The 243,793-nt window shown below is 43.2% G+C and overlaps 2 protein-coding genes and 1 long non-coding RNA gene across 4 annotated transcripts; 1 reads left to right on the forward strand and 2 right to left on the reverse strand.

Moving 5' to 3' along the window:
- Positions 1-60,920: 60,920 nt before the first annotated feature.
- On the forward strand, positions 60,921-89,046 carry ARG1 (arginase 1). The gene is made up of 8 exons (XM_040429145.1): positions 60,921-61,521; positions 63,295-63,367; positions 73,462-73,636; positions 74,894-75,053; positions 77,973-78,067; positions 84,260-84,364; positions 85,574-85,710; positions 88,672-89,046. Exons 1-8 carry the CDS (start codon positions 61,462-61,464, stop codon positions 88,836-88,838), a joined length of 972 nt encoding a protein of 323 aa, XP_040285079.1. The 5' UTR covers positions 60,921-61,461; the 3' UTR covers positions 88,839-89,046.
- Positions 89,047-100,224: 11,178 nt separating this feature from the next.
- Positions 100,225-100,775, reverse strand: LOC120998497. The gene is made up of 4 exons (XR_005778411.1): positions 100,689-100,775; positions 100,556-100,610; positions 100,386-100,445; positions 100,225-100,294 (listed from the first exon to the last, which is right to left on the reverse strand). It is a non-coding gene; the product is annotated as an uncharacterized LOC120998497 (long non-coding RNA).
- Positions 100,776-112,190: 11,415 nt separating this feature from the next.
- On the reverse strand, positions 112,191-242,893 carry MED23 (mediator complex subunit 23). 2 transcript variants are annotated; one of them, XM_040429132.1, is made up of 30 exons: positions 242,650-242,893; positions 233,516-233,547; positions 228,971-229,058; positions 221,353-221,477; positions 219,189-219,300; positions 215,416-215,514; positions 213,578-213,679; positions 210,763-210,832; positions 210,152-210,264; positions 207,491-207,586; positions 206,985-207,002; positions 193,653-193,853; positions 192,764-192,907; positions 192,421-192,566; positions 191,436-191,681; positions 181,805-181,947; positions 180,034-180,208; positions 179,430-179,593; positions 176,460-176,584; positions 161,733-161,938; positions 160,492-160,672; positions 160,156-160,326; positions 155,595-155,811; positions 154,449-154,685; positions 147,734-147,899; positions 145,939-146,011; positions 123,537-123,751; positions 122,897-123,017; positions 116,607-116,738; positions 112,191-113,384 (listed from the first exon to the last, which is right to left on the reverse strand). In XM_040429132.1, exons 1-30 carry the CDS (start codon positions 242,686-242,688, stop codon positions 113,211-113,213), a joined length of 4,131 nt encoding a protein of 1,376 aa, XP_040285066.1. In that variant the 5' UTR covers positions 242,689-242,893; the 3' UTR covers positions 112,191-113,210. The 2 variants fall into 2 exon arrangements, with proteins under 2 accessions (XP_040285066.1, XP_040285067.1); XM_040429133.1 differs by lacking the exon at positions 206,985-207,002 and having other exon boundaries at positions 113,211-113,384.
- Positions 242,894-243,793: the final 900 nt, after the last annotated feature.

Here is a 243,793-nt window from a genome sequence, read left to right on the forward strand (position 1 = left end):
TATAACCCCCAGCATGCTTATTGTCTGTGGGGGTTGTGGTGCCAATTATTACAACCCCCAGTATGCTTGTTGTCTGTGGTGCCAATTATTATAACCTTCAGTATGCTCGTTGTAGTAGGGGGTTGTGGTGCCACGTATTATAACTACCAGCATGCTCGTTCCACTAGGGGGTTGTGGTGCCAAGCATTATAACCACCAGCAAGCTCGTTGTCTGTGTGTGTTGTGGTGCCAAGTATTATAACCCCCAACATGCTCGTGTTACTAGGGGGGTGTGGTGCCAAGTATTATAACCCCCAGCATGCTAGTTGTCTGTGGAGGTTGTGGTGCCAAGCGTCATAACCCCCAGCATGCTTGTTGTACTAGTGGGTTGTGGTGCTAAGTATTATAACCCCCAGCATGCTGGTTGCCTGTGGGGGTTGTGCTCCCAGCATGCTCTTTGTACTTGGGAGTTGTGGTGCCAAGTATTATAACCCCCAGCATGCTCATTGTCTGTGGGGGTTGTGTGCCAAGTGTCATAACCCCCAGCATGCTCATTGTACTAGGGGGTTGTGGTGCCAAGTATCAAAGCCCCCAGCATGCTCGTTGTCTGTGGGGGTTGTCGTGCCAAGTATTATAACCCCCAGCATGCTCGTGTTACTTGGGGGTTGTGGTGCCAAGTATCATAACCCCCAGCATCGTCGTTGTACTAGGAGGTTGTGGTGCCAAGTCTCATAACCCCCAGCATGCTCGTTGTACTAGGGGGTTGTGATGCCAAGTATCATAACTCCAAGCATGGTCGTTGCACTAGGAGGTTGTGGTGCCTAGTATTATAACCCCCAGCATGCTCGTTGTCTGTGGGGGTTGTGGTGCCAAGTATTATAACCACCAGCATGCTCGTTGTACTAGGGGGTTGTGGTGCCAAGTATTATAACCCCCAGCATGCTCGTTGTACTAGGGGGTTGTGGTGCCAAGTATTATAACCCCCAGCATGCTCGAGTTAAATATAGGGGGGGGGGCGGCCGCACTGGCCACCAATGAGTTAAATATAGGGGAGGGAGGGAGGGGGGGGCGGCAGCACTGGCCACCAATGAGTTAAATACAGGGGAGGGGGGGAGGGTCTGCCCCCTGCTGCCTGGCAGCACCTGCCAGGCAGCAGGGGGCAGTCATGTACACAGTTCTTTTAGTATATTCTAACTTGAAGCGTCCCCATCACCATGGGAACGCCTCTGTGTTAGAATATACTGTCGGATCTGAGTTTCATGATCTAACTCAAATCCGATGGTATATTCTAACATAGAGGCGTTCCCATGGTGATGGGAACGCTTCAAGTTAAAATATACCATCGGATTGGAGAAAACTCCGATCTGATGGTATATTAATAGGGACTCCTGACTTTACATTAAAAGTCAATAGGGGACGGATCAGTTTGCAATTGCACCATATTGTGTCAACGTCAAACGGATCCGTCCCCATTGACTTGCATTGTAAGTCTGGACGGATCCGTTTGGCTCCGCACGGCCAGGCGGACACCCGAACGCTGCAAGCTGCGTTCGGGTGTCCGCCTGCTGAGCGGAACGGAGGCCAAACGGTGCCAAACTGAGGCATTCCGAGCGGATCCGCATCCACTCAGAATGCATTGGGGCAGTACGGAACCGTTCGGGGCCGCTTGTGAGAGCCTTCAAACGGAACTCACAAGTGGAACCCCGAACGCAAGTGTGAAAGTAGCCCAAGTCAAGTGTGTGAATACTGCTACACCTGGACACATCCAATAATATTTAAAACAATAAAGTTTATGAGATTATTTTGTATTTTATGTATGCACACGTCTCTGTATGCGACTATATTTATTTACATCATAATGACTACGCAGATGCATGTCTGGGCAAAGTATAAAAACACCATCTGCACTGCACTGTGGGTGTGTGTGTGCTCCACCAATAGATGTTCGCTCTCCCTGGGAAACACATGAAACAACAAGTACTCGCGTGCTGGCAGCTGACATGAGAGGATGAACTTGCAAATACGTCAAAAACATTTAGAAATATTTTTCATGCACTCTCCCCGGGAAATGCATCAAACAAGAAAGACCCTGCTGACACAAGATGATGACCTTGCAAATACGTATAGAAATATTCTTCATGCATCAATGGAAGACCACTTTACTAAAATGTAGCTTACTAACTACTAGAATAGAAAATTGAAAATATGACATACAGTATATAAAGCCTTGGTAGAGTCTTGTGGTGTTTTCTATAGATGACAACTATGTCCTGAAACCAGCAGGTTTTAAAGAACTATTTCACACGTGTCATAGCCTGCACTATTACTCATTGTTCAGCTCTTACATTCCACCCAGTGCAGGATGTATAATATAATTTCATCTGTTTTTGGGTATAGTGATCAGAAATTAGCAAAATTTTGAAAAATTTGACTCAGCTGCTTCGCCGAACTTCAACAAGAAATTCCATTAGTCACTGTTCACTTCACCGCGCACACCCAGCGTGATCACGTTATAACATCATCATGCTCACCACAGGTCCTTTGGCGGATTTTATTCAGTCAAGATGGGAGAGGACGGCCTCTCTGCAAGCAAGTGGATGAGGTGAGTATTATTTTTTTTATTTTTAGCCACCATTTTAGGAAAAATTGACGTTACCACAAAGGGCAAGGAAATTAACATTCGTGGCGAATTACATTTTTCCTGAAATTCAGATCAAAGCCCACTTCAGATACTTTGATTCACTCAACACTAATAGTGATACTTAAAGGGGTTTTTATACTCAGATCAGTATCTGATCTGTGGGGATCTGACACCCAGGACCCACACAAATCAGCTATTTGAGAGGGCACTGGCACTCACAGTAGCACCACGGCCTTCTCTCTGCTTTTCTTGTCACGTGGCCTAGGACAGTGATGGCTAACCTCTGGCACTCTAGCTGTGGTGAAACTACAGGGAGTGCAGAATTATTAGGCAAGTTGTATTTTTGAGGATTAATTTTATTATTGAACAACAACCATGTTCTCAATGAACCCAAAAAACTCATTAATATCAAAGCTGAATATTTTTGGAAGTAGTTTTTAGTTTGTTTTTAGTTTTAGCTATTTTAGGGGGATATCTGTGTGTGCAGGTGACTATTACTGTGCATAATTATTAGGCAACTTAACAAAAAACAAATATATACCCATTTCAATTATTTATTTTTACCAGTGAAACCAATATAACATCTCAACATTCACAAATATACATTTCTGACATTCAAAAACAAAACAAAAACAAATCAGTGACCAATATAGCCACCTTTCTTTGCAAGGACACTCAAAAGCCTGCCATCCATGGATTCTGTCAGTGTTTTGATCTGTTCACCATCAACATTGCGTGCAGCAGCAACCACAGCCTCCCAGACACTGTTCAGAGAGGTGTACTGTTTTCCCTCCTTGTAAATCTCACATTTGATGATGGACCACAGGTTCTCAATGGGGTTCAGATCAGGTGAACAAGGAGGCCATGTCATTAGATTTTCTTCTTTTATACCCTTTCTTGCCAGCCACACTGTGGAGTACTTGGACGCGTGTGATGGAGCATTGTCCTGCATGAAAATCATGTTTTTCTTGAAGGATGCAGACTTCTTTCTGTACCACTGCTTGAAGAAGGTGTCTTCCAGAAACTGGCAGTAGGACTGGGAGTTGAGCTTGACTCCATCCTCAACCCAAAAAGGCCCCACAAGCTCATCTTTGATGATACCAGCCCAAACCAGTACTCCACCTCCACCTTGCTGGCGTCTGAGTCGGACTGGAGCTCTCTGCCCTTTACCAATCCAGCCACGGGCCCATCCATCTGGCCCATCAAGACTCACTCTCATTTCATCAGTCCATAAAACCTTAGAAAAATCAGTCTTGAGATATTTCTTGGCCCAGTCTTGACGTTTCAGCTTGTGTGTCTTGTTCAGTGGTGGTCGTCTTTCAGCCTTTCTTACCTTGGCCATGTCTCTGAGTATTGCACACCTTGTGCTTTTGGGCACTCCAGTGATGTTGCAGCTCTGAAATATGGCCAAACTGGTGGCAAGTGGCATCTTGGCAGCTGCACGCTTGACTTTTCTCAGTTCATGGGCAGTTATTTTGCGCCTTGGTTTTTCCACACGCTTCTTGCGACCCTGTTGACTATTTTGAATGAAACACTTGATTGTTCGATGATCACGCTTCAGAAGCTTTGCAATTTTAAGAGTGCTGCATCCCTCTGCAAGATATCTCACTATTTTTGACTTTTCTGAGCCTGTCAAGTCCTTCTTTTGACCCATTTTGCCAAAGGAAAGGAAGTTGCCTAATAATTATGCACACCTGATATAGGGTGTTGATGTCATTAGACCACACCCCTTCTCATTACAGAGATGCACATCACCTAATATGCTTAATTGGTAGTAGGCTTTCGAGCCTATACAGCTTGGAGTAAGACAACATGCATAAAGAGGATGATGTGGTCAAAATACTTATTTGCCTAATAATTCTGCACGCAGTGTACGACTACCAGCATGCTCAATTTATTTATATGGAGTTATGAGAACAGCCAAGTAAGTGCACATCTTGGGAGTAGTAGTTTTACCACAGCTGGAGTGCCGGAGGTTAGCTATGAAAGGCCTAGGAGCAGCTTCAAGTGAATGCGGCTGAGTGTGATACCAAGCACAGCAGCTATACAATGGATGGCGCTGTGCTTGGTGAGCTGTGAGAAGGCCGTGACCTGCTGCATGTTCACTTGGTCACTGAAGGCACCTGTGTTGGTTCCATGCTCATATGTGCCCGCATTGCTGAGAAAAATGATGTTTTAATGTATGTAAGTGAGCCTCTAGGAGCAACAATACACCTGGGGTCTCCACCTTCCCTGGAACTGCCACAACCTCTGCAATTTGATTGACAGGACCAGGCAGTTTAAATATAATCACACCTGGCCTTGTCTTCTCCTGAAGTCAAAGTGGAGAAAGCGTGGCAGTTGCAGAGAGAGCTGAGCCTCAAGGTGTAATGACAATGCCCCTGTTGTTTCTAGAGGCTCATTTGCATATATAAAAACTTCATTTCTCTCAGTGATGTGGGCACATATGAACATGGGACTAACACAGATGCATTCAGCTGTCAAGCACACATGCAACAGGTCAGCCAGTTTCCTAGGTACAAACCTGCTGACAGATGCCCTTTAACAATGACATACAAGCATACATCCTAACCATCCCAGATCTGGCGGGACAGTCCCGGATTACAGTGACTGTCCCGCGGTTTCATAGCGGGGGAGGCATGTCCCGCTCTACCTGTCTCTGCTTCCATAGGAAGCAGAGACATTTGCCTATGATGATGAAGCAGAGAGCTGTCCACTCCCTGACTCCATCATTACTCCCCCTGTCGGCGCTCCACACTGCTGGTCTGTGCAGTGGGGCAGGTCCAGCAGTCAGCTGTGTATCCTCCTGCTGCTATGAAGATCATCAGAGGAACCAGGTGAGAATGTAGAGTTTTTTTTTTACTTACTGTGAAGGGTGTGTGTAACTGGGCATATTATTGTGAGGGGGCACATAACCGGGCATATTATTGTGAGGGGGCACATAATCAGGCATAATGAGGGGGCACATATCTGGGCATCTTACTGTAATGGGGAACATATCTGGGCATATTTCTGTGAGGGGTAACATAACTGGGAATATTAATGTGAGACTATGAGGGGGTACATATCAAGGCATATTACTGTGAGGAGGCACATAACTGGGCATACTACTGTGATGAAGCATATTTCTGTGAGGGGGTCACATAACTGAGCATATTACTGTGAGACTGAGGGGGCACATATCAGGGCATATTACTGTGAGGGGCAGATAACTGGGCATATTACTGTGATAGGGCATATATCTTTGCATAACTACTGTGATGGGGCACATATCAGGGCATAACTTCTGTGGGGGGGCACATATCAGGGAATCGGCACTGTGAGTGGGCACATATCTGGGCATAACTACTGTGAGGGGTAGATATGTGGGCATGACTACTGCAAGGGGCACATGTGGGCATAACTACTATGAGAGGGCACATGTGTGGGCATAACTACCGTGAGGGGGCACATATGTGGGCATGACTACTGCAAGGGGCACATGTGGGCATAACTACTATGAGAGGGCACATGTGTGGGCATAACTACCGTGAGGGGGCACATATGTGGGCATAAATACTGTGTGGTGGCATAAAGGGGAATAATTACTATAGGGGCATTTAGGGGACTGGCTGGGATTAGATGTGTATAGTTATGTTTTGGGTGGAGTTAGAGGCGTGGCCTAGTGTGGAAAAAACTTGCCACGCGCTGCACATAGTGTCCCTCTTCCTTCTTTTCAAAAGTTGGAAGGTATGATACAAGGCTGTTCACAATATGCCCACATCCTGTATCTCTGACCTAATCTCCACATGTATGTAATCTCTGGTCCTCTCTGCTCCTCACACATCCATCTTCAACACTGCTCCTGTGTATTCCCTATACTTTGGAACTCAGTATCCCAATTGATCAGACTTTTCTTTATCTTCAAAACCAACCTAAAAGCACCTCTTCAGAAAAGCCTAAAACCTACAAAAAAAAAGAAAAACTGCTGCCATTACAATATCAGATGACCAGAGTTTACCTGCACCTACTGTCTCCTTCCCCCTTCCCTTGTAGATGGTATTCCCTTGCAGGCAGGGACCTCTCCTCCTCTATACCAGTCTGTCACTCATTTAGTTCACATTTATTGCAAGTTTTTTTTGTCTAATGTTTGTACCTCACCCTGGAACTATTGGCCCTTTAAAGTAAAAGCAATAATCGTGTATGTGTGTTGACTGGGTAAATTTATGTCAATAGCATTCAAGTAACCTTGCAAATAGAGAATTGCCCAGAATAAAACATGAATATGTGAAGTTTACACTCAAGGAGGTAGGTGAGGTGATCAGGAATAATTATTGCTCCACAACAACCTTTTAGCTTTATATCTCATGACACCAGAATTCAATATTTCTGACGAGTCTGCAATGAAATGCCTTGATAAATGATTGAAATCAATCATATGACAGTTACCACACAGCAGTGTTTTTTGTCCTTAATGTCACATGTCTGAGATTGAATGTCCTGCAAACAATTGCAAAACAAACCAAAGTTGTGTAAAAAACAACTTCTGACCACCTGAAATAAGAAGCATGGCCAATGAATCACATTTTGATTGTTAGTGGTTTTAGTCTACATTGTGATGGAATCGATGAGATACAGAACCTGTCCAGCAAACCGCGCACCCATTGACAGACTTGACGCTAGTTACCCAATTCAAGAGCTGGCAAACTTGCCCTGCAACAACTGTATAACTACAGTGGTCCTGCCTACAGAATAGCTTGCCCAATAAGGGTGATCCCACTCAGGAACCTAACTAGTGAACCCTCAGCAGTCCCTGCAAGTGGTACGAATTCCTATCTTGCATTCACTGGGTAGCTGCTGCCAGGTGGACTAGACAGGTTGAGTAGTTGTACTAGCTAGTGTCAAAAACAGTGCTGTAAAATATCAAAGCCAAAACACTATACAATAGCAATAACAGAAACAAGCAGAGTCAGAATCAAGAGAGACAAAAGATACAGAGACACAACACGAGCATAACTAGAAAAGGCGGGGCCCTATAGCAAATTTTAACCTCCCTCCCTTCCATATCAACTTCACAAATCCCCAGCCCTCAGCTAGTCAAGGTTGCTCACGTTCACCATATAACCCCTACCCACTTGATGATATAAAAAGTAAAATAAAATGCTTATTGATGCTGACAGGAGGAAGTGTCAAGAGTCTACATTACAGTATGCCGACCAGGCCTGTATGCCCCCTTTACAGCAATGATCCCCCTTTAGTACCCTCACAGTAGTTATGCTCCCTCTGTGCCCTCTTCACAGTAGTGATGCTCCCTTAGCTACCCCACACAGATAAAAGCTCCATTAGTGCCCCCACACAGTATTTATTCCCTCTTAGCACCCCCACACAGTAGTTATGCTCCCTTTGTGCCCCCTTCACAATAACAATACCCCTCAGTGCTCCTACCTCAGTAGTAAAGCCCCAGTAGTGGTTATAAAATAAAACCTTACACTCATCTAGCCCCGTTCCCCTGATAAACAGTCTACATCCTGCTCTCCTCAGCAGCAGGTGTGATGCAGTGACGTCATTGAACCTGCTGAGCAGGAGAGCACACAGGTTGGGGATGATCCTCGGCCTGTGCTCTCTCTTCTCCAGGCACAATGCCGTCCCACCTGTTGCTGGGGAAAACACAGGCCAGGGAATGAGGCTCAAGGCATAATGGATGACAGCCACAGCAGGCACAGTGATGCTGCCATATCTGTCATCCATTATGGCCTGGGCCTCAGTAGCCAGTATGCACACAATAATCATTACTGTGTGTGTCTACTGGCAGGCGAAATACAGACCGCGAGCCTTGTAGAAGCCGCTACAGCAGCAGTTCCACACCTGAACGCAGAAGAATAGTCACTAAACAGTCAGAGGTCAAACACAGTACCAAGCAAGGATAATACAAAGAGTAATTGGGTGAACAAGCTGGGTCAAAACCAAAAGAATATTCAAAATATGCACAGAGAAATCTAACATAGACAGGACGAAGATTGAAAATACAATAAATGGTAGTCCCACAGCAGGATTTAAGTAGAGCACAGGTCTCACTGCTTGGCTCTCAAGCCAAGCTTCCTTCTGCCTCTCTGTTCCAGAACAAATAACCTAATCAAGCTATAACCTCTCATCTCTTTGCCTGACTTCTGGAGCAGAGACTGTTACAGGTCAGGCTACTTTCACAAGTCTGGACGGATCCGTTTGCCTCCGCACGGCCAGGCGGACACCTGAACGCTGCAAGCTGCGTTCAGGTGTCCGCCTGCTGAGCGGAGCGGAGGACAAACGGAGCCAGACTGATGCATTCTGAGCGGATCCGCATCTATTCAGAATGCATTAGGGTTGGACGGATCCGTTCGGGGCCGCTTGTGAGCCCCTTCAAACGGAACTCACAAGCGGAGCCCCGAACGCTAGTGTGAAAGTAGCCTCAATTGACTTAAATAAATCATCTTTAGTATCTTATTGTATTATATGTATGACTATTTGCAAAAACAATATCAGTAAAGGATCAAAGCCTATTGCTCGTGGTATATGAAACTGTGTGTGGCAGTAACATGTACCTCTCCTCAAGTAAAGGTGGTGATACATGATAATTCTTCCTCGGGACTCCACCATACACTCCCAGTGTCAACTTGGACTCCACCATAGACATTATATGATCAGAGCACCCTGCAAAAATCATTGGGTTCAATCAACTTACATCTGATGTGTATGGGCACCTTAACTAAACTGTTTTATGGTTTCGTAAAGAAAAACCATCATAAAATGTACAGTTCTACTATGTTCTTTTTCAGCATCTGTTATCAATGAATGGAACAAACTCATTGAATATTCACACAGATTATTTTTAGACACCTATTTTGGGACACTGGTTATAGAGCAACATAAAGTTTTAGGTTTTTGTTTTACATAATTATACAGTATATACAGACATCATACACATGCATACCAGGGCAGAATAATTCCACACTCAAACCCTGGTTCTGGTTCATACATGCACATAATCACTCACCAGATGAACTAGGAGCCATACATATGTAGCACGGTAAACACACAAACTCTTAACTAAAATTTCTTGACTCATCGCGTTATCTTGAAACAAAAGCCATTGAAAAGCAATTGAAGGCGTTTGCTTAAAGCATTTAGTTTAGATAACACGTCTCATAAAGCATGTGTGTTAACTCTACTACATCGGTATTAAGACCCTGAATGCTACTGCACCAGAGCAACCTTTCAAATGAATGGCTTTGTATTCAGTCTCATTTTAACAAAAGTAAAGCAAAAGGACCCTAAATGGCCCAGGATAAATTCATATTGCAAGGTTCAAAAGCCAAAGGCTATATTATTCCTGTTCAATGGCCAAATTAAAACTTAACCTTTATTATTTGTTTTAATATAAAGTTGTCCAATTATAATTAAAAATCTATAGTCTTCCAGTTGTATATAATACAGTTTTTATTGTTTGTAATTTTCTATTATTTTAAAAAACCTATATTATTTCTTAGTTTATGTCTGCAGGTTTTGTAGGAAAAATTCGATAGGGTTTTTTCCTCATACTCCCTAATAGAAATTCTCTTGTTGCCTCTATTTGAACGGGGAAGCTTGTTACTTTGTTGCCAATCTCCCTCTCAGAAGCAGAGTGTATACACAATATCATTCGATCATTGGTGCAAGAGAAGGAGCACAGAAATTCTCTTGTGGCTTCTATTTGAACGGGGATTGGCTTGTTACTTTGTTGCCAATCTCCCTCTTAACAGTGGAGTGTATATACAGTATCTTTAAATCATTAGTGCAGGAGAAAGAGCCCTACATATTTATATCTTTGCGGCCATATTGCCTACTTCTTTATCTAAATGTACCTAACTAAATGTGAGGCTCCTATTCCTTTATATCTCTCCCTGCCTTGATTATACGATCATAGTGCCTGCAGTGCACTCCGCTGACCATTTCAACTAGAAGGACTATGTTATTTAAAAAGCACAGCGCAGCCCCCCCCCCCCTCCCCCGACATGTCCTTAGGGGGTATGGAGCTACTATCAGCACAAGTGTAACGGCGGTCAGTGATTTAAAATGGGGGGGAGGCAGTTCGTCCCCTCGTCCTTGTCCAATGATCTTCCCCTGCTCGTGTAACTGATGGTACGGCTTAACCATAGCATGCAATTCCAGATGATCCTCGGCGGTGGTTGGAGGATCACGGGTCTGTGCACAGCTTTTGTGCGCCGGCATTAGAACTTCTCCTCAATCTCCTTCTAGTCCTGGAAGTGCGCATGACTGGGGACTTAGTCTCATTTTCAGTCTCACTTCCCCAGAAGCAAATGTGCATACTTTGAAAATAACCAATCTCCTAGACTCAAACTAAACCTATTTATAAAGTCAATCAAGAAACAATTATGTATTTGTATTTATTATTTTTGGACCCTTTTATATAATATGAATAGGAATAATACACTGCTCAAAAAAATAAAGGGAACACAAAAATAACACATCCTAGATCTGAATTAATTAAATATTCTTCTGAAATACTTTGTTCTTTACATAGTTGAATGTGCTGACAACAAAATCACACAAAAAAAAAAAATATGGAAATCAAATTTTTTAACCCATGGAGGTCTGGATTTGGAGTCACCCTCAAAATTAAAGTGGAAAAACACACTACAGGCTGATCCAACTTTGATGTAATGTCCTTAAAACAAGTCAAAATGAGGCTCAGTAGTGTGTGTGGCCTCCACGTGCCTGTATGACCTCCCTACAACGCCTGTGCATGCTCCTGATGAGGTGGTGGACGGTCTCCTGAGGGATCTCCTCCCAGACCTGGACTAAAGCATCTGCCAACTCCTGGACAGTCTGTGGTGCAACGTGACGTTGGTGGATAGAGCAAGACGTGATGTCCCAGATGTGCTCAATTGGATTCAGGTCTGGGGAACGGGTGGGCCAGTCCATAGCATCAATGACTTCGTCTTGCAGTAACTGCTGACACACTCCAGCCACATGAGGTCTAGCATTGTCTTGCATTAGGAGGAACCCAGGGCCAACCGCACCAGCATATGGTCTCACAAGGGGTCTGAGGATCTCATCTCGGTACCTAATGGCAGTCAGGCTACCTCTGGCGAGCACATGGAGGGCTGTGCGGCCCTCCAAAAAAATGCCACCCCACACCATTACTGACCCAATGCCAAACCGGTCATGCTGGAGGATGTTGCAGGCAGCAGAACGTTCTCCACGGCGTCTCCAGACTCTGTCACGTCTGTCACGTGCTCAGTGTAAACCTGCTTTCATCTGTTAAGAGCACAGGGCGCCAGTGGCGAATTTGCCAATCTTGTTGTTTTCTGGCAAATGCCAAACGTCCTGCACGGTGTTGGGCTGTAAGCACAACCCCCACCTGTGTACGTCGGGCCCTTATATCACCCTCATGGAGTCTGTTTCTGACCGTTTGAGCAGACACATGCACATTTGTGGCCTGCTGGAGGTCATTTTGCAGGGCTCTGGCAGTGCTCCTCCTGTTCCTCCTTGCACAAAGGCGGAGGTAGCGGTCCTTCTGCTGGGTTGTTGCCCTCCTACGGCCTCCTCCACGTCTCCTTATGTACTGGCCTGTCTCCTGGTAGCACCTCCATGCTCTGGACACTACGCTGACAGACACAGCAAACCTTCTTGCCACAGCTCGCATTGATATGCCATCCTGGATAAGCTGCACTACCTGAGCCACTTGTGTGGGATGTAGACTCCGTCTCATGCTACCACTAGAGTGAAAGCACCGCCAGCATTCAAAAGTGACCAAAACATCAGCCAGGAAGCATAGGAACTGATAAGTGGTCAGGTCACCACCTGCAGAACCACTCCTTTATTGGGGGTGTCTTGCTAATTGCCTATAATTTCCACCTGTTGTCTATCCCATTTGCACAACAGCATGTGAAATTAATTGTCACTCAGTGTTGCTTCCTAAGTGGACAGTTTGATTTCACAGAAGTGTGATTGACTTGGAGTTACATTGTGTTGTTTAAGTGTTCCCTTTATTTTTTTGAGCAGTGTATAATTATACCATTGTAAAATTATAAGGGACCGTTTAGATTTTGATGATGATCGTGTCTATATCTAGAAAAATAGAAATAACATCAGAAATACACAGACATCACAGACACTGAAATCTCAGGGACAGAGAGCTCAATACAAAATATATTGGGAACACAAATGAAAGGGTGGGCACAAAAGGAAAAATTAAAAAAAGGAGGTATCAAGCCCCAAAGAGACCAGCACAACACAGAAGGGAAATTTCACAAATATGTCCTCAACCTTCAGTCAAAAAACAAGCGACCATAAAGGTCCCGCTGTAGATCCAAATGTAACAGTGACAAATGTAAACTTAAATCCCTCTGCAAGTGGTTCCATGCAGGGCTCACAATCCTTTACCTTTGGACATTTACCCAACCAAGGAACGAATATTCAACAAAATACAACTTCTGTGGTGGGGATGACCACCCAAACTGTACCAACTATGTACTAATACCTAGGGAATAGAATACATCTATCGCCCCCCTTTTTTTAGGTCAACCGGGAATCCAACTACAAGACTGGGGAAAATGGGATTACAACAAATAGAGGCGAACTCCAATAGAGAACAAACAATTAAGAAACAGATTATCAATCTATCTTTGTATGTAATTACAAATCCACAGCAAACCCTTATGTCCAGAGGTCTCACCTTCTTGCCGAAAAGAGAGATGCATGGAAACTCTTGAAAGTCTAATAAGTGAAAATGAGGGGCAACATGTTACTCTTGACCCCCTTTTACATCTCTGAAACCCAAATATAAAATTACACCATGCTTCATGTAATTTTAAGGAAACTGACACTTTTGTGTACCTTGTAATATAAATATACTGTATAATTAAGTAAAACAAAAATCCAAAATATTAAATATAAAAATGAGGAAGGATCATATTAAATTCCATCTGACCCCCCTTGAATGTGAGGCTTTGAAAGAATTGAGAACGAAGGAAGAAATAGTGATAAAACCAAGTGATAAGAGTGGTAACATAGTCATTCAGAACAAAAATGATGGTCCTAGCACCCCTTACTTTATTGGCGAGCTTGGATGTTGAGTCGTTATATAGTAATATACAGCACTCATTGGGCCTCAAAGCAGTAAAATGTTTCCTGAGCACAAAAAGCATAAATATCCAACAGCACAATAATTTGGTTCTGTCACTGTTAGAATTTATTTTGGAGCACAATTTTTTTTATCTTTCAAGGGTGGTTCTACACTTAGATAAGTGGGACCACAATGGGGACGATCTGTGCACCAACCTATGCTAATCTTTTTTTGGGGTGGGAGAATCACATGGCTTTTATGGAGGGGATGTAGTCATATACCTGCAACATTCTGTATTGGGGCAGGTATATAAACGACATCCTCATCCTATGGGAAGGTGATCAAACCTCCTTTCACAATTTTGTTCAGGTCTTAAACGACAACAACATCGGAATGAAATATACTTTTAAATTACAAGAAAAGGAGATCTTTTTCCTGGATCTGAAAATAACCAAATCAGAAAGCTGCTACACAGGTTAAGAGTATTTCTCCAGCTTCAAAGATGGCGCTCTGTAACATAGATTGATACTGGGCATGCGCCGTTACCAGCCAAGGGCGTCTTGATGACGCAGCGATGTCGGCAAGCTTTGATGACGTTCTAAGTCCGGGATGAAGGTTACGCCGTGTCTATGTGTTGGAATGTTTACAATACCGTATAGCCACATGGAATGTGTCTCCAGGTGATGTCGAATATGTCCATATCTCTATGCTCCCACTCTGTTCTTTACACGCATGGGGTACCGGACGCACGCATCGATTGGTCATGTGTGCCCGATCGATGTATGTGTCCTTGGATCCACATGGAATATGTAATTTATAAATGCACTTGCAATGTGCACTTCCTTATCATGACATTGATTTGTTTTGTGAACACACCCGATGTGGGATGTGTCTTCATGATTTACTCACATGTTTGTAATTGTGTAGCCACCCCCAGAGATGGGTGTGTCTTTGTTAATTGATTCACTTATAAGTTTGTTTCTACTCACCCTGTATCTCTGCTTGAAAAAAGCTCATTTAGAGCCGAAACGTTGCACCGGATGGTTGAATAAAGGTATCATCATTTTTTTCATCTTACTGGAGTGCCGTCCTTTTTCTGGATTATATATATATATATATATATATATATATATATAGATAAGAATAAAAAATTGTCAATGTTACTTCATGATTATACATAATATATGAAAACAATGAAGGTACATAAATAAAATAAAATACTTTGTTTATATTATTTTTATTTTATTATTACTTTTTTTTACAAATTTCCTGGACAATAATCATTTTTGGAACAAAAATAATAAAAAAGAACCATTCATTATTATTTCTTTAAAATAAATAAATATACTGTGTAATAATAATTCATATCATATAAAAGGTTTAAAAAAAAATTATTAATTTGTTATTATCTTTATTTTTCCAGATATTAATTGAATGAACAATAGCTATTTTGGAACAGAAGTAGACATAATTTTATTATATTTTTGTTTTAAAATAAAGACTTACCATAAATATACTGTATAATAATCATATTATATAAATGGGTCCAAAAATAATAAACACAAATAAATAATTGTTTCTTGATTGACTTTATGAATAAGTTTAGTTTGAGTCTAGGAGATTGGTTATTTTCAGACTAAGTTCTAAGACATGTGCATTTGCTTTTGGGGAAACTATCTGAAATGAGACTAAATCCAGAGTCATGTGCACTTCCGGGACTAGAAGGAGCTCGAAGAGAAGTTCTAACGCTGGCGCTCGTATTGATAGTAGCTCCATACCCCCTGAGGACGCCGCACTGCAGCAAAACATGTAGGGGGGGGGGGGGCTGCGCTGTACTTTTTAAATAATGTAAAGAAGCTGGACTTAGAGGGCACACTAAATACACTTAGCAGAGTGCAAACCACGGTATTGATGCACAACCATGTGAAATAAACAAAAAGAAATACCGCATACAAGGTTGCACCTCTTATTATAAAAATATATAGTTTATTAGAAAACACAAAGAATAAAATCATTGTACACAATTACAGCACGGTGTGTGGACTAAATAGATGTCCAACACACATACCTACAACCACCTGTTTCTTCCCATAGGGGCACAATAAGGCGTAAATCACATTTCTAGACCAGCAGTTCACATAATAAAACATTTTATTTAATGTATTAACTAATTATGAATCATGAATTCATTGATTTGTTTTGTGCATCAATTATCATGAATGGTTTAATTATCTATATAATGATGGTTGGTGATAATACACTGCGTTTCGAATTAAAACTCATTAATTATTTATATACTTTTATTGTCTTATTTGCAAACTTTTATAATAATAATATATATATATATATATATATATATATATACATAGAATATGGAAAAATGAGGATGCAGCACTCTGTCAATGGCGGGTGCAAGGTCAGGCCAGTGTGAATCAGCACCGAGATCCAATGTAGTATACAGACAAAAAGGAAGGCCAGCAGCACACCAAGGTTTTCAACGAAAAGTGAAGTTTATTCCTCCAGAGTCAGCAGCGACGTTTCGACAGCTTGTTGCTGTCTTTCTCAAGCTATGTGCATATGTGTTGCAGACATACAATTTAAAGGTGCATCAATTACACAATTCAATTTACATCAATTAATCCATGTACAAGAAAATTCATATAATACGTGATTCCTTATATTTAGCAAAATAAATACATTATACCGCAGTGTTGCAAAATACAGTGCATACATTCAATATATAAAATGATTCATACTGTGTATAATATGGGGCAAAAAACCTAAATACCCTTCATTAGTGCAGGTGTGTTGTCCCTGATCACCAGGTTAAAAATCACGATCAGCTGGTGCGCCATGTCGCGCCGGCCCCACGGTCCCGGCGGCGTCCCCGTTCCCTCTATGCGCATGCGTCAGAAACACAAGTCTCGCGACGCTACGTGCGCAGAGAGACAAACCCAGAACCACAACCAAGATGGCCGAACTTGTCCTCCGGCCGATGTGCGCATGTCCATGTGTAAGTAACGGCCTCCCATAAATGGTCACATGGGACAAATCACATGATCGGGAAACCAGGTAAATAACCTTGCATGAGGAATTTATAAATGAGAATCCAGGTCAAGACTGCTGTGCATCCTCGATCCCACAAAAGCAAATGTGGGAATCCAGGGCCCAGCGTCCTATCAACCTAGTAACTGGCCAAAATAATACCCTCACATGCGCATACTGGGGGGGTCAGGCAACTGGTGGCAGCGACTGTCCGCTGCAACGAACCACTCATTGTCAATCTAAGGCAATGGCGACGTAACAAGGGTCCCCCTGTGAACCGTCGCCCACCTAACAGGTGGCCGCTACCCCCCAGGAAGTATAAGCGCACAGGGTATAGGTGCCAGAGCAAAATTAATAAAGTAAGAAAAAACATAACATAGTATAAAGGGAACCACATGGAAATGTCTGGGTAAAACGCCGAACTACCATGGATCATGCATCACAGCTGCACCGGCATGACAGTCAGGTCACCCCGCCTGTGGGTAAGGTCGTAAGAACAGTAGATAACCACCCGGGTCAGCGATGTCTCCCCCGCTGCACAGCGCACCAGTCTTGATGATGATCAGTGTATAAATCTAAAAACAAAGAGAGATTTTTTACAAAAAAAATCAAAACAAATGTATAACTTGGTTATTATTAACACATATACATTTATCCCACAGAGGAGGGTGAGGACCCATGCATGACACAAGAGGGACAACACTAGTCAACCCTGAAATCGACATTCAGCCCATTAGGCCTCAAGGTATTTAAGGTGAATATCCAGAATAGCTCTCGCTTTTTAAGGAGGGCTTGTCTATCCCCCCCACGCCTTCCCAATTCTATCTGTTCCAATACACGGAACCTTAGGTCATTCTGTGTGTGTCCTGCATCTTTGAAATGTTTAGACACCGGTAAATCCATCTTTTCCTTTCTGATGGAATATCGGTGTTGATTTAACCGTGTCTTCAAGTCCCACGTGGTCTCCCCAACGTACCACTTCCCACAAGGGCAGGTCAGTTGGTAGACCACGTAGGACGAGTCACATGTCAAGTATTGGTTGATTTTGACCAATTTATTAGTGGCCGGATTGAGGAACGTATTCCCTTTGATCATGAGGTTACAATTGATGCAGTGATAGCAGGGGTAGCAGCCAGTCCGTGTGGAGCCACACATAGTTCTCACACTGGTCCTGGCACTACCCACATCCGACCTTACCAACCTGTCTCCCAAATTGCGTCCTCTCCGGTAGGAAAATAATGGTGGAGTTTCAAACTCCTCGACTTGAGGAAAACTATTCCCTATCATCCTCCAGTGTTTCCGAATGACAGCCGCTATTTGTGGACTGTCAGCCGAAAACTGGGAGATGAATGGAATACGGGGTTTTTTGGCGACCAGTTTTTTAATATTGGTAGTACCCCCTTTGTCATGCACTCGCTGAATGCTATCCCTGATCAATCCAGAATAGCGAGAGCTATTCTGGATATTCACCTTAAATACCTTGAGGCCTAATGGGCTGAATGTCGATTTCAGGGTTGACTAGTGTTGTCCCTCTTGTGTCATGCATGGGTCCTCACCCTCCTCTGTGGGATAAATGTATATGTGTTAATAATAACCAAGTTATACATTTGTTTTGATTTTTTTTGTAAAAAATCTCTCTTTGTTTTTAGATTTATACACTGATCATCATCAAGACTGGTGCGCTGTGCAGCGGGGGAGACATCGCTGACCCGGGTGGTTATCTACTGTTCTTACGACCTTACCCACAGGCGGGGTGACCTGACTGTCATGCCGGTGCAGCTGTGATGCATGATCCATGGTAGTTCGGCGTTTTACCCAGACATTTCCATGTGGTTCCCTTTATACTATGTTATGTTTTTTCTTACTTTATTAATTTTGCTCTGGCACCTATACCCTGTGCGCTTATACTTCCTGGGGGGTAGCGGCCACCTGTTAGGTGGGCGACGGTTCACAGGGGGACCCTTGTTACGTCGCCATTGCCTTAGATTGACAATGAGTGGTTCGTTGCAGCGGACAGTCGCTGCCACCAGTTGCCTGACCCCCCCAGTATGCGCATGTGAGGGTATTATTTTGGCCAGTTACTAGGTTGATAGGACGCTGGGCCCTGGATTCCCACATTTGCTTTTGTGGGATCGAGGATGCACAGCAGTCTTGACCTGGATTCTCATTTATAAATTCCTCATGCAAGGTTATTTACCTGGTTTCCCGATCATGTGATTTGTCCCATGTGACCATTTATGGGAGGCCGTTACTTACACATGGACATGCGCACATCGGCCGGAGGACAAGTTCGGCCATCTTGGTTGTGGTTCTGGGTTTGTCTCTCTGCGCACGTAGCGTCGCGAGACTTGTGTTTCTGACGCATGCGCATAGAGGGAACGGGGACGCCGCCGGGACCGTGGGGCCGGCGCGACATGGCGCACCAGCTGATCGTGATTTTTAACCTGGTGATCAGGGACAACACACCTGCACTAATGAAGGGTATTTAGGTTTTTTGCCCCATATTATACACAGTATGAATCATTTTATATATTGAATGTATGCACTGTATTTTGCAACACTGCGGTATAATGTATTTATTTTGCTAAATATAAGGAATCACGTATTATATGAATTTTCTTGTACATGGATTAATTGATGTAAATTGAATTGTGTAATTGATGCACCTTTAAATTGTATGTCTGCAACACATATGCACATAGCTTGAGAAAGACAGCAACAAGCTGTCGAAACGTCGCTGCTGACTCTGGAGGAATAAACTTCACTTTTCGTTGAAAACCTTGGTGTGCTGCTGGCCTTCCTTTTTGTCTGTATACTACATTGGATCTCGGTGCTGATTCACACTGGCCTGACCTTGCACCCGCCATTGACAGAGTGCTGCATCCTCATTTTTCCATATTCTATTACCTGCACCAGAGGACGCTTGCACCTATACCATGGCTACACCATCTGATATCCGGGACCCAGATGTCTTCACCTACAGTAAGGAGGATGAATTGAGGATCCTGCATGACACGGTGAGAGATACCACTTTTTTATTCACCCCGACAGTATTGGACACTAAGAAACAATTTGAATACGATTCCAGACGCCTCATCAATTTGGAGCTTCACCTATACACTCTATGTGAGTACCATCAGAATCACCGAATACCACGTGGCATGAGGTCGCAATTGAGACCTGATTTGTTTCCTAACAATGCTGATTTTTGTACGAGATTTACCCAAATATGCAACAAGTTTGCCTTTGACATGATATTACTCAATGTCGAGTTTTTACAAAAAGAGATAGTAGTGGTACAGGGAGCCATCCAAAAAAATACCACGCTACTCAAAGAATTGTTGTCAGCTGAGGAATATGTGGCATATATTGCTTCATGTGCACCACACTTTAACAAATTGAAAGCTGACTTGCAGGAAAAGAAGCGCCATAAATGGCTACGGGATATGGAGGACTACACACGAGGTTTCATCTATGTATGGCAACGTGATCCGAAAAATACTAGAGGAGGAGATAGAAGACAGAATTCCTCCACTGAGAAAAGAAATATACGATCTAAGTCCAAGGACCGTGAGAACCAGGTACCAAGAGATGTCGAGCCACAAGCAACACTCCCAAAGCCTTTTTTAGGACTGGGCCCAGACACAGTAGAACCAGGAGGGGCGGGAAACGCCAGCACAAACGGGGAAGACAGAATGAAAAATCACAGACCCCAACGCCAGAAGGCTTCCAACAAAAAACGGACACAGTGGTAAACATTTCTTCGTTTTCTTTAAATGATGCACAGCTATCCGTTTTGGACAAGGGGCTTTCATTCTGTCCAGTGTCCAAAACGGATTGGTTTAATGTAGAGCTGGACTTATACCGATTTCTGCGTAATATCAAGTTAAAGATTTGGTTTTCCGCACAAAGTCAAACAACTAGATGTGAAGGGTCTAGATTGACTGAATTGTCTTTATGCAATACAGGGCTATATACCAAGAGCAATTTTAACCCCATAATCAATCACCCGGCGGTTGATGCTTTCTTTTTAGCAATACGGAGGGATATTGATATGATAAAAAATACTTCTCAAGATAATGGCTTAAGACATGCTAACATCACTTCTGAAGAGATCACCGCGGTGGGCTCTCTGGTCTCCAACCACAGCCTCACCATCAAGTCGGCTGACAAGGGTGGTGGGGTTGTGGTTATGGACACCAGTGAGTACACCCGGGAGATCTATGGTCAACTCAATGATGCTCTGGTGTATAAGCGGGTTATGCAGGATCCGAAATTTAATCTATTGAGAGAATTACGTGACATTTTGAACCAAGCCCTGGTGGCTGGCATTATTGATGACAAATTGTTTACATATTTATACTGTGACAAACCAAGCACGCCCATCTTATACACCTTGCCCAAAATCCACAAGAGCTTGGTGTCCCCCCCCGGACGTCCAATTGTCTCCGGGAGGGGGTCACTTTTCTGTAATGTGGCTATTTTTTTGGACAGGATGTTGCGTCAATATGCCATTTCTGCAAAATCTTTTATCAGAGACACAGGTGATTTTCTGCTCAAGATAAGTGCCCTTGACATACCTGTGGGCGCCATTCTGGTATCATTCGACGTGTGTAGTTTATACACGTCGATTGACCATGAGTTGGGCCTCCAGGCTGTGGAAACATGTCTTAAAACATCTGATTATACTGAAGTCTGTCAAATTTTCTTATTATCTTTATTGAGATTTGTTTTAACCAAAAATTATTTCCTGTTCCAGGACGACTTCTTTGTACAGATGCGTGGGACGGCGATGGGGTCCAACGTGGCGCCCACGTACGCTAACATCTATATGGCCCACCTTGAGGAGTCGTCGATATATGACAGCCACCACTTCAGACATGTTCTGGGGTGGTGGCGCTATATCGACGATATCTTCCTGGTGTGGACGGGCGACACGTTGGGCCTCCTCGCGTTCCACTCATTTCTCAATGAAGTTGATCCGACAGTGAAATTTACTGTGGTCCATTCAACTGAGAGGCTACAGTTCCTTGACACGGAGGTCCGGATCGTGGGACGGGGGTTGGAGACTGACCTGTTTGTAAAACCCACTGATAAAAACACGTTGCTGCGGTATGACAGTCATCATCCTCGTCCCATGGTCCGGTCATTACCCTTTAGTCAATTTCTCAGGGTCCAGAGGATCGTAAAGGATGAGCACACCAGAGATATAAGACTCACTGAAATGAGTCAGAAATTTGCCACTCGTGGGTACCCCAAAAAATTGATCAGGGATAGCATTCAGCGAGTGCATGACAAAGGGGGTACTACCAATATTAAAAAACTGGTCGCCAAAAAACCCCGTATTCCATTCATCTCCCAGTTTTCGGCTGACAGTCCACAAATAGCGGCTGTCATTCGGAAACACTGGAGGATGATAGGGAATAGTTTTCCTCAAGTCGAGGAGTTTGAAACTCCACCATTATTTTCCTACCGGAGAGGACGCAATTTGGGAGACAGGTTGGTAAGGTCGGATGTGGGTAGTGCCAGGACCAGTGTGAGAACTATGTGTGGCTCCACACGGACTGGCTGCTACCCCTGCTATCACTGCATCAATTGTAACCTCATGATCAAAGGGAATACGTTCCTCAATCCGGCCACTAATAAATTGGTCAAAATCAACCAATACTTGACATGTGACTCGTCCTACGTGGTCTACCAACTGACCTGCCCTTGTGGGAAGTGGTACGTTGGGGAGACCACGTGGGACTTGAAGACACGGTTAAATCAACACCGATATTCCATCAGAAAGGAAAAGATGGATTTACCGGTGTCTAAACATTTCAAAGATGCAGGACACACACAGAATGACCTAAGGTTCCGTGTATTGGAACAGATAGAATTGGGAAGGCGTGGGGGGGATAGACAAGCCCTCCTTAAAAAGCGAGAGCTATTCTGGATATTCACCTTAAATACCTTGAGGCCTAATGGGCTGAATGTCGATTTCAGGGTTGACTAGTGTTGTCCCTCTTGTGTCATGCATGGGTCCTCACCCTCCTCTGTGGGATAAATGTATATGTGTTAATAATAACCAAGTTATACATTTGTTTTGATTTTTTTTGTAAAAAATCTCTCTTTGTTTTTAGATTTATACACTGATCATCATCAAGACTGGTGCGCTGTGCAGCGGGGGAGACATCGCTGACCCGGGTGGTTATCTACTGTTCTTACGACCTTACCCACAGGCGGGGTGACCTGACTGTCATGCCGGTGCAGCTGTGATGCATGATCCATGGTAGTTCGGCGTTTTACCCAGACATTTCCATGTGGTTCCCTTTATACTATGTTATGCTTTTTCTTACTTTATTAATTTTGCTCTGGCACCTATACCCTGTGCGCTTATACTTCCTGGGGGGTAGCGGCCACCTGTTAGGTGGGCGACGGTTCACAGGGGGACCCTTGTTACGTCGCCATTGCCTTAGATTGACCGCCATTGCCTTAGATTGACAATGAGTGGTTCGTTGCAGCGGACAGTCGCTGCCACCAGTTGCCTGACCCCCCCAGTATGCGCATGTGAGGGTATTATTTTGGCCAGTTACTAGGTTGATAGGACGCTGGGCCCTGGATTCCCACATTTGCTTTTGTGGGATCGAGGATGCACAGCAGTCTTGACCTGGATTCTCATTTATAAATTCCTCATGCAAGGTTATTTACCTGGTTTCCCGATCATGTGATTTGTCCCATGTGACCATTTATGGGAGGCCGTTACTTACACATGGACATGCGCACATCGGCCGGAGGACAAGTTCGGCCATCTTGGTTGTGGTTCTGGGTTTGTCTCTCTGCGCACGTAGCGTCGCGAGACTTGTGTTTCTGACGCATGCGCATAGAGGGAACGGGGACGCCGCCGGGACCGTGGGGCCGGCGCGACATGGCGCACCAGCTGATCGTGATTTTTAACCTGGTGATCAGGGACAACACACCTGCACTAATGAAGGGTATTTAGGTTTTTTGCCCCATATTATACACAGTATGAATCATTTTATATATTGAATGTATGCACTGTATTTTGCAACACTGCGGTATAATGTATTTATTTTGCTAAATATAAGGAATCACGTATTATATGAATTTTCTTGTACATGGATTAATTGATGTAAATTGAATTGTGTAATTGATGCACCTTTAAATTGTATGTCTGCAACACATATGCACATAGCTTGAGAAAGACAGCAACAAGCTGTCGAAACGTCGCTGCTGACTCTGGAGGAATAAACTTCACTTTTCGTTGAAAACCTTGGTGTGCTGCTGGCCTTCCTTTTTGTCTGTATATATATACATATATATATATATATATATATATATATATGCATATACATTGGTGTAGACATTCCGATTATGTGATGTATTATTATCTTTCTATGACTTTAAGGTCTCTTAAGTTATATCAATATTCTTTAGCGTTTTATGGTTTTCTTTCCTTCTGCCATTATATATTGGCGTTTCTAGATACATATATATTTATTTTTTCATTTTATATAAAATACAATCCAATGTTGTATGTTGTTTCTGCCATTTGTGTTTGGAACGCATAATGACACACATTGTTTGTACCCGGCGCATGCGTACATCTATTTTTGTGATGCGTTTCCAGTCTTTGGAACACATCACTAATTTGCTTTTGGTCGCGTGCCTTATTGTGTGTGGACTGATTTATTGAGATGCCATTGGGATGCACTTTACCTATGAAATAGATGATAAACATATGGCATTCTTGGGTCTTGATATCACTTTAGAGAATGGCATTCTACAAACACAGACGTATAGAAAGCCTAATGCCATTAATAGTTTATTAAGGTGGGAAAGCCATCACCTACCTAGCCTAAGGTGTGGCATACCTAAAAGACAATATCTGCGTATAAGCAGAAACGGTTCTAATAGAGAGGACTTTTGTCACCAGGCCAGAGACCTACAGGCTAGATTTACCAGAAGAGGTTATCCACAGAAAGGGCTGTGTGGTGCTTATAAACATGCTACAAGTAGGGAAAGTGATAGAGATGTGGATATCATTCTTGATTAAGTAAGATGGCCTCCATATCCTCCAGATCTCAGCTGATGCCTTATTCACTTAAAGGGGTTATCCCATCATAATGATGACTGTTAAATCTGTTAATGATTTGACAGTGATCATTTTTGTAAATATATTTTATTAACCTATTCCCACCGTTTACGAGAAAATTCATCCCCACTTACCTCATTGTTGTAATTCGGTCTCCCCTGGTTACGGGCACCGCTCTTCTCCGGAATCCCGGTGGCCCCGCTTGCGCAGAAGACTCCTTCTTTTCTCCCGGCCGGGCCACTCGCTGTCCGAACGCGCACGCCGACTCTGTATTATACTAGCCAGGAATAAGTCACCATGGCGCATGCGTGGCGGCATGCTCATTCAGTCCAGCGCGCGGCCCGGCCGAGAGAAGACTTCAATCAAGATGAAGCCCGCCCCCAGCCAGAATCCAGGAAGTGAACGGCGCGCAGGCAGCAGGTAAGTATGAAAATGCAAAGTGGGATAACCCCTTTAAGTTCCAAGAGGACCCTTCTCCCTGATGTGTCATATATGACGTATGCTGTACTGCGGTTAGTGTGAAGCCATTACAGTATGGTGCTTGCACTTAGATGTTTACATTATTTGCATACCAAAGTAAGTAAAACAATGCACAATGCTCAGATGCCAAGTGTTATCTCTTTTTTTATTTTTGTATTCTAGGCAATGGAACAATGCCACGAGCCTCAGGGGGATGCCCCCTCTGATGTACTTATAAGGCTACTTTCACACTAGCGGCAAGGAACTCCGGCAGGCTGTTTCGGCGGGTGAACAGCCTGTCGGATCCATGCTGCCGCTAGTGCACGCATGCCCCTGGACTACCGCTCCGGCCCCATTGACTATAACATGCCGAGAGGCACCCAGAATAAAACTACGCCCTGATTGAGGGCATCTTCAACAGGACTGAATTGTTAGATTCGCAAATAAATACATATAAGAGCAATGTAACAGACAGAAAAAATGTCATTCGCGTCATAGGGTTATGAAGATCAGAGCAGAAATGCGTGGAGTATTTTATCAAAGTACGGGGATCTCCTTAAAATGGATCCAGACATGACAGATATTATTTCCGCGCACACGGCCATTACTTATATAAGAGGGAGATCACTGAGCGATCGGTTTGTCCACAGCCACTACCAACGCCCGAAAAGACGGGGTACTTGGTTTGATAGAAGACGCTGAGGGATGTACAGATGTGGGGGATGTATAGTATGCCAGTTTGTACACACCACAAAAAGCTTCTCTAGTGTCACTATCCAAAAGGTATATGAGATTTGCGACTTTGTCAAATGCAAGAGCGTGGGGGTTGTTTACCTATGTACATGCTCATGCCCCCTTTAATATGTGGGTAAAACTGTTAGAGAACTGCGGAGACGAATGGGGAATCACTTAGGTGATATCAAGCACAAAAGAGACACTCCAATCTCTAGACACTTACATGAAAAACATGCTGGAAATCCCAGACCCCTCAAGTTCTGTGCGATTGAAATAGTTGGCCCATCACCAAGGGGTGGTGACCAAGAGAAAAGGATCCTTCAGAAGGAGACCGAGTGGATCTTTAGATTAAAATCTGTTAACCCGCAGGCCTTAAAGAGGACCTTTCACTTGTATAAACTATGTGAACTGAGTATGCTGCCATATAGAGCGGCGCCTGGGGATCTCACTGCACTTACTATTATCCCCGGGCGCGGCTCCGTTCTCCTGTTATAGGCTCCGGTACCTTTGCTCTATAAGTTATAGTAGGCGGAGTCTGCCCTTGTTCTGTGGGCGTCTCCTTCTCCTAGGCTGCAGCGCTGGCCAATCGCAGCGCACAGCTCACAGCCTGGGAGGTTTTTTTCTCCAAGGCTGTGAGCTGTGCGCTGCGATTGGCCAGCGCTGCAGCCTAGGAGAAGGAGACGCCCACAGGACAAGGGAAGACCCGCCTACTATAACTTAAGGAGCAGAGCTACCGGAGCCTATAACAGGAGAACGGAGCGGCGCCCGGGGATAATAGTAAGTGCAGTGAGATCCCCGGGCGCCGCTCTATATGGCAACATACTCAGTTCACATAGTTTATACAAGTGAAAGGTCCTCTTTAAATGAAACATTGTAATTTACAAGTTTTATTTGAAACATTGTTCTTCTGCTTCTTCGTCTTTGTACTTCCCATTGAAACTTTTAATGTTTTCACTAGATAGCCACAGTAATAAAATAATAAATGTGTTCGTGATTAGAAAGCAGTGTATCTGTCCGAGAATGGTCTAACACGACACTATTTAAATAATTGAGGTGGGGGTTTATCCTTTTGAAGACCTCTGACTTTAATAGCAGTGATCTCCATCTCCCCCACCCCTTTATGTTGCTCCACATCCGAACCAGTGCTTTCAGTTAGCTAGGTGTATGTGATATACTCCTGCCCCCTTAACCTGACTAGGCTGGCATGTAATACATTATTGATTTTCTTCTCTCTATGGTGTATATCTTTATACCATATCACTGCCACCTCTTGTATATAATCTTTGTGTTTATTTGACTTGTCTTCACAATTACTCATCAGTCTGGCCCTAGGGTCGATGGCACTACGTAAAATATTGTGCTGTCCACCCTAGGGTCACATGGATGGACATTGTGTAAGTTTTGAGGATGTGTGCCACGGTGGGACACATGATTGGTGGGCATTTTGTGGCCTGTCACACCCTGATCAATTGCATGCTAACCAGAATACTTACCTCTTCTCCAATCCTGTTACACATCTTAGGTTTACTGGCCATGTGCCCTTACAGCGGGCGCATGCACATTGATTAGGTGCGCAGGAGTAGATATCGGCACCATTGCATCTAACTCTACTAGGACACAGACGGAGGGCATTCTGTCGATGCATGTGCAGTACCGTTAGCAAACGCACCAGGCCAGGAGTATGTGCCCTTACCTCATATGTGGGCGCATGCGCAATTGACATGCATGCACACCAATCTCGGCATGACTTCTGGCTACAGGTCATAACATCCACTGGCTTTATCCATCTATGTGCCATTGTGCGCTTTATAGAAAATATGGTCCCCTATTCATATATTCAAAGGGGAAACACTTCAGAACTTTTTGCAATACATAAGCAGTGTATAAGCAGTGTATGGGGATTTTTGTTTTATATAGGCAGCACATTACATAGGATTCCTTTTTAATAGGAATTAACTTCTACTTGAGGGTGAGCCACCGATAAGTGGGGCCACCCCTGTTGGTGCGGTTACTCCGCTTTTAGGCAGGGATATGATAGACGTTTAGGGAGAGTATCTCAACTGCCTACAAGCGGACTTTTCTTTCTTCTTGAATGACACTATCTACATTTGGTTCAAACAAAAAAGAGACTGCGCTGCAGAAAGAATTATTTATTATTGTTTTTTCTTCTTTTCCTCTCTCCTCGGATTAAAAGGGAAGAAAGCTAGGTTTTCACCAGGTTCACAGGATGTAACAAAATCCTCCTCAGATCTACAAGTGCCTGCAGAGTGCAAATAGAAACTCCATATGGTGAAGTACTGCCACTGTGTTTTACAACCGCAAGGAAGAAATATACTCACAAGATTCCATTCACAGTGTGCGTATTTATCACCACTTGTGTCCCCACATCTCCATAGGCTTCAGCAAACACCTTCTCTGGTATTCCTTAATCTTCTCATAGATCCCTGTTTCCTCATAGACCAAAGAAACGCGGAGGATAGTGAAGCACTTAGGGGTGCGATTTAAAAAAATCATTTATTATACTCACAAAATTAAAAATATAACAAGCATTCAGATCAGCCTGCACAGACGCCCGACCCGGGTTTTGTTACAACGCTTCTTCAGGAGCTCTGATTGCAAAGCCGAAAACAGCTGTTCTTTATCAGCAAGCTAACCCCACCCCCATACAAAACTTCTACTCCCCATATAAAACTAATAAAATATGAGCATATTATATAAAACCTCCTAAAACCATAATCTTCCAAATCAGTCCTGCGCATAGGTCAATGGTACCTTTCATTTTTCATTATCTTCTGTTCATTCAATTCACAAGGTTATAAAATAGCAAAAATCGCACAGGCATCTCAGTCACTATTCAGCCCTGAGGCAAACATCATCATTTCTCATCCTAGACTATACAAGAATTAACATCACATTCTACATTCAGGCCTCTCGGTTGGATAGTATTCAGACAGTACATCCAATTTACTTCTCTTTTGTTGATTTTAGTTATATAATCTCCACCTCGAACCGACTTGTCTACCAATTCAATTGCCATAAATTTTAACCCTTTGGGTTCTTTTTGGTGACATAGTTTGTAATGCAATGACACACTATGTGTTACTAAGCCTTTTTTAATATTATAAATATGCTCCTGCACACGGGTCTTCAAGCTGCGGGTGGTCCTTCCTATATATTGGAGGCCACATGGGCACTCCAGCATATAGATCACCCCCACACTATTACACGTAAGTTGCCCTTTTATTTTTACGGTTTCCTTTTTACATTTGATTTGTATAGTCTCCATCATTTTTTGCTGGTCTTTTTGGTTGCGGTTCCTGCAAGGCGCGCAAAAACCGTACCATGTGAATTTACCATTTCTCTGCAAACTTTTCTGTTGTTTTTTTGTTGCAAAGTTCCCACTATGCACTAGGCTGTTAGACAAATTTGGTGCCTTTTTAAAAACAATGGAAGGTTTATTTGGTATTTCTTTTCCTATAATAGGATCATGTTTGAGAATTTTCCAATTTTTCTGGATCATATTCTTTATTAGGCCCAATTTTGTATTATATTGTGTAAAGAAGGTATATCTAAAATCTTTCTTTGGTCCATTTTTTTTCTTTTATTTTATCCTTATTACCCATTTCCATTTTGCACTCTTCCAAAAACCTTTCATCATAACCTTTTTCTAAAAACCTCTCCTTGATGACTTCACTTTGTTCCCTATATTTTTCCACATCTATACAATTTTTATATATTCGCTGGAACTGACTTTTTGGGACGTTTTTTAACCATACCTCATGGTGGCAACTGTCCAACCCTATATACGTGTTCACATCGATGGATTTGAAGAAGGTCTTGGTTTTCATCTGACCCTCTTCTACATAAATTGTAAGATCTAAAAAGTCCACCGAGGTGGCATTCACACAACTCGTGAATTTTAAATTTTAATCGTTCTCATTAATGTCTTTAAGGAAATCTTCCAAACCCTCATTACTGCCCTCCCATATGAGCAGGCAGTCATCGATATAATGACGCCATACGTCAGGGTTCCTCTTTCAGTTTTTTTCTCCAAGATGGGGTTGATTATCTCTCTTTCTCACATAGTCATGAACAGATTTGCGAGGCTGGGGGCGAATTTCGCCCCCATTGCCACGCCAGACTGCTGCAAATAGAAACTATCTTTGTAGAGGGATAGGCAGAAAGCAACACAGTTCAAAATGAACTGTGTTTGATGTTCTGTTAAATCCGGATCCCCATTTAGGGCTTCTTCCACCCCTCTCATGCCTAAATCATTTGGAATGCAGGTATACAAAGAGGCAACATCCACAGTCGCCAGCCATGTTTGTTGGTTAAGACATCCCATGTTCTTTATTAATTCCACCACACTTGTCGAATGCTTAAGATAGGAGGGGGCTATTTTAACGTGTTTTTGAAGAAAAAAATCAATATACTCGGAAACTCCATTTGTTAAGGAGTTAATTCCTGACACAATGGGTCTCCCTGGGGGGTTTGTCATGCTCTTGTGAATTTTTGGCAGGAAGTACATAACTGGAGTTACTGGGTTTTTAATTGATAAATATTCATATTCACTTTTATTGAGAACACTTCTTTCCATTCCTCCCTTCAGTATAATTTCCAGATCCTTCTTAAAATCATTCATTGGATTCTTTTTTAAGATCTTATAGGTGTTCCTATCTGACAATAATCTCTCCATTTCCTCTATGTACTGTTCTGCATTCATAATGACAATCCCTCCCCCCTTGTCCGCAGGTTTGATGACTATACTCTTATTCATTTCCAAACTTTTCAGAGCCTCTCTTTCTTCCTTTCTTAGATTATGTTTATTTACTCCACCATCCATCTTTTCCAATTCGTCTAACAAACTCCGCCTAAAAGCATCTATGCACTCATTATTTTTGTTTTTTGGGCAGAATTTTTATTTGTTGCGCAAATTGGTGTGTTTGGTCCCATCTATCACTTCCTGATTTATCACTGGGGCTCTTTGACTATTTAAATGGTACTTCGCCAAATTTAGTTTCCGAATATATTTGTGAATATCCAAAAAGAGCTCAAATTTATTAACTCTGTTGCTCGGAGCAAATTTTAAACCTTTGCCCAAAACTACCTCCTCTTGTTTGGACAATGTGTATGAGCTCAAGTTGAATATACCACCTATCTTCCCTTCATTTTCTTCACGGCCGGTTTTTCTGCTTTTTCCTCTCCTTCCTCTATGTAATTTCTTTTTTGTGGTGTCTTTTTTTCCCTTCCCTCCATTTCCTGGCTCTGAATATTCTCTCTTTGTACCCCCAGCATTGCTTGATGTGGAAAAAATTTTTCCCGTTCACTATTCCCTATTTTATTATTTTGGATTGTTTCCTTCTCCTCTACCTCTTTTTGATGTGAATGACCCTCACTTTGTTTTGGGTCTTTTCTTGTTTCTATAGGTTTAGATATATCACATAATTGCAAATGGTGACGGTCATTTTTCTGGTTATGATAATTATTTAATTTTAACTGATCCCTTCTTGGAAAATAACTCGTGCGCATTTGGTAATTTCTGTATTGATTGTCCCTTCTATAGGGACCTCCATTATAACCATATAGACCAAAATCATTATTCTCATAAAATCTCCCATCAACATAAAAATCCCCTCTTCCATATCCTCTCCATCTTTTATTATTTCGATAGCCATGACTTTGTTCCAAAAAATCTTGTTTTTCGATATAATTTAAATTATTCCCTTTATGGGAGCCATAGTTCTGACCATTATATCGTGGGGTATGTAGCTCTCTTTTATTATTTTCCCCTTCCACCTGTTTTTTGTTAGTATTCCCCTGTGTCAGCACCCCTATGGTTTTCCCATAGCCTCCCTTTTTATCCGAGTTCTCAATTTTCCACTTATAAACCCTATCATTTCGGTAGTCTTCACAGACTTTGAAGAATTTTTTTTGTTTTTTATTCTTTAATTCTATCTCTACTTTGTTCATCCGTGTTTTACATTCATTTGAGAGGGTTTCATATCTTTTTGATTTTTTATGCGGTATCATGGTTGTCTGTAGCTCTTCAATTCTATCATTAATAGTTTTCAATTTTGCTTTTCTCTTACATATAATAAAATGTATAACTTTAAAGCTACAGTCATTCATTAATACCTCCCAATCTTTCTGATCATCTTTATTTTCTGAGTTGAGTGGTAATTGCCACCTTAGACCTTCGGGTATCATTTGTTTTATTAAATATTTTTTTCCAGGGAAGCTATGTCCCACATGGTTCTCATTTCCTTAATTAGGTCTCGTTCCAACTCACAAAATAAACTTTCCAGACCAATAGTCTCAATGCCTTCTTCCTTACACGGAAACACAGATTCTATATTACATATTAAATTTGCGCTATACTCAAATATATCCATATCGTAAGTAACCTCGAGAAAACACCCACAAAACAGTCCAAAATACAAAGGAGAAATGTCTCTGGTTATCTTACGGTAATTCCTCTGCGCTGCAAGCCGCAAATAGTGACGTGGGTTTTTGTCACTTAGCCAAGGTTCAAACAAAAAAGAGAGTGCGCTGCAGAAAGAATATTTTTTTTTCTTCTTTTCCTCTCTCCTCGGATTAAAAGGGAAGAAAGCTAGGTTTTCACCAGGTTCACAGGATGTAACAAAATCCTCCTCAGATCTACAAGTGCCTGCAGAGTGCAAATAGAAACTCCATATGGTGAAGTACTGCCACTGTGTTTTACAACCACAAGGAAGAAATATATTCACAAGATTCCATTCACAGTGTGCGTATTTATCACCACTTGTGTCTAAGGTGGCAATTACCACTCAACTCAGAAAATAAAGATGATCAGAAAGATTGGGAGGTACTAATGAATGACTGTAGCTTTAAAGTTATAAATTTTATTATATGTAAGAGAAAAGCAAAATTGAAAACTATTAATGATAGAATTGAAGAGCTACAGACAACCATGATACCGCATAAAAAATCAAAAAGATATGAAACCCTCTCAAATAAATGTAAAACACGGATGAACAAAGTAGAGATAGAATTAAAGAATAAAAAACAAAAAAAAATTCTTCAAAGTCTGTGAAGACTACCGAAATGATAGGGTTTATAAGTGGAAAATTGAGAACTCGGATAAAAAGGGAGGCTATGGGAAAACCATAGGGGTGCCGACACAGGGGAATACTAAGAAAAAACAGGTGGAAGGGGAAAATAATGAAAGAGAGCTACATACCCCACTATATAATGGTCAGAACTATGGATCCAATAAAGGGAATAATTTAAATTATATCGGAAAACAAGATTTTTTGGAACAAAGTCACGGCTATCGAAATAATAAAAGATGGAGAGGATATGGAAGAGGGGATTTTTATGATGATGGGAGATTTTATGAGAATAATGATTTTGGTCTATATGGTTATAATGGAGGTCCCTATAGAAGGGACAATCAATACAGAAATTACCAAATGCGCACAAGTTATTTTCCAAGAAGGGATCAGTTAAAATTAAATAATTATCATAACCAGAAAAATGACCGTCACCAATCGCAATTATGTGATATATCTAAACCTATAGAAACAAGAAAAGACCCAAAACAAAGTGAGGGTCATTCACATCAAAAAGAGGTAGAGGAGAAGGAAACAATCCAAAATAACAAAATAGGGAATAGTTCACGGGAAATGGAGGGAAGGGAAAAAAAGACACCACAAAAAAGAAATTACATAGAGGAAGGAGAGGAAAAGGCAGAAAAACCAGCCGTGAAGAAAATGAAGGGAAGATAGGTGGTATATTCAACTTGAGCTCATACACATTGTCCAAATAAGAGGAGGTAGTTTTGGGCAAAGGTTTAAAATTTGCTCCGAGCAACAGAGTTAATAAATTTGAGCTCTTTTTGGATATTCACAAATATATTCGGAAACTAAATTTGGCGAAGTACCATTTAAATAGTCAAAGAGCCCCAGTGATAAATCAGGAAGTGATAGATGGGACCAAACACACCAATTTGCGCAACAAATAAAAATTCTGCCCAAAAAACAAAAATAATGAGTGCATAGATGCTTTTAGGCGGAGTTTGTTAGACGAATTGGAAAAGATGGATGGTGGAGTAAATAAACATAATCTAAGAAAGGAAGAAAGAGAGGCTCTGAAAAGTTTGGAAATGAATAAGAGTATAGTCATCAAACCTGCGGACAAGGGGGGAGGGTTGTCATTATGAATGCAGAACAATACATGGAGGAAATGGAGAGATTATTGTCAGATAGGAACACCTATAAGATCTTAAAAAAGAATCCAATGAATGATTTTAAGAAGGATCTGGAAATTATACTGAAGGGAGGAATGGAAAGAAGTGTTCTCAATAAAAGTGAATATGAATATTTATCAATTAAAAACCCAGTAACTCCAGTTATGTACTTCCTGCCAAAAATTCACAAGAGCTTGACAAACCCCCCAGGGAGACCCATTGTGTCAGGAATTAACTCCTTAACAAATGGAGTTTCCGAGTATATTGATTTTTTTCTTCAAAAACACGTTAAAATAGCCCCCTCCTATCTTAAGGATTTGACAAGTGTGGTGGAATTAATAAAGAACATGGGATGTCTTAACCAACAAACATGGCTGGCGACTGTGGATGTTGCCTCTTTGTATACCTGCATTCCAAATGATTTAGGCATGAGAGGGGTGGAAGAAGCCCTAAATGGGGATCCGGATTTAACAGAACATCAAACACAGTTCATTTTGAACTGTGTTGCTTTCTGCCTATCCCATAACTATTTCCTCTACAAAGATAGTTTGTATTTGCAGCAGTCTGGCGTGGCAATGGGGGTGAAATTCGCCCCCAGCCTCGCAAATCTGTTCATGACTATGTGGGAAAGAGAGATAATCAACCCCATCTTGGAGAAAAAAACTGAAAGAGGAACCCTGACCGTATGGCGTCGTTATATCGATGACTGCCTGCTCATATCGGAGGGTAGTAAAGAGGGTTTGGAATATTTCCTTAAAGACATTAATAAGAACGATTACAATTTAAAATTCACGAGTTGTGTGAATGCCACCTCAGTGGACTTTTTAGATCTTACAATTTATGTAGAAGAGGGTCAGATGAAAACCAAGACCTTCTTCAAATCCATCGATGTGAACACGTATATAGGGTTGGACAGTTGCCACCATGAGGTATGGTTAAAAAACGTCCCAAAAAGTCAGTTCCAGCGAATATATAAAAATTGTATAGATGTGGAAAAATATAGGGAACAAAGTGAAGTCATCAAGGAGAGGTTTTTAGAAAAAGGTTATGATGAAAGGTTTTTGGAAGAGTGCAAAATGGAAATGGGTAATAAGGATAAAATAAAAGAAAAAAAATGGACCAAAGAAAGATTTTAGATATACCTTCTTTACACAATATAATACAAAATTGGGCCTAATAAAGAATATGATCCAGAAAAATTGGAAAATTCTCAAACATGATCCTATTATAGGAAAAGAAATACCAAATAAACCTTCCATTGTTTTTAAAAAGGCACCAAATTTGTCTAACAGCCTTGTGCATAGTGGGAACTTTGCAACAAAAAAACAACAGAAAAGGTTGCAGAGAAATGGTAAATTCACATGGTGCGGTTTTTGCGCGCCTTGCAGGAACCGCAACCAAAAAGACCGGCAAAAAATGATGGAGACTATACAAATCAAATGTAAAAAGGAAACCGTAAAAATAAAAGGGCAACTTACGTGTAATAGTGTGGGGGTGATCTATATGCTGGAGTGCCCTTGTGGCCTCCAATATATAGGAAGGACCACCCGCAGCTTGAAGACCCGTGTGCAGGAGCATATTTATAATATTAAAAAAGGCTTAGTAACACATAGTGTGTCATTGCATTACAAACTATGTCACCAAAAAGATTTATGGGAATTGAAGTCGGTTCGAGGTGGATATTATATAACTAAAATCAACAAAAGAGAAGTAAATTGGATGTACTGTCTGAATACTATCCAACCGAGAGGCCTGAATGTAGAATGTGATGTTAATTCTTGTATAGTCTAGGATGAGAAATGATGATGTTTGCCTCAGGTCTGAATAGTGACTGAGATGCCTGTGCGATTTTTGGGATTTTATAACCTTGTAAACTGAATGAACAGAAGATAATGAAAAATGAAAGGTACCATTGACCTATGCGCAGGACTGATTTGGAAGATTATGGTTTTAGGAGGTTTTATATAATATGCTCATATTTTATTAGTTTTATATGGGGAGTAGAAGTTTTGTATGGGGGTGGGGTTAGCTTGCTGATAAAGAACAGCTGTTTTCGGCTTTGCAATCAGAGCTCCTGAAGAAGCGTTGTAGCGAAACCCGGGTCGGGCGTCTGTGCAGGCTGATCTGAATGCTTGTTATATTTTTAATTTTGTGAGTATAATAAATGATTTATTTACTATCCTCCGCGTTTCTTTGGTCTATGAGGAAACAGGGATCTATGAGAATATTAAGGAATACCAGAGAAGGTGTTTGCTGAAGCCTATGGAGATGTGAGGACACAAGTGGTGATAAATACGCACACTGTGAATGGAATCTTGTGAGTATATTTCTTCCTTGCGGTTGTAAAACACAGTGGCAGTACTTCACCATATGGAGTTTCTATTTGCACTCTGCACTTGTAGATCTGAGGAGGATTTTGTTACATCCTGTGAACCTGGTGAAAACCTAGCTTTCTTCCCTTTTAATCCGAGGAGAGAGGAAAAGAAGAAAAGAAAAAAAAAATTCTTTCAGCAGCGCAGTCTCTTTTTTGTTTGAACCTTAGCTAAGTGACAAAAACCCATGTCACTATTTGCGGCTTGCAGCGCAGAGGAATTACCGTAAGATAACAAGAGACATTTCTCCTTTGTATTTTGGACTATCTACATTTGAAAAGAATCAGCACTGCAGCATCTGATATCCAGTTATCTCCAAGGAGTGATGTGAATACCAAAAAACCAAGAGTGACCACAAGTGTAGCAACGACTGGTACACCCTATAATATCTATGTAGTGATGGTGGTGGCTGCTCTCCTATATAGCCTATGGTATGGTGCTACAAGTCCAGGGAGAGGACACCCTACCTCTCTAGATAAAGTGGAAGTAGAACAAATGTATATGGACGAGACTGGCTGGGTCACTGTTATGGACCTCCTTATAGTGTTTAGACAAGGAATGTTTTTCGTAGCCTTTCTTGATATTGGCTGCGTGTTCAGCCAGTCTCGTCTTTAGTAATCGTTTAGTTCCGCCGATGTATTGTCTATGCAACTCTACCGGTGTTGTCTACCTGATCCAGTGCCCCTGTAATAGACAATACATCGGCAGAACTAAACGATTACTAAAGACGAGACTGGCTGAACACGCAGCCAATATCAAGAAAGGCTACGAAAAACATTCCTTGTCTAAACACTATAAGGAGGTCCATAACAGTGACCCAGCCAGTCTCGTCTTTACGGCGCTGGAAAAGGTTGACCAACACTGGAGAGGAGGCAACTTTATTAAACACATGTCCAGGAGGGAGTCCCGACGAATTTATGAGTTTGGGAGCCTGTTACCATTAGGATTAAATTCGGAGTTGGAACTCTTTGGCTTTTTGTGAGGGGGTGTCCTTGGTTCGATGTAGGGTCGTAGGTCGGGCCGTGTATCGGCACTGCGACCCTCCCTCGACCTGAGGTCTCCCATCTACTCTGTCATTGGGGTCATTGGTACTGATAGCCCTGCTATCACTATGTTTGTCATCACTGTACTGTAAGTCCAGCATACCTAGTACTGTCTAGATATTAATAGTACCCCATGTCCATACTGTATTGGACATTCACAATCCTCTATTATTCATATTTACTTTCATATTATTCACATCTATTTTTATCTCAACATATTATTAAAGGTTTTATTATTGCCCTATGATCTTAATATTTAAAAGGTTGTATCCACAAATGGGGTATTTGATGAATGGATTTTCCTCTTCCTCTTCTAATATTTGTAAGAAGGGGAAACACATTTTGAGATGATCGAAAGTCTACTTCAGAATAATCGACATAAAAAATTAGAAAGTTGAAAAATCTGAAGTTTTCGATAAAATCAGATTGTAAAGTCCCAGACATCGAATCTTTACATAAACGGAAGTATCGAATCCTGAGGTTCGGTCCAGATTTTGATGACAACTTTGTGGAGTATACAGACAGGTGTGGCGCAACCACTGTGGAAGGGAGAGTTACAATTCCCGAAACGCGTCTCAGTTCAACGCCATACACCTGTCGATATTTCTTTAATTGCATGGCCATGCAGACAGGACTTCTATACTCGAAAAACTGAACATCCGAAAAATTGAAGTTCCAAACTATCGGACCGAATACAAGAAAGACGTCACTACCGGACCATACAGGAAGTGACGCAAGTGCTACTCCGCGAGTATCGAACGCGGCCAACAGAACAATGTGAGACGCCGGTCTTATACATCACCCGGTGTGCCTTATCCACTCTGTTTGAGCAAACCGCAGGATCTAAGTGGAATACTCACACAAAGGGGAGGTAAGCGGCAAAATAGCCGGAAAGTTTATTCTCTTCTGTCCGAAATATTATCAAACATCATGGGACTGTCACCCGATATATGAAGCACTGGTCGATTGTCCGAATCTTTCTAGTGTTACACAGGTATTTCTCACATCTATTACCTATTATTGGGGACATATTGGATTCCTATGGAGATATAGGCCACATCAGAAGGCCCTACATAGAACCTTAGATACAATCTACGACAAAGGATTTTTGGACATTGATTATATTCATCTACCCCATTGTGGTTACACTGATGTATTTTTACTGTGTTGTTTTATATGTTTTATATTGCTAGCTATTTTATATCTACTATTTTATTTACATTAAATGTGTGCTAATTGATAGAGTGCTCGTCCATATACATTTGTTCTACACCCTATAATATATCTCCGCCACTGTGACAATAACCTATTTGCATTATCTGATATTTGAGACATTAACTTGTGTGTTTATGTTTGTCTTTAGATGTAGGAATATTTTATTCTATATTCCTTAAAAGTTATATTTTAAGGGTAGTTTGTTCTTTTCAATGATACTTAATGATACTTCTTATAATACCTACCCTATAATACCTTTAGCTATATTTTTTCCAGTGAATTGTTTTAGTATATAATACAAATAGTTTTGCATGAATGGGATGACTCGACGGTTTTTGGTAAACATAGGCATGTTTTCTATTTTCTCATTTTCTTTTTTTTTTTTTTACTTATCTGTATATATTTTTAGCATGTTTATGTCCCACAAGACAAGCAGCAACATTCAGCTTGTAATGTTTGGAGAACGTAGGTGGGTTTGATTACTTATTTACATATTTTCCACATATGCACAATAACTCTTAGCCCAGAACATAGCCATCACATTGGTGGAATAAACTCTTATAGGAATAAGAGGGAATTTGTCATTCAGCTGGTAATATGTAGAAATGGAAAGTCTGATACGACTTTCTATAGTTATCTGTCTGGCACATGAGCCCTTATGCGTCCCCAAGCAATTGGCCCTTTTCCTGCAGGGTTCAGTTTTCTGAAAACAGGCTACAAACCGGATTCCCAAAAAGTTGGGACACTAAACAAATTGTGAATAAAAACTGAATGCAATGATGTGGAGATGGCAAATGTCAATATTTTATTTGTAATAGAACGTAGATGACAGATCAAACGTTTAATCCGAGTAAATGTATCATTTTAAAGGAAAAATACTTTGATTCCAATTTTCACAGTGTCAACAAATCCCAAAAAAGTTAGCAATAAGAGGCTGGAAAAAGTAAATTTGAGCATAACGAAGAGCTGGAAGACCAATTAACACTAATTAGGTCAATTGGCAACATGATTGGGTATAAAAAGAGCTTCTCAGAGTGGCAGTGTCTCTCAGAAGCCAAGATGGGTAGAGGATCACCAATTCCCACATTGTTGCGCAGAAAGATAGTGGAGCAATATCAGAAAGGTGTTACCCAGCGAAAAATTGCAAAGACTTTGCATCTATCATCATCAACTGTGCATAACATCATCCGAAGATTCAGAGAATCTGGAACAATCTCTGTGCGTAAGGGTCAAGGCCGTAAAACCATACTGGATGCCCATGATCTCCGGGCCCTTAAACGACACTGCACCACAAACAGGAATGCTACTGTAAAGGAAATCACAGAATGGGCTCAGGAATACTTCCAGAAACCATTGTCAGTGAACACAATCCACCGTGCCATCCGCCGTTGCCAGCTGAAACTCTACAGTGCAAAGAAGAAGCCATTTCTAAGCAAGATCCACAAGCTCAGGCGTTTTCACTGGGCCAGGGATCATTTAAAATGGAGTGTGGCAAAATGGAAGACTGTTCTGTGGTCAGACGAGTCACGATTCGAAGTTCTTTTTGGAAATCTGGGATGCCATGTCATCCGGACCAAAGAGGACAAGGACAACCCAAGTTGTTATCAATGCTCAGTTCAGAAGCCTGCATCTCTGATGGTATGGGGTTGCATGAGTGCGTGTGGCATGGGCAGCTTGCATGTCTGGAAAGGCACCATCAATGCAGAAAAATATATTCAGGTTCTAGAACAACATATGCTCCCATCCAGAGGTCATCTCTTTCAGGGAAGACCCTGCATTTTTCAACAAGATAATGCCAGACCACATTCTGCATCAATCACAACATCATGGCTGCGTAGGAGAAGGATCCAGGTACTGAAATGGCCAGTCTGCAGTCCAGATCTTTCACCTATAGAGAACATTTGGCGCATCATAAAGAGGAATGTGCAACAAAGAAGGCCCAAGACGATTGAACAGTTAGAGGCCTGTATTAGACAAGAATGGGAGAGCATTCCTATTTCTAAACTTGAGAAACTGGTCTCCTCGGTCCCCAGACGTCTGTTGAGTGTTGTAAGAAGAAGGGGAGATGCCACACAGTGGTGAAAATGCCCTTGTCCCAACTTTTTGGGGATTTGTTGACACCATGAAATTCAGATTCAACATATTTTCCCCTAAAATGGTAATTTTTTTCAGTTTAAACTTTTGTTCCATGATTTATGTTCTATTCTGAATAAAATATTAGAAGTTGGCACCTCCACATCATTGCATTCAGTTTTTATTCACGATTTGTATAGTGTCCCAACTTTTTTGGAATCCGGTTTGTACATTGATCCAAGAGTCAAATTCCTTTTCCTTCCTTTAGAGAGGAAAGAATAGAACAGAAAGAAGGTAAGGCAATTCCTTGCTGGCAATGATAGCCTGAAACTACTAAGAGTGTAGCTTTAATGAGAACCCATCTGAACATGGTATCTGAGCTGTAGGCAGCATGTTACAGAGTAGGAGGAGCTGAGCAGACTGATAAATAGTTTTATATAAATAGATTCAGCAAAACTTATATTTTGTAAAGTTTAATTTTTGCTCATTCTAGGCTTTGAAGTCAAGGAGGTGGTCCTCTTGGTGATTGACAGCCTTCCCTCTATGACTGTGTATACACAAATAGCTGTCAATCACTAATAGGATCTCCTTCTTGACTTCAAATCCCAGAATGAGCAGGAATTTAAATAAATTATAAGTTTTACTGAATCTTTTCCCATAAAACTAATGGTCAGCTCTGCGGCTCACATGTAAGAGGAGACAGGCCCAAATTTAAGTCCCAAGAAGGAACATAGGAGTGACAATGAGGGTGAATACTCCTAAAAGCCTTAATAAATTGCTTGATCCACAGATGATAAGAGAGTTGTTGTTTTTTTTAACAAGAAATGTACCTTAGGCAGCCAACTGGACTTCCAAGGTACTAGTTTTAAAATGCAAAAAAAATTACATTTTGCTATTGTCTAGTCTCTGAAAGGGATAGAAAAGTATTCTAGATTCTTAAATATAATTTTTTAATGTAAAGTAGGGAGGATATCACTGGATTGGGGAGGCTTCAACTCAACTCAGAAACATGCATTCAGGATTCAAGCTGTGAGATGTAGTTGGAATACTTCAGGATGGAGGACTAGACCTTAGGACATTTTATTCTTTAACTGGAAGAATAATGAAAAAATGGCTGGCTCACAGTAATTTGCATATACTTTTACTAAATCTTATACATAGTACAAAACAGCCAGGTCCAATCTTAAGGAGGCAAAGCACTGCTACAAAACAAAAATACAACATCATTTTACAAGCTCCGATTCCCGACGCATGTGGCAGGGTATCAAGTCCATTACGAATTATAAGAGCAACACCTGTTCAATCAACACCGGAAATGCTTTCTCTCCTGATGACCTAAATCATTTTTTTGCACGATTTGACAAAGACAATGAGCTGCCTATCATCAAATTAGCCCAGCAAGAGGCTCCATCATGTTCCCTGATGCTGAGAGCACATGAGGTAGAATGGGCCTTAAACCACATTAATCCCCACAAAGCAGCTGGCCCTGATGAGGTTCCTGGAAAAGTCCTAAAAAACTGTGCTAAACAGCTGAAAACAGTGTTTACCAGTATGTTTAACAGTTCACTAGAGCAGGCCATTGTCCCCACTTGCCTGAAGTCCTCCACAATTGTCCCAATTCCAAAACAGGCAGGGGTGAAGACCTTAAGTGATTATCGCCCAGTGGCTCTCACTCCTATTGTTATGAAGTGCTTTGAACAACTTGTCCTCAGGCACATGAAGAGCAAGATCTGCACCTCCATGGACCAATACCAGTTTGCTTACAGAGCACATAGGTCGGCTGAGGATGTCGTCTCACTTACCCTTCACACTGCGCTGTCACACCTGGAGCAGAGAGACAGCTATGTGCGGATGCTGTTCATTGATTACAGCTCGGCCTTTAACACCATCCCTCCCAACAAGTTGGCAACGAAACTGAACAACTTGGGTCTCAGCTCACACCTGTGCAACTGGATACTGGATTTTCTTACAAAAAGACCACAAATCGTACGCATGGGCAAGCACTCCTCTTCATCCTTAACACTAAACACTGGGGTACCGCAAGGCTGTGTGTTGAGCCCTCTCCTTTACTCCCTCTTCACAAATGACTGTAAACCTATTCACAATACCAATACCATTATAAAATTTGCAGATGACACGACCGTGATAGGCCTAATCTCCAACAATGATGAAACAGCCTATAGGACAGAGGTTGAGAACCTAGAGAGATGAAGTAAGAAGAAGAACCTCATACTAAATACAAAGAAAACAAAGGAGCTAATTCTGGAATTAAAGTTCATATAATCTATTTCATGAACATGGTCCCTTCAAATGCGGAGCTCTCGCATGTATAAAAGACAAATAATGCATTTTCTTTGTTTTGGGCGTGTGGTTAGTAGTGTCAGTTTGTATTTAGGTTTGTTAGCTGGATTGTTTAATACTCTTAATGAATGGTAAACTTTTAACACATCCTTGTGGTCTGCTACAATATGTCCATATCCTTAAATGAGTTATTGCGACAGTTTGCGGTTAGTTCATATTTCATGCACACATATTGTGAAGTGGGATGTTTACTCAGTCCTCAATTGATTTCACCAGCATTTGGTATATTATGTTACTCACGATCGTGATGAACCTGCGCTGCTTTTCCTCCAACTAGTCTCCTTCGTGATGTCTCAGTTATGACGCTCCTTGTTGCGCGTCTCCTGGTGCATGTGTGCTAGACCTGCTAGAACGTAAACAGGTAACTGAAGTCCTGCTTTGCCGTGACACTGAAAGATCTTTATCCACACCGCCCATTCAGGAACCGCCACCAGACGCGTTTCGGAACCAGTAGTTCCTTCCTCAGTGGCGTAAAAAGTGATGAATGAATACCTTGAATAAATGTATTCATTTATCACTTTTTGCACCACTGATACACTTATACATTTTATATTATGTATAACATTTAGTAAAAGTACATGCAAATTACTGTGAGCCAGTCATTTTTTCATAATTATTTGGGTTTGTATTAGAACTGAAGGGTGGTCAGTGGGCCGGGCTCCAGAGTAACTGGTGAGCATTTTCTAGACTGTTAGTTTTGTAAAACCATTTTAACTGGAAGAAGATGCTGGAATCTTCCTTTGGACATATGGCAAAAGTAGAGGCACCAGAACAAGGGGTGACAAGAATGAAAGTTGGTCTGTCTTCCTAATTCTTTTTCAGCACCTTTTGTAAAAGGGAGACAAGGAAAATGCATACAGAATCTCATTCTTCCAAGGTGAGAGAAGGTATCAATCCTCAAAGATTGACAAATGTTGGAGAAAGAAAAAACGTATTTTTCTAATAGTTCTGGTTGGAGGCTAGCTTCTCCAGAAGCCTGAATCTAAGATTTGAAGAAAACACATCAGTATTCAGAATCTACTTTCCTTTTAGCAATGCATTTTGGCATTAAATTCTCTTTCCCTTTTGAATGGACTGCGAACAGGAAGCCCCAGCTCATTGGATCTGAAACTATTGCTGTAGAATTAGTCTGACACCAGGGAACTAATCTCTGATGATTTCTCACTAAATACCAGATTAGGTATATTGACCTTACTGTTTAACCCCTTCAGGGTGCAGCCATTTTTACCTTAAAGGCTTAAGATTATGTTAAAAACGTACTTTTAAAATATGCAAATTACCTTGCTACCAGCAAGTAGGGCGGCTACTTGCTGGTAGCAGAGAGAGAACCCGTCCGCTGGCCCTGTCAATCAACATGCGGAGGGGGCGTCTTTAGGATAGGAGGATGCGGCTGCTACCAGCAAGTAGCCGCCCTACTTGCTGGTAGAAAGGTAATTTGCATATTTTAAAAGTACGTTTTTAACATAATCTGCTGAACCAAAATGATTAATTACAGTATTTATGCATAAATCGCAGTTTAGGGATTATAAGTAACCAGAAAAAAAAAAAACTGTTTAATGGGGTGACAGAAGCCCTTTAAGTTTGCGCAATGTTCTCCCTATATAAAACAATCCACAGGGGCACTTCAACAAATATACTATTCCCATATGCTCACAACCTATTTCTCCTTTTATTTTATATTCTTCTCCACATCCTGCTGTTATCTTCTGGATGTTTTTCACTTTCTTATCGTCCCTGCTACGGTTTCTGCATGCAATGCAGAAATCGCATCATGTGAACTGGTCCCTCTCTTCCTTATCCATTTTTACTGGGATATAGCTCCGGACTAAAGAGTTCTTCAAATTTGGGGCCTTCCGATAAATCACTTCTGGTTTGTTTGGTATGACTCCCCCCAAAACGGGATCATTTTTTAAAACTAACCAGTTTTCACACAGGGTATTTTTCATAGGCCCTGTAATGGCACTAAATTGTGTGAAAAGGGTGAATCTGTAGTCTTTTCTTTTTTCTCCTTTTCCTTCCTCTTTTTTTGGGGGCTGGATCCCTCCTTTCTTCTTTACTACACCCTCACTCACTTTCTCTAGCTCCTCTTTGTTATACCCCTTCTCCTCAAAACGTTCTTGTAAGATTTTACTCTGTTCTTTATAATCCCCCACATCCGTACAGTCCCTTTGGATCCGGGTAAATTGTCCTTTAGGAATATTTTTAATCCAAGGACGGTGGTGGCAACTAGTGGTGTCTATATAGCTGTTCACATCTGTAGGTTTGAAAACAACTTTTAGTTTTAATTCTTACATCTTTCAGAAATATAGTCAAATCCAGAAAATTCACACTTTCTGCACTGACCTCACTTGTGAAGGATAGGTTCCAGTTATTCGTGTTTAACCCTTTCATGAATTTTTCTAATCCTTGCTGTTCCCCTTCCCATATTATAAGACAATTGTCAATAAATCTCTTCCACATTTTCAGTGTCCCCCCTTCCTGCGGTTTCTTTAAAAATGGCAGAATTTTTTCTCTCCCCCAAGATGACATGTACAGGTTTGCGAAACTTGGGGCACACTTCGCCCCCATCGCCGTACCAGACTGCTGGAGGTAAAAATTTGCTTTGGAAGCAGAAATAATTATTCTTAAGGCAAAACTCGAGGCACTGACGAATAAATGCGCCTTGCGTCTCTGGCATATCAGTGTCCTCATCTAAAATTTTCTTAATTACTTCCATCCCCAAAGCGATCGGGATGTTTGTATGTAGGGACGTGACATCTGCAGTAGCTAACCATATGTCTCTAGGTGGAGCCCCATAGTCCCTTACAGCCTCCAATACGCTGCCACTATCTCTCAGATAGGAGGGGGTTTTAATCACGTATTTCTGTAGAAAAAAGTCTACATACTCCAATCCCCGGCACAATTGGTCTGCCCGTGGGGTTGGATAGACTTTTGTGCACCTTCGGCAGGTAGTATATCACAGGAATTTTCGGATGCCTCACATTTAGATACTCATGCTCCTTTTCATTTATAATACCCTTCTTATGACCCTCTTCTAACAATGAATTCAGTTTTTGTCTAAATTCAGGGGTGGGATCTTTTTTCAATCTCATGTATGTTTTTTTTATCAGATAGAAGTCTGGACATTTCTTTTTCATAATTCTTCCTGTCCAGCACCACTATCCCCCTCCCTTATCAGCTGGTTTTATTATTATTTCATAATTACGCTCCAGATCTTTTAAGGCCTTATTTTCTGCAATGGTTCAATTATGTTCCCTTGGTTTGTTATCCATCTCTTCCAGCCCTTTTAATAATCCCCTCTTATTCACAGGAAATAATTTACTTCTCTCCGGCAAATCTGAATGGATAATTGGGTCAGTTTCTACTATCTCTACCACTACCACTTTCGGGACATCCCCACAGGTTTTTTTGTTTATTGATAGCATATTTAGCCATATTTAGTTGTCTCACAAATTTATGTATGTCTAAAAAAATCCCAAACTTGTTGGGTCTTTTTGTAGGGGCAAACTTCAAACCCTTGTTCAATAACCTCTTTTCTGGATCTGTCAGCTGATGGGAGCTCAGGTTATATATCCCTCTCATATCTCCCTGATTTTCTTTGCCTTCGAGCTGTTTTCTCCTTCCTCCTCTCCTTCCTTGATTAGATTTCTTTTTTGTGGATTGTTCTTCCCTGGACTTAGTCCTATTTTGTCCACTTCTCTCTGGATCCCTTTTACTGTTTTGTGGGGAAAATTCTGTGGATCTTTAACTACTGTTTTCACGTTTATACCCTCCTGTACTGTGACCCTGTGAGACAGATAGATCGACGAGAGGTGGAATGGATACTCAGAATGAAGACGTTACAACCTTGTGGTTTAAACATTGATTTTGACTTGAAGCCCTGCCTGGTGGAATAGTAAGGGATCCCTGTCTATTGGTCGAATAGAAAGGAGGTGTGTAGTGGGTGTAGTCGATAGTGGTTAGCTATTGGTGGAAAGACAACATGTGATTAGGGAAACGGTCATGAATGAAGTTATAAGAATATAGAAGGGATATTGGTTATGATCTGTTCTGATGTTTTTTATTTATTTATTGATGTATGTTTTATAACTATTGGTCCTAAGGAAGAATATGTATTATGTGCTAAAGTTTTAAAAGAATGTATTGTATAAGGTCGGTGTCGCCTGCAAAGGAAGGGGAGGGGATGAAAATCAACCCTATATAAAGCAGTGTTTAGAGAAAGATTGCACGATCGCCCCTGAGGAAGCCTTGTCGGCGAAACCTAGGTCGGGCATTGGATTTGATGGACCTGATTGTATAATGTTATAAGGCTTTTTTATCACGATTTTATTGTGAGTATAATAAAAAAAAATCCATTTACTCAACTGTGCAGCCCTTCACTATGTACCCGAAACTTTGATTCCGTAGGAAGGTTGCTTTGAGAAAAGGCTATTACCCACGGGATTCAGGTGTGATGGTTTTGTCAAAGAAGATTGCCGCTTCTCCTGAGCTTGTGAATTGGGACGTATACCTGGCAACGCGACCACCTTTTTTTTACAAAGACTGGTTTATTGTGATTTTACCTGCATCACACGGAGGTCAGCGAAGCCGATCTAACATCAGGAAACGCAGTGGTGAACTTTTTAGTTTGTTTTTGTTTTGTTTTTCCATTTTAAAATCTTGACACATTCTATGAAGCATATCCAATAAAGAACTCACTGAAGATCCTGCCGTGGCCTCCATTTGTATACAATTCAGTTATGATGTCACTTTATGGAGGCTTACATAACAGAAACCACCCATAACAGATCATTTTAGAAACTACACCCCTCAAGTTATTCAAATATGATTTTACAAATGTTGTTTCTCCTTTACGTGTTCCACAAGAATTCATGGAAAATAGAGGAGAGATTTCAAAATGTCACTTCTTTTCCTATAAGGCAGCAAGAATTAACATCCAAACAAAACTCAATATTTATTACCCTGATTCTGCAGTTTACAGCAACACACCATATTTGGTTGTAAACTGCTGTATGGGCACATGGCAGGATGTAAAAGGGAAGCAGCAACATATGGATTTTGGAGGGCAGATTTCATTGGGATAATTTAAGCTGCCATGTCGCATTTGAAAACCCTTTGATGCACCCCTACAGTAGAAACTCTCTAAAAGTGACCCAATTTATTTTGGGATACATATGATTTTTTATCGATATTACACTTTTTGTGAAACAAAGTAACCAAAAAATGGATGTTCTGTCACCATTTTTATTTTTTGTTTTTTATGCCGTTCACCTGACAGGACAGATCATGTGTTATTTTTAAAGAGCAGGCCATTACAGACTCGACAATACCAAATATGTCTATTTTAATTTTTTTGTTTCAGTTTCACATAATAAAGCATTTTTTTTTTTAACCACCTCAGCCCCCAGTGCTTAAACACCCTGAAAGACCAGGCCACTTTTTACACTTCTGACCTACACTACTTTCACCGTTTATTGCTCGGTCATGCAACTTACCACCCAAATGAATTTTACCTCCTTTTCTTCTCACTAATAGAGCTTTCATTTGGTGGTATTTCATTGCTGCTGACATTTTTACTTTTTTTGTTATTAATCGAAATTTAACGATTTTTTTTGCAAAAAAATGACATTTTTCACTTTCAGTTGTAAAATTTTGCAAAAAAAACTACATCCATATATAAATTTTGCTCTAAATTTATTGTTCTACATGTCTTTGATAAAAAAAAAATGTTTGGGTAAAAAAAAAATGGTTTGGGTAAAAGTTATAGCGTTTACAAACTATGGTACAAAAATGTGAATTTCCGCTTTTTGAAGCAGCTCTGACTTTCTGAGCACCTGTCATGTTTCCTGAGGTTCTACAATGCCCAGACAGTACAAACACCCCACAAATGACCCCATTTCGGAAAGTACACACCCTAAGGTATTCGCTGATGGGCATAGTGAGTTCATAGAACTTTTTATTTTTTGTCACAAGTTAGCGGAAAATGATGATTTTTTTTTTTTTCTTACAAAGTCTCATATTCCACTAACTTGTGACAAAAAATAAAAACTTCTATGAACTCACTATGCCCATCACGAAATACCTTGGGGTCTCTTCTTTCCAAAATGGGGTCACTTGTGGGGTGGTTATACTGCCCTGGCATTCTAGGGGCCCAAATGTGTGGTAAGGAGTTTGAAATCAAATTCTGTAAAAAATGACCTGTGAAATCCGAAAGGTGCTCTTTGGAATATGGGCCCCTTTGCCCACCTAGGCTGCAAAAAAGTGTCACACATCTGGTATCTCCGTACTCAGGAGAGGGTGGGGAATGTGTTTTGGGGTGTCATTTTATATATACCCATGCTGGGTGAGAGAAATATCTTGGTCAAATGCCAACTTTGCATAAAAAAATGGGAAAAGTTGTCTTTTGCCAAGATATTTCTCTCACCCAGCATGGGTATATGTAAAATGACACCCCAAAACACATTCCCCAACTTCTCCTGAGTACGGAGATACCAGATGTGTGACACTTTTTTGCAGCCTAGGTGGGCAAAGGGGCCCATATTCCAAAGAGCACCTTTCGGATTTCACAGGTCATTTTTTACAGAATTTGATTTCAAACTCCTTACCACACATTTGGGCCCCTAGAATGCCAGGGCAGTATAACTACCCCACAAGTGACCCCATTTTGGAAAGAAGACACCCCAAGGTATTCCGTGAGGGGCATGGCAAGTTCCTAGAATTTTTTATTTTTTGTCACAAGTTAGTGGAAAATGATGATTTATTATTTTTTTTTTTCATACAAAGTCTCATATTCCACTAACTTGTGACAAAAAATAAAAACTTCCATGAACTCACTATGCCCATCAGCGAATACCTTGGGGTCTCTTCTTTCCAAAATGGGGTCACCTGTGGGGTAGTTATACTGCCCTGGCATTCTAGGGGCCCAAATGTGTGGTAAAGAGTTTGAAATCAAATTCTGTAAAAAATGACCTGTGAAATCCGAAAGGTGCTCTTTGGAATATGGGCCCCTTTGCCCACCTAGGCTGCAAAAAAGTGTCATAACTACCCCACAAGTGACCCCATTTTGGAAAGAAGAGACCCCAAGGTATTCGCTGATGGGCATAGTGAGTTCATGGAAGTTTTTATTTTTTGTCACAAGTTAGTGGAATATGAGACTTTGTATGAAAAAATAAATAAATAAATAAATCAGCATTTTCCACTAACTTGTGACAAAAAATAAAAAATTCTAGGAACTCGCCATGCCCCTCACGGAATACCTTGGGGTGTCTTCTTTCCAAAATGGGGTCACTTGTGGGGTAGTTATACTGCCCTGGCATTTTCCAGGGGCCCTAATGTGTGGTAAGTAGGTAAATGACCTGTGAAATCCTAAAGGTGCTCTTTGGAATATGGGCCCCTTTGCCCACCTAGGCTGCAAAAAAGTGTCACACATGTGGTATCGCCGTATTCAGGAGAAGTTGGGGAATGTGTTTTGGGGTGTCATTTTACATATACCCTTGCTGGGTGAGAGAAATATCTTGACAAAAGACAACTTTTCCCATTTTTTTTATACAAAGTTGGCATTTGACCAAGATATTTCTCTCACCCAGCATGGGTATATGTAAAATGACACCCCAAAACACATTCCCCAACTTCTCCTGAGTACGGCGATACCAGATGTGTGACACTTTTTTGCAGCCTAGATGCGCAAAGGTGCCCAAATTCCTTTTAGGAGGGCATTTTTAGACATTTGGATAACTGACTTCTTCTCACGCTTTGGGGCCCCTAGAATGCCAGGGCAGTATAAATACCCCACATGTGACCCCATTTTGGAAAGAAGACACCCCAAGGTATTCAATGAGGGGCATGGCGAGTTCATAGAAATTTTTTTTTTTTGGCACAAGTTAGCGGAAATTGATATTTTTAATTTTTTTCTCACAAAGTCTCCCGTTCCGCTAACTTGGGACAAAAATTTCAATCTTTCATGGACTCAATATGCCCCTCACGGAATACCTGGGGGTGTCTTCTTTCCGAAATGGGGTCACATGTGGGGTATTTATACTGCCCTGGCATTCTAGGGGCCCTAAAGCGTGAGAAGAAGTCTGGAATATAAATGTCTAAAAAATTTTACGCATTTGGATTCCGTGAGGGGTATGGTGAGTTCATGTGAGATTTTATTTTTTGACACAAGTTAGTGGAATATGAGACTTTGTAAGAAAAAAAAAAAAAATTCCGCTAACTTGGGCCAAAAAAATGTCTGAATGAAGCCTTACAGAGGGGTGATCAATGACAGGGGGGTGATCAATGACAGGGGGAGTGATCAATGACAGGGGTGTGATCAATGACAGGGGGGTGATCAGGGAGTCTATATGGGGTGATAACCACAGTCATTGATCACGCCCGTGTAAGGCTTCATTCAGACGTCCGGATGCGTTTTGCGGATCCGATCCATCTATCAGTGCATCCGTAAAAATCATGCGGACATCTGAATGGAGCTTTACAGGGGGGTAATCAATGACAGGGGGGTGATCAGGGAGTCTATATGGGGTGATCACCACAGTCATTGATCATGCCCCTGTAAGGCTTCATTCAGACGTCCGGATGCGTTTTGCGGATCCGATCCATCTATCAGTGGATCCGTAAAAATCATGCGGACGTCTGAATGGAGCTTTACAGGGGGGTAATCAATGACAGGGGGGTAATCAATGACAGGGGGGTGATCAGGGAGTCTATATGGGGTGATCACCACAGTCATTGATCACGCCCCTGTAAGGCTTCATTCAGACGTCCGGATGCGTTTTGCGGATCCGATCCATCTATCAGTGCATCCGTAAAAATCATGCGGACATCTGAATGGAGCTTTACAGGGGGTTGATCAATGACAGGGGTGTAATCAATGACAGGGGGGTGATCAGGGAGTATATATAGGGTGATAACCACAGTCATTGATCATGCCCCTGTAAGGCTTCATTCAGACGTCCGTATGCGTTTTGCGGATCCGATCCATCTATCAGTGCATCCGTAAAAATCATGCGGACATCTGAATGGAGCTTTACAGGGGGGTGATCAATGACAGGGGTGTAATCAATGACAGGGGGGTGATCAGGGAGTCTATATGGGGTGATCACCACAGTCATTGATCATGCCCCTGTAAGGCTTCATTCAGACGTCCGGATGCGTTTTGCGGATCCGATCCATCTATCAGTGCATCCGTAAAAATCATGCGGACATCTGAATGGAGCTTTACAGGGGGGTGATCAGGGAGTCTATATGGGGTGATCACCACAGTCATTGATCATGCCCCTGTAAGGCTTCATTCAGACGTCCGGATGCGTTTTGCGGATCCGATCCATCTATCAGTGCATCCGTAAAAATCATGCGGACATCTGAATGGAGCTTTACAGGGGGGTAATCAATGACAGGGGGGTAATCAATGACAGGGGGGTGATCAGGGAGTCTATATGGGGTGATCACCACAGTCATTGATCACGCCCCTGTAAGGCTTCATTCAGACGTACGGATGCGTTTTGCGGATCCGATCCATCTATCAGTGGATCCGTAAAAATCATGCGGACGTCTGAATGGAGCTTTACAGGGGGGTGATCAATGACAGGGGGGTAATCAATGACAGGGGGGTGATCAGGGAGTCTATATGGGGTGATCAGGGGCTAATAAGGGGTTAATAAGTGACGGGGGGGGGTGTAGTGTAGTGTAGTGGTGCTACTTTACTGAGCTACCTGTGTCCTCTGGTGGTCGATCCAAACAAAGGGGACCACCAGAGGACCAGGTAGCAGGTATATTAGACGTTGTTATCAAAACAGCGTCTAATATACCTGTTAGGGGTTAAAAAAAACACATCTCCAGCCTGCCAGCGAACGATCGCCGCTGGCAGGCTGGAGATCAACTCTCTTACCTTCCGTTCCTGTGAGCGCGCGCGCCTGTGTGCGCGCGTTCACAGGAAATCTCGCGTCTCGCGAGAGGACGCGCCGGCGCGTCCAGGAGGAATGAATCAACCACCTCCAGGACGCGTCTGTGCGTACAGCGGTCCGGAGGTGGTTAAATGACTTTGTGTCTCCCTTTTTTGAAAGTCATATTTTTTTCTCCTGCCAATCGTCCTTTGTAGGGGTTAATTTTTTATGGGAAGAGTTGACGTGTTTATTGGTACCATTTTTGGGTACATAAGATTTTTTGATCTTTCAATATTACACCAAAAAATTGCTGTTTTGGCACAGTTTTAATTTTTTTTACGATGTTCACCTGAGGGGGTACATCATGTTATATTTTTATAGAGCTGGTCGATACACATGCTGTATCGCATGCTGTAATGTACTAGATTGAAACTGTCAGTTTCACAATGACATGGTGCTTCCTTACATGGCGGACCCTGATGCCTTTGGAGGCCTGGGGTTTCCATGGCAGCCATCAGCACCCTGTCACTGTAGAATGGGGGGCCAATGGGGGGCCTCTGTGATCCTCTTATATGCCGTGGTCAGCATTGATAGTCGCATATAAGGGGCTAATCCACCAGCATCACTGTAAGTTAGTCACAATTGAAATTCAAAAAGATCACCATAAAGATTTTTAATTTGTGTGGTCTGACCTGTTCATCCTCGGGAAATAAAAGCTTTTAACACTGTCTATAGATTAACCAAAACTGCCTACCAGGAAATCCTTTAAGTAAGTAATTATTAGGAAACTCATTCTGAGAGCAGAGCTTGAAATAAAAAATGTAAGGTTTTGAATTAAAAAAAAACTGAAATTCTGAGTTTGGAAAGTGCTAAATGGTAAAACACTGGGTAACACTGACATGGAAAAGAACTTAGGAGTTTTAGTGAACAGCAAGCTAAGCAGTAAAAACCAGTGTCAGTGTCATGCCCTGCTCAGGCAATGTGCGGAGGTCTGCCAGATTAGCAGCACGTGTCTAGCCTTTTGTTTTGTTTTAGAGTCAAGCTAGATCCGCCTCCCTTCAGGTGCACTGGGTTGGGTCGTTGGTTTCAGTATAAATCACACCCACTCCCAGTGTTCCCTGCGGGTTATAGCTTCTGTCTGGCTCTGTGTTTGCAAGGAAGGAAGGATTGGCTGTTCCTGCTCAAAAGATAAGTTGGTTTTTGTTCTCTTGTGGTTTGCTGTCTAGGCTGTTAGAGAGACGCCTGCCCCTCCAGGTTCGGAGGGAGCAGGCTGCCTCTATTCCCCTTTCATCATCTTAGGGATTTTTAGGGTATTCTCAGCCCAGGCACGAGGACACGTTATTTCCACCTTAAGGGTCTGAACGTGGGCTTAGCAGTATAGGGAGAGCTGGTAGGGATTTATCAGGAGGTGACCTTGATCCCCAGCTTCTCGCCTAGAAACTTGTTTGTTTATTTATCTGTGTTTCTATATCCTGTCCGCCGTGACAGTCAGGCAGCTGCTGCCAAAGGCAATAAGATAATGGGTTGCATCAAAAGGGGCATAGATGCCTGTGATGAGAACATAGTCCTACCACCTAACAAATCACTAGTCAGACCACACATGAAGTACTGTGTACAGTTCTGGGCTTCTGTGGACAAAGCAGACATAGCATAGCTGGAGAGGGTCCAGAGGAAGGCAACTAAAGTAATAACTGGAATGGGTGGACTGCAGTACCCTGAAAGATTATCAATATTAGGGTGATTCCCTTTAGAAAAAAGACGACCTTAGGGGAGATCTAATAACAATGTATGAATATATCAGGGGTCAGTACAGAGATCTCTATCTTCTATTTATCCCCAGGACTGTGACGAGGGGACATCCTCTGCGTATGGAGGAAAGAAGGTTTATACACAAACATAGAAGAGGATTCTTTACGGTAAGAGCAGTGAGACTATGGAACTCTCTGCCTGAGGAGGTGGTGATGGTGAATTCACTAAAAGAGTTCAAGAGGGACCTGGGGCCGCACATTGGCATCATGTTGGCATCATTTTGTATTATTTTTTTTTAAATGTTAGATGGAGTACAATATTAGATACAATTTTTAAAGAAAATTTCCAAAACCCACTTTGTAAAGGACCAATTCAGTTATAATGTAAACAACAGTTGTAGAGCAGCATTCGCGGACTTTATGACCACACTGGAATGCAACAGCCAAGCCACGACCTCAGATCCTCAGCAGTCTAACGTATAGTATATAAAAGGAGGCCTGGATGTATTTTTGGAGTGTAATAATATTACAGGTTATAGTTACCAGAGATGGGTCGTTAATCGAGGGAGTTATTCTGATTGCCTGATTGGAGTTAGGGAGACCCGCACTTCCGGGTCTGCAATTCCGATCCTGAAAAAAAATAGAACATGTCCTATTCTTGTCCGCAATTGCAGACAATAATAGGCATTTTTTATTAAGTGCCTGCGATGTGCGGTCAGCAAAATGCAGAACGCACATTGCCGGTGTCCGTATTTTTCGGATCTGCAAAACACACACGCATGTGTGAATGGACCCTAACAGGATAAGGTTAACTGGATGGACAGATGTCTTTTCTCAGCCTTATAAACTATGTTACCATGTTTCTGGATTGGGACATGGTAATGAGCATCCTGGAGATGCAGGAATGCCTTTAAATAGTCTTTCTTAAGGAGTGTGATAGTGATAGAAATAGTCTCAGTGAACTTCTTGTACTGAACAAAGACATTCAACTCCTTGAGGTTGATGATTTCCCTAAAGCTTCCATCGGGAATGTTCACTAGGAACAATGGTGAATAGAAACCGTAACTTGCATGGAATGTGGTACTGGAACAAGAACCTTTTTCAAAGGAGGAGTGCCTATTTATTTTTTTACAAAGCCAACTGTTTTCCAGCTGGGCCACAGCCTTTGTGATCATGGATGACAATACTAGAGGATCCCTTTCTTATTGTCTGCTATACATGTGGAGGCAGGTACAGTATCGCTAACTAATCTTGGAAATATTGGCTTAGTCTGCACCCCACTAGAAGTATGTCATGATTGGGTGAACCTGACGTTGTCATGAGAATTGGTGTTAAGGAGGAAACCTTTACTTTCAGTTTCTTTGAAGCGTGCCAGAAGTTGTAAGAATCATTTGGCTGGTTCTCTTTGAATTACAAAAGGATATCCTCTGTTGAAAAAATCTGGATTCCAAGAGAAAACATTTTCTTATTCTTATTAGAGGCTTTTTTCAGTATATGAGAAGGATTATCTGAGTATTACAATTCCTCTGCCAACATAATTCCACCTTTATCGTTAGGCTCTTGCTATAATTCAGATGAGATGACTTCGGTAGGATGAGCATAAATGGTACATGGTTTAGGAGAGGGGGTGTGATTCTATCAAGAGCAACTCCAATTTGGTGAAATTTTATTGCATTTCAGAGTATAAAGTCCAGTGGTCAGATAACTTTAGACAAGGATAGTGACACAATAGTATTTTGGGCCTCCTGGACCTTTTTCACTGTTGCTGGATAAGAAAATAAAAGAATAATATGCTAACTATATAAAAAAAATGAAGAAAAAGCAAGTCTGGAAGATGCCTCTCGCCAAATGCCGAATAGAGGGTGTGCCTCTTTGTAGACCACAATCATTAGTTCCCTAGAAAGAAGTTCCACCCTCCTATGACATGGAATACAACTCTAGTGCTCAGGAAGATTTATTTTGCTCTGGAAGAAGTTCCAGTCTGAGGCTGACCTTTCCATTGGCACAAGTTCATTGATGGCCATGACCCTCCCCATGGTGGGCCTCTGCTGTTTAGAGGACCTGTTCTCTACATCAGTCCTTCCCATTGTCCAAGTGTCATGCAGACAAACAGAGGAGCAATCCTATAAACTAGTGGACAGAGACTCTTATTCTCTACACTGCGCACCACATCAGGAGGATGACTTACAAGTGTCCGAAAGGGATAAACAGTGGGCTCAATGTCAGTGTCAGGCAAATGACACAGCTGGACCAGAACAAAGTAAATTACTCACAACTACATCCATTAGTAAAGAAAAAAAATTCACCACAATTCACAACATGAACCTTTATAATGAGACAGAGCAAAAAACATTTGTGGGTGTGCTTCTTTAGGCTACTTTCACATCTTCGTAGTGAATTCTGGCAGGCGGGCACCAGATCTAGTGCTGGCAGATACAAACAGAATGCCCGCCGGCCCCATTAACTAAAGCAGAAAAGCAGAGAGTTGGCCGTAATAGACTGGTGTTTATACAGCAGCCAGGAGAAGGGAGAGAGCAGAAGATGGAACCAATGATGAGACTGGAAGCATGCCTGCGACTACTTCAGGCACAGTGTGCAGTGGTTTGTGTCCAGCCAACTCTCTGCTTGTCTGCTGGAACAGCGTATGGACCTCCGCCGGACCCCATTATACTTAATGGGGTCGGCCGGCATTCCGTTTGTATCCTCGAGAACCAGATCTGGTGCCCGCCTTTCAGAATTCACTACGGAGATGTGAAAGTAACCTAAAGAAGCACACCCACAAATGTTTTTTTTATAAAGGTTCATGTTCTGAATTGTGGTGATTTTTTTTTTTCTTTACTCATGGATGCAGTTGTGAGTAATTTACTTTGTTCTGGTCCAGCTGTGTCATGTGACTGACACTGACTCTATATTATGTGTGGACAGGAAGTCAGTTTCTCTATTTATTCCTATGAGACTCGCATTGAGCCCAATGATTTTCCCTCTAGGACACTTGGAAGTCATCCTCCTGATGTGGTGCGCAGTGTAGAGAACAAGAGTCTCTGTGCAATAGTTTATAGGATCTCAGCAGCAGAGGCCAGCCTTCTCCCCTCTTGAGAGTTAGTTCAAGGAAATTTTTTGGGGCTAAAAAGCAGCCAAGCCGCAAGATTTGAGGAAAATAAAAGAGCATACCATATAGCTTCTGACTTACATGCCATTTTGAGTTCATGACTGGACAGTTGTTTTTCACTATAGTCATTCCAACAGCTCTGAATATCTAGTGAAGTGCCACTTTTTTGGTACTGTAATTTCTGAGTAGAATTAAAAATGGTAATAAGTTTTTTAGAAAAAGTGTGACAAAAGTTAATTTATAACATTATAACAGGGTTTACATTCCTTTCTTTTAATATTTAAGAGCTTGAACTTGCACTTGCATGATGTGTGACATGTGCCGTAGGAATAGCAACTTAATATCCTGTTTATGTGTTTCCTGGAATGTAATCTAGGCATACTGATAGGGACCATAGAATGTGAGCCCCATTGGGGATGCTAATGTCTGTAAAGCTCTGCGGAATATAGTAGCGCTATATAAGTGCATAAAATAAATAAATAAAATAAAATGCTGAACTAAAAAAGGCAAAGAATAATATTAACAATAGTTGACAGATATGTAGTGGCCTTGCCTACAGCTGCAGTCAAGTTTATCTAGGGTCAAATAAAAAAAATTAAATTGCTAAAGGAAAATGATGCCCTTTTTATAATGTTTTTATTTATATTTTAATAAGTAATAAAAAAAAAGTTGTTCTCCATTGTTATACCAGGCACAATGCCTTGTATGGCTAGTTCCGCTGACTGTAATAAAACCTATCACTTACTGATCCATTCTGGAGAAAAGTACTTTTAATCCATATTTAAATGAGCATTTAAGTGCACAGAGGGCAGGCCCAAACCACTCTGTGCACTTTATTGCTCCTCCTGCTTCCTCTGCCAGCCCCACCTTCTCCTTCTTCATTGACAGGGCCAGGTTCCTGCATAGTCATCTCATCTAGCCAGGCAGTAGCAAAGCAACAAGAGAAGTGCTTGCCACAAATGGGAGTAGAGCTTGGGTGGAACAAGAGCAATGGTGAGGCCCTCACTGCACCAAAGGACTAATTTGCATATTAGTAAAAAAAAAAATATAACAACTATGAATTACCGTAATCAGGGGAATCACATCTTCCTGTCTACTCAAATTGTTGGACAGGGAGGTTGTTGGTGACAGACTCCCCTCAGTACTCCCAATAGGCCCTAATCATATGCTTGTCAGTTTTATACTGACAGGCACAATACCCTGCATTACATAATTGGATTCCATCTTCAAGTCCGTTTGTTGGACTAATAAATAGTGTGAAAACAGTTTAACAAAGTGTTCTTGACAAAATCATTTTCCCCTTACAAAATGTTTTCTTATGGAGAAAAACATGCTCCTGCTGCATCGGTAGCAGTACTTTTTTTAAAGGTATTTTTATTGTACAAAAACAGTAAAATTTGGAATAGTTACATACATTTGGGATGGCTGTTTGTTCTCCATCCTGCCCATTTGAAAACAGAATAATAAGTAATTTGGTCATTAAAATATATATATTTTTTATATATATACACCTCAAATGCCACTCCACGCTGACAGGCAAGTGTGCACAGGGTCTGGCTTCCAATATATGCCTGAAAATGGCATATAATCCTGGCTGGATTAATAAATTAACATTTTAGCATTTTTAATCTATGGAATGCTACTGTATGCACCTCAAATGACGACTACAAGTCATCCCATGTAAAACAATCTCTCATACAGCTCAGTCGACAGAAAATTTTTAATGTTATGGTTTATGAAAACTGGCGACACAAAAAACTTTTAAGTGTATTTGTTATACAATAATAATGTATGATTAAGTAAGAGAGTTATGGTTATATTCGAATAACAATTAATATGACCACTTTTAAATCATTCTGTTTCTTTTCTCAATACTATCTATCGACAGTAGATTTGTCATGTGGGAGTTTAGGGGACCTGAGTGATGCCCCCTGTAAAAAATGCAATGGCTGCCCTTCTAATTGTCGTCATACTTGACTAAACTTAGCTGTAACTTAAAGGAAATCTGTCACCCTGATTTTAGACTATTATCTACAATAATACATGAGTAGTACTGCATATATGGAGTGCAGATGACTACTTTTTACTTTCCTACTGCCCCTCATTCCTCTGCTGTCAGCACTCAAAGCTGAATTGAAATACATTGCTAGGTCTGCTGGCCTTGCGCTCATGAGTCCTCTTCATTATGTTGAAACAGTCTGGGCTGTGTATTTCAGTGCATCTTTGAGTGTTGGGACCCGGGGGCAGTAGAAAAAAAAAAAAAAAATTACCTGTACTCCTTATCTGCAGTACTACCCATGTATTACTGTAGATAATGGTCCAAAATTGGGGTGACAGATTCCCTTTAAAGGAAGTCTGTCATGCTGCACGTACAGTCCTATATGTGGGCAGAATGACCCATGCAGATTGATATATACAATTTTTAGTGAAAAATTGTTCGGTATAACCTGTATGCATGAGGTTAATGTATTAATGAAGTTGAGGGTTTGATACAAGTTATGTTCTAAATCTTCAGAATGGTGTACATTTTTTTAAAAACACATTCATTTGATCAATTTCACACTACTGCCATTCTGACACTTCTCCAGGCTCCTGCTGGTCTCTTTAATGCTGGTGTCTCTCAACATGCAGGAAAAACCTGCTTTGTTAATCAATGGCTGAGGTTGGTCATGGCTACGCCTAGTAATTGGCTGAGTGGGCATTTGCTACATGTAGACAGGGCCCACTTAGTGACTGACAGCTAAGAGACATATGGAGGGTGAGCGTCACTCAGTAAAAAGGACCACCCACTGGACTCCTAAGTTGAGTGCATCTCAACTTTCTCCTGATGGCAGATGTTGGAGTTCAACATGCCCAATGGATCGTTCTAAATGCTGCCTTCAGGACCTTACTGAAGGAACTATAATGCATGTTTATGGGAAAGTAGAGGGAGATAGCTGCCTGCTGAATATTTAGCTATCTTTGTGTATGGCCAGCTTAGAAAACAATTAAAACTCATTATTAGGACCAAATTTATTCACCAGTAGTGATTTTTATTAATTTTAGAGGGAAATACTCTTTGTGTAGAAAGCTGAATTTGCATATAAAAGAACTTAAAATGTAAAATTAGATGCTGCATTTAAACTTCACTTGATATAAATCACATAAAAATAAGCAGACGCAGATTAGTTTTGTGGAGGAAGTGGTCCACTAACTGTCTGCTTTTTAATGACTACATCACTGGGCAAATACAGGATTTCAGCAGCTGATGCTTTTTGAAAGAAACATGTTGCATAATTTTTGCTCCTGGGTGGAGATGTCACACCTCTAGACCTCCTAGTAATGCACAGTGGAAGTGTACAAAAGGAGAATGTTAGCAGTCAGACATACACAAAAGAGAAAGCAGCACAATGAGTGGAAGAGCTAAAAGATCAGTAGGGCTTGTCGGAGCACCTTTCTCCAAGGGCCAGGTAAGTGCATTCCTACAAGGCATACCAAATTGTGCATGTCACCACCTTAAGCTAGCACGTCAATGATAGTTCACATGAGCTCGAACAGTAAATGGGATAAAATCTAATACTTTATTGATATGCTTTAAAAATCTCTGGATAAAGTCCCAAATAATGATCAAACCTGAGCTTCTCAGGAGAGTGAGGAGGAATTTCTGACTCTGCCATGACTGACACAGTATGAAATATGTTCATGTCTTCACAGACACTGCTAAGTAGTCTACCCGACCCCGATGATTCTGACTGGAAAAAAAGAGTAGGGTCAATTCAGTGTAGTCAATGGACAAATAGTGAGAGAGCAGAACAGGATCAGTGTTAGGAACATCATATTGTTAGCAGCAATCACTTCTGATTCTCATGAGAAGATCAAGTCTGATCCTTATTGGGAAATTTATCCAGAGATTTTTAATGTATAATTACATTTTATCCTGTTTTAATAGGATTTAAGCTCAAGTGAATCAGTGGATTTCTTCTTGTGCAACTGAAGAGCAAACAGATATCACTGCATTCTGAGTGAAATTTCCACCATTAGCTAACTCAGAAATAGGCGGCATATAATATGTTACTAAACAGATTTTGCCTCTGATGGTGACATCTATGGCTGATTAGTTTTATTTTGTTTTGTTACACAGCATCATTATAAAAAAAATCTGATCATTATATTCATTTTTCTGCTGAACAGTTTTTTATGTTACCATCAAGATTTCCTAAGTTATTTGGTTTTCAGTCTAGGATATATTTTGAGTATTTTGTGTAAGTCTTAAGACGTGCTCACTAGTTGAGATACAGGGAGCGACTACACATGTGCTACACTTGAGCTGTGGGTCCTACACTAATTGCTAGGAGAAGACTTTGGGTTCATTTACCAGCATAAACATTTGGAAATGTTCCCATCATAAAAAGATTTCTCTGCCATAGATGTCCCTCCCAGGATAACCATTGACACATACTTTGTAGTAATAATGATCAAATCAGAACATTTGTAAAACCGAACACAAATGCTGAGGATATTTGTAGGAAATTGGCTTGTTTTTGTCTTCCTCTAGATCAATTTGCAGGATAACAGGCTGAACTGGGTGGACAGATTACTTTTTTTAGCCTTACAAACTAGGTTACTCTGCAATATAACTAGTCTAGTCTGGAGATGTCATTTGGAATGGTGTGAACACTGATAGTGAAACTCTTCAAAGAGGCACAGTCAATCTCATTGAATTAATGGCAAAGTAATTAAAAAAATAAAAATAAATCATGAGATCTAGTTATTAAACTAACTGAACTTTGGTAATAAGAATAGACCTACAGCAATTATCATGACTAGAATGCGTAATGTAATAAGAAGTATAATTCACACCACGTCTGGGCTGCCCGTTAGACACATGCAGTGAAAATCAAATAATATGCCATACAAAGCCCAATAGCCAACGGAGTTTCCATTTGGCAAGTAAATATATCTGGATCCCACAGTCCCAAATGCACTGAAAAGCGAAGTTGACTATGTCTTAATAGTATGTATGTACTCAGTAATATGCAAAAAAATAATAATTAGTAAATGCTAGCTGCGATTAGGACTGCAAGTTACAAGAATACAACTGTTCCATGTGGCTCTCTATTGCCGATGATGACCCTATAGACCTTCAGCTTCCTCATTAAAGTGTTAACGTTATACAGAACATAACCCTTAAAATAAAGTATGCAACTTGATATCATTTCAATCTCACTATGTTTTTTCTTTAGCCAAGAGGCGGTGTGGAAGAAGGTCCAATACATATCAGAAGAGCTGGGCTACTGGAAAAACTGAAAGAGCTTGGTGAGATATTAAGATTATTCTGTCTTGATTAGCTGGATTCAGCTAGACAAATGACAATTACAGGTGGGCGAGGCAACACATAAGCGACTATGGTGAGGCCAAAGACTGAAGTAGCATGCGGTTTTACTGTAAAATAGAGCAGTTTACAATGTGAACTTATAGAGCCGTGGTTTTTACAGATAAAATATGTTAAAAATCTGCAAAAAGCAGATTGCAAAAACTGTACTGTCACTAAGATGCCCTGGTCCCAACATGGCAGATGATGGTTACCAGAATTATCCCATAAGCAGCCCCCACTGCATAATGACATGCACAACATTGGAAACTACTGCATTTGCACAGTATTATTCAATGGAGGTGGCTGATGGATGGGTCTGTCACGTGCCCCTCCAGCGGCGCCCATGTAGAGACCAGAGCGCTGTGCTACGTGTGAGACTGTACTCGTCGAGGAGGCATCATTTTAGAAATGAGGACATTGGCACTGCTCTGGTAATAACATTTAAATGGCTGTTCCCTGCATATCTTCAAAAATAAGTAGAAAGTTGCCAACCATGTTAGTTGTGGTGGCGGTGCTTTTCCAGACAGACATTCGTAAATAAAAAGACTTTTTTTTAAGTAACGGTATGGCAATAGCGATAACATGCTTATGTAGGGACCCATCTGAAAGAGACTTGTTGCCATGGACAAATATTCTATACTTTCATCTCATGATCCATGCAGGATACATTGCTTATCAAAAAACTTGCAGGTGCTAAGATACACGCGGACTAGGGGTTATCCCATGATGAATGTAAAAAATGAAAATCACACATCATACAGTACATAATCTTTTTCTAACACTACTATATCCAACCTTGTAGCTCACATAGATCCAGAAATCACCGCAATCATTGGTTTTGCTTGATTTTCTTCCAGCTGGTAGTTTAGGTGGTATGTCCTTTCTGGTGCAGCTCCCTCTATGTCACAGCTCAGGGTGTGTGTCCTTTCTTAGGGGGTATGCCCCTTCTGCTACAGCTCTCTCTCTGTAACTAGTGATGGACGAACATCTGCCGGGACGGTTCGCGAACGAGATCAAATGTTCCCGAACCGCAAGTTCGCGGCGGGTCCCATTCATTTTAATGGCAGGCGAACCTGAAAAACCTTCAGCTCATATTTGCAGCCAAGAAATAATTACTAGAAGTGCACAAATAGTCCCACAACATGGACAGTGACATACCAGATGTATTATTCGAATTTGCGATCTCCATTCATTATTTTTTTCAATGCAAAATATCGTCAATATAATTTTCGCGTACGCGCATATGCACTATACAGTACCCAAATGCACTATAAAGAAAGTATATTGGTATATAACACCCCGCTTCAATCAGTATTTTTGGGGGGCGACTGGTATATCACACCAGTAGAAGTTATTTGTTCCAATAACGCTTGTCCCTCTATATACCTGCAGTATCGCAGCAGAACCGCACACAACTGCCGCACAATACAAATGCACTATAATATACTTTCTAACATAGAAAGTATATTATAACATTGTACAAGGAAGGCAATCCATTAGAATATACATAAAGATAAAACGTAACCTTTAATAATGTTACTATAAGGGTCCATTCACACGTCCGTAAGTGTTTTTCGGATCCGCAAAACACGGACACGGACCGCACATCGCCGACACTATAATACAAAATGCCTAATCTTGTCTGCAATTCCGATCAAGAATAGGACATGTTTTATTTCTTTTCGGAAACGGAAGCACGGATCCGCAAATGCGGATGCGGACAGCACATTCCGGCCCCATTGAAAATGAATGGATCGATCGGCACCCGTTCCGCATAATTGCGGAACGGATGCGGACCCATGAATGGAAAAGATATCCCTCAAAATTAAAATAAATGTAATTATTAAAGTTAAGCAAAAAGCATAGATGTGGTAGGCAATAACAAGTGCTCGGCGGCACTAAATCAGAAACCATATGTCCTACCACAATCCGGGGGGTTCCAGTGCACATCGATGAATCCCGGAGGGAAAGCAAAAACCATCTATCCCTGGGCTAGATGATGATGTGGTAGTGAAGGACAGGGTGGGCAAAGAACTGTCCCTGATATTGCCCTACAGGGGGGTGCTATTCTGGCCCTGATAGCCTAACCACAGACCACCCGCCCTGATAAGAGCGACCCCGTCCGGAACCTTACCCTATATAAAAATGGCCCTAGTAATCCCCTAGGCCCCTGACTTCCAGGTGATCACTATATAGATCTATGTGTTTTTGACTCATTATAAAAGTATATTATAAGTATATCGCACCCCTCTGTGTTTCACACCTATCGATAGCACACCTGTACTAGTGCTTAAAATGACTTTTGTGGCCCTATTAGCTAGCGTTTGGTGTCCCTAACAGTCTGTCCCTGCTCCACACAGCAACCTCTCCCTACACTGGCAAAACACTGAATGTAAAATGGCGGTCAGATCAGGTCTATTTATAAGGTAGGGGGTATGTCCATGTGCTGAAACGTCTCAATTTGCTGTCCTGTACCACCTGATGGATGTGTCATGGGTCAAAGTTCTTCACAATGTAAAAGAATATGGCGGGCACGAATATCTCCATATGTTTGCATGTTCGGCGAATCGCGAACACGCAAAGTTCGCCGCAAAATGACTGCCGGGCGAACAGCAAGGCCATCTCTATCTGTAACACCTTCTAACAGTAGATATGGCTGCTGGCAGTTGAAGGATGGAACTGAGCATGTGCATCAGCTTCAGCAATGTTACTTAAGTGGACAAAGAAATAGGGGGATTCAGATTCAGGTGACGGTTTGAATAATGTATATTTTCCATAAAAAACCCACATTAAAGGGGTATTCCAGTTATATAAAGTTATCAACTATCCACATGGGATAGGGGATAACTTAAATCAGTGAGGGTCATACCTCTGGGGGTCCCAGAGGTATGACCCCCACCGATCATGAGAGCGGTGGTCCCGAACCCCATGGAGCCCCCCGGAAAAAAAATGGAGCGGCTGGATGGGCATGCTTGCTGGTACTTTACTGATTTCTATAGGAGTTCAGGAGATTTCTATAGCAGTATAGGAGTGCTGTATTATATATCTCCAGAACTCCCACAGAAATGAATGGAGCGGCACACTCATGCCCAACTGGCCGCTCCTTTCATTTCAGGGTGCTCCATATTGGATGAAATTATTTTGTGATAAAAATAAATAAAAAAAATTCCCGATTTGAAATTTTATTTTACACAAATGATGACTCAGAACATCTTGTGCAGTCATTCATTTGCACAAATGAGATTCTGACAACACAATGTCCAGTAAATCAAAATTATGAAACTTCCTGCATGTTAATGCTTACCTCATGCTGTGATACGTGCAGATTTACACTGTAGTGATTCACGGCAGTGCTATTTTTTCTATCTAGACAGGCATGACACCCATCTTCTTTAGATTCCATTATTGTGCAAATTCCACTGTAAAAAAAAATTGGCACTAAATCATATCACAGCAATATAGGAAAAACCCTCTAATAAAACGTAACCATTAACGAAAAAAATCCATAAAACAACCAAATATACTAATATATATATATATATTCATCAGCAAAAGGCATTCTCTGATGAAAAAAAGTCAAAAAGGTATTTTATTCTCCCAAAGTGATTGTGACGTTTCAGCTGAACATTACAGCCTATACAAGGACATTACTATATATATATATATATATATATATATATATATATATATATATATATATATCTCCAGACGCGTGAATTGCATATAAAGCCATCAAATAAATATTATTTAATTTTAAAAAAACTCAAATACGTAAAGTGTATCAAGAAGTGATATAACCACACACATAATACATATTAAAAATTCATTATAAATATGACAATGATAAAAAGGTGCTGCAATCCATGATTTCCATAATAAAACCTTCATAAATTGTGAATTGCAGATGTTCCCCTCCTACTTTCTGTTCTGCTAGATCTATATTCTGGAACACATAAGCTGAAGCTGCCTAAATAAAGCAAACTAGCCTGAACCAGAAAAATGTTGATGGGCGAGTATTCTTATAATACGTCAATTGCTATCATATACAGTACATTCTGTAACATATTTACTGTACATCAAGCTTACTCTTATGTGTCATCGTGGAATGACCTATTGTTTAACCACCTCCGGACCGCCTAACGCAGGATCGCGTTCCGGAGGTGGCAGCGCTGCGCACAGTCACGCATATACGCGTCATCTCGCGAGACGCGAGATTTCCTGTGAACGCGCGCACACAGGCGCGCGCGCTCACAGGAACGGAAGGTAAGAGAGTTGATCTCCAGCCTGCCAGCGGCGATCGTTCGCTGGCAGGCTGGAGATGTGTTTTTTTTAACCCCTAACAGGTATATTAGACGCTGTTTTGATAACAGCGTCTAATATACCTGCTACCTGGTCCTCTGGTGGTCCCCTTTGTTTGGATCGACCACCAGAGGACACAGGTAGCTCAGTAAAGTAGCACCAAGCACCACTACACTACACTACACCCCCCCCCCATCACTTATTAACCCCTTATTAGCCCCTGATCACCCCTAATCACCCCTGATCACCCCATATAGACTCCCTGATCACCCCCCTGTCATTGATTACCCCCCTGTCATTGATCAACCCCCTGTAAAGCTCCATTCAGACGTCCGCATGATTTTTACGGATCCACTGATAGATGGATCGGATCCGCAAAACGCATCCGGACGTCTGAATGAAGCCTTACAGGGGCATGATCAATGACTGTGGTGATCACCCCATATAGACTCCCTGATCACCCCCCTGTCATTGATTACCCCCCTGTAAAGCTCCATTCAGATGTCCGCATGATTTTTACGGATGCACTGATACATGGATCGGATCCGCAAAACGCATCCGGTCGTCTGAATGAAGCCTTACAGGGGCATGATCAATGACTGTGGTGATCACCCCCCTGTCATTGATTACCCCCCTGTAAAGCTCCATTCAGATGTCCGCATGATTTTTACGGATGCACTGATAGATGGATCGGATCCGCAAAACGCATCCGGACGTCTGAATGAAGCCTTACAGGGGCATGATCAATGACTGTGGTGATCACCCCATATAGACTCCCTGATCACCCCCCTGTCATTGATTACCCCCCTGTCATTGATTACCCCCCTGTAAAGCTCCATTCAGATGTCCGCATGATTTTTACGGATGCACTGATAGATGGATCGGATCCGCAAAACGCATCCGGACGTCTGAATGAAGCCTTACAGGGGCATGATCAATGACTGTGGTGATCACCCCATATAGACTCCCTGATCACCCCCCTGTAAAGCTCCATTCAGATGTCCGCATGATTTTTACGGATGCACTGATACATGGATCGGATCCGCAAAACGCATCCGGTCGTCTGAATGAAGCCTTACAGGGGCATGATCAATGACTGTGGTGATCACCCCCCTGTCATTGATTACCCCCCTGTAAAGCTCCATTCAGATGTCCGCATGATTTTTACGGATGCACTGATAGATGGATCGGATCCGCAAAACGCATCCGGACGTCTGAATGAAGCCTTACAGGGGCATGATCAATGACTGTGGTGATCACCCCATATAGACTCCCTGATCACCCCCCTGTCATTGATCACCCCCCTGTCATTGATTACCCCCCTGTAAAGCTCCATTCAGATGTCCGCATGATTTTTACGGATGCACTGATAGATGGATCCGATCCGCAAAACGCATCCGGACGTCTGAATGAAGCCTTACAGGGGCATGATCAATGACTGTGGTGATCACCCCATATAGACTCCCTGATCACCCCCCTGTCATTGATCACCCCCCTGTCATTGATTACCCCCCTGTAAAGCTCCATTCAGATGTCCGCATGATTTTTACGGATGCACTGATAGATGGATCGGATCCGCAAAACGCATCCGGACGTCTGAATGAAGCCTTACACGGGCGTGATCAATGACTGTGGTTATCACCCCATATAGACTCCCTGATCACCCCCCTGTCATTGATCACCCCCCTGTCATTGATCACCCCCCTGTCATTGATCACCCCCCTGTCATTTATCACCCCCCTGTCATTTATCACCCCCCTGTCATTTAGCACCCCTCTGTAAGGCTCCATTCAGATATTTTTTTGGCCCAAGTTAGCAGAATTTTTTTTTTTTTTTCTTACAAAGTCTCATATTCCACTAACTTGTGTCAAAAAATAAAATCTCACATGAACTCACCATACCCCTCACGGAATCCAAATGCGTAAAATTTTTTAGACATTTATATTCCAGACTTCTTCTCACGCTTTAGGGCCCCTAGAATGCCAGGGCAGTATAAATACCCCACATGTGACCCCATTTCGGAAAGAAGACACCCCCAGGTATTCCGTGAGGGGCATATTGAGTCCATGAAAGATTGAAATTTTTGTCCCAAGTTAGCGGAACGGGAGACTTTGTGAGAAAAAAATTAAAAATATCAATTTCCGCTAACTTGTGCCAAAAAAAAAAAATTTCTATGAACTCGCCATGCCCCTCATTGAATACCTTGGGGTGTCTTCTTTCCAAAATGGGGTCACATGTGGGGTATTTATACTGCCCTGGCATTCTAGGGGCCCCAAAGCGTGAGAAGAAGTCTGGTATCCAAATGTCTAAAAATGCCCTCCTAAAAGGAATTTGGGCACCTTTGCGCATCTAGGCTGCAAAAAAGTGTCACACATCTGGTATCGCCGTACTCAGGAGAAGTTGGGGAATGTGTTTTGGGGTGTCATTTTACATATACCCATGCTGGGTGAGAGAAATATCTTGGTCAAATGCCAACTTTGTATAAAAAAATGGGAAAAGTTGTCTTTTGCCAAGATATTTCTCTCACCCAGCATGGGTATATGTAAAATGACACCCCAAAACACATTCCCCAACTTCTCCTGAATACGGCGATACCACATGTGTGACACTTTTTTGCAGCCTAGGTGGGCAAAGGGGCCCATATTCCAAAGAGCACCTTTAGGATTTCACAGGTCATTTACCTACTTACCACACATTAGGGCCCCTGGAAAATGCCAGGGCAGTATAACTACCCCACAAGTGACCCCATTTTGGAAAGAAGACACCCCAAGGTATTCTGTGAGGGGCATGGCGAGTTCCTAGAATTTTTTATTTTTTGTCACAAGTTAGTGGAAAATGCTTATTTTTTTTTTTTATTTTTTTTTCATACAAAGTCTCATATTCCACTAACTTGTGACAAAAAATAAAAACTTCCATGAACTCACTTTGCCCATCAGCGAATACCTTGGGGTCTCTTCTTTCCAAAATGGGGTCACTTGTGGGGTAGTTATACTGCCCTGGCATTCTAGGGGCCCAAATGTGTGGTAAGGAGTTTGAAATCAAATTCTGTAAAAAATGACCTGTGAAATCCGAAAGGTGCTCTTTTGAATATGGGCCCCTTTGCCCACCTCGGCTGCAAAAAAGTGTCACACATCTGGTATCTCCGTAATCGGGAGAAGTTGGGGAATGTGTTTTGGGGTGTCATTTTACATATACCCATGCTGGGTGAGAGAAATATCTTGGCAAAAGACAACTTTTCCCATTTTTTTATACAAAGTTGGCATTTGACCAAGATATTTATCTCACCCAGCATGGGTATATGTAAAAAGACACCCCAAAACACATTCCTCAACTTCTCCTGAATACAGAGATACCAGATGTGTGACACTTTTTTGCAGCCTAGGTGGGCAAAGGGGCCCACATTCCAAAGAGCACCTTTCGGATTTCACAGGTCATTTACCTACTTACCACACATTTGGGCCCCTAGAATGCCAGGGCAGTATAACTACCACACAAGTGACCCCATTTTGGAAAGAAGAGACCCCAAGGTATTCGCTGATGGGCATAGTGAGTTCATGGAAGTTTTTATTTTTTGTCACAAGTTTGTGGAATATGAGACTTTGTATGAAAAAAAAAAAAAAAAAAAAAAATCATCATTTTCCACTAACTTGTGACAAAAAATAAAAAATTCTAGGAACTCGCCATGCCCCTCACGGAATACCTTGGGGTGTCTTCTTTCCAAAATGGGGTCACTTGTGGGGTAGTTATACTGCCCTGGTATTCTAGGGGCCCAAATGTGTGGTAAGGAGTTTGAAATCAAATTCAGGAAAAAATGAGGAGTGAAATCCGAAAGGTGCTCTTTGGAATATGGGCCCCTTTGCCCACCTAGGCTGCAAAAAAGTGTCACACATCTGGTATCCCCGTACTCAGGAGAAGTTGAGGAATGTGTTTTGGGGTGTCTTTTTACATATACCCATGCTGGGTGAGATAAATATCTTGGTCAAATGACAACTTTGTATAAAAAAATGGGAAAAGTTGTCTTTTGCCAAGATATTTCTCTCACCCAGCATGGGTATATATAAAATGACACCCCAAAACACATTCCCCACCTTCTCCTGAGTACGGAGATACCAGATGTGTGACACTTTTTTGCAGCCTAGGTGGGCAAAGGGGCCCATATTCCAAAGAGCACCTTTCGGATTTCACAGGTCATTTTTTACTGAATTTGATTTCAAACTCCTTACCACACATTTGGGCCCCTAGAATGCCAGGGCAGTATAACTACCCCACAAGTGACCCCATTTTGGAAAGAAGAGACCCCAAGGTATTCGCTGATGGGCATAGTGAGTTCATGGAAGTTTTTATTTTTTGTCACAAGTTAGTGGAATATGAGACTTTGTAAGGAAAAAAAAAAAAAAAAAAAAAATCATCATTTTCCGCTAACTTGTGACAAAAAATAAAAAGTTCTATGAACTCACTATGCCCATCAGCGAATACCTTAGGGTGTGTACTTTCAGAAATGGGGTCATTTGTGGGGTGTTTGTACTGTCTGGGCATTGTAGAACCTCAGGAAACATGACAGGTGCTCAGAAAGTCAGAGCTGCTTCAAAAAGCGGAAATTCACATTTTTGTACCATAGTTTGTAAACGCTATAACTTTTACCCAAACCATTTTTTTTTTACCCAAACATTTTTTTTTTATCAAAGACATGTAGAACTATAAATTTAGAGCAAAATTTCTATATGGATGTCGTTTTTTTTTGCAAAATTTTACAACTGAAAGTGAAAAATGTCATTTTTTTGCAAAAAAATCGTTAAATTTCGATTAATAACAAAAAAAGTAAAAATGTCAGCAGCAATGAAATACCACCAAATGAAAGCTCTATTAGTGAGAAGAAAAGGAGGTAAAATTCATTTGGGTGGTAAGTTGCATGACCGAGCAATAAACGGTGAAAGTAGTGTAGGTCAGAAGTGTAAAAAGTGGCCTGGTCTTTCAGGGTGTTTAAGCACTGGGGGCTGAGGTGGTTAAACTACATTTTTATGTTTAACTATTTTAAAGAGTTTTGGGTGATATTTTTAGTCCCTGTTTTAATATTCATATTGAAAAAAAAAAACTGAAATGCTGCCGTTTTGAGTGTCCTCACATAATATCATAATAGACTGACACTTCCAGCTCTGTAGACATCTTCTCAGCAATCCCATTAACATCAGAGGCTGGATTACAATGGATGGTAACACCTATATAAAGATAACACAGAATCATACCATTCACAGTAGGAAATGGCCACAGCTTATCTACTCCACCTCCATTCTCAATCACCTCTGTACAGGTCACTGAGCATGTCTAGAACACTCTTCCATAGATATCAATGAACATCTCCTATGGTCTACGTGACTGAGCTCAGACAAGATATCTGCCTCTGTGATTGCATTTTCTGATTGAAAAAAGCTTTTGTTTATTAGTAAAAAAATATATACATGTGATTAATTCCTATATATAAGGCTATTGAAAGGAAATACATGATTGTCCTGATACAGGTATTTGTCAGCAAAACTGCGGAACACAACTGTCTCCTTGCCTTTTTACCATCACAAGCAGTCAATGTCCATACTGCTATGGGTTTCAGACCGTGTTCCTAGTATTTAGATGTAAATCTGTCCAGCAGATGCAGCTATGTTCCTTAGACAGATTTTAGAAAGCCCCTTAGCCATGCCCCAGACTATTCCCCAGTATAAAGAGTTCCTTTGTTTTGTCACAGAATATGACGTGAAGGACTTTGGTGATCTGCATTTTCCTGATTTACCCAGTGATGAACCATTTCAAAATGTAAAGAATCCACGGACAGTTGGTAAAGCTGCTGAAAAGGTTGCTAACACAGTTGCGGAAGTCAAGAAGAGTGGCAGAGTGTGCCTGACCCTCGGAGGCGATCACAGGTCTGGCTTTGTTTGATTTTCAATGAGTTTAAGTGGTTGAAACTATAGGAATTAAAAATAAACTGTATTATTCACATTGAGGGTAACTGTATGGCTTAGTCGGAAAATACACAACAATCTTCTGATGCCCTATAGCCTGCACAATACAGACCAAGAAGAAACATAACTGGAAAGTACAGCTATTAGGACACAAATGCACATTAAATCAGCATGTACTAATGCACCTCTATATTCCCCCTCCACCAAACTCTACATCTGACTACTGCAGTAGATACAAATTTCTACCTAGAAATAACAATATAGTAATAACAATGGTATCAAATATAATAAAGCAAGAGATTTTAAAGGGAACCGGTCACCTCTACTATGCTACCATCACTGAGAGTTTCTAAATGCTCATTGTGTTACCCTAAACATATAAATTACACTTTTAATTTCATTTGCAGACGAATTCAATAAGTATTATGCATTTTTGTACTTCCCGCCTTTTATGAAAATTAACATAAAAGAGTCATATCTTACTTGTGTGACCAGAGAAGTCATATTTTCAAGCTCTGACTCATCTCAGGTTAATTTGCATATGTATCAAATCGGTTTTTTTACACAATAAAAGCACACAGAGCTATGGGGACTGGGTATTGCAGATGTGCTAGCGGCCATTTAGCAACCCATGTCCTCAGCTCTATACCCAAAATCCAGGTTCCCTTTAAAGAGGACATGTCACCACCCCTGTCTGTTTTTAGTAACTACCCCATGTAATAACAATTCTGGAACATCTAATCTTATGACTCTATGTTGTGCCATTGCTTTATTATTTCTACTTGAATTTTATTAATAATGGTACACCAGTTAGGGTGTGTCCCTTCACAGTCTGAGACTGTCCAATTAGTGGTGCCAGTCTGTGCAAGAACACAATTCCAACTAGTAACACTCAGTTGTATCTTTGTTCATACAGTTCTAGTGGGAATAGTAGGGGAATGGAACTACATAAAGTTATTGCATGCTAAAACAGACATTTTAGAAGAGGTGACAGGTCCTCTTTAAAACAAAGTGCTAATTGTTAGTGTTTTCTGTTGGCTGTCCTTGATGTCCTGTAAAAAAAAGGAACATTTTCAGTTATTTGGCATATTGAAGAGCAACCTATCACATGATGTTCCAACTGGAGAACTTTAGCGACAAATTGACTAAATGTCCCAAGTGAATATACTGTGACCTTCTACTTGTTTACTCATCTCCCTTTTGTTTGTGCTGATGCAGTCTGGCAGTTGGAACAATCGCAGGTCATGCTAAGGTTCACCCTGATTTGTGTGTAATTTGGGTGGATGCCCACGCTGATATCAACACTCCATCGACATCACCCAGTGGCAACCTTCATGGACAGCCTGTCTCTTTCTTAATAAAAGAACTGCAAAACAAGGTAAGCAATGACTAATGTGTTATCACTATGTCCTGACTGTCTTAAGGTGGCCATACACGTCTAAAGTTGATCAAAACTGACCATTTCAACCAAATCGAAAGTTCATCTGTTCAAATTTAACAACAAACATTTGTTTTTGCCAACTGATGACAAATCAATATCGTTTGGGAAGTCGGCAATGTTTAATATTTTCGTCCAACATCTTCCGTTCAAAGAAAGATCGTTCGTGAATGAAAGAGGTTTATTTGAAAGAATGTTTCCACAAAGATCTTTCATCCATTACCCAGTTTCATTGAACGTATATGGACAGTTTGAACAACTTTAATGGCCAATATGACCATGTGTATGGTCATGTCTGTGAAATGAATGTTCACCAGATGATTGTTTAACCACTGTTCAGCCATCGACCAACTTCTATCTAATTTATATTGCCACTCAGTCTATGTTACTGTGTGAGACTGTATCTAGTTTTCTTTCTTTTCACACCTCTGTAGTTTTTCGTTCTAGATACGTGTCCACTTTCGTCACTTAGGATTGTTTTGTCCTATTTCAAGGGCACTTAAGGGGGCAAGACAGAATTAAGACAAATGTATGCCAGATGTATGCCATAGCATAAGAATGTAAACCATAATGGATATGACACTCATTTTCCATTGTTTTGCTTTAACCCCCTTTAAAGATGGCCCTTGCTTGTGCGTGCAACGGGCGCCATAGAAACATAGAAAGTGTCGGCAGATAAGAACCATTTGGCCCATCTAGTCTGCCCAATATACTGAATACTATGAATAGCCCCTGGCCCTATCTTATATGAAGGATAACCTTATGCCTATCCCATGCATGCTTAAAACTCCTTCACTGTATTTGCAGCTACCACTTCTGCAGGAAGGCTATTCCATGCATCCACTACTCTCTCAGTAAAGTAATACTTCCTGATATTACTTTTAAACCTTTGCCCCTCTAATTTAAAACTATGTCCTCTTGTAGCAGTTTTTCTTCTTTTAAATATTCTCTCCTCTTTTACCTTGTTGATTCCCTTTATGTATTTAAAGGGTTTCTATCATATCCCCTCTGTCTCGTCTTTCTTCCAAGCTATACATGTTAAGGTCCTTTAATCTTTCCTGGTAAGTTTTATCCTGCAATCCATGTACCAGCTTAGTAGCACTTCTCTGAACTCTCTCCAAAGTATCAATATCCTTCTGGAGATATGGTCTCCAGTACTGAGCACAATACTCCAAATGAGGTCTCACTAGTGCTCTGTAGAGCGGCATGAGCACCTCCCTCTTTCTACTGGTAATGCCTCTCCCTATACAGCCAAGCATTCTGCTAGCATTTCCTGCTGCTCTATGACATTGTCTGCCTACCTTTAAGTCTTCTGAAATAATGACCCATAAAATCCCTTTCCTCAGATACTGAGGTTAGGACTGTATCACTGATTTTATATTCTGCTCTTGGGTTTTTACGCCCCAGGTGCATTATCTTGCACTTATTAACATTAAATTTTAGTTGCCAGATTTTTGACTATTCCTCTAGTTTTCCTAAATCCTTTTCCATTTGGTGTATCCCTCCAGGAACATCAACCCTGTTACAAATCTTTGTGTCATCAGCAAAAAGACACACCTTTCCATTGAGGCCTGCTGCCAGGTTTCTGCTGTTTCAAACAGCAGATACCCATGGCAGATGTATGCGATCATCCCTATGGCTAATCACATACATTTAACCCGCCAGATGTCACCAAGACATCTGAGTAGTCCATAAGTGGGTGTCGCAAGCTCCTGTGCCCGTAACAGCGTTCCCCGGCTGAGATTGGGTAACCTGTTACAGTATAGTAATATCCTGAAGCCTCAGGCAGGCTTCAGTAGCTATTACTAGTTTATACCAATACAGACAAGCAGGTGGCAGCACTGTATTGGTATGTTGTAAGTTAGCCATCACAGAACACAATGGGCAATCTAATGATTGGCAGTTATAGTCACCCAGGATGACTTAAAATAAAAATAAAAGTTTTTAAAAATATAAAAGATAAAAAAAATATATAAAAGTTTAAATCACCCCCCTTTCCCCAAAATCAAAATACATAACCAATAAAACAATACACATCATGGGCATTGCCATGTGTGAAAACGCTCGTTCTATTAAAATATAACAATATTTATCCTATACGATGAATGGTATAATGGAAAAAAAAAAAAAAACGGCCAATTCACCATTTTATGTCACTTCAATTCCCCCCCAAAAAATTGAATAAAAAGTGATCAAAAAGTTGCACACACTTCAAAATGGTATCGCTGAAAAGTACAGATTGCCCCGCAAAAAATGAGCCCTCATATAGCTACGTACACCTAACTACAAAAAATAGGGGTTATAGCGGTTAGAATATGATGATGAAAAGAAGAAAAATATATTTTTTAAGTTTTTTTTTTTTTCAGTAATGCCAGAAAAACTATATAAGTGTGGACTCGTTGTAATCATACTGACCTGGAGAAGGCAGGTAACGGGTCAAGTTTACCACATAGGGAACCCCATAAAAAAAAAAACCATAAAACTGTGGCAGAATTGCATTTTTATTTTCCAATTCTACCCCATTTGAAAAAAAAATTCCAGCTCTCCACCATCATATGCAATATTACCGTAAATAGTGCCATTAGAAAGTACAACTTGTCCTGCAGCAGAAAAGTCCTTATAAGACTATGTGAATGGAAAAATAAAAAAAGTTATGGCTCTGGGAAGGTGGGGAGTGAAAAGCGAAAAGAAAAGGAAAATCGCAGGGTCCTCTAAGGGTTACGTTTAAAATACAGAGATTTAAAATTATGTTTGTGTATCTTTTCTGCTCAATGGTCAGCATCCCGTTATAGAAAGATCCAATATCTTGCATTTTTGTGCTAGTTTGATACAACAACTTACAAGACAATTGTCTCCTAGGTGCCAGACATCCCAGGATTCTCGTGGGTGAGGCCATGCCTATCTGCTAAAGACATAGTCTACATAGGTCTGAGAGATGTGGACCCCGGAGAACAGTAAGTTGATTTTGAAGTCAGAATACTTTCTTGAAAGTCTCTTTGTACATAGTAATTTCAAACACTTAGAAATACCTTACAAACGTATGCAAAATCCAGTAATTTCTGCCCTAGTGCAATTTTTGTAATAGGGGTATTGTTCTTTTAAAAGAGGAAACACAAGCCATTCTTTTAACCTCCATTCATTGGACGGATGCCAAAAGGCTGTAAATATTGGGACAGGTTATGTCGGGACAGTTTTTATTGCAGTATAGAATAATATACTATGCTGTTTCATACAAAGATATGCAGAAGCTTCCGTCAAGTCAAATAGCATATTTGGAGATCCTCCCAAGTTATATCTTTGAGGTAGCCTCAAATATTGATGTGAACAGAGTCCAAATCCTTTGATGCTATCAAAGCCACCCAAATGTAAGCATTATTAACATTATTGCACCAGGTATGAATTAAATTAATAATTCAATTATAAGCCATGTCCCCTTGTTGGTTAAGTCTTCTGTACAGTCCGCATAGAGATCTATAAGTTGGATGGAGGGTCATATGACCTGACACATCACTCAGACTCTTCCATTCTAACACAGCATCTGCTCTGAACTCCCAGCAGTACAAGTGCAGATGGTAAATGCAGTGTATTTGAATGGAGGAGACTGAGTGACATGGTCTGACCTGGTCACATGACCCTCCATCAGCAGCCATTTTATGGACAGGACCTCCATGTGGACAGCACAAAAGACTTGGCCAACAAGGGTATATACCCTATGAAATATAGTAAATGCGCAGAATATCAACAAAGGCTATATTAGTAAGTGCCATATAGTCATTTCATATACACATTGATCAAGAGAAGACAGAATGTGGCCAACCCTTTAACTCCTTAAGGACACAGCCTTATTTCACCTTAAGGACCAGGCCATTTTTTGAAAATCTGACCAGTGTCACTTTATGTGGTGATAACTTTAAAACGCTTTGACTTATCCAGGCCATTCTGCGATTGTTTTTTCGTCACATATTGTACTTCATGACACTGGTAAAATGAAGTAAAAAAAATATCATTTTTATTTATAAAAAAATACCAAACATTTGTCAAAAATGGCAAATTTCCAAGTTTCAATTTCTCTACTTCTATAATACATAGTAATACCTCCAAAAATAGTTATTACTTTACATTCCCCATATGTCTACTTCATGTTTGGATCATTTTGGGAATGATATTTTATTTTTTGGGGATGTTACAAGGCTTAGAAGTTTAGAAGCAAATCTTGAAATTTTTCTGACATTTTCAAAAACCCAATTTTTAGGGACTTGTTCAGGTCTGAAGTCACTTTGCAAGGCATACATAATAGAAACCACCCAAAAATGACCCCATTCTAGAAACTACACCCCTCAAGGTATTCAAAACTGATTTTACAAACTTTGTTAACCCTTTAGGTGTTCCACAAGAATTAATGGAAAATAGAGATCCAATTTAAAAATTTTACTTTTTTGGAGATTTTCCATTTTAATATTTTTTTTTTCAGTTACAAAGCAAGTGTTAACAGCCAAACCAAACTCAATATTTATGGCTCTGATTCTGTAGTTTACAGAAACACCCATATGTGGTCGTAAACCGCTGTACGGGCACACGGTAGGGCGCAGAAGGAAAGGAATGCCATATGGTTTTTGGAAGGCAGATTTTGCTGGACTGTTTTTTTTACACCATGTCCCATTTGAAGCCCCCCCTGATGCACCCCTAGAGTAGAAACTCCAAAAAAGTGACCCCATTTTAGACACTGCGGGATAGGGTGGAAGTTTTGTTGGTACTAGTTTAGGGTACATATGATTTTTGGTTGCTCTATATTAAACTTTTTGTGAGGCAAGATAACAAGAAATAGCTGTTTTGGCACCGTTTTTATTTTTTGTTATTTACAACATTCATCTAACAGGTTAGATCATGTGATATTTTTATAGACCAGGTTGTCACGGACGCGGCGATACCTAATATGTATACTTTTTTATTTATTTATGTAAGTTTTACACAATGATTTCATTTTTGAAGCAAAATAAAATCATGTTTTAGTGTTTCCATAGTCTGAGAGCCATAATTTTTTCAGTTTTTGGGCGATTACCTTGGGTAGGGTATGATTTTTGCGGGATGAGATGACGGTTTTATTGGCACTATTTTGGGGTACGTGTGACTTTTTGATCGCTTGCTATTACACTTTTTGTGATGTAAGGTGACAAAAAAATGGTTTATTTAGCACAGTTTTTATTTGAAATTTTTTACAGTGTTCATCTGAAGGGTTAGGTCATGTGATATTTTTATATATCCGGTCGATACGGACGCGGCGATACCTAATATGTATACTTTTTTTTTTATTTATGTAAGTTTTACACAATAATATCATTTTTGAAACACAAAATGATGTTTTAGTGTCTCCATAGTCTGAGAGCCATAGTTTTTTCAGTTTTTGGGCGATCATCTTAGGTAAGGTCTCATTTTTTGTGGGATCAGATGACGGTTTGATTGGCACTATTTTGGGGTGCATATGACTTTTTGATCCCTTTACTATTACACTTTTTGTGATGTAAGGTGACAAAAAATGGTTTATTTAGCACAGTTTTTATTTTTTACGGTGTTCATCTGAGGGGTTAGGTCATGTGATATTTTTATAGAGCCGTAATATGTTTACTTTATTTATTTATTTATGTAAGTTTTACACAATAACAGCTTTTTTAAAACAAAAAAAAGATGTTTTAGTGTCTCCATATTCTGAGCCATAGTTTTTTTTTTTTTGGGTGATTGTCTCAGATAGGGGCTCATTTTTTGCGGGATGAGGTTACGGTTAGATTGGTACTATTTTGGTGGGCAAACGCCTTTTTTATCGCTTGCTGTTGTACTTTTTGTGATGTAAGGTGACAAAAAAATGGTTTATTTAGCACAGTTTTTATTTTTTATGGTGTTCATCTGAGGGGTTAGGTCATGTGATATGTTTATAGAGCCGGTCGATATGGATGCGGCGATACCCATTATGTATACTTTTATTTTTCCCAAAATTTTTTACCAATTTTTTTTTTTTACTTTATTTGGGGAAAATGACGTTTTTGTTTATTTTTCCTTGAAACTTTTAATTTTTTGGGGGGAAAACTTTATTTTTTCAACTTTTTTTTGTCCCACTTTGGGACTTGAACTTTTGGGGGTATATTCCTTTACAATGCATTCCAATACTTCTGTATTGGAATACATTGTCTGTATGAGTAATACTGTGTGTATTACTCATACAGCTTCCGGCCTGTGAGATCCAGGGGGCTGGATCTCACAGGCACGTCACAGGAAGGCAGCGCGATGCCTTCCTTAGACATCGCGCTGCCTTCCATGCCATCGACCCCCCCCCCCCCTACAGCCACATGGGGACCCAATGGCACCGCCCGCCGCCGCAATAGGTAAAAGCCGCAAACCGCAGGTCTGAATTGACCTGCGGTTTGCGGCGATCGCCGACATGGGGGGTCACGGGACACCCCCGGGCATTTAGCAGAAATTCCGCGCGGCGGTGATCAGAAATACACAGGGCGTACAGGTACGCCCTGTGTCCTTAAGTACCAGGACATAAGGGCGTACCTGTACGCCCTGTGTCCTGAAGAGGTTAAGTGAGTTAAGTGAGCAATAAAGGATATTATGTCAAAATTTAATTTAGTCTAATTAAAATAGATTATATAAAGTGTAGATCATAGAGCTGTCCCATTTCTGAAATTTTTGGCATGTAGCCCACACTTCTGCAGCTGAAAGAGGCTAGTCTATGTGGACAACCTTTCTACTGATAAGTGGGTGTGGCAGGGTTGGGCCTATAGCCAATGGACAGTTATGGCATACTTTGTGGATATGTCATAAATATCTGAGTTGCAAAAACCTTTTAAGAATCTGTCACCATGTGCAGTACTGCAGATAAGGAGTCCAGATTGCCATTCAAAGCTGCACTGAAATACACAGTCCGGATTGCCATGCTGTGCTAACATAATGGAAGGGACTCCTTTGCGCATGCAGTCCTGACAATGTATTTCCGCAGAGCTTTAAACACTGACAGTGGCGGCAAAATGGGGCAGTAGGAAAATAAAAAAATGGTGATCTGGACGGATTAACTGCAGGAATACTCATTTATTACGGTAGGTAGTAGTCCAAGATCTTGGTGACAGATTCCTCTTAAAGGGGTTGTGCCACTAAAAACACATCCCCTACGCACAGGACAGGGGAGAAGTGTTTGATCATTGAGAGACTGACCTCTAGGACCAACCTATAGGGATCATGATAACAGTTAGTGCATGCGTGTCCACTGCTCCTTCTATAGGACTGCTGTGAGCACTGTATTGGCAGTCCTATAGAACTGAATGGAGTGGTGGACACATGCGCACCACCACTCCTTTCCAATGCCCTGTTCTCGTGATTGCTGGGGGTCACAGTAATCAAACACTTATCTCTGTCCTGTGTATGGGGGAATAAGTGTTATTAATGTTAGTGGCACAACTCCTTTAAAGGGGTATTCTGGTAAACTCCACTAAGGCTGCAAGCTGTCACCCAACCAGAACCTATACCTATACATATAACCAATTTAACTTGCAATCCATTTGTCTAGTTCCTATGTGATCCTGTAACACATTGAGAGTATCATGGCGCCTGATCTTCCCTCACAAATCTTCAAAGACTACAATCCCCACAATCCCTAGCTTTCCTGCTGTGAGTGTTGATGTTTATTGTTTGGCTGCCTGATATACAGTCTGGTCACGCCCCCTCTGCTCAGTAATCAGCAGCACAGTAACACGCCCTTTGTTTCACAAGACATTTAGCTAGTGATGGCTAACCTCGGGCACTCCAGCTGTGGTGAAACTACGACTCCCAGCATGCTCCATTCATTTCTGTGGAGTTCTGAGAACAGCCAAGCAATTGTGCATCTTGGGAGTTGTAGTTTTACCACAGCTGGAGTGCCGGAGGTTAGCCATCACGGGTAGAGAATTGATAGCAAGACACTGAGCATGCTCGACCTAACAAAGGCTCAGAACTACCGGTCGATGCCATGGTAATTTATGAGGAAACACAGTGGGTAGAAGAGGAAGAAAACTATTTTTATAACTACTGAACGGTAAATATGTGACATTTACATTATATTAGGTAATTATTGATGATGAATTAGTCTAAAACATATAGGGGTAGTTTAATACCCCTTTAATAGTAGAAGCGGGGCATATATATATATATATCTATATCTATATATATATATATATATATATATATATATATAGATAGAAGAAAAAAAGCAGCACACAAAAAGCAATATACGGGTGCAAAAATCCTCCTGAGGGACCTGAGACCAAGGCCCCAAGTGTAGATAAAAGAGCAAAAAGAAGGCAGCACTCCAAGTTGTGATGAAAAAGAGGACGGTTTATTCACCCAACCAGTAGCAACGTTTCAGCTCTCTCTATGGAGCCTTTGTCCAATGCTGCCTTCTTTTTGCTCTTATATATATATATATATATATATACACACACACACACACACACACAGTACAGTGGTCCCTCAAGTTACAATATTAATTGGTTCCAGGTCGACCATTGTATGTTGAAACCATTGTAATTGGTTCCAAAGCCTCAAAATGTCATCCAAGATAAGATAAAATTAATATTTAAAAAAAATAAGCAGATAAGACTGCTAAAACAAGTCCTAACATAGAACAGTCAGAAAAAGCTAACTAGCAACTAATACAACTATTTTAGCAGAGAGGTGGCCTTCTGAGTCGGAGGCATTGTATGTTGAGTCTAGTTTCAACTGACAAGGGGGGCCGGAAAAGACCATTGTATGGTGGAAATATTGTATCCTGAGGCCATTGTATCTTGAGGGACATCTATCTATAACCATGTCTATTTATCTAATATCTATCTATCCTGTATATATAAAATGTATACCATATGTTGCAACACAAACAAATTTTTCTGTGAAGGAGTTTTTTTGCGAGGTACCACATGTAAGAATCAACTTCAGATTTCGCATACATTTACTTTCAGTCAAACCCTAGTGCAGTGCGGAAAAATACCACAAGCTGTAGTTAAAAAGAATAGGGAAATCATTTAAAAAGCAGAAAAAAATGACCAACTTCGTGCATTGGATAAGCAATGACATTAAATAACACTAGTATACATATGCTGAATACTTATGTCACCTTTTTTCAGTTTGATTCTGAAGACACTGGGAATAAAGTCTTACTCAATGTCGGATGTGGACAGACTGACAATTAACAAAGTGATGGAAGAAACCATTGAATACTTAGTGGGAAAGTAAGTATGCAAACAGCGGATATGTGACAAATAATACATTCAGAAGATAGTAATGTCACTTCACTATAAGTCACGGCCTACGTAGATGAATTAACATAACTCCAACAAAGTGGTCTAACGTGAAAGAAATAATCATAGGGATGTTTTATATCGTAGACAGACATCCACTTTGGATGTTTTTTGGCTTTAAGACCGTGCATATTGCCACAGAGAAAAGTTAGGGCGCGGTACCAGCTTTAGCCCTGTAAAAGTGACTTTAGTGGTGAGATTGTGGCAAACGTGGTGTGATAAGAAAACATGTCACATCATGTCCAATGAATAAAGAACTATAATTATCAGAAAAGCGTATCATTATCTCTAAAAGTTGTAGTTGTAACTAAACGAGAGTGGTACTACAGGACTTGTAAAGTGTAATCTTCTGATGTCACAGATTAAAGAGGACCTGTCACCAGGGCAATCTGACAGCACCATGGTATAGAGCACGAGGAGCTGGGCTGATTGATATATATTTTTTGTGGAAAAAGTTTCAGTAAAATTTATAATTTACACATTTATCTCTTTGCATTTTTTTCAACTCTTGGTTGCTATGGGCAACTAAGCCAGTTTACTTTACACTAGTTTGATAAATCTCGCCCTAAGAGTATTATTTACATGTGGTGGATATGCTGTCATTTTTCCATCTGGATATGAGGGCAGCAAATCTGTACCATATAGTAGTAAAAAAAAAAAAATGTATTTATTACTGTATATTTCACCTTTTGCAATGCATAGGTGGAAATCTGCTGCGAAATCTGTAACACCCGGATTATGACATGCATTTGTGTTGACGTATCCTAAAGGTAGTGGGCATAGTACAGCTCAGCTACACATTGAGGAATATTGGCAGCTACTAAGCCACGCCTCACCACTTATTCTTTCTGAAATACTAAATCCATGGCAAACTATGCATGGAGGCGACTTCAAGCTGATTACAGAAAAAAAAAGGGGCCTGCAGATCCTTACGTCGATGGGTCATTGATACTACAGTAACTGTACAACTGATGCTTGGGGAGAGAAACGAAATCTCAATAATGAATTTCTAGAAGTGACTAAGTAACAACTTGAATGTGTATCATTAAAAAAAAAAATCAGTTTTCTTGCGCTAACTTTAGTCAAATTAGTTCACCTCCTCAAATAAAATATCTTCTGTTTTACTTTCCGTTTTTAAAGGAAGAAGAGACCAATCCATTTAAGTTTTGATATAGACGGTCTGGACCCCAGTGTGGCGCCAGCTACTGGAACACCTGTCCCTGGAGGACTGACTTACAGGGAGGGCATGTACATTACAGAACAAATTTACAACACAGGTAAAACAACTTCTGTACTTTCATTGGTTGCTAGGGTAAAAAATATATTTTTTCCTAACACGTTTTTCAATACATGAGGTTAAGCATGTAAGATCAATGCTTTTTATCCTGTAGTATGGACTACAGTGTCAGGGAGTTCTTTTTGCTTAAAAGGGTTGGTCATTTTGTTATATTTATAGATTACTTATAGGTTTTCTGTGCCTGCTTCTGTTATCTTGAGTACTCAGTTCTGCCATGTTATTAGATGGGGCTGCTGCTCCTGTATACAGTGCCTGTGCACAGTTTTGGCGGTGTTGGCCCCTCTAAATAAAGTCATTCAAAATGGTTCCAGTGTGAAACTCCTTCCTGCCGGCTGTGCACCCTCCCCTTATGTTTTCTACTGCGTAGACTCCACGTCCTGAGTGCTGCGTCTGAGCAGTAGCAAATTTCCATGCCTCTAGTGTTCCGTCCTTGCTGCTGCCTACAGACTGGAGTGGGCGCACTGCCACTTGAACGGAGAATGCCAGTAGACGTGCTCTAGTCTGTAGGCAGCAGAAAGGACAGAATACTAAAGGCATAATTTGCTACTGCTCAGACCGGGCACTCAGGATGTGGAGTCTACAGTAGTACAACACATAAGGGGAGCACGCACAGCCGGCAGGATGAGGTTTGACACTGGAACCATTTTGAATGATGTCATTTAGAGGGGTCAGCGCTGCCAATACAGGAGCAGCAGTCCCATCCAACAATGCGGTGCAGAAACACCATGGTGGAAATATACTTTAGATAACAGAAGTAGGCACAGAAAACCTGTAAGTAATCTAGATATATAACAAAAAAATAATACAACCCCTTTAAGCTCCTGACCCCTGATGACTCTAGTTGCACAGCAAAACATGTCAGGGGAGCTTTAGTGTTTGGTCTCTTTTAAAATCAATCTTCTCCTAGTGTTTGATGTGACTGGTGGTGTCATACTGATGGGGCAATGCCAATAATCCTATGGGCAGGACTGCAAGTGAAAAAATGAAGACAGTTATGGTATAGTGGTCTAATATAGGAAACAGGCTAGGGTATTGATCTGTGACAACGGTTCAAGTGAGTTCAGTGTGAGAAACTTGCAGCGTGTGGCAGTGCGAGTTCCCGTTCTGAAGTATGCTTCTCTGATGGCAGTGTAAGCGTAGCCTTTAGTTTGTTAACATTTACTGTGTAAGTGATCGCTTCTTTGGGTCTACAACTTTTTGCCGCCAGAAAATACTTGGGGGGAATTTATCATGAGGAGAATATTTGAAGTCAGTTTTCCTTGAGTCTGTGTTGACATCCCTTATGTCACATTTATCAAATGTCTCATGTTGTTTGATAAGTTTGTCTTATCCTTACATCTAGCACTTTTATCTAGAAAAGTGACTCCAGTTTTCCTACTCCTCCTGGAGTGAGATTGCAATTTTTTTGTGACTTTTTAAAAACTGTCTATGATAAATCTGGAGTGAAACTCATTAACATAGCTAACGACATCCACTTTTCAAAGTGGTATAAAACTGCAAAAACTTTTTGATGCCAGAATTCTAGAATGAAAGTATGTTAAATCTGCCCCTTGGTCTCCAACCTATGGTGCTTCAGCTATTGCAATCCTATTCTCCCAGCATTCCTTGACATTTACTGGCTCATACTGTGCTATCTCCATAACCCTTGTGGCAATTCTTTACCCTTATCTTTGAAATTCCTTTGGAAAGAGGAGTCAAACAGGTTCTTAACACCCAGTAGCAAATGAGGTCCAACCAGGGCTGTGTCCCTTCTATCCAATATGTACTCACCTTAGCATTGAGGATTTAAAAATAGTATTAGAGTAGTTCACACAGAGGATTTTGGAGCGTTTCTGCCTCAAAAAAGCTCCAAAAAACACATCAAAACTGCCTTACGCATTCATTTGACTGGAAATAGCACTTGCTTTCCACGTGGAAAAAAGAAGTGTGGAAAAAAGCAGCATGCCCTAGCTTGGGGCAGAATCCACTCTGATTCCTTATGTGTCCATGCGTTTTGTGCCCAGTTTTTGCCATGGATCCGCACCAAAAGCTACAAATTGAAAATGCAGTTTTGTATTGAAGTAAACGCCCATTGCAGATTGCAGGCTGAATTTTGTAGGCGGAATTTCAAAATCCATCATGTGAACATACCCTAAAAGTCACTTTTAACTACATGCATACTTAAAGGGGTTGTCCAGCCTTTTTTAAGTGATGACCTATCCTAATGATAGGCCATTACTAGCTGATTGGCAGGGTCCAACGCCCCACACCCCATTGATAAGTTGTTGCCTGAAATTGGCACCAGAGCTACAGAGCACAGTCAACATTGTAGTGGACAGCACTCGTCACAGAAGAGCTGTCCACGACAATGTGGATAGTACAGAGTAGTCCCGATGCAGACTTCCATCGATAGAGCTACACAGAAAAGCTGATCAGCGAGGATGTCCGACCCCTGAGGATAGGCCATCACTAATAAAGGCTGGACAACCTCTTTAATATGTCATATCACTGGGTTAACTTTACAGATTGTAGAAGCAGTAATCATAATCGGCCTCTAAAGCAGGGATGCCCAACCTGCAGCCCTCTAGTTGTTGCAAAACTACAACTGCCAGTATGCCTGGACAGCCTACATCTATTACAGCATGCTGGGAGTTGTAGTTTTGCAACAGCTGGAGGGCCGCAGGTTGAACATCCCTGCTCTAAAGAAACCAGAATTATGACTTCTAAACACACAATAGTATAACCATATAAGATAAAACCATTTCACTTTACAAATGAATAGGGTTGATAACATGTGAATATAGAATATCAGCATTGAGTACAGAGCCATGGAAGTAATTTGGAGGTTAGACAGAAGCCTTTGACCTCTATAAATAAAGATAATTGCTGAAGATGTTTCAAATAGAGTATAGTGAAATTAATTTAACTTTGAACTTAATGTGGAATTTTGTGTACAATTCAGGTTTATTGTCTTGCATGGATATGATGGAAGTCAACCCATCTCGTGGAGAAACGGAAAGGGATACTCAGCTGACTGTGAACACTGCTCTCAATATGATCTTATCTAGCCTTGGAAAGGCACGGGAAGGATTTCATGCATCATCACTGTATCTTCCAGATAGCAGCTAAACCTATAGCTGTCTAAAACTTCCATACCATATTCTAATCGCTCTCTGTTAGCAAATCAATACGGGGTATCTATAAAGAGACTGTTTCGTACCGATAGACTTTATTCGAAAGGTTGATGTAAAACAATCACGTGGCACATTTTAATATCACCTCAGCATTTATATTCATTTATCATAATTGACTGCATAAAATGGAAGAATACATATGGTAACTGTGCAAATGCATTACATTACTTATCTTGTATGTAGGCTGAGTTAAAGAGGACCTGTCACGACAAAGTGCAATGCACCATGTTATAGAGCAGGAGCAGCTGAGCTGATTGATATATATATATAATATATATATATATATATCAATTTGTAGGAAAAAGATTCAGTAAAACCTGTAATTGATATATTTATATCGTTGCTTTTTTCACCTCCTGTGAACAGCTATTGGTACAGGAGGAAGGTGTCATCAGTGATTGATGGCACTGTGGGTATAAGTGTACATAGATAGCTGTCAGTCACTGGCAACACCTCCTCCCTGTACCGATAGCTCTTCACAAAAAAAAAGCAGAGATGTAAATGTATAAAATATATTACAGGTTTTACTGAATCTTTTCCCATAAAGGTATATATCAATCTGCTCAGCTCCTCCAGCTCTAAAACATGGTGCTTTCAGATTGCATTGCATGTTGTGGTGACAGGTCCTCTTTAAAGGGCTTTTACATAGGGTAAGGATCCCCTGAGAATGTTAGTTCCTGATCATTGCCCAGTGTAAACATGTCCGGCGATCAAACGAAAAATTAATGAACTTGTTTGTGTTTGAAAACATTTTTTATGCGGATATAAGAATCATCATTGTTTGGCAGCAGCCCCCCTTGTGTAAACAAGGGCATGCCGTCAGAAAACATTTTAAGTGTATTACAAAGAAGGGTCATACAAGCGATTGCTCGAACATATTCCCAATTTAGTTGGAAGTAAACAGCACCGACTGACCTGCTATATATGTTCATCGGTGCTCATTACTGGCATGTAAACGAGTTGTTACAGTGCTTCTATGGGAGATAACACCATAATACAGAGACTGATGGAGCAAGAGAGGCATACGGAGGAATAGTAGAACACCATACCCTTGTTAGGGTGTCCTATCACAGCTCTACACAACAGGAAGATTGCAGAGACCTGCAATTTGGCTAAGGGCTCTTTCACACGAGCGGATGCCGTGCATGGTATCCGCTGCGTGAAAGACAGCCAAGCCCCGTTCCGGACAGCAGAGACACGGAGCATTAACATGATTGATAATGCTCCGTGCCTCTCTGCGACCTTTTTACTACAAAATCACGGTGACAACTTCATCTCACTGTGATTACGTAGTAAAAAGGTTGCAGAGAGGCACAGAGCACTATCAATCATGTTAATGCTCCATGTCTCTGCTGTCCGGAACGGGGCTTGGCTGCCTTTGACGCAGCGGATTCCACGCACAGCATCCGCTCGTGTGAAAGAGCCCTAAGTGCATGAGACCTCAGGAAGCATTCACAGATTTTTGTGGTTGCTTATTGGGTGAAAAATCTGCATGAAAATCCACAGTAATACCCATTCATATACAGCACAAATATCTGCTGAGATTGTAGGCATCTATGGCGAAATTTAAATGAAGGTTTGCAATGCAGTGGGGTAAAATGTGTGGCAAAATTTGCATGCATTAGGGATTTTGGTCCCAATAATCGGCCCCTGCAAGGGTGCCGCACATTAATCGGGTGAAACGATCCGAGGTGCAGACACCTCAATCATCATCCCCAGGCAGCAGATCGTGCAGCCATCTGCTACCCAGCAACAATGATTTTGTAAGGGGACGGGAAGTAAAAGCAGCGCTTCACCTCCACTTAACAAGCAGCTGATTGGCGGGAAGGAACGCTTCCTCGCTTCCTTCCTGACAATCGGCTGCTCATCGCTGCGCCTAAATGCAGCTTTAAGAGGACACTTAGGGCAAGAAGCAACCAACCAGAACAAACCGTGCACAGACACTGGAACAGCAAGGAATGTTGTTAGAAAGTCCTGAAGAATTGTGAATGCGGCTCTGGACTAGAACACATTCTGTAAATCACGATCAGTACAAGATAAGTGACGTAACACACAGCTCAGATACTCAAATATTTTAGTAGAAGAGTTATATATGTAATGTGTTCAAGGGTGAATGTACACTGGTGTTTTAACTCTCAGGTAACTCAAATCATAAGCATTTAAGCTGACCATTCACATTAGATAAATGTCGGCCAACCATCTAATGTGTATCAGGGTCTCCTGACTTGCGTCTGTCGACAGACATGGGGGAAAGAAGGATCGGGCAGTTGGATTTTAACAGCTCAATCCTTTCGTTCTCAAGGAGACAAGCTTCTGCTAGAGGAGTCTGGCAGCGGCTATTTCCTCTCTCCTTGTTCAGGGCACATGAAAGTTGGAAAAAAAGCTGCTTCGCTGACAGCTGTTTCACATGATCGAGTCCATTGTGGGAATCACGCTCTGTGTCACGCTCACGCACTGTATTATCATGATTTATAATGCTGTGTGCCTCTGTGTGACCTTACTAGTACAGGATCATACTGACATAAAGCTGTGAGTATGATCCTGTAGAAGTAAGGTCATGCAGAGGCACACAGCATTATAATTCCTGATAATGCCATGCGCTTCTACAAGTCCAGAACGGAGGATCACGTTCACACACAGACCACGATTCTCGCAATGGACTTGCTCGTGTGATCCAGCGCTAAGGGTAGGTTCACATCTGCGGCAGGTAACTCTGGCAGTGGAACAGACTAATAGAGGTACCGCCTCTGGCACTGCCGCACCCCTGTTGACTGTAATGGGATCTGACGGGTTTCTGGCATTTCTATAACGGCATTTGATGGTTTCCAGCATAAATGCAAACATTATACCAGGCAAATACCACTGCATGGAGTGGTATTTGCCCACCAGAGGGCCAGAATTTATGATGGAAACCTGACGGATCCCATTATAATTAATGGGGATCGGGCGGTGGCTGGCTATGCCAGATACAGTAACTGCCAGAAAAGACTATGTGAGTTAGGTGCTGGAGATGTTAACATAGCCTAATGTGTATGGCCAGCCTTCCTGTCTATGTCTGTTTAAATGTTGTTTATGTGTTTGTTAATATAGATAAAAATATATACTTTGAAAATTATTTCTAAAGTTATGAAATGTTATTTTCATCAGCAAAGCTGTTTTACAATGAATACACTGGATTAGTCCACGTAACAGCGTGCCTTCCAGTAGGTTTTAGCAGTTGTAGCAGATTTAATCAAAATGTGAAAATGAACCAATATTGTTTAAAAGGAATGTATCCCCTGTATTTTTCTACTAATTAAAATCAGATACTGATATTCTTTTTCTAATATGTTTTCATTTTGTGTAGATTTTATAATTCTATTCTATTTCTGTATGTTTCTTGAACTGTTTTTTTTTTACAGCATTCAGAGATATGCTCTGCAAGAGCCGCATGGACCATAGACACAATAGATTGGAGATATTTATCGACTTCTATTGGAGAGTGTTCTAGGCATGCTCTGTGACCTGTGCTGAGGTCATTGTGCAGGGAGGGGGAGTAGATAGGCTGTGAAAATCACCTACTGTGAACAGCATACACGTGTGTTATCTATATAGAGGTAGATTAAGACAACAGCACTCTTTTTAGATGCAGATTAGTAGTTTTATTCGTAAGGCACCTATCACAACAAAGTGACGTTCCGGTCAAAACATGACCTTTTTCAAACACTGTGAAGACAATGTAGAAAATACTGGGAATATTTAAATGACAACAAGTATGACATTAAGTATGAATACAGTGCAACGAAACCATATGTTTGTATCAGGTCAATAACAAATTAACAAGCTTCGCTGTCTCAGCTCTGGATTCAGATCAAAAATTCATATTGGATTTATATCAATTGTACGGTAACGTCTGGATTAAGGCAACCAGAAATATACAGGATATTGAAAAACATCATGTTGCCTCCAGTGTGCAATGTAATGAACAGGTGCAATTATCCTGGTATATATTTATATATATATATATACACGCACAGTCACATATCTAATAATCCCAGTTAAGGATATAGATGTAAATTAGCAGAACCTATGCCTCCAAAAGGAATATACTGAGAGGTGAACCAAATAACAAAACACTAAGGCTCAGTTCACACCTGAGCGTTTTACAGCGCGTTCCTACTCGCTGTAAAACGCTCAACAAGGAGAAACCAATGCTTCCCTATGGGAATGGTTCTCACCTGGGCGTTTTACAGCGCGTACGATCGCGCTGTAAAACGCCCGACGCTCACACAAGTACAGGAGCGTTTTTTTGGGCGCTTGTCGCGCGTTCCCGTACATAGACTTTCGGGAACGCGCGACACTGTGTGTACACTTGTCTCTGTATGCGCGCTTGTAAACGCCCGTACAATGGCGCATACAGAGCGCTCCTTTCAGAACGCTCAGGTGTGAACTGAGCCTAAGTGTTAAGCACAAAGTGCCAATGGTGGGATGAAACTCATAACGATGTGAAGGAACCGGGTGCCCTCATGTGGGATTAGAATCACCTAGTTGCCGGAAAGACAGATGAAATAAAGAAAATCGATGGGAATGGCAGGCTAAAGAATGGTGTGTCCACACCTCAGTGGAAGCTGCTACTAGCAGGGAGAAAGCAACTCCCTTTAAAATACCTGGGCAACGGAAATGGTCGCCGAAGGCGGAAGTGAGATTAGGTATAATGTGGGATGGCTATAATCATTAAACTTACTGAAAACAAGAGTCTCCAGACGGAGATACCGACACATAGATATAGAGTGTAACGGATCTCTTGGCACCCCGACCGGGTACCTCCGTTTGATAAATGCTCCCAGTGCCTCCCGAGGACTCCATTGTGGAACGCAACCGGAAGAAGATTTAGACGTAGCTCAATTTAGTGGGTAGACTGCGCAATGGAGCGCACTGTATTGAAGTGTATTATGGAATTGATATAAGTCCAATATGAATTTTTGATCTGAATCCAGAGCTGAGACAGTGAAGCTTGTTAATTTTTTATTGACATGATGCAAACATATTGTTTCGTTGCAGTGTATTCATACTTGATGTCATACTTTTTTTCTACATTGTCTTCACGGTGTTTGAAAAAGGTCATGTTTTGCTCAAAACGTCACTTTGTTGTGAAAGTTGCCTTACGAATAAAACTACTAATCTGCATCTAAAAAGAGTGCTGTTGTCTTAACCTACCATTGGATTTAGGCTGGGAGGCCATAGCAACACGCACCTACACACTAGCAGACGAGAGTGCCACGCCTTTTCTAAAAACTGTATCTATATAGAGGTGTTCCTTTTCATTGTACACCTGATGAGATGACCGCTGAAAAGTGATAGTCACATGGAAAATGAAAAAAAAGAAGGAAGGAGACTCTGCATTGTGAAGGGTCTGTTTCTTGCAGCGCTTAGATAGGATTCCGACCAGAGCAGTATGATGGTACGCTGCCGCCTCTGTCTCTGCAAAATCAGACATGATTGGAAGTGTAGGATTTATTAGATAAATCATATCTGAGGGGAAGAAAAAACCAAGATGGCAGACAACAACCAAATTGTGCATCAAATAAAACAAGTATACACAAAGCATACACAAGAGCCTGTAATCATTTGCTTTAAAGGGGTTGTCTGGGATTTACATATTGATGACCTATCCCGATGATAGGCCATCAATATGAGATAGCTAGGGGTCCAACTCCTCCCAATCAGCTGTATGAAGAGGCTGTGCTCCATGAGTGCTTAGGCCTCTTTCTAGGCCAGGGGTCAGCAACCTCTGGCACTCCAGGTGTTGTGAAACTACATCTCCCATCATGCACACTTGCTTGGCTGTTCTCTAAACTCCCACACAAGTGCATGCTGAGAGTTGTAGTTTCACAAAAGCTGCAGTGCCGAATGTTGCTGATCCCTGTTCTAGGCCAGGTGACGTCACGTTCATTAGTCCCATAGGCTAGGCGCAGCTCAACCCCATTTAAGTGAATGAGGTCGAGCTGCAAACTCAAGTACAATGTATGGCGCTGTGCTTGGTAAACTAAGAGCAGCTCATGGGACTGCTGCTGCCTCCTCAAACAGCTGATCGGCGGGGATGCCCGGAGTCATATTGATAATCTAATCTGAGGATAGGTCATCAATAATGTAAATCCTGGACAACCTCTTTAATAATGTCCTATACTGCAGAGTGCCTATTTAAAGTAGAACTCCAGCAAAAAAATGTATTCTCTGACCTGTTAGAAAGATGCATGATGTAATCTGTAGTGACTATTTGTGAGTAATCCCCTCTCTTCTAATTTTAGCTGTATCATGTGACCAACTCTCTGATCTCCAACTGACACAGGACAGGAAGTCAGTTACTTCTCTATTCATTCCTATGAGACTGAGGCTCCCATAGGAATACATAGAGAAACTGACTTCCTGTCCGCACATAAGACACTGTGTTTAAAAGTCTGATTGCTGGTCACATGACACAGCCGAGAAGCAGAAGGGAGGTTATAACTCACAAATACAGCCACTGACGAGAAGATTACATTCACTACAGATTACTTCATGTACCTTTCTAGCAGGTCAGAGAATACAATTTTTAGCAGGAGTTCTCATTTTTACATCAGTATTTATAAGCCAAAAATGGGAGTGGAACCCACAAAGAAAGAAATATAATGGAAAGATCTGTACCTCTTCTGCGCTTTGAACCCAGCTCTGGTTCTCGCTGAAACAAAATACTGACCAAAATATGTAAGACTTGAAGAGCTGTAAGTTAAAGGTTGACTGCTGAGACCTGTGATTGGCCACTGCGTTTATGTGACCAAGCCAGTTCCCGATCCTGCAGGAGAAGCGGCCGGGAACAGAGCAGCAGCAGGAACATGGACAGGTTCTCCAAGGCCAGACATTCTCTTTAATATTTATTGGTGGGATAAACCACTTAACAATGACTTACTGCCCTTATAACAAAAAAAAATGTCACCAAAGTACATTGTGAGCTCAATATGCCTTACTGTGAAAAATTGTAATGTAACGACTACACAAAATGCACAGACCTAACACTTCTTACAATTAGCAGTCTGCTACAATTTTACCCAGTCTATGCAATCTTCGGTGAGCTTAAAGAGGACCTTTCATCAGAAAAAAGTGTGTGGAATTTTTATACTACCTTATCGGGCTGCTGCCACTGATGTCCGAAAACTTTGCTCCCTGTTTGTTTCGTCGCCTCATATGCAAATGAGGCAACTTGGTTATAGTAGGCGTTGACATTTTAGTTCTGCTGGGCGCGGTTATCTTCTCCCTGGCAGTGAGCGCATCCAATCGCAGCGCCCCGCTCTTAGCCAGGGAGAAGGAGCTCAAGTTTTCGCGAGAACTTGAGCTTGTAGACATCCGGACCGAGCGCCATCTTGGAGTCCCCAGCGGAGAGCATCGGAGAAGACGACGGCGACAGCAGCAGCATCCTGTGGGTAAGTGTAAAAATCACCCCTAGGCGAACGAGCATGATGGTTGTATTGTCTATTTACCTCCCATAATCCCCTAAGGCAACAAGCAGACAGATGCTAATAAGTATGTGACTCCATAACTACCCCCCTTATGCAACGAGCATGTTGGGGGTTATAGTGCCTACCCCATAACTGCCCCCCTATGGCAACGAGCATGTTGGGGATTATACTGCATACCCCATAATTGCCCCCCTAAGGCAACGAGCATGTTGGGGGTTATAGTGCCTACCCCATAATTGCCCCCCTAAGGCAACGAGCATGTTGGGGTGTTATACTGCATACCCCATAACTGACCCCCTAAGGCAACGAGCATGTTGGGGGTTATAATGCCTACCCCATAATTGCCCCCCTATGGCAACGAGCATGTTGGTCATACTGATTCGCCCAACAAAAACCAACTCGGACAGCAACCATGCTGGTACTACTTTGAACAACAACTCCCTTGTATTCTGAACATGCTTTGTTGATTACAGTTTACTATTATACTCGCTTATCATGTTCAACAAGGGAGCTATGTTGTCCACTGTGGGCAATATTACTGAAGCCATTTATACTATCTCTCCTTACTGATGGCTAAGGGCTAAATCATTTTATTCATTTTCGTCCAAATAAGTTGTCTCAATGTCGAACCATCTGTCTTTGTATAGTAATGTAATTTTTTTTCATGCCCCACTGATATCAGTTCCTATTTTTTGTAGATTATATCTCAGACTTCATCTAGATCCTGGAAGACCCAAATCAGTAAAGTGGAAACTACTTATTAAAATGGTTAACGAGGGCGTGAGTTGGGGAGTAATTATTTCAATAAAGTGGTTACAAACATGGCTATTTGTCATCTTGCTATTCAATACTTGCAGTGGTAGTAATGGGTGCCTCTGTACAGACGCTCCCAACACTATGACAGGGTCTTATTGTCGGCCAGCGTGTTTTTGATTGTGACAACTGTGCTGACAGTAAACCCCCAACTCATTTACCACGGTACCCAAAGCCCCAGGGGTGCCAGGAACAGCCGGGTTGCCGTGATGTGATGGTTTCTCTCTTGGGGCGGCTGCAGGCTGTTATTACTAGGCTGAGAGGGAGCCAAAAACCATGGACCTTCTCACCCTGATAATGGCAGCCCACAGCTGTTGGTTTACCTTTTTTTTGGGGCATTTTGGTTTAAAAAAGGTACTGGGGGCCACCCTGTTATCATAATCTGCCACGGATGACCCAAACGATTATAACACATTGTTTTCACCCAAAAGGCGAGCTTGTGGGACAACGGGGTTATAGAGGATTGTTTGTACTCCGGCTCTCGTTGTATTCTTCTCTGCCAGCTGTGAAAAACAGCTAGTAATACTCCCTTTACCAACTATTACATTACAGCTGCTTCCGTTTTTAACACTGCCAGTAATTGTTCCAAATACAAACTAGCCATGTTTGAGATTAACCACTTTATTAAAAATATACGCTTCACTGCAACAGCCGTCTTATTCTTATATTTTTTTACCTCTACTACACTCTTTGTTTCTGTGCTAATTAGCTATAAAACAATGCAAGTATTGTTTTGAAAACGCACTGATGTCAACTGTCATATTACAGTAATAACACAATGCCAATAGCCCCTATTGCTGTTTTTTTGGGACAGTTGAGAGAAGACTTTGGGAGGTTTAGTAGTAGATTTACCAAAAGGGATAACACCACTTCTTTTTACAATGATGGGTGACTATACGGATCAGATCAACCACGCTTGCAGTTACTAAATTCTAGTGGCAACACATACCAACTTAGTAAACATGTAATTTTATTATTAATATGCAAACCACATAAAAACATTTATTATTTTTATCAGGTCTAAAAATGGATGGTGTCAATGAACAAGTACCACTATTCCTTCAGCATCCAGATCAGAAAAAGAAAAATAAATTTTTAAAATTTTTGTGGTTTTATTGGTCAAATAATAATACTATAAGGCTGTTGATTGACCAAGTAATGCATCCTCCTTCAGATAAAGATTTGAATAGGTTAGCAAATTTATGTCATTTACCGTTTACCATAATAAGTGTATTGATGTCAACACATGCTTCCTAAATATTTTTTCTATTCCTTTTTGATGATAAGGCTACTTTCACACTTGTGGCTGACTGATCCGTTGCCTGAACTGCCTGCCTGATCAGTCAAACTATATGCAAACGCATGTTATTTTTTCTGACTGATCAGGCATTTTTCAGACTGATCAGGTATGAAAAATGCCTGATCAGTCATAAAAATGCATTGCAATACCGGATCAGTTTTTCCGGTGTCATCAGGCAAAGTTTTTTTTTTTCACATTTGTAAAGGCCTGCGCATGCACACACCGGAAGGACGGATCCGGCATTGCGGTATTTTGATTGACGGATTCAGGCATATCTTCAGTTTTTTTGTCCGGAGATAAAACCATAGCATGCTGCGGTATTATCTCTGTCCTGATCATTCAAAAAGACTGAACTGAAGACATCCTGATGCATCCTGAATGAATTGCTCTCCATTCAGAATGCATGGGGTTAAAACTGATCAGTTCTTTTCAGGCATAGAGCCCCTAGGACATACCTCTATGCTGGAAAAGAAAAACGCAATTGGGAAAGTTGCCTAAATTGAATACAATTAGTACTTGTATTTCAACAAAATAATATTTTTTTAAACTTTTTTTTTACAGGCTATTAGAAAAACAGCTTATCGTGGATTCACTGCTTGGATACACGGCTATCTTGGCGTGGGCAAAAGAAGACCAATTCCATCTTGTGCTGTCTCTGTAAGGCTACTTTCACACTTGCGTTGTTCTTTTCCGGCATAGAGTTCCGTCACAGGGGCTCTATACCGGAAAAGAACTGATCAGTTTTATCCCCATGCATTCTGAATGGAGAGTAATCCGTTCATTTTGCATAAGGATGTCTTCAGTTCAGTCGTTTTGACTGATCAGGCAAAAGAGAAAAACCGCAGCATGCTACGGTTTTCTCTCGGCGAAAAAAACTCAAGACTTGCCTGAACGCCGGATCCGGCATTTTTTCCCCATAGGAAGGAATTAGCGCCGGATCCGGCATTCAGAATACCGGGAAAGCCGGATCCATCGTTCCGGCATGCGCATATCGGTAAAATGTGAAAAAATGTACAAGACGATCCGTCGGTCCGCATGACAAGCGGAGAGAAGGATCCGTCCTTGCAATGCATTTGTGAGACGGATCCGCACCCGGATCCGTCTCACAAATGCTTTCAGTCAGCGGCAGATCGGCGGATCCGGCGGGCAGTTCGACGACGGAACTGCCCGCCGGATCACACTGCCGCAAGTGTGAAAGTAGCCTAATAAGAACAGTATTTCCAGACCCAGACCAAGATTATTGTGGATTTCTGATGTTCAGAGAAGAGCCAGCGGAGTATATTGCCATGGAGTAAAGTTGTTAATTTGTTGTTTTTTGTTCAATAATGTAGAATTCAGAAAAAAAAATTGAAATACTTCTATATTTTGTTAATTTAAAAATAAAACTTCATAATGTAAAAAAATAAATAGTTTATTTTTTGAAAAATATAACAAGAGTTCAGGATTTGTCATATTAAAATCTAAAAAGGGAATGACTTATGTCAATACTGAGCATAATCTTAATACAATTTTTATATTGGGTTGACTTGGTTATAAGCACCCATGCTCTCTGATGAACAGCTATATACTTCGCTGTGTTCTGTCCCGTCTAGGCAAGCCAGGGGGTTTCCATGTTCTCGGCCCCTGTGTACAAAGGTAATTATTAGTCAGCGAAAGTTATAGGAAAACACTGGCTGTGGACAAGAAAAAGATAAACACTCTAGCTCAAAAACATGTTCTATTGGCATGCACCTACCGTAGAGTCGCAGTGAAAAAAAAATGCACGCCAAGGCTAAAGAGATGATCTCCTCCGCTCAATCAATCCACCTGTTAAAAAAAAATAAAAAGGGGTGGAAAAATTGATACAACCGCTTTTTAATCAGAAAGCTTGGTTGTGTTCACGTTAGTCTTTTCTCACCTGTTGATAAGATTTGCTCTGTCCCGTCTACGCAAGCCAGGGGGTATCCATGTTCTCCGCCTGTGTACAAAGGTAATTGTTAGTCAGTGAAAGTATGTGAAAACACTGGCAGTGGAAAGAAAAACAAACACTCTAGCTCAAAAACATTTTCTATTGGCATTAAACCCTACCGTAGAGTTTCTATGAACAATCGCACGCCACGGCTAGAGAGATGCACCCATCCACCTGTTTAAAATAATAAAAAGGGGTGGGAAAATGATACAACGCTTTTGAATCAGAAAAGCTTAGTTGTGTTCACGTTACTCTTTTCTCACCTGTTGTACAATTTTTGTTATGTCCCGTCAAGGCAAGCCAGGGGGTATCCATGTTCTCCGCCTGAGTACAAAGTTAATTGTTAGTCAGCGAAAGTATGTAAAAACACTGGCTGTGGGGGGCATGGCCTGTGAGCGCATGGAGTGAGACGCACTGTTCACTGCTCCTGTAGTATCCTGGCTATAAACTATCGGTTAGCACGCTCGATTACTTGAAAAATCCTACCTGGTGAGAGGAAAGTGCTCCGGTGGCTGTTGTGTCACAATCGGGAGCCTGAAAATGCTGAGGAAATCGAGTAAAGTCACTAAACAAGACCGGCTGGAGGTGGGCCAAAATGGCGTGATGGAGGAGAGGTGACGGCGCTGCATGAGATGGTGAGCCAGAGCGCGGCAGCTAAATCAGCAAGATTGCTAGGCTGGACAGCGGAGTGGGCGGACTGGGCTGAAGACAGGGGGACTGACATACTTACCTCCTCTGACAGGAGGATGGTTCCGGGGATAGGCGACGGCCCGGATGCGGCTGATCAGTCCTTGCAGACTCCTGCATGCCCTGCGAAAGATACAGAGAGCCCTTAGGGCCGGGGGTCTACAAAAGGAGCCCACTCTGAAGGACATAATGGCTGCTGTAGCAAGTTGCAATAGCACACTTAAAGTGCTCACAGTACAAGTTGGCAGTCTGCGGTCTGATGTGTCTATAATTAGACACGATTTATACAAGATATCCGAGCGCACCTCTGAATTGGAGAAGAGAGTGTCCTCAATGGAAGATGTAGTCCAGCCTTTGCAAATGGCGTCTAAGACGTCTATGAAGGACATTGCTGCCCTGTATGCTAAAGCGGATGACCTGGAGAACAGGTCGCGGAGGAACAATCTGCGGATTGTAGGAATGCCAGAGAAGACAGAGGGGGTCAATGCCACTGAATTTGTAGAGAAATGGTTGTATCAGTTGTTTCATGAGAAAGGCCCATCTTCCCTGTATGCGGTGGAGCGGGTGCACAGAGTGCCCATGCGGCCGCTCCCACCGGGCAGGCCCCCTCGCCCTATTCTTGCGAAGATTTTGCATTTTAAAGATCGGGACACAATTCTACGTCAGTCCAGGGACAATGAAGAGATGGTTCTGAATGGGGTCAAAGTGTCCATCTTCCCAGATTATTCGAATGAGGTGCAGCGGAGGAGGAGCCGTTTTATGGATATCAAGAAAAGGCTCTTAGAGGGTTGCAGGTTCCATATGCCATGCTGTTCCCTGCTAAATTGCGAGTAGTGGCTTTGGGATCCACAGATTTTTTTGAGGATCGGATGAAGCGGCGCAGTGGCTGGCGTCCACGAACGGCAACTGAGAAATGGAGCCTTGGACACTTGAAGGAGGCAGATATGCTTTTTGGGTTTAATTTACATATGTGTTTGCACTTTAATGTCACTTAAATGTTACACCAGTTAAGAAGTGTTCTATATAATGCTACTGCATGGTAGATTCTGAGGTGGAGTAGGAGGTTAGGGGATTGTAATGTATTTCCCAGTTGTGGAGAGGATTCTCTGCCTGAGGGAAAGTATTGTTAGAATCAGTACTGATTATTGTTCACTAGGGGGCAAATTGCTCACGGAGAGGGGGGGGGGGGGGGGGACTACTGTTCGCATTTGCAGTAACTGATTACTGGGGAGGGAGATGGGGGGGTGGTAGGGTGATAGGCAGGGGCGGGGGTTGAGGGTGTGACTCTGAATGGATGAGGATTGAGTGGGTGTGAGAGACAGGTATGTCGCAGGGTTTTGTCATGACACAGGTGATTAAAGTTTGAGCTGGAATGTGAGGGGTATGGCTGTGGACGGAAACAACAGTGTATTTTTTCACTACTTGAGGCGTTTTCAGCTGCCATCTGTTGCCTGCATTTAACTAATGATACTGTACAGTGGCTGAATAAAAGTTGGTGTGGGGACACGCTGGTACACGCAATCCATTCCTCACATTTCAGGGAGTATGTGTGTTAGTGCATAAAGTATTTGATATGACATGTGCAGCAGCTGTGTGGACGCTGATGGCAAGGTTTGGTATGTATTGTGTGCAAGATTGATGGGATTCCAGGTGGTGTTGGTGTCAGTGTATGTGCCTCCACCGTTTGCGTCTCTTTTGATATGGGCTATTATGACATTTGTGGCGGACTTCCCTGGGTTACCATGGCTACTAGTGGGAGACTTCAATTGCACGCCGGATGACTCTTTGGATAGATGTCGGGTGGAAGGATCAGGCGGATCACCCGGGAGTGTTGCTCTGAAAAATATTAGAATGAAACTGGTGTGTTTGATGTTGGAGACTACGTAACCCTAATAGGCGCGAATATTCGTGCAGATCTGCTAAGCATCATTCACTATCACGCATAGACTTGGCTCTGGTCAATGATTGTTATGTTACCACTGATCAGGGATGTTACTCATCATCCCTCGGTCGTTGTCTGACCATTCTTTGGTGCAAATTGACTTGTGCCTGGTGGTGCTCAGGCAGGGACCTGAGGCTGTGGAAATGTAACCTGCCCTGGCTAAACGTACTGGGTGACCTGTCTGGGGTTTCTCTGGCAGTCAGAGAATACTTTGCTATCAATGGAGGGACAGCTTCAATACACGGAGTATGGGATGCTATGAAAGCGTTCTTGAGGGGAGTACGATAAAAGAAATAGTAAGCATTAATCTAAGTCCAGAGAAGCTGATATTAAAGCGCATGCGCAAGTGGCGGAAGCCGAACGGGTGTTTGGTAGGTCTCCTTCCCTGGCTAATAGCGAGGCGCTGGCAGTAGCTCAGGAACAGTTGAGGTTCCATTTAATGCAGGCTGCAGAGCGGAAGTGTAGTTTTTATCGCCAAAGATCTTTTGGGGGGGGGGGGGGAGAAGGTAGGTCATCTACTGTCATCAGTTGTTTCTCAGGCTCAGCGGGGTTCCTCTTGCATACAGGAACTGAAGGATGGAACTGGGAATAGTAGCCAGGACACAAAAGGAATATTGGATATTTTAAAAGGTTTTTATGTGTCTTTATATGCTTCCACTGTCTCTAGTTCTGAGGAGGCTTTGACCACCTTTTTGGCAGAGGCACAGTTATCAGTGTTGTCAGACGAGGATAGGGAGAGATTAGAGGAGCCAATCTCGCTTGAGGAGCTGGAGGCCGCACTTGGGGATATGGCGAATGGTAAGGCTCCGGGGGCAGATGGCCTACCAGTGGAGGTATATAAGAAGCTGCAGGGGGTATTCCTTCCCGAATTGCTCAAGGTGCTTGAACATTCACTGGAGACGGGTTCGCTACCACATTCTATGCAGGAGGCTATTATCATAGTTATCCCTAAGCCTGGGAAGGATCCCAAATTACCGGATTCATATAGACCAATTTCGCTTTTAACAGCGGATGTAAAGCTCCTGGCGAAGGTGTTGGCAAACAGGTTGTCCAGGGTGATTCTGACCATTGTACACCCGGATCAGATGGGATTTATGCCAGGGAAGTCGACTGCTATAAATGTCCGCAGATTATATGGCAGTTTGAATATTCCGGCAGATAACTGTGGGGACAGGCCTTGCTTACTCTTGATGCCGCCAAGGCGTTTGATAGTGTAGAGTGGAATTATTTGTGGGGGATCTTGAGAGCCATGGGCTTTGGTGTGCGGTTTATTCAGTGGGTAAAGGTGTTGTACTCGAGTCCCAGGGAGAGAATTAGAGCAAATGGGGGGCTGTCGGATAACTTTGTTTTGGCTAGAGGCACCAGACAAGGATGCCCACTGTCGCCCTTGTTGTTTGCTCTTGCAATTGAACCACTGGCAGCCCTGATTCGCCTGTCGCCTCATATAATGGGGTTTAGATATGGTGCGGTGCAGAACAAAGTGGCTATGTACGCTGACGACACTTTATTATTCTTGGGCGATACTGGGTCATCTCTGGATGCAGCCATGGCTTTAATAGATAGACTTGGGAGCTTCTCTGGACTTCAGATAAATTGGCAGAAGTCTGCTTTGATGCCGATAGATGGGCAGGCCCTGCAAATTAGGCGAGTTAATAGTACGGTACCCTGGGTAAATAAGTTCAAATACTTAGGGTTGTATATAACACCTAGACTGTCGGATTTTGAAGAATTAAATCTGACCCTGTTGCTCGCTACTTTCAGGCTGAAGGTAAGGACTTGGTGTAGGCTCTTTTTATCGGTAGTGGGTAGAGTAAACCTTTTAAAGATGGTAATGATGCCCCAGCTGCTTTATGTATTAAATAATGCCCCCGTGTGGATTCCTTTGGATAGGTTTAGGGAAGTACACTCCATGTTCAGGGACCTTATTTGGAAGTACGGTCAAGCAAGGATCAAGCTGGAGACGTTGCAATACCCTAAGACAGAAGGAGGTTTGGCAGTTCCGAATGCCTGGATATATTTCTTGGCCTCCCAGTGTCAGCACTTAAAGGGCTGGATTTACTTCCAGTCGCAGGATGTGACGGGAAGGATACTGCAGCACTGGTTGGGTAGTAGTGACCTTATGTGTATACTGGAGGGGTCAGGAATGCATGTGGGGAGAGAGAAGGTCTTGCTTATTGAACTTATGAAGAAGGTATGGGCAAAGGTGAAACAGCTCAGAGGTGTGGGTGGAGTTGGAGAGCTTTCCCCAATATGGAACAATAATCTATTGCCAGAATTCTTGTCTTTGTCAGGACTCCGGAATTGGGAATCTCATAAGGTAATGAGGATAGGTCAACTGATGGAGGGGAATGTGTTCAAATCATTTCAGGGTCTGCAGCAGGAATTCAATGTCCCTAAGGTCTGGTTTTATCAGTATCTACAATTGAGGCATGCCTATGATGTCACGATAAGGAAAGGTTGTATTATAGCTAAAATGGATGTGGTACAAAAACATATTCTCCCGGTAGGGGGGAAGAGAGGGTTGATTTCGCAATTGTATACCCTTTTACTGGGCAAATTTCTAGAAGGGTCCCCTCTGAAGCGGATGGTGAAATGGGAGGATGATCTGGGGGACATTTCTAAAGATCAGTGGGAAGATATACTGGAGGCAGTTCCCAGAGTGTCCCTAGGTGAGCAGGGTAAGTTGTCACAACTATTCATCATCCATAGGGTATATAAAAATCCGGTATTTTTACGAAAAATTGGTGTTAGGACTGATGATAAATGTCCGAAGTGTATGGAGGAAGGAGCGGACCTGTTGCATATGCTTTGGTCTTGTCCAGTGAGTAGGTAGTTACTGGGATGAGGTGTTGACTTTGATTAATCGCAACTTGACGCTGAGGTTGCAAAAGGACCCTATGATATGTGTGTTGGGATATGTGTCGGAGATTGGAGGGAGTGAGCTAGTAAAGGGGGCGGTAGGGAGGCTGTTATATGTGGCTAGAAATCTGGTGGCGCAGCGGTGGATCCAGGAGAGTCCGCCAACACTGGACGAGTATGTGCGGAGGGTGCATGACATGTCAACTATGGAAAGAGGTGTGTTTGTGAAGAGAGACTGTCCTCAGAAGTTTGAGAAATTGTGGAATGAATGGTTGTCTCATACTCATATCGTGATATAAGATATGTTGGAGGTATTCACGCTCTGAATTACAGGGGGGGGGAGGGGTGTGTGAGGTGCGGGGGGTAAGATTTTGCTATGTTTTATGCATATTTTGTATAATATTTGCTCTTGTTAAAGTACATTGCAAACTGCTGTGAGGGGATTTTCTCCTGTTATTGTCATGGGATATTGCTATATTCCAATCTCTGTATTTGTGATTGAAGAAACAATGTACTGTCAGAAAATAAGTCTACTATAATGGATCAATAAAAATGATTTGATTTAAAAAAAAAAAAAAAACACTGGCTGTGGAAAGAAAAACAAACACTCTAGCTCAAAAACATTTTCTACTCCTCCACTCAGGCAATATAAAACTTTTAATCTGCAAACAGATAATCACTTTCCAAAAAGTTTTTTTTCACAAAAATAAAAACCAGTAAACAATCAAAAACAAGAAAGCAACGGCTTAGAAACAATAGATTTTGGATGGAACTGAAAAGGTAAATTGTTGTTTTTTTGTATAAATAACCTGTCAATAATTATTACTTGCCAAACCGAGACCAATGTTGATGTAGAACGTCTTCTTTTTTGGGCCGCTCAACATTTGCAATGTTTTGTGGAAGATCCGGTGTCCGACTATTTCATTCTGATGTGATCTCTCCTAAAGCTATTTTCAAACAGTCGGCTAAAAATTTTTCAACATGTTCGACGCTCATTGGTTCATAAACGTTTTTCCCCATCCAGCGTTTTTTCCCCTTTGAAAGTATTAATTTTGTTTGTCTTGTATCTATGGGTGCTAAAACAGATGTTGGTACTTAAACAACTGCTTGTTGTCTTCCCAGATTATTATTATGCGCTAAAATTGCTAGTTTTGTTCTGGCTTCCATGCCATCAATTTCAAAATGTATTCTATTTGTACGAAACTTTAATACTAAACTGTGGAAGGCTTCAACTGTACGGTGTTGCAATTTCTGATCAAGTGTGGAACATCGCTGCTGATTTGTTGATTTTGGATGATCTTCTCCAGTCTACGAAAAGCAGTACTCTCTTTTTTGAGCCATAATACTGAAGGGTTTTCATTTAATTCTTCATAGGAACATTTTTTGTAGTGTTCTCCATTTTCCCACTCATGCATGTCGACTATGTGATAGAGAACAGGATTCCAATGTTCCCTGAAGAAAACCTCATTGTGGTGACATGTTTTTACACTCCACCAGAAATGGTTCACTATCTTATCATTCCAGGGTTTCAGTTCCTGTCCAGCTCTTCTGTTACTTGCCTTTAAAAATTGACCATCTCCGGCTATACACATGGGAAAAGCATGCATTTCTTCATGTACTTTTCTCTTTTATTTCTGCCAGGCAATATCAATTGCAGGGAAAATAAATCTAGTTTGATAATGGTAAAAAGTTGTCTCCGAAAATGCGGTCAAACCAAAAATGTTAACCAATTTGTGCACCTTTTGAAAGTTAAAGTGGAGTCCACTGCACAAGATCGATGATGCCAAAAGGACATTGTCACTCCAAAAACGACCAATTTTAGGCTAAGTACTCCATAATAAAGATGAGTGCCCTCTCCTACATCTACCGCAAATTGTCAAAGCACTTCCCTCGGTTTTGAAATAGAAAATATGGCTAGATTACAACTGTCAGTATACTGACATTTCACCTGACGTAGAAGTACATCAAGGCAACTTTCATTAACTATAAATTAAGGATCATTGACCATGTCTTCAACAGTTAGTTCTGGAAAAGAATAATCAGGGTTAGTTTCCAAAACTGACTAATGCAATCAAATGAGACGAGCAGTGGCTTACCATCAAAGGGTCATACGAGTTATCCCTTGAATCCAGAACTTCCCGTGTCAACTTCTGCATGAGTGCCAATATTGCCAAACTCCGGAATTTCACCTGTTAATGGAAAAATTCTACTAACCTCATCATCATCACTGTTAACCACATCTTCTGGTTAAAACAAGATTTGGTCTTTTTTTGTACTAATAGGAGACAGAAGGCTAACAAAAGGAATGTTAATCTGATTTAGATTTGTTGAACCTTTTGGCAAAGGTGTAGATTCAGTTACTATATTAGTAAGTTGTCTTACAGGGGATTGTTCTTCCACAAGGACCACGTTTGGGAAATCATAATTGGTCTGAGTCGAAGCATCTCTGACTTGTTGAATTTCCACGCATGAAAAAAATTCAGTCTGCCCACTTGACTCAGTATTTATAGAGGATTCAGAAGACAAACATATATTATCAAACTGTTGCCCACTAAGATTATCAATTTTTCTCTTGAATATTATTATTATTTTTTTCAAATTGTCTGTCACTTTCCTTTTGGATTCAAGCTAATTTTCAAATATGGTTGGATTTGAAATTGGACGAACTACACGGCCACCAGCATTGACAATGAAACTGTCTTCTGTGAAATGTAAAGAACACAGTTTTTTGCATGCTAAAATATCTTCTGCAAGATAATTTAATTCCTCTCCCCCTAAAGGAATTAATATTGACAACCATTCCATTATTCTTTCCCTACTGTTGGGAAAGCAGTGTAATTTTATTTCGTGGCCGTTGTGGATACCTCCAGCCACAAAAAAGCAGTTCTTGATCCAACAAGTGGATGGCATTTTCCAAATTCCTGTTGAAAAACATAAAAATAAATAAATACATATTGTATGGATAGAATTGCTAAAGTAAAATTAAACTTACCAGATTTGTTTTAAAAAATAACCAACTTGGCAACGTAGAAACGTAGATCTAGTCTACAACTTATTCCAACAGGGAATATTTTTTGGGAACACAAAAAATAGATTACTCTTCTTTCTTCGTCCATTGTTGAAGCTTTGAACAAAACTTTTGCATTCAATACTTACCAAATTTTCTTACTTACCATAAATAGTGTTCAAACATATAAACACAAAAACGTTTAATCGTTGAACATGCAAATAACCCATTGCAACCGTGGATATGGGTTTTTAACTCCATAACTTCACGCAACATGTTTCTTCTTCCAGCGATGAACGTTGGATTGAAACTTACCGGTATGGTAGGTACCTACAAATCCTTACCGCAGAAACCACTATACAAAACAAAATTCAAGAAATTATAATCAAATAAAAATGGTAATCGATTTGGTGAACAAATAGAACTTAGATTAATTTAATAAGTACATTTTTAAAATTGTTTTATATTGGAAACGACCAATGTCACACAAAGATATTTTAAATATCCTAAAATGAAAAAAATTAAGATAATATAAATTGAAAAATACTTTTAGGTCCATATTGAATAAGTGTTGATTACAAGTTGATTTAGTTGTCGATGAAACCAATGTCACTTGCCAAAATTTGCTTTCTACATTATTTATTTGGGTGGTTGTTTATATTAGAATTCATAAGTTGGTGTGTGTTACCACTAGAATTTAGTAACTGCAAGCGTGGTTGATCTGATCGTATAGTCCACCCACCATTGTAAAAAGAAAGTGGTGTACTAAACCTCCAAAGTCTTCTCTCAAACTGTCCCAAAAAAACAGCAATAGGGGCTATTGGCATTGTGTTATTACTGTAATATGACAGTTGACATCAGTGCGTTTTGAAAACAATACTTGCATTGTTTTATAGCTAATTAGCACAGAAACAAAGAGTGTAGTAGAGGTAAAGAAATATAAGAATGAGACGGCTGTTGCAGTGAAGCGTATATTTCAATAAAGTGGTTAATCTCAAACATGGCTAGTTTGTATTTGGAACAATTACTGGCAGTGTTAAAAAACGGATGCAGCTGTAATGTATAGTTGGTAAAGGGAGTATTACTAGCTGTTTTTCACAGCTGGCAGAAAAGAATACAACGAGAGCCGGAGTACAACCAATCCTCCATAACCCTGTTGTCCCACAAGCTCGCCTTTGGGTGAAAACAATGTGTTATAATCGTTTGGGTCATCCGTGGCAGATTATGATAACAGGGTGGGCCCCAGTACCCTTTTTTTTAAACAAAAATGCCCCCCAAATTATCATAACCAGCCAAAGGTAAACCATACAGCTGTGGGCTGCCATTATCAGGTGAGAAGGTCATGGTTTTTGGCTCCCTCAGCCTAGTAATAACAGCCCGCAGCCGCCCCAAGAGAGAACCCATCACATCACGGCAACCCGGCTCTTCATGGCACCCCTGGGGCTTTGGGTACCGGGGTAAATGAGTTGGGGGTTTACTGTCAGCACAGTTGTCACAATCAAAAACACACTGGCCGACAATAAGACCCTGTCATAGTGTTGGGAGCGTCTGTACAGAGGCACCCATTACTACCACTGCAAGTATTGAATAGCAAGATGACAAATAGCCATGTTTGTAACCACTTTATTGAAATAATTACTCCCCAACCATTTTAATAAGTAGTTTCCACTTTACTGATTTGTGGTCTTCCAGGATCTAGATGAAGTCCGAGATATAATCTACAAAAAAGAGGAACTGATATCAGTGGGGCATGAAAAACAATTACATTACTATACAAAGACAGATGGTTAGACATTGAGACAACTTAGTTGGTGGAAAATGGATACAATTATTTAGTCCTTAGCCATCAGTAAGGAGAGATAGTATAAATGGCTTCAGTAATATTGCCCACAGTGGACAACATATTGTTGAACATGATAAGCGATTATAATAGTAAACTGTAATCAACAAAGCATGTTCAGAATACAAGGGAGTTGTTCAAAGTAGTACCAGCATGGTTGCTGTCAGAGTTTTTTTTTTTGGGGCGAATCAGTATAACCCCCAGCATGCTCGTTGCCTTAGGGGGCCAGTTATGGGGTATGCAGTATAACCCCCAACATGCTCATTTCCATAGGGGGGCAGGCACTAGAACCCCCATCATGCTCGTTGCCTTAGGGGAGCAGTTATGGGGTATGCAGTATAACCCCAATCATGCTCGTTGCCTTAGGGGGCCAGTTATGGGGTATGCAGTATAACCCCCAACATGCTCGTTGCCATAGGGGAGCAGTTATGGGGTATGCACTATAACCCCCATCATGCTCGTTGCCTTAGGGGGGAAATTATGGGGTAGGCACTATAACCCCCAACATGCTCGTTGCCTTAGGGGGCCAGTTATGGGGTATGCAGTGTAACCACCAACATGCTCGTTGCCATAGGGGAGCAGTTATGGGGTATGCACTATAACCCCCATCATGCTCGTTGCCTTAGGGGGGAAATTATGGGGTAGGCACTATAACCCCCAACATGCTCGTTGCCATAGGGGAGCAGTTATGGGGTATGCACTATAACCCCCATCATGCTCGTTGCCTTAGGGGGGAAATTATGGGGTATGCAGTATAACCCCCAACATGCTCGTTGCCATAGGGGATTATGGGAGGTAAATAGACAATACAACCATCATGCTCGTTCGCCTAGGGGTGATTTTTACACTTTCCCACAGGATGCTGCTGCTGCCGCCGCCGTCTTCTTCGATGCTCTCCGCTGGGGACTCCAAGATGGCGCTCGGTCCGGATGTCTCGCGAGAACTTGAGCTCCTTCTCCCTGGCTAAGAGCGGGGCGCTGCGATTGGATGCGCTCACTGCCAGGGAGAAGATAACCGCGCCCAGCAGAACTAAAATGTTAATGCCTACTATAACCAAGTCGCCTCATTTGCATATGAGGTGACTAAACAAACGGGGAGCACAGCGGGCGAAGAGGGGGGCCTTTTGAAAAAAAATAATAATAATACGTTTTCAGACATCAGTGGCAGCAGCCCGATAAGGTAGTACGAGAATTGCACACACTTCTTTCTGATGAAAGGTCCTCTTTAATATTGCAGCAAATCTCTTGAATGGTGTAAACAAGCTGATCCAGCTATGCCCCATTGAGCACACCACACAGCCTGAGGAAGGCTACTCGGCTGAAAGGCTGCTACTTGCTTTGGATCATATGGATTTCACTGGACTTTTGGTGGTGCCTTGGAATTGTTTTATAAAATACAAAGACAATGAGACGCACCAAGAGGTGTTTCACTTTTTTATTATAAAAATAATTACACATTTTAAGTCACTCAAACATACAAATAATTAATATGCCTTAAAGCATTTGTAACTTTTTAAAAGATAGCGCACAGCCTCATGGCTGATCATCCCAAAAGCATCATTAGAATAGTTCTTGTCGAATCAGATGGTCAGGGCACGTGCCTCAAAAACTAGATATCCGAAAATAACGAGGCTCAAAACACAATGATATAAGCCTAGTTTCATGTGGATGTGATACAGAAGTACAGATATTTTATGACCACTCCCCAACAGCTCCCACTACATCTTCCCAAGGGACTAGTAAACAAGCCCACAGAACCTCTATTGTTGATACCGTATATGTTCAAGTTTAGTGAAATCACAATGGGATGATTCAGGTCAACGTCGGTAACATCCTTTTTATTGAGAATACATGATTTTTCAATGGGTTGGGCCACAGGGACCTTGAATTTCCTTGAGCAGCCCTGAAAAAACATCTTCAGTGCTTATGCTGCCAACTGGAGCAATTCTGACACTTAAAAAGGTTGGTACACGAAAGCAGGGAACCAGGGAACCCAGACGTCAGGATCGCTACGTATCCTCCTGCTACTAAACTGCTGTGCAGTAGGAATGACTGTAGGTTCACAATCGACCTTCGTAATTGGGAAAGTTGTAGTGACAGTTCGTGGGAGTCAAGGATCAGTCCTTTAGCATTGGTTACATACAATGTCAGTCTAACGTAGCTATTACAGGGTATCTTTCAGGTTAACGCTCTGTATGGATATGTATTTGTGTCTTCTGGTTCACAAAACAAATTGCAGCTCTTTTGTACAAACAGTGTTAAAAAAAAAAGAAGGAGTTTCGGTCTGATTTCTCAAAGAAAATGAAACCACTGGCTAGAAGTTCGAAATTTACAAAAATGATATCGGTCCAGAAACTGGTTTGTTCAAATGGCATGAAACCATTTAGAGATCCCTCACAGTGTTTGTGGAAAACCAGAAGTGACTGTCCAATGATGGCCTTTATTGTGCCACAGGCAAAGTAACATTTACAGAGACCTGGTTAGCCTGAGGCGCTGGAGATCCACTATTAATCGGTGGAGGAGGTGCAGTGGCTGGCTCCTGCTTGCTGATGTGAGTGATAAAGCGCAGCCGTAACTTTAAAGCTGGTCGCAGGCTGAAGATGATCTTTTCAACCTGAAAAAGATAATAAATGACATGTTTCATCATCATGTCTACTGGTAACCACTGCTGTGGGACTGGGCTGCCTTTGTCTATATGCTACTTCCAACCAAGACCTCTGGACATGCCCAGAATATTTAAAGGGATTATCCGACACTCACAAATGCTAGGGAGGCTCCTCCCAGTCACTACCTGCCATTGGCTGCCCCCCGACACCAGATCCCCGTGCATGGAGAGAAGCAGCAGCTGCAGTGCGGGGACCAAGAGCAGCGCAAGGAGCGGGATAAGTAGAATCAGTGTGAGGTGCCTGGCCTATGGAGGGTCATTTGTTAGTGTTGGATAACCCCTTTAGGCCTCATGCACACGACCGTTGTGTGCATCCGTGGCCGGTGTGCCGTTTTCCGTTTTTTTACTTTCAATGGGTCCGTGGAAAAATCGGAAAATGAACTGTTTTGCAGCCGAGACCGTGATCCGTGTATCCTGTCCGTCAAAAAAAATATGACCGGTCCTATTTTTTTGAGGGACAACGGTTCACGGACCCATTCAAGTCAATGGGTCCGTGAAAGAACACGGATACACACAAGATTGGCATCCGTGTCCGTGATGCGTGGCCGTAGGTTACTTTCATACAGACGGATCCGAAGATCCGTCTGCATAAAAGCTTTTTCAGAGCTTCGTGAAAACTCAGATCCGACAGTATATTCTAACACAGAGGCGTTCCCATGTTGATGGGGATGCTTCAGGTTAGAATATACTAAAAGAACTGTGTACATGACTGCCCCCCGCTGCCTGGCAGGTGCCGTCAGGAAGCAGGGGGCAGCCCCCCCCCGACTGTAGTTAACACATTGGTGGCCAGTGCGACCGCCCCCCCCCCCTCCCTCCCCTGTAGTTAACTCATTGGTGGCCAGTGGGCCCCCCTCCCTCCCCTGTAGTTAACTCTTTGTTGTCCAGTGCGGCCGGGAGCTCCTCCTACTGGTAAGTGACAGGTCATTAAGCAATGCGCCGCACAGACCTATCACTTACCAGTAGGAGGAGCTCCCGGCCGGACACAGACATCGCAGCTCACAGGTAAGTATAATGTTTCTACAAATTGCTAAGTAACCATGGCAACCGGGACTGCAGTAGCGTCCTGGTTGCCATGGTTACCGATCGGAGCCCCAGCGATTAAACTGGGACTCCGATCGGTACTCTCCGCTGCCACCAATGATAGGGGGGGAGATTTTAATTAGGAGGGGGAGGGAGGTGGGGCCCACTGGCCACCAATGAGTTAACTACAGGGGAGGGAGGGGGGGCCGGCCGCACTGGCCACCAATGAGTTAAAAACGGGGGGGGGGGGGGGGGGGGGGGTCTGCCCCCTGCTGCCAGGCAGCAGTCATGTACACAGTTCTTTTAGTATATTCTAACCTGAAGCGTCCCCATCACCATGGGAACGCCTCTGTGTTAGAATATACTGTCGGATTTGAGTTTCACGATCTAACTCATATCCGACAGTATATTCTAACATAGAGGCATTCCAATGGTGATGGGGACGCTTCAAGTTAAAATATAGCATCGGATTGGAGAAAACTCCGATCCTATGGTATATTAACTCCTGACTTTACATTGAAAGTCAATGGGGGACGGATCCGTTTGAAATTGCACCATATTGTGTCAACGTCAAACGGATCTGTCCCCATTGACTTGCATTGTAATTCAGGACGGATCCATTTGGCTCCGCACGGCCAGGCGGACACCAAAACGACTTTTTTTTCATGTCCGTGGATCCTCCAAAAATCAAGAAAGACCCACGGATGAAAAAACGGTCACGGATCACGGAAAAACGGAACCCGTTTTTGCGGACCGCAAAAAAATACGGTCGTGTGCATGAGGCCTTAGTCTGAGATTTCTGCCAGAGGATAGATCATCAGTTTAAACAAACTGCAGAACCCCTTTAATACATTACAAATGTAGGTGGCGGCAGAAATACATTGCCGGTACCCTGCCTCTGACAGGGCGCTGCGATCAGCGGCAATTAACCCCTCAGGTGCTGCACCTGAGGTGTTAACCGCCGCTGATCGCAGTGCCCTGTCAGAGGTCGGGTGCCAGCAATGTGTTTCTGCCGCCGGCTGTACTTGTATATTAAACGTTAATTATCATTGGTGGCTCAGTGTGCCCTCCCACCCACTCACCAGTATTAAAAATCATTGGTGGCAGTGGCCACAGAGTCCCCTCATCTCCTCTCATTGGTGGCAGTGGCAGCTTCTGATCAGAGCCCCAGCAGTGTAATCCTGGGGCTCCGATCGGTTACCATGGCAGCCAGGACGTTACAGCACTTGCACCCCAATAAAAAGAACGGTTTGCTCGAATTACAGAGGTATCATCTATTGCAAACCTGAAAGCAGCAGTATAAATGGAAATTTGGATCCTGCAGCAAGGTGTAATAGGATTGCTCCTATTACCCAGGCTGTACACTCCCCTATTGGACCCTTTTATAGTGTGGAATAATTCCTCCCTATCCTTATCCTACACTTCTAATGATCTTTCCCTGAACTTCTATTCAGCAAAATAAAAGTTTTCAAGTCTTTCCTAGCACTGTCCCTAGCGCCTGCTGACGTCTCTCCCTGCACAAAGTACACTGGAAAATGGCTGAGGCTATTTATAGGGCTGTGACATCAGAGGGCTGGCTGGCTGCTGATTGACTGCATACATGGCATTTTGGGTGATCCCTCGTTCCCAGAGTTCTTTGCTTCATGTCCTAACACGCGCAGCAGCCATTTTAGGAAAAAATGCGATTCGTTACCACTAAAGGGCTCATTCAGACGGCCGTATGCTGTCCGCAAAAATGCGGATCCGTTTTTTTGCGGACAGCTCAGCATGTCCGCAAAAAAACGGACTGCATTCAGTTTTTTTGCTGATCCATAGACTTCAATAGGGCCATGTCTTGATTTTCACTGACATGTATAGGACATAATTCATTTTTTTGCTGAGCTGTACAATGGAAGAAAAGGGCCCCATAGAAATGAATAGTACAGCATCTAATCCTCAAAAAAAAAACGGATCCGCATTTTTGCAGACAGCATACGGCCGTCTGAATGAGTCCTAAGAGTGAGGAAATTCTGATTCGGCGTGAATCGAATAATTCCTGAAATTCAGATCGAATTACACTTAGTCAACTTCGATTCGCTCATCTCTAATCACAACCCATCCCCAATACTCCAGTCATCTTTTGAGACACTCACAAATTCTTAAGGGACTTACCTGGTCTTTTATGCTGTCTCCAGTGAACATGTATTTCATGTGATAAAGGAAGTCACATATGGGGTCCATGAAATTCAGGTGTATACTGCTTTGATCCACATTCAATAGCATTTCATAGAATGCCACACCAATCTAATGAAAAGGAAAAAACATTGTTATGATAGTTGGAAAAGAGTGCAAAATGTAGCATGGCTTAAAGGGAATGTGTCACTATGTTCTGACATATACCCAAATGCTCGTTTACCCTGATAGTTCCCAGCGATCGATCCATAATCTTCTCAGGACTAACCTGTCCTATTTTATCGCCATATAATGCTTTCCCGCCGTTAAGCGCATTAGCATAAATAATTCCTTCCCCTCACACCACCATAGCCTATTTCCCTCCCCCTAGACTTTGATTGACAGCCAATTTCTGCCCTCACTGCTTGTTATCTCATCTGAAATCGCGCACATGCGCTTTTAATGAAAGACCAATCAGCTAGCTTAGTGTATATCCCCTTTCCCTCACGCCACTACGTGCAGAAGTAAATAAGTGCGCGTTACGGAGGGCACTACGTACATCACGTGGTAGCGTTGCGATACATACACAACGTAGTTCTGCCCGAAATGAATACTGCACATGCGCGAGATTTTATCTATAGGGGCGTTTCTTAGGCGGAGCTGAAGCGCTTGACTCTGAGAAAATATGACTCTTTTCTGCGAATTAGTATAAAAGGCGGGAAAGTTTAAAGGGCGATAAAATAGGACAGGTTAGTCCCGAGAAGATTATGGATCGATCGCTGGGAGCTATCAGGGTAAACAAGCATTAAGGTACATTTGGTTTTATATGTCAGAACATGGTGACAGGTTCTCTTTAAAGGGAAGACAGGTTGGAAAGACTCCAAAGCAAAGCTTTACTCGGGGTAGGTCATCAATATCTGATGTCAGGGGTCAGAAAGCCTGCACCCCTGCTGATCAGCTGTTTGAAGAGGAGGCGTCACTCCATGGGAGCGCTGCTTCCTCTTCATTACACTATGCGTCAACTTCCCTATAGCGGTGAGCTTTCTGACCCCTGACATCAGATATTGACAAGTACTTGTTCTAATCAAGTGAATTGTAATTACACTCGCTTCTGAGATAACGGCCAGTGTAATGAACAGGAAGTGGTGCTCGCATTGAGCACTGCAACTTCTTCAAACAGCTGATTGGTTGGGGTGCCTTTTGTTGGACCTCCGCTGATCAGATATTGATGACCTATCCGGAGAATAGAAAAAACACTAGCTGAGAGCAGCACCAACGTACCATGTAGACTTTCACAGGAATGCATCAGCCCATCCGTGACCCCAGATTCACAGTGGTCATTAGATCAGTATTCCAATCAAAGTTGACAGCAGCATATCCATTAGAAGTTCTTTATGCATAATGGGCCCTTAGAAAAATGTACAAAAAAACCAAAGAAAGTGCAACGTTTCGACTACATAGTAGTCTTTTTCAAGCATAATGTGGAGTGAACATTAGAAGTTTATAAAGTGTATATAGCACATCCCCCAATATTCCTATACCAATAAAGCGTGCAGATTCATCACTATAATACCCACTTATTAAAAATCACCAATACAACGCTTTCACTAGGTGTCATCATTACTGACCAACCTCAAGTGGTGCATAAAGTGTTACCTCACCAGTAGTTTTTATTTATTTATCGATAGGTGGAGGACAGACTGCATTGGATTTCCATCGTGCACGGGAATGTTGTGTCAGGCAGTGATTTTGAGCGACAAAATGGGTAACCTCTGATTAATTTAATAATATTTTGTTTATGACTATATACCCCAGAGGAAGTCAGTAACTGTCCTGTGATGACCGAGATACCAGATCGCACGGTGGATCGACCTACCAGTGGTGGTATGTTCTACTGTTGTGTCACGAAGCTGGGTTGGTCTCCATGGCAATGGAGATGCTCCCGGTGCTGGGCGTGTTTGGTAAGGTCAGGCGGACGTGAGCTGTCTGGCCACATGACTGGGAGTAAGTCATGTGACGTTGATACGTCACTCACTAAGGATGAATGTGACGCAGGAGGAAGGAACTGTGAACTGAAAAGCGCAGTTGCTTGGAAGATACGCCAGACCCATGTGCATGATGTGATGGATCCATTTGCTGCCGTCCTCCATAAGGTAACCCTTTATGCACCACTTGAGGTTGGTCAGTACTGATGACAATCACCTAGTGAATGCGTTGTATTGGTGATTTTTAATAAGTGGGTGTTATAGTGATGAATCTGCACGCTTTATTGTTATAGGAATATTGGGGGAGGTGCTATATACACGTCTAATGTTCACTCCACAATATGCTTGAAAAAGACTACTATGTAGTCGAAACGTTGCGCTTTCTTTGGCTTTTTTGTAAATTTTTCTATAGATCCATTATGAATAAAGAACTTCTAATGGATATGCTGCCGTCAACTTTAATTGGAATACTATCCTAAGAATAGGTCATCAATATAAAACCCCTGCACAACCCCTTTAAGGCCCCTTTCACACGAGCGAGTATTCCGCGCGGATGCGGCAGGTGAACGCATTGCATCCGCACGGAATCCTGACCCATTCATTTCTATGGGGCTGTTCACATGAGCAGTGATTTTCACGCATCACTTGTGCGTTGAGTGAAAATCGCAGCATGCTCCTCTTTGTGCGTTTTTCACATAATGCAAGCCCCATAGAAATGAATGGGGTTGCGTGAAAATCACAAGCATCTGCAAGCAAGTGCGGATGCGGTGCGATTTTCACGCATGGTTGCTAGAAGACGATCGGGATGGAGACCCGATCATTATTATTTTCCCATATAACATGGTTATAAGGGAAAATAATAGCATTCTGAATACAGAATGCAAAGTAAAACAGCGCTGGAGGGGTTAAAAAAAAAATCATTTAACTCACCTTGATCGCGATGTCGGCATCTCCTTCTGTCCCCTTTACTGAATAGGACCTGTGGTGAGCATTAATTATAGGATCAAGGACCTTTGATGACGTCACTCCGGTCATCACATGGTACGTCACATGATCTTTTACCATGGTGATTCACCATGGTAAAAGATCATGTGACGTACCATGTGATGACCGGAATGACGTCACCACAGGTCCTGTTGCTGCACAGAGATCAGATGAAGCAAGAAGGAGATGCCGGGCCGCGAACAAGTGGACTAAGGCGAGTTAAATTTTTAGATTTTTTTTTTTTAACCCCTCCAGCGATGTTTTACTATGCATTCTGTATTCAGAATGCTATTATTTTCCCTTATAACCATGATATAAGGGAAAATAATACTATTTACAGAACACCGATCCCAAGCCCGAACTTCTGTGAAGAAGTTCGGGTTTGGGTACCAAACACGCGCGATTTTTCTCACGCGAGTGCAAAACGCATTACAATGTTTTGCACTCGCGCGGAAAAATCGCGGGTGTTCCCGCAACGCCCATGTGAAAGAGGCCTAACACCTACTTTGTGTAGGCTGATAAAATGACTGCCATTTGTAGCGTTGTGAACCATTACCCATGGGAAACATTATTTTGCACGTTGCAGGGGCAACCCACAAACACCACGTGCATCTATCACTATACTTAAAACGGCATAAGGCCGACTCATTTTTGGTATCAGTGGGGAATGGGATGCCAGGTATCCAACAAACTGACTTTTTTGATATGCCACAATTCTTTTCTGGCTAAACCATTTCACAAAACAGGGAGTTTTACCACCATCCCTATACGATGCGTCTATTGTGATTTTATTGAAACCTGGAAAGGACCCAGTGGAGTGCGGTTCTTACAGGCCGATATCCCTGCTGAATCTGGATTATAAAATCTTAGCAAAGATTCTGGCATCAAGATTGAGTGGGGTAGTTAGCCCATTTATTCATCCAGATCAGTCGGGGTTCCTGCCTGGGAGATCCACTTCAGATAATATCAGAAGGGTGCAGGTGGTCACGCAATTGGGATTGGCTAGCCATAAGAGATGGGCATTGGCTTCATTAGATGCGGCTAAGGCCTTCGATTCCATAGAATGGCCATATTTACTTACCACACTAGAGCAATTTGGGATTGGACCAAATTTTATTAAATGGATCTCCATATTATATAAAGAGCCCAAGTCCAATATTTTAGTAAATGGAATATCTTCAAGTAGCTTTCAGTTAGGTAGAGGCACAAGGCAAGGATGCCCACTTTCGCCCTTGCTATTTGCACTGGCTATAGAGCCCTTGGCTATACGCATTAGAACAGATACAATATATCAGGGAGTAAGCCTGAGACAAGGGGAAGATAGAACAGGTTTATATGCAGATGACATGGTGTTATTCATGTCTGAGGTAGAAACCACTCTCCCTAGAGCTGTAACACTTATTGAGGGATTCAGTCGCTTTTCTGGTCTTCTAATTAATTGGACTAAGTCCATACTTTTTCCTTTATATGACATGGAACCTGTACAACTTCCTAATGGGGACTTACCCATAGTCTCCAGTTTTAAATATCTGGGAATCACCATTACGAAAGATGCAGTTTCCTTTCACACTTCCAATATTGTACCTCTATTGGACTTTTGTAAGGAGAAATTTAGAGTTTGGGGAGGCTTACCATTATCAGTAGCAGGTCGTATTAACTTGATTAAATTGGTTGTTCTACCTAAATTCTTATATGTTATGGAACATGCGCCTTATATTATTCCTAAGAAGATTTTTCAGCAGTATACTTCTATGCTAACGCCCTTTTTATGGGGACCTAATAGACACAAGTTGTCAGTAGATATCTTATGCCGTCAGAGGGGTTGTGGGGGCATGTCTTTACCGGACATATACACATATTATTTAGCAGGACAACTACGCTATTTGAAAGCATGGTTAACTGTGGATATCCAAACACCTAGATCAGAATATCTCCTTGCCGAATTCCTAGACCTAAAGTCACTTTGGCCTGTTCTGGAAAAACCAAACTTATTCCCTAGACGATTATTACCAATACATAGATTGGGTGTTCAGGTGTGGAAAGCATGTAAAGCCTTATATAAATACTCAGATTACACACCAGAAATTCCGCTGTGGGATAATCCCATGTTCCCATCACTGTTGTCGCTCCCTGGAATCCAATTCTGGAAACTACATAATGTAAAACTACTAGGAGATGTATATGAAGATAATAGCTTTTGTACCTATGACTCTTTATGCAGCAAATTTGATCTACCTAGGAGTTCATTCCATAGATTTCTGCAGATACGACATGCTTTGCAGACACATTTTGGTATGCCACAAGCTCAGATAACCAAATTTCCCATGATTGGGGTAATCCGCTCCCAAGGCCCCAAAGGGTTTATCTCAGGATTGTACACACATCTTCGGAATGCCAAATGTAAATTAGCTCCGTTAAAGGTTTTATCAAAATGGTGAACATTGATACCAGATCTAATTGATGAGGATATGGAAGATTTACTAGAATCTCCAGTTTTGGTATCCCCGGCCATAAACAATAAGTTCATACAATTATGTATAATTAATCAGGGGTATTTATCTCCTTGGCGATTATATAAAATGGGTGTACTCACACATTCTTGTTGTCACAGATGCTCCATGGAGGGTGCTGACTTTTGGCATCTGGTATGGATATGCTCACATATTCAGAGGTTTTGGACAAAAGTTACTGATTTTTTAAGTATTCTTATGGGACGCTCAGTATCAATGGATCCTAAAATATGCATTTTTGGTATTTTAGATGAAGAGTTATGGGATCATTATGAGAGAATATTTTTGAGGGAAACCTTATTTTTGGCAAGCAAAGCAATAGCAATTAGGTGGATGGGAGAGAGAGGGCCTACTTTGACTCAATGGAAAAATCTAGTAAACACTGTCATCCCGTATGAGAATATTGTATACAAGAATAGGGGATGTGCCTCGAAGTCCAATAAAATATGGGAAAGATGGTGCTCTTCACCGCAGTCGATGTATACTAGGCAAGATCTTTCAAACTCTTTGGCGGAAGTTTTGAGATAAATGTGTACTTATAGACTACATTAAAAATACTATAAGCTATCATAACAGTATTTGGAAATGTTTACCAAGTAACGTGATTGACCAACATGACATGTACGGATTGTATTTGAATCTGTGTTTTATTTTTACGGCACATACCGTTGTATGTACTCTGTATAATTTTATGTATTTTTTATGCTTAATAAAAAGAATTAAAAAAAAAAAAAAAAAAAAAAAACATTTCACAAATATTTTATGAATCCTTCTGCGATATGGAGCTGAACCATGTACACTAGTCCTTTACCTCTATCATGCACCTAGTCCTTTCTTGTTGAAAGCGCTGCAGAAATGGCCCTACCAAGTGGTAAACATACAGTAATTGGTACTCTGTTTTCACTATTGGTATGAGACCTTCAGAGAGGAACCTACAAAAAAAAATATATGCATTATTGGTACGATTAGATAAATATATTAACATTCCGTAATGAGCATTGTTAGGCTCTGTTTACATCCGCATTGTGTATTCCATGAAACTATGAAGCAGTTACAGAATTACAATGAAGTCCGTAGGGTTTTGCTGAACCGTTCATAGATTTGAGTCAAAAAATAACAGAGACTCGTACACAGAGGATAGGTTATCAATATTAATTCCCGGATAGCTGGCAATACACATTAGATTTTGCCAGCTGAACCTGCCGACACATTAATGTGTGTGGTGAGCTCCTGACAGATAATGTCAGGGGAGACAAGGATCGGGCAAAATGAATATATCCACCTGGTCCTTTTGTTCTCCCAGGAGATGAGCTCTGCTCTCTCCATACAGTACACATTCGGCCGAGCCGAGAGGAAGTCAGGAGACATAGCTGTCCGGCTCGCAACTATTAAATGTCAACTGGCAGATTTAGTAATACAACGCTCTTCAAAAGCAAAGCTTGAGCTCATACTTAGGAATGAGAGATAGCTGCCCAATGCTTGAATGATGCCACACAGCATGTGCCAGAGCCAGTGTGTAACTGCAGTTCATCTCTGAGTAAGCCTTGTGACATGCTGTAAAGTCAAAAAGCTGAAATGGGTAATCGACCCAGTCAGTCTCCGATGTCAGACTTGGACTGTTGAGTACACTAATAATTCTGTCGTGGAGAACTATCCAATAAGGCTCCTGAAATACAACAAAATAAGACAACAGATGAGAAAAAGACAAGGTACGTGTCAAAGGCAATTTATACAGTACATAGAAAAGCCATAAACCTCTAAAAGAATGCAAGTAAAATACTCAATATCGTGATAATACCAAAACAGACACAATCTGGGTAGAGGTATACTTATACAAGGAACTACTATAAGCCTCAAGGGCTCATTACCATACTTGACCCAGATCAATATGAAGCACTAAAATATAGCTTTTATTGGTACATTTTAAAAAAGGCAGTGAGCCAAGAAAAGTTTAAAACGTCCTGTTGACTGCGAACAGCATCTGATGAACGTATGCTGCTCGTTTGTGGTGGAGATGTGCACTCTCTCCTACACACAGCAGTAGTCACAATCCTGCCCTCTTGGTCAGGTACTACACTGACACACACATGGAGAACTCAAGCTTTACTCACTGGTTCTGTCTAACATACAGGTGAGCTACCTAGAGGATGAGCTATCACCTCAGGATACACTCGCCGATTACAACTGTACTATGAGCGTAGATAAACTGTCTAATCGGACACACACTGAAAATTGCTCACCAACGTTAGTCTATCTGACTGAACCATGAGATAGCGGCAGGAGAATTGACTCACTAGTGCTAGCTATAATTGCAATCTGGCTAACTGTCTACTATAGCTGCAGCAGGTGAACAGATTTTAAAACCTAAGTCTGACCCCCGACATGTTTTGCCAGCAACCTGGCTTCCTCAGGGGTAACGGGCAGAATTGAAGGCGCTCGCTGCCGATAAGGTATAAAAGACATACTGGTAATGATGGATAGATGGGTAAACCAATGGGGACACCCCAACGTTACCTAGGAGAAGGTGAATCGGGATGTAACCACCAATACCCTTGCCAACTGACCATGCTCGTATTCTCCCCCACATCGCCACGTGACGAATCACAGAGCAGCGGAGGTGGTGCCCGAGTCAGGTGCCGTGCACGAATATGCTGCGCACCGACTTAGAAATATCCGGGAGCCAAGTACTCTACTGCGCATGCTCTGCACGGCGTCTGGATGCGCACGGACTTTGAGGTAAGTAAGGGATAGTACACTACCCCTATGATGATCCTTGCAGACTTGAATTCACAGGACAAAACAGATAGTATTGTGGTGATCTGTAACAGCCGTTGTATAGGGTATATCACAGTGCATATCAATTATCTCGGTTAATTCTTCATGCTATCACTCCACAAAAGGGAGTCAAATATAGAATATACTCAAAATAATCAAGGAAAAAATATATAAGAAAATAAAATAAAATGACAAAGAGTGGTGAAATAAAGTAAAAAGGGGAAAAAAACAAGTGGCCATATATCAAGTCCTCTACTGCGCATACTCTACACGACGACGGGATGCGCACGGACTGAGAGGTAAGTATGGCATTGTACACTACCCTATGATGATCCTTACAGACGTGGATTTATAGGAAAAGACCGATAGTATGATACTGTTTCTAAAAGCCACTGTATAGGGTATATTGCAATACATATCAGTTGTCTGGGGTTAATTCTTCATGGTTGTCACTCCAAATTTTAGCCAGGTTGTTTTCTTTGGTTCCGATTAATAGAAGCTATGGACTAGCATGTCCTTAAGATTTTCCCCCCTCCGATGTGTGATACTGGGTCGTGTAGTGATTACATCTCTCAGGTCGGAATCTGCCTGGAGTACATGCCAGTATTTGTTTAGGCACATAAGAAATAATCCCAGCAGATGTGCTTGCTCTTCAGAAACATTTGGGAAGAACTAAAATTTACTATGACGTATGATTATCATACTATCAGTTTTCTGGACGTACGAATATCAAAACGGATGGATGGGTGTCTGGCCACAGATTTGTTTCGTAAGGAAACAGATAGGAATAGCGTACTACACTACCAGAGTGCACATCCACTTTCCCTGAAGAAGGCCATCCCCAAGTCCCAGTTTTTAAGGGTTAAAAGAATTGTGTCAACTCCTGAGATACAAACCCTGAGAATGGAGGAGATGTCTTCCAGGTTCCGGGACAGAGGTTATCCAGAGGGGGTACTCAGGGAAGCGAGGAGTGCTAGTGAGGGCATAATCATAGCCAGGATAAGGAGGCAGGTGCCCCGTTATACCATTTGTTCACAAATATCACCTGTATAACCATCTTTTCGATAATATTGTGCGCAAACACTGGCATATTTTGGGTAAATCTTATCCAATGGTAGAGGAGTTCAAAAATCCACCTCTTATATGCAATAAACGTAGTCCCAATTTGAGGGATCATTTGGTTCATTCAGACATTGGAACCAATATTAAAATACAGACCCAGAGAACTTTGATCAGTCAAAAGGGAGGTACTTTTCCTTGTCTCCACTGCATGCAATGTAGTAATGTATTAAAAGGACAATATTTTCATCATCCACGCACTGGGAAGGCCTATAAGATCAGAGGTTATTACACCTGTGACACGAAAAATGTCATTTACCTCATTAACTGCCTGTGTGGGTTATTGTATGTGGGAGAGACAATGCAAATGGTAAAAGACTGTATATCTAAACATAAATCCACAATACGGAAACCAAATTTGCTGTTACCTATTCCTTCTCATTTTCATAACCACAATCATTCCGTTGCACAATTAAAATATCAGGTCATTGAGCAGGTATGTCAACCAAGGAGGGGAGGTGATTTGAAGAGATTATTGTTACGCAGGGAGGCCTTTTGGATCCATACGTTGGATACGTTATATCCAAAGGAGCTTAATAGGGATTATGAGGTCATGTGTTTTTAAATAGATTCTTTCATTTGTTATTTTTTTGCAGAGTGCATTGCCACGCAGCTAGCCTGGAAATACACGAATTAGGACGTCAGGTGTTTCTTATTACTAGCTAGTGATGTCTGTTACTAATTAACTGATGATGTCATGACCATGTGATTGCGATTTAGGTCTATATAATGTGAGAAAGTGTCAGTATGTACTATGCAGTTGAGGAAGGCTGACATGCCGCAACGCGTTCTCCTTTGAACCGTTAATAAAGCACATTCTGAAGAGCAAGCACGTCTGCTGGGATTATTTCTTATGCATCTTATGGGGATTGCTCCTTTCCCATGCAGACATTGAAAAGGTCGTGAGCAGTCTTGTTTGGAATTCCCCAGTATTTGTTTAGGATCTGGTATATTTTATGATTCTGGGCATCATATGTGCCAATGCATCTGATGATTTTGGAGGTGGGAACCTTAGGCACACTGCACAATATGTCCGATCGTCTGGTGTTTTTGGCACGTGCAAAAGCCCTATGTAGGACCTTTTTAGGGTAACCCCTTGATCTGAATCTATGATAAAGATTATCATACTCTCGAAAAAAGGTAAAGTCCTCAGTACAGTTTCTCATAGTTCTAATGTATTTTTAGGGATTGAGGGTGGTAGCTCTGCCAATGCAGCAGATTTATGGCAGTCGTTTTGAAAAAAACCTCTGTGAGGATATGGCCACCAGAGTCCACAGACAGCCGTAGGTCCAGAAATGTCAACGTCTGGCTATCTATTTCGGAGGTAAACTCTATCCCTATGTTATTGTGATTTAGTAATGTAACACAATCGTGAAATAAATCTGTGGTGCCGTCCCAAAGTAGGAGTACATCGTCGATGTACCTGCCCCAAAATAAAATGTGTCTAGTGAAGGTGTGAAATTCATCTGTGAAAACAATAGAGTTCTCCCACCACCCTAAAAACAAATTTGCATAATTTGGTGCACATTTACTTCCCATTGCAGTGCCAATTAACTGTAAATAAAAATGATCAAACAGAAAATAATTGTGGGTGAGCAAAAACGGTAGCAAAGACAGAATACATTTATTATGTGCATGGAATTGTATCCCCTTAGTGAAAAGGAATGAAGACGTGGCTTGAATGCCCAGATCATGTCTGATGCTTGTGTACAAAGCTTCAATATCAAGGCTAACTAGTTTAGTGTTATCTGGAGTCTGGTGCCCGCATCCTTAGTGTCCTTAATATAGGATGGCAGGCTAGGGACAATTGTGAGATTAATTCATCCACATATTGGCTGACGTTTTCTGTGAGACTTCCATTACCGGATACTATTGGTCTTCCCGGAATCGGTAGTCTTTGTTTGTGTACCTTGGGGATCGCATATAAAGTAGCGATCGTCGGATGTGAGTTATAGAGAAACTTGTATTCGTCTTTAGAGAGAAGATTGTCATTTCTGGCTTTAGGCGAGTATTATTTTTAGTTCCTTGAGAAATTGTTCTGTGGGATTACTCTTCAGTTTTTTGTATGTATCGGTCTTGCACTGTAATTCTTCCACTATCTCTTGGTACAGTGACTTATCCATAAGAACAATGTTTCCACCCTTATCAGAGGGTTTTATAACTAGCTCCTTGTTATTAGCTAGTTCCTGTAGAGCCTGTCTCTCTTCCAGATCCAAATAGTAAGTGCTGAGTGAGGTGCACTTTTTAACCTGCTTGAGCTTCTTAGTCACCAATTGAACAAACATATCGATGTTCCCAAATTGGTTTAAAAAGGTGGAGTGCCATTTGGATCTTGGTTTTAAGGAAGAGAGGGGAGGCTCTATCGTGTCAATGGCTGTGACATCAGAGGTGTCAAGTGATTTCAGGATAACCCGAGTAGCTTTTTCTTGTTTTTGTAGATGGTGAAAGTCTCTTTCTTGTTGTTTGTACGTTTTATGTAATGCAAGTTTGCGAGCAAAGAGGTTAATGTCTTTAACCCACGTGAAACACTCAAAGCTTGGTGTGGGGGTAAAGGACAGCCCTTTGCTTAATAATTTAGTGTGTCTGTCTTCTAACTTTGATTAATGATCTGGAGAGTATCTCCTAAGTTTTGGCATTGTACGCCCATTTGTCCCTGTCCCTCAGTTGCACGCCCTGGGCTAAAAAAGAATTCACTGAGGGTGTGGTGGTCACTGATGCAGTGGGACCAAGATTTTGTGAAGACGGTAAATAGGAGGATGAAGAACCAGACAAAGACGTGTATTGTGCCATATTTAGTTGAGGTGTATCTGGCATTGGCCCACTCTGTTTTGGGGCGGTAGGAATAAATATGGTGGTGTCCCATGTCTGAGCCCCAACTGATGGTGTGTTTGAGGGTTGTGGGGCGGGTGCTTATCTTTGTGTGTATGGTACACAACCTTTGTTTTTACATTCTGTGCCCGTTTGTCTATTAGATTGATTTCTGGACACTTGATCTTCAGAACCAGACCAGTCCGATTCTGAGATATCAGTCTGTGACGCCCTGGGATAACTTCCACCTCCTCTTTTCTTTTCAGGTGGCCCAGTATTGATTTCCGTGTCAAAGTCCCTTCGGTTTCTAATGTATTTTCTGTGTTTTCTGTCTTTAATTTCTGTTTGAAATGACTCAATATTCTTTTGTAGACGTGATTCACATTGGGCAAAATCTGACTGCTGTCTGAAACTCTGAATTTGTGCAATTTCTTTCTCTAACTGAATGGTAATTCTGGTCAGGGCTCCTTTTTCATAATCTAAAAGATACTGTAACATGTGTAGAGAGTTCTCTGTCAGTAACTGCTGCCAACCTTTAATAAACGCAGCATTCTCCTGATGTGAATTGGGGACAATATTGATCCTCATCGCCCTATAAACTATTCCTTGTTGTATGTAGGTCTAGTGTTTAAGTGCTTCATATTGCTCTGGGTCAAGTATGGTAATGAGCCCTTGAGGCTTATAGTAGTTCCTTGTAAAATACTCAATGCCTCCAGCTTCAGTAACCAAAATAATTGAATCATGCATTCAATATTTTTTGTTGCTGGTGAAAGAAGTAGTAGTAAAAATGCTAGTGTGAAATACTATAGCTTTCTTTTAATGGTTACTAACTTTTCACACAACTTTGAATAAATCAACAGTACAAGCGACCAAAACTTTGCATTACATCTTATCAACAGGAGAACTAAAAATTTATATTTATCAGCTGTATTTCTGTTGAAACAGTCCTCGAAACAGCAGCCCACTGAAGGATCAGATTACACATGTCAATACAAGTCTAAGGAGAGGGGAGGCGGAGTGATCAGAAACTCAGGAGAGACACAGCTGCAGGCTTCCTCACTGCGCCTGCGCTGAAGGCAGGAAGCCGGCACCAGGAGCATGTCCTTCAGTCACTGCGCCTGCGCCGAATACTAAACGGGACGGCGCAGGTGCGGGATTTACGTGTGATGAGAACTCGACAGTCAATCAACAGGGCCTGGGGAGTGCCAAAGGGTGAGTAGACCGAGCCTCTAGGTGCTGAAGCAACGCCCCAGTAGCACCTAGAGGCTCATTAGCATATTTTAAAAGTCTTTCTTTTAAGAGAACGGCGGTAGGCAGGGAGTTATTAAGCACACTGTTATGTATTGCTGACATTAGCACATCGCTAATGTCAGTCAGCTACATAACGTTATTTCTGATGACAGAAACCCTTTCATATTTTTATATTTTGGAGTTTGTGCCTCTTATAAAGGTCATACAAGACCTCTGGGGGACATTTAACCACTTCAGCCCCCAGTGCTTAAACACCCTGAAAGACCAGGCCACTTTTTACACTTCTGACCTACACTACTTTCACCGTTTATTGCTCGGTCATGCAACTTACACCCAAATGAATTTTACCTCCTTTTCTTCTCACTAATAGAGCTTTCATTTGGTGGTATTTCATTGCTGCTGACATTTTTACTTTTTTTGTTATTAATCGAAATTTAACGATTTTTTTGCAAAAAAATGACATTTTTCACTTTCAGTTGTAAAATTTTGCAAAAAAAACTACATCCATATAGAAATTTTGCTCTAAATTTATAGTTCTACATGTCTTTGATAAAAAAAAAATGTTTGGGTAAAAAAAAAATGGTTTGGGTAAAAGTTATAGCGTTTACAAACTATGGTACAAAAATGTGAATTTCCGCTTTTTGAAGCAGCTCTGACTTTCTGAGCACCTGTCATGTTTCCTGAGGTTCTACAATGCCCAGACAGTACAAACACCCCACAAATGACCCCATTTCTGAAAGTACACACCCTAAGGTATTCGCTGATGGGCATAGTGAGTTCATAGAACTTTTTATTTTTTGTCACAAGTTAGCGGAAAATTATGATTTATTTATTTATTTATTTTTTTCTTACAAAGTCTCATATTCCACTAACTTGTGACAAAAAATAAAAAGTTCTATGAACTCACTATGCCCATCAGAGAATACCTTGGGGTCTCTTCTTTCCAAAATGGGGTCACTTGTGGGGTAGTTATACTGCCCTGGCATTCTAGGGGCCCAAATGTGTGGTAAGGAGTTTGAAATCAAATTCTGTAAAAAATGACCTGTGAAATCCGAAAGGTGCTCTTTGGAATATGGGCCCCTTTGCCCACCTAGGCTGCAAAAAAGTGTCACACATCTGGTATCGCCGTATTCAGGAGAAGTTGGGGAATGTGTTTTGGGGTGTCATTTTACATATACCCTTGCTGGGTGAGAGAAATATCTTGGCAAAGACAACTTTATCATTTTTTTTATACAAAGTTGTCATTTGACCAAGATATTTATCTCACCCAGCATGGGTATATGTAAAAAAGACACCCCAAAAACACATTCCTCAACTTCTCCTGAGTACGGGGGATACCAGATGTGTGACACTTTTTTGCAGCCTAGATGCGCAAAGGTGCCCAAATTCCTTTTAGGAGGGCATTTTTAGACATTTGGATACCAGACTTCTTCTCACGCTTTGGGGCCCCTAGAATGCCAGGGCAGTATAAATACCCCACATGTGACCCCATTTTGGAAAGAAGACACCCCAAGGTATTCAATGAGGGGCATGGCGAGTTCATAGAAATTTTTTTTTTTTGGCACAAGTTAGCGGAAATTGATATTTTTAATTTTTTTCTCACAAAGTCTCCCGTTCCGCTAACTTGTGCCAAAAAATTTCAATCTTTCATGGACTCAATATGCCCCTCACGGAATACCTGGGGGTGTCTTCTTTCCGAAATGGGGTCACATGTGGGGTATTTATACTGCCCTGGCATTCTAGGGGCCCTAAAGCGTGAGAAGAAGTCTGGAATATAAATGTCTAAAAATTTTACGCATTTGGATTCCGTGAGGGGTATGGTGAGTTCATGTGAGATTTATTTTTTGACACAAGTTAGTGGAATATGAGACTTTGTAAGAAAAAAAAAAAAAAATTCCGCTAACTTGGGCCAAAAAAATATCTGAATGGAGCCTTACAGAGGGGTGATCAATGACAGGGGGGTGATCAATGACAGGGGGGTTGATCAATGACAGGGGGGTTGATCAATGACAGGGGGGTTGATCAATGACAGGGGGGTTGATCATTGACAGGGGGGTTGATCAATGACAGGGGGGTGATCAGAGAGTCTATATGGGGTGATCACCACAGTCATTGATCACGCCCCTGTAAGGCTTCATTCAGACGTCCGGATGCGTTTTGCGGATCCGATCCATCTATCAGTGGATCCGTAAAAATCATGCGGACGTCTGAATGGAGCTTTACAGGGGGGTAATCAATGACAGGGGGGTGATCAGGGAGTCTATATGGGGTGATCACCACAGTCATTGATCACGCCCCTGTAAGGCTTCATTCAGACGTCCGGATGCGTTTTGCGGATCCGATCCATCTATCAGTGCATCCGTAAAAATCATGCGGACATCTGAATGGAGCTTTACAGGGGGGTAATCAATGACAGGAGGGTGATCAGGGAGTCTATATGGGTGATCACCACAGTCATTGATCATGCCCCTGTAAGGCTTCATTCAGACGTCCGGATGCGTTTTGCGGATCGGATCCATCTATCAGTGCATCCGTAAAAATCATGCGGACATCTGAATGGAGCTTTACAGGGGGGTGATCAGGGAGTCTATATGGGGTGATCACCACAGTCATTGATCATGCCCCTGTAAGGCTTCATTCAGACGTCCGGATGCGTTTTGCGGATCGGATCCATCTATCAGTGCATCCGTAAAAATCATGCGGACATCTGAATGGAGCTTTACAGGGGGGTGATCAGGGAGTCTATATGGGGTGATCACCACAGTCATTGATCATGCCCCTGTAAGGCTTCATTCAGACGTCCGGATGCGTTTTGCGGATCGGATCCATCTATCAGTGCATCCGTAAAAATCATGCGGACATCTGAATGGAGCTTTACAGGGGGGTGATCAGGGAGTCTATATGGGGTGATCACCACAGTCATTGATCATGCCCCTGTAAGGCTTCATTCAGACGTCCGGATGCGTTTTGCGGATCGGATCCATCTATCAGTGCATCCGTAAAAATCATGCGGACATTTGAATGGAGCTTTACAGGGGGGTGATCAGGGAGTCTATATGGGGTGATCACCACAGTCATTGATCATGCCCCTGTAAGGCTTCATTCAGACGTCCGGATGCGTTTTGCGGATCGGATCCATCTATCAGTGCATCCGTAAAAATCATGCGGACATCTGAATGGAGCTTTACAGGGGGGTGATCAGGGAGTCTATATGGGGTGATCACCACAGTCATTGATCATGCCCCTGTAAGGCTTCATTCAGACGTCCGGATGCGTTTTGCGGATCGGATCCATCTATCAGTGCATCCGTAAAATCATGCGGACATCTGAATGGAGCTTTACAGGGGGGTGATCAGGGAGTCTATATGGGGTGATCACCACAGTCATTGATCATGCCCCTGTAAGGCTTCATTCAGACGTCCGGATGCGTTTTGCGGATCCGATCCATCTATCAGTGCATCCGTAAAAATCATGCGGACATCTGAATGGAGCTTTACAGGGGGGTGATCAGGGAGTCTATATGGGGTGATCACCACAGTCATTGATCACGCCCCTGTAAGGCTTCATTCAGACGTCCGGATGCGTTTTGCGGATCCGATCCATCTATCAGTGGATCCGTAAAAATCATGCGGACGTCTGAATGGAGCTTTACAGGGGGTTGATCAATGACAGGGGTGTAATCAATGACAGGGGGGGTGATCAGGGAGTCTATATGGGGTGATAACCACAGTCATTGATCACGCCCCTGTAAGGCTTCATTCAGACGTCCGGATGCGTTTTGCGGATCCGATCCATCTATCAGTGGATCCGTAAAAATCATGCGGACATCTGAATGGAGCTTTACAGGGGGGTAATCAATGACAGGGGGGTGATCAATGACAGGGGGTGATCAGGGAGTCTATATGGGGTGATCAGGGGTGATCAGGGGCTAATAAGGGGTTAATAAGTGACGGGGGGGGGGGGGGGGGGGGGGTGTAGTGTAGTGTAGTGGTGCTTGGTGGGACTTTACTGAGCTACCTGTGTCCTCTGGTGGTCGATCCAAACAAAGGGGACCACCAGAGGACCAGGTAGCAGGTATATTAGACGCTGTTATCAAAACAGCGTCTAATATACCTGTTAGGGGTTAAAAAAACACATCTCCAGCCTGCCAGCGAACGATCGCCGCTGGCAGGCTGGAGATCAACTCTCTTACCTTCCGTTCCTGTGAGCGCGCGCGCCTGTGTGCGCGCGTTCACAGGAAATCTCGGCCATCGCGAGATGACGCATATATGCGTGACTCTGCGCAGGGCTGCCACCTCCGGAACGCGATCCTGCGTTAGGCGGTCCGGAGGTGGTTAAAGAGGACCTTTCACCACTCCTGACCTGCTTATTTTAATAGCTACACACATTCCCTACGTACTAACAATTCTGGAGCCTCTATTCTTATGTCTCTATGTTGTGCCATTCCTTTATTATTTCTACTAGAAGTTATGAGTGAATTGCTATTAGCCTTCAGTAAGGGTACAGATGGGTGGTAACCATTTGGGGGTATGTACCTGCACAGACTCACTCTATCCAATCAGTGCTGCCATTTTCAGACTGTGCAGGTACAACCCCAACTGGTTACCACCCCTCTGTAACCCTTACTGAAGGCTAATAGCAATTCATCCATAACTTCTAGTAGAAATAATAAAGGAATAGCTTAACATAGAGACATAAGAATAGATGTTCCAGAATTGTTATTACATTGGGAATGCATGAAGCTATTAAAACAGGAATGTCAGGGGGCGTGGCCTAGCGGAGTATGTGAGCGGAAGTGCGTTGCTGAGCTCCTCCGCTACCTCGGACATAAAATCCTATAAAAATCCTATAAGCAAATCGGTTATACCTGTACCTAGACGAAAAGGCATCAGGGAATCCTTCTGGACGGCTGTGGTGGTCATAGTAGGTCAGCATGACCCGTAAGAAGGAGCAGCGTGGGCCGGAGAAGGAGGCTCAAGATGGCGCCGGCAGCACTCCAGGACGCTCAAGTCGAGTCACGGAGCTCCAGAAAGAAGCAGCGGTCAAACTGGGGAAATACGCCAGACCAACGGCGGTGACCTCTGGAAAAGGTACTCCTAGGAAACAGAGGGGGGCCGAAGATATGTCTGATGCAGACTCTGAGGTGGAAGGGCACGACCCAGATACTATACCGGCGGCCTGCTCCAATCGGTATGACACGCTGGCAAGTGCACATGATTACCTGCCCTCAGAACCGCCAGATTCGGACACGGAAGAGACGACGTTAAAAGACGTTATGCAAGCCATAGCAAAATGTGGCAGGTCCCTGAATACACTTACCATGCAGGTGGGGGCCATCAAGGAGGATGTCTCCATAGTGCGACACGATATGAGAAAGTTGGCAGACCGCACTACAGCTTTAGAAGGCCGAGTAGGTGAAATGGAGGACGTTATGACACCTCTAACCAATAATGTGAGGGACTACTCCAGGAGACTGGATATTATCGCCGCAAAGCAAGATGATTTAGAAAATCGATCTCGCAGAAATAATGTGCGGGTGGGGGGAGCACCAGAGAAGGTGGAGGGCGGGAATCCATCAGAGTTTTTCGAATCCTGGCTAAGGGAGAACTTTGGCGCAGATGTATTGACCCCCCTGTTTGCCGTTGAGAGGGCTCATAGGGTCCCTATGCGACCTCTACCACCGGGTGCCCCACCCAGAACAGTCCTGATTAAGATATTACACTTCAAAGACCGGGACATTATCCTAAGAAAAGCCCGAGATAAGTCAGACCTATCTGTCGATGGGCATACATAAAGTGGCACTATTCCCGGATTACTCGCAGGAGGTTCAGAAGCGGAGAGCCAGATTTATTGATGTGAAAAGGCGTTTAAGAGCACTTGGCGTATCCTATTCCATGATGTATCCGGCCAAGCTGCGGGTTGCTGCACTAGGAACCACAAATTTTTTCGAAGATCCGAAGGAGGCAGCAAAATGGACCGATCGGCATGAAAGGCAGCTGGAGGCAGAACAAGGCTGATCTATTTTAGTGGGACTGCCACTCTGTTTACAGGCTCAGTTCATTCGGTTTTGTTGGATGAGGCCTTTTGATATAGAGATACGAATGTCAGAATGTAGAGGTGTGCATGCTGTGAATATGTGAACAGGTATAGCAATATATCATTTTGCTGAAAGTATTATTTGACAGGTATAACCACTCCTTAGAAGTTTTTCTTATAAATGTCCGGGGGGGCATGGAGTCGGTGGCCCAAGGTTAGTTCTAATTTTAGCTCAATTGCTAGGGTTACGTGAGCGCAGTTATTTTTATTTATTTTTTGCTATTATTTGGAAGCGCCTTAACCTCGTATCCAAGTAATTGAGGTGTTGCTTGGTATGCGACTTATTTCGGCAGCGGGTTACGCACCCTTTATCCCACTGGCCTGTATTAGGTGTTATTGTGGGGCTCGCTGGTGAGATGGTCGTTGTGCTGAGTAATAGTTTTGAAATGTTATGGAGGGTGTGTTGTGCGGGGCGGGGGGGGGGATAGGTTTCACCCAAGTGCACATACTGTAAGTAAAGGTATAAGTAGAGGTCTATGGCTCAAATATGGAATGTCTTATTACTGTGACCATTCCCTTACTACTACTAATCCGGGTGTTAGGAATGCATATTCTATGATATTTAAATATGGCAGGAAAGGTAAATGTGATTAGCTGGAATGTGAGGGGAATTAAAGATGCGATTAAGAGGCGGGCGGTTATGGACTGTCTGAGTCAGTATCAGCCTGTGATATGCTGTGTGCAGGAGACTCATCTCACCTCAGACCAGACTAAACTGCTTACCCCTAGGTGGGTGGGACATTGATATCATGCCACGTTCTCATCATATGCGAGGGGGGTGAGTCTCCTGATACATAGATCAATTGCATTTCAATGTATTGCTAAAAAGGTGGATAGCGGGGGGAGGTTTATCTGTTTACACTGTACAATTTTTGCAATGACGCGTGTTCTAGTGGGAGTATATGTCCCACCACCATACTCGTCAGCGGTAATTAATAGTGTGATACAGTTTATAGCGGGTATCCCTGACATTCCGGTTCTGATGATGGGAGACTTTAATAATGTTCTTAACCATGACCTAGACAGAATGGGGTTGGGTCAGAGCCCTCAAGGAAAGGGAATGACGCCGTTTGGTGTCCTGATGCAGGAAACCATGTTGTTAGATTTCTGGAGGCTGAAAACCCCGGTAGCAAAGCAATTTTCGTGCTGCTCCAGTACGTATAATTCTCTATCTAGGATAGATCTCATCCTTGGAAATGACCTGTTAGGACAGTATGTGGGAGATGTAAAATATTTGCCACGTAAGATTTCGTATCATTCACCGGTGGTAATGGTGCTGGATCTACGTGCTTCGCGTAGTATGAGATGTGGGGTTTGGAAGTTTAATCTTTTCTGGTTACCCCTCCTACCAGATGCTGGCAGAATTGTTGGAAGTCTTGAGGAGTTCTTCCAGATTAATTTACCATCCTCCACTAAATTGGTAGTTTGGGAAACCATGAAAGCCTTCTTGAGAGGCCTGCTTATGGCAGAAGTGAACAAGAAAAAGAGCGAATCTAGGGCACATACCAAAAAGTTAATTAGGGAAGTAGAAATAGCAGAGGCAGATTTTATCTTGCATCCACAAGATGGCACTAGAGAGAAATGGAAGGAGTCTCAACAGAAATTAAATGACAGGTTACTGATGCAGGCAAAAAATAAAAGATTCTTCCAAAAGCAAACCTTCTATGAAGAAGGAGAGAGAGCGGGTAGACTTTTGTCATTGATATCTAAAGGCCAATTACAGTCCACGTATATTGCTGCTTTGAGAGATTCGTATGGTAATGTTCAAACCGAATCACCAAATTTGCTCCAGGTCATGTACTCATTTTATTCCCAGCTTTATAAATCCAAGCTAAAATCCACAGATGGGGAAATAGTCCAGTTCTTACAGCCGTTGAAATTGCATACACTATCAAATGAGCACAAGGCATTATTAGATGGTCCTATTACTATACAGGAGTTGGAGGTAGCGCTTAGTACTATGTCTAATAACAAAGCTCCAGGTAAAGATGGTCTACCGGCTGAGATTTATAAACGTTATTCAGATATTCTTCTACCTCAATTACTGGAGGTTTGTAATGATGCCAAGCTGAAAGGCCGGCTCCCGGATTCTATGAATGAAGCGGTTGTGATACTGTTGCCCAAGCCGGGTAAAGATGTGTTGGAGGCTAAATCATATAGACCCATTTCTTTTCTACCTGTTGATATTAAATTATTAGCAAAAGTGTTAGCTAATCGTCTAAACTCTGTAGTAAAGACCTTAACCACCTCAGCCCCCTAGCTTAAACACCCTGAAAGACCAGGCCACTTTTTCCACTTCTGACCTACACTACTTTCACCGTTTATTGCTCGGTCATGCAACTTACCACCCAAATGAATTTTACCTCCTTTTCTTCTCACTAATAGAGCTTTCATTTGGTGGTATTTCATTGCTGCTGACATTTTTACTTTTTTTGTTATTAATCCAAATTTAACGATTTTTTTGCAAAAAAATGACATTTTTCACTTTCAGTTGTAAAATTTTGCAAAAAAAACTACATCCATATAAAAATTTTGCTCTAAATTTATTGTTCTACATGTCTTTGATAAAAAAAACTTTCTGAGCACCTGTCATGTTTCCTGAGGTCCTACAATGCCCAGACAGTACAAACACCCCACAAATGACCCCATTTCGGAAAGTAGACACCCTAAGGTATTCGCTGATGGGCATAGTGAGTTCATAGAACTTTTTATTTTTTGTCACAAGTTAGCGGAAAATGATTTTTTTTTTTTTTTTCTTACAAAGTCTCATATTCCACTAACTTGTGACAAAAAATAAAAACTTCCATGAACTCACTATGCCCATCAGCGAATACCTTGGGGTGTCTTCTTTCCAAAATGGGGTCACTTGTGGGGTAGTTATACTGCCCTGGCATTCTAGGGGCCCAAATGTGTGGTAAGGAGTTTGAAATCAAATTCTGTAAAAAATGACCAGCGAAATCCGAAAGGTGCTCTTTGGAATATGGGCCCCTTTGCCCACCCAGGCTGCAAAAAAGTGTCACACATCTGGTATCTCCGTATTCAGGAGAAGTTGGGGGAATGTGTTTTGGGGTGTCATTTTACATATACCCATGCTGGGTGAGAGAAATATCTTGGCAAAAGACAACTTTTCCCATTTTTTTATACAAAGTTGGCATTTGACCAAGATATTTATCTCACCCAGCATGGGTATATGTAAAATGACACCCCAAAACACATTCCCCAACTTCTCCTGAATACGGAGATACCACATGTGTGACACTTTTTTGCAGCCTAGGTGGGCAAAGGGGCCCATATTCCAAGAGCACCTTTCGGATTTCACTGGTCATTTTTTACAGAATTTGATTTCAAACTCCTTACCACACATTTGGGCCCCTAGAATGCCAGGGCAGTATAACTACCCCACAAGTGACCCCATTTTGGAAAGAAGAGACCCCAAGGTATTTCGTGATGGGCATAGTGAGTTCATGGAAGTTTTTATTTTTTGTCACAAGTTAGTGGAATATGAGACTTTGTAAGGGAAAAAAAATAAAAATAAAAAAATCATCATTTTCCGCTAACTTGTGACAAAAAATATAAAATTCTAGGAACTCGCCATGCCCCTCACGGAATACCTTGGGGTGTCTTCTTTCCAAAATGGGGTCACTTGTGGGGTAGTTATACTGCCCTGGCATTTTCCAGGGGCCCTAATGTGTGGTAAGTAGGTAAATGACCTGTGAAATCCTAAAGGTGCTCTTTGGAATGTGGGCCCCTTTGCCCACCTAGGCTGCAAAAAAGGGTCACACATGTGGTATCTCCGTATTCAGGAGAAGTTGGGCAATGTGTTTTGGGGTGTCTTTTTACATATACCCATGCTGGGTGAAAGAAATATCTCGGCAAAAGACAACTTTTCCCATTTTTTTATACAAAGTTGGCATTTGACCAAGATATTTATCTCACCCAGCATAGGTATATGTAAAATGACACCCCAAAACACATTGCCCAACTTCTCCTGAATACGGCGATACCACATGTGTGACACTTTTTTGCAGCCTAGGTGGGCAAAGGGGCCCACATTCATTTTATGAGGGCATTTTTAGATATTTGGATCCCAGACTTCTTCTCACGCTTTAGGACCCCTAGAATGCCAGGGCAGTATAAATACCCCACATGTGACCCCATTTTGGAAAGAAGACACCCCAAGGTATTCACTGAGGGGCATGGCGAGTTCATCGAATTTTTTTTTTTGGCACAAGTTAGCAGTATTCTTTTTTTTTTTTTCTCACAAAGTCTCCCTTTCCGCTAACTTGGGACAAAAATTTCAATCTTTCATGGACTCAATATGCCCCTCACGGAATACCTTGGGGTGTCTTCTTTCTGAAATGGGGTCACATGTGGGGTATTTATACTGCCCTGGCATTCTAGGGGCCCTAAAGCGTGAGAAGAAGTCTTCAATATAAATGTCTAAAACATTTTACGCATTTGGATTCCGTGAGGGGTATGGTGAGTTCATGTGAGATTTTATTTTTTGACACAAGTTAGTGGAATATGAGACTTTGTAAGAAAAAAATATATAATTTCCGCTAACTTGGACCAAAAAAATGTCTGAATGGAGCCTTACAGGGGGGTGATCAATGACAGGGGGGTGATCAATGACAGGGGGGTGATCAGAGAGTCTATATGGGGTGATCACCCCCCTGTCATTGATCACCCGCCTGTAAGGCTCCATTTAGATGTCCGTATGTGTTTTGCGGATCCGATCCATGTATCCGTGGATCCGTAAAAATCATACGGACATCTGAATGCAGCCTGACAGGGGGGGTGATCAATGACAGGGGGGGTGATCAATGACAGGGGGGTGATCAGGGAGTCTATATGGGGTGATCACCCCCCCTGGAAGGCTCCAGGGAGACGCCTGTATGTGTTTTGCGGATCCGATCCATCTATCAGTGGATCCGTAAAAATCATGCGGACGTCTGAATGGAGCTTTACAGGGGGTTGATCAATGACAGGGGGGTAATCAATGACAGTGGGGTGATGAGGGAGTCTATATGGGGTGATCACCACAGTCATTGATCACGCCCCTGTAAGGCTCCATTCAGACGTCCGTATGCGTTTTGCAGATCCGATCCATCTATCAGTGGATCCGTAAAAATCATGCGGACATCTGAATGGAGCTTTACAGGGGGGTGATCAATGACAGGGGGGTAATCAATGACAGGGGGGTGATCAGGGAGTCTATATGGGGTGATCAGGGGTGATCAAGGGTGATCAAGGGGTTAATAAGTGACAGGGGGGGGGGGGTGTAGTGGTGCAACATATTACTGAGCTACCTGTGTCCTCTGGTGGTCGATCCAAACAAAGGGGACCACCAGAGGACCAGGTAGCAGGTATATTAGACGCTGTTATCAAAACAGCGTCTAATATACCTGTTAGGGGTTAAAAAAAAATCACATCTCCAGCCTGCCAGCGAACGATCGCCGCTGGCAGGCTGGAGATCCACTCTCTTACCTTCCGTTCCTGTGAACGCGCGCGCCTGTGTGCGCGCGTTCACAGGAAATCTCGCGTCTCGCGAGAGGACGCACCGGCGCGTCCACCCAGAAGAGCAGGGCCGCCGCAAAGACGCAATCCTGCGTACGGCGGTCCTGAGGAGGTTAATATGCCGGGATCAGGCTGGTTTTATGCCCAATATGTCGACGGCAGTAAATATCAGACGGCTGTTTTTGAATATTCAAGCAGCACAGGTTCACGCCTCGACCGCGGCGGTCGCATCTCTTGATGCGGCCAGAGCGTTTGACAGCGTGGAATGGCGCTACTTATGGCTGGTACTTGAAAAGATGGGCTTTGGAAGTGAATTTATAGCATGGATCCGGCTTCTCTATTCTTGCCCTAGAGCGGTGGTGAGGGTTAATGGAGACCTGTCAGATCCTTTCATGTTGTTTAGGGGAACTAGACAGGGGTGTCCATTGTCACCGCTTCTAATTGCGGTGGCGATGGAGCCCTTAGCGGAAGCATTAAGGATGGCCACGAATGTTAGAGGACTTCAGTATGGAACTAGAATAGAAAAGGTGGCATTATATGCAGATGACTTGCTTTTATTTTTGAATGATTGGGAGGAGTCTCTCCCTGCTGCTATGGAGATCATTAATAAATTTGGGACTATGTCCGGGTTAGTAATTAACTGGTCAAAATCGGCTTTGCTGCCCTTGGGTAATGGTACTGCAGTAGCGACATCAGAATCGGGAGGGTTGCAGATAGTGACATCCCTAAAATATTTGGGAATATGGGTAACGGCAAATCTGGGTGATTATGAACGGCTAAATTTGGTGCCCATGCTCACGGAATTTCGGAAGAAGGTACAGGCCTGGAGCAAATTACCCCTGTCTGTGATAGGAAGGGCCAATCTCTTAAAGATGATATTGATGCCAAAACTCTTATATCTTCTCCATAATGCACCGATTTGGATTCCACTCAGGTTCTTTAATACTATTAACGCAGTTTTTAGGGATTTAATATGGACGGGGGGTGTCCCTAGGATTAAGCTCTCAACCCTGCAGAGGCCTAAAACACAGGGTGGATTGGCGGTACCAGATCCCTGGGCCTATTACATTGCGGCACAGCTGCAACATTTTAGAGGATGGGGAGATGAGGTGCAACTGAATAGTGCAGGCCGCATAGTTCAATATTTTTAATAAATCGAACATGCTTATTGTCGGCTTTGGAGGATGGCTCGTTCCTCTCGAGAGGCACTCAATACCCACTGATAAAGTTGATGCATAAGATATGGTGGAAAACTAGGGAAAAAATGAATGTAGCAGGATATAGCACTCACACATCTATATGGCCTAACTATTTATATCCAGAAATAAACAAGGTTAATGTTGTGCAGCAGTGGGAGCAATATGGGTTGGGGAGGATGGCTCAATTATATTCAGATGGGACCCTGAAAAGCTTTGAAGTATTAAGAAGGGAATTTAACATCCCAAATAGGTATTTCTATGTATATTTGCAACTAAGGCATGCTATCCATACTCAGGAGAAGAAGGGGAAGATTCAACAGGCTGCTAGATGCATTATCATGGACTATACAGCAAGATCAGGGACCACCAGTGGGGTGATATCCACTTACTACAATACACTTAGAGAGGAAATTGAAAAAGCTAATCCACTGAAACTTTATGAGAATTGGAGTAAGGAGATAGAGGATCTCTCTGAGGAGAAATGGAAGGTTATTCTCACTGATTTACCGAAATTATCACTGAGCGAGTCATATAGGCTCTCACAGGTATATCTCTTGCACAGGGTTGACAGGACACCTACATTATTGTTCAAAATGGGTTACAGGGAGAATGATATATGCCCACGCTGTAACATGAGTAGTGCAGATTTGATCCATCTTATGTGGAATTGCCCAAGGTTAAGAAGGTATTGGGTAGAGATAGTGGAACTTATAAGTAAGATTTAAAAAAAAAAAGTTTCTGTCATGAGGGTACTGTATCAAGCAAGAAAGTGTATAGCATTCCACTGGATTGATGAAGCAGCTCCTACGAGTCAAGAAGTGGTAGAGAGGGTGCATACACTGGTCAAATTAGAAGAATACGTTTATTTGAAAAGAAACTCGAAGAAAAAATTTGAGGAAATATGGTCCTTGTGGATTACGCATTATAATTTGTCAGAGGGAATGTCAGTAGGATATGAGAGAAGTGGTAGAGATGGAAGTGGATGAGGAGTGAATGGTCAGATGTGGGTAAGTGAAGTGTGATAGGATGTCGGTGCTGATATAATATATGGCTGTTTACTTAGCAATATAGTGGCTTTGTGAAGCAACAGATTCGTTTAAAAGAAAACGGACTAAGATATTCCCAGATGAACTTTCCAATAGCAATTGTGGACTGGAAAATGTTATTTGCTGATGGGTGTGCACTTGGGGGGGGTTTGGAGGGGATGGGGTGGGAAAGGGGGGGTTTATATTGTAATTGTATTACAACTTTCTTGAAAAAACAAATAAAAATTATTTGAATTAAAAAAAAAAAAAACAGGAATGTCAGGAGTGGTGAAAGGTCCTCTTTAACATTAATATTTTTTTTTCTTATTGACATAGCCCTAGTCACAGGGGGGGACACAGCACACAGAGGTTGTAACAAGACTCACTGCAGAGCTGGTCTAGGTCTGATAAGACTCAGCATCTCATGCAGATTCTCGGCTCCCAGTGATCACATGTTCGCTATGACAGGAGCAGGAAGCCGCATTGCCCAAAGTTCACTGCTATAGGCCTGAATATATACAATGCATATTAGCAAGTAAGAGCATGAAAACGTGCATAGTTACTAATCAACATTCAATTTTGCGGAACGAATGTGGACCCATTTATTTCAATGGGGCTGGAAAAGATGTGGACAGCACACCGTATGCTGTCCACACCCGCACTTCCGTTCCGTGGCCCCGCAAAAAAGATAGTCCTATACTTTTCCACAGCCACGGACAAGAATAGGCATTTCTATCATAGTGACGGCCATGTGATGTCCGCAAAACACTTGCGGACATGTGAATGCACCCTAAATGTTGTAGGGTTGCATGCAATAAAAAAAATTGTATAGCCACTGAATTATTCAATAAAATATAATTGTATAGAGCCACCTGCTATTTGTTCTTTTCCTTATTTCTCTGTCCACCTTGCTGAGGTGGACGCACATGCTCAGCACCATCCTTCATACGCCTCCCGAATTGTGATAGGGAGAGAGTTGCAGCAGAAAGGACATCGCCCCCCCCCCCCCGCCCCCTTCCCTATCCGAGCTTCAGCAGAAAGCTTGACATAAATCTAGCAGAACAATTGGAGCAATGAATGGGGACATCTCTGGATCCATGTGAGGTACAGGGCTGGTTCTAGCTTTGTTAGAAAGAGATTGCCATGTACTATAATTTTTATTTTTTACATCAATCATGGTATAACACCTTTAAAGTAGCAAAAAATAAATATATATATTTTTCTGATTCGCTCTGGTAGTTAGGATAAGCGGGCGCAGTACAGAGGTAAAATACAAGTTCGTAATTCAAACTTCAGTGTTTATTCACACATGATGCCAAAAACAAAACGCCAGTTTTGCAGTGTTGGCGTTACCTCACACCCAATGGCAAGTTAATATAACAAAAGTCACCTTGGTGGCAGTTCTGCCTCAGAAAGTTCAAATACAGGCTCCTGTTCTCCTGACACATAGGTCTCCGCTCTCCAAACCAGCACAGGCCTCAGCTCCAGCACACCGACCTCCTGAGCTCCACTGTCAGACGGAGGTAATCCTCTCCACTTGGCAGTGCTGGCTGGTTTTATGCCTGGCAAAACCCAGCCTGGAATGTGGGGAGTAGTCACCCACCCAGCACGAGCCATCCCGGATCAGCTATTACAGCCATGCTAAGTACCAAGTTGTCAAACAGCAACTGCTGCTGACACATAAAAACCAGCTCTTACTCCGAGGCCAGGAACCTCGGTGACATGTACCTATCATCCACGATGATTCCTTGTACCTTCTTACAATACACACACACCTTCAAGTACATGCTTAATTTAAAAGATATTCGGTAAAAGGTTTAAAAACAGATTGCTCTTCTCTTCTACATATTAAGCAGGAGGAGATGCTGGCATGCAATCTGATCAGAAGGCCAATGCAATTACCATGCACAGTAAATAACTAGTTATTCCCAGAAAACACTGTACAAACAGAAAACATCTGAGACATAATTGCTTCATTTAAACAAATGGCCACATAAATAAACATAGATGTGAGAAACTGAAATATCAAAGCAATCTAGAGAAGGGAAACATGTTTTACTCACTGGTAAAGCTGTAATAATGAGTCCAATCGCATTCATCCAAGCTGTGATATTTTCTCTTGGTACAAGTGGCTGACTGTAAAGAGGGAATAATTCATAACATGATCCATGGAGCATAAAATAATTCATAACCTGTAAGATTTACCAAATTGTGGCCTTTTAGGGAGGCATGATCCTATGACTGGACAAGAATAGGGCAGTGTATAGAGGACTTAAAGGGAACCTGTCATGTGGATATTTGATTATAATCTAACTAATTATATATAAATCACTGAAGAAAATGCACCACACGGATATGTCACTGACTATACTAGCTGGTCATACAAGCAGATATTAAAAGCTGAGACTTTCGCCAATATATTCCTGTCAGGAAGATATCGGAGCCCATCATTGCACCACGTCACGGTCACTCAGCATGGCAAAGGGTCCTACCACTACGCTAACTGTGGTGTGAACACGGTCTGAAGGTGATGTGATCCAGCTCACAGCCCAGCCTGCACACAAATGCCTAGCAGGACAGCCAGTGCAATGTGAACAAAGCAGGACTGTGAGCCCCACCCATATCAGACCATGTGATGGAGGATTCCAGGTGCAAAGGAGTGTTCAATTGCCAGCAGGATGCTTTTGTGGTGCATGTGGACCGCGCTGGCGTCCTCCTTTGTACGCATTAATTGCTCGGGATGGTTGTTTGCTGCGGTCCACATGCGGTGGGACTGCTCCCCCAATGAGAAACACGCTACAGTGTTTGGGGTTTGAGCAGCTCCTCCATATCTGCCACGATAGTTCTGTGGTTCACATGCGATGGGACTGCTCGCCCAATGAGAAACACGCTACAGTGTTTGGGGTCTGAGCAGTTCCGCCATATTGGCCACTGCAATTCTACAGTGATTTTGTTTTAACTAATTATATACAATCATTAACTACTAAAAAGTACCTTAGATGTATTCACTTACTGGTGTGACAGATGGTTACTTCAAAATATACACACAAAGATGCTGCATGCTAATGAGCTGATTGGAGTCCAGCGTGATGTCATTGAGTCCAGCGTTCATTTAATTCAGAGCTATAGCCACTCCCCTGCCCACCTGCTGCTGATTCATATGGAAACAAACTGTCTCTCAGCAGCAGGTAGGTGGGAAGAGTCTGGAGCTCATGAATATTCATGACTCATCATTATTATGAGCTGGAGCTTTTCAATACAAGATGTTGGCAGATTGACTGGGTCAATTAAAGAAAGTGACCCAGCATTGTGCTAAGCGAATCAGTCACTTATTTATGTTGCCCTTAGTTAGGACACCATAAAACTGGTGACAGGTTCCCTTTAAATATCCCTCAGGAAAGATACTGACAATTCTGGAACCACCTCTCCACAATAGATGAGAGGCTCAAGGGGATAACACCTTAAAACCCAGACACAGGAAGTGTCATAGGAAGTGTTAACCTGCGGCATTGGGTCTGTCATCAGCATGTTATAGAGAAAGAGGAGTTGAGCAGACTGACCTAGTTATGTGTGAAAAAAAAAACAATATCACTTGTACTTTATTCATTTAAACCTGAGCTTAGACGTCCAGTAGGCGGGATACTCAGTGACTGACAGTTGCCTCTGTATACATGTTCATTAGTCAGGTCCATAGGCTGTGGACATATCGAGCATATATGGTGAACGTACACCACAATGTAATGGTAACAAACCCTAATACATGTGATGCTACTTTTTCAAAGATAACCTGTGTGCCTAAAAGAATGTCACAAGCGAAGAGATTAATGCAAAAGAAGAGTAATTCATGTTTAGAAATACCTCTTCAACACCACATTAAGAAGAGCGTTGCCAACATCCTTCCCTGGAACAGCCAAAGCCATCAGCTCGACACAAGTCACATGAAGTGCATGGGCAGCTGGGTTGGGGAACTCATTGAATCTCCAGTCACAGTTTGGAAACGGTCCAGGAGATTTCCCAGCCATCGGTGAAAGAGGGCAATTAAGGAAAAGTAATGTGTATAGCAAAAACAAAGCATTTCCTAAAGAAAAAAATTCCAGTTTGGTTCAGTTGGAATATATACCCTGCAACAGTACTTTTCCAGCATTCAAACAGTAAATCCACCCACAACTAAAGAATCTTTTCCATGTTAATAGAACACAGGTTAGGCAGGAGGTTGTGTCACTTCAGTAAGTGGCATTTTGTTATGTAGGGAAAGTTGATACCAGGCACTTACTAATGTATTGTGATTTTCCATATTGTCTCCTTTGCTGGCTGGATTCATTTTTCCATGAAATTATACACTGCTTGATTCCATGGTTTACGACCACCCCTGCAATGCATCAGTGGTATTTGTGCTTGCACACAGTAGGAAAAAATGTTGGCCTCTCTGGTCACCGGGACAGTGGGAGCTCATTGGCTGGTGCTTTATTTTTTTTTTATAGTTCGCAAGCATGGCCACCACTGATTGATTGCTGATGGAAAAATGAATGAAAGTAAAGGAAACAATATGGACAATCACAATACATTAGTAAGTGCCTTGTATTAACTTTCTCTACATAATAATTGGATTTTTGTACTTAACGTAAAATCCCTTTCTCGTTCAATTCATTGGGGGACACAGCACCATGGGTATACGCCCAGCTACCACTAGGAGGCAACACTAGATATGAATAAGGTTGGCTCCGTCCAGGTGGGCTATACCCTCTCCACAGACACTAGGCTAATCCGTTTTAGTCTAGTGTCTGTAGGAGGCTCTTCTCCTGCAGGTCTTGCTGCTACTTATTTATTTCTTTTTTTCTCTTGCACCAATAGCACTAAGAGAGAGAAACAAAAGCAAAGAACCAACATGATCAGAGAAGGAAAGAACAGCAGCCCGGTGACAAAGAGAAATGAAAACAAAAGGGTGGGATCTGTGTCCCCCAATGAATTGAACGAGAAAGGGATTTTACGGTAAGTACAAAACAAAAAAAAATTCTCGTTAATGTCATTGGGGGATACAGCACCATGGGACGTCCCAAAGCAGTCCCCGAGGGTGGGAAGATAAATCTAATGCAAAAAGTTGGGCGCACAGGTGCAGGAGAACCATGTGACCCAACAGGACCAGGAGAGGCCATAACATGAAATGGTAGATAGAGAAACTAAGGAACTGAGCCGAGAGGCTCCAGGAACAGGAAGAGTCCAAAGAAAAAAAATTGTGGGAGACCGCCAGGATCCCAAGGACAAGTGCCTGGGAAAAAAGGCCATATGCAAGAAAGGAACAAAGGGAAACACCCAAGCTGGAAAAAATAAAGAAGCTAGAGTATAGAGAGCAGGGCTAGATGTCCTGTGCAAGAACCGAGAGTTGAACATGTGCGCACTAGAGAGCCAGAGGAAGGATCTGGAAGAACCAGGGCTCCCCCTGAAGAAACAGGAGAGCAGCACAACCGGAAGGCATCTGTTGGTAATGACCTAGTGCTCTGCATATAGAAGGACGCTCCAGGAGGAGGATCTATAAGAGGACAGACTAAACAAGAAAAATTAGGATGGTCCCAGGGGACCATGAGGGAACCTGGCAGGAGAGAAAAATGTCTGGGAAAAGGACAAGAGCAGTCCTGAACCAAGGAAAAACCTGTGGACCACCCCTCGGCAAAAATAAGGCGATTCCATAAGGCCTGGAAGCAAAGGAACCCGATCAGTAAGAGAACCCGGCAAGGAAAAAACTTTAAATTGTCTCAGACCCAAAACATGGCCTGTCTGTGGCAAACACCATGTGAAGGCCAGGGTAGAGAGGAAACAAAGAAGCACTGGAGCGGGAACGACTGAGGGAAAGAATAGCAAAGACTCACCATGGGAAGGGTGCAAGACTCCTTCCACTGCAGGCAGGTGAGAAAAGCAGCCAACCTTTGGAGGAGAAGGGGGTCCTTGGTAATGACCAAAAGAAGGAAACGTAAAGACATGCTTCCCATACAAAGGAGACGAGGATCGAGTCTCAGAAAAACTGGAACAAAATATCACTGTGAAATGTAAGACCAGAGAAATCCCTGGCCACATGAAGTCTCAGGAAAAAAGGAACCAGTCACAGGCCCTGGTAATACAAGTGGAGACACACTCGTCTGAGAGATATTGAAGTAGAAGAGAGAGGACTCCAAACAGCCTAAAGAGGAATAGTTCTCAAATCGAGGGAAAGCTCCATCCCAGAAGTGGCCAATACGAATGTAAATAGCAAACCGGAACAATAAACTCCCAGGTACTAGGACCTGAACCTGGGGAGACGGGAAGAGAGGTTAGAATCTCAAGAGGGAAACAAGCCTATGGGGACCCAGGAGGGAAAAGAACCAAACCGGCAAGCAGCTGTCATACAGAGCATGTGTGGTCAGAGATGCCATGAGTAGCTTCCCCAGAGGGAACCAGCCAGCTAGATGGTCTAAGAATCATTGGGGCAGGGACTCCAAGCAGGATTACCCAGTCAGAGGCACAAGTAGAATTTACAGAACTGGACCACATGAGGACAATAATAGCCAGATTAGCAAAGAAAAAATAAAATGTAGCAAACATAGGGAAAAAAACATCAGCCATGGTTAACCAACCATCCCAAGTGTAGTGACTAGCATACTGTACAACACTGCCCTGAAAGGGGCAAGAAACGTCAGACATCCATATGTCAGAAAAGCGGAATTCGCCAGGGAAAGCCGGGAGAGACTACACTGACATGTAGAAACTACCTACCCGCAGAGCGCAATGAAACCAAGGAAGAGGAAAAAAAACGGACAGGTGCAGACAACGGCAAAGCCATAAGGGAGTACCAAGAACATCCGGGCCATGGAAGAACTACGGGACCATGTCCGATACCACACACTAAGTAGGTGTGTGGCGCTCACTAGTACGGTCACAGCCATATCAGAGAGGACGTTCAGCGATGACCCGAAAACTGCAGTAGGGGCTGGTGCTCACAATGCTGCGTATCCCTGCAGGATAGAGCAGCCAGTGGTGATCCAGGTACTCTGCCAGGACTGGACCAGGTAAGGCCTCATGCACACGAACGTATATTCTTTCTGTGTCCGTTCCGTTTTTTTGCGGACCGTATACGGAGCCATTCATTTCAATGGGTCCGCAAAAAAACGTAAGTTACTCCGTGTGCATTCCGTTTACGTATGTCCGTATTTTCGTTCCGCCAAAAAATAAAACATGTCCTATTATTGTCCGCATATATCTGTTTTTTGTGGACCGCAAAATACATACGGTCATGTGCATGAGGGCTAACTCTGTGAAAGAGGCAGTAACAACAACGCGAGTACTCCATCCATGAAATGGGGTAACGCGGCAGTGCAAAATACAGTAGTACTTTAAAGGGTTGACAAAGAACAAACCTAGCATGATAGCCAACCTGCCCATGGCGGATGGAGTGTAATTGTCTAGTGCATAACAGGACTGAGAAGTCTTGTTAAATAGTGCGTCAAGCAATAAAGTAAAAACCATGCCTAGTATAGGGGCAATGAGAAGACTTGGTGCACTCAGAGGGCCTGGTTCAGGAGGTACTGCACCGGGTGTCAGATCTGAACAGGTCAGCCATATACTGGATCTAACAATTGCAACTCTACTCCGCCCAAGAAGGGGGGAACATATGGTTACCAGGTACATACTACAACCAGGATGGTTTGTCAGATACAGCGCTTTGAGAAAGTACAAGTACACCGCCGAGGATGACGGTAATGGGTGCCAGATGCATACTAGAACCAGAAAAGAGTGATGAATACATCGTCTGGGATTGGTACCATCACTCTGCATGAAGAGGGGCCACATCATTGCCAGCACACATTAGAGCCAGGAAAGGGTAATGCAGGAGCAGTATGGGCCACAGATTGTACCAATAGGGCACAACACTTGGAGATACTACAAATACTCTGCCTGAGAATGGGAGTAATCTCGCTGCATGGTGCACACTATAATGAGAGTGGAGATATGGCTACAGCATCTGGAAATGGTATAAATACTCCGCTTGATAAAGTGGTAGTATAACTGCATGATGCACACTAGAACCAGACAGGAGTAATGGCTACAGCATTAGGAGATGGCACGTGAACTTCGCCTGATAAGAGAGAAATACGGCTGCATAGTGCACACTAGAACCAGACAGGTATAATGACTACAGCCTCTGGAGATGGTACAGGTACTCCACCTAAGAAAGGAGTAATCTGGTGCATGGGGCACATTAGAACCAGACAGGTGAAATGGCTATAGCATCTGAAGATGGTACAGGTACTCCGCTTGATAAGGGAGTAATATGGTTGCGTGGTGCACACTAGCACCAGGATGGTGTATTGGCTACAGCATCTGGAGAAGTAATACGGTGGCCTGGAACACTCTGACTAGGAGGGTGTGTTGAAAATAGCCCCTGGTAATAGTGTAATTACTCCAGCTGAATTACTCCAGGAAGGTCTGCCGGATACAGCAGTTGGCAGTGGTACGAGTATCCCCCTGTGAAGAGAAAGGCGTATGTACCTGGGACACCACATAGGTGTGCCGGCGTGCTAAACACGGTGGCGGGTAAAGCACCACCCACTGGAGAGGCAGCAAGCTGACTTACCTGTGTGGATAATTACCTGTACAACCAGGGGAGTGCCATCTGAAAAGTCACTAAAGGGGATACCAACCCTGCAGAGGAGAGGTTCCTCAGTGGACATTTGTCTTTGACCACCCAGAGAGATTCTGTATGGTGGAAGACCGCTCAATGCTCTGTTCCAAGTCAGAATCGGTGCAGAGGAGTCCCCCGATGAGGCAGGAGAAACGTGAGGCGTTTCCCTCAGTGCTAGTCCCGTCCTGGGAGGAAACCAGGATACAGGGGATGAGCGGGACCTCTGAGGGGAGACCCTAGGTCGCTACTGGACGCTGCCACCTGATATGGAACGAGGCAGGAAGCGAAGGACTCCCAGGGAGGGCGATGCTGCTGCATGAGGGCAGGAAAGAGCGCCATAATATCACCATAGTTGAGAATGGGCGAAGGCTACGGTGGAGGTGAGGGACCCACGAGGGGAGAAGGTGACCCCTGAACAGAGTTTAGGGTAACCTAACTGAGCCCAGGATCCAGTCACCGCATGCAGGACAGCCAAGCCGACAGCACAGCAACCCCCAGACACCGCAGGAGCAGAAGCAACCCAGGTGGAGGGATGGAGTGCAAGGGGACCTGCAACAACATTAACCACCGAACAGGGGCCCAAGATAATACATCCCACCAATGACGCTACATGCGGGCGGGGGGCACTGTGAAGATGGGGAGAGCACCCACTAGGAAGAAGGACACAGAGATCCTAGATGCGAGGAAAAAGGCGGGAACTGGCGCTGCCTAGTCCAGGCACAAGCTGGGGACTAGAGTAATTAGGAGGCCGAGGAAGGGAAGGATAGCCAGGGCCCCGATTGAGTATGGATGGATGGGATAGAAGGAGTCCCTATATAGGGTAGGGAGCATACTCACCATCTGGCGTCTTCGGGTGCTGCAGGATCACCCCTTCGGTAAACTCGCACTACAGTGGGATTACAGGTACTCCACTGAGGATGCAGTAAAGGGGGACTGGGTGAAAGGCGAAACACTTAGGTACGCGCCCGCGGGAGGTGCTACTAAAGTGGACCTCCATGATGAAGACCCCCTGCTGCAGGATAAAACCTGCACCTGTAAAGTGAAGAGAAAAAAAAAAAAAAAAATAAAGAAAAAAAAGTAGCAGCAAGACCTGCAGGAGAAGAGCAGGTCGTGTCTGCCTCCTACAGACACTAGACTAAAACTGATTAGCCTAGTGTCTGTGCAGAGGGTATAGCCCACCTGGGCGGAGCCAACCTTTTTCATATCTAGTGTCGCCTTCTAGTGGTAGCTGGGTGTATACTCATGGTGCTGTGTCCCCCAATGACATTAACGAGAAAAATTACAATTGCTGAAGTGGCACAACCCCTTTAAGGCTGGTTTCCATCGCCTGATGGAGCAAGTGTCTGTTTTCAGGAAGGAATTCTTCCTTCCAGACTACTGCCTGCTTGTCAGTGGAGGCGAAAGCTGTATTTTAATGCAGTGATCCCCTCCACTGAATGGGAACGAGATATCGCTAGTGCCATAGCTTATCCTCATACAGATCCATTCTTTCTGGGCAGCAGAGTGTTTAGAAAGTATGATATGCTGCCCACAAACAATGAATTAGGTGTCCCCAAAAAGAATTGTTAAACCCATGATTGCTTACATACTCAGCAGCTTATATGAACATAAAGCATAAGGGAAGAACCTAAGAAATGCTAATAACTCAAGAACAGAAATAAACTTGAAGTGAATGCCCAAGCTGGAAACATTGGGGAGTAAAACAAGTAAAATAAGTGAACGTGTAAAATTTGGAGTTAAATGAAAAATAAGCTATTATAGAACAAATAGTACAATTCTGATATTTCCCAAATAGGGAATACACAGTTCTTGCATCTCAGGAAAGGGCCAACAACCGTTCCACAGCACAATGTATGGAAGTATGTAAAATGAACAAACTGTACTTCATAAAAACATGCAAATCGCATTAATCCAAAAGGATATTGTCAACCAATCGGCCAATCAACTTGCAGTAATAAGTGTCATCAGGGATCCAAGGGTTGTCCTCCCGCGCATTCATACCACACTTGAGGTACGTTTCACTCAGGCACCAACCTTGGGGTCGGTTATCCTTTAGAGAACCAATGATGGAGTGGACAAGTTTGCGTTTAAGATTAGTGCGATCACGCAGGTGATTTTCGTAGTAGTGGAGGGTGTTGTACAAGTAGGTGACTGGTCGATCTAAAGCACAACGAGAATTAGTGAAGGTCAAACAATCCATGCCACAGAAAATAAAAAACAAACAAACATACATTTTACTGCATCTTAGGCCTCATGCACACAGCCGTATTTTGCATCCATGCCTGATCCGTATTTTCTGCGGAATGCATATGGACCTATTCATTTCCATGGGTCCGCCAAAAAACTCCTCAGCACATGAATTTCATCCGTGTGCTGTCTACATCTGTACGTCCATTCCACAAATTACAGAACATGTCCTATTCTTTTCCGTAATGCGGACAAGAATAGCCATTTCCTGGAATACAGAAAAATGCAGACGGAAAGTGTCCATATTTTGTGGATCCGTGGTTTAAGGACTGCAAAACGGATACAGTGGTGTGCATGAGGCTTTACTTTATCTAGAATTCAGCAGCAGAAACCCTTTTGGTTTCGGTCACAATTTTTCAATTTGAATGTGGCGGATCCGCTCACGGTTCATCCCAATTCAATGGGGTTAATTCAATGGTTTCAAGTTAAATTGCCGCTGTTTCCACTGAACCAAGTATGAACATGTCAGTTCTTGGCTCCTGGTTGTGGCAATAAACCACGGTCGCATGAACGACAGCATGGCTTCTTATCCAAAACAATGGGAGGCGAACCCTGTGTGGCCACCAGACTGCTTTCTAGCACCACGCAGTCTGCACAAAAATCTGCTTGCAAAAGACTGTGTGAATGGGGCCTAAGACACAAAAAACAACAAAACTCAGCATATCACATATTTTAAACTTTATAGTAGTCTTTACGATTTTGTCACAATTTTTGAGATAAACTTTTATACAGTAAAGAAATTCCTATTCAAACAACCCTTTTTAGACACCAAAAGAAAAATAAGGCAATGGGAAACCAATAAAATGCTAATAGTACACTCACCATGGAATTTGTACAGGCCCCCAAGATGATCAAGCAAGGTTTCCAGGGACTTTGAAACTGGAAGCAGCTCTAGAAACCTGTGGATAACAATGTCGAATACTGGCAAGAAACGAAGGCACACATTTCCAAAGTAGATAGGAAGGTACTGAGGTTGGATCTGCACAGGTGGATTGACTTGTTCTGCTAAGCCTTCAAAATAAAGCTTTTCTGGGTATTTCTGAAAAAGAAGCAGTATTCATCACCAAACATGAGGAACAAAAACAATCTGTAATTAACCCCTTAAGGACACAGCCTTTTTACACCTTAGGACCAGGCCATTTTTTGAAAATCTGACCAGAGTCCCTTTAAGTGCTGATAACTTTAAAACGGTTTGACTTATCCAGGCCGTTCTGAGATTGTTTTTTCGTCACATATTGTACTTCATGACACTGGTAAAATGGAGTCAAAAAAAAAATTTTTTTTGCACCAAAAAATACCTAATTTAACAAAAATTTGAAAAAAATTAGCAAATTTCAAAGTTTCAGTTTCTCTACTTCTGTAATACATAGTAATACCCCCAAAAATTGTGATGACTTTACATTCCCCATATGTCTACTTCATGTTTGAATTGTTTTGGGAATGATATTTTATTTTTTGGGGATGTTATAAGGCTTAGAAGTTTAGAAGCAAATCTTGAAATTTTTCCGAAATTTACAAAAACTCAATTTCTAGGGACCAGTTCAGGTCTCAAGTCACTTTGCGAGGCTTACATTATAGAAACCACCCAAAAATGACCCCATCTAAGAAACTACACCCCTCAAGGTATTCAAAACTGATTTTGCATACGTTGTTAACCCTTTAGGTGTTGCACAAGAGTTATTGGCAAATAGGGAGGAAATTTGAGAATTTCATTTTTTTGTCTAATTTTTCATTTTAACCCATTTTTTCCACTAACAAACCAAGGGTTAACAGCCAAACAAGACTGTATCTTTATTGCCCTGACTCTGCCATTTACAGAAACACCCAATATGTGGCCGTAAACTACTGTACGGCCACACAGCGGGGCGTAGAGTGAAAGGTGCGCCGTTTGGTTTTTGGAAGGCTGATTTTTATGGACTGGTTTATTTACACCATGTCCCATTTGAAGCCCCCTGATGCACCCCTAGAGGAGAAACTCCCTAAAAGTGACCCCATCTAAGAAACTACACCCCTCAAGGTATTCAAAACTGATTTTACATACGTCGTTAACCCTTTAGGTGTTGCACAAGAGTTATTGGCAAATGGCGATGAAATTTGAGAATTTCATTTTTTTGCCTAATTTTCCATTTTAACCCATTTTTTCCACTAACAAAGCAAGGGTTAACAGCCAAACAAGACTGTATCTTTATTGCCCTGACTCTGCTGTTTACAGAAACACCCCATATGTGGCCGTAAACTACTGTACGGGCACACAGCGGGGCGTAGAGTGAAAGGTGCGCCGTTTGGTTTTTGGAGGGCTGATTTTGCTGGACTGTTTTTTTGGCACCATGTCCCATTTGAAGCCCCCCTGATGCACCCCTAGATTATAAACTCCATAAAAGTGACCCCATCTAAGAAACTACACCCCTCAAGGTATTCAAAACTGATTTTACAAACTTTGTTAACCCTTTAGGTGTTGCACAAGATTTAATGGAAAATAGAGATACAATTTCAAAATTTCACTTTTTTGGCAGATTTTCCATTTTAATATTTTTTTTCCAGTTACAAAGCAAGGGTTAACAGCCAAACAAAACTCATTATTTATGGCCCTAATTCTGTAGTTTACAGAAACACCCCATATGTGGTCGTAAACAGCTGTACGGGCACATGGCAGGGCGCAGAAGGAAAGGAACACCATATGGTTTTTGGAAGGCATATTTTGCTGGACTGGTTTTTTTGACACCATGTCCCATTTGAAGCCCCCCTGATGCACCCCTAGAGTAGAAACTCCAAAAAAGTGACCCCATTTTAGAAACTACGGGATAGGGTGGCAGTTTTGTTGGTACTAGTTTAGGGTACATATGATTTTTGGTTGCTCTATATTACACTTTTTGTGCGGCAAGGTAACAAGAAATAGCTTTTTTGGCACCGTTTTTTTTTTTGTTATTTACAACATTCATCTGACAGGTTAGATCATGTGGTAATTTTATAGAGCAGGTTGTCACGGACGCGGAGATACCTAATATGTATACAATTTTTTTTATTTATGTACGTTTTACACAATGATTTCATTTTTAAAACCAAAAAAATGTTTTAGTGTCTCCATAGTCTAAGAGCCATAGTTTTTTCAGTTTTTGGGCGATTATCTTAAGTAGGGTCTCATTTTTTGCGGGATGAGATGACGGTTTGATTGGCATCTATTTTGGGGTGCATATGACTTTTTGATTGCTTGCTATTACACTTTTTGTGACGTAAGATGACAAAAAATGGCTTTTTTTACACCGTTTTTATTTTTATTTTTTTACGGTGGTCATCTGAGGGGTTAGATCATGTGATATTTTTATAGAGCCGGGCGATACGGACGCGGCGATACCTAATATGTATACTTTTTTTTTATTTATGTAAGTTTTACACAATGATTTCATTTTTGAAACAAAAAAAATCATGTTTTAGTGTTTCCATAGTCTAAGAGCCATAGTTTTTTCAGTTTTTGGGCGATTATCTTGGGTAGGGTATGATTTTTGCGGGATGAGATGACGGTTTGATTGTTACAATTTTGGCGTACATGCGACTTTTTTGATCACTTTTATTACCTTTTTTGGGAAGTAAGGTGGGCAAAATTTCAATTTCATCATAGTTTTTTATTTTTTATTTTTATGGTGTTCACCGTTCGGGTAAAGTAACATGACCGTTTTATAGATCAGGTCGTTACGGACGCGGCGATACCTAATATGTGTAGGGAATTTTATTTTTTTCATTTTTTATCAGTGATAAATGTGTTTTTTGATTTTTACTTTTTTTTCACTTTTATTCACTTTTTTTTGACCCAGACCCACTTGGTTCTTGAAGATCCAGTGGGTCTGATGTCTGAATAATACAGTACAGAACAATATATATTGTTCTGTACTGTATTTTACTTACACTGAACAGATCTATGCCATTCAGCACAGATCTGTTCAGCACCATGGACAGCAGGACGCCTGAGAGGCGTCCTGTTGCCATGGGAACCTTCCCCGTCTGCTCAGTACTGCTCAGAACTTCGCAGACGGGGAAGGGTAAGGAGGGGATCTCTCGGGGGGCTCTCTGGGGGCTCTCTCCCTCCCCATCGGGGGGCTGCAAAGGCACAGCAGCCCCCCGATGGGAGAGGGAGGGAGCTCCCTGCGCTGTTAACCTTTTCCATACAGCGGTCCGTACGGACCGCTGTATGGAAAGGGTTAAACGGCTGACATCGCATCGCAGATGTCAGCCGTTTATACCAGGGTGCCAGCAATGTGCTGGCACCCTGGTATCCCCACTAGACACCAACGATTATACAAGGGGAGGCGGGCGGGGGATCGCGATCCCGCCTGCCGCACCGCCCGCCTCCCGCACCGCCCACACCGCCCGCAACCCTCCCCCTGCACCTCCCGCCACCATAAAAATCATTCGGGGGTGCAGGGGGGGGTAAATAAAACTTTTTTTATGGCATATAAAGTTTCTGATCCCTGCGGTCAGGGACTGCGGGGACCAGAAACTTCAGAAATCGCAGCAAACCGCAGGTCTGAATTGACCTGCGGTTTGCCGCGATCGCCGACATGGGGGGGTCACGGGACCCCCCCGCGCATTTAGCCTAGGTGCCTGCTCGATGATTTGAGCAGGCACCGGGTTCCGATCACTGCCAGCCGCACGGCAGTGATCGAAAATACACAGGGCGTACATGTACGCCCTGTGTCCTTAAGTACCAGGGCACAAGGGCGTACCTGTACGCCCTATGTCCTTAAGAGGTTAAAAGACATGCATAGGAACTTATCTATACCCATCACTCTGATAAACTCAGTTCCTGACTCATATGGATAGAAACTGGAACAACCTATCCGTCCACTGATACAAATGGCCGCAGCCCCCACGGAAAAGAGAAAGGCTGTATATGTTTCTTTATTGGGCATAACAGGGAGCTTTTTTAGTCACTTATGGAATCAATACGATCTGTTATGAGGGAACTGACTATGAAATGGTGTGAACAGACTCTGAAAAAGGTACAGTCACAGGCGGCAGATTTAATGCAGAAAGTTCTGCGACTGTTCCATCAGGATGGGACTTGCAGAAATCCATGTGACTGTCACCAAAATAACCTCAGCCGGATGAACAAAACGGGTTTTCAGTTGCAGAAATTTCTACAACATATCTGCCACGTGAGACTATACCCTAAACGCGCCAATGCATCTTGGACAAAAGATAGCCTACTAACTGGAATGCAATGTCCCTTACATATAAAAAGGTTAAGATTAAAAATCCATGTCACAAGCGAGGGATAGCTAGGCGAGGAAAGCAGCCTGTAGTGACTTCAGAAGGGATTGTCAAGGCCATTATAATCGAATAAGTCCAGCTCAGTTTCATGTGGTTTTCATTTTCTGAATTACCTTACCTTATGGTAGTTCATATGTTTGGTATGCCAATCGTTCTGCAGCCAGTGCTCTGGGGAATTCTCCTTAACAAAGTCGCTCACTCGGTTTCTGAAGTCATTAGGCTTCAGAAGAAGCAACTGAATTATAAAGTAGCAGACTTGAGCTTCATTTCCTTCATGGCTACGCATGGCCTGTAACAATGACGAAAAAATACATCTTTGATTTCCATGATGTACAACAAGGTCTTAAACTATTTTGGTTTACCCAAGCCAATTCCCTTGTATCCAAAACCTCAATATTTGTATGTATTTTAACCAATAGGCAATACAGCAAGTTAATAATAATAAAAAAATTACCAAGCATAGAATCAGCCTGTCCAGCGTGACAATGTTGTATTTCCACACCATGTCATTGAGCATCTCAATACACTTATTGAGCTGTTGACCCCCAGCGGAGGTGGAGAATTCATAAACAAGAAAATCTGCAAATGTGCGGACATGAGCAACAAGTGCTCTGGCACCGATTCTCTCCAGAACCCTGGGAACAAAATAAAAATAAATAAAATCGCCCTGTGTTAAACTAGCCTGTAAGTATTTCCGTATCTGTTTGTTTTGTGTTCTTAACATGCATTTTAAGATACCAGACTAATTTGGTATAAATGTCTTCAAATGTAACTCCTTGCCATGTTTGGCCATATATTCCATGCCAGCCATTTAAATGAAAGACTCAATAATAGAAGGATACTCAGCACTTTGGCACCCTAAACAGGGCACCCCCTCTATGACATGTATGTGTCCTAACATGGCATATGCACAGGAGTTGTCATCATATTAGAACATTTTCATTACCAAAAAATTGTATAAGTGGGAAACAAAAATACACAAAAAGGGCTATTCCAATCTCAGTGATGGCAAATGAGTGAGGACTAGCACATGCCATCACTTTATAATTAGTGGAGGACCGAACTCCACAATGTGAATGTGCCCAATGCAGTTCTCTGCACAGCAGGGTGGCCAAAGGCACCACTATGCAGGGAAAAACGGTGAGGGCCACAGTGCAAAATCGGCACTGCAGCTAATCCATTCTGAAGCGCTGAATTAGGCTACATGCACACGACCGTTGTGTGTTTGGCGGTCTGAAAATTACGGATCCGCAAAACACAGATGGCGTCCGTGTGTATTCAGCAATTTGCGGAATGGCACAGACAGCCATTAAAATAACTGCCTATTCTTGTCCACAAAAGGACAAGAATAGGATAGGTTCTGCATTAAGAGATGGAGAGCACATAGGTCTTCTGTCTTCTATTTCTATACTGTATTTGGCAACAAATGTGTATAAGATTGTTGTTAATTTACTTCTGTTAATAAAACAGAAAACAACAAAAAAAAAAAGAATAGGACAGGTTGTAACGGAACGGAAAAACGGATGCAGACAGCACACGGAGTGCTGTCCGCATCTTTTGCGGCCCCATTGAAGTGAATGGGTCCGCATCCAAGCCGCAAAAACTGTGGCTCGGATGTGGACCAAAACAACGGTCGAGTGCATGAGGCCTTAAGGTAATATGTTCTCATGCACACAGAAGCCAGACTTCATTTACCTGTATCCAATCTGGTTGATTTGATCAGTCTCTAGAAGCATTTTCCAAAGAAGACAAAGAAACAGAGGCGAGGAGCCCTGCAAGGAGAAGTGAGAGATGATATCGTTTTCATTGGTCATAGACTTCCACTTTCTGTACTCCTCTTCCACATTTTTCTTCAGGTTGAAACGACTTTCTTGAGGCACATTGTTCTGTTTGAAGAAAGCCTACAATAACAGATAGAAAATTATTTTAGTGGACACAATTACAAGAAAGGGAACACACAGTTATGGCTATGCATTCTTACGGATTTAACCCCTTCCCGACATTTGACGTAATAGTACATCATGGAGGCAAGTGACTTGCGGCATTTTGACGTACTATTACGTTATGGTAATTGGGCGGGCACTGGAGCGGTGCGCGCCCGATCACTGCAGGGGCCCGGCTATCAGGGACTGTAACCACCGGCATCAGCGCTGACCGCGGCATAGAAGGTGCATACGCAGGTTAGGAAGCCCATCGGGTCCCCACGCTGCTGTGGCGGGGACCCAATGGGTGACAAGGCAGCCTAATGCCATGCACAGGCTGCCCAATGCCTTGCACGGCATCGGTACCTGCCTTCTAAGGGTGCCCAGGAGATCCAGCCTCAGGCTAGGTCTCCTAGGCAACCTGTTAGTGGATTACTCAGTGTAATACACTAACAGGCAATGCATTACAATACATATGTAATGTAATGCACCCCCAAAAGTTCAGATGTGAACTGGTCCTTAAAAGTGGGTTTTGGAAATTTTCTTAAACATTTTAAGAATTGCTTCTAAAATTCTAAGCCTTCTAAGGTCCCAAAAAAAATAAAATTACATTTACAAAATGATGCAAACAAAGTAGACATATGGGGAATGTTAAGTAATAAATATTTTATGAGGGATCACTTTCTGTTTTAAAAGCAGAGAAATCAAAATTTAGAAAATTGTGAATTTTTTCAAAATTTTTGGTAAACAGGATTTTTTCATAAATAAAAGGTGAAATATATTGACTCAAATTTATGACTATCATGAAGTACAATGTGTCACGAGAAAACAATCTCAGAATGGCTTGGATAAATATAAGTGATCCAAAGCTATTACTACAAAGTGACAAATATCAGATTTACAAAAAATGGCCTGGGCAGAAGGGTAAAAACTGGCCCGGGGTAGAATGGGTTAAAGGCTATGTACGCTTTTGGGAGTATTTTTTTTATTGTAGCATTGTACTCATTTTGAGCAGAATTTTTATTTTTTTTAATTGGTCTTTATTAAAAATATGTAACCCTTTTTCTGTGCAGGGCTGAGATGCTCTACTAGCAGGATCTGAATTTTCTTTCTGCCTCCTCAGCCAGCTCAGCTGATGGGCTCCTTATCTCTGCTCTCTGACCTTATAGATACTAATTATAGCTCAGTTCTTATCTTACTGATGAGGATTAAATAAGAGTTTATGACCTCTTAGTAATTTAGAGCTAAGGATTTGGCACAAAATGAAAGTACCTGTCAAACAGCTAGAAAAACAGTTAACCTTTGTGAAAGAACAGCTAAATATTTTTAATAAAAACCAATTGAAAAAAAGATTTTTAACACAAAATGAGTAAAATGAAATTGTAAAAAAAATTAAAAATGCCTCGGAAGGTGTACATAGCCTTTAACCTCCTCAGGACCGCCGTACGCAGGATTGCGTCTTTGCGGCGGTCCTGTTGTTCTGGGTGGACGCGCCGGTGCGTCCTCTCGCGAGACGCGAGATTTCGTGCATTGCCGGCCCGCGCATGCGCATCGCGGGCTGGCAAAAGTTAAAGAAGTATTTCGTCACCAGCCTGCCAGCCACGATCATTGGCTGGCAGGCTGGCGATTTTCAAAAAATCAAATCAGAAGCCAGATAACAGATCATATTAGTAAATATGATCTGTTATATGGCTTCTCTGCTTCTCTGCTGGTCCTTTTCGTCGGTTGGATCCAGCAGAGGAGCAGAGATCACTGTGAGTACACCAAACACTACACCTTAGCCCCAGATCACCCTCCATCACCCCCATCATCCTAATTAACCCCTTGATCGCCCCCTGTCAATCACTTAGTGAAAGACAAAAAGTGATCAGTGTAAACTGTCACTTTTTTTTTTTCACTAGTATTGGCTGTTAGGTTTTAGGATAGTTTAGGCCCCTTGGTTAGGTAGTTTAGCGTCAGTTAGCGCCCAGCCCACCGCACCGAAGTCACTTTTATTCGCTGTTTAGCGTATCGCTAATCAGCATTTGTACTTTTATAGTATCTGTAAGTGATCAAAACTGATCACAGTCAGATCTATAATAGTATTAGTGTCACCTTAGTTCGCCCTCCACTCAAAACGCAGTGTTTGCCCGATCAGGCCTGATCGGTCGCCCACACGTGCGTTCACCCACGCCCGCCCCACCGCAGTGACAAAAAAAAAATTGTTTTTTGATCACTGCACATTCACTTTACACGCACTGCGGCGATAAAAAAATCAGTTTTGATATTTTTTATCAACCGCAGCGGCCTCCGGTACTTCGCTAGCCTCCCCTTTGTAAGACAGGCTTGCTTTTTTTCTTGGGTAGTCTCAGGGAATACCCCTAAATTTAGTAGTCCAAAATGTCAAACAGGGGGTATTCTTCTGAAGAGGCCTACAGGATTCTGACCCAGTCGGATGAGGAGTGGGAACCCTCATCTGACGAATCTAGCGGGTCAGAATATGAACCTGTGGAAAGCAGTGGCTCTCTGACCCAAAGTTCGGACGCGGAGGTGGAGGTCCCTGGCAGCACCAGGCGTACCCGGCCCCGTGTCGCTAGACCACAGGTTATGCAGGATCCGCTTCAAGAGCAGCAGAGTGGGGCTGTCGCTGCCGGATCACGTGGTGAGGCATACACCAGCAGTGCAGCCCTTCCTGGACCTAGTACCAGCACTGCAGTACAACATGGTGACGTGGCGAGCACCAGAAGGGCAGTTGAAGCTGGTACGGTGGCACGTGCAGTAGTTACCCCGTCGCAGCCACCGCGCAGACAGGCCCGTAGAGCCCCTAGAATCCCTGAGGTGCTGGCAAACCCTGATTGGCAGTCACCAACTTCAGCCGCACCTGTAGTTCCCCCTTTCACCGCCCAGTCTGGAGTTCGGGTTGAGACGGCTCAGATCAGTACGGCCCTGGGATTTTTTGAGCTGTTCTTGACTGCGGAGCTCTTGGACTTAGTCGTGGCAGAGACAAACCGGTATGCCACACAATTTATATCCGCCAACCCGGGAAGCTCTTATGCCCAGTCTTTCCGGTGGAAACCAGTCCAAGTTTCCGAACTTAAAATTTTTCTGGGCCTTCTCCTCAACATGGGTCTAACTAAAAAGCATGAATTGCGGTCATATTGGTCCACGAACCCGATTCATCACATGCCCATGTTCTCTGCTGCTATGTCCAGGACACGATTTGAGACCATCCTGCGTTTCCTGCACTTTAGCGACAACACCACCTCCCGTCCCAGAGGCCACCCAGCTTTTGACCGGCTCCACAAAATTCGGCCCCTCATAGACCATTTCAACCAGAAATTTGCAGATTTGTATACCCCTGAGCAAAACATCTGCGTAGACGAGTCCCTAATACATTTTACCGGGCGCCTTGGCTTCAAACAATACATCCCAAGCAAGCGTGCCCGGTATGGGGTCAAATTGTATAAGCTCTGTGAAAGGGCCACAGGCTATACCCACAAATTTCGGATCTATGAGGGAAAAGATCAGACCCTGGAGCCGGTCGGTTGCCCTGACTACCTGGGGAGCAGTGGGAAGACAGTCTGGGACTTGGTGTCACCCTTATTCGGCAAGGGGTACCATCTTTATGTGGACAATTTTTACACAAGTGTGGCCCTCTTTAGGCATTTGTTTCTAGAACGGATTTGCGCCTGTGGCACCGCGCGAACTAGTCGCGTGGGCTTCCCCCAATGGCTTGTAACCACCCGTCTTGCAAGGGGGGAGAGGGCTGCCTTGTGTAACGAAGAACTGCTCGCGGTGAAATGGAGAGACAAGCGTGACGTTTACATGCTCTCCTCCATTCACGCAGACACGACAATCCAAATTGAAAGGGCAACTCGTGTCATTGAAAAGCCCCTCTCAGTCCACGACTATAATGCGCTCATGGGAGGGGTGGACTTCAATGACCAGATGTTGGCTCCGTATTTAGTTTCCCGCAGAACCAGACGCTGGTATAAGAAGGTGTCTGTATATTTAATTCAATTGGCTGCCTATAATAGTTTTGTTCTCTACAGTAAGGCTGGGAGAACAGGATCCTTCCTCAAATTCCAGGAAGAGATCATCGAGAACCTCATTTATCCGGGAGGTTCCGTGGCCCCATCCACCAGTGTAGTTAGCCGTCTACACGAGCGACATTTCCCCAGTGTCGTTGCTGGTACCTCAACCCAACCGCCACCCCGAAAAAAATGTCGTGTCTGTAGCAGGAGTGGAATAAGGCGTGACACCCGCTATTTCTGTCCTGACTGTCCGGACCACCCTGCCCTATGCTATGGTGAGTGTTTCCGGAAGTACCACACACAGGTACACCTAGCATAGGGATCACATCTCACCAGGACAGGCACACAGGGCTATTAGGGCCCTTTCTCTCACAGCTGCTGCAAACCTCTCCTTTCACCTGGGATAAAGTGCATAACGTACTTCGCCACATCTTTGGGCGATTTGCGCTTTGCACATTGTCCCATGGGGAAGGAGAGGTTTGTTCTATAAAGGTAAAAAAAACTAAACCAAAAAAAAATTACCGGTAAGTAAAAAAGTTAAAAAAGTTTAAAAAAGTTAATATGTTCTGTTCTAAAGTTAATAAAGTTTTTGCTTTGCAGCCTGGTTTTTTCTTTTCTTTTTTGTTTTGTTTTTTTTACCTTCCAGGTGGACCAACCGATCGACCAGCTGCAGCACTGATGTGCATTCGGACAGAAGCATTGCGCTGCTGTCAGATTACACGCAAGTCGGTGTATGCGGCGCTGCAAGACGAGATTTCTCCTCTGCAGTAAAAGATACGTTTGCCGAGGCATATGAGCTGAGGAGGTGGCGGTGTTCATATACTTTGGCAAACACTTTGTATATATAAAAAAAAAAATCCAGGCAATGATTTATTCATCCACATCGATTGATGTGAATGGAGAAATCTGGTTTGCCAGGGCATACGAGCTGAAGTGGGTATGGATGTTGGGCGGAGCTCCTATGTCCTGGCAGACGCCTTTCCCCTCCTTTTTCTTTTTTTGGCAGAGATTTTTTCATCCACATTGATCGATGCGAATGAAGAAATCTGTGCCGTTAATTTTTTTCTTTCAGCCCAGAGGCTGAACGAAAAAAAAAAATCTCATTACCCGTATGCTCAATATAAGGAGAATAGCAGAAACTCCTAATGCTGGGCATACATGTAATGATTGCGGAGACCCTCAAATGCCAGGGCAGTACAAACACCCCACAAATAACACCATTTTGGAAAGAAGACACCCCAAGGTATTCGCTGAGGGGCATATTGAGTCCATGAAAGATTGAAATTTTTGTCCCAAGTTAGCGGAAAGGGAGACTTTGTGAGAACAAAATCAAAAAAATCTATTTCCGCTAACTTGTGCCCAAAAATTTTTTTTTCAATGAACTCGCCATGCCCCTCATTGAATACCTTGGGGTGTCTTCTTTCCAAAATGGGGTCACATGTGGGGTATTTATACTGCCCTGGCATTTTAGGGGCCCCAAAGCGTGAGAAGAAGTCTGGGATCCAAATGTCTAAAAATGCCCTCCTAAAAGGAATTTGGGCACCTTTGCCCACCTAGGCTGCAAAAAAGTGTCACACATCTGGTATCTCTGTATTCAGGAGAAGTTGAGGAATGTGTTTTGGGGTGTCTTTTTACATATACCCATGCTGGGTGAGATAAATATCTTGGTCAAATGCCAACTTTGTATAAAAAAATGGGAAAAGTTGTCTTTTGCCAAGATATTTCTCTCACCCAGCATGGGTATATGTAAAATGACACCCCAAAACACATTCCCCACCTTCTCCTGAGTACGGAGATACCAGATGTGTGACACTTTTTTGCAGCCTAGGTGGGCAAAGGGGCCCACATTCCAAAGAGCACCTTTCGGATTTCACAGGTCATTAACCTACTTACCACACATTAGGGCCCCTGGAAAATGCCAGGGCAGTATAACTACCCCACAAGTGACCCCATTTTGGAAAGAAGACACCCCAAGGTATTCCGTGAGGGGCATGGCGAGTTCCTAGAATTTTTTATTTTTTGTCACAAGTTAGTGGAAAATGATGATTTTATTTATTTTATTTTTTTTTCATACAAAGTCTCATATTCCACTAACTTGTGACAAAAAATAAAAACTTCCATGAACTCACTATGCCCATCAGCGAATACCTTGGGGTCTCTTCTTTCCAAAATGGGGTCACTTGTGGGGTAGTTCTACTACCCTGGCATTCTAGGGGCCCAAATGTGTGGTAAGGAGTTTGAAATCAAATTCTGTAAAAAATGACCTGTGAAATCCGAAAGGTGCTCTTTGGAATATGGGCCCCTTTGCCCACCTAGGCTGCAAAAAAGTGTCACACATCTGGTATCTCCGTACTCAGGAGAAGGTGGGGAATGTGTTTTGGGGTGTCATTTTACATATACCCATGCTGGGTGAGAGAAATATCTTGGCAAAAGACAACTTTTCCCATTTTTTTTTATACAAAGTTGGCATTTGACCAAGATATTTATCTCACCCAGCATGGGTATATGTAAAAAGACACCCCAAAACACATTCCTCAACTTCTCCTGAATACAGAGATACCAGATGTGCGACACTTTTTTGCAGCCTAGGTGGGCAAAGGGGCCCATATTCCAAAGAGCACCTTTCGGATTTCACTCGTCATTTTTTACAGAATTTGATTTCAAACTCCTTACCACACATTTGGGCCCCTAGAATGCCAGGACAGTATAACTACCCCACAAGTGACCCCATTTTGGAAAGAAGAGACCCCAAGGTATTTCGTGATGGGCATAGTGAGTTCATAGAACTTTTTATTTTTTGTCACAAGTTAGTGGAATATGAGACTTTGTAAGAAAAAAAAGGAGACTTTTGTATTACTTACCAGTAAAGTCTCTTTCTCGCTCTTCCTTGGGGGACACAGGAAACCATGGGTATAGCTCTGCTCCCTAGGAGGCGTGACACTAAGTGAAAGCTGTAAGCCCCTCCTCCATCAGCTATACCCTTCAGCCTGGAGAAGAGACTGCCAGTTGCGTGTCCAAGTAGTGAAAGATAACCACCAACCGGAAAAAAGAACTGTCGAGCCCCAACGGGAGCCGGAACCACAACTGTAACCCAAATGAAGGGCGGGTGCTGTGTCCCCCAAGGAAGAGCGAGAAAGAGACTTTACTGGTAAGTAATACAAAAGTCTCCTTTTCTCGCCCATATTCCTTGGGGGACACAGGAAACCATGGGACGTTCCAGAGCAGTCCCAGAAGGGAGGGACCAGAACAAACTAGACCAACACCAGAGGCATCAATCAACTGCCGCCTGCAACACCAGACGGCCTAAAGCAGCGTCAGCCGACGCATGAGTATGCACCCTGTAGAACTTGGTGAAGGTGTGCAAGGAGGACCAAGTGGCCGCCTTGCAAATCTGCTCCGTAGAAGCCCGATTCCTCTGAGCCCAGGAAGCCCCGACCGCTCTAGTGGAGTGAGCGGTAACACCGAGGGGCGGAACCTTGCCCTTGGCGAGATAAGCCTCAGTAACAGCCATCTTGACAAAACGGGCGATAGCAACTTTGGATGCCGCCATCCCTCTGCGCGACCCCTCCGGAACCACAAAGAGCGAGTCAGTACGCCTGAAAGAGCTGGTTACCTCCAGGTAAACCTTGAGCGCCCTGACAACGTCCAGGCGATGAAGCTTCCTCTCCCGCGGGTGGGAAGGGGAAGGACACAAAGAGGGGAGAACGATGTCCTCGTTCAGATGAAAGGCGGAGACCACCTTAGGAAGGAAGGAAGGGACCGGACGAAGAACCACCTTGTCCTGGTGGAACACTAGGAAAGGTTCCAGATAGGAGAGTGCAGCCAATTCGGACACCCTCCGAAGAGAGGTGACGGCTACAAGGAAAATAACCTTGCAGGACAGAAGTCGCAAGGAAACCGTCCGCAGAGGCTCGAAAGGAGAAGCCTGGAGCGCTGAGAGAACCAGGTTCAGGTCCCAGGGCGGTACCGGAGGGCGGTACGGGGGAACCGCGTGAGCCACGCCCTGAAGGAAGGTCTTGACAGGACCAAGGGGGGCCAGTGGGCGCTGAAACAAAATGGACAGCGCAGACACCTGACCCTTCAAAGAACTAAGGCCCAGACCTTGGGCAAGTCCGCTCTGCAGGAAGGACAAAACGGTGGGGAGAGAAAAGCGGAGCGGAGGAATCCCCAGATCGGCACAGAACCCCAAATAGGTCCTCCAGGTCCTATAATAGATCCTAGAAGAGGACGGCTTACGGGCGCGGATCATGGTGCGGACGACGTCCGCAGAAAAACCCCTACGTGTCAGGACGGTGGTCTCAACAACCACGCCGTCAAACGTAGGGACCTTAAAACGCGGGTGGAAGATTGGTCCCTGAGAGAGAAGATCTTCCCTGGCGGGCAGCGGCCAGGGCGCGTCTGCCAGGAGCAGCATGAGGTCGGCATACCAAGACCGGCGGGGCCAGTCCGGAGCGACCAGAATCACCGAGACGCCTTCCGCCGCGATCTTCCGAAGGACCTTGGGCAGGAGTGGGATGGGAGGGAATATGTATGGACGCGCGAAGCCTCGCCAAGGAAGAACGAGGGCGTCGGCTCCGCAGGCTCCCAGATCCCTGGCCCTGGACAGATAGGCGGGGACCTTGTGATTGAATTTGGAGGCCATGAGGTCCACGTCCGGTATGCCCCAACGAAGGCAAATGGCCTCGAACACCTCCGGGTGAAGAGACCACTCGCCGGGGTCGACGGTGGTGCGACTGAGGAAGTCCGCCGCCCAATTGTCCACCCCTGGAATAAAAATTGCAGATAGGGCCGGGACGTGGGCTTCCGCCCAACGGAGAATGCTGGTGACCTCCCGCATTGCTGCAGCGCTGCGAGTGCCCCCCTGGTGGTTTATGTACGCCACGGCCGTGGCGTTGTCCGATTGCACACGAACTGGATGACCCTTCAGCAGATGAGTCCAGTGTCGCAGAGACAGAAGGGCCGCTCTCAGCTCCAGGACATTGATCGAGAGTTTTGACTCCGATGGAGACCAAATGCCCTGGACGGATCGGGGAGGAAACACGCCTCCCCAGCCCAAGAGACTGGCATCGGTTGTAACCACCAACCAGTTGAGCGGCAGAAAGGACCTGCCCAGAAGAGGGGACTGCAACCACCAGAGGAGAGATGACCGCACCGGAGGCGATAGATGGAAGGGATGATCCAGAGACTCCGGCGATTTGTCCCAGGAGGAGAGGATCGCCCGTTGGAGAGGGCGGGAGTGAAACTGCGCAAATGGGATCGCCTCGAAGCAGGCAACCATCTGCCCCAAGACCCGCATGCAGAAGCGGAAGGACGGTCGACGGTGGAGAAGGAGACCCCGAATCGCCCGACGGAGGATCAGTCGTTTTTCCGAGGGAAGACGTACCTCCGCCGCTCCCGTGTCTAAAAGCATTCCCAGGAAGACCAGTTGTCTGGAGGGAGGAAGGGAGGACTTGGGGAAGTTGATGACCTAACCGAATCTCGCCAGAGTCTCTAGAGTGAGATCCACGCTGGCAACCGCTTGAGAAAGGGACGGAGCCTTGATGAGGATATCGTCCAAGTACGGTAGCAGAAAAACACCCCTGGAACGGAGTAAGGCCAAAACCGGGGCCAGGACCTTGGTGAACACCCGGGGGGCTGTTGCCAGCCCAAAGGGAAGGGCGACAAACTGGAAGTGGAGGTCCCCCACGGCGAATCGGAGGAAGCGATGGTGACACCGGGCTACCGGAACATGGAGGTAGGCATCCTGTATATCGATGGAAGACATGAAATCTCCCTGCTCCAGGGAAGCCACCGCGGAACGGAGGGACTCCATCCGAAACCGTCGAAGGAGGAGAAAACGGTTGAGCTTTTTGAGGTCCAAAATGGGCCGCACCGAACCTGCCTTCTTGGGAACTACAAAGAGGTTCGAATAGCTGTCCAGTAAGGCTTGAACAGCCGCGGAGAACGCATCCGCGCTTTTCGGGTCCCGCGGGGGGCGGGAGCGAAAGAACCGATCTGGAGGGAAGGACGCAAATTCGATTTTGTATCCGGAGGACACAATTTCGAGAGCCCAGGCGTCGGAGACGTGAGCCATCCAGATGTCCCTGAAAAGGAGGAGCCGGCCCCCCCCCGGGTGGGTGGGGGCGCGCCTTCAGGCAGAGGACTGCTTTGCTGCGGGTGTGCGAGCAGCCTGCGGCCTGCGCCAGGAGGGCTGCGCCCGAAAAAACGGCTTCCTACGCTTATCCTGGGGAGGGGCCGAAGCGGCAGCTGCGGGGGGAGCCCCAGAGGTCCTGCGGGAGGACCGAAAACGAGACGCACCAGGGCGTCCGCGGGGGGCGCCCCTGGCTTGGGGTTGAGGAAGATGGGTGCTTTTACCACCCGTGGCCTCCGAAATAAGCTCGTCTAGGCGGACCCCGAAAAGGCGGGAACCCGCAAACGGTAGCCCCGCCAAGGAACGTTTGGAGGCAGCGTCCGCTTTCCAAACCTTCAGCCAGAGATCCCTCCTGACGGAAACTGCCAGGGCGGAGGAGCGTGCAATAAGGGCTCCCGCATCAAGGGAGGCCTCACAAACAAAATTCCCGGCCCGAATAATAAGCTGGGCCAAGGAACGTAGGTCCTGGATGGGGACGTCCGAGTCCAACTCCTGTTCCAGCTGCGCACCCCAAGCAGAGATTGCTTTACCTGCCCAAGCAGAGGCAAAAACCGGTCTGAGAGCAGAACCGGAGGCAGCAAAAATGCCCTTGGAAAGGGTCTCCATGCGACGGTCCTCCGCTGACTGAAGAGAGGACCCGTCGGGAACAGGGATGGCCGTGTTCTTTGACAGACGGGCCACAGGGGGGTCCACCTTGGGTGGGGACGACCAGGTGGCCACGACATCGGCTGGAAAAGGATAGCAAATGTCCAGCTTCTTGGGATTGACAAAACGGGCGTCTGGGCGAGCCCAAGCCTTAGACACCACGGAGGAGAAATCAGAGTGGATTGGAAAGACTTTTGAGGCCTGCCTGGGTCTGATAAAGGAGACGCTAGCTGCGTCAGAGCTAGGGGGGTCATCTTGCACCTTAAAGGTGTCACGAATATCAGAGATGAGTTGACCCATCGCTGAGGCTAGCTTGGACGGCAGGGCCGAGTCCATTTCCAAATCTGAAACCGCCAATTCACCTTCAGAGAGCGAATCCTTTGGAGAGGAGAGGCCCGTCTGAGTGCGCACGCGTGGCGGGGAGAGGGAGGCATCCGAGGAGGACGCTCGCTCTACTCTAAGACGCTTCTGAGAGTGCCCAGCTCAGGAGGGGTCACTAAGAAAGGGTGAACCCGCTGCAGCGGCAGAAGCGGTGGACCCGGAGGGCGCGACAGTAAGAGTGGCGTCCTGCGGGGTAGGCGGCCTGTCTATTAGGCGGCCCACGACATGAGTGAGGCTTTCCACGGCCTGGGACAGGGATCTAGCCCAGTCAGGCGGGTCAGAGGAAGCAGGGAGCGACACAGCGGGCGACTGAGGCTGCGGTGGAGCTCGGCATGCAGGACAGTGCGGATCAGACTGCCCCCGGGGAAAGGGTTCCCTACAAGCGGTACAGGCATGGTACCAAGGCTTGGCGGCTGCAGAAGGGTCTGACATGGTGGAAAAAATGTTGCACTTAAAGTGGGAGACCCCAGGGCAAAAGCGGAACGGGGATTACACCCAAGCAACAGTACTGGTGGCACGGAGGGGATTAACAGTCCTACCAGACCCGGATGATGCAAGCGGCAGCAGCAAGGGGAGCAGACTGAAGGAGGCTGTGGAGGAGAGGCAGCAGGCACGGAGATGAATAGCTTCAGGATCGGACGGCAGAGAGGATTCCACGCAGCACTATGAGATGAGGAGCCCGACGAACCCGGAAGTGGCGGAGCGCATGTAGGAAGCTCCGCCCCCCCCTGCCGCGCTGAAGGAGAAGCAGAGCCGCGCGCGCGGCAAAATGATTTTAACCCCCGAGGTGGATGAAGTGCCGGCCAAGATGAAATGGCGCCGTTCGCGCCAAGTAGGCGGCCCCCGCCGCGCCTGGATGTGGCAGACGGCCTCCTGCCTACAGCTGTCCCCTGAAGGCAGAGTCCGTGCCCTGCCGCTAAATAAAGGACTTTGCCCAGACAAAGTCCCCCCCCAAATGATACCCGGTAAGGTTGCCGGTCCGATATGCCCATGGGGGGGGGGGGATGTAGCAGCGGTGGGAGGAAGGAAGGGGAGGCTGGAGCAGCCACTCTCACCATACGCTGTCTTCGCCCTCAATCCCTCCAGCAGGGTCGCCCCTTCAGCTACTGGCACCGCAGTGGCAGGAAGCCGGGGGAGGGACTTGGCGTGCGGGCGACCCTTGAGCTGGCGGGACGCAGGGGAGCGAGGCTGCCCTGGTCCACCTTGTCTTCTGTGGGGGAGGCGGCAGTGCGGAATTACCGGCACTGGCGCAACTCAACCCAGGGAAAAACAGAGGGGTCTAATGCGCCTCTGTTGTCCCTGTAAGTAGAAAAAAATCGAATTAAAACAACAAAAAACGCAAAAATAAAAATTATAGGAAAACAACCCTGCATAAGCAGGGGGTGTCTTGCCTCCTTGGACACTAAGCAAAAACTGGCAGTCTCTTCTCCAGGCTGAAGGGTATAGCTGATGGAGGAGGGGCTTACAGCTTTCACTTAGTGTCACGCCTCCTAGGGAGCAGAGCTATACCCATGGTTTCCTGTGTCCCCCAAGGAATATGGGCGAGAAAATAAAAAAATAAAAAATCATCATTTTCCGCTAACTTGTGACAAAAAATAAAAAGTTCTATGAACTCACTATGCCCATCAGCGAATACCTTAGGGTGTGTACTTTCCGAAATGGGGTCATTTGTGGGGTGTTTGTACTGTCTGGCCATTGTAGAACCTCAGCAAACATGACAGGTGCTGAGAAAGTCAGAGCTGCTTCAAAAAGCGGAAATTCACATTTTTGTATCATAGTTTGTAAACGCTATAACTTTTACCCAAACCATTTTTTTTTTACCCAAACATTTTTTTTTTATCAAAGACATGTAGAACAATAAATTTAGATCAAAATTTATATATGGATCTCGTTTTTTTTTGCAAAATTTTACAACTGAAAGTGAAAAATGTAATTTTTTTGCAAAAATTTAATTTCGTTAAATTTCGATTAATAACAAAAAAAGTAAAAATATCAGCAGCAATGAAATACCACCAAATGAAAGCTCTATTAGTGAGAAGAAAAGGAGGTAAAATTCATTTGGGTGGTAAGTTGCATGACCGAGCAATAAACGGTGAAAGTAGTGTAGGTCAGAAGTGTAAAAAGTGGCCTGGTCTTTCAGGGTGTTTAAGCACTGGGGGCTGAGGTGGTTAAAGCCTCATGCACACGTCCGTGGAACACGGACCATGAGATACCGGCCTGGATTCCTGCTGAGTGCAGGAGCGCATGGGACATTGGTTGCTATGACGTCGGGACGCCCGCTGCTGTACAGTAATACACTCGTATTATCTATACGAGTGTATTACTGTACAGCAGCAGGCGCACGGCGTCATAGCAACCAATGACGCCGTGCGCTCCTGCACTCAGCAGGAATCCAGGCCGGTATCTCATGGTCAGTGTTCCACGGACGTGTGCATGAGGCTTAAGGGACAGCTCTCTTCTTCCACTTAAATGGCAAGGATCCACTGCAGTAAAGCTACCGTGCGGGTTTAATATTCCAGCAGTAATGTTAGTGCAATGCTGACCCGCTGGGTCTTAGCAGGTACGGAACGACTGCCAGTAACTGATTTTTCATACTTTTTCAACAATTGACTCTAATAAAAAAAATGAAAAGAGGAGCAGCCCTAAGGCAACTTTCACACATGCATTTTTGCCCGATCCGGCAAGGCTCAGCAAAAAATGCTTTCGTTATTGATACAATCGGCTGCATACATTATGAACGGATCCGGTTGTATTATCTGTAAAACAGCAATGACGGATCCGGCATTAAAACCATTGTAAGTCAATGGGTACCAGATTTGTTTTCTATTGTGTCCGAGAAAACGGATGCGGCACCATTGACTTGCATTGTGTGTCATCCGTTTTGCTCTGCAAACGAAAGGGAATGCATTCTGGTGCATTCCGTTCCCTTCAGTTCAGTTTTTTCCCCACTGACAACGAATGGGGACAAAACGGAAGTGTTTTCGATTAAACCACCACTTGCACAAAACTACTAAACACAGATAATTAAGACTATGTTCACAAAACAGCAAATCTGAAAACTGCATATTGATTAAAATGGGAATAAACATTTGTAATACTCATTATGTAAAAAATAAATAAATGCCATGTCCATTGTTGGAACAGTTTGGGTACAGAAATCACGACGAGCAGCTGCTCAAGGATTAGCCCCACTGAATGAGGCTAGAACTTTTCTGCCTTGCGGGTTAAAATAATTTATAATAAAAAAAAAAAAAAACACATTGAATGTCAAAATGGTTACAATTTACTGCTTGCGGCTGAGGTTAGCAATACAAATTATGAATATGTTTACCTGTAGTGGAGCAGGAAAGCAGCTGAGTGTGTGCAAGGCCCAGTTATGTGGTGTGAAGCTAATAATTGTCTGCAGGATGTCCTTGCACCAAGTGCCTTGAATTGATTCGGAACCTGTGAAAAAATCTAGCAAAGCAACAACACTTCATGAGTAAAAAAAAAAAAAAAAAAAAAAGAAAGATACAACTGTATATGCAAATGTTCAACATACTAGCTTCTGACAAACAATGTAAGAATGTAAGATGAAGACGTACCGTATTAAGAAAGTTTAGGGGAAAAAAGGGGGGGAAAAAAAGGAAAGAAAAAAATTCTCACAAGAGGCTTTTAAAGAGCAATTTTTCCTAAAAATGCTTGCCCTCTGCTGTTTCTGTCTTAGTACCATTTGCATCTGGGAGAGCGGAGCACAAGCTTTTACAATTATTACAGGAGTTGTCACCCAGGCTATTAGAGTTCTGGGTGCCCTACTTATTCAGCGATCCATTCACTGCCCCTGAAAAAACCCAAAAGGCTAATTTTCTATGGATGAGAACTCCTGTAATGGAGGTCATGGTCTGAACAGTGTATATTTACCAATGACCTATTTTAAGCAAAATGCTGATTCATAGATCTGACCTTCCCACAATACACAGAGACATTGGAGCATTATAATTTATTACAACTCACCTATTGCACACGACAGTCTGCCCTCCGAGATATACGGTCCGTGAGCGGGCCATATGTAACAGAGCGGCATTGATCGTGCGCACGGGAGTACACAGCATCATAGATTACAGTGATGCTTCGCATATTGGGCCGCCCACGGGGCTAGGGTCCTGCACTCATATGATCTTATGTGGGACAATAGCCCCGCGGGCAGCCCGACGTGCACAGCATCACTGTAATCTATGATGCTGTGTGCTCCCGTGCAGACAATCAATGCTTCTCCGGGACATATGGCCCGCTCACGGACCGTATATCTCGGAGGGCATACGACCGTGTGCAAGAGGCCTAAGGGTTTTTATCAAAAACTTGGTTAGAAGGGGCTGGCTGCTTGGAGCAGGGAGAGTTGGGTGGGTCCTTGCTCCAATTAGCCACTCCAGGTATTTGTGGTAACTGTGGCTAATCACCTGAAAAGCTGGGTGTGCCATAAACGGGGCAGACAGCTCACTAATTGAGGTCTCTGCTCCCGGGAAGCTGCTGTGAGTAAAAAGCAACCGTGTGTCTTGTTTATGGTGCTGGGTACAAGACTCAGTTTCCTTTAGTTAGGAACTGCTTGATGTAAATAAGTAGTGGCCAGACAGCCAGGTATTTCTTTTATTTTGTACTGTTGTGATTAATACTTCTGTCTGCAAAAGCCAATAAAACTGGCTGAGTCAATTGCACCATACTTGCTCGGACTGGACGGTGTTTTGTGTGCCAACAGCGCCCGTCTATCCCAGGAGACCGTGAGCTAATCCCGTTACATTACATACACCTTAGATAGCGGTATGGCTTCTGTCACCCCACTAAACCTTTTTTTTTTTGTTTACTTATAATCCCCACACTGCGATTTATGCCTACATAATCAAATTAATCATTTTGGTCCTGTAGATTTTTTTTAAAACATGCTTTTAAAATATGCAAATTACCTTGCTACCAGCAAGTAGGGCGGCTACTTGCTGGTAGCAGCCGCATCCTCCGATCCTAAAGACGCCCCCTCCGCATTGTGATTGACAGGGCCAGGGAACGGAATCGTTCTCTGCTGGCCCTGCCTGTTAGCATTCAAAATCTGGCGCCTGCGCCGCGGCCGTACCTGTCTTCAATCTGCGCAGGCGCACTGAGAGGCGGCTCGCTCCATCCTCAATGAGCCTGCGCCGGGTGTAGATGTGACGTCATCGGCGCAGGCGCATTGAGGATGGAGAGGCTGAGCGAGGGCCGCCTTTCAGTGCGCCTGCGCCGATTGAAGACAGGTACGGCCGCGGCGGAGGCGCCAGATTTTGAATGCTAACAGGCAGGGCCAGCGGAGAACGATTCCGTTTCCTGACCCTGTCAATCACAATGCGGAGGGGGCGTCTTTAGGATCGGAGGATGCGGCTGCTACCAGCAAGTAGCCGCCCTACTTGCTGGTAGCAAGGTAATTTGCATATTTTAAAAGCATGTTTTAAACAAAATCTACAGGACCAAAATGATTAATTTGATTATGTAGGCATAAATCGCAGTGTGGGGATTATAAGTAAGCAAAAAAAAAAAGGTTTAGTGGGCTGACAGAAGCCTTTTAACATGCATGTGTTTTCAATTGGGAAAGGGGAATAAACTACAAAGAGACATCTGACAGTAGCTTAAATAGGTTGTCACACTTGAGCAAATGGTATTTATATCATGTAGAGAAAGGTAATACAAGGCACTTACTAATGTATTGTAATTGTCCATATGGCCTCCTTTGCTGGCTGGATTCATTTTTCCATCACATTATACAATGATTACTTCTATGGTTACGACACCATGCAATCTATCAGTGGTGGTCGTGCTTGCACATTGTAGGGAAAAAGTGTCAGCCTCTCTGGTGGCTGAGACCGCAGAAGTACAGGTAGGTTGGGGCTTTTTTCTATAGTGTGCAAGCGCGGCCACCACTGCTGGATTGCACGGTGGCCGTAACCATGGAAACAAGCAATGTATAATGCGAAGGGAAAATGAATCCAGCGAGCAAAGGAGTCAATATGGAAAATCACAATACATTAGTAAGTGCCTTGTATTAACTTTTTCTACATAATAAATGCAATTTGCTGAAGTGGAACAACTGCTTTAAATCCAGTAAGAAGAAAGAATTGGGTACGTTGAAATGCAACCCTCCCGTTATTTCTCCCCCCGACATCTGCCATCACAGGAGAGTAGGGGCACCATGAATACACATAAGATCGTCAGCTATTCCCATTAAAATTGTCAGGTTCAGAGGATGTTAATATGTACAGTCACCTTATTTTTTTTCTCTTACTGCTAAAGACACTAAACATACCAGTGACGTGAGTGGCTCTTGCCAGCGTTAAAATCAGTGCTCTGTTCAGCTCCTCCGATTCTGCTGATAAAACAGTTTTGGGATCGCTCAGGAAACGAGTAAACTGTGGCTGCACCTCAGAACTTCCCAGAGCTGTGATCAATCTTAAAGCTGTACTCTCAACACTTGAAATAAAAAAAATATATAGATTTGGGATTTTTTTTCAGGACATAAAATAAGAAAACAAAGCAAATAACCTTCAAATAAAGCTTAAGAGGTATTTGAGTGACACCAATTCAGAACATGGTATATCTATACAATGGCAATATTTCAGTCAAACTCAGTAGCCTCTTTTCGTTTCCCCCCCCAACAGGAGACCTAGTATCTCCACAGATATATGGCATGTCCTATAGATATGCCTTCTAGTTCTTTGCCTGGAAGTCCCCTTTAAGTAACTGCTCTCTGCTCTTTGGCTTAACTAATAAGACATCGTCTATCTGTATAACTGATTAGAGCACATACACCCAATACAGGGAGGAAAGGAAAACTGAAATTACATCATGTAAAAACATGTCAGAAATATAAACTTAATCATGGGCCAAGTATTGAATTTAGGGGTACCAACCAGAGGTGGAGCTGATTCTGATTGGTCTGTGGGACTCCAGCAAGCGAATGGAGGTGACTTAGGAGCTGAACTCGATAATGAGGCTGGATATGGTGCATTCGGTAACTGAACATTTCCAGCAGGGTGTGAAGGATTCCCCATGAATGAGACTTGAACACAGTGGGTAATAGCTGACCTGGTAGAAGAAAAATAAAAGTGTTTAAAATACAAATCTAGTCACAGTCTTCTGTTTTACTTCTCTGCACCCATATAGCCTCCCAAAGCCTTTTCTTTGTGTTCTCTCCCCTCACATCACTGAAAGACATCACTGATTGTTAGGCCTCATGCACATGGCCGTTGCCCGGCCGTGCCCGTATTGCGGCACGCAATCTGGAAGGTCCGGTGCGGAACAAAGACACAGAACCCCATGGAAGCACCACGGAGTGGCTTCGTGGGGTTTCTGTCCGTGCCCATGCAATACTTTTTTGCAGTGCGGACGAACCACGGACCCATTTAAGTTGAATGGGTCTTAATCTGCAAACTGCGGTCCCCAATGCGCGGAACGGCCGATCAACGTGTGCATGAGGCCTTAAACTGAGGCTGCTTTCATACACACACTTTTGGTGGTGTTTTCTGCACTTTTTGTGGCGTTTACAGTGGTAAAACGCCATCTCCAGATGAAACTGAAGGTCCACGGGAAACATTAAACAGGACAGATAAGCTCCTTTTTGCTCTGGGTGTTCTTGTTAATTAGGTAAGAAGATGGGCAATTTGTCATCTAATTAGCTAATGTACCTAATCAGGTCACTTGTCTCTGTGACATGCAATCTGGATCATGACAAATTTTGGGTGTTTTCAGTTCTGGTGAATATATGATATGTGCATTTAGTCATAGAACTTACATTTTTTAGGAGATGCCTCAGGCTGTGTTTTGTGTCAGACCTGCCAGCAAATATTAATTTATGAATTTTGACAAAAAGTTACACTTTGGTGCAAAACCGCACATGGTGCCCATAAGCATAAAATGCTGGGTAGAATGGTCCCTATATGTCAGGGACCATACCGTAGCTATGGGGTTATAATATATTTATTTTGATGACAGCATAGAAGTTAATATCTGTCAGCTTAATATGCTGCCTCCTGGGAGCTGCAATTCTGGTACATCTTTCATTGTAGCTCTGCAGTGTGCTGTGCCTCTGTAATCACTTATTTTCTAGGATGAGCCAGCTCCCACCTTTAGGTTCCGCCTCTATCTCCAGAACAGCACCTTCAAAGTGCAGGGAGGGCAGGCATGCAAGCGCAGACACCCTCCATTTTCTGCTATGGGAGTTCAGAAGTTCTGAGTCAGTGCTTGACTATGTCCACCAGTCCCATAGAGGTGAATGGAGAAGTTGCCGAGTTGCGTGGCTTGCTCTCCATTCACTGCTTTTTGGAACTTCCATGGCATTGAATGGTGTGCAAGCAGCGCAAGCATAGTGTACACACCTTCACTTTGTTTTTCACCCATTCTGAAGACAGGAGTCAGTCCCAGAGTTGGGACCTGCACCTATTTGACATTGATGACATTTCCTAGAGATAAGCCATCAATGTCCCAGATGAGACGACAACCCCTTTAAGTTCGGGTTTTTGATCGTGCAGTCACGGTCTCCTTCAGTTACTACCACCAAACTACACAGATGCTGAATGGAGTTATATAATTATTATTATTATTTAATATTAAAATTCTCTGCTCGACTGGATTGCTTGCTCTTTTTATAGTCTACATTTTATGCATAAAATGACAAATGCTTACTGATGAATCCTTTGATGCCAAGTGATTCTATCTCCATATATACCAACAAGCGACTGTAGGTTTCCACGAGTGCAGGGGCCAGGGCTGGGCTAGATTTTGTATGAGCCAGTTTAATAACTCTAGTAGCAATGCTGTGTATAAGACTGAAAAATAAGAAAGAAAAAAAAAAAGTCATTAAAAAAATAACAAACCAAAAGTTACAGCAAGGAATTGTAGAATATGTGTGGCCAAAGCAATAAATGTGTTACTCTACCAATGAGTCACCAAGAAAATGGTTCAACATTTCATATTGTGCAGAAAAAGGTTTTAAAAACCTTTTCATTGTTACTACAGAAAGACTCCAATACTTTTCATACTTTCATTTACTACCTTCTTTGAAGTTTTTTTTGTGTATATGAGTTCAGAAACCAGTAAAATTAAATCTAACAGATAATATAATTTTCGAGTTGAAATGCAGATAGTTGAGAGGTTGATCGTTGAGTATAGCCACTTTTACATGGCAATATCCTGGTCAGTAAAACAAAGACAGGACTAGGTCCAAAATACAGAAGAAGATTAAAAAATATTTCCATTATATTTCTGTTTATATTCCACTTTTGGACTTGAACTGCAAATACTGATGTAAAATACTGACTAAAACACAATTCAGACAAGGAAAGCGGTCCAACCCTAATGTCTTCAACCCCGCTTCCATATAACCTTTTGCATGACCTTTTCTCAATTTTAATAAAAGTTTTCAACGCTCTCCAACTCTTCCCTTCACTGCAAGACAATTGCTTGAAGCTGACATACTAGTTTTCCCAAAACCTGGCAGAGACAGCTCTTGTTGCCCTAATTGTCACCCCATTTCCCTTGTGGAAAATGATAAAAAAGTTCACCTAGAAAGAGTTCAGATGAAAAGCTTGTTTTACAATATACACTGCTCAAAAAAATAAAGGGAACACAAAAATAACATCCTAGATCTGAGTTAATTAAATATTCTTCTGAAATACTTTGTTCTTTACATAGTTGAATGTGCTGACAACAAAATCACACAAAAATAAAAAAATGGAAATCAAATTTTTTAACCCATCGAGGTCTGGATTTGGAGTCACACTCAAAATTAAAGTGGAAAAACACACTACAGGCTGATCCAACTTTGATGTAATGTCCTTAAAACAAGTCAAAATGAGGCTCAGTAGTGTGTGTGGCCTCCACGTGCCTGTATATGCTCCTGATGAGGTGGCGGACGGTCTCCTGAGGGATCTCCTCCCAGGCCTGGACTAAAGCATCTGCCAACTCCTGGACAGTCTGTGGTGCAACGTGACGTTGGTGGATAGAGCGAGACATGATGTGCCAGATGTGCTCAATTGGATTCAGGTCTGGGGAACGGGCGGGCCAGTCCATAGCATCAATGCCTTTGTCTTGCAGGAACTGCTGACACACTCCAGCCACATGAGGTCTAGCATGGTCTTGCATTAGGAGGAACCCAGGGCCAACCGCACCAGCATATGGTCTCACAAGGGGTCTGAGGATCTCATCTCGGTATCTAATGGCAGTCAGGCTACCTCTGGCGAGCACATGGAGGGCTGTGCCGCCCTCCAAAGAAATGCCACCCCACACCATTACTGACCCAATGCCAAACCGGTCATGCTGGAGGATGTTGCAGGCAGCAGAACGTTCTCCACCGCGTCTCAAGACTCTGTCACGTCTGTCACATGTGCTCAGTGTGAACCTGCTTTCATCTGTGAAGAGCACAGGGCGCCAGTGGCGAATTTGCCAATCTTGGTGTTCTATGGCAAATGCCAAACGTCCTGCACGGTGTTGGGCTGTAAGCACAACCCCCACCTGTGGACGTCGGGCCCTCATAGAGTCTGTTTCTGACCATTTGAGCAGACACATGCACATTTGTGGCCTGCTGGGGGTCATTTTGCAGGGCTCTGGCAGTGCTCCTCCTGTTCCTCCTTGCACAAAGGCGGAGGTAGCGGTCCTGCTGCTGGGTTGTTGCCCTCCTACGGCCTCCTCCACGTCTCCTGATGTATTGGCCTGTCTCCTGGTAGCGCCTCCATGCTCTGGACACTACGCTGACAGACACAGCAAACCTTCTTGCCACATCTCGTATTGATGTGCCATCCTGGATAAGCTGCACTACCTGAGCCACTTGTGTGGGTTGTAGACTCCGTCTCATGCTACCACTAGAGTGAAAGCACCGCCAGCATTCAAAAGTGACCAAAACATCAGCCAGGAAGCATAGGAACTGAGAAGTGGTCTGTGATCACCACCTGCAGAACCACTCCTTTATTGGGGGTGTCTTGCTAATTGCCTATAATTTCCACCTGTTGTCTATCCCATTTGCACAACAGCATGTGAAATTGATAGTCACTCAGTGTTGCTTCCTAAGTGGACAGTTTGATTTCACCGAAGTGTGATTGACTTGGAGTTACATTGTGTTGTTTAAGTGTTCCCTTTATTTTTTTGAGCAGTGTAGTAATGCTGGACGGTGTTCTCTGTAGTGATCAAAGTTGCAAGATCCTTACTTAACATACAGATGCTCCACCGATTTATTTTTTGTCGTCTGGCCTGACAGCCCTGTTTTTCCATCTTCTGTCATCAGGGGCGGATTGGGAATTTAAAGTGGCCCTGGAAAAAAATACTAAAAGTGGCACCGTTTTGTAGTCAGGTCCAAACTAATGGAAGGCAGGGCCAACACAAGTAGGCAGGGCCAGCAATACCACCCTAACAGAGCCAAATACCACAGTCCATCACAAAATATTGCAGCCATCAGCACAAAATACATTCCCAAAAAATTTCAGTTGCCGGCCGTGAGGAGGCCTCAGGAGGCCCCTTGGGCATGGGCCCACTGGGAAATTTCCCTGCAAGGTCTATGGTCAATCTGCCCCTGTCTGTCTTACAAGACTGTTGATTGAGTGTTGTTGCAGTGCTCATTATGCCTGCACCATTTGTGAAATTAACAGACTTTAAAGAGGACCTTTCATCAGTTTAGCCCTAGTCTAATTATGATCTTACCTTATAGGGCGACCCAAACTGATGCCATGGCACTTTTTCTTTTTCAAAGACCCTCCCCACCCCCCACCTCCCATTCGTCCGCTCTTGGCCCGTTGATTTCAGCGACTTATATTATAATCAGTCGACTCGGTTATACTAGGCGGAGACTCGCAGTTTCGCTGGGGGTGGTTCTCTTCTCCCTGGCTATGAGCGCATCCAATAAGAGCGCACCTTTTTGCCAGGGAGAATGAGCTCCTCCCTGGCTAAGAGAGGTGCGCTTTGATTGGATGCGCTCACAGCCAGGGAGAAGAGAACCGCCCCCAGCGAAACTGCGAGTCTCTGCCTAGTATAACTGAGTCGGCTCATTATAATATAAGGCGCCGAAATCAATGGGGCCCAAGAGCGGACGAAGGGGGGGGTTTGGTCTTTGGGGAAAAAAAAGAAAAAAAAAGTGCCATGGCATCAGTGGGGACCACCCTATAAGGTAAGACCATAATTAGACTAGGCTAAACTGATGAAAGGGAAAGTGGGACTTCAAGAAACTAGATGGTCCATCTGTCAAATCTTGGAAAGAGTTGGACGTGAAATTTCTGTAGTGCATCAGTGCACCGTAAAAAAGCATCTCCTTGAAGCTAAACTGCATTAATGCACTCCACTAGCTTGTTTCCCACAGACCTCTCATCATCGCCAAGAGCTCCTGCACTGGTGTTAGGCAAGAGCCCAATGGAGACATGCATGGCAAACCATAGTGTTTACTGATCAAAGCAGGTACTTCTTTGGTACCAACGATGGCTACCTCAGAATTTTGCAAGCAAGAGCACCTACTATCATCATGTATAGTGCGGGGACACAAAGGACTACCATACATTAGACATCATGCCTGTTCCCATCTGGAATTAATGGAAGGAACACTGACCAGCATTTGGTATGTCCAGGATATCCAGCATCTGTATGCCCATCACCAAGCCAGAATGGCAGCCTGTATTGCAGCAATCAGAGATGCCACCCAGTATTAATGTGACCCTGCCTTAAAATATACCCTGCTTGAGAACCCAAAATAAAAGGTGCACCACCTTGGTTGTGTGATCATTGACCAAGCACCACTAGTAGTTTATACTTTGTGAATCTCAGCTCAATTGCATTACATTTTCAGGGACGGATCAGTTTTCTATTGTGTCAGAGAAAACGGATCTGTCCCCATTGACTTGCATTGTGGGTCATAACGGATCAGTCTTGCTCCGCATCTCAGGACGGAAAGCAAACTGCAGCCTGCTGCAGTTTGCTCTCCGGTACGAGAACGGAATGGAATGCATTTTGGAGCACTCCCTGCTGTTCAGTTATGTTTTGTCCCCATTGACAATGAATAAGGACAAAACGGAAATGTTTTTTTCCCGGTATTGAGACCCTGTGATGGATCTCAATACCGGAAAATATTAACGCTAGTGTGAAAGTATCCTAAACTGGACATTTATTATGGCCTCTCAAACACTCAAGTTTGGTCCCAAAGTCCTTGACAGAAATCCTGGCATCAAATACAGGCCACTCTAAGTAAGGGTGCAAGTCAATGGACTGGTTTGTATACATCCATAATGGCCCTTAACACCCTTCTTATATGTGACTGTCACAGGGCACCTAGTGTTTGCCATTAAGAAAAGTATGAACAACTCTGAATACAATAGGGTAGACAAGACTGTAAGATAGCACTTTATGATCATGATTTGCTCCCAAATGTCTTCTAAACTCCTCAATTAAAGGGGTTATCTCACAGGACAACACGAGTTGGCAAATTATTTGGGTAAGGCCTCCTTCACACCTGCAATGTTGATTTTTCGTTGTTCTGCTCCAACTAAAATAACGCAATTGCTGGATTTGACACGTAACTGACTGGAACAGAGCTAAACAGATCCCACTGACTATAATGGGGTGCATTCGGGAGCCCGCTTTTTTGTGGAGAAAACAGTCCTGCTGTTTTTGACAGAATCTGCAATGGAGGCCATGAATAGAGCCTACAACGTAGATGAAAGACTGGCCTTAGTAGCCAGAAACTACAGGATTACTTTAAAAATATAGTCCAAGAGAAAAATTATTAAAAATATATATATTTAACATAAAAACTTGATTTAAAGGATGTCTGTTGGCTCATTTTCAACTATTAAACTACTGCCAGCAGACTCTGATCATATAAACAGCAAGGAAAAAATACTTTTTCCCCTTGCCGGTGGTTCCGTGCCCCAGAAAACTAAGTTTAATCCAATATGCAACTGAAGTGCATGTGCCCAGTTGGGTGGTCTCATGCAGCAAGAGCCTAGCTCCTCAATTCCTAACTGAGCCCCACTGCTCTCCTTTGCTTCTGATTGACATCTCCATCTCTCTCCCTAATGTAATTTATCCCCACTATGAAATCTTGCACATGTGCAGTATACAGCCAGAACTTCTTAGTTGGCAATGTAAGGCCTGGCTGTACATTGCGCTGTGTGACATTTTAGAGCGTGGATGCGTGACGCTGAGAGAAGGATAGGTCAATCAAACAGGAGAGTGGATGGAGGGGAGGTTAAGCTCTCGCTGCACCATGAAACTCAATATTGCAATATTGGATCAAGCTTCTTTTTCTCAGGCATAAGACTACTGACAAAGGGGAAAAAAAAGAAGTATGCTCTGTATGCAGTTTATGTCACCTACAGTCCGCTGGCAGTAGTTTAATAGCTGGCAATGGGCTAACAGACTCCCTTTAACCTCTTAAGGACACATGACGTACCGGTACGTCATGATGTCCTGGTACTTAAGGACACATGACGTACCGGTACGTCATGTGTTGTTCCGATCACTGCCGCCCAGCCGGCAGTGATCGGAACAAGGTGCCTGCTCAAATCATTGAGCAGGCACCTAGGCTAAATGCGCGGGGGGGTCCCGTGACCCCCCCATGTCGGCGATCGCAACAAACCGCAGGTCAATTCAGACCTGCGGTTTGATGCGCTTTTTGCAGTTTCTGATCCCCGCGGTCCCTGACCGCGAGGATCAGAAACTTTATAATGTCCAAATTATATCTGTATCCCCCCCCCCCCTGAGTGATTTTGGCCCCGTGGGAGGTGCAGGGGGAGGGTTGCGGGCGGTGGGGGCGGTGCGGGAGGCGGGCGGTGCGGCAGGCGGGATCGCGATCCCCCGCCCGCCTCCCCTTGTATAATCGTTGGCTTCTAGTGGGTATACCAGGGTGCCAGCACATTGCTGGCACCCTGGTATAAACGGCTGACATCTGCGATGCGATGTCAGCCGTTTAACCCTTTCCATACAGCGGTCCGTACGGACCGCTGTATGGAAAAAGTTAACAGTAAGAGGGAGCTCCCTCCCTCTCCCATCGGGGGGCTGCAGTGCCTTTGCAGCCCCCCGATGGAGAGGGAGAGAGCCCCCAGAGAGCCCCCCGACAGATCCCCTCCTTACCCTTCCCCGTCTGCGAAGTTCTGAGCAGACGGGGAAGGTTCCCATTGCAACAGGACGCCTGCTCAGGCGTCCTGCTGTCCATGGTGCTGAACAGATCTGTGCTAAAAGCATAGATCTGTTCAGTGTAAGTAAAATACAGTACAGAACAATATATATTGTACTGTACTGTATTATACAGACATCAGACCCACTGGATCTTCAAGAACCAAGTGGGTCTGGGTAAAAAAAAAAAGTGAAAAAAAGTGAAAAAAAAGTAAAAATCAAAAAACACATTTATCACTGATTAAAAATGAAAAAAATAAAATTCCCTACACATGTTTGGTATCGCCGCGTCCGTAACGACCTGATCTATAAAACGGTCATGTTACTTTACCCGAACGGTGAACGCCATAAAAATAAAAAATAAAAAACTATGATGAAATTGAAATTTTGCCCACCTTACTTCCCAAAAAAAGATAATAAAAGTGATCAAAAAAGTCGCATGTACGCCAAAATTGTAACAATCAAGCCGTCATCTCATACCACAAAAATCATACCCTACCCAAGATAATCGCCCCAAAACTGAAAAAACTATGGCTCTTAGACTATGGAAACACTAAAACATGTTTTTTTTTTGTTTCAAAAATGAAATCCTTGTGTAAAACTTACATAAATTAAAAAAAAGTATACATATTAGGTATCGCCGCGTCCGTATCGACCGGCTCTATAAAAATATCACATGATCTAACCCCTCAGATGACCACCGTGAAAATTTTTTTAAATAAAAACGGTGTAAAAAAAGCAATTTTTTGTCATCTTACGTCACAAAAAGTGTAATAGCAAGTGATCAAAAAGTCATATGCACCCCAAAATAGTGCCAATCAAACAGTCATCTCATCCCGCAAAAAATGAGACCCTACTTAAGATAATCGCCCAAAAACTGAAAAAACTATGGCTCTTAGACTATGGAGACACTAAAACATTTTCTTTGTTTTCAAAATGAAATCATTGTGTAAAACTTACATAAAAAAAAAAAAAAGCATACATATTAGGTATCGCTGCGTCCGTGACAACCTGCTCTATAAAATTACCACATGATCTAACCTGTCAGATGAATGTTGTAAATAACAAAAAAAAAAAAAAAAACAGTGCCAAAAAAGCTATTTTTTGTTACCTTGCCTCACAAAAAGTGTAATATAGAGCAACCAAAAATCATATGTACCCTAAACTAGTACCAACAATACTGCCACCCTATCCCGTAGTTTCTACAATGGGGTCACTTTTTTGGAGTTTCTACTCTAGGGGTGCATCAGGGGGGCTTCAAATGGGACATGGTGTCAAAAAAACAGTCCAGCAAAATCTGCCTTCCAAAAACCGTATGGCATTCCTTTCCTTCTGCGCCCTGCCGTGTGCCCGTACAGCGGTTTACGACCACATATGGGGTGTTTCTGTAAACTACAGAATCAGGGCCATAAATAATGAGTTTTGTTTGGCTGTTAACCCTTGCTTTGTAACTGGAAAAAAAATATTAAAATGGAAAATCTGCCAAAAAAGTGAAATTTTGAAATTGTATCTATTTTCCATTAAATCTTGTGCAACACCTAAAGGGTTAAAAAAGTTTGTAAAATCAGTTTTGAATACCTTGAGGGGTGTAGTTTCTTAGATGGGGTCACTTTTATGGAGTTTCTACTCTAGGGGTGCATCAGGGGGGCTTCAAATGGGACATGTGTAAATAAACCAGTCCAGTAAAATCTGTCTTCCAAAAACCAAACGGCGCACCTTTCAATCTACGCCCCGCTGTGTGGCCGTACAGTAGTTTACAGCCACATATTGGGTGTTTATGTAAACGACAGAGTCAGGGCAATAAAGATACAGTCTTGTTTGGCTGTTAACCCTTGCTTTGTTAGTGGAAAAAATGGGTTAAAATGGAAAAAAGTCATCACAATTTTTGGGGGTATTACTATGTATTACAGAAGTAGAGAAACTGAAACTTTGAAATTTGCAAATTTTTCAAATTTTTTGTTAAATTAGGTATTTTTTGGGGCAAAAAAAAATTTTTTTTTTACTTCATTTTACCAGTGTCATGAAGTACAATATGTGACGAAAAAACAATCTCAGAACGGCCTGGATAAGTCAAAGCGTTTTAAAGTTATCAGCACTTAAAGGGACTCTGGTCAGATTTGCAAAAAATGGCCTGGTCCTAAGGTGTAAAAAGGCTGTGTCCTTAAGGGGTTAAACAATAGGTCATTTTCTGACGACACATTCTCCTTTTAATTATTAAAATAGAAGCTCTTTATATTACATGAACTTATTTCCTATATTCCTATCATCACCCCTCTGCCCCTGTTTTCTGAATCTTAAACCAAGCTGGTAAATTTGTATTTCTTAAACTTAAAAATGTATTTGAAGAAAATGCTGCGAGTTAAATGTGGCCTTCTACAGATTTTGTTTCAGTTTCTCTGGATTCCATTTTAAGTTCTTCATTAATGTGCACTGCTGCTTCCAATAATGCTAGTTAAGATAAGTGTACCGCCAAGTATGAACAAGTTTGCATAAATGTAAAGTACCGGTGAATATAAGAAACTTTGTAATAAATCTTATTATCTTATTAAAGAATTATGCTTCCTCGTAGGCTTTTCAGGCTGCTTTTCCTCCTTCCCTTCACTCAGCCATAGCACCTGTCTCCAGCACCACACATAAAAGTCTATGGAGGGGGGAGTAGAAATGAGGAGGCTGCTGCCGGGCAGAGATTTATTACCTCAGCGGGAGCACATTATCTTACTAGATATAGTACAGTCAAAAGTGCTAAGTGCAGCATAGCTAAGAAACTGCAGTTTGTGTGTCTGTCATTTAGCAGCCTCCTCTTCTCCGCCATCCTCTCTCCACAGACTTAAAAAATTAAAGCCAGAAAAGAGCAAAGCAGCCTGATAGAAACCCTTTTCTTTAATAAGATATATTACAAAGCTTATTATATTCATATGTCCTATTCGTTCAGGAAAAGCTGTTTTATAGTTTATCTTCAAGTTTATCAGCATAGTTCTGAGCTCTCACAATGCAATGCTCACAGATAACAGGAATACAGCAGAATTGAAAGTTTTCTGTCTGAACAGCCACCCAAACGTCACACAAATAATGAAAGCAGTTTACAAAACGAGTCAGCTTTCTATGTAGACTTCTGCATATTGGTAAATGTCAATCGAGAGTGAGTGTCATTATCCTTTAAGAGCCATACCTCATTTTTGCATGAACAGTAAGTGAATCCAACAAGTTCATTGGCAGCGGAGTAGTTGAACCAGATGCTGTACAATTTGTCCCTGGTAGTGGTATCTTTACATTTCCATTTCCATAAATAGTTTCCACAAGCACTCCCATGGGTAACGTGAAATACTCAGAATTGGTGGAATAGGCATTGCACAGTAAGGCTATTTTGTAGTCGTTCATATGCAAGCTCTTATTCCGTAAACTCTGCTGCAAAAACCTAAAAAAGAAGGCACAATCCAGTTACAAATAAAATGCTACCTGAATCTATAAAAAAAAAATACTAAAATAGGTAAGGACATTTAATATGGATTTTTCAGTCTAGCAATACAACAAACACATCAACAGTATAAAATTTTAAATTTACTAATAAGGGCTCATTCACACGACCGTATGAATAGTTCCACATCCGTTGTTCCGTCCCGCAAATTGCAGAAGGCACATGGACGGCATACTTGTTTTGCGGATACCCAAATTGCGGGTCTCAAAACACGGCGCGGTCGTGTGAATGCGCCCTAACTGTAGTAAACTGATACTGAGCAAAGAGCAGATTCAAATTAGACAGGCTAATAGGGTACAAATAGGCTTGGGTTAGCAAAGGATGGAGCTACTTACAAAAAGTTTATTTCTATTAAGTCCTTCTTTAAAAACAGTCAAAATATAAGGGTCAGTTCACAGTTTTGGCGCTGATTTTGGGGTGCTTCTACCTCAAAATCAGCTCCAAAAAACAGCCTCATTCATTTCAATGGGAAGCAGCTTTTTTCTTTCTTTTCTTTTTTTTTTTTACACACACACACATCTAAAAAAAAAAAACAGTATATCCTATCTTGGGGCAGAATCAGCGCTGAATCTCCCATTGAAATGCAATTAATGTGGAGGTCATTACATATATGGTGGTGATGAACCAAGATAACATTCAATATTCAGTTAATATGTATCAATAGTGTTTTTTTACATACTCATGATGTAACTTTAGTGAGTGAGGAATAGGAATCTGTAGCTTGGAGTTGTCATTTTGAGCTTTTCTGTTAAGGTGGATCCAAATACAAGTCATTGCAAAGGAATGTGTGGACTGAGGCTTGGTGATATCTGGCACAGGGATACACTAAAACAAAATAAAATGATTAAAACAATTTTTAAAAAAAATTGGGGGGGGGGGGGGGGGAAACATTACTAAAAACATTTAAATTGGGTAATTATAGTAAATCAAGTAGGCAAATTATGAAATCTTATACAAAATTGACAAAGAAACAATAAAACATGAAAACAATATTTGATCCTGTCATTTAACCAAATACTCGCCTCCTTTTCAGGGTACAAGAGGTCAAAGAGCTTCATAACTGGTAAAAAGTCAGCCAGAGCATTCTTCTGTATGCTTCCAGAGATGAACTGAAGAAGAACCCACATGAGATGGTCTCTGCCTTTAATGAGACCTCGACCTGCAAGCTGTAACAAATGTGTGTCACTGATAAAAACACTGTAGTAAATGATCAGCTTTTTCTTAAAGTACATGAGCAACATTACCTAAAAGGCACTTGCACACAATGCGCATTATGTATGGATTTTCGTGAGACATTTTCAAAATCTCATGTACACGGTTACGTAAATTCTCTGCAACTGTTTATGTTATCATGTTTATGCAGATTTCACCCTCTGCAATAGAAAGGGTGAGTGCTGCGGCAAATCTGCCTCATAGTCCGCAAGTTACATATATGGATATTGATGCAGAAAAATCCACAAGAAAATCTGCATAAACTATGTATGGGTGTTCAATACTTCAGGACAGGTCATCGATATCAGATGGGTGGGGTTCCAACACCCCCCCCCCCCCCCCCCCCCCCGATTAACTGTTTTGGGTAGTCGCTGGCACTGAAAACTGTAGGATAGGTCATCAATATCAGATCGGCAGGTGTCCGATCAGCTGTATGAAGGCGCGCACAGTGCACACGTGCCTTCTCTCTTCCTGCTATGTCTATTGTAGAGCAGGAAGAGAGACGGGAAACGGCACCAACACAGTGTGCGTGCCTTCCCTTCATACAGCTGACCACCGCCGATCTGATACGGATGACCCATCCCAAGGAAAGGTCATCAATATTAAGAGCCCAGAGAACCCCTTTAAAATTACACTGTGCATAGCTCCTATCAATGAATCTTCAAAGACACTAGCTATGTTAGATATGCAATTCAATACCTTTTGGTGAAGAGACAAGACCATATGTGGAAAACTTGCAAACTGAAAGAGCACAAAGAAAATCAGCTGGCTTGAAAGATGCTGCCACAACAACTGGCTCGTCCCACCATCGTCAAACTTCTCCTCCGTCTCGGATCGCTCCATGGCATAGACCACCAGATCAACCAGCTGGTCCTCCAGCACAGGACATCTCTGCTTGTGCTGAAAAGTAGAAATCAGTATTCCAAAAGTCCCACGCTCCAAACCGATGTATCAGCACACAATAAAGGTGGCCAAACCAGGCCAAGAAGCATGAAATGGATTACATCTCAAGAATGCTCATGAAAGCTGAATGAAAGTGACTGAACTATACGTCTGTACTTCACATTTTTAAGTTTAAATCAGAAACCGTAAAAGCCGTGACCACCACAATTAACCATCAAAGCAGACTATCCCAGTGTAAGCTAAATGAACTTTAGCTCACATTTTATTTCAATTGCTTTCAGCACTGTAGATGAATGATAAGTAAGGCTGCAGTGAATATTCTTCATTGCCACCAGGGTGCTCCTGTCACAGTCACTCAGCTTTCATGTAGTCTGTGAAAAGAAGCAGAAGACTAAACAAAGAATTGCAGTGTCCCTTTCTGCAGGCAAAACCAGACGTATATATTTTGTAGAAAAATATATACAGAGGGTCCATAGAGCAAGGAACGGCTATGACATATTGTTAGTCAAGAATTGTCAACTTCTGTAAATGTATAGGTGGACATGACATTGAATTTTTTGCCATAAAAAAGGGAGAAGGAAAATGGCTGCCAAGTTAAGATATGTACGTACAATTAACATCGCCCTTACATGCTCTTTGCCAGCAGAGAAACAAAAAAGATGCAAGACTAACGACGACTTGGCAAGACATGCCGTGACAAAGAGTAACATGTAGTCTCGGGGCCAGAGAAACTCAATCAGAGGACAGGCTGACATTTGTAAATGGGAGATCCACATGTAAAGCAGCAATACCCAGTCTGTGGCTCTGAAGCCAATGGCAGTTCATTATCATCCAGCTTTCCCAACAATAACTTCATACCTGCTTACGGACTGTCATGGCTTCAGCTTCCTTAGTATGCACCAATAGATTACAATGTAGATGATAAAGTCTCTCCTTCAACAGCAATTGAGGAGACAAGGCCGCAATACTCAGAACAGCCGCTAAAAGTGGAGCGTTTAGACATATGTAAACGATGAAGAGCGTCCAGAGCGCTGTGGCCCCTGCAAACCGCTGATCTGTGGGGGTGCCAAGACTATGACACGTTACATACATTTACATAGCTTTTCAGCATAATTCTCGATGATCAAAGCAGATAATGAGCAGCCCATTGCTCTTACCAAACCATCACCATTTATACCACATCAAAATCTTATCGATGTGAAAGCAAATATAAATAGGCTGAAATTGACTCATCAAAGCAGTGTAGGGTAACCTCTATGGCTGGGTACCCTCCAATAATTAGGATATCCTATACCAGTGAAAATCTGACTACTCTATGATGATCAGACAGTGGGTTATGGTCCTCCCAGGTTCAAAAACAACACTACACAGTGACAAATACAACAGCAAACTATGCAGATCAGAGGTAAGCAACCTCCGAAACTCCAGCTGTTGTGAAATTACAACTCCCAGCATGCTCTATGAACTTCTACGGTAGTTCTGAGTACAGACAAGCAAGGGTGCATCGTGGAATTATAGTTTCACAACGGCTGGAGTGCACCAAGTTGCTGACCCCTGATGTAGTTAAAGGGGTTATCCAGGAATTGATAATGACCTATCCTTAGATGGGTCATCATTATCACATCGGCGGGAGTGCAAATACTGGCAGACCCACCGTTCAGCTGTTTCAGGGAGCCACCGCTCTCACCAGGGCTCTGGTGCGCGCAGCCGGCTCCTGGAAGCTTTCCGCGCACAGCACTGTACATTGTATGGCTGCTGTGCTTAGTATTGCAGCTCAGCCTCATTGACTTGAATGGGACTGAGCTGCAACTAGGCCATGTGACTGATGTATGGTGATGTTACATGACCTAGGAAGAGGCCGCGGGGCTCACGGAGCACTGGCCTCTTCTAACATCTGATCGGCGGCGATCCAACACCAGAGGATAGGTCATCAATATAAATTCCCAGATAACTCCTTTACTACCTTTGATTATGAATGGATAGAGAGGAATGCAAAAGCATACCTTATGAAGGAAAAGGGTTATATCTGACCCTTCCAGTCTATTTTAAACACAACATGCTGAACCTATTAAACCAGGCGTACAGACTGGCAGGATCGATCATGCTGAGTTCAATGCTACTTCCTTTCTTGAATTGGATGTTTTGAGGCAGAGAAATCCTAAGGCTGAGTTCTCGTCAAATATCTAATTATATCCAAAAATATCAAAACATCTCATTAAATATTTCTGTTGTTCTGTTCCCTTAGAGTAGCAGAAGTGATGGATACAGCACATAACTCACCCAAACGGACCTGAACAGACTTCACCGACTACAATAGAGTCCGTTCAGTTTCCGTTTGGACTCCGGTTTATTTACCGGACAACAAAGACCGAACGGCGCCTCTAACGCAGATATGAACTCACCTTTAATTTTTAAATAATATGCTAAGCCCAGGCTTTACCTCTACCACTTCCCCTCTGGACCAGGCATCTTTACTGCTCGCACATGTGCCGGAGAGTTTACACATGGTGAATGTGCTGTTGATCTCATTCAGCTGCCCCCTGTCTGATATCTGAATTGTGATGTGCCAATTGTAATCTCACTGGTGAATGCACAAGATTTCAGGGCCAGGGATTTGAGCAGTGAGTATGTCTGGCCCTCTCAATCAATGCAAGAGGGAAAGTGGCAACTGGAGAGCGGAGAAGGTGAAGCGGTGCTCCAAGCACCTAATAAGCATATTAAGAAAAGTTTGGATTTCTCTGCAACAGAACATCTGATTGCAGAAAGGAAAGCGGAGTTGAACTGATCAAGATCAACCCGGCCAGACAGTATGCTTGTTTACAGGGCACAAAGCATAGTACAATGCTTGGTTATCTCCAGTAGAGAGTTGGAATGGGGTGGCAGTGAGCATGCTCAACAGCTGGAAGATAACATGGGACCCCTTTGTCATGATTGGTAAAGGTCACAATGGTCGGGACCCCTACCAATCAGACACATGATCTATCTTGGTATTTTGGGACAACAAAGTCACTGATTAGTTTTATTGAGAGGACTTGCGAGAAAACAACACCTATCACTGAGAGCAAGTATCCTAAAACATAAAACTTTTAATTATATATAAATAAAATAATGACACCCGTGGATCCAATGGATCCTTTGACAAAAATAACAAGCTATCAACTACAAAAAGGGCTGAGGAAGTGAAGTGCCGAAGCACAATCAGTCAGATGAAAACTATCCCTTAGCTGATCCCTTACACTTCTCAACCCAGGGACACACCTTGATGGTAGGTGTTCCCTGTTCTCGTACCTAGGACTATACTGTCCTTAACCTATCTGAGAGAAGGCTAGCTAAAGTATATCCCAACGCGTTTCTCCTCCCCCCCCCCCTTTATTATTGGAGGATAATTATGGGGGTTCCTCAGTGGACAAATATACTATAAACAGTAGTAGTGTACGTGCAACAATGTGCACCGTCTAAGACAATTGCCGCGGAACCAGAGGATGCCGGGTATGTATCAAGAGAGAGCCACAAATAATGATAATGCAGATCTCAAAACATCTTGTATCACCAATGCAGGGTAAATAGAAAGTAATATTGGTAACCCTTCACGATACACGGTCATTAGTGAAAGAGGATCAAAAGGTAAATTACATACCGGGCTGCCGTAGTCAGTGACAATATACTCACAGAACAAGCAAACTGAATGATATCCGCTGCAAACTGGAGCAGATGGTAGCTATCTCTCTTGATACATACCCGGCATCCTCTGGTTCCGCGGCAATCGTCTTAGATGGTGCACATTGTTGCACGTATACTACTACTGTTTATAGTATATTTGTCCCCTGATGAACCCCCATAATTATCCTCCAATAAAAAGGGGGGGGGGGGGGGGGGACGCGTCGGGATATACTTTAGCTAGCCTTCTCTCAGATAGGTTAAGGACAGCTTAAGGACAGTATAGTCCTAGGTACGAGAACAGGGAACACCTACCATCAAGGTGTGTCCCTGGGTTGAGAAGTGTAAGGGATCAGCTAAGGGATAGTTTTCATCTGACTGATTGTGCTTCGGCACTTCACTTCCTCAGCCCTTTTTGTAGTTGACAGCTTGTTATTTTTGTCAAAGGATCCATTGGATCCACGGGTGTCATTATTTTATTGATATATAATTAAAAGTTATGTTTTAGGATACTTGCTCTCAGTGATCGTAGGACAACCCCTTTATAGCATAGGTTCACTTTTATCAGTCAGATGCTTCTAAATCATCTTCGTAGCAACAGACTAAACCATGCCTATGTGTATTGCTCTTAAGTCTCTGTACCTACAACCATACACTCTCAAAAATCAACTCAAAATTGTAGGCAAGAAGACACAGGTAAGCAGCCAAGTTATGGCTGTCACAGGTAGCTTCAGGTTTCTGCTGAGATCAATTCAAGAGATGGATATTCTCACTGAAAGCCCAGCTCCACTCCATTCAGACACCAAATGCATAAAGGCCTGGAAAGTCAGCCGATGCGTTGCCACGACGACCCCGACACTGGGTTGTGTCTGGCCCTGCTACACCAATGTCAGTTTTCATTTGCTAATGTGTTCCTGAGAAGATAACGACATGGAATTGACAAAATATGCAAATGATGACCGAACAGTGTTTCACACTTAGCATTTACAATGCAGCCAATGTTTTTTTCTAACCTATCGAAAACCAGTATACCTTAAATATTTTCTGAATGTTAAATCGTGGCTCCCATGTAAAAATGAGCTTAACATGCACAGACCTCATAACACTGCTCAACTGCCATTGAATTTGTGGCCAGCCGCAGTTTATGCTGGTAAAAACACCCTAAGGCTGGGTTCACACTTGAGCGTTTTACAGCGCGTTCAAACGCGCTGTAAAACGCTCAACACATGAAAACCAATGCTTCCCTATGGCCCTGGTTCTCACTTGAGCGTTTTACAGCGCGTTTGAACGCGCTGAAAAACGCCCTACGCTCAAACAAGTTCTTGAGCTTCTTTGGGGCGTTTTGACGCGCGTTTGTGGCCATAGGACACTGCAGTCAATCACACAAACGCGCGTCAAACGCGCGTTTACTACTGCAAAAAACGCGCATAAAAACGCGCGACATAAACGCGCGTTAAACGCGCATATCAAATACGCTTAGGTCTGAATCCAGCCTTAGCGTTAAAAACAGTACACCAACCTATGGTAGTAAAGCAGAAAGTTGCAAAGCAACATGTTAATTTTAGAGCAGTTGGTTAACAAATTCTGAATAGAAGAAAATTAGAGACTGCTTGTGACCCCTTGGACGACAAGACTTAAGAAAAAAACTATCATCCGAGACAAACACAGAAAAATGCACAACACAACACTATAAAATCAATGTCATCTAGCATGCAAAAAAACTAAGAAAAAAAACGAGTGTACAGGGCTTGAAATTAACTAGTCCTGCGCATCCAGGAGTACCATTTGTGTACAACATGAAAACGGTTGTACTTGAGAACGTATTTCGCAAAGTATGGTTTTTAGTACATTAGAAATCCTGAACGTAAAGAGAATTGTCCAACAAGTGTCTCCAGTAATAACCAAATGTCTCAGTAACTCAAAATGTACATTCCATTCTAGAATATACTATGGAAAATGTTGATGGGCATGATCTGTTTGCAGACAGACTAATGGTAAATCGGAGTACAGCAAAGGGTTCTAGTAACGCACTAGTAACTTAGGGAGACTGACACGTAATCAATACTGTGATGGACGAGTAAACTACTGAAGTCACCTTACTGAGAATACTACTGACTGAAATATGGGAGAAATGGAAATATATATAGCATACACAAGAACAGTGACAAATGTAAGCTTGCCCGAGAACAGTAAATCACTCATTGAATGGATGATAAATTTGCATGAAATGGAAAAAGGATATACAGCAAACCTTCTCTTCAAACTGCTATAATAAAATGGAGCACAGCAATTCTACACTCATTGACAAAAAAAGAACGCACCCGGATAGAAATGTCAGATTGCTGCAATACTCAGCTTGGGGTTATGTCTCAGGTAGATCTGTAAATGATTACAGGTGTGGTCTGATTAGACACTTGGTAATCTCCCATAAGGAGGCTCTCAGGGGCTAATTTTGGAAGGTGTACCTCTTGGTGAGAGATCACTGGCTGCTAGACATGCCTCTATGAGGTACACAGACATTTTTCTCAGTTGGCAAGACTTTGAGAAGGAGCGCATCAATAGACTAAGGGAAGCAGGATGGTCATTTCTATGAAAACTGTTCTGACATAGCAATTAGGAGGTGTTGGGAGCAGTGATTACGTGAGGGCACGCACACACCGAAAAGACTCCAGATGACCCAGACAGACTACCAGTAGAAAGGACTGTCTGTGAAGGTTCTCATTTATCCAGGTCATTGTATATCTGTAAAGAATAAATCAAGGCAACTGGACTTACTGTAGATTTCTTGAAAACGTTTCACTCGTTCTTCCAACGAGCTTTCTCAATTCTGAGTGACTGTGCAAGAATTCTCTGGGAATAAATATGTAACTGAATCAACATCTGGTAATTATACCCAGCATGGGGTCAGAGGTCATTATAGCCAGCATGGGGTCAAAGGTGTTGATTCCATTATCCTAACTGGAGTCAGTAGGTGATAATGACCTCCCAGAAAAAGGTGTCAAGACAGCATTGTATGTGGCGGACAATAGATGTCTAACCCCCCCGCCTCTATTCAAGCTTGGCTTCTCTATTTTTACGTAGATGGCCTCCTTCAGACCTCGTTTGTACCAATCGGCCTTCTTATCCAAAACACATACTTGACTGTCTTCAAAGGAGTGATTTGTTTCTTTTAGATGCAAGTACACAGCTGAATCTTGACCAGAGGTTTTGGTTCTTCTATGCTGAGCCATACGCTGATGTAGTTGTTGTTTTGTTTCGCCGATATACAGTTCTGAGCATTCCTCATTGCACTGGACTGCGTACACAATGTTGTCTATCTTGTGTTTAGGCGTTGGGTCTTTTGGGTGAACCAGTTGTTGCCTCAGTGTGTTGCTGGGTTTGAAGCAAACAGGGATGTGATGTTTATTAAAAATCCTTTTGAGTTTCTCAGACACCCCAGCTACATATGGGATAACCATATTCTTGCGTCTGTCATGCTTCTTGCCCTCACTGGTAGTCTTGGTGCTCTTTCTTCTCCTTCCTTCTGTTTTGACAAAGGCCCAATTTGTATACCCACAAGTTTTAAGTGCCCCTCTGAGGTGTCTGAATTCCTTCACAGAGGCCAAGGTATTCAAACACCTCAGGGGGGCACTTAAAACTTGTGGTTATCCAGATTGGGCCTTTGTTAAAAGAGAAGGAAGGAGAAGAAAGAGCACCAAGACTACCAGTGAGGGCGAGAATCATGACAGACGCAAGAATATGGTTATCCCATATGTAGCTGGGGTGTCTGAGAAACCCAAAAGGATTTTTAATAAACATCACATCCCTGTTTGCTTCAAACCCAGCAACACACTGAGGCAACAACTGGTTCACCCAAAAGACCCAACGCCTAAACACAAGATAGACAACATTGTGTACACAGTCCAGTGCAATGAGGAATGCTCAGAACTGTATATCGGCGAAACAAAACAACAACTACATCAGCGTATGGCTCAGCATAGAAGAGCCAAAACCTCTGGTCAAGAATCAGCCGTGTACTTACATCTAGAAGAAACAGGTCACACCTTTGAAGACAGTCAAGTACGTGTTTTGGATAAGGAGGCCGATTGGTACAAATGAGGTGTGAAGGAGGCCATCTACGTAAAAATGGAGAAGCCAAGCTTGAATAGAGGCGGGGAGGTGGGGGGGTTAGACATCTATTGTCCGCCACATAAAATGCTGTCTTGACACCTTTTTCTGGGAGGTCATTATCACCTACTGACTCCAATTAGGATAATGGAATCAACACCTTTGACCCCATGCTGGGTATAATTACCAGATGTTGATTCAGTTACATATTTATTCCCAGAGAATTCTTGCACAGTCACTCAGAATTAAGAAAGTTTGTTGGAAGAACAAGTGAAACGTTTTCAAGAAATCTACAGTAAGTCCAGTTGCCTTGATTTATTCTTTACAGATATAGTAGAAAGGACTGTTTGATCCTACAGTTTCTGTCCACCATCCAGACACAGGTGACCCCTTCATTACACATTCCTGTCTGAGCCTGGATCATATCCAGATGCTTGGCAGAAGGAAATGTGGTGTCAGGGCACCCATAACGTGTCCTGCTATTGACAGCCAGCCACCATCGCCTTTGTTTGCAGTGGTGTTGTGAACGAGAAACCTGGACTGCCATGGACTGGAACCATGTCTTTAGTGATGAATCCAAGTTCTGTTTGAGCTCTGACGATGGTTGGGTTTATCTATAGAGTCAGCATGGTTAGGCTTCAGTGGAAAAACACACTGCCCCAACTGCCGATGTGATGCTCAGAGGAGCCATCGTAAACGACAGTAGATCACCCCTAGTAGTGATACGAGGGACACAAACAGCTCAGCGATATGAGCAGGTCATCCTGCTGCCACGCGTTGCCTCTCATGACAGGCTTTCATTTAGGATTTTTCAATAGAATAACGCTCCCCCACACACACAGCAAGGATTTTACAAGAATATCTCTTTCAGATTGTAACACTTTCTTGGCATGCCCACTCGCCAGATTTATCGCCAATTGAGCATTTATTGAACCAGCTGGGATATATTCAGCTTCCACAACCTATAAGTGTGCAGGATCTACATGAGCCAGCTGCAACATGTGGGCAAACGTGATGCAGAATACCATTCGGAACCTGTCTCCATGCCCAACTGTATCTCATCTTATATCCAGGAAAGAGGCGGGCCAACAGGGTATTAGAGCCTCCTTTCAACTGATTTAGTCTTTCGCTCTAATCCTGTAATCATGTAAAAATTCTCACATAGAACGTTTCATTCAATTCTTTGTCAATGAGTGTATTTCTATTATCTGTGGCACCGTGGTGTGCAGCTGGTACACACTGTGGAAGTGTGGCTACAGACACCTTCGGGGCATTTTATTATTGTATTGTGCTTATTTTGGGCTAAAAAGTATTTTTTCCAATCAACCATTTGTTAGAAAGTTTCAATTGTTTGTCTACTACAGCCCTATGACCTTCACCAAAATCCATCAGAAAACAGCTCTGATGGCTCCAACTATAGAACTCATCTCTACTTTCCTGACCACTAATGAAAATTCATTTAAAGAGGACCTGTCACCAATTCTGAATGTATGTTTTTCCCAAATAGCAGTATTCCACCTGAAATTCTGGAGCATCTTTTCTTATACTTTTGTTGCCATTCCTGATAGAAGTTTATGAATAAAGGTTCAACAGGGTGTTACTACATGGGGATATGTCCCTGTCCAAAACAGTGCTTCCAGTGGCAGACTGTTAATACCTAGTAGCACTTTTATTCATAAACTTCTAGAAGGAATAATGGCACTACACACAGTTATAAGAAAAGATGCTGTAGAATTATTACATGGTCAATGAAAATAGTTACTAAATCAGACACGTCAGGAGAAGTGACAGATTCACTTTAAAGAGGAACTGCCACCACAAAAATACAATCTACAGGCAGCAAGTTATAGAGCAGGGGGAGCTGAGCAGATTGATTTGAGTTTTGTGGGGGAAACAATTCAGGAAAACGTGTAATTTATACATTTAAATCTATCCTCTGATTTAATTGTTCAGAGCGGAGCTTTCATCAGTGAATGACAGCTATGTATACACACTTACACAGAGAAAGCCATCACTGATAACACCTCCCCCATGAATAATTAAGTCAGAAAGAGGAGAGATTTAGGCTGAGTTCACAAGGGCGAGTATTCCGGGCGGGTGCAATGCGGGAGGTGAACGCATTGCACCCGCACTGAATCCGGACCCATTCATTTCTATGGGGCTGTTCACATGTGCGGTGATTTTCACGCATCACTTGTGCGTTGCGTGAAAATCGCATTATGCTCTATATTCTGCGTTTTTCACGCAACGCAGGCCCCATAGAAGTGAATGGGGTTGCGTGAAAATCGCAAGCATCCGCAAGCAAGTGCGGATGCGGTGCGATTTTCATGCACGGTTGCTAGGAGACGATCGGGATGTAGACCCGATCATTATAAGGGAAAATAATAGCATTCTGAATACAGAATGCATACTAAAATAGCGCTGGAGGGGTTAAAAAAATTAATAAATAAATTTAACTCACCTTAATCCACTTGATCGCGGAGCCGGCATCTTCTGTCTTCATCTTAGCTGTGTGGAGCAACAGGACCTGTGGTGACGTCACTCCGGTCATCACATGATCCATCACCATTTTTTTTTAACCCCTCCAGCGCTATTTTAGTATGCATTTTGTATTCAGAATGCTATTATTTTCCCTTATAACCATGTTATAAGGGAAAATAATACAATCTACAGGACACCGATCCCAAGCCCGAACTTCTGTGAAGAAGTTCGGGTACCAAACATGCGCGATTTTTCTCACACGAGTGCAAAACGCATTACAATGTTTTGCACTCGCGCGGAAAAATCGTGCGTGTTCCCGCAACGCACCCGCACATTTTCCCGCAACGCCCGTGTGAACTCAGCCTTAAAGGTAACCTGGCTAGGTGAACATGGTGTCTGAGCTGAAGGCAGCATGTTATAGAGGAGGAGCTGAGCAGATTGATATATCTTTTTTTTTAATGGGAAAAGATTCAGAATAACTTAAATTTATATTCTGGGATTTGAAGTCAAGGAGGTGGTCCTATCAGTGACCACCGCCTGAAGGCATTTTTATCTGCACTTTATTCAGCACTCATGCTGATAGAGGAGACACCGTGACATCTTGATTGCCATAGATGTGGCCACCAGCGTCCACTGTTTACTGACCGAATGAAGGACAGCAGAGGACACTGAATCTGGGTGTTCTGGGATAAAAACGACGTCTCATGCTGTTCACAAGTCGACTTATTGTCTGCTGAGGCATGGCATCCCACTCTTCTTGAAGGGCGGCCCTCAAGTTATTGAGGTTCTGGGGTACAGAGTCACAAGCCTGTAGATGGCAACTCAGCTGATCCCATAGGTTGTCAATAGGATACAGATCTGGAGAAAGTGCAGGCCACACCCTTTGAGTTACCCCAGTCTCCTAGCAGCCGTTCTCTAATGATAATGATGCAACCTCGATGAGCTGGCACATTGTTGCCTATGAAGATGAAATTAGTCCTGTGTTGTTCATGCAGAGAAACAATGACTGAATTAATGATGTTATTCAAGTAGTATTGGCTTGTTACTGTACCATTCACAAAGTGTAGGGCAGTTCTGTATTGAATAGACACACCTGCCCACAATGGCCCTCATTTCAGCTCAGCGTGAATCGACTTTCATCAGCACTGGTCCCTCGTCCAGCATAGATGCTCCCTGGCCCATGCAAGACGATGACGCCTGTGGTCAGGTACCCTTGCAGGCAGTCTAGCATGCAGACAACGCTGATGTAAATGGTTTTAAATGGTCTGACGTGACACTTGGGTGCCTCTCACCTCCCTTAAATGTGCCTAGAGTTGTGTGGCATTTACCCTGCAGGGCACTGTTCACAATGAAGCGGTCATCAGTGTGGGATGTGTCCGAAGGACGCCCATTTCTATACCTTTCTGTGACTCTTTCAGTCGTACTGCATCTCTTTTGCAACCTGCTGATGACACTCTGTGACACTAAGCTCAGTGGCCACTTCCGTCTCAGAACATCCTGCTTTAAGCCTCACAATGGCGAGGTATTGATCAATTGCTAGATCTCGTCTTGGTCTGATGATGTCAAAATGTGAACAGCATGATGAGGAGGAATGTTTAAATACCAATTCTAATTGAACCTGGAAATTTATTGGGCGATTCATGGATCAAACACTGTTGTGAATTTTGCTGTTAAAGGGGTTGTCGGAGTTATTTTTTTGTTCTTTGTATGTTTCTAACTAAGCAAATGTAAGACTTTACAACGAACTTACTTTATCTCCAGTTGCTGCTTTCTCAGATTTCACTGAGGGTCACATGACCTGTGATGTCAGCTTCTCTCCCTACTCTGATCATATTTTGTGCACAAGCCTGAGAGAGTAGATATGTGCCTGTACATCAGACGTCACTGTGCTGGCCATGCCCCCTGCACTGCCGGCTGCTGCTTATTGCTCTCTCCTTGGATTCTTGAGGAAAAACATTAAATCCTTTCAGCTGCACAGACTTAGGGCTGAAGGCTTCACTGAGTAGCTGCAGGCAGTGGAGGAGAAAAATGCTGGGCACAGAAGCTGACAGAGAAGTTCTGCAGAGCATTGCACAAGAACAGGTAGTGGGAAGATCCTAGGTGTATCAGCAGTGTCATTGTACAGCTGGGAGTTGTAGTCCTACGCATACAACATGTTGCTGAGTCTCCCAGCAGGCAGACATGTCACTCAGGGCAGCACTTGTATTCACTCCCTTTGCAGAGCAGGGGGAAGGGCACAAATATTCATGAGGAAAACCTGAGATTGTTGTTATTGCAGGTAAACAAAGGGTCAGAAGAGAACCAGGGAAATGAGGAAATATATATTTTTTTTGCCTAAAACTTGCTTAGCTTAGTTATATATTGCTGCCCATCAGATTTACAGTGCTATATATTTTTTCCATAACTCGGACAACCCCTTTAAGCTCTTTGTTTGAGAAAATAAAAAAGTAAGGTGAAAAAAAAAATGGATGGTAGGAAGGCATGCAATGACAGCATGATGGGAGTAAGTTATTAAGCATAACTAACAATCCAGATAACACTTGACACATGCACAAGCGCACATCGGAATATTATACATATCTATATATATATATATATTTATACAAAAAAAAAAACCCTGTCCCTAACTTTTTCAATGCATTCACTCATATTGAATTGCAACAACTCACCACATCATAACCATGAAGAGAAGGTACAATTGCAAGTTTCTGGACTGCAGAAGCACTAGAACGATGATCTAAGTGTATGCATGAAATTGGTATGTTGCAGCTATGCCAATTTCAAGCCCTGACCATGTATGTATGTTTTCTAAATGGTATCAGCGGCTACGAAGCAGCCAGCAGTACTGTTAGTCACAATACAAGAAGAAGGTTGTGAACATACCTGAGCAATGTTCAAGGTCTAGAGCATTGGAGGATGGGCAGGACAAGACAGAACAAAAATGAAGGAAGAAAAAAAGAAAAGACAAAACAGTGACTATGAGGCCTGCCTCAAGAGGCCCCGAGTCAGAAGATACCCACCAATGCATCTGCAAAGGGGAGCAACATTTCACTCGGTCTTACAGGGCGATGAGATGTTAAAAGCACTTAGGGAGACAATTTGCTGAGTATTACATGGTGTAGTAAGGGCTGGCAAAGGGCACTCTTGAGACAGGCCTTATAGGAAGGGGAAAGCAATGCAAAACAAAAAGTCATTTTCAAATATCTACTGCACTATGAAACTCCCAGGCAGGAAGTACCAAAAGGAGGAGGAGTTGTTCAAAAGAACCCCCAAGATACTAAAAGAAATATAAAAAGGAAGGGACTACTATCACAACTGTTTTGTTCATTCTGCTACAGCAAAGAAAAATGTAAGGGATAGAGCAATACTGAGGGGGCAATACTCAATACCTGCTTGTTCAGACCTAACATGTTGCACACCATATCCCGGGAGTAAGGCTGCTCCAGGACATATCTCAACAGAGCGGTCTGTGGCTCAAATAAGTCCTGCAAGAAAAGACAGAATACAGATAGGAGAATACACAATACAAGAAAGCGTACACCTTCTCAGAATTGTGGCCAGCTTTTGATATAAATGACCATCGTGCAATTTTTAGGACATGCAGCCTAAGTTGCAGTCTTTACATGTTATACTGTTAAAAGGGTTTTCCATAAAATTGACACTTTATTAAATCAGTTCTAGAAACATTGTCCTAGAACTGCCTCTTTAAAAAATAATAAAATCAAAACCGCCTCTGTCTAGAGCTGCCTGCATTCACACCTTAGGGGGGTCACTTACTAAAGACAGGTGAGTCACACGTGCTGGAGGAAGATCTGACCAATCTATTATGAGGTGAAAATCTCTTAATAAATGTGTTGGTGGAAATGGATTTCTGCTGTAATGAGCAGGCCGCAGATTTCCTGCCCATGACCAAAAGGGCTCTCCTTAGGGCTGTCAGGCGGAGGCTTCCGCCCAGCAGTGAGCCCAGTGACATCACCGGCACTAATGGGTGGGATTTAGCGATAACGGCTAGGGCAGCGATAAAGCCGGCCCATCAGAGCCGGTGACGTCACCGAATACACTGTTGGGCGGAGGCTTCCGCCGTGCATGTGTACTGCTGCTCCATTCATTCTTTATGGGAGCACCAAAGATTAGGGATCGACCGATTATCGGTTTTACCGATATTATCGGCCGATATTCAGGATTTTGAACGTTATTGGTATCGGCATCTATTTTGCTGATATACCGATAACGTATTGGGAACAAGGATCACGCTGCGGACAGCGCTCTCCGTGTTCCCTCAGCAGCACAGGGGAGAAGAAAGCAGTGTCTCCCTCCCCCTGTGCTGCTGCTGCCGCCAATGAGAGGAGAGGGGACAAGAGGAGGGGCGGTGGTATGGCCACTGCGCCACCAATGAAGATAACTCTCATTAATTCATATACAGGAGGCGGGAGCTGGCTGAGAATCACATAGCCGGCTGCGGGTTAACTACCGCAGATCACAGCTACCACTCAGAGAGGTTGGGAGCCGGCTATGTGATTCTGCAGCCAGCTCCCGCCTCCTGTATATAAATTAATGAGAGTTATCTTCATTGGTGGCGCGTGGCGCCCCCCCCCCCCCAAACCGCAGTATTAAAACATTGGTGGTGCAGTGCGCCCCCCTCCCCCAACCCCAGTATGAATCATTGGTGGTGCAGTGCGCCCCCGTCCCTTCCCCCAACCCCAGTATGAATCATTGGTGGCGCAGTGCGCCCCCCCACCCAAGCCCCCCAGTATTAATCATTGGTGGCAGTGGCCACAGGGTCCCCTCTCCCCTCCTCCTCAGTGGAAGTTCCGATCGGAGCCCCAGCAGTGTAAGCCTGGGGCTCGGATCGGTTACCATGGCAGCCAGGACGCTATTGAAGCCCTGGCTGCCATAGCTCCCTTGCTGCTGTGTGAACAAAGCACAGAGCAGCAGGGACAGTGTGAGGTCCTATTCGCCCTGATAGAGCTCTATCAGGGTGAATAGGACAAGGGTTCTAGTTCCTAAGGGGGCTAATAGTAAAAAAAAATAAAAAAAATAATAATAATATTAAATTATAAATGAAAAAGAAAGATTTACAAAAAAAAATAAAAATACACGTTAATAAACATTCATTCATTTTCAGCCTATTTGTGTAGGATTTTTTATTTATTTTTTTAAATGAAAATTCACAGAAAAATCGGTATAAATTATCGGCTAGAAAGTTCACAGATTATCGATATCGGCTCTAAAAAATCAATATCGGTCGATCCCTACCAAAGATAACCAAGCTCTGTATACAGCTCACATAGAAAATGAATCGAATGGCAGAGAGCATACAAGACATGCTGTTCCATCTCATGATCAGTGGGGAAAACTTATAAACTTGGCACAACCCCTTTAAATATATGGAGGCTGCGGCAGCTGCACATCATAGAACAAAGGCCACTGGACCCTTGTTCTCTCAATAGGTAACTTTTTTTTTCTAATTTTTGTCCTGCTGCCCTGTTAAAGAGGACCTTTCATGCAATTTTATTAAGCAGGGTGGCAGCATCAGCAAGTACAGGTATATATTTCCCTTGATTTTTTTAAAATATGCCTCCTATGCCCTGCCGGATTTCTCCCACTCAGTATGCAAATACTGAGCATCGGAGCAATGAGGAGGAGACTGAGTCTCTCCGTGGGCGTCTACTTCTCCCTGGCTGTAGCACTGTCCAATCGCAGTGCAGAGCATCACAGCCAGGGAGAAGGAGACGCCCACGGAGAAAGACTCGGTCTCCGCCTCATTGCACCGCAAGTACAGGTATATATCTCCCTTAATAAAATCGCATGAAAGGTCCTCTTTAAACTTCATGCTTGTCAATATCTATGTGTTCAATAAATCTAGGCTATTCTAAATGGCATGTTTGGATAATAATGCAGATACTGGAGCAAGGGGTGTATGCCCACAAATCCTGGTGAATTAGGCATTCAGTATTTTTGCAGATAAGTGACAAATGCAAAACACAGTAGTCTAAAGGTAAAAAGCAACTGTAAATTTGTGAAAGAAATTTTTTTTTATACCAACTCACCTTGTCATAAGGCAAAAGGCCTTTTAGCGGAAAGCGCAACGTTAAAGGGTCCAACTTCCAAGAGTTACAGATGGCGCCCGAATTATTCACCACAGGAAGAAGACTGCAGCGACCTTGGAACATTGTGTGTGATAAAGAAACACAAAATTTTGTCCCCTAGTTTTCACAAAATGTACAAATATTTTCATGCACCAGATATTATATAATTAACAATGGCTATCACATGAAACAATTATATGACGACAGGCTGTACTTTTCTACAATTCAAAGACACATTCAGAATGTAAAACCCCAGGTCAGCCCTGCTCTAGGGTATCCAAGTATATAAGATAGCTGGCTGCCAAATGATACTTTAGACGACAGCTATGTATCTCGACTCCTTCAAAGACAAGTATGTTTGGCTCATTTAGTAATTTTTCTTTTCCAAAAGGGGTGTGATAAGTGGTAACCAGCTGCATCTGAAGGCGTGGGATTGGGCATGTTAAAATTGAAGCTGCCCAATCTTGGTTTCTCTGACAGGAGACATTGTAGGACAGCTTGGCAGGGCACATTTCTACTGTGTATGGTCAGCTTTACACCTTTGCGGGTGTTTTTTTTCCCTTTAAACTTACCACAGATAGAGTTAATTCTTGCTGTGGGCCTAAAACTGTCAACAAAGTCTGACACCAAGTTCCCCAACAACTGAGGAAAAAAAGGCAAGAATTAGGTCTGGAAATATAATCAGTAAGGCTCTATACTAGAGATGAGCGAATCAATACTACAGAACTTCATAAATAATTTGTATTGTTATGAAGCCCAATTTCTTGTGAAGAGGAGATAGAGAGAGAGAGAGAGATACAGTTGCAAGAAAAAGTATGCGAACCCTTTGGAATGATATGGATTTCTGCACAAATTGGTCATAAAATGTGATCTGATCTTCATCTAAGTCACAACAATAGACAATCACAGTCTGCTTAAACTAATAACACATAAAGAATCAAATACTATGTTTTTATTGAACACACCATGTAAACATTCACAGTGCAGATGGAAAAAGCATGTGAACCCTTGGATTTAATAACTGGTTGAACCTCCTTTGGCAGCAATAACTTCAACCAAACGTTTCCTGTAGTTGCAGATCAGACGTGCACAACGGTCAGGAGTAATTCTTGACCATTCCTCTTTACAGAACTGTTTCAGTTCAGCAATATTCTTGGGATGTCTGGTGTGAATCCCTTTCTTGAGGTCATGCCACAGCATCTCAATCGGGTTGAGGTCAGGACTCTGACTGGGCCACTCCAGAAGGCGTATTTTCTTCTGTTTAAGCCATTCTGTTGTTGATTTACTTCTATGCTTTGGGTCGTTGTCCTGTTGCAACACCCATCTTCTGTTGAGATTCAGCTGGTGGACAGATGGCCTTAAGTTCTCCTGCAAAATGTCTTGATAAACTTGGGAATTCATTTTTCCTTCGATGATAGCAATCTGTCCAGGCCCTGACGCAGCAAAGCAGCCCAAACCATGATGCCCCCACCACCATACTTCACAGTTGGGATGAGGATTTGATGTTGGTGTGCTGTGCCTCTTTTTCTCCACACATAGTGTTGTGTGCTTCTTCCAAACAACTCAACTTTGGTTTCATCTGTCCACAGAATATTTTGCCAGTACTGCTGTGGAACCTCCAGGTGCTCTTGTGCAAACTGTAAACGTGCAGCAATGTTTTTTTTTTTGGACAGCAGTGGCTTCCTCCCATGAAATCCATTCTTGTTTAGTGTTTTAAGTATCATAGATTCGCTAACAAGGATGTTAGCATATGCAAGAGACTTCTGTAAGTCTTTAGCTGACACTCTAGGATTCTTCTTCACCTCATTGAGCAGTCTGCACCGTGCTCTTGCAGTCATCTTTACAGGACGGCCACTCCTAGGGAGAGTAGCAGCAGTGCTGAACTTTCTCCATTTATAGACAATTTGTCTTACTGTGGACTGATGAACAGCAAGGCTTTTGGAGATACTTTTATAACCCTTTCCAGCTTTATGCAAGTCAACAATTCTTAAATCATAGGTCTTCTGAGAGCTCTTTTGTGCGAGGCATCATTCACATTAGGCAATGCTTCTTGTGAAAAGCAGACCCAGAACTGGTGTGTGTTTTTTATAGGGCAGGGCAGCTATAACCAACACCTCCAATCTCATCTCATTGATTGGACTCCAGTTGGCTGACACCTCACTCCAATTAGCTCTTGGAGATGTCATTAGTCTAGGGGTTCACATACTTTTTCCACCTGCACTGTGAATGTTTACATGGTGTGTTCAATAAAAACATGGTAACATTTAATTCTTTGTGTGTTATTAGTTTAAGCAGACTGTGATTGTCTATTGTTGTGACTTAGATGAAGATCAGATCACATTTTATGACCAATTTGTGCAGAAATCCATATCATTCCAAAGGGTTCCCAGACTTTTTCTTGTAACTGTATCTATCTTTGTCTCATCAGCATAAATCTGCTGAAAAAAAAAAAGTCACAATTCTGATGTGACCAGAGCCTAAGGCTACTTTCACACTTGTGTTGATAATTCCGGTATTAAGATCCGGCAGAAGATCTCTATACCGGAATTAAACGGATCTGTTTTGATTTTGCACATCAGGATGCATCCATTCCGTTAGGATGTGGTTGTGTGAAATCAAAACGGAAAAAAACGGATCCGTCACTAAATACATTGATAGTCAATAGGTGACAGATGCGTTTTTTTAGGCTCCAATGGATGGAGATTAGTTTTTCCAGTGCCAGAGCTAAACGTTAACAGCTGATCAGCGAGGGTGTGAGATATAGGACTCAGCAGATCTGATATTGATGGCCTATCCTAAGGACGGGCCATCAATATTAATATCATCAGCTTAGGGTACAATCACACGACCATAGTGTTTATTGGACCCGCAAAACATTGATATTGGCCCGTGTGCGTTCAGCAATTTGCGGACCGCACATGGCCGCTGCCATCATAGAAAATGCCTATTCTTGTCCGCAATTGCGGACAAGAATAGGACATGCCCTATATTTTTTTGCAGGGCCGTGTAATGGAACTATGGATGCAGACATCACAGTGTGCTATCCACATCTTTTGCGGTCCCATTGAAATTAACGGGTCCGCACCTAATAAAAATTGCGGAACGGATGCGGACTCATTCATACGGTCGTGTGAATGTAGCCTTAGGCTGAATTCACACTTGGGTGATTGTGAGCCAAAACCAGTAGTGAAGTCTCCACAGAGATAAGGTATAAGGGAAAGATCTGCACAAGTTCTGTGTTTTTGAGCCGCACCTGGTTTTGGCTCACAATAAATGAGGGTAATAACTGAACAAATAACTCAAGTGTGAACTCGGCCTTACAAAAAGAAAGTACACTACGTTTTCAGTTTCTGGCTAAGTGGTTATTTTCTTCTCAGTTGTCCTTACCCAATGTGGAAGTTTTCCCTCGGGATAAAGTTTACGGATTTCTGTTACTGAAAAGTACGCTGGAAGAAGGCACGCATTTCTGTCTAAAATGTACGCTACAACCTGGAACAGAAAATGTTATTCAGTCTTCTGAAGCAGAGAAGCGATCTCTTATTCTACAGTCGTTTAGCACAAATGATCAAAATGGACATTCCAATCCAAAAACTATTTTTTATGTACATCTCAGGATTTAATAATCCATGTACACAATACAGCAAAGCAGATTGCTTTAGTCTCTTATCACATAAACCAGTATAATAAAATCATATGTACAACGCCATGGAATGCGCTTTAATAAATATTAATATACATTACACCACAACTACATTACTCAGAAGTATTTATAAGGAGTTACGATTACGATGACCTATGTTTGACTACGTGGCAGAAGAGTGATAAAAGTGCATTGCAGGGGCCGATATCAACTACACTCAAAACTGAAAGTGCAACACCAAGAAGGAAAAGTCACTGAATTATGGAAATCTCTGGATCGATAGACATGTTAATTATATGCAAATGATAAAAAAATTAAAACAAAATATTCAGAACATTTTCATTTATTCAGTTTCGTGTATGAGCACCACGCGCAGAAATACACACACAGGCCTTAGGATGCTATCAATGAGATTATTAATGGTAGCTGAATACACTTGGCCACGAGAATCAAGATCCGCCGCTGGCAGTTCCCTTTGCAATCACCGACCAATGAAGTCCAAGATGTGCTCAATGAGAGAAGTCCGGAGATGATCCAGACCATGCCAGCATATTTAGGCCATGTAGGCTTCTCAGAGTAGCACGAGCAAAAAAACGGCTCCTGGGACACTATGGAGACATGGCTGTACCACTGGTTCCACTACCAAATCAATGTAATGTCGAGCAGTTAGTGTACCTGAAGTGAAGACTAGAGGGGTCTGGCTACCACACTATTATGCCACCCCACACCAAAATCCCAGGATTAGGACTGATGTGACATTCCCTTGGTAAGACCTCTTCATGGTGTTGCCCACGTGGTCTTCTGACCAGTTTCCGGATATCACTGCATGAACAAAAGCAGGACTCATTGCTGAAGAGGATAGACCTCCATTGCCATGTTGCTGTACACCACACTAGCCTTTGAGAGTGGTGGCATGAGGTAAATTGAACACCTGTAGCTGGACGTCTGGATTGTAGTCCAATGTCCTGCAAACACCTGCTGATGGTTTGCGTAGACACTTTTTTTAGGCTTGTGATGTGATGTCCAATTTCACTTGCAGTACAGAATGGATCACTACACACCGTTCTTCTAATCAGATGATCCATCCATGCAGAGGTTCGCCTCTGTGCACCTGTTGCTGACATTCCAGTTTATCACCATTCTCCCAGCTACCGGAACACACAACACCGAGCAGTCCTGACATCTCAGACTAGGTGCATAGCGATCTGCTGGAGTGATAAACCAAGGTCTCTCAGTTCAGGAATTCTGTCCCTCCGTTTGTGACAAGTGTCGATAACCGGCATGCCGACGAACAGGAGGCGTCCCACAATCATCCAACATGACAATCAGATTTTAGAGTTTTTATGTGGCTAAAAAACTTTGCTTTCAATCTGGCTTTTATGCCCCTCCCACATGTCACAGATTGGAGCTAGGTGCTAGAAAATTTGATAATCTGCATATCTTAGCGACACCTGCTACCTCCTCGATTTGCATAACCTTACCGCTTGACCTTCATTGTTTTGCAATGTCAATGTTGAGGAGTGTATCTAAATGAAATATACCTTTGGAGATATTGTCTATAGGAAAAAAATAAATTACAAATTACCTCTCTTGCTGCTAGAAGCTGCTGTACAACAGCAGAGCTCACAGTGTTCGGAATAGTATGAATTTTCTCCACTATCACTCTCAAAAGATCTCTTACTCCCTGCCAGAAAGAAAGAAAAAAAACAAAAACAAAAAAAAAAACACTAAACAATTTGGAATTGTTAAATACACTTTAATCTAGAATTAGAATATCAGTACCAAAAATTATGTAAAGGGTCAATCGTTATGAGACAGTTGATCTTTCCACCACATTTAACCATTTAAGTGCTTTTCCCACCTCAAAACATTTATAACCCATATAACAAATCCTGGTAGATATGCAGTTGATGTTGGTGAGGTAGTAAACAAAACGTTTTTTTTTTAGTTGTTCATTGTACAGTATAATACCGTTTTAACTGCATTCTACAGGGCGATAAAACTGCAGCAATTCCAAATAAGTATACGTTTTTTCGTTTTTAAACATTTGATTTCTTTACTACAGGGTTTAATAGACACATACAACATGGCAGACCTTGAGGGCTGTTGTTTCAGCCACTTAGGTTTCATGATCACTAATAACCCATTTCTATCAGTCATAGAATTGTGTTATGTTCCGTGGTAACGGAATCCATAACGCAATTCACCTTTTACCACCAAACGAAGCGTGAACGAATTTCATAACATGAAATTCGCTCATCTCTGCCTTTAATCACATATTTACGTTCCAAAATCAGAGTTCTCTCTGCTCCCGGCCTTTACAGTAGGCTGTCAGTTAAGACCAGATTGCCTGTTCTATCATCTTGATACAACAGTATGGCACTCTGTGCTAACCACAGCATACTGTCTTGGAGTGCACTATATTAGCTTGCCCATGGTAAAATATAACTGCGGTCGGAAATGTTTACTGCGAATGGACGGCTGCATTAATCTGTCCACGATTTTAATATGTGCAGCGGCACGCATAGTTTATAGAATTACTATCAACCACTTGAACTTTTAGAGTCAGGAAAACAGATCAGTAAAGTATTGATAAAGTAAGATAACAAGTGGCCGCCCCCGTCTAAAGAGTTCATTGTATAGGATCAGAGTACAGGGAGTTCAACCTGCTCACATCTGCGTCACAGGCTCATATCTGACAGAAAGAATAGTGCAACAGGTCCGTCAGGCACCAGTCCAGGGTGGATTTGATTTAAATCAAAATGATTTAAATCACGATTTAAATCACTAGTAAAGACTAATTCTTGCTGGTATAACTTATAATATGCAAGTAGATGAAGATTTAAACAACTTTTCATATTAGTTTGATTAGGTTGATTCTGCATTCATAGGTTTGTAGAAGTTCGGATTAAGGTATTTTTCTCAACTCTGTTCATGTTATAACATTTTTGCTGTGAAGAAGAGGCATGTGATCTCTGCTGAGTCAAATTCAGTTTTGAGAACTGCAAAAGTAAACCAAGCATCTGTGATAATATCTTGTAGGCAGAGAAACTTCCCAATAATCTTACAAAAATCTCTGGAAGAGCATGACATTGTGAATGGATTAATGGAATTTATTTACCAAAAAAATTACACATATAGAAACATAAAATGTGTCGGCAGATAAGAACCATTTGGCCCATCTAGTCTGCCCAATATACTGAATACTATGAATAGCCCCTGGCCCTATCTTATATGAAGGATGGCCTTATGCCTATCCCATGCATGCTTAAACTCCTCCACTGTATTTGCAGCTACCACTTCTGCAGGAAGGCTATTCCATGCATCCACTACTCTCTCAGTAAAGTAATACTTCCTGATATTACTTTTAAACCTTTGCCCCTCTAATTTAAAACTACGTCCTCTTGTAGCAGTTTTTCTTCTTTTAAATATTCTCTCCTCTTTTACCGAGTTGATTCCCTTTATGTATTTAAAGGTTTCTATCATATCCCCTCTGTCTCGTCTTTCTTCCAAGCTATACATGTTAAGGTCCTTTAATCTTTCCTGGTAAGTTTTATCCTGCAATCCATGTACTAGTTTAGTAGCTCTTCTCTGAACTCTCTCTAAAGTATCAATATCCTTCTGGAGATATGGTCTCCAGTACTGCGCACAATACTCCAAATGAGGTCTCACTAGTGCTCTGTAGAGAGGCATGAGCACCTCCCTCTTTCTACTGGTAATTCCTCTCCCTATACACCCAAGCATTCTGCTAGCATTTCCTGCTGCTCTATGACATTGTCTTCCCACCTTTAAGTCTTCTGAAATAATGACCCCTAAATCCCTTTCCTCAGATACTGAGGTTAGGACTGTATCACTGATTTTATATTCTGCTCTTGGGTTTTTACGCCCCAGGTGCATTATCTTGCACTTATCAACATTAAATTTTAGTTGCCAGATTTTTGACCATTCCTCTAGTTTTCCTAAATCCTTTTCCATTTGGTGTATCCCTCCAGGAACATCAACCCTGTTACAAATCTTTGTGTCATCAGCAAAAAGACACACCTTACCATCGAGGCCTTCTGCAATATATATTAAACAATATGGGTCCCAGAACAGATCCCTGAGGTACCCCACTGGTAACAAGACCTTGGTCTGAATATACTCCATTGACTACAACCCTCTGTTGTCTGTCCCTCAGCCACTGCCTAATCCATTCAACAATATGGGAGTCTACGTACAGCCTTATTCTACATAATTAAAAAACTAAATCTTTATTTCATGATGGAATAACCTTTGGATGGTAATATATTTTCCCCAAAAAGCATTTTATATAAAAAAAAAATAAAAAATCAGATTTAAATCAAAATAAAATCAGATTTAAATAATAATAATAAAAAAAAAAAAAATAGGATTTTTTTTTATTTATTTTTTAAAAATCATTGATTTTTATCCACCCTGGGCACCACTGATATTAATGGGTGTTAAGGATACGGCACCAAGTTGTGTTTTCCCTTTATAAACAAACCACAAAGCAGATGTGAACAGAGCCTTTAAAAAAAAAACTAATGCAGCTGCGGTGCTGGACAATATACACAGAGGACAGCTCTACGATTTCAACATTTAGGGGCAAATTTACTAATCCTGACTAATATTTAGACAGTCAGTTTGAAGATAGGCCAAATTTATCATGGGGGCTCACACCAGATGATACATGAAGTGCATCTTGCTAGAAGTAAGGGTACTTTCACACTGGCGTTATTCTTTTCCGCTGAGTTCCGTCCTAGGGGCTCAATACCGGAAAAAAAATGATCAGTTTTATCCTAATGTATTCTGAATAGAGAGCAATCCGTTCAGGATGCATCAGGATGTATCAGTTCAGTCCCTCTTACGTTTTTTGGCCGAAGAAAATACCGCAGCATGCTGCAGTTTTCTCTCCGGCCAAAAATCCTGAACACTTGCCGGAATGCCGGATCGGGCATTCATTTCCATTGAAATGTATTGAAATGCAACACTTGCCCCAAGTGTTCCGGCAAAACGGATCCGTTCTTTCCGTCCGCGCATGCGCAGACCATTAAATCTGTGAAAACAAAAAAATACCGGATGCGTTTTTCTGGATGACAACCGGAAAGACGGATCCGGTATTGCAATGCATTTGTGAGAGACGGATCCGGATCAGTCTCACAAACACATCTGTTTGCGTCCGGATTGCCGCAAGTGTGAAAGTACCCCAAGACACTTCTGTCCAAGTTTACACAGTCTGCTGTATTAAAAAAGGAACAAAATCTGAAGCGTGGGTGAGGCTAGACTCTGACCGTGGGGTTGATGACTCCAGCTCACAGTATCATGTTGAGGTGTGACCCTAGGATTAGGACTACATACCTTATAATCAACACCACCAATGATTTTCAGGACAAGTTTAAATGTTAACACCCAGAGTTGTGTCCTTTCCCATTCCAAGGCATCCGAGTTTACCAAGGCCTCACAAACCATTCTGAGGGGAAAAAAAACATAAAGCTCTTGTACTATGTTGGTAGTAGGGCAACTGTAGTAGACACTTCAAAACAAGACAGCCTTTATATTGTGTTAGCCGATATGGAGTATGGAGACAGAAACAGTGGGTCCTGGTTGCTCGACATGGGCGTGACTATAGCCATAGTACTTGCCATGGTGCCCAGAGGTTGCAGGAGCCCACTCATCTGCAGAAAGATTGTACCATTTTGTGAGGAATAACGATATGGCTGCTTTTTGCTATAATGTGAGTATTTTGATTTATGGTGCAATTACACATATCTTTAATTACTGCCACTTATGCTCGGTTTTTAATTTTCTTACATTAGGTGGTGGGGAACCCATCTTATTTTGCTATGGGGTCCTATGAATTAAAATTACGCCCCGGCTTGGAAAACATTAGCATCTCTAAAAAATACTGAACTGCAGTGGTCAAAAAAAGCATAAAACAAGTGGATGCATAAGTAAGGTAATATGGATTGCAGCACTCCGACTGACACTCAGCAGATCACCAGCTATCGGTAGCTCTTTTGCCACATACATTAGAACAGAGCTCTCTCCTTGTTGTAAGGCACAATACACATTAGCCAAATACATTTAACCGGAATGGAAAAGAAGGGAAATGGGGTTAAGAAAAAAAAAAGACCCTGAAGGGTTGTCCCACCTCACTGTTTACGTCGTGAGACAGGATGTATCCAGGTGGCCGGGCTTCCGGAAACCGATGAGCGAGCAGGTGCTCCGCTGTTCCCATAACTCCCATTCTGTACCTTCCTGAAGTAGCTTCCACTCACTACAATGAGAGTTATGCAAACAACAGAGCACCACCCCACTTGCCTGTTTCTGGCAGCCCGGCCAACTGGGGTCAGCGCTTAGTCCCATCTTGCTGAGGAAACTGTGACATGGGACAAACTCTTTAAAGAAGTTGTCCACTTTTTTGATATTGATATCTTCAGAATAGGTCATCAATATCAGATTGGCGGGGGTCCGACTCCCAGCACCCCCGCTAATCAGCTGTTTACCTGCTCGCTGTCGGAACTGCAGTGGTGAGCAAGTGTAATTACAACTATGGCATCCCCATTCACTTCAATGGGACAGCTCCTTCCTATTCACTTGAACAGGAAGGAACTGTCCCTTTCAAGTGAATGAGACAACTTAGGCTACTTTTACACTCGCGTTTAGTGTGGATCCGTCATGGATCTGCACAGATGGATCCGTTCAGATAACACAACCGTTTGTATTATCTTTAACATAGCCAAGACGGATCCGTCTTGAACACCATTGAAAGTCAATGGAGGACGGATCCGTTTTCTATTGTGCCAGATTGTGTCATAGAAAACGGATCCGTCCCCATTGACTTAGATTGTGTGTCAGGACGGATCCGTTTGGCTCAGTTCTGTCAGACGGACACCAAAACGCTGCAGGCAGAGCTTTGGTGTCCGCCTCCAGAGCGGAATGGAGACAGAACGGAGGCAAACTGATGCATTCTGAGCGGATCCTTTTCCATTCAGAATGCATTAGGGCAAAACTGATCCGTTTTGGACCGCTTGTGAGAACACTGAACGGATCCCAGAAATGGAAAGCCAAAACGCCAGTGTGAAAGTAGCCTTAGGCGTAATTACACCTGCTCACCACAGCAGCTGCGACTGCGAGATGGTAAACAGAGCAGAGAAGGCAGCGCAGACTTCTCTTCAAACAGCTGATCGGCCGGGGTGCCAGGTGTTGACCCCCGCAAATCTGATATTGATGACCTATCCTGAGGATAAGTCATCAATATGAATAAAGCGGAGAAGAGAATTACCAGTCACTATAGTATTCATAGTCACTCTCAGGAACAGCTAAGTGCGGTGAGCAGGATCTATGAAACAAAGGGGTGAAGGTTAGGTATGATAGCTTCGAGCTTGTGAACAGATGTTACTGATAATCAGCATCTCATGAATGTTTGATCCAACCAAGGGCAAGTCCTGCAATGCATTCTGGTTGGAGTTATACAATAACTAAGTCATAATAAAAAGTCCCCATCAAACCATTACCATACCTCGGAGGAAGGACAGCAGTTTCTACAGCCATAGCCAGACAGTCGTACAGGAAGGAGATTCGTTTTGGACTGTGTTGCCCATGAATGAACCTTATGATCCACTGCACACATTGCTCATGAGAATCCTGAAGGAGTAAATAGATAAAATAATCTTCTAATGAAGTATATATAAGAAAAGATAGTTTTGATAGAGATAAATGCTCACAAAGATCATGTCTAGGCAGATCATGTAACAAAAAAAACTTAAAGGGTTTCTGTCATGGGAAAAATCGTTATGTAGCTGACTGACATTAGCAATGTGCTAATGTCAGCAGTACATACCAGTATGCTTTATAACTCCTTGCCTGCCACCGTTCTCTTAAAAAACAGACTTTTATAATATGCTAATGAGCTTCAGCACCTAGAGGCTCGGTCTACTCGCCTTTTGGCACGCCCACTTGATTGACGTTGTTCTTCTCCACATCGTCCTCATAATCCCGCGCCTGCGCCGTTCCGTTTAGTATTCAGCGCAGGCACAGTGAGTGAAGGACGCCACATTATCAGCCACTGACCCCCATTGCCAAAAAACAAGATTTTTGTATAACTTACCAGTAAAATCTCTTTCTCGCTCTTTCCTTGGGGGACACAGAAGACCTTGGGTATAGCTCATCTCCCTAGGAGGCGTGACACTAAGTGAAGACTGTTAAGCCCCTCCTCCACAGCTATACCCTCAGCCTGGAGAGAGAGACTGCCAGTTGCGTGTCCAAGTAGTGAGAAAAGGCAAAGTCCAAAAAAGTGGAACCAACAAGCCAACTACCCAAAGGGTAAAACAAACTCGGAAACAGTCAGAGAAGAACAAAGAATGGGTGGGTGCTGTGTCCCCCAAGGAAAGAGCGAGAAAGAGATTTTACTGGTAAGTTATACAAAAATCTCGTTTTCTCGCCCAGTTTCCTTGGGGGACACAGAAGACCTTGGGACGTTCAAAAGCAGTCCAAAGGGGGAGGGAACACAGCACCAAGGCGAAGCACCCGAAGGCAACAAAAAACCGCCGCCTGCAGACCAGGCGGCCCAAGGCAGCATACGCCGAAGGCCGAGTATGCACCCTGTAGAACTCGGTAAGGTGTGCAAGGAAGACCAGTGACCACCTTACAAATGCATGGCCGAAGCCTAATGCCTCCGGCCCAGGAAAAACCGACAGCTCTGGCAAAATGAATGGTGACACCAAAAGCAGAACCCTGCCCTTGGTGCGACAACCACAGCAAGAGCCACACTGAGAAAGCGGAGGAAAGCCACCCTGGAGGCCCTCAACCCCTTGCGCGGACCTCCTGGGAACACAAGAGACCGAACGTCGACAAGAGTCGGAGATCTCCAAGTAAAAAACTGCAAGGCCCAAACAACGTCCAAATCGGTGAAGTGTCCGTTCCCGGGGGTGGGAAGGGGAGGACGACTGCCTCAATGAAATGAAGGACAAACACCACCTTCGGAAGGAAGGAAGAGACGGAATGGAGAACAGCCCTGTCCTGGGGGAAGACAGAAGGCTCGGACAAGAAGGGCCGCCAGGCACCAGTCAGAGACACGATGGCTACAGAAACCCAACCGTACAGGACAGAAGGAGTAGAGAGGACTTCTGTAACGGCTCCAAGGAAAAATTGGAGCGCCAAGAGCCCAGTATGTAGTTCCCAGGACGGTAACGGAGGGCAGTACAAAGGAACCCAAGAGCCGCTCCATGGAAGAAGTTCCTGACAGGCCCAGAGGGTCGGGGAACGCTGAAAGAGGAGGGACAGGAACGACACTTGATACCTCAAGCAACGGAGTCCCAGCCCCGGGTCCAGGCCGGGCTGGAGAAAGACAGAACCATGGAGAGAGAAAAGCAGAGTGGGGGAACGCCCAGCTTCCCACAGAACCCCAGGTAAAGTCCTAAGTCCTACCACAGATCCTGGACGAAAACTCGGCTAGAAGCGAACACTAGCGAGCTCACTAGAGTCGCCTGGGCAAGCGGGCGAAAAACCCAATGATCAGTAACACGGGCAGAACGGTCGGTAGAACTGGTCCCGTCGGCCCCGAACAATGTTGTCCCGTATCCACCCGGAGTGGGGGAGCAGACGGACAGGAACCGAAGGGTCCGCCCAGCAACCGCCCGAAGCCAGGACAAGACAGGCTAAAGCCCAAGCCGATGTAGCCACCACAGGAAGACGGACTAAATGGTAGTCCTCCCAAGTTACCGAGAAGGTAAATCCATAGCAGAAACATTGCCTAGAATGGAAAAAACGCAATCTGCACCCAGCGGGAGGACAGAACGCGGTAGACCCGTTAGATAGGTACACAGCTAGTACAGCCAGTGTGGACAAGACACCAGAACCATCCACCTGAACAACCATGCTCTTCCCAGAGGGGAGGGCAGAGAAGGAACATCCTCTGAAGCGTGGCCGGAACAGAAGCCACATCGGAGAGATCCGTACCGAGTGGGAGCCAAACAGAACCGGCGAGAAAAGGCAGTCGAGACAGAGGCCGGGATAACACCCTCCAAAAGAAAGGAGGAGTGGGCATAGAGAAGCCATAGAACAGCTCAAAAGCAGAACCCCGCTACACTGAGACGCCCGGTTCACCGCTTCGCAGAAGGCGAATATCCTGAAGAACTCAAGGTGGATGTCCTCCGGACCTGGGTAAGCGAGCACCCAAGAGAAGTTGGGTGACCTTCCCAAGAAGAGCGGCCCGAACCTGGTAGAAGGAAATAGTAGTAGGCGAGGGGACCGTAGTCCCGCCAGAGCCAACATAGAATGCGAAGGGCGCTGCAGACAGCACTCTCGACCATGTGACCACTAGCGCAGGGAAACAATGCTGCGGGAAGACGAATAGGTACGTGTCTAGGAACCACGAACACTCCCCGGCGGAAGGGCCAACGAAATGAATGAGCACCGCCCAGCTCGGAGCAGTAGCGAGCAGGTAGAGGCCGTCTACTTATATATAAGGCATTCATTTATTGTTTGTTGGACAACACCTTAGGCTTACACAGGTGGACAGAATGATCTCTTTAGAGAATAGTGCAAGGCTTGCTGCAAACACCGTCTCCCAAGAGAAAAAAAATATGTCGCAGGAGGAAAGGAGGGATACGTACGAGTAGCCCCGTAAGCAGTGAGAAGGCCAACCCACCTACGGGACGAGAAGGTATACACGGCCCAAACAACGCACAAAAACGTCCACTCACTGCAAAAATATCACTCAGCGAAGGCCAGCCAGAGTGCCACAGTATCTACGGAAGTGCAAAGTGCAGACTGAAAAGGAGTTATGCACAAGACTAGTATGGTATTCGATGGAACGCAAAACTGACCGCCCCGAAAGGGGGGAAATGTACCTGGCAAATTGCAGTCGGCAAGGGTGCAAAAGCCCGCCCCAAAAAAAGGGGGGGAATGCCCAAGGCCGTACCTACGTCAGAGAAGTAGGGCATACCATACTTCGCCCCGAAGGGCGCCATGCACATAGCCACACAGTATCCAGCAGGAATGCAGGAGGTCCACCTAGTGAAAGGGGGACATGCACAGGGCTATCCTAGCATTAAGTGAGTGTGCAACAACTCACCCAACACCGAAACTTCGTGAGAGTGTAACTACTCCCAATGAAGGGGAACATGTGCAAGTCCAATACGGCACATACAAGGACAGCCTTGGATCTCGTGAGCATGCAAAATTCCGCCCATGGAATGAGGGGTGGTCACGCACAAGGCCAGCACGGTATCCAATGGGAGCGCAAGCGTTCCACCCATGTTAGAGGGCCATGCTCAAGGCCAGCAACGTATCCGGTGAGAGTGTAGTATGCCGCCCAGAAAGGAGGGGGGGGGGGGTCATGCACACGGTCAGCATCGCATCCAGGGAGAGTGCGATCAGTCGGTGAGAATGTGTGCATGTCACCTGAAGGAGGCGTGCCCATGGCCGGCAGCGAATCCAGTGAGAGTGCGTACACCGCCCACGGAAGAGGGGTCATGCATATGGCCGGCAGCGGATCCAGTGAGAGTGCAAGCACCCCGCCATGTATGGGGTTCATGCACATGGCCAACAACGTACCGGCGAGGGAACATCACCGACCGAGGGAGTGTATGTATGCCGCCACAGGGAAAATCCAATGAGAGTGCATCATACCACCTATGGAAAGTGGTCATGCACATGGCTGGCAGTGAATCCAGTGAGTGCCAAATGCCGTCCACGGAAGGGAGTCATGCCTATGGGCGTCAGCGAAATCAGAGAGTGCAGCATTCCGCCTATGGAAGGGGGTCACGCACATGATCGGCAACGAATCCAGTGAGAGTGCAGCGTTCCACCAATGGAAAGGGATCGTGCACATGGCCAGCACCATATCTGGTGAGAGTGCAGTATTCCGCCTAAGAAAAAAGGGGTCATGCACAGATCGCAACGAATCTAGTGAGAGTGTAGCGTTCCGCCTATGGAAGGAGGTCGTGCACATGGCCAGCACCGTATCCGGTGAAACTGCAGTAGTCCGCCAATGAAAGGGGGATCATGCACAAGGCCAAACCGTAGCCAGGGAGAGTACAGTATCCCGCCCAGGAGGGGGGTCCCGCACATGGCAGTACCATTACTGAAGAGGGTGACGAATGCTGCCTATAGAAAGGGCCGCATGCACTTGACCAGCGCCGTATCGTGAGAGAGGGCTAGGAGGGTAAAATGACCCTGGCAGCGCCGCAGCCGGGGAGTGCGACATGCCGCCTAGGGAAGGGGGGCATGTACTGACATGAGGCTGCAGCGTCCTGCGCAGCCCACAAGTTATATATATATATAAATTTTTTTTTTTTTTTTTTAAATATATATATATAACAGAAAGGGGAGCCACCTACAGGAGCACTGGGGGGTTCCATACAGGCCCATCTGAAGCCGGCCTGTACCCAAAGGGTTAAACAGGGATCCGGCCAGGAGGGCGGCGCTGCGATCCCCTGGGGGCAGCCATACAGGCCCATCTGAAGCCGGCCTGTACCGCGGCGCTGCGATCCCCTGGGGGACCCATACAGGCCATCTGAAGCCGGCCTGTACCCAAAGGGTTAACAGGGATCCGGTCTGGAGGGCGGCGCTGCGATCCCCTGGGGGCGGGGGAACCTCCCGGCGGGAAGAATTCCCGCCTGGAGAAGTTCCAGCCCCCTCCAACAGAGGCCGGAATTTTGCGGCCTAGTAATTGTAGGCCGTGAAGCCGGGGCCTAAATTATTAGCGGCGCCCGGCTGACCGGGGCCGCACAGTATTCAAGTACCGGCCGGGGAACGAAGCGGCGCATGCACATGCCGGCCGCGGGTGCCCACCCCGCGGGCCGGAAGAGCCGGGGACCCGGATAGAGCGCCGGGATCGCGGCCGTAAAGCCTGCGGTGCCCGGCCGACCGGAATGTTCCGACGGTCGGCCTGGGGCTGTTGGAGCATAGCGCTCATATTGCAGGCCGCGGGTGCCCACCCCGCTGCCCAGAAGCGAGGACCCTGCGCTCGGCAGCCATTTTACCCATGGAGCGGGCCCTGGCTTATAACAGCGCACCATGTGGCCAACAGCCACAACCACCTTGCCCTTGGGCCGGTGCCCGTGAGGGCAGAGGAGGGTCAGGAGCAGCAAGGCTCTGGCCCTGAAGCAGTAGCCGGTAAGAGGGAGGGGGACCCTGAGACCGGGTGCCTGTGAGGGTGGGACGCCTGCATAACCCCTCAGTCAGGGGCAGCTAGCTGCGGACCTCTGCAGCTCCCCAGGCATTCTTCTTGTAGGGAGAAGGGTGCCAATGACCTATGGAGGCCAGGAGAGAGGGAGCAGAATGTCGCCCTGCGGCAGCCCAGGGGCCAGCCTAGGTCTAGCAGGGACAGAAGGGTCCATAGGCCCAGTATAGGGTCAGGCACGCAGGAGACCGGGGGGGGGACGGGGACGTTGGGCTGGAGAAGCCAATCTCTCACCATAGACGTCTTCACCCTCGGTCCGTTCCAGCAGGGTCGGCCCTTCAGCTACTGGCACCGTAGTGGCAGGACGCTGGAAGGGGGACTTGGCGTGCGGGCGACCCTTGCGCTGGCGGGATGTAGGGGAGCTGGGCTGCCCTGATCCACCTTGCCTTCTGTGGGGGAGGCAGCCGTGCGGGTGACCGGCACTGGCGCAGCTCAACCCCGGGAGAAACAGAGAGGTCTATTGCGTCTCTGTTGTCCCTGATGATCTGGAACAAAAAGAAAAGAAAAAAGTAAAAATCTAAAATTTAAACAAGGAGAAACCAGCCCTGCAGAGCAGGGAGTGTCTTGCCTCCTTGGACACTAAGCAAAAAACTGGCAGTCTCTCTCTCCAGGCTGAGGGTATAGCTGTGGAGGAGGGGCTTAACAGTCTTCACTTAGTGTCACGCCTCCTAGGGAGATGAGCTATACCCAAGGTCTTCTGTGTCCCCCAAGGAAACTGGGCGAGAAACATATTCTGCAGAGTACGTTTCCTACGCTTTGCATAGGAAAACATAGACTACACTTTCCTATACAGTAAAAAAAAGTATGCTGATGCCTACTGGCCTAGCATATGCCAAAACTAAGCTCTTTTGGCGCTCGCTGGGTGCATAAGGCCTACAGAAACAGCCTGTATGTACACTGGGCAACAATCGTGCAAAAAAAAAAAAAAAATGATGTGAACTAATGGGGTCATTTATCAAACTGGTGTAAAGTAGAACTGGCTTGGTTGCTATAGGCTAACTAATGACCAAATTTATTTTTAGAACCGGTATAATAGGTGTTCTAACCAACTAGCAGCACAGCCAGAATGCACAGAGAATATCCCTCTTTTTCCATATGAGAACGTGTACAATGGTTGTCACAGCGGCCACACATGCAGACCAGAATTCAGTATGAAGACTTGTAGATGTTGGAAACTGCATATACTATTGTAACACTGAGTGCTTGTACACAAACATGGGTCATCCAAGCGTCAGCTACCCTTGGCGTCAGGCAAAGCAGCTTCTCATGTGAAGCACCAAACTAGAGTAAGAGGGTAGTTCTATAGCCGTGCACATTGTGTGAGAGGGAGTAAATAAATTTTTTATGTTCTGTATCTTAATGCGGTATTCCAGTTACATTAAGTTGGTGGATAGGGAATAACTATTAGATCGGTGAGAATCCTACCACTGGGAGCCTCACCAATCACAAGAAGAGGGATAGGAGATTTTTTAATTTTTTTTATTATTGCATTGTACTCTTTTAGAGGTAAAAAAAAAAAAATTTAAATAGTTTTTTATTAAAAATATGGAGCCTTTTTTTTCTGTACAAAGCTGAGATGCTCTAGTAGCAACCTCTGGAAATTCTGTCTTTTCCATCAGACCAGGAGCTGACGAACCCCTAATCTCTGCTCGCTTATTGATAAGAATGTGGCATAAATAAGTCTTTATGACCTCTTAGTAGTTTTGAGATTAGGTTTATTAGATGACCGGCACAAAGTGAAAGTACCAGTCACACAGCTAGAAAAACAGTTGTGACAGAACGGCTCAATATTTTTAATGAAGGCCAATTGAAAAAAAATGACTGATGACAAAAATGAGTAAAATGCAATCAAACAAAAAAAAAATTGCCTCCAAAAAGGTGTACATAGCCTTTAATGTAACCGGAATACCCCTTTAAGAAAAGGTAATAAAGCTTAATGAGGACAACATACCTGAGGAAGGTCACTCCAGAACTGTCTAAATGCACCAAGGCAGCTGATAAGCTTCGTCTTTTCGTCTTCTGGTGTGTCCATAAACATACTGCAAAAATACAAATGTTCTTTTAACACTTTAATGAGTTATATCTAATCTACACAGCGCAAATTTGAAACTTTAAAACCCCCATTCACACAGAAAATCCTGCATGTAATTAGGGTATGTTCACACTTATATCATAGTTTCTAACAGTGATTGCTGGATATGATTAATATTAATGGATGCGTGATGGATCCAAGTTATAACAGCACAGAGTCTGTTTTGATTGGAAAACTAGGCTTATTCTACCTTTCAAATGTGTCTAATGGGACAGCCAGTGGAGGCTCTGACAAAATGTGAACAGAGCCTTAAAAGGGGTTATCCAGGAATTTGATATTGATGGCCTGTCAATACCAGACAGTTTGAACTCAGACTCCTGGTTGTAGATGCCGCGGTTTGAACTCAGACTCCTCTTTGTAGAGGCCGCGGCTACGGTAAGTGCTGCGGTCTCTTCACAGATCATTAAGCACAATGCTGTACAATGAAGAGCAGCTGTGCTTTGTAGCTCAACTCCATTCACTTGAATGGGAACTAGCTGGGCCTAGGCCACGTGACTGATGTACAGTGATGTCACTGGCCTAGGAAGAGGGCTAAGCTCTCCCGGCCTCAATCAACAGCTTATGAGCGGAGGCCCTGAGAGTTGGACACCCGCAGATCTGATACCGAAGACCTATGTTGAGGATAGGCCATCAATTTCAAATGTTGGGTAACCCCTTTAAGAGCCTGATGTAGTTCCTGAAATTTTTTGTTTTTTTGTCATAAAATCCTGATGTCACAGTTTATGCATCCGGATTTACCTCTAGATGTTTATGCTCACAGTACCAAACTTTCTCCTAGGTAAATGTTTAGAGTAATTTATTGTAGATGACATTTTTAACAAAAATATGGAGGCAATTAATTACTACAAGCATACTGAGGCCTCTTTCACATTTCTGTCTCCATGATGACATGGTTTGGTTTGGGCCAGGTGTCCATTTTTTGCCTGTGTGTCGTCTGCATCTCCTACCAATGGTCTGTGAACATCCCTGACAGGACACAGAGGTCTTCAGTGTTGTGTCGGTGGTTTTCACGGACCCATACACTTCAAAGGGCATGTTTGGTCCACATCACAGACCAAAGTAGTGCATGTGTCCCTCAAGGTCAGAAGAAGATGACTGATGTGTAAATAAACACATTAAAATCAATGGGTATGTGTAATGTCCTTAGATACTGATGTGTGTCTAATGCTGGATTGAAGAAATAAACAACAGCACTCAATAAAGAACTATGTTCTGGTTATTTATTGGCAACTTCACCAAATTGTGACGTTTCGGTCGTAGGACCTTTATCAAACACAAGTTGCCGTTGAGAAAATGTGTGAAGAGTAGATTGAGCTGATGGTGTATCCACACCCATATAAACGTTTATATGGGTGTGGATACACCATCAGCTCAATCTACTCTTCACACATTTTCTCAACGGCAACTTGTGTTTGATAAAGGTCCTACGACCGAAACGTCACAATTTGGTGAAGTTGCCAATAAATAACCAGAACATAGTTCTTTATTGAGTGCTGTTGTTTATTTCTTCAATGTATGATTCTGGCTGGGAAGCCAGCACAACAAGCACCACAGTCCACAATAGATAAGAGTGCCACGTCTTGTCTATTTAAAATGTCTAATGCTGGATTTACAAACTCCAACTGGCAGCCAATTATAGGGAAGGAAGAATTCTTTTCTGATAACTGGCTGCTCGCTCAGTGGAGGAGACCGTTGTATTTACATGCCGTGATCACCTCCACAGTATGAGAACAAGTGATGGCTACTGTTATTACTTGCCCTCATACATAAATTATCATTTCTGGGCAGCAGATTGTGCGGTCTGCTGCCCAGAAACTATAATTTAGCTGTCTGCAGAAACGACTGTATCGCTCATTCATCAGGCGATCTGCAGCACCTTTAGACGGGCTGATTATTGGGAACGAGCATTCGTTCCTTATAAAAAGCCGAACATCTGGCCGTGTAAACCCAGCAGGAGTTTGTCGCTCAATGCGACCGCAAGGCGTCGACGTTAAATGGCCATCCCCTACCTTTGGTCAAGTTGTTTACAAAGGGCCACAAGTTTCCTATAGTGGGTAAAGGGTTTATACTCCCACGGAGCTCCCACAGTTCCCAGCAGAACTGTGTGCATTATTAATCTGCGCACTACTTCTATAAAAGACATCACAATGTCTACTATAGAAAAGACACTGAATGAAAAAAGAAAGCACACAATCCAAGGTGTAATACCACAGGCAAACAGGAAAGCTAAAGAACAGTCCCACCCACAAAAACTGACAATCCGTAAGGCCAAGGAGTAGATATAAGAGAAGTACAACACTGCAGACCTCACCACCATGACTGGCATAGGCGTCGCTACAGGGGGGCAATTGCCCCCCCCCCCACAGAGAGCTTCCATTGTTAAAAGGTATCAGTCAGGAGAAGGGGACAAAAGAATTTCCAAGGCATTAGATATTCCATGGAACACAGTGAAGACAGTCATCAAGTGGAGAAAGTGACATCACCAAGAACTGGATGTCCCTCCAAAATTGATGAAAAGCCGAGAAGAAAACTGCTCTGGAAGGCTACCAAGAGGCCTACAGCAACATTAAAGGAGCTGCGGGAATATCTGGCAAGTACTGGCTGTGTGGTACATGTAACAACAATCTCCCATATTCTTCATATATCTGGGCTATGGGGTAGAGTGGCAAGACAAAAGCCTTTTCTTATGAAGAAAAACATCCAAGCCAGGCTACATTTTGCAAAAACACATCTGAAGTCTCCCAAAAGCATGTGGGAAAAGGTGTTATGGTTTGATGAAACCAAGGTTAAACTGTTTGGCCATAATTCCAAAAGATATGTTTGGCGCAAAATCAACACTGCACATCACCAAAAGAACACCATACCCACAGTGAAGCATGGTAGTGGCAGCATCATGCCAAGGGGCTGTTTTTCTTCAGCTGGAACTGGAGCCCTAGTTAAGCTAGAGGGAATTATGAACAGTTCCAAATACCAGTTAATATTGGCACAGAACCTTCAGGCTTCTGCTAGAAAGCTGAACATGAAGAGGAACTTCATCTTTCAGCATGACAACGACCCAAAGCATACATCCGAATCAACAAAGGAATGGCTTCACCAGAAGAAGATTAAAGTTTTGGAATGGCCCAGCCAGAGCCCAGACCTAAATCCGATTGAAAATCTGTGGGGTGATCTGAAGAGGGCTGTGCACAGGAGATGCCCTCGCAATCTGACAGATTTGGAGTGTTTTTGCAGTAATAAAATCAAAAGGTGCTTCAACAAAGTATTAGTTTAAGGGTGTGCACACTTATGCAACCATATTATTTTATTTTTAGATTTTTTCTTCCCTCTACCTAAAAGATTTGTTTGTTTTTTCATTGAGTTGTACAGTTTATAGGTTGTACAGTTTTTCCGTTTTGCGGGCCGTTTTTTTGCGTTCTGTATACGGAACCATTAATTTCAATGGGTCCGCAAAAAAAAAAAAAATGTATGTACTCCGTATGCATTCCGTTTCCATATCTCCGTTCCCTGCAAAGATAGAACATATCCTATATTTGGCTGCAAATCAAGTTCCATGGCTCCATTAAAGTCAATGGGTCCGCCAAAAAAACAGAATGCATACGGAAATGCATCCGTATGTCTTCGGTATCCGTTCCGTTTTTTGCGGAACCATCTATTGAAAATGTTATGCCCAGCCCAATTTGTTCTATGTAATTACTGTATATGCCCTACAGAAAAAACGGAAACACAACGGAAACAAAAAAACAGAACGGATCCGTGAAAAACGGACCGCAAAACACTGAAATAGCCATACGGTAGTGTGAAAAAGGCCTAAAGGTGGAAAAAGTTCTGAAATTATTTATCAGTGTCATTTTTTTACATCACAGAAACCTGACATTTTAACAGGGGTGTGTAGTCTTTTTATATCCACTGTATATACGTATTTCGTTTTTTTTCAGTAGTATGATTAAGTAATGAAAATTATTAGTGCCCCCCCCTCCCCCATTTTTGACTGCGGTATCTTATGTGCTCCCCTATATATTGTTCCTAGAGTGGCCACTGATGACTGGCGTCATCACCGCACATCGCATGCACACACAGAATTGTTCAGGTTAGGCTCCATTCACACGTCCGCAAATGGGTCCGCAATTTTGCGGAACGGGTGCGGATCCATTAATTTTCTATGGGGGCGGAATGGATGCGGACAGCACACAGTGTGCTGTCAGCATCCGCATTTGCAGAGTGCGGCCCCCAGCTCCGCAAAAGATAAAACATGTCCTATCCTTGTCCGCAGCTTGCGGACAAGAATAGGCATTTCTATAGGGGTGCCGGGCGGGTGTGTTGCGGATCCGCAATTTGCGGGTCCGCCACATACCACGGACGTGTGAATGGAGCCTTAGGCAGAAACTAGGAAGACAAGATACTCACCCAGCAAAGGCCTCTTCAATGACCTCCGTCTTCTGCAAAAGGAAACAAAAACATTAAATGGTTCGACTCCACCCATCTATAAGGAATAACAACTAACACACACTAATGAAAAGCCAATCCTTTCAGCCCCCTTAAAGGGGTGGTGCACTAATTTCCTCTCAGACTGGTGGGACCTGTGTTGGTGATCATACTTCCCTGATCCCCAGCGTCTGCTGCTCATCTCGGGTCCGTCCCTCCATGTAAACTTACTGTTTGACGCCGCTGCAGCCAATCCCTAAGGGCTATTCACACGGGCAGATGATCAGGTGCCCATGTGAACATTTTGATCACTGAGGAGCACCCATCTGCAATCAGTGCCTGACAAAGTCTACCAGTGTAAATGGGCCCTCAGCTACGGCAAGCGTCACTGAGTGCTGCCCTTACATAGCTCACTATGAACCTGAATACACCATGAGAAACGGGCACTGGTCAATAATGGAGTGCTCGGCATATTGTTTGAGGTACAAGAAAACACACCCAGTGCCCCCAAATGTGATAAAATAACAAAAGAACACATAGCGCATTTCCCCCGCACGGTGCGCGCTGCAGCAGTGACTTAGCAGTATAGGACACAAGGCTGCTGCCACAAATCACAGGCCTCCTCCAGTCATATGACATATTAATGGTAATGATAACTTTATTATTATTCTCTGCTTTATGTTGTATCTATCATCTTAAACCATTTTCTGAGGGACACTCCATTGTGTGATACAGGTGCTGTGGTTTTAGAGACTGGGGTGTATCATGGCCCTTCTTGTGTCTCTGTACTGAATATACAGAGAATCTATCACCCTGATTCTGGACCATTATCTACAGTAATATATGAGGAGTAATGCAGATATGGAGTCCAGATCACTATTTTATTTTCCTACTGCCTCCCATTCCCCTGCCGTCAGCGCTCAGAGCTGCATTGAAATATATTGTCAGGACTGCTGTGCATGCGCTCATGAGTCCTCTCCATTATGTTAGAACAGCACAGCAGTCCAGACAATGGGGGAACGGAGGACAGTAGGAAAATAAAAAATAGTGACCTGGACTCGTTATGTGCAGTACCACTCATGTATCACTGTAGAGAATGGTCTAAAATCGGAGTGATAGATTCCCTTTAAGACTAGTTTCACATCAGGACGCTGGGAGTTTGGGTCAGAGGAGCAATGTTCAGCCCTGAAAAATGTGAGATATTAGTCAAAGGGGGTCATTTATCAAACTGGTGTAAAGTAGAAGTGGCTTAGTTGCCCATAGCAACCAATCAGATTCCACCTTTCATTTTTCACAGCTCCTTTGGAAAATGAAAGGTGGAATCTGATTGGTTGCTATGGGCAACTAAGCCACTTCTACTTTACACCAGTTTGATAAATGACCCCTAAAGTGTTGCAAATGTTTTACTCTCTAAGTATTGTTTGATACAAGGTCTGGGTGCTATTTTATATAAAATGGTGGGGGATAAATGGTATTTTTATATTTATTTTTTATTTCATTTGGGGCTCTGGTGGAGTTTTCTTAACTCAGACAACCCCTTTAAGATTCCCCATCAGCGATGATTATTAATAGGACCGGTTCACAGTATTTGCCAGGTGTTGTACGGTTGCCTCCGCACCCTGCTGCATCTCTTCACACGGATACCCAGCTTGAAATTGAAAACGCCCCTTCACTGACCCTCATCAGATCTGATATCCAAAGTAAATATACAATGTACATATAGAATCCTAATGGCATTTGGACTTTAACTGCTATTTATGGCCCATCTTCTACACAGGATCCAAGCCCAAGTTATACAGTCCTGTATGATCACCTGGTTTTAGCTTGCAGATAATGAGCATGGGAAAGGGGCTCACAGATTTTATTAAAGGGATTTTAATCATTATCACATCGATAGGGGTCCGAAACACGGCAGCCTCGCCGATCAGGTGTTTGGAGAGAAGGCCACGTTCACTTCTATGGGACGGCTCCTTCCTATTCAAGTGTATGGGAAGCAGCAGTCCTACTGGAGTGAATGGGACGGCTTCTTGTAATTACGCTGCATGCAAGCATGAGCGCGGCCTTCTCTTCAAACAGCTGATCGGTGGAGGTGCCGGACCCCGCCAATCTGATATTGAGGACCTATCCTGAGGATCGGTCATCAATATTGAAATCCCCGAAAACCCCTTTAGGCTGGGTTCACACTTGAGCGTTTTACAGCGCGTTCAAACGCGCTGTAAAACGCTCAACACATGAAAACCAATGCTTCCCTATGGCCCTGGTTCTCACTTGAGCGTTTTACAGCGCTGAAAAACGTGCTGTAAAACGCCCTACGCTCAAACAAGTACTTGAGCTTCTTTGGGGCGTTTTGACGCGCGTTTGTGGCCATAGGACATTGCAGTTAATCACACAAACGCGCGTCAAACGCGCGTTTACTATTGCAAAAAACGCTCGTCAAAAACGCGCGTTAAACGCGCATATCAAAGACGCTCAGGTCTGAACCCAGCCTTAAGGAATTAGTAGCGGAAATGCAGCGTTAGCCGTAGATTTTCACCCTCTGCATTGCAGTAGAAATCCACAACATAAAAATCTATTCCATATGTCAAGTTATGTGTGGACGACATGTGGTTAACCCCTTCAGTACCAGGCCACTTTTCACCTTAAATTCCAGGCCTATTTTTTGCAAATCCGACATGCGTCACTTTATGTGGTAATAGCTTTGGAACCCTTTTATTTATCCAAACCATTCTGAGATTGTTTTCTCGTGACACATTGTACTTCATGTCCCAGTGGTAAATTTGAGTCGATGTATTTCACCTTTATTTATGAAATAATCCCAAATTTAAAAAAATTAGGAATAATTCACAATTTCAAAATTTGAATTTCTCTACTTTTAAGACGGATAGTAAGGGTACTTTCACACTTGCAGCAGAGGATTCCGGATCCGGCAATACGGACGCAAACTGATGGCATTTGTCAAACGGATCAGGGTCCTGATCCGTATGACAAATGCATTGAAATGCCGGCTCCGTCTCTCCGGTGTCATCCAGAAAAACGGATCCGACATTTATTTTTATTTTTTTTCGGTCTGAGCATGCGCAGACCGCAATGCCGGATCACTCCAGATCCGCCATTAATGTATTTCAATGGGAAAAAACGCCGGCATTCAGGCAAGTGTTCCAGAATTTTGGACGGAGATAAAACCACAGCATGCTGCGGTATTATCTCCGTCCTGAAAAGGCAAAAAGACTGAACTGAAGACATCCTGAACGGATTGCTCTCCAGAATGCATTAGGATAAAACTGATCAGTTCTTTTCCGGTATTGAGCCCCTAGGACAGAACTCAATTCTGGAAAAGAATAACGCTAGTGTGAAAGTACCCTTAGTACCTCTTAAAATAGTTATCAGTTATCATTCCCCATATGTCCCGCTTTAGGCCTCATGCACACGACCGTTGTGTGCATCCGTGGCCGTTGTGCCGTTTCCGTTTTTTTTCGCGGACCCATTGACTTTCAATGGGTCCGTGGAAAAATCTGAAAATGCACCGTTTTGCAGCCGCATTCGTGATCCGTGTTTCCTGTCAGTCAAAAAAATATGACCTGTCCTATTTTTTTGACGGACAACGGTTCACGAACCCATTCCAGTCAATGGGTCCGTTAAAGAACACGGATGCACATAAGATTGGCATCCGCGATCCGTGGCCGTAGGTTACTTTCATACAGACAGATCCGAAGATCCGTCTGCATAAAAGATTTTTCAGAGATGAGTTTTCACTTCGTGAAAACTCATATCCGACAGTATATTCTAACACAGAGGCGTTCCCATAGTGATGGGGACGCTTCTAGTTAGAATATACTACGAACTGTGTACATGACTGCCCCCTGCTGCCTGGCAGCACCCAATCTCTTACAGGGGGCTGTGATCCGCACAAATAACCCCTCAGGTGCTGCACCTAAGGGGTTAATTGTGCATATCATAGCCCCCTATAAGAGATCAGGGGCTGCCAAGCAGCAGGGGGCAGACCCCCCTCCCTCCCCAGTTTTAATTTCATTGGTGGCCAGTGCGGCCCCCCCCCGGCCCCCCCTCCCTCTATTGTAATATCATTGGTGGCCAGTGTGCGGCCTCCCCCAGCCCCCCCTCCCTCCCTTTATTGAATTATCATTGGTGGCCAGTGTGCGGCCCCCCTCCCTCCCTCTATTGTATTATCATTGGTGGCCAGTGTGCGGCCCCCCTCCCTCCCTCTATTGTATTATCATTGGTGGCCAGTGTGCGGCCTCCCCTCTCCCCCCCCCCATCATTGGTGGCAGCAGAGAGTTCCGATCGAAGTCCCAGTTTAATCGCTCTGGGGCTCCGATCGGTAACCATGGCAACCAGGACGCTATTGCATGCCTGGTTACCATGGTTACTTAGCAATAATACAATATTAGAAGCATCATACTTACCTGCTGCGCTGTCTGTGACCGGCCGGGAGCTCCTCCTACTGGTAAGTGACAGATCATTAAGCAATGCACCGCACATACCTGTCACTTACCAGTAGGAGGAGCTCCCGGCCGGTCACAGACAGCGCAGCAGGTAAGTATGATGCTTCTAATATTGTAATATTGCTAAGTAACCATGGCAACCAGGCCTGCAGTAGCGTCCTGGTTGCCATGGTTACCGATCGGAGCCCCAGCGATTAAACTGGGACTTCGATCGGAACGCTCCGCTGCCACCAATGATCGGGAAGGGGGGGGGGGAGAGGGGAGGGGAGGCCGCACACTGGCCACCAATGATATTAATACAATAGAGGGAGGGAGGGGGGGCCAAGGGAGGCCGCACACTGGCCACCAATGATATTACAATAGAGGGAGGGAGGGGGGGCTGCACACTGGCCACCAATGATAATACAATAGAGGGAGGGAGGGGGGGGGGGGGGGGCCGCACACTGGCCACCAATGATATTCAAACTGGGGAGGGAGCGGGGTCTGCCCCCTGCTGCCTGGCAGCCCCTGATCTCTTACAGGGGGCTATGATATGCAAAATTAACCCCTCAGGTGCAGCACCTGAGGGGTTAATTGTGCGGATCACAGCCCCCTGTAAGAGATCGGGTGCTGCCAGGCAGCAGGGGGCAGTCATGTACACAGTTCGTAGTATATTCTAACTAGAAGCGTCCCCATCACTATGGGAACGCCTCTGTGTTAGAATATACTGTCGTATATGAGTTTCACGATCTAACTCATATCCGACAGTATATTCTAACATAGAGGCGTTCCCATGGTGATGGGGATGCTTCAAGTTAAAATATACCATCGAATTGGAGAAAACTCTGATCCGATGGTATAATAGGGACTCCTGACTTTACATTGAAAATCAATGGGGGTCGGATCCGTTTGAAATTGCACCATATTGTGTCAACGTCAAACGGATCCGTCCCCATTGACTTGCATTGTAATTCAGGACGGATCCGTTTGGCTCCGCACGGCCAGGTGAAGAGACCCTGACGTACCCCTACAGCAGAAACCCTCAAAAAGTGACCCTGTTTTGGAAACTACACTCCTTAAAGAATATATTAAGGGGGGGGCGGGGGGTACTGAGCACTTTGACCCCCTTAAGTGTTTTATAGAATTTGGAAACGCTTGGCTGTAAAAATGAAAAGTTTTGTTTCTTCTAATAAAATGTTGCTTTAGCACCAAATTTTTCATTTTCATTTGGCTTTTGCAGCGCAGATTTTGATGGATTGGTTTATGGGTGCCATTGTTTTTTATTTTTTAAGTGATTGTTTTATGTGGGGACTCATTTTTTGCGGGATGAGGCGACGGTTTGATTGGTACCATTTTGGGGTACATAAGACTTTTTGATCACTTGGTATTACAGTTTTTGTGAGGCAAGGTGACCTTTTTTTTTTTTTTCTTACGGCGTTCACCTGATGGGGTGGATCATGTGATATTTTTATAGAGCCGGTCAATACCCAATATGTCTACTTTTCTTTTCTTTTTTTCCTATTTTTTTTTTTTTTACTTTATTTTGGGAAAAGAATACTTTTTTTTACTTGAATTTAAAATGTTTTTTTTTTTTACTTTATTTTTTGTCGCACTCTGGGACTTCAACTTTTGGGGTCTGATCCCCTTAACAATGCGCCACAATACTTCTGTATTGTAATGCATTGGCTGTAAGTGTATTACCAGTGTAATACAGAGGGGCTGGATCTCACAGGCTCTCCCGGAAGGCAGCCACGATGCCTAAGAAAGGCATCATGCTGCCTTCCATGCCATCGGGTCCCCGTTACAGAAGCGCAGGGACCCAATGGCCACCCAGCACCCGGCAGGATCCAGCACGTGCTGCGGTCAGCGCGGCAGTGCAGGGGGTTAATGCGCCAGCATCAGTGTTTTCACCATTGCCGGCACATACAGCAGGGGTCCGGCTATCAGTGACTGCCGGAACGCTGCAGCCCGCCTGATCAGAGCGCCGTAGCTGTACGGCGCTCGATTCCTATGGGTTCAAATCTTATCTACTTTGCTGCTACTTTAAATGTTGTGGGTTTTCTGCATGCAATTCCACTGGGGAAAATCCACAGCATATATGCCAAGTATGGCGGTATTATAAGAGGGCATTTAAAGGGAATTTGTCACTTTGATTACAGGGCTTGTGCAGACTGTTAATACTGATGACCTGATCTCCCTTGCAGCGGCGGTGTAATGTAATTACCAGTACTATTCAAGTGAATGGAGCGAGGACTTGTAATTAGTGTTGAGCGAACTTGTGTTTTAAGTTCGGCGTCTAAAGTTTGGGTTCAGGTTATCGAAGAATCGCGGTATGGATTCTAAATTCCGTTATGGTCCGCGGTAGCGGAATCCATAGCGCGATTCTTCGATAACCCGAACTTTAGACGCCGAACTTAAAACACAAGTTCGCTCAACACTACTTGTAAATACACTGCACTTCTGAGACAACAGGCAGTGTAATGAAGAGGAAGCAGCAATGTCTCTTCTTCAAACAGCTGATCGGCAGGGGTGCCAGGCGTCAGACCCCAGCCAATCAGATATAGATGACCTACCCTGAGGCTGCACAACCCCTTTAAGCAGTACAACAAGAATAGTACTGCTGACACTGACTTCCAAACAGTACTTCATATGTCTATACTGCCACCCACCCCCATGCAATGCTCTTCTGTAGGACATTACCAGGAATTGTGAGCTTGTGCCCATGATGGTGCTCTCTGTGTATTACAACACACGGGGGAATGGGGAGGCAGGGTCAGCAGAACTACTCTTGTAATATTGCAATTAAAGCGGGCCTGTCAACATGAAATGCAGAGCAATCTGCTGGCAGCATGTGATAGAGCAGGAGGAGCTGAGCGGACCGATTTGTAGCTTTGTGGTAAAAGACCCTGCAAAACTTTAAATTTTATACTTTTAAGTCTCTGTTTTTTCTGAGTTCAGTTGTACATGGGGACCATTTTTATCAGTGACTGACACAGCTATCTTGATATAAACACACAGAGAATACCATCAATCACTGATAATAGCCAAATGGGCCATCTTCAGCTCAGAAAGAGCAGAGATTTAAAAAGTATAAAATGATGAGTTTTGGTGAATCTTTTCCCATAAAACTACATATCAGCCTGCTCAGCTCCTCCAGCAGTATAACTGCTGCGCACTGCATTTCCTGGTGACCGGTTCTCTTTAGTAATGGCTAATCGAGGTGACCGACTTCCGTGTAGTAATGTCTGGTGACAGAAACTCTGACATCTAGTTCTGCAAATACAGCTGTCCTTTGACATATGAACTAATGGTCATCAAAATGATTGTGGTATATAAAAGTTATCCCCTATCCACAGTTTAGTGTGGGTCTTACTGCTGGAGAACGGGGGCTCCATACCCCAAGCTGATCCCCTGGAAAGAACGGAGAGGCCAGTCGCACAAACGGTCAGCAGCTCCGTTCATTTCTATGGGAGTTCAGTAGATAGCCAAGTACAGTGCTCAGCCATCTCCGGAACTGCCACAGAAATAAATGGAGCGGTCACTCCGGTCATTTCAGGGAAGCAGCAGGGAACATGGTCCCCCATTCTTGTGATCAGTGGGGTTCCCAGTCGTAGGACTCCCACTGAACTTAGTTATGCCCTATCTTGAGGGTAGGGGATAACTTTTACCTACAGGAATACATGTTTAAAGGGGTTGTCTCACTTCAGCAATCGGCATTTATCATGTAGAGAACGTTAATACCAGGCACTCACTTATATATTGTGATTCTCCATATTGCCTCCTTTGCTGGCTGGATTCATTTTTCTATCACATTATACACTGCTCGTTTCCATGGTTACAGAGCACCCTGGAGTCCATCAGTGGTGGTCATGCTTGCACACTATAATAAAAAATGCTGACCTCTCTGGTGTCCGGGACCAAGGGAGGTCACATAGGCTGGTGCTTTTTCTATAGTATGCAAGCACGACCACCACTGATGGATTGAAGGGTAGTCGTAACCATGGAAACGAGCAGCGTATAATGGAATGGAAAAATGAACCCAGCCGCAAAAGAAAGCAATATGGACAATAACAATACATTAGTAAGTGCCTTCCTCTACACGATAAATGCTGATTGCTGAAGTGAGACAACTGCTTTAATGCCAGGAAAACAGCCCGTCACCTAGCGCTAAGTGGTGCGCCCACAGCCCGCTACCTGGTGCGCCCACAGCCCGCTACCTGGTGCTACCTGGTGCGCCCACAGCCCGCTACCTGGTGCGCCCACAGCCCGCTACCTGGTGCGCCCACAGCCCGCTACCTGGTGCGCCCACAGCCCGCTATCTGGTGCGCCCACAGCCCGCTACCTGGTGCGCCCGCAGTCCGTTACCTAGTGCTACCTGGTGCGCCCACAGCCCGCTACCTGGTGCGCCCACAGCCCGTTACCTAGTGCTACCTGGTGCGCCCACAGTCCGTTACATATGCATTTGGCTGCAGTACATAATAAAAGGGATATGTATGAGCCCCTGGCATTACTACATGAGCTCTGAGTGGCAGACACACTTCCTTTCTGTCATGTGCTACTACTTCACCCTATAAACATAGATCTCAAAATGTAATCCAGAAACACAGGGGTTAATCCGCAGGCTACTCCTGTACTGGCGGCAGCTGCTCCCCATAACCACACTGGGTGCCCACTTACCACCACCTCCTCGAAGATGCTCTGTAGCTGGGACTCCATGTGCACGGAGGATACCAGCCGGGCGCTACAAGTGAGCAGGGCACCGCGACAGTGGCCTCACCACACACTACACTTCATGCTGCTCACACTACAATGGAAGTGCCACAATGTCACATAATAACCAACTATTGCGACAATACATAGTGCACAACACTGGGGGTTCTCACTATTGTCTCCGGGTTACTGAGCGCAACCTATAATTCACTCCCCCCGGAAACTATCAACTTCCGCTTCATTTGGGTCTCCCAACGCGACGGCAAAGGACCGGTACTGCGCATGCGTGCTGGAAGCTCGAGCTCAGTTCAGGGTTTACCGGTCGCCTACAGTAGTTTTTTTTTTTTTTTTGCAGGAAGCTATAATAAGGATCCTTGTTTAACCACTTAACTCTCTTACCAAACATTATTCTTCCATTTTTCATCCTTGCGTTCCAAGAGCTAGAGCTTTTTTATTTTTCCGTAGTTTTCATTGGTATTTCATTTTGATCGCTTGTTATGAAGTTTTTTCAGTTTTAACTAAGGGTACTTTCACACTTGCGTTGTTGGATTACGCCCGGCAATCTGTATGTAAACGGACACCATTTGTAAACGGATCACAAATGCATTGCAATACCGGATTTGTCTCTCCGGTTGTCATCCAGAAAAACGGAACCGGTATTCATCTTTTTCACATTTTTAAAGATCTGCGCATGTGCAGACCGCAAAACCGAATCCGTTTTTCCGGAACACTTGGGGCATTAATGCATTTCAATGGAAAATAATTCCAGATCTGGCATTCCGACAAGTGTTCCGGAATTTAGGACGGAGAAAATACTGCAGCATGCTGCGGTATTTTCTCCGTCCAAAAACCGTAAAGTGACTGAACTGAAGAAATCCTGATGCATCCTGAACGGATTTCTGTCCATTCAGAATGCATTGGGATAAAACTGATCAGTTCTTTTCCGGTATTGAGCCCCTAGGACGGAACTCTATGCTGGAAAAGTTTAACGCAAGTGTGAAAGTACCCTAAGTATAAATTAGCAATTCTGGCTTTTTTTTTTTTTTTTTACGGCGTTCACCGTAGGGGATAACTTACATGATATTTATGTAGTGTGGGTCATTACGGACAA

This window comes from Bufo bufo, chromosome 4 (genome assembly GCF_905171765.1).
Source record: "Bufo bufo chromosome 4, aBufBuf1.1, whole genome shotgun sequence".
NCBI lineage: Eukaryota > Metazoa > Chordata > Amphibia > Anura > Bufonidae > Bufo > Bufo bufo.

Bases quoted from the DNA above. Each gene is read 5' to 3' on its own strand.
- MED23 (XM_040429132.1), bottom strand. From the start codon at position 242,688: ATGGAGTCCCAGCTACAGAGCATCTTCGAGGAGGTGGTG. The intron at 210,833-213,577 runs GTAAGGACAACT...TTTTTTCCTCAG, and splicing joins AGGGAAAACTTCCACATTGG to TTGTTGGGGAACTTGGTGTC. The intron at 123,018-123,536 runs GTATGAGCTCAA...TTTTTTTTGTAG, and splicing joins CAGCTATCTCTCATTCCTAA to GTTCCTCTCTGAAGGTCTCA.
- ARG1 (XM_040429145.1), top strand. From the start codon at position 61,462: ATGAGTGGAAGAGCTAAAAGATCAGTAGGGCTTGTCGGAGCACCTTTC. The intron at 63,368-73,461 runs GTGAGATATTAA...GTTTTGTCACAG, and splicing joins GGAAAAACTGAAAGAGCTTG to AATATGACGTGAAGGACTTT. The intron at 73,637-74,893 runs GTCTGGCTTTGT...GTGCTGATGCAG, and splicing joins ACCCTCGGAGGCGATCACAG to TCTGGCAGTTGGAACAATCG.